The sequence below is a fragment of the Vicugna pacos genome, chromosome 13 (assembly GCF_048564905.1).
Source record: "Vicugna pacos chromosome 13, VicPac4, whole genome shotgun sequence".
NCBI lineage: Eukaryota > Metazoa > Chordata > Mammalia > Artiodactyla > Camelidae > Vicugna > Vicugna pacos.
The window spans coordinates 60,474,572-60,730,177 of record NC_132999.1 but is presented as its reverse complement, the minus strand read 5'-3'; the positions used below and the strand labels follow the sequence as shown (position 1 = coordinate 60,730,177).

The following is a 255,606-nucleotide window of genomic DNA, read 5'->3' as shown; positions in this document are numbered from 1 at the left end:
TAGCTGAGCACATTATTTTGTTCACATTTTGTAACCTTTGGGTTTGGTACATAAAATAGTGAATTTCACAGTGTTTTGTTGGGGTGCCAAGAGGACATAAATAGGCCCTATCTGACCAGGTAAGTGTTTTGTTTGTTTGGGGGAGGTTTTGTTTTGGTTTTGGTTTGTTTTTTGATGGGGGTACTGGGATTGAACCTAGGACTTTGCGTATGCTAAGCATACACCCTACCACTGAGCTACACCCTCCCCTGTGACCAGGTAAGTTTTTGATTGAAGAACACATCCATTGTATGAGCTTGACATGTTGGATCAGCTGGCGTTGGGCAGAAGGAAGCCATCCTTGGTTGATAAGTAATGTGCATTTCATGAGTATGTTATGTGTACAAGCCACTCTTTCATATATTAATTTGTTTAATTCTCAACAACTCTGTGAAGGGGATGTGGAACGGGCATACAGTCCAGGCCATCTGGGCTTCAGAGTCTGATCCTTTCACCACTCCTGCTGTGTGGCAGCGTAATGGCCCCTCAGTATCCGCAGGGGGTTGGTTGCAGGACCCCCGCAGATACCAAAATCTGCAGTTGCTCATATTCCTTAAATAAAATGATGTAGTGTTTGCATAGAACCTTCCCATATACTTTAAATCATCCCTAATACAATGTAAATGCTATGTAAATAGTTGTAAATACAATGGAAATAGTTGATGGCATGTGACAAAGTCAAATTTTGCTTTTTGGAACTTGCTGGATTTTTGATTATTTAATATTTTTGAACCATGGTTGGTAGAATATGTGGATACAGAACCCACGTATGCAGAGAGCCAACTGTCTTCCAGAATGGCCAAGGAGATAAGGAGAAGCAGCACAGCATTCCAGAAGGGGCTTTGGCCTTGGGGTCAGCGCTAGACTCAGCCCTCGTTTTATTGTATTTTATTTTTTTATTTTATTTTTCAGTTTTCAGTTTTATTAGGTAGAACTATTACAATTTGACTGCACATGTACAATATATTGCATGTAAATACATATATACAATATACTGAACATATTTTTTAAATTTACATATATGTACTTTTCAGTGTTTCTAAGAACAGTTTAGAGCTTTAGCTTTTAAACTTACATAGTTGTCAAAGGAATAAAGCCAGCCACAAAATAAGAAGCAATAGAACACAGTAATCTAATCATAAAGGACAGTCAAATATGCTTATTTATATTCAAGAAATAAATCATCTAAGTTATAAATAATTAGGTCATTTGTATCCCCGTTTTTTTAGATTCCACATGTCATATGGCGTTTTTCTTTCTCTTTCCGGCCCACTTCCCTTAGAATGATGATCTCCAGGTCCATCCATGTTGCTGCAAATGGCATTATTTTGTTTGTTTTTATGGCTGAGTAAGTATTCCATAGTGTATATATACATATACCACATCTTCTTTGTCCAGGCTTCTGTTGATGGACATTTGGGATGTTTTCATGTCTTGGCTATTGTAATCAACCCTCGTATTAAATGGTTAAGTAACTTCAGTTGCACAGACTTCATTACCAGCCTCTCTCTTTTGACCCCCAAGTTTGTATCTCCAGCCCAGACCTCTCTTCCGTACTGCAGACACTGGACATCTCAGATGACTAAAAGGCCCTTGGGATTAACGTATCCAAATGAAGTTCCTTTTGCTTCATCCCAACAGATTTAACTACCATCTGTCATGGTTCTGGGGTGGGCTGAGCTCAGCAAGGCAGTTCTCACTCAGGGACTCATGGCCATTGCATTCATGGTGGCTGAGGCTGGAGTCATTGTAAAGGCTTCCTCATTCCCACCGGGCTGTTGGCTGAAACACCTACACTTGGCCTCCCTGGGGCTTTTGGCTTCACATACGAGGTTCTAAGAGCTAACACTCCAAGAGGACCAGGCAGAGGCTGGTCTTTTATGACCTAGCGCCCTCAGAAGTCATATACTGTCACTTCTGCTGCAGTCACAGGCCTGCTCAGGTTCAAGAGGAGCCCACCTCTCAATGGGAGGAATTTCAGTATCACATTTTAAGAATAGCATGTGGATGGAAGACCTCATTGCAGCCATCTTAGAAAATGCAATCATCCATGCAGTTTTCTCCCTTTCATAAAATGTCAGTCCTGATCTCTGTTTTCCTGCCCCTTTTCTGTCTTGTAGGCATTCTTTTGTATCTTCTAGAACTTACTCCCTAGTCAGTTTTAGACGTTGGGACTGTCTTCTCCCAATCTATTATCTCTCCGACAGTTTTGTTAATAACTCCTTTATTTGAATGGAAGTTTTGAATTTTAGTATTGTTATATCTACCTATATTTTTATTTATGGGTTTTTGGAGGTTAAATTCACATAACATACAACTAACCATCTTAACATGTACAATTCAGTGGTACTTAGTGTGTTCACAGGGTTGAGCAATGACCAGCTTTCTCAAGTTTCAAAACCATAAATGTGGTTTCAGAGCTTTACATTTTTAAAATTTAATCTTTTAAATAGAAAATATGTTCAGACAGTTCAAAATGCAAGAAATACCAAAGCATTTTGAGAGAAAGGACTGCCTCCTTCCTACCGGAGTCCTCCAGCCTCCCAAGGTCACACCCCTGTTACCAGTTTTCTACAGGAATGGTATTTCTACATTGTCTGCTTCTTGCTTTTTTTTCCCACAAAATATACCTTGGAATCCATTTTGTTTCCTTTCAACAGCACAAATACTCTATTATTACCTAGACATCTATTGATAGCACCTGGGCTGACTGCAGTCTGGGTTACCTCAAACAGTGCTACAGCGAGCAACTTTGTAAATAAGTCATCTGGTACGTGTGCAAACATATGTTAAGATATATTCCTAGCAATGAAATTGGAGGGTCAAGGAGTTTATAGAGTTTTAATTTTGCTGTATATTGCCAAACTGTCCTCCACTGGGGAGGTGCCATTCACATTCTCACCAGTATGTTTGAGAAACTCTTCTGAGGGATGGTCAGGGAAGGTATCTCTGAAAAAGTATCCTTTAAAAATCTTGAAAGTAATGGAGAGAGGCCTGCAAAGATCTGTGGGAAGAGTGGTCCAGGCAGTGGAAACAAGCAAATGCAGAAGCTACTGCTGGAGTTCTCGTGGTATGTTTAAGGACTAGCCAGGAGGCCAGCGTGCTGGAGGGAAGGGAGCAAGGCTGTGGATAGTGGGAGATGCGGTCAGGGAAACTGAGCGGTGTGGAGAGATAATGGCTACATGTGACAGATGGTTGTAAAAGCTGTGCTTGTACCTTTAGTGAGACGGGTTGCTCTTGGAAGGTGTGAGCAGAAGAGTGACATTACCCAACATTCATTTCACTATGGGAAACAGCTTGAGAGGGGATGGCCAGGAGTAAAAACACAGAAATGAGGGGACCATGTGGAAGGCCACTGCAGCAATTCAGGAAAGAGTGATGAGTGATGGAAACTTAGACCAGGGCAATGGCAGCAGAGGTGTACAGTGTGGAGTTTTGGGAAATATTTTGAAGATAGAGTCAAAAGGAGTTGTCGATGGACTGGATGTGACAATGAGAGAAAAGAGGAGGTTAAATTTGGCCCTAAATGTTTGCCTTAACCTGAGAGATAAGAGTTGCTGATTACTGACAAGGTGAAGACAATAAAAGCAATCTGTAGATAGGAGAATTCCTATCCTACAGTTGCTTCATTTTGCTCATTTTATTTTATTTTATTATTTTGGTTAATGGAGGTACCGGGGACTGAACCCAGGACCTCATGCATGCGCTCTACCACCCTCCCCCCTGTTCATTTTAAATTGAAGATGACTTTAGTCATGCAAAGGGTTATGTCAAACACATAACTGGATATTTGAGCCTAGAGTTCACGGCAGAGGTCCAGATTAGAGACGTGAATTTGGGAATCATTCCTATACTTTGCAAATGCTAGATTGTCTTATCTATGAGCTTAGTAAGTATCTTTTATTTTGTTTTAAGTATTCCACTATAAAGATTTTAATTTTTTATTAAATTTAAATGTTTAAATTTTTCTCAGTAATGGTTTTGTGCATTTATTAGGTTATTTCCTAATTACTTTAGTGTTCACATAATTTTATAATGGAAAGGCTACCTTTTCTATTATATTGTCTAGTTGGATATTACTGGTGTGCAGATATGATATTTTTGAAATTTATCTTTTATCCAGCAATCTTATTATTTCTATTAATTGTGGGATTCTGATGGGATATCCTATATAGATAAATGTATCTGCAAATAAAGACAGTTTTGCCTCTTCCTCTAATTTTTGTACTACTTATTTTTCCTATTACGTTGGCAAGGGCTTTCAGTACTCTGTTGAACAGAAAAAGTCATACTAGCCATCTTTGCTTTTTTTCAGAGCTAAATGGGAAAGCATATAAAGATTTTTTATTATTATTATTTTAATTGATGTGTAATCAGTTTACAATATTGCATCAATTATAAAGATTTTTTAGTCATGTGACCATTGTAGGTTTTGGGGAGATAGCCTTTATTAAGTTAGCAGTTTCCTTCTATTTTTTTTTTTTATTTTAAGAAAATTTCTATGTTAAATTAATATTGAAAGTTACCAAGGATTTTCTTTTTCAATTCATGTGATTTTTTTCATCCCTAGACTATTATTGCTGAGAATTACACCTTTAAACATTCTTATCTTAAACCAGTCTTGCATTCCTGCATGATTAGTTTCAGCTAATTAATATTTTATTTAGGATTTTTGCTCCCATTAGCAAAGATGACATGAACCCATGCTTTTCTTTTCTACATTTCATTCTCATCCAGTTTTGGAATTAAAGAATTTACCTGCTTCAAAAGTTAGTTGAGGATATTTTACTCATTGGGTAAATATTTCAAAGATATTTCACAGTATCTTTATGTGACAAACACTGTTCCAGATGCTGGAAAACAAAAATCCTTTTGTCATGGAATTTATGTTCCAGTAAGAGGAGACAGAAAATAATCAAGATAAGTAAGTAAAGTATATAGTATGATGGATGGTAGTAAATGCCAAAGAGAAAAGTGAAATAGGGAAGAGGAAGGTGAGTGGATTTCAGTTTTATTTAGGGTGGACAGGAAAGACCACTAAGAAGATGATATTTGATCTTTCCCCTTTTTTGATTTTCTAGAACAAACTTAGATGATAGGGATCATGGATACTCTGAAATATTGCTGGAACCCTCCTAAAACAATCTAAACCTGGCGCTTTTTTGTTATGGGAAATAGGGCCAGTGGGGCGATCTCAGGAACATTTCAGTTTCTTTTTTTGTTTTATTGTAGACAGAGAATTGAACATAATATTCCCTTTTATTTTATTTATGTCAAGTTATTTCCCCTTTTTTATTATGAATTATATTCATTTACCTCTTTTCTCTTTTCCTTTATGATTCATGCCAGATGTTTCTCTAGTTTATTAATTTTTTTCAAAGAACCACCTATTGTGTTTCTTATTGAAGCATGATATACATATAGAAAAGTGCACATAGCCTAGGTCATCGTACGGCTCATGACCTTTCATGGACACCGCCACGCACTCAGCACCTGATCACGAATGAGCATCACCAGGACCCCAGACCCCCTCCTGCTCTCTTCCAGGTACTGTTCTCCCCGAAGACCCTGACAGTAACCACCATACTGACAAGAACTAACTTTTGATTTGGTTAATTTTGTTTACTGTATTCTTTGTTCTTAACCTTTTTATTCCCTCTCTTTCTTTGGGTTTAGTTTTGTTTATATTTTCTGTCTTATTTTCTGTTAAAAGTATTTAAAGTTTTACATTTTCCAACAGGACTGTTTTACCTGTATTCTGCCAGTTTGGACATGGAGTGTTTATATTGTTCATTTCTTTCTTTTATGATCCCTTTTATGATTTTATATTTAAGTGTGATTTAGTAGTTTTTTTAAAACTTCTAGATACATATCCATAGTTACATTTAAATCCATTTAAAATTCATTTCTCATTTGATTACATTGGGCTCTGAAAACAATTGTCAGAATGATGCTGATTCTTGGGAGTCTATCAACGCTTCCCTGAGGCCTTGTATATGATTAAGTTTTGTAACTTCCATGTGTTTCAGTGTGTATTCCCTGTTTATCAGGTGTGAAATTCTATATGCATTTATTAGCCCCAGCTTATTAATTGTGTTATTTTTATTTTCTCTATTTTTGTTTACCTCTTTGTCTAGTTCCTGGTGGATCTATTTATTTCTGGAACTATATGATAAAATCTGTTTCCAATTGTTGACCTACCTATTTCTCTCTGTGGCTTTATCAGTAGTTGCTTTATATCTTTTGAGGTTATGTTGTAAGAAAGAGATACTCATTATTAGATTTTCTTGATTATCTTTCCTTTTGCCATCTTTTTGTCTCTTGTGAAGTTTTTCCGATTAATTTCTATCTTATCTAATATTAAAACTGCTAATACGATGTTCTTTTGGTTGATAAGTTTGCCTAGGACGTCTTTCTTTTTCCTTGTTTTTCCTCCCTACTTTTTTATTATGAAATATTACACCTACTCAGAAAATACATAAAACATAGATGTACAACTTATTGAATTATTATAACGTTTATACTTGTGTAACTACCACTCAAAGAAACAGACCACATCCAACGTCCTAGAAGCCTGTTTAGTGCTTGTTCCCAATCACAACACTCCCAACCCCCGTCCAAAGGTGAGCGTTACCATGATTTGTATGATAATCACTTCCTTTCTTTTCTTTATGGTTTTGTCACCTAGGTAGAAATCCCTGAACACTATAGTTTAATTTTATCTGTTTTGAAATTTTATATTAACATATTTATATTTAAATCTGACTTTTCTTGATCAACATTACATCATAAGAATGTGTAGTCAGTGTTTCTGCATTACCTATGATTCACTCGTTTTCAGTGCTATAAATATTTCATTGTATAAATATACCAAGATTTTTTTTTATCCATTTTACTGCAGTTGGACGCTTGGGTTGTTACCAGTTTGGAACTATTACAAATATTGTGGCTATGAACATTCTTGAATATGTTTCAGGGTACATTTGATGTTGGATTTTGGATCTTGGATTTTTGTCAAATGCATTTTCTGCCTCTATTGAGATGTTAATATAGTTTTTTATTTTAGGCTGTTAATATGGTGAATTACACTGACTAATTTTGAATGTTAAACAAATCTTGCAATCCTGGGAGAAATCCTACTAGGACATCATGTATAATTCTTTTTATATATTGCTTGACTCAGTTTGCCAAAATTCTGTTAAAATTTTTTACATCTCTCTATATCTAATATTTTCATCATAAGGGACATTGGTTTATAGTTTTTCTTTTCTTGTTTACATCTTTTTCTGGTTGTAGTAACTTCCCCTCTTTCTTTTTCTCTGCATTTGAGATGCCAATTTTCAAAATGACTATGTTGCATAATTCAATAATTCAGCATTATAACGTATAATTCTATCTGTCTCTCTCTCTCCCCATACACGCACACACACACATACACACACACACACACACACATACTTTTTTAATGTTTCCCCTCCTGGTCCCTTCTTGGTATCTTTTGGTGGAGTTTCTCAGTCTGATCTTCTTAATTCATTAATTCCTTCTTGGTATGCATTTTCCTATTGAACCCTATATCTCCAATTTTTTTTAATTTTGCAAAATTTTAACAGTTTATTAATCTTACTTTTCAGTAAAATATTCACATAATGTCAAAAGAATGAAATGATAGAGATGTAGCTGACTACCTTGATTTATTCCACATAAATATTTAAAATCTAAAAGCCTCAGGGGATCATCAGACTGAGTAGAAATTTGATTATTTGAAGCAAATATTGCTTTACTATTGTCATTAAAATCCAGTCAATAATATGACCAATAATCTGCAATGGTAAACAAAATGCTTGCAGAGTTGTTTTTTACAGGATGTTTCAGCAAGCCATTATCAGTCAATCCAAGAAGAATATATTATTGAACTGCTTTGGACAAAGTTTCTTGATCTCTTCATTTACTTCAATTAGGCTTGCATTTTTTATTCAGAATAAAATGCACCTCCTGCTGACCAGAATTTTTCCCAACCACTCGATAACACTCATGGCTTTCACAGTGATTTCTTTATCTTCATCCCCTCTAGTGAAATCACTGTTGCTGTCACCTAGAATCTTCATTAAATCCAGATGAACAGGCATTAAGTGACACACTGGGTGTTTTTCCTTGTGTGAATTGTACTTTTTTTCTGCTAAATTCACATGGTTGAAGTACAAAAACTGGGCTTCTTTCTCAGACCCAGATATTCTTTCGTTGATGTTAAATTGCTCACAAATGTCAGATGCCAGCACTGTGAGCTGGGGCCCAACAATGCTGTCCAGGCTTTGGCAAAATTCCAGCATAGGCTGTATGGAGGCATCAGTCATAAAGCACACAGCTGCACTCTTGGCCTTATAAACAGTTCAATGCGGTGCTTCAAAAGTGCGGTCTGTATTTACAAAATTTGGAGGCATCTGCATTTTTCTGGATCGTTAAGATTCAAGAGTCCGATAAAATTCCCAGCATTTCTGCCCTTATTGGAGAATCCCTTCCCGCCAGCTCAGGTTCGCCATGCCTTGGGAGTAGGGATATGGTGAGGTACATGTATAAAATTCTCACGTTGTCTTTTTCTAATCCACTCCAGATGAGTTGATCATTATAGGGAAAAGCTGTGTACTTGGCTATACTCAGACTTTCTTCTATTCTGTTAATAAAGGACTGGATTTTCAATAAGTCATTTTATCCAATGAGAGGAAGCTGGTTGCACCAAAAAATGTCAAGTAGATCGCAACACTTGCAAATACCGATGGAAGACTTTCCCTAATCTTTGTTTTAGGAGCTTGACACCACGATCTTCCATGGCTCTCAGAAACGTACCATTAAAAAGCTTGAACGTGCTGTAGGACTGTTGGAGCACTGAGCTATGAAACTCGTCCAGCAACTCCTCCTCTTGGTATTCTACAATTTGTTTTCCATCTTTCTTTTCAATTACAGTGTTCCAAACACCCTACAAAGTTTAATAAACATGACCATCCAGAAATTTTCTTCTGCTTCACTGAGGACCGGTCTGTTCTGTGTATGTAAAGGTTTTCAGGTTTTGATGGACTTAAAGGTCCTCTCCCTTGCGCGGCCCGAGGTTCGGGTTGTAGATGAAGTTCAGCAGCATCAGTGGAAACCGCTTCTCCTGGGCTGTCCCAGCTCCTGCTCCGGCCCTGGTCACCACTGCTGCCACCATCCCAGCCCAGCTCCCTGCCTCTCCAATTAGCTTTTTTAAGATAACTGCTTATTCCATTACTTATTACCAATAGCCTATCTCTTTGAAGTTTGAAGATATTTATGATGCTTATTTGAAATTTTCGTCGTGGCTAATCCGTTCATTCTGCTTCTTCTGATATGAGCAGTTCAGTTTATTCCCTTTGATTTATCTTATAGCTGTTTTGCTCCTTAGCTGTGTGGTTATTTTCTCATGAGCTCACATTCCACTGGGTACCATAAGTTACCTGGATGATAACAGCTATACGTAGTGAACAAGGCTAAAACTTTGGCCCTGGTTTGTGCCCACCTGGTAAGTGCATGTATGTGCGTGTGCACGTGAGTGCGTGCGTGTGTGCGTGTGTGTGCATGGAGGCATCTCAGAGGCCAGAACTGGTGACATTAAATTATAGGTCTCATGAGTCCCCATCTGTCACCCCAACAGGTCACACTGCCCTTCAAGAAACCTTGTACCCCTTGCTCAGCACTGCTCTCTTCCAAGAGCCTTTCACAGTGGTTATAATCAGCTGGTCCTTGGGGAAAGGCGGAGGAGAAGGGTACGGGAGGTCAGACTGCTTACTACCTCCTTTCCCAGAGCCCAACCACCTTGTGTCTCCTCACAGACTTCTCAGTTGCTATATAGTTTCTCAGTCTCTGCTTCACTTTCTATTCTGGCCTCTCTGTGGCTGAGTTCAGTGGTGTAGATTACAGCCTCTCCTAATTCGCCCAAGAACCCTGTGGTAGCTACTACAGCCGTCCCTGAGTATCTGCGGGGGGATTGGTTCCAGGACCCCTGCAGATACCGAAATCCATGGATGCTCAAGTCCCTTATCTAAAATGGTGCAGTGCAGCCGGCCCTCCGTATTCAGATTCCATATCTGCAGATACAGAGGGCCGACTGGGTTATCTGTCTCATTCTACAGATGAAGAAACTGAAATCCAGAGGGGTTATGTTACTTGTCTGCAGCTGCACAGCTGCTAATTGAAAACACTGAGGCTCCACTATTTCTCCCTGTGTGGAAGGGCTGTACAGTGTCTTTGGAGTATTTTGTCTCAAGAAAGAAAGAAACATGGGCAAGAGCTTTGCTTCAGTTGTTTCCAAACCCCCTGGGATCCTGGGATGAATAAAGGAAGGTTGATGCTGCCGATTTCCAGGAGACAGGCAGTCTCCTTTAAATCTTCCCTCCTTTTGCATTGTGTATCATTTTTTATGGTGAGTTAAATTACTTATGCTCTTTTGTTGAAAGCTAAGCACATTGGATAAATTGCTACTAATTGAAAGGTAGAAAGTGGACAGGCAGACTGGATTGTGATTAAAAAACAGACAAACATGGTAACTCCAACCCTGTGATACGTTTAAGCTCTTCTGGTGCAACCTGTGTATGTCTGTCTGTGTGTGTGTGTAAGAGAGAGGGAGGGAGGGAGGGAGAGAGGGAGACTCAGACAGAGAGGTCCGCTATTGTCAGAGCTTGTCTGATCACCAGGCCTCTCTGCTCTGGTGGGTTAATAGCCTTTGGAGATTATTTCTGTAGCTTTCAGTGTCATTGTAAAGTGAGCGTGTTACCTGTCAGCATTACATGGGTGGAAGGAAATTGCTGATGTAATGGCTTTTTGAAAAAAACCAAAACTTTGAGCTCTTATAAAGAAAAGCACACTATGAATACATGGGGTTAATTTTTAGCTTTAACTACAGAGTCAGTTGTTTATATAAATATTATAGATCTAAATGCTTAGCTGCTTCCTCAGAGACGCCTTGTCTTAAAGGCTATGCTTTATCATCCTTTCAAACCATGACCTACTGAGGCTGCCAGCGATGCAAAAACATTTTTCTTTTCCAGTTGATTTCTTTAGGACGACTGAGAAATATTGTGGCAGCCAAAGGGACCTCATCCTCAGTTCTCTCCACGGTTACTGCTTTGTGCCCATGAATCTGGGTCGAGGACATTTAATTTAGAGCAAAGCAGACCATCCTGCTGTTACGACCACTTATCTCAAAACTTTGTGCATTTCCATTTAAATGGCCAATAAAGAGGGGAGGGGAGGTAAAATGAATAAAGTTGGTGGATTGGAGGACATGCACTGGTAACTACAAGATGCTCAGAGTATAAACTGGGTGTTAAGAGATGAAGGTTCAATTCCTACAGAGAAAAATGTGGGCTCTTTTGTAGATTAGGACTAAATTCAAACCCCAAATCCCAACTTTCCCATTTGCTAACTTGCCTGGGAACTCAAACAGTCAGGAATGTAGCAATTGAGGGAAATAAAAATCTAATTCTTAGTCCTTACTCATTTTCCTTTTGAGAAAATTGAAGACAGAGTCCCCATTGAAGGAGAAAAAAAGGAAACGAACCTTTAAAAAAGATAAGCAGCTTCTGTTTCTCTGATTGCCAAGAGAGGACCAAGAGCCTGACACTACTGCCAAGTAACCTCTTTAGCTATAATCTAAATATATCTTCCTTCCTCTTTTTACAAATTGCATCTTCTTGTTGAAGTGCACACATTCTTGGCTGTGATGCAGGTATGACCTAATTTTGATGTAAAATGTGTGGGAGAATGAACTTTTAAAGTAATCCTTCTCAAGCTGAGATGTTTGCCACCGGGAAGATGAATTTGGTTGGATCACCCAGCATGTGACCCTGCTTTGGATGGAATTCCAATGTTTGTTCTTCTTTTGTTTTTGTTAGTTAATACTTAGTGAGTGTCTGTTTGTTTGATGTGTTATGAGGCGTGTACAAGGCTGTGCTGAAGAGCATGGGGCTTAGAGCCAGATGTCCATGCATTTGAATCCCAACTTTACCACCACTTATTAACTGTGACCGTGAATAAATTGCTTAATCTCTGTATGAGTTTTCTATGGCTGCTGTAACAAATGACCACAAACTGGTTGACTTAAAAGAACAGGACTTTATTAGCTCACATTTCTTGAGGGCAGAAGTCCAAAATCTGTATCATTGGGCTGAAAAATCAAAGTATTAGCCCAGCTGCGCTCCTTCTGGAGGCTCTGTCTCTTCCAGCTTCGGGAGACTGCTTCCTTGGCATTTGGCTGCGTCACTCCTGTCTCTGTCTCTGTGGCCACACAGCTTTCCCCACTTTCGTATGTACAGTCTCTGTACACGTGATGGCATTTAGGGCCCATTTTGATAATCCAGGATAATCTCCCCATTTGCATCTAGAAAGACCCTGTTTCCATATAAGGTAATATTTACAGGTTCTGGGGATTAAAACCTGGTATTGCTGGAAGGCCATTTCCCAGTCTCCACAACCTCTCTGAGTTTCCTTATATGTGAATTTGTAGCAATGAGAGTACCTGTTTTATAGACTGAGGATCAAGTGAGATAATTAACATACAGTGCTTAATATAGTTCTTGGTTAATAGTCAATGCTCAATATAACTTCTATCATCACTGTATCACCATCATCATAACCAGCATCTAGTTAAATTCTTCATCTCTCTGGAGCAGAAGGAAAAAAATCCTGTAAGTACAGAAGGCTAAGATATTAGATCTTGAATATTCTTTTTATTATTTATTTATTTATTTATTTTTGGTGCGGGGAGGTAATTATATTTGTTTATTTATTCATTCATTCATTTATTTAAAGTGGCGGTACTGGGGATTGAGCCCAGGACCTAGTCCATGCTGAGCATGCGCTCTAGCACTGAGCAATACCCTCCCCTCACAGAACTTGAACATTCATTAGAACTCATCTACGCTGATTGTCTTATTTAATGATCAAAAACTGAAGTCTAGTGATACTGACTTGCCCGTGATCCTGCAGCTAGGATGAAGCAGATGTATTTCATCATAACATTTTAGATACTGTGACTCTGTGATCGGTAGACGGGGAAACAGAGGAGGGAGAGAGAGAGAAAAGAGAGTGAATGAGCTTGTTTTTGACCTGACAGGATGATTGATGGCTTTATTATTATTAATAGGACGATGCACTGGACATCGTGGACAACATGAAGACCAAATTAGGTATTATCTTCACTCCTGTTTTAGAGATGAGAAAACTGAGGCTTTTGGGATCAAGGACAGATAGCAAGTCCCAGAATTAGAATCTAAACAGTTCGATTGTTAAGGCCAGGTGCTCTCAGCCCCTCTCCACTCCCTTGTTCCAAGAGACACTTTCTCTCAGCATCAATTATATATCCATCTCGAGTGGTTGTGGTTGTGTAACAAAGTGCAGCTCCTGCAAGGCTTTGTCTATGAGAGCTGGAGTTTTGGGGCAAAATACATCTTCAGGATGGACTCCCTGGAATGAGGATTTGGGAATGGGGAGATAGGATCAGCTGAGATCTCATGACTGCAGAGCCCCATTCACCAGGACATTGTGCTCCCAGCTCTCTGTTTTGTCTAGAATGTCCCCATTCTTGTGTCCCAGGGATCCTTCCTGGCAGCTAGACTCTCTCTGGCACTGTAAGGGAGCCCATTTCAGACACCATCTTCTGCCCATGTGTTCCGGGGCCATCTGTCCCTGGCACAGCAATTACCAGAAATAACAATTTGGTTTCTTTAATCATGGCTCTAAGACCAAAGTTTATTGATACAAGGTTGTTCCTAATTAGTAAAAATGCTTGTTACAGAAAAATGAGGCGTAAACTGCAATTCAGAAGAGGGGAATCTACGCAGAGGATTCTGATCTGGTTGAAATGAAGGATCCCCAGTCATGACCAGGGAAAAAAGCCAGACAGGCTGATTACAGCTGACTGCTTTTGCAGAGAGCTGACAGCTGATTAAAACAAAATCTTGCAGTAATCATTGGGAGCTAAGAGAATACATCCAACTAAAGTGTCCCATTCTTTTAGTCTTTACAAAAATATCAGTGTTCAGGTCTTAATTTACTACATCTGCATAGATTGTTTGGTATATACTGTGTGGTCCTCAGGGCCAGGCTGATCTCAGCAATTGTGCTACCCTGCATTGTGTTGTATATATTGTTAAATTGATTTTCATTTTACATTTAAGTGAATTGAGCATTTGAGGAAAGGGGGAAAAAATGACACCAATGATTGTGCTACTGCCTTTAAGGACTTTAGAAAATGTGGTCCAGGCAGAGACTTTTTTCTTTCAGGACTGTCTAGAAGAGTAGAAACTTAATTTCAAAGGTGTTACTTTTGCGCTACTCAACATGTTTTTGAAATTACTTTTCTAGAATTGTGTTTATATCTTGCAGTATGATTTTGACTATTCTAGACAATTACAGAATTCAGTTTTTGTATTAGTTTAGTTTTTGGAGATAGCTAAAAGTCATTTGGATCCAAATGTTGTCAGAGAGCTAGGTTTTTTGAGATCTTACATATGCTCTTTAAAAGTTTAACCTTTTTGAAATGAGCCTCGCTTTTCCTAGCATTGCAATCCCCCATTTCCAATTTGTTCCCACCAATCTCATTAGCTAAAGATTGAGGCAGTCAAACTTGTTAGAATTAGCAATGGATTAAGAGTAAAGAGACATTGAATGCAGGCCTGAGGAACTTTTCTATGAGTAAGATGCTTGAGTTTTATAACATCTATTTTGGCTGGCTTTCTTTTCCTTCCTTCTGGATTCTGGGTAGTTGAAGCCACAAAAGAAAAAAAAAAATTAGTCCTTGGCAAACTAGAGGTTTGCTGTGCTCATCAATTTCCTGACTGGGTGGACTAACCAGTCCTAAAATATCTCCCAGTTCTGATTCTCTGATTCCAAATAACCTCAGCATAAGAGGTGTCACTGTATATTAATATTAATGCATTAAACCAAATTGCATTCTAAGTATTCACTGAAAAAAAACAAAGCACTTTTATTTTGAGTGCCATATTGTTGTTATTTAATACAGTCTTTAATACAATCTGTACATATGTACTTATATCAAATAGACATTAAATAATTAATATTTACAAGGACTTTGTATCAAAAACACAGATCTTTTCTACTTCAACATGGTAACCTCCTAGGTCCAAAAACATAAGCAGTTTCTATTTTTAAATGTGCAACATGACTCAAGTCCATGTGTTACCTGATCTTGGTTAAAATAACCGGAAAGTGATTCTCTTTATGGACATGGATAATTCTGCAGAGGAATGCAGTCTTAATTCCCTCAGAAACGAAAATGGGCTCTTCCTACATTTTTGTCAGTGCAAGTGGTGGCGTGCGGCAGTTTCGAATGAATATGGACTCAGAGTCAGGAAGGCCAACTGTTTGGCCAAGATGCGGTGGCCTTTTACATTGCAGGCTGTGAGACCAGTGCATGTTAAAAGCAGGTCAGAGAGAGGATTATGGCTTATGGTCTCCCGCCCACTCAGTCCCTCGTGCTTGGCCCAGCTGCCACCGGTCAGCCTCTCTGATCCAGCTGCTGACCCAGCCTGCAGAGGATTACGGGTGGGGTCACAGCTGGGATGCCTTTGGACAGATACTGGTTTTAAATGGCAAAATGTTTTTTCACAGGCAGTAAAGCATAGAGACTAACATAATGGTACCCACTCACATATCCACCACCCAACTCTACCAACGTGCCCATCCTCACGTCATTTTTTTTGTAAAGAAATAAAATATTACAGAAGAAGTGGATGCTACCTATGTCCTGCATCCTGATTCCTTTCTTTTCTCTCTGCTAGGATAACCTATATTCTGAATTTGGTAATTATCATTCCCACACGTTTTCAACTATATATGAATATAGTCCTAAAAGTATAGCGTTCTGTGTATTTTCAAACTTTATGTATAAATGACATTTTACTGCACGCTTTTTTTTTTTTTTTTTTTTTGCTCAGCTTTATGTTTTTGAGGTTTGGCCACCGCACTGCCTATTTACCTACTGTTTCTCAGCCCTGTATCCACCCTTCTATAGTTTGTATTTCTCAAGCTCCTTTGTCCCAGTTGGTTTTCCTTTGGGTTCTTCCTACAGTTTCTAGTCTCTGAGTTATCATCCTTTCTCCTTTTTTTCTCTTTCACCCTGGAGGCATCTGGATAACCAATCCCTCTCTACTCTCCTGTGTTTGTAATAACTATCATGGTTTCTGTCTCCTGAGTGGGCCCTGAGGGCTGTAGGTGTGTGTTAACTGTACCTCTGGGTCAGTTGTTTTTTACTGCTGATAGTAGTCTGTTATATGACTACATCACAATTTTTCCATCCATTCTCCTGGCAACGGACATTTCCATTTCTCCCTGTTACAAACAATATTGGAAACACCATTCTTATACCTGTTCCCTTAGCTACCTAGGCAAGAGCTTCTCTAGGGAAGAGGAATTGCTCAGTGAAAGGGCTATGCTCATCTTCCATTTGCCTAGATGTTAACAGAATTGTACCATTTCACTCCCTGTTTTCACTTGGTTATTGTTACACTTTTCCTTTTTGGCAGTTAGATGGATGTGGTATGGTATCTCATTTCCAGTGAGTTAGGTGTCTTTTCATTCTTTCCTCTTTGAATTTTCTGCTCATACATTTTGCACGTTTTTTTCCCCTGCAAGGTTATTTTTTAAAATATTGATTTGTATGATTGTATACTAATTGGATTTCTTTATATATTCTGAATACTTTGTTGGTGATATGTGTTGCAAATATTTTTCCAGTCTTGACTTTTTTTTGTTTGCTTTGTTTTATGATATCTTTCATTGTATAGAAGTGTTATTTTTTTTTAATTATAGTCAAATTCATCAGTCTTCTATGGTTAGTACTTTTTTTTCTCTTTTTATCTCAAGGCCATAAAATAGTTTATATTTCCTACTAAAACATTTAAAGCTTTGCTTTTCTAAAAAATAAAAACCCACAAAACTTTGCTTTTCTGATTTAGGTTTTCAGTCCACCTGAAATTTATTTTTTGTATGGTATGATGTAAGGATCGTGTTTTTTATCATATAGTTAAGCAATTATTCCAGCTTCATTTATTATCATTTATAGTTTATCATTTTTCTTCTGATTTGTAATGCCAGTGCTGTCATATGTTACATCCCCATATGCGTGTAGTCTGTTTCTGGACTCTGTATTCTGTTCCATTTCTGTATTTGTATATTCTGTGCCAATGCAACAGAATTCTAATTAGCATGATGTTACAGAAAATCTTGCTAACTTATGAGCAAATCCCCACATCTCATTCTTCAAAATTGCTATGGCTATTCTTGGATTTGTTTAGCATATGAATTTTTTAAATGGACATGGGATAGGTTTATCATTTGAATTTTACCATCACCTTGTCAAATTCCATGAAAAATCCTGTTGAAATATTCATTGAAATTATGTTAAGTTTATAGGTTATCTTGGAAAGAACTGACATCTTTATAATATTTTCTTCCTATCCCAAAATAAAAAAAATCTCTCCATTTATTTAAGAAGACTTCTTTTTTAATGTTTCATTAATACAATTGTATAACTTTCTTCCATTTGGGTCTTGCTCATGTTTTGTCAACTTATCCTTAAATATTTAATAGTTTTAATTGCTATTTTTAATGAGATGTCTTTCAATCACATTTTCTAGTTGGCTGTTCCTAACGAAATGGAGCACTTTGGATTTTTGTGTATTGATCTTGTATCCAGAAACCTTATTAGTTGTAGTAGTGTGGCTGTGTGCATCACATTAATAGATCTTCTGATCTTCTTTCTTTGTATTCTAGGGATAACTCTACTGGGCCATGGCTAAATTCAACTTTCTAGTACTTTACAACTTTTGAGAGGTGGCTTTGTACAAAATCTGTAATCAGAGAAACTGAAGGGCTCTGCTGAGTGACTTAATCTGTCAGACAGGCAAAAGGCTTATAGAGAGCAGGCTGTTTTGGTCTTGAAACCTAGAACAGCCTTATCTGCCTCTATTGACCCTTCTCTGTGTGCTTCTGCTTAATTTTTCTAGTGCTGATTACCACCACATTCCCTTCACTGTTTTATATTCTTTTTCATTTGAGCTCCATTGAGAGCTCCAACAGTATTAGCCACCATCCAGGTTTTTGTAACTCTCCATGGTGCTTATCAGAGTACTTATGAAAAGAGCCTTTTTTTTTTAGGAGAAAGTTGGTGTCTACTGATGAATTGATGAGCTTTTTTGTTTATTAACTCATTGTAATTTCATTTTTGCTTTGGCCTTCAGGAAGCTAGGAGCTGAGTTTTGTGCTCAGTGGTGGCACATTCCGTTGACTCTGTTATTTAGTATTATTTTTCTTTCTCTGTATTCCCCTTATTCATACAGCACCCTACACATACAGCCTTTTAGAACTTAAAAAAGTTATTATTAACTTTACTCCTACTTTAATGCTATACAGTTTTATTGCCTGTATGTTTCAGTGTAATCTGTGTCAAATCCTTTTGTGGATAGGTGAAGTTTATATTCTAAATGAAATGAGAAATGTTCAATAAATGTTGACTGAATGGGGAGTATGAAGACTTTAGTGTAGTCATTAGTGTAGAAAATTAATTTTGATGTTTTAGCGTCTATGCTTATTAATTAGGCTTTTTACATCCAATACGTATTGACTTCAGGGGGAAAAATCTGATTTTACTTTCAAGTTCTGCTAGTAAATCAAAAAGCATTTCACAGCCTTGTAAAACAGTGGAGCTTGGCATGTAATTGCACATATTACAGTTGAATTAATATTTTGTTAAGTGCTGAGTGGGACCTCTCATGAACATTTGTGGGCTTTTTCTTTTGAGCTGCACCTAAATCTGATTTTTAAAAAATCGTTATCAGAGCGCTTGTATTCTCCAGCTTTCTAAATTCCAACAACTCTCCTTCAAGGGCATCTCCCAGAGGGGAGCTCGGTTGGTTAACTCCGGGGCGATAGAAAGCTTTTTGTTCCTTTACTCACGGCCCTTACTCGGTCTCCCAAGGAGACAAGTTGCCCACTAAATCATGCTTTTCTATTACTCATTACCCCTTTTTTCCCAAGGTGGCGTGTGGGAGGTGCTGTGATCGAGCTCGATAAGAATAGGCCGGGAAGCTTTCTGCGGGATAATACACTCATCCCTTTGCGTGGTTCAGCTCCGACTGCGCTGTGTTCGGCGGCTTCAACGTGTGAGATGTTTTCCAAACGGACAATGACTCCACACTCGGCCGCCTCCCACATTCATCTCGGCTCCCGGCCCCCAGACGCAAGCGTCTGGCCCCCACAGTCCCGCCCCGCCCCACTCGGCCTGGCTTTGTCCCCTTACAAGGCGGATCATCGGGTAAGTCAGGCGCGGCTGCTGCCGACTAACGCCCTTCGGGGGTCACCCGGGAGGGGACTCTGGGCGCCGCCTTCGCCCACCCCGCACCGCCGCATCCGCTCCGGCTCCTGCACCACCAGGGGGCGCCCCGCCGTCTCTGCCTCTCTTCGTCGCACCCCTTCTCCGGCTCCCCCTGCGATTGGCCGGTCTCCTTAAGATCTGCGTCCCGATTGGCTGCCTCTCGCGTCAGTCGCGGGCGCCGGGGCGGGCCGAAGTGACGCGCGGCTGCTGGGCTCGGGGCGGTGTCCCGTGCCGGCGGCTGCGGGCGGAGCTTCTCAAGGACTGACGCGGGGCAGTCAGACGGCGGCGGTCCTGGGAGGTGCCAACGCAATTCCGAATCGTTCCCAGCCCGCCGCAGCCGTTCCCCGCCACCGCCTGCCGGTTGCCGCGCCCCGGCCTCCCGCGCTCCCGCCCTCTGCCCGCCGCGACCCTCGATGCGGGGCTGCCCCGCTGCGTGATGGGGCTGCCCAGAGGCTCCCTGCGGCTCGCGGCGGCCGCTGCTTGCTCTGAGGAACGTCGGTGCCGGGCTCCCTGCGCCCCCACGCGCCTTGGCGCCTGCTGACCCGGCGCCCGCCCGTCCGTCGGTCAGTCCGCAGCGCGGCTGAGGTAAGACGGGCGGCGGGGCGGGCGGCAGTTGGCGCTGCGCCGCCGGCCTGAGGAGGGGGACGCCGGGGGGAGGGGCGGGCGGGGTCCGAGCGGGGGAAGCTCCGGGCCGGAGCCGCGACTACTGAGGGCGCTGCCCCACCGGGGTACCGGGTAGGATGGGGGAGCCTCGCCCTCGGGGGTGGGGAGCCGTCCCGGGGCCAGCAGCAAGCTCCGGGCTTGGGTCCAGCGGCCTGCCGGGTGCCCCGCAGTGCCCCGCACCAGCCCTCCGCTTCCTATGAGCCGCCAGGCTCGGGTTGTGTGTGCCCAGCGGTCAGCCGGGCCGCCTCCGTCTGTGCGTTCCCTGGGCTCTCGGCGCACATTGCTGCTCAGCTCGGGTTTGAAGCCCCCTTTTCTTACTGCCCGCATCCCCTTTCTCCCCGCTACGGTTGGCATCGGGGCTTCGGCTGGGAATATGGGTATGCCCTTTTGCCAGATGAAGGCAGGAGCCGGCAGCGCGTGGGAGGGGGGAAGCCGATGGCGCAAGGACCGGAGAGGAGCGCGATGGGAAGGGAGGGGGCTTGTTGGATGCCGGCCAGCTGCGGGAAGGCTGGTGTGGGCTCGGCGCTCGGCAGCTCGGGATTACTCTGGCAGCCATATTGGGAGGATGATCTGACAAATCCTTTAGGAGCCAAGTCCGGTTGCTGGAAGGCACCGAGTGACAGCCCTGGCAGCTTTCAGGGTGACTGGCCGCACCAGAGCCAAGTTGTGGGGGTTGGGAGGCTGCTCCAGCAAGCTAGTCATTGTTCGTGCAACACAAAACATTCCAGGCCCTAAAATCAGAATGGAACTCCAGAATCACTTTTCCTCCTTGGTGAATTGCTAATTGAGTTTCCGAGGTAAAGTGCCTTCAGGGTTCCCTTCTTGTTGGGGTGAAATATTGTGTTTCTGTGTTCATCTTCTATGCCCAGTGCTATGGACACAGAAGCCTGATGAGGCCTTACTTGTGCAGAGGCAGAGGATTACTAAGGCCAGTTTACTAGTGTGGAGGTCTGAAATTAGTATATTGCATCGGATGGATAGATTTTCAAGGTAGCTCAGCATGCTGAGATGAAGTAAACGAGTATTCTGATGGTGGGAGAGGCTTGCAGCAGTATTTCTGAGGACGCAGGTTGTCATCTTTATGGAATCTCGAGGTAGCTGAAATTAGATTGTCAACAGATCCATTGCTCATATATCTCTTTACTGTTCTAGGCAGCTGTTCTGCTGATACGGAACATGTTGCTTTGTGTGTTCATGGGTCCGTCTGAGCCCTGTGAAAGTGTAGTGATTGGATTTGAATAGCTCTTAAGAAGTGATATCATGGTGGATATTTTATTTAAAGACTGGCAGTTTGTCAGCTTTTCTTAGTCATAATAAAATCTTAGCTTGTGTTCTCTCAGAAGTGAGGTGATGCTTTCTCATTAACTTGGTATGACTGTTGGGTTATGAGGCAAGTGAAATTGGTAATGTACCGTTTAAGGATGGAATATGAAGATTGCACACATGTTGGCATTGTAAAAAAAGATCTGGAAATGATCAATAACTGAATTCAGTGCGAGCCTGTAAATTTTGTCTTTTCCTGCATCCTGAATACGGACAGGACCTGGAGAGTGCCATGCCCGCCTTCTTTGTGCCCTTTGCTTCCATTCAGATTCTGTTTCTTAATGAGTAAGTTCCTACAACTTAAGTTGAACTACTAAACATTTTCAGATAAGATTTTGTAATAAGTCTTAACACTTTATTTTTAATTTTTATCATTAAGCTTTCCTTTTAAAATTGGTTGAGTCAAAAATGGCCTCAACAGAAGCTAGTGCTTTTTGCATTACATTAATATGAGTGAAATACTGAATGTCTTGTGTTAAATTCCATACTCGAATTGAGAAATATTTCTGAGTTTTAAATTATTACATTTACTTTATTAAAAAAAATCTGAAGAATTGTGGCTAAATATAATTTCAGCATTTGATACAATCAGACCTGTCTGTGAGTTTGATTTGGAGGGAAGATTTTGAGGCTGTGCAGCTCTGCTCTAATGAATGTTTTCCCAAAATCTATCCAATTAGGTACAGCTTTTAAGCAGACTCTACTTTTTGAGATCAGATATGAGTGCAGTTTTCCTTTTTTTTTTTTTTCCTTTTCCTCTTTCCCACTTTGAATTTGTACAGGGAATAAACTCCCAAGAAGAGTACCAACAGAATCTCTCCAAGGCCAAAGCCTTCTAGACCACTTCCCGCTATGGTCTCCTTTTGGGTACAAAGTAACAGACAACAAAGGACCCCTGCCTTATTTGTAAACCCATACCCAGGCTGCTAATCACAGCAGGTCTTTTCCAGAAGTAAGCATATACTTTTGGTCTTGTAAACTGATATGATACAATTTCACAAGGCTCTGAAGTGAAAGGTATAGCGTTATCTACTTCATGTAGTTTTCTTTAAAAGATGGTCTTGTTTGAACAGATACTAGTAGATTTCTGGAGTTCATAAAACAATGTTACTATGCATTTAGAACTTTTTTTGTGCAGTTCATTGGTAGAAGATAAATGAAACAGTTGTGACGGTGATAGGAAAAACCTACAAAGGATGCCTTGGCCTTCTGAGTAGACTTTTTGATTAATGGCCCAGTGATTCATTTATGCTCATTTTTATGACATTCATTACCAGTTAATTGAGAGTGCATGTGGAGATTTAGTTCTTTACTCTGAAGTTCTTTACCATGTGTCTTTAGATATGGTAAGAGAAGGTTAGCTCCAGCTCCTTTCTATTTTAGTACAGTTTACTGTATTGCTGCTCATGCCATGGTGGTTTCCATTATTTTCTGTCAGAACCTCTTACCTCTCTGTATTGCTGTATAATACTTATTATCTAAGTCGATTGGTACTTTTATGATTGTTTTGTGGTGGTTCGTATGTATGTTTTAAGTCATAAGATTGTAAATGTCTGATAGATTTAAAAATAATTTTTACATTTCATGTTACATTGTTTAAGCCAAAGCACATCATTCAACTCTACAATCCTCTACCATTGCTCTATTTGATGACTTTGATACTTTGCTTAGTTCTCCCTTCCATCTGAATTTCTGACATCATCCTGGCAAATATCAATGACTGTATAGACAACCACCACCACAACAATAATGATAAAATAGCTTACTCATATTGAGTTCTTTCTATGTGCCAGGCTCTTTTCTGACCACCTTACATTTACTCATCAATTTAATCTTTACAACAGCCATGTATAATAGATACTGTTATCCCCATTTTACAGATGAGGAAACTGAGACAGGCCAAATAACTTCCCCAAGGTCACTAGAAGTGTGCTGAACTTCTTTTATAACTACTCTTTAAAATTTTTTGACTTCAGATCAAGCAAATGTTGGCTTCACTCTGTTCTAGTAACTCAATATTTTGACCACATCTTCTACCATGTCATCACCTTTATCTTCAGATCTCAAATTCACGTTTAGACCTTAAACTGATAATTTACAGCTCTCACTTTTGTAGTCTCTTTCCATGTGTTCTCCCACCGCAAGTCTCTTGGTCCATTAGCCTCTTTCATATTTGACTTCTTTGTCTTCCTTTTCTACACTGTGACTTCTGGGGTGGTTGCCTCAGCTATCTTCTTACTAGCACTTGCAGCATTTAATTCTTCTTTATTATTCTACAAGACCCACTGTGCAGATGCTGGCCTTGCATCATTCCTGTCATCCATACTCTCCCTTTTTCACTCTGGCTCATGGAGAAACCTCATACAGTGCTGGGGATTAGTGTCATAGTTGATGTGTAGTCTTAGGTCTCCCCTGAGTCTATCTTCGGTGTCTGTCAGAGCATTTCTGCTCAGTTCCCTCCCGCATTCTCCACAGGCTTTTCTGAAATCTTGACCATTTTGCTCAGGCCTCCCCACTACTCCATACTTGGCACAAACGTTACCCACGGCCTCATGGAAAGAAAAGGCATGAACTCCCTCACTTCCCCTTCCTCTGCTTACAGATGTCTCTGCCTTTTTTCTTACCCTCTTTCCTCCAGTCTCAGGGGAAAGGTTACTCTCTGACTTCAGCTAATCTCTGGGCTTGTGTTTTGGATCTCACTGCCTTCTAATCTTTGGGGACCTGCTGTATTGGCTACTTTTCTTTCCCTCTTTCGCTGTTTACCCAGTTCCCTTGAATGCAGCAGGCACAGTCCCACATTAGGGCCTTTGCCCTGACTCTTTTGTTTACTTGTAGCACTCTTGCCCTGAAATCTGCTTGGCTAATTCCTTCACCTCCTTCAGGTCTTCGCTTAAACCTTCCTACTTCAGCATGCCTACCCTGCCCTCACCACCTGCACAGCGCTCCTCCCTACCACACTCCTGATCCCCTGTCTTGCCTATCCCATTCCTCCTCATAACACTTATTATCACCTAACAGCTGTATAACTATATATTATTTTAATGTCCCCTCTCCCCTACTAGAATGTGAACTTCTCCATGGCAAAGATGTTTATCTGTTTTGTTCACCGATTTATCCCAGACTCCTGGAACTGCCTGTCACATTGTAGGCACCTAATAAATAGCTGTTGAATAAAGGATAGAAACATGCAAGCCTTTCATATTAAACCACAGTGTGGGGAGTAGGGGAGATCTTCATTCCTGTACCCTTCTAGCTGTCTCTCCTGCCCTCACAGCCACCAGGTTCTGGAAGCAGTGAGGATACTTGCATTTCCAATTCCTTGCCTCCTAATTACTCCCCAACCCACCACAGACTAGGTTCAGTGACCAGCCCCCTTTCACTGACGCTGCTCTTGCTCTGGTTCCAGCTCTTTATTGCTGAAACCAGGGGGCACACTTCATGCCTGTGCAGTGTTGAAACTATTGCTCACTTTGCTCGCTCCTTTGTCTGCTTCTGTTTTGGTGGGGCTCCTGCCTTTCCGGCCACTCACATGACTATCGTTCATTCAACACAATTTTTTGTAGAACTTTTAAAGGCTTTATTTGTTTTAAACATTTTAACTTTTAAAAATTTTATTTGTTTTTAAGAACTAGAATTTTGACTACATAACGCATTTCCAGTGTTAAAATAAATAGCAGATTAGGCTATGACAGGACAGTTTTATTTATTTATAATTTATATCACTTACTGCTTCTAAAAAGGAGCTGAGCAGCTTGCCACAATACTGTATATATGGTGAGGCTGTTAAAAAATGAGAAGAAATAAAAATCTACGTGACAGGAGGGAAAAGTAAATATACAAACACACAGGTATATACTTGTATAATGTGGTTATTGTAATTTAGTTTTGAAACTTCTGAAAATCAAGGTAATGAGAGAAAGAGAAATTGTACAATTTTTATTGTGGTAAGAGAAAGCTAATGGTTCATCAGGAGGAACTTTTTTTCTAGTAATAAAGTCTAAAGAAATTCTAAGAGAAAAGTATTATAAACATCCTGATACAAGGATATATGTATTGTTTTCAACAGGTCTTTAAGTACAAGGGAGAAATGTTCTTCAGAGATATATTTAGAAAAGTGATCTACCTGCTTTTCATGCTGAGAATACACCATGAAAATATAGCTAAAGTCTTTCCTATGTAGGATATGACTAATGTGGTTCAGGTATATAACTATGTAAAGAGAAATCTGAGCATCCCAGCTGAAGACTCATTATCTAAAAACCCTGGTGAGAACAGCATGGGTACTTGTATTCTGTGCTGTCATCTCAGTGAAAACATAGCTATTAAACTTTGGGTACTGGTTTATCATGTGGCAAGACTGACACATAGTTGACACATAGAAAAGTTTGACCTGCATTCTTGCCCAGCTAGTGAGCTGCCTCTCAGGCAGGTAGCTGCAAAGGTGTGGTCACGGGCAGATTTCAAGAAAGAAAGAACCTTGACTCAATACCAAATTTGAATTAATGTCTGATTGAAACTTTCATTTCTACATTGTAGCTGAGCTGAGTTTATTTTAACCTGGACTATTCTGGGGGTAGCTGTTGTCTTCCACTTTGACAGTAGGAGAACTTCAGTGGAATATTGGGTTTTGAGTGGCAGAGTTGCCAGTGGATCTGTTAAAATAAAATTGTAGGATGTAGCTTCAGATACTAGAATGAATTGACTTAGTAGATAGAGTTTAGTATTAACCATCCAAACATGGAAAGATAAGAAAACAATGAATAAAATTACTTTCATTTAGAATAGTTTATTTTAAGGCATAGGACATAGGAGCTATTGTTTCTTGATACACCTCTTGGTTTATGAGAATAAAGTCATGTCACCAGTAAAAAGGAGAGTCCTTCCTTGATTCTTAATTGCAGTGACAGGAGGACATGTGTCTAATAAACCTAAAAATTGTTTCAGGTTATTTTTGATAGTGGTTAAAAGAAAACAGTTCGGGAGCCTGACTGAGCTAGTCTATTTTAATTGAAAATCTGATCTGTCAGGAAACTTTTCCTATGCAGTCTGATTCCTGGCATTGAGTTAAAATGCAGAAAGAAGCTTTTCTAATATGTGATCCATTTTGAGCTTTCACAGCTTGGCTCATGCCTGATTTTTACGCACAGAGTCAAAGAACAAGAATAGACATTATGTACGCATGCAAAATCATACACACACAAAAATAAATTCTTATATTTTGGGGGCCATTTTACCAGTGTAGCCATGGTCAGTGACACAGAGTATTGGATTCTAAAGCCTGCTTGGTCCTCATGGAACGTATTAGACCAAGAGATGCAAACTTTAATAATAACAAGGAAATTTTCACAGCATCTCAAAATGGGCTCCCTAGCTACAGATATTTATTTTGTTATAATTCATTCTTTAAATTTTATTCAGTAGAAAAGATTATCTTTTAAATAGACTTGATATTGTAAATTTGTGGGGATACAGTCATTTGAGTATTGAATACTGCATTTCTTGGTTTAATTCTATTTTTAGTTGTGACAGACATGTACTGAATAAAGTATTAATGTATGAGAGTTAAGCAAAGTACTGACTGCAATATAGGGCAGAATGAAATCAGTAGAAACATGAGGAATCAACACAACATTTTTAGGGAGCAAAGAGAAGGTATGACTTTTAGCTTAGAAAGAGGGTTAGGGAACACATGACTTAATGCCTCCTGCTTCATAGCGACAGTTGACCTTGCCCTCAAAAGATATGAACCCGATAGGTTGGAAGGGAGATTGAGCTTCCAGGATTGCGTGGTTGGTGTAGTAAGTGGAGCTTGGTAGAGAAGGCTTAAAGTTGGACAGTGAAAACTGAGATCTGGGAAGGAGGTTGGATTGTGGAGGCCCTTGAATTTTTAGGTCATGTTCTGAGGCCATGGAAACCAATTGAAGGGTGGTTTTTTGTGTGGTTTTTTTGTTTGTTTGTTTTAGGATTTTTGGGGGAGAGTGGTGGTAATTGGGTTTATTTATTTATTTTTAGAGGAGGTACTAGGGATTGAACCCAAGACCTCATGTACTCTACCATTTGAGCTATACCCTCCCCCCCCAACTGAAGGTTTTTAAGCAGAGAGAGTGACATGAATTGATCTCTGTTTTAGGAATATAATCCTGGCTATTTTCTATAAAAAAGGGATGTCACAGAAACCAACCAATGAAAAAACTAAGATTATTTTGTTTTTGTTTATTTACTTTGCTGAAAGGTCTGTTTGAGAATTCTTCATCTCTTTAGGCTCCTGATAATCCAGGGTACCGCTGAGGGCAAGTGAGAATTGTACAAGATCAAAGTTAAGCAGTTGAGCAAAAATTAAGAAAAATTCAAATGAATTAGATTTAAATGTTTTATTATCTCTTTATTGTTAGTGAACCCTTCTGGGATTTTTGCTCCATTCCACTTTCCTAATGCTTCTAGTCATATGTCATCAGGAAGGAAAACTGGTCAGAGGAGCAGTCTAGAACCAAAGCTGTGTAAGTGATTTAGAGTATGTATGGTTGCCTTTCCTACTGACTTTCTTCCCTTGGCTCTTTAAAACTTGGAAAATATATTTTAATTTTTATTGTTTTCCTATAACTTCTTAAAAATATTCTGTAATTATTGTTTCTCACTGGATTTTAAACTTGATTTCAGATTTATATAATTGGTTATTTTTTAAAAAGGACCAGGGAGTTTTGAAGCTATAATTCATTGACGGACATCCATTATAAAGGAGATAATCTTTGTAGTTGTAGGGAAGTAACAAAAGTTACACTTGTTATAGTCTATTTAACTGTAGTTCCCTGTTACTGTATAAAATTTTAACTCACTGGTGAAAATGGTTGCAGTTTTGCCACAGGATAGTTAAATCAAAAAAAATTTAGGTTCAGGTTGTTTGGGGAAAGTAATTTTAAAATGTACATGCCGCTTCCAAAGAAGAATGACTGTTAGCTTTTTCAGTTAGGAAGGCATTTGAAATTAATTTTATCCTTTTTCTTTTTGGTTAATCTGTGTGTCTATTTTGGAACAGCTTATGTGTTTTATTAATACCATTCTAACATCAGTCTGCTGATACACAGTAAATTCAACCAAAATATTTTGACTACTGTCAAAATGTGATGTAAGGAATTAGAAACATGATTAAAATTCCTTTCTTGTCCTCAAGAAACTTAAAATTTACAGTGGAGAAAAGAAAAACAACTTATTGTGCCCTAGATAAGGTCAATGAGTTGAGAAGTGTTAAATAGAGAAGTATTTGCATTTGGTTTGGGAGGTTGGGAGAATCTATGAAGGCTTTAGTAATAGGTAGTATATGAGAAGGTCCTGTAAGAAAGACTGAATTTTGAGAAGAACAAGAGAGGAGGAGGGTATGGTCGGTAAAAGGAACATTGGAGCAAAGGTACAGGAGCAGAAAAATATGAGATGCTTTCAGGAAATCCTCTGGTGAGTGGTTGTTAAGGAATGTGGATGGAAGGCAGTGTTTTGTGGCCTTATAAAAATAGGTGGGTTTTTTTGCAGAACACATTGAATGCCACTGTGGGGAGTTTGGTCATTGCTTGGTAGACAGTAGAGAAACTTTGAGGATTTTTAAGTGGACAGTGATATGACAAGACCTATGCTTCAGGAATATGCATCTGGCAGTGTTGCGTAGAATGGATGGAGTAGATGAAAATGACAGAACTGTGTAGGATGGTTGTGGGATGGTATGGTGGTACATAAAAGGGATGGTATGGTGTTGGTAGAAATGGAAAGAGATTTTATAGATAGAATGCATGCAATTTGAAGGTTGATTAGATGCATAGAGGAAGCAAGCTTTTTGGCCTGTGTGGAAACAGGAGAATGGTGAGAATATTAAAAGAATTAGAAAAGAAGTAGAAGAGCTGGGGAAAGTGGAGAGATATTTTGGGTTTGGGTGAATGAAATACCAGGAGAATAGCTAGGTAGTGGAGTCAAACACTATTGAAAAGTGTTCATGTGGGGGGCGTTGTATATTAGAGATGTTAGTATTTTGGTTCCTAGTACTTTATGTCTAAATAGTACTTTACATCTAAAACTCAGCAAGGAGGTTTCAGCCTTTCTTGTCGGTTTGTAAGGTAATCAACAGCATTCAACACTTTGGTAGGCCCTGGATAGAACATAAAAGAAGAAAGTTTTGTTTTTTTAATTTAAATATCTACAATATTCAGTAATTGTCAACATTTAAGTCTCTTTTATTAACACCCCCCCCCCAATATCATGCTGTTTTATTGAAGAAACTGGGTGATTTGTCCTGTAGATTTTTCCGTGTTCTGGGTTTGGATGATTGCATCTTCTAGGTGGCATTTAAATTGTTCCTTTGCTCTCTACATGTTCTGCAAACTGGGGCTTGATTCTAATCAGTTTTTTTTTAAGGGGTGGGGTAAGAATATTTACTAGGTGGTGCTGTTTCCTGTTGTATGTAGCACATCAGGAAGCATAGGCCACCCAGATGTCCCACTTTTAGTGATGTTGAGATTAATGATCATTTGGTTCAGATGTTGTCAGCCTAATTCGTACAGTATAATGTTCTCACATCAACCAACCTTTCATCTAAGGCTTATTTAGTAAGTAGTGATGATGCAGAAAACCTTTGTATCAGTAAGGTTGGGAAATGCTGACATTCTAATTCTGTCATTTCTTCTGCATCTATCAGCTGAATGTTTTCTGCAAAGAAAAACTTGCCCTCAGTGACTATTTGGCTGTTCTGGAATATAGTTTACACAGGATATACAGACTGGATATGCTCCATTCTTTTGTTTTATTTGCCAGTTTTCAGAATAATGAGGTTTGTGAAAGTATTGTTATAAATCTATGAATTTATATATTTAATGTTTTTCAATCCATATGCAATGTGTATGTATGTATATATTTTTATGCTTCAGTTATCTCGTCTTTGGCCAGAGGGAGCCTCTTTAAGTTGGCACCTGTGTCCTTTTGCCATGACCCCATTCATCTTTGATTTCTTGCTTGTGGTCATACTGAAATGTCCCAGGATCATCTTGAAATTTCTTGCCCATACTTGGAATTAACCATTTTTTTCAAGGAATTCAAGTTCAAAGAGATTTTTTAAAGGAATAGAATTTTCACTTTGGAAAGCTATTAAAGAACAGTGCAAGATAGAATACAGTCCTATAAAATGATAGCAGTGTTCTTAAAAAGCAGGCTATATAGTGTTGTAGGAAATACCAATGATTCCTGGAGTGTTTGGTTGGTCATTTGGAAGAGGTAAGACTGGAATTGGGCCATCAGGTAGAGGAGAAAATGAAGATTCATAGGCCCATTGTAGGAGAGAAATGGAAAGAACGTGAAAGAAAGTGAAAGAACGTGAAAGAAAGTGAAAGAACGTGTGTGGAATAGTAACGGAACTTGACTAGAGCACAGAGTACTTTAATCTTGTAAGCACTGGAGAATAAGAGAAGGTTCTTGGATTTGGAAGTGAAATTGAAAGTCATGCTTTAGAAAGGTTAGTATTGCAGTAGGGTTAAGCAGTTGCTTAAAGCAGGGTTCTCAGCTGGAGATTGCAACATAATCTTTAGAAAGTGAAAAAAGCAAAACAAAACAACATAGGTGGGGTTTATCTCCAAACTATTGAACAGCAGGCTGGAGGAGTCTAGGCTCATTTGCTTTTCAAAAGACCCCCGTGTGGTTATTTTGTGCAACCCCATTTAAAGGATTGTTGGATTAGAACTAAAAACTCCAGTTAGTTCCGCTATTACAAGTAGGCTAGGCATGAGGTAGTAAGGACAATGGGAATAAGAGGAAGGAAGGGATAGAAAAGTGCAAATTTATGTTTTAAAAGTTTTCATATGGTATTTCATTAATAATGTTAACACTAATAAAAGGATTCAAAGGGAACGATACAAAGATGACTCCAAGATTGATGGTATGGGGCCAGACAGAAATGAGGAGATTGACAGAGATTGCTGGTTTGGGGAAGAAGATGATGGGACATGTTGAGTGTTGAGATGATGGCTGTATGTTAAAATGAACTCTAGGGGGTTGAGATGCATCCTATGTCTTGTTTTTTGTGAATGCTTCATTTGCTCTATTTTGACAGAGTACTCACATAGTGACTATAGGTCATGCTATATCGATGGGGAGTGTTAATAACTAAGCTTTCATTTGATAAGTGTGATCACAATAAATGTTCAGTATATCAAAAGAATAACCATCTGATTAATGTAAACTAAAATGTGAAACAGTCTGGAAAAAACATTGTAGCAAATATGATAAGATCCATATCAATGAAAACCACAAACAAAAGATTAATATCAATAAATACTGTAATCATTTGAAACAAACCAAAAAATGTCAGTAAACCAAGTAAAGGACTTAAATAAGTTCATGTAAAGGATGATTATCCAGGTAAAGAATAATTCTCACAACTGGGAAGTATAATTCATTAATTCATTCTTTCAGCAAACAAGTTCTTTTATCAGATACTGTTTCAAGTGCTAGCAGAGGAGGTCTTGAGCGTTCTGGTGGTTGTATAAGAGCCGGACAATAGACATGTTCCAAAAGACAAGAATTCAGATAATGATAATGCTGTTAAGAAAATAAGATAGGGTTTTTATTTTGGCCTTTTCCTGTGGAAAGCATTAATAGTAGTACAGCTGAAGGTTAGCATTCCTAACCTTTACTTAATTATGTGGAAAACAATTAGTCAGATTTTAAATTCTGTTGGAGTTCCTTGGTAATTGGACCCATAAGTGTTCTTCTTTTTTAGTTTTTTCTTTTTCTCAGTTCTTGAAGATGTTTGTATAACAGATAGAGTGCGAACTGAGATCTTTTGTTTTCTTGTGGAAATTACTTATGTGGGTTCTTGTCACAGAATAGTGTTCATTTTGTTCTGTTGGGAGGGAAACTATTCCTCTAAAAAATGTTCACATTTTTTCCTGTGGCTTCATTCAGTAGTGAAATGTGATTTGATTCTGCCATGAGTCAGAGGATAGAGCTTGGGTCTCTTGGAACCTTCTCGGTTTATTGTACAGGGTGGTTGTGAGGGTCAAATGAGATACATATGAAAGGGCTCGTCGAAGTTAAAGGAATCCCTGGATACCTACAAGTTAAAGAAGCTAGCTAGAGCTTATCTTTGTTCTTTGCTGTTTAATTATATATACATCATGTAACTGGATGTTTCAAACTGTAATTAAAATATAAAAAGTTCAGTGCATTTCTTTTTAAGACAGATGGGAAGTTACTTGTTAAAGGAACCCTCTTTAACAAGTAAACATTTTGGGTTTGTTTTCATGTATTACTGAAGATTGACCCGGAAAAAGAGACCAAGGAAGATGTTACTTTCCAGTTAATATTTATTTATTTTTAAGTTCAGGGATTTTTTTAGGTATGATAAAGAGAAAATGACACTGGAATTTGACACAACACTGTAAAATGATTATGAATCAATAAAAAATGTAAAAAAAAAAAAAAGAGAAAATGGACCAGGAAAACAATTTACCATCTTTAATTTTCTATTTTTTACTATTGAGATACAAGGTTTATAGAGAAGAAAAAGGATGAGGTTTTTAGAAATGGAAACAAATAGTGCTATGATATAAGATAATAGCTCTTACGCTCAAGTTAACCTATGCTTTCTTTAATTTTGACTACCTTGTATGGAATTTTTTTCTTTTTTCAAAGGAAACTTGAACTTAACTTCAAAAGAAGATTTGATTCTTTATTTCTGGACTGAATATATATAACAAGACCATCAGAATGTCGGGAGCCTCAGTGAAGGTGGCTGTCCGTGTGCGACCCTTCAATTCTCGAGAGACGAGCAAAGAGTCCAAATGCATCATTCAGATGCAAGGCAACTCAACTAGTGAGTTCATGTTGTTTTCTATCAGTTCTGTCTCATTTTTTTGTCCTTCTCTCTTTCCCTTCCTGCTGTGCTCAGAATAAGTGAACATTTGGGTATTTATTAACACTTTGAACTTTGCTGTTCTGAATGATATTGAGTACTTTCCCCTGTGATGTTTGCTATAGCATATTTAAATATGGACTGTTTATTTTGTTCCTTACAATTGAGAAGTCCCTGGAGAACTGAACTAATTTAGCTAGTGTTATTAAGTTGAAGTCTTAACAGTAGTAAAGGTGTAGGCAGTGAGTTTTAGTAAATGGTGACATGAAAGACACCTACTGAGTCTCCAAGATTATTTTTCTTTCTTGATTTTAAATAGCACTTGAGCTTGCCAAGATGGTCTTAACACTTACTCTCCTTCCTTATAATAGTTCTTTGAGTTGAGCAACAGATGCAGATCTAACAGTAAACTTGCAAATTATTACTAAAATTATCAGTCTTTGCTTCCTAGCTTGTTTCTCTATATAATTGCTTAGGTAAAAAATGACTGAAGCTGGGTGTTTTGGTACTTGTAGTAATTACTTGACATGGATCTCTAGGCAGATTGTTACTTAAAATAGTGGTAGGTTTTACTATCTTGAAACCTATAACTTTGTGATAAAGCAGAGTTTTTGTTCTTTCTGACACAAGTTAATGTTGAATTGTTGGGGAAACAATTCTGATCTCATCTATTTGTGGGCCATTTGCCAGTGTTTTATATAGAGGATTCTCCCAGTGGGAAATTAAACTATATATATTTAAGGTGTACAGTGTGATGCTTTGATATGTGTATACATTGTGAACTGATTAGCACAAACTAATTAACATGTTTCTCATTTTTATTTTGTGATAAGAACACTTGAGATTTACTGTCAGCAAATTTTACATGTACAATACTTTTTTGTATATATATATATATATATATACTTTTATTGACATATAGTTAGTTTATAATGTGTCAGTTTCTTGTGAACAGCATAACGCTTCAGTTATATATGAACATACATATATTCATTTTCATATTCTTTTTCACCGTAAGTTACTACAAAATATTGAATATAGTTCTCTGTGCTATACAGTATGAACTTGTTTGTCTATTTTAAATATATTAGTTAGTATCTGCAAATCTTGAACTCCCAGTTTATCCCTTCTGACCCCCTTTACACCCTGGTAATCATAAGTTTGTTTTCTATGTCTGTAAGTCTGTTTCTGTTTTGTAAATAAGTTTGTCCATATACAGTACATTATTATTAATCACAGTCATCATGCTGCACATTAGGTATCCAGAACTTACATCTCATAACTGAAAGTTTGTACCCTTTGATCAGTAGCTCCTCTTTCCCCCCCAGCCTCTTGTAACCACCATTCTATTCTGTTACTGTGAGTTTGACTTAAAAAAAAAATAGATTCCTCGTATACAACTTTGAACTTTCCATTACTTTATACATTTCTGAGCTTGCTAAATAGGATTTGCAACACTCTTTTTTTTAAAATGCAACACTGTTTTTTAAAAAAAAGATTCAAAATTAGGAGTCGTAACTGCTGTACCATTGTTTTTTGCATTTCTTTGTCTGTGGTGCCATTAATTCTGTGAATTATATATCCGATGAATAGATTGTGAAAGAAAAAGAGATGCAAAATTTAGTATTGAATTGTACACTTTGTGTGGGTTAACTTAATGGTACATAAATTATATATCTCAATAAAGTTGTTTTTAAAAAGGTCAGTATTGATTATTTGCTCCTTTCTTAGTTTGAGCTAGGCTTATAATTGAACTAGAGAACAAATGTTTGTGTTCTCAAGTGTCACTCATTCAAGCTATGTTATTATTTGTGCTTCATTTTAAAAATTATGTTTTATACACTATATAACTAAATCCTTGCGTGAAGCCTTGCTAATCTTCCCTGTGTTGTTCCAATTTTCATATAGGTGCTGCTGAAGTGAGCACACTAAATCCTGATTATTGAGCCACTTATTTCTCTCTGGAAAATATGTTTTAATTATATACAACTTAGTATGGAGGCATTTTTTGGTCGTTGGTGTTGCCTCTGAATATGCTGGTGTATATCACAAGTTCTTTTCAAAGGTGGACTTTAGGAAATCCTGGATCAGGAGCCAGAACTGATTCCAAAAAGATCTACTTTCCTCTGATGTTTTGCATACTGAAATCTCCAGTGTCTTGGAGTTGGATTTTCATTAATAATTGAGATGTCTGTTGCTGCCTTTCTTACAGGGTTGGAAATCTTACTAAAAACTTTTAAGTAGAAAGTGAGTATTAAAAGGCCATATCATGAAATGCAAAAGTCAGTTTATCGTATAATAAAAACAAATGGAAATTTTTATTAGTACAAGTAGTAATACTAACGTTTTTTCCTTGATGACAATCATTTTAGAATGCCCACATCTTAAATGGTTTGTAAGTTTATATTCATTGTCAAGATCAAATAGCAATGCCTTGATTCCCCCCAATTTTGATTTATTTTTATGAGTAGGTAGGACATTCACAAGGTATAAAGTTCAAAAGGTGCAGAGAGTATACAGTACAGACATGCCTCTCACCCTATCACATAGTCAACTGGTTCCTCTTCCCAGAAATAACTTGTGTTAGATTTCCTTCAAGAGATAGTTTAAGCAGCAACATGTTTTTCTAAGGTAGTTTTTTTTTCCCTTTTAATTAGTGATAAGGTATAATAGTAGCCTATTTTTCAGTCTTGACTGCATTGTATATTTTAAACACCTGAATAAAACTACTCATGTTTATATCTTGTAAAGGTTGGGTTTTTTTTTTTTTTACCATAAAAGAATATCCTATAAGTTAATAGGATTTTACTTACCAGCAAGTATCTACTATATGTATAAAGGTATGCTGAATACTGGATAGAATATTAAAAAAGGTAATCTTTTGCCTGTCTAGAATAGAACTATTAGTGTAGCAAAATTAAAAAATTTTTCTATAGTTCTGGATAGTTACATGAAATGGATCTGGGTCTGCTTGATTTTCTGACTTTGATATTGTTTTTGATCATCTGGATTAAAAGCTCACTAAGAGATTACTGATGGCTAATAAAAAAGGCTAATGGCTTTTTTTTATTGATGGCTAATAGAAAGATATGTTTCTAAGATATGTGGCTCTCTTTTTGACCTTATTATTTTGATTGCATAGAAAATAATGTCAGTTTAGGGGAAAAAAGTAAAATTATCCAAATATGGTGTTCACTCTGGATGAAGGATTTCAAATGTGTTTACTTGTAGTAGATAGCAAACTGAAGAAGACAGGAAGATTCCTATCCTCGTTCAACATCTAGGGTAGGGCCATAAATTTTGAAGTTTGTGAGGATGTAAGTTCTGTTTACTGACTCTTGTTTATTTCCATGAAGATCTCTCCAGAATTATTGAAAATATTTGTCTGTCTTTTGATGAAATATTAAAGAAGAAATGCCTAGTTTTTATTTAAAGTAATCAGTATGGTTAGAATAGGCCTGGGCATGTTGTGCTAGTCCCATGAAAACCAGTCTGTGGACCACCATGCTGAATTACTGATGACTTTTTCCATCATATTTTGTCTAGAATCTTTCTAGACAATAGGCTGAGTGGCTCTGCTCTGCCTAGCTCTTTTTTCTTTTCCTTCCTGTTTTGAGAGTCTGCTATCATGTGAGTCTGTAGGCATCACAGAGTTGCATGTACCATAGGACCCTGCCCTTAAGGAGCTGTTAAAAATTTGTAATAAGAGAGATAAGACATACCAAAAAAACCTCAATACAAAGTAAAAGTGATCAAAGTGATACTTGCCATAAAAAAGGGGTTTTAAGAAAGTGCAGATGTGAGTTTGGCAAAGGGCAAATGTAAAATTCGTAGATGATAGGGCATTTCAGCTGGACCTTGAAGATTTAAACTAAACATCCAGTATGTTTGGGGAAAAATTTGGAATTATAGCTTATTAGAACTTAGTGTTATATCTGGATAGTTACGCCATCTGGCTATATAGCACACTGCCTCTTTGCATTTAAACATTCAGCAGGAGAAATTTGTGACTTTTAAAATATTAGTCTCCTGAAACAAAAATCCTCATTAGATGAATCAGCCTTAGAAGAAGTTTAGTTTTCTAGCCGAATACTTACTTTGTCATGGTATAGAAGGTTTTGGGTAATTTTGGTTCCTTTGAAAGGTGTTTGTTCTTGGAGAGCTAGTTAATCATATCAGAGACTTCCTCTAGAACTTTTTTTTTTTTTTGAAGGAAAACATATTTATTGTGTAACCTTTAACTATTGTACAAGGTAGAATTTTTGGTATTTTTAAAAAGTGTTCGACTTCTATTTACAGTTTTATATGGCAGGTTTTTTTTTTAGTAATTTGACTTAATATGTAATCCAAATAACTTTTAAGTGAGAGATTTTAAGTGAGCCAACTTGTTATGTTTAGATAATATTAATGGCTTGTTTTGAAAAAAAATGGGTTTAAGATTGGGAGAGAACATGGATTTTGAACTTAGAATTACTGCAAAAACTGAAATGAATTTGCTGTAGCCACATGTGTTAGCCGCATTAAAAGTCTGCTATGCTGGCAAGCTGGCCTGGACTGCTGCTCACAGGGATTATAGCTGATTGCAGATGGAATGCAGTGGAATGTTCCTGCCATAAGGTCTCTTGTGAAAAAGTAGAAGAGGGTGAAGAATACTTTAGGGAATGTGCCAAATCTGAAAACTGAGTAGTGGCGGTTTTACTCAGGCACTTTCTGGTCTTGAATATTTTCCATAGCACAGATAAATGTTACTGCCTTGACATTTTGGAGGCCAGAGTACATACAAATAGCTTTGTTTAATAATACCCATTATATTTCAAGTTTCTCCCATGTTGGAAGCCTTTTTTAAATTGTCTAATTACTTTAAAAAAGGAAAATGGGGCAAAATTAATGCTCTACCTGCTTACATTTATGGTTAGGTTATAGATGTAAATCTGGAGACTTTTAGACTGCATAAATTCTGCTCTGAAAAACAGGAGGTAGATAGAGCTGGTTCTCACACGCTCCTTCAGGTGATTAAACTGTGATCTTTTGCTTTGTCTTTAACGTGGGAATCTGTCTTTAGCCTTTTGGTAAGTCTCCTTCATATTTTTATTAATCTTCCTTAGCCCAGGATCATTTTTTTTCAATGCCCAAGTATTAGGTGGGAAAAATGAAACTCTGTTGTTTTTGTTGTTCCTGTTATTTGAGTACATTGTACATTTTAAAAGGCTTTTTCATGCACACATGTACATTTCTAAACCAAATCTTGTGCATCACAACTGGTGCAAAGAATGATTTCATGTTCATTAATGAAAATTTGGGATGGGGGAAGGGGAGGGACAAAATGGAGATTTGGAAAGGAAGACTTTTGAAAGGGATTCTTATATCTGTATGATTTTTCTAGCATAAGTTAATATAACTACGTGAAAATAAATGTAAATGCATATACATTACCTTTGTGAACATTCTGGAAAATAAAGAAGAGGGAAAGAAAAGTCACGTCTGTTCTTACCTCTTTATAGCCTATTGCTGCACTTCGATGGATTTTTGTTGTTGTTCCTACTAGGTTAAATGGGTGGAGTCTATGTAATTTTGTATTCTAGTCTTTTTTTGTTAGTCTTTAGTTTTCTTCTCTCTTTAGTGTTAACCTAATTCTCACTTGCATTTTTCTCTGGGTTTCTTTATTGGGGTCCATGGTTAGACTTCTGAGTATCTTTCAAGGTGGGTACCCTTTGAAAATATATGCAAAATGTGTTATATGCATTTTCTAGGGTGGGGGTAATTATTTTCAATACATGTTGAGAGAGAGCTCTGTCCCCTCAGAAGGGTTAAGAAGCACTAGTGTCACTAGCCTAGCATCAGAATGTCTCCTTAAGTCTTTTCCAGGATAAACCAGGACGTAATTAGGTCAGACTAAGTTGTCAACTTTGTAACGTAATATTCAGAGTGCTTCACAGTGAGGCTGGAGAAGTAGGAGGCCAGCTCTTCAGCTACTACTTCTTCACCTCCACATCACATGCTCTGACCTTGGAGATGGAATGTGCAGTGTTTTTGTTTGATTTTTTTTAACCTACCCTTTTTAGGATTCATTTGGTGAACTGCATATATCACTCATGCCCAGTCATGATCTCTCAGTAACCTCTACCAATGTAGTGCCTTTCACTGAGAGTCGCTAAAACTACTGAATATTTGTGTACTTAATCTAACAGCACTTTTATTTTTAAAGCCCCAAACTGGAAATAATCCCAAGTATCCATCAGCAGGGGAATAGATAAGTAAATCATGGTACATTTACATTAGTGTATTAGCGTATTAGCAAGGAAGAGAATTACTATACACCCATACATGGAAGTCATAAACTATAGCTGCACAAGCAAGTTGTAGAAGCAGTTGACTCATTTTATTTATATAAAATTTAAAACATGCAAAACTGTTTTCTATATTATTCTTTACCCCATACAAACACATAGGATAAAAAAGTAAAGCAATAATGACAAAATTCTGCATGCTTCAGTGGAGGGATGGTGGGCCAGAGAGATCCGGGAGGGTCATACAGTGGAGCTGCAGGCGTGAGAGTCATGGGCTGGTGGGTACCTGGGGTTTTGCTTTATTGTTACTGTTTATACTCTACATATATTTTATATCTACTAAATATTTAATTTAAAAAGCATAAAAGCAAAGGAAAAAAATCTTAATCTTGCAAATTGAGATGCTATGCACCCATGTCTGTCTAGACCTGTGACCAGGGTGTATTGCATGATAAGCACAAGAACATGATATGTGCCTCCTGCCCCCCTTTCTGAAGTCTTCTAACCACTTTTTGACTCCCTTTTCCAAAGAGAGGAATGTTTACTTCTGAGGAAATTTTATTATTGTAGTGTTTTATTATTTTTTTGGCAGTGGGGGGATAGATATTTAGGTTTATTTTTAACAGAGGTACTGGGGATCGAACCCAGGACCTCGTGCGTGCTAAGCATGTGCTCTGTCTACCACTTGAGCTATACACTCCCCCTGGAATGTTTACTTTTAAGTTACATGTCCGCATTGACTAAATGACACTCATTTGGTCACTGGAATGTAGGAAGATAAGCAGCAAGAAGGTAAAGAGGCTTATATGGTGTAAGAGGAAGAGTTAAGTAAAATACATTGAAATCAGCTTGGGTACCAATGGTATTAAAATTTAAATTTTTTTTTTGACATAAAATACTTTTCCTGTAGTCAGGAGTTGGAGCTATGGCATTGAGGGGGGTGTGTGTGTGTATGTGTTGGGGGTGGGGAAATAAAGATACCCCTGAGATGATACTGTTTACTCAGTTGGAGTTGATTGAAACCAGTTTTGTCCTTTAGAATGACTTGGTAAGGGAAGGTTCAAGTCTTGCACTGTTAGTGGCCTTCTCACAATTTTACTTGGTATTTCATGACTTCTCAAGCAGCAGCTTGCTAAGCCAACGTTCTGTAACCTATCCCTCTGTTTATTATGTTTTTCTTCTACTAGGATAAATTCTATGGTCCTAAAGAAGGGCATTAGATTGCAACCTCTTCTAGATAAGATAAATTAATTTATCATTAACTTGTTGCACTTGTTCTTTTAAGTATTCTTCAAGAACATGATTTTAATGGTTATATTGTATTCTGTTGTCTTTATAAACCATAATTTATTTAGCTCATCACCCATTATCAGACACTTGAGCCTTAAAACCACTTTTTAGGAGTTCTGTAAAGAAGATTGTAAGCTCCACACAGCTGGGGAAGGAGTTGTTTTTAGAAGGCAATTTATGCAGCTGTCTACCTGGCATCTCTACCTGCTTGTCTAATAAACACTTTAAACTCGACGTGTCCAAAACTAATACTCTTCTCCAGTCTTGCTCACCTGTGTTCTCCCTCAACTCAATGAAAGGCACCTTTACCTCTGTAGTTGCTCAGGGCAAAAATCATGTAAGCATCCTTGACCTTTTCTCTTTTATTCTCTGTCCGTCATAAAGTCCTGTAGGCTGTGCCTCAGAACATATCTAGAATCTGACTTTCCACTCCTTTTAGTGCCACCACCTTCAGTAACCTCCTGACAAGTCTCCTTGCTTTAGCCCTTGTCCTCTAGTAGTCTTTTCTCTATCCTTTTAGAATGAAGGGCAGATTATTTTTTTGCTCAAAATTTTGAGATGATTCTCATTTCACTCAGAATAAAAGCTCGTTTGTGCAGTGATCTCCCTTCTCCCTTTGCCAAAAAACTTCTGTAGCCTCCTTGGTCTTTCACTTAATAATATATTGGGTACATTTTCCCAAGTCTAAAGTATTCTTCGGGAACATGATTTTAGTGGCTATGTTGTATTTAGGAATTGTACATTATTTAGTCCATCCTCTGTTATCAGACATTTGAGCCTTAGTTTCTTCATTTATTAAATGGAGGTGCTGCTAATGCCTACCCAGCCTGCTGTCTCGAGGAGTTGTGAGGTTTAAATGGAGTCAGGTATACTGCATAGATGGTATTTGATAATTATTTGTTAAATTTTTTTTTGTGGTTAGTTTTGGTACTAAATTGTTATTTTTAATGGGAATATAAATCTAAAGGCAGAAATAGTTGAACCTGTTACTAAGTTGGAGGAGGCCTTTGGTGTTGTGTATTTGGAACTGTTTTTTTATTACAGTGTGTAATTTAAACTTCTTTAATTACCTAAGTAAGTTGTTTTCACATCTCAATTCCAAAACAGCAAAGAGAGAAGTTTGAAAAAAATCTTGTAGAAAACCTGCTGCTTTGCATCTTACTGTTCTAGTCTTTTGGGGTTGCCTTGATTATATCAACAGTCTACTTCATGCAGCCTTTATGTGTGCATTTGTTGCTGTTTTCAAAGGGGAAAGTAACCATGCCCCCCCCCCCTTTAAATGCCTTCTTTGAAATTCTCAAGAGATGTTTTGGAGTTCATTTTTGAACGTCTGTGCCAGCCAACATGGTGCTGATTGCTTTTGGTAGTTGCCCAGTGAAGTGTGAAGCGCTGCACTGGGAGCTGGCAAAGTCTGGAGTGCAGTTAGTGAGACCATGAGGGGACTGCTGCTTTCAGTCGTGTAGTAGGCAGAGTTGGTACTCATGGATTTAATTTTTGGTAGTATATCGACAATGTGCTTATTTTACGGAAAAACATTTCTGGTGGCTAAAAACTGTTCTTTGTAGTACTGTTTAGGGGTGAATGCTATGTACATATATGTGTAAGAATAGGAAATATGAAGTTATGTTTTTGAGAGCATCTGTGGGAAGTTAGATTTTTGTTACTCAGCAAGCATAGGCTGGGAGGCACCAGGGTCTCAGAGTGTTTTCAGTCTAGTCTTTGAGATAAATAATTGAAGCAGCATGATGACCATTATGAAGGCATTAGGAGAGGTATCCAAATAATTGAGGGGCAGGGCCAGGAGAGGTAGAGAATATCTGGGAAGCCTCTTTTTGTTTTGGCAGAACAGAAGACTGTACTGCCAGAACTAGCAGAAGCTATGTAAATGAGGAAATGATTTAACTGCATTTACTGTTTCCCTGTGACATTGTTCTGGTCTGATACTCCATAGATCCTTTTGTAACTGAATAAAATTGAGGAGGCAAAATGGGTGAAGGGGAAAACAAAAGCAGCTTTTACTTTTTAAATTGCCTTTTAGTGGGGAAAAACCACCACATTTAGTAATTAACAACAGCAATAAGAAACACGTAAAAAAAAAAATGTAAGCTGTGCCAGCCGCAATCAGGCACTACAGACTTTAGCCCATTTAATCCTCACACCAATCTTGTAGCAGATACTCTTATTTTCCCTGTTTCACATATGAGGGCATAGATACTAGCTAACTTGCCTGGGGTCACACATCTGGGATTGAGAGAACTAGAAAGTGAATTGGTGCTGTCTGGGTCCAGAGCCCTCAGTCTTAACCTCTGAGCTATACATTTTGCTTCTCAAAATATTAAGTTTTAGTATTCTGTGTAGTAATACTGAATGTCTGTGTCTAATTTGAATTTAACTGTTAGGTTAAAATTTATCTGGGTGTCACTTCTTGATGCAGGGAACTTACGAATAAAAAGGGCATTATTAGTCGAGATATCTTTGTGCCACTTGGCTTAAAGGAGAGCTAGACCTTTCTAGTCTTCAAGATCATTTAAAATTTAATTAGGAAGAGCAGAATTCTTGTTAATTGAGAGTTTGTTTAATGTTTACTGTAGTAGCATATTTATTTTATACTTAGTTGATGACATTGTGACACTGCAGAGTTGGTAGCTTTTTTCTTTTTTTCTCTTCTATTGTATGTGTAATATTCTGGAATTGAGCATACAGCTGACTCTGGAACATTGAGGGGTTTAGGGATGCTGACCCTCTGCGCAGTTGAAAATCCACCTATGATATATAATCGATCCTTTATATCCACGGTTCTGCATCCACGGATTGAACCAACCCCGGATCGTGTAGAATGCAGTATTGACTTTTAAAAACTCTGTGTATAATTGGACCCACACAGTTCAAACCCATGTTGTTCAAGGGTCAGCTGTATAGAGAACATACATAGTACATTTATCCTGTTTTATAAGATTTGGAATCTAAACGTGATTTTAAGTGAGTAAGGAGCTTTATGATTTACGTCTTTTGCTCAAATCTACTTTATGGCAATATGCATTATACCATTTTAGTATATTTTTGGAAATACATTATTCTGAGCAGGGGAGGAGGCTGCTTGTAGGTTTTGGTTTTATGGTTTTGGAATATAAATGGTGTACAAATGGTGCCATTTTTCTTAAATTTGTATATAGAAAGCTGTTGGAAGAGGAAGTTTGTGCTGAATTTATCACTGGGCTTTTTAACAAGCTCAAAACATGCCATGTTAGAAAAGTTAATATAAAGTTACATTGTTGCCACAATGATATGTTAATTGTAGTTGCAGGCAAAATCTGTAGTAGTTTGCCAACAACAGTGTAATTGCTACATAGAGTCTTTGAGATATTAGATAAACAAATTTATTCTGGAGAATAAAAGGGCTTTTAAGTACAAATCTTGTTTTGACTGCCTTGTTTTCTAGGGCTTAGTAATTAAAAAATTATTTCTGCATCTTGATGCTGAAGTAACAAAGTTGGAAAGAAAGCAAGGAAAAAAGGGGGTAAAGTTGGGGGACTTAGCAGACTTTGTAAAGCTAAATTTGAAGGGACTCCAAGAAAGAGAATATGGTCTATGATTCATCAATAAACTAAAGCTTATGGACCATTTTGTGGTAGTCATTTTAAAGGCATTTCCATTTGTCTTGGTTAAGGGCCTTTACATGAAAGATGCTGTCCTGTTCTTCACTCTTCTCGAGGTCTCCTAAGGTAAGAAATGTCAGCTGCAGTGTGAAGAATAAAAAATTTGAAGACAAAAGGGGAAAGATGTGAAAGGTGTAGGGAGAAGATACATGTGAGGTCATCTTCTCTTTGGACTTGGGAAAGGATACAATCAGATCCTCATTTCTGAGGCTGTCTTTCTAATGTATGAAGGGGGACTTAAGAAAACAGCCTTGAAACCAGATGAGATCTGGATGGTGAGTCGGGGGCCAAGGCCCAGAGGTGAAGATGAGCTGAGTGAGTTACTGGGGAAGTCAGGAGATAGTCTGAATGAAGACTCCTCAGGAGTCTAGAAGGAGGTTATGATAATAAAGTCTTGTAAATAATAGTGGTTAACATGACTTGACTTCATTTGTCTCTATGCTTTCAGGACCCCCTGCTCTCCTGGTTGCCTTCCTCCCTCACAAGCAGTTCTCTGTTCTTCCTTTCTGCCTGTGTTAAAAGTACACCAGGACTTTGTTCTTTTTGATCTTGTCTCTGTCTCCAGAGAAGACAGATTTCCTAAGTGATTTCATCTAGGCTTTAAATGTCATTGAGGTGATGATGACTCCCAAATTTCCTTCTCCAGCCTGGACCCCATTGTAGAACTCCAGACTTGTCTACCCAGCTGCTAACTTAAGTTAAACTGCACTTAAAGGCCTAGGAAGTATCTCAAACTTAATATGTCCTCAACAGAATTGTTTTCCTCTCCTGCCCAGCTAAAATGGCTCTTCCTTCAATCTTACCCATTCTTTTAGTTTCTCAAACTAAAAACATTGGAGTCAGTCTTGGCTTCTCTCCTTTTCTTACAGGCCACATATAATTCATCAGTAGGTCAGTCCTATTGTCTCTGCCTTCATGATCTATCCTGAATTCAGTTACTTTTTACTGTTTCTACTCTTGTCCAAGTCAGTACTCTAGTGGCTTCCTGTCTTTCTGCTTCTGCTTTTGTTCCTATGCAGTAGCCAGAGTCGTATTTTAGAAATGTGAATCAAATTGCTACCCCTCTGCTTCAAATCCTTTGTTGGCTTCCTATCATTTTTAGAATATAACTAAAAATCCTCACCTTGGCCACAGGGCCCCACAGAATTTGACCTCTGACCAGCTCTCTGATTTCACAGGTCATTATTGTTTACCCTTCTAACTACCCTGGTGGTCTTGCAGTCCCCTGAACGTCATTCAGGTCCCTGCTCATATACCACCTACTCAGATGTGGCAGCCTGCCCACCCTTATCTAAAATAATCACTCCTACTACCTCCACTGTCACTTTGTTATCTCCTAACATTTGTTTATTTTTCTTCCCCAGGTTATACTATCTCTATTGGTTAATTATCTGACTTCCTGGTTAGACTATAAGCTTCTTCAGGGCAGGGACTGGTTTTTCACTAGTTACTTTCAGGCCTGAAGGCATGGTTGGCACTCAGATATTTGTTAAATGAATGAATATTTTGAATATTTAATAAGCCCTCATCGATTAGTCATTAATCATCCCAACAACTCAGTAAAGTTAGGCACTATTTTTATTGTGCCCATTTTACAGATAAGAAAATAGAAGCTTACTGAATTTATGTGCCCAAGTTATAGATGAACCCTAGGATAATATTGGATACTTAAGGTGGGGTAGATTAAAGCCTCTGTAGCATTCTGTTTCCTTCCTTGCTAAAATTTTTAATGATTTCTTCTAGAAATAGTTTCTAGGTCAACTGAGGTTTTGATCGTTGAATATTCGGTCAAATTGTAAGACAAAATTCAGTTTTGGATCAAGAAACACAGTGCTTTTGGTATAGTAGTTGACCTCTGTCTCTCCTGGCTGGCTCCATGAATGCCACATACTAGAACTCATGGATCTCTGATGCCTGATGCAGTTCTCATGGGAGTCATTATATAAATGGCAAATGAAAGTTCCCAGATATTCTGCAGTGGTAGTTGTTTGTGTTCTGTAAAATTGGTCTCTGCACTTCCACTCATGCTCTCTTTAATCCAGTATCCACGCCGTAGCCCATCACTTTAATCAAGTCACTTCTGTGGCTTCTCATTGCTCAGGGGTTCACCAGCTTCTCAGATCTACCCTTGACCCTGAGATTTTAGTTCTTTTCTACCCTTTGTTACTCACTGCACTTGAGCCAAACCTGCGTTTCGCATTCTTCTTTTTACCCAAGGGCTCCCTTAGGCAGTTTCCTGGCTCAGTATGCGTATTGCCCAGTGGTTCAGAGCCTTGGAGCTAGAGATGGTCCAAATTTCATTCCAGGTTTTGGCCTTGGGCAAGTGCCGTCATCTCTGTGTCTCAGGTCATCCAGATGTGAAATAGAGATAACATAAGGTTACTTGAAGATTAAATGGGTGTATAATGCTTTACACAGTGCTTGGAACATAGTAAGCATTCAGTAAGTGTTAGGTGTTATTGTCACTTTGCTTAGTTATCTCCTACTTTTCCTTCAGCTCAGCCCTCTCTGTTTCATCAAATCAGTTTACTGACTTAAAAAATCCTCTCTTTTATGTATGTTTCCTTTTATATGTTCCTGTTTATATGTTCTTATAGAACCCTGTGCTTACCTAGCATGGATTTTATCATGATTTGAAACTGTGTGTCTATTTTGTATGATTGTATGTCCATCTCCTTCATTGGCTCTAAGCTCTAGAAGAGTAGAAATAACTCTTTGCTTGCCAGGCCCAGCACAGTGCCTAATACTTAGTTTGTGCTTAATAAATGTGCTCAGTAAATGTGCCCAATGAATGAAAGGGCTGTTTAACTTTTCCTTTCTTAAACAGGATCTTGGGATCTTTTGTGTTAACCCTTCCTTTGAGAAAGAGTAATACTAATGTGGAAGCTAGCATTATTTCAGACTTGGGAGTGCATTGAGTATAATTCCGCAAGGAAAAGGGGTGGGGATTACCGCAAGATAGGCAGAAGGATTAGGAAATTGGACGTGTCCAGATGGATGCTGTTGTAACAGGGTCTTTGATGAAGGTCTTTGAGTGATGCACCATCCTGGATGTAGCTATGATACTCAGCAGTGATTCAACCAGTGCCTATTGAATCCCTGCTCTGTGCTCACCCTTCTAATGGATGTTTCAGGGGAATTACTTGGGAAGATGAATGCTGAGAATATAGGCATTTATTTATGTCTTTTGGTGTTTACCACATGATAGTGCCTCTTGAGTATGTGTCTTGTGTGTGAAATCAGGAATTTGTTTCACACCTACGCAAGAATCCTTATGCAAGGCAAGTTTGTCAAATCTAGGACACTGCAAAAAATTTTGCAGCAATAGGTTTTAAAGGTAAGATACCTCTGTCTGCCATGAGATCCCATATTTCCTATAAAATACAAGATATAAGAGACAGTTCTAAAGACCTGGGGAAGAAGTGGGATTTCCAATGCTTATTCCATTTTTCTGCCTCCATTGTATTTTCCTTTATCCTTGCCCATACTAGTGACCTCCATCAGCACATCTTCCTTTGCCTGTACTGTTTAAAACCTGGTCATCTTTCCTCCTGTTTCCTGCTTACCTATTACTACTGTTTCCTTAAAGTTGTATTTCTGTTCTCTAGATTGGAATTTAGATACCTCCTTTCCCAGAGATTGATATTTTTAGCCAGAAGCTGAATAAGTTGGCTGCTCAGGGAGAAAAGATTCAGGAAGCAAGTGGTGTTGAGAGAGCTACATTTCAGTTCCCAAATGAGCATCACCTACTTCTGAGGTCAGCATTGTGAGTTATACAGAGAGAAGAGTCATGGTTTCCAGCCACAGAGAAATGACAATCTCTAGGGAAAGAGAAAACTAACATATTCATTGGTTCTTTGTGTATATATTGAGTTTCTGCTATGTGTCATGCACTGTCCTGGGAGCTAGAGGATGTAGCAGTGAATGAAACAGAAGTCCTGATCTCATGGAACCTACCTTCCAGTGACTCATATAATAAGTCAGGTAGGCATGAGTGCAGTGAAGAAAAATAAGGCAGGATAAGAGGATCGAGAGTGAAGTGGATGCTGATTTAAATAGGATGGTCAGAAAGGGTCATTTGACAAGGTGTTGTTTGAATAGAGACCTGTATGAAATGAGGGAGTGGGCTAGTCAGATACCTAGGAGAAAGCATTTCTGGTAGAGCAGTATGTACAAAGGCCCTGAAATGAGAATGTGTCTTTAGTAAGAAGGCCAGTGGGACTGCAGTGAGGGGTGAATCTTTGGAGAGGAGGTCACAGAGGGAGTGGAGTTTTTGTTCAGCGTGGAATCGGAAGCCATTGAAAGGTTCACTAGAGGCATGATGTGGAGGTGATCTGGATTACGTCTGAGAAGGAATATTACCTGCAGTGTGGAGATGGGACTTTTCAGGGGCCCAGGGGGAGAGGTGGGGAGCCCAGTTAGGAGGTGCTGCAGTCATTCAGGTGAGAGAGATGGTGGCTTGGCCCAGTGTGGTAATGATGGCGGTGGTGAGAAGTTGTGGGATTCTGGGTATGTTTTGAACATAGATCAGATGTGGAGAGTAAGTGAAGAAAGTTGAAAGTGACTCCATGATCGTTTGTGGAAAATTGCTCGTGGAGGTGGGTGCAGATCTGGAGTATACTGTGTGTCCAGAGAAATCTTGATAGAAGACGCCCTTCTTGATTGAAGAGGGGGTCTTGAAAAATGGCGTGAAAAGGTGGTTTTATAGAACAGGAAGCAATATGAAATATACAGCACTTAAAATAGAGTTAAGTGATCTGACTCTAGTCCTCAAAAATGTGCCTTGAGTTCATTCCTTGAAGAAAAAGTATTGAGTATTGATATGTTTTAGACAAGGCCTGTGCGCTGATGGTGCATGACCCTGGGAGACATACTACATTTGTTACAGGTTTTACATTGGTGAAAATATGTAAATTTGGCTTATATGTTGACCATATTCATTGATTACTGTAACTCCATTCATATATACATGCTTTCTGAGAAGGAAATTAGAAGTCCTACACACCATATTTTAGCTCCGTTGACTTTGATACGAGAATCACTGTGTTAAATATTGCCCGATCTTTTCAGTGGTTCAATTCTCTCTGTATTATTACTGTGAAAGTTGATGACATTTACTGGTATTTTATGTGTATATTGCATAGGTATGAACTATTTTGATTTTTCTTTTTATGTTCCTGAAAATGGTACAGGATTTAATGAAATCAGAATTATACACGACATGGAGGACATTCATCTGAGTGCCTGTTTGGTGTCGGGCAGTGTAGAGAATCCGTAAGACATGGTCCATGTGCTGAAGGAGTTTTCATTGTGTAGGAGCACCAGAGATTTGATGGCACATCTAAAGGACCCCAATATAGTACTTCGACTCTTGCCAAGAAGTAGAATTCTTGTATTACGCTTTAGCGTATCTTATTAATTAGTGAACTTTTCTTGCTTTGATTTAAAAAACATGGAATATGGTTATCATACCCATGACACATTGAGAGAATTTAAAACAAGATAAAATATCTTTTTGAAAATTAACATTTGTGTAGTGCTTCACTCATTTAATCCTGTGAACTAGGTATTATCTCAGTTTTAGAGAGGACATAAAATGCGATACCCAAGGCCACAAAAAATTGAAATATATTTCTTAATTGTTCTTACTGATCCTGGTTCTTTGATTCTAAATCCTATACCCTTTCTATTACATGTACACTCTGTCCTCTCCCTTCTTTTATTAATGATTGGAAACATCCTGTTTCTTAGTTGGGTTAAAGAAAGTGAGTTAGATCTCAGCTGTTATTCAGAAAGAACAATCCTTTGGCACATTTGAAAACATTGATTCATTGTCCGTGGAAGTAATAGTGGAGTTCATGGCTTCTGATGAGCTCAGGTGCTGTCCGTAACATTTTATCATTACAACAGGTTTTTTTTTTCTTTTGCAGTTTTTGGTGTTTTAAATTTTTTACTAGGAAATGTTTCATATATTTAAGATATGTATGTATAAATATAAAGAATAATATAAAACAAACAACTCTATAACTACTGCCCATTCTAACATAGAAATTTATCCTTGCCTTCTGAGTCTTTCTGCTTATACTTCCCCCAAAACAGATAACAATACTGAATTTTACACTTTTCCAAGATGTGTTATATAAATATCTTTTATTTATGAATTAAAATCTTTTAAATATTGTGGGTAAATTTCATCGTGTTTGACATAACTGTTACATAAATAGCTCTTTAAAATTATATTTTGATTTACTTATTTGTGTTAAAATATTTATGTTAAAATAAGGCTTTTGTTGTCTGGAGGCAGATATTTAAAAGGCAGTTTGGTGTAGTGTATAGAGAAGTAGAAATATGTACACATGAAATTTATCTAATGTTAAAACCAATATTACTTCAACAAAAAATAAAAAGCACTCAGAAATTTTGGGGAAAAAAGCAAGAAGGTTGTATCTTTCTTATCTTTCTTTGTATATCTAACACTTAATAACACTTAATAACACACTGCAAATGTGCCAAAAAAAAAGTTTGTTAAATGAATTCGTGCATCCATGTGGTCAGAATAAATAATAGCTAGAAAGAAAAAATAGATAAAAATGAAAGGCAGCTTGGTTTTGAAGTTAGGAAAATTTATTGGATTCAGAAGTTTCAATTGACAACCTGGGAGAAGAGTATATTGAGGAAGAGGAAAAGGATTTCAAGTAAATCAAGGAAATTACTCACTTGTGTAGTTTTTCTTTTTCTTTACTAGGGGAAAGAGAACAAAGGGGTAGAATCTGAAACTAGCCCTTTCTTAAGTTGTTCTTGGCAGACTTGGTACCATGAATGAAATGTGTATGGCTTAACAGATTTTTGACAGCAAATTTCCTAGAGGTTAGAAAGCTTTTATTTTAACTGTGTTGTTGAGTGGTAAAGACTACCTCTGAGGTTATATCCTCCATTTAGTCATTGTCCTTATTGCTGAGCCACTGAAACCTGGAATCTGGTTCACAGAGTATTCCATCTTCTTGATAGAATTTGTGTGTGGTCTTTCATCTTTTAGGAACTATAATTCTCATATACCCAGTTTCAGATGTAGGGAGAGTTCTGAATAAACAATGCCTGCTATACAAGTTGGGGGGTGGTCATAAACACGTGCATTTGCATAGAAATGCCTTACTGTGTTTGCCTTGGTGATCGCTGCATGTAGGGAATGTTTAAATGATGGGTGTCTTGGCTGAGAGTGTGGGCTCGAGCTAGACTCTCCACATTTACATCCTAAATTGCCACTAGCTAGCTCTGTAGCCTTGGGTAAGTTACTTAATTTCTTTGTGATGGTTTCTTTATAAAATGGGGATAACACAACATCTGCCTTATTGAGTGTTTGGGAGCATTAGTAAACAGAAAGTACTTACAGCTCAGAGTAAGTGCTCTGTGAATGTTGGCTATTTAAATCTTGTAGGTAGTGCCTTTTGTTTAGAAGCGTACTTCTTTGCTACTTCTTTGCTTACCATTCGTGTATGTAGGGAGATGTGCTTTCTAGAACCATGTCTGCTTGTCACGTGATTCTGTGCAGTGTGAGCCCTATTAATACCCTGTCAGCATTTGAGTTTGGAACAGAAGTGTGACCATACCCAGTGGAATCCAGCAAGAGGGAACTAAGCACCGTAGCAACTGTTGCTATTTGTGTCCTGAGCAGCAGCTGCCTGGGACAGATTTATTTTTTTAATCCTGATCTCACTGATAGCCTGGGATGTGGCCCTGCCTTAGAGAAGTGGATTGGTTAAGATGCCTGGTCTTTGAGGAGATTTCATGACCATATGTTACAAAGATTCTGTTCCATGTGAAATATGAAGCACTGAAGCTCTATGTGTGTGTGAGAAGGGAAGGGAGGCCACGCCTCAGCAGTCAGTCCCTGAACTATGTAACTGGATTAATCACAGGGGAAATCACTTTTTTATTTGGGCAGTGAGGCTTCATACTTTCCATTCAAAAGTAGTTTTATTGTTTAGAGGTCTGTGATTCTGATGTATACACATATGTACACACATACAGACATATATATAGTAACTTACATGCTCGTTATCAGCTTTGGATTTCAAAAATAAAACTATCCCTCCCATGAATGCTTCATTAGTAAATGCTTTTCTGAAGTAGATACTAAGATCTTTAAAAAAGACTTTGTTCAAATTAAGTGAATTCATTCAATAAGTTTCAAATTTTTATCTTTGATGTGTTGAAATATTTCAAGCCTTATGAAGCACCTTGAAATAGTAATGTGGCCCATTTCCAAATTTTGTCTGCTCACTTACCTAGGATTCAGTCACAAAATAGCACCTACTATGTACTAGGCTCTGTTGTAAATCCTGGTGACATCTAGTGAATGTTGTTGGTATAATTCTTGTCAAGTTCTGTATATAGAGCCTACCTATTAAAATGTGATTATTTATTTATTTTTGATTGCCCCATTCAGATTCAGTGGTGTAAATTTACTGATTTGAATATTTTGAGCTTATAACATCATATTGAACTAAAGAACATATTAACTGGGTGACTTACAAAAATCAAAACATTTTCATCTTCTAGGTATTATTAACCCAAAGAACCCAAAGGAAGCTCCAAAGTCCTTCAGCTTTGACTACTCTTACTGGTCTCACACCTCGGTGAGTGTACTCATGGTACAGCATCACAGAGCAACGTGGGTTTTGAACATTTTGAAAGAGCCTGCAGGTCCACAAGGAAAACAAAGATTACCAACAACTAGGGAACTGGAGAGTAGGGCATTCCCATGTACCCTTACTGACTATGGGAGCCCAGGCCTTGCTGGCTTCTAGGGATTGTTCCTAAACTAGAGTTTGCTTCTGCATCTCTTTTTTACCAGTTTTTTGTTCTCTTTTTTCCTGTTTTGTTTTAGAGTAGATGTTTTAAACTATTGCAAAGCCTAGTGGCCAATGGAAGGGCCTGTGAAGAGGTTGGAAAACATTCTTCACTGAAAAGTGTGTTTATTGAGAAATAGCCACACCACCTGGAGTGAGTTCAAAGTAGTATTTTTATATGTGGATTTGATCTTTTAATCTTTCAGTCCCATTTTCCACTTAGGAAAAATTTCTTGGAACTTCCTATGAATAGAACAGTGCTACTTTCAAGGTTATGAAATGTAATCATGTCAGATAATTTCATGTAGATATTTTTATGTATAGTTGGCCTGGATGTCTTTAATAGTGCCTCTATGTGTGTGTTTAATAAGAATGAACTGTGTGTAGGGGGAACTTAAAAATATATTTTAAATGACTATTCTGATTCCAAACATTTTTATTTATTATAGAAGTAATCAAATAAGCGTAAGAGAAAATAAAATGCCATTTACTTCTCCTTTTTTTTTTTTCATTTACTTCTCCTTTTAATCTTTACAGCCCGAAGATCCCTGTTTTGCATCTCAAAACCGTGTGTACAATGATATTGGAAAGGAAATGCTCTTACATGCCTTTGAGGGATATAATGTCTGTATTTTTGCCTATGGGCAGACTGGTGCTGGGAAGTCTTACACAATGATGGGTAAACAAGAAGAAAGCCAGGCTGGCATCATTCCACAGGTAAAAACAAAAATCAAAACAAGAAACCTCTGTTCATTATTACTCTTAGTCTTCAGCTTAACAATTATTTTTATTTAGCAAACATTTATTCAGGCGCTGTCATATGCGAGACACAAAGATAAATCACCTGTCCCTTTTCCTCAGAGGAGCTAGCGGTCTGATGGAAAAGACTGTTGTGTATACATGTCTATCTTTAAAGGTGGGAAAGTTGACCTTTTGTAAAGGTTTTGCTGTATATCCAATGCCATGTTATTTTATCTTTGAACAATGTTACCAGCTTCTTTAAAAAAGTAATATTATGTACCAGGCTATGTTCTGAATCCTGGGGACATCTCGTGAATATTGTTGATCTGATTTTTTCCCCAAGTTTATATATAGATCATCTCTTAAGAAAGTGATTATTTTTGTTTTTTGATTGCCTTTCCTTTTATTTTATTAAATTAATACTATCACTTTAAGCTTGAACAGTATCATTTTTTTTAAGAGCAGGTAGTCTTTTGATTTTGTAATCCTTGGGAATGGAGACGAGTTGTGACGTAGGTACATTTAGTAGGAGCTTCTCTTGCTAATAACAGGGATATTGTTTGCTTTCATTAACAGTAATTGGGATTAGTTTTAAAGTGTTCTTTTACTATAGGTCTAGTGTGGCCATCTGTATTCTGAAAATAGAATACATAAAGGAGCAATAGCCACTTTTTCTAATGGATTATTGAATTATAATTTTAAATTCAACTGTATAATTGAAATGCTTAACTATTAATAAGGATTAGGAAATTTTCAGAAAAAATTGAACATACTAGCTTTTTTTTTCTGTAAAATGTGTATGGCTGTATTAAGATGTATATTTGAGAATTGTCCTTCTTTGTGTATAGTGATGGCAATAATTATAGTACTACTTAGAGAAAGCATTATGTCGCACTCACTATGCCAAGCACAGGTCTCAGTGCTTTACAAATACTAGCTCATCTGATCATCATACGCCCCTGAGAGGGAGGTGCTCTTGTTACCCTCATTTTACAGATGAGGGAACTGAGGCACAGAGAGGTCATGTCACTTGCCCAAGTAAGTGCCAGCGCCAGAATCCAGAAGCTGGCAAGGTAGTTTTGGAGTCTTTGCTTTTACTACTGTGTAGTAACTTCTTCAGCATTAAAATATTTGTAGGTTATAGCAAGTAATATTAAGTAGTTATATTTATTTTATTACCTATCCTATTACCGCAGTTAGTTTCTCGTTCCCTTTCTTTTAACTGTCATTTGTTACTGGAATTTTTGTATAATTACGTATGTATGTCTTTTCTGGTAGAATTTTGGAATATTTTATTTTAATGCAAAAGCATGGATTTTTTTAAAAAGTCTGTCATTAGAAGCTGCCATTTATAGTACATTTTAAATTCTGTTTAGACTTCTAGAGAATTATCAACATACAGTTCATTTTTTCAAATGTATATTAATTGCCTTAATGCTAAATATATAGCAAATGAAAATTCAATGGATTTTTATTAATTATTCTTACTAAAATATCACAATTTAAAATAAATTGAACGGATGAGGGAGAATGAAATTTTCTAATTTTCCTGATCTAGAAAAATTAATGTTTTCTGTTAGAAATGTCACTGTGTAATGGAGTAGCCTCTCATAAAAGGGGTTGGAATCTTAAGAGGTAAGAGGAAAATTTTGTAAAGTCAAAATTACTCTTGAAAATACCTCTATTTACTGCCTTCAAATAATGTATATTTCTGTCTCGACATGTAGATATGTATGTATAGATTTATATGTACAAATATGTATAAGTTTAAATATATAATGTATATAGTAATTGGCAGTGCATAATTAAGTTTATATATCATGATGAGTAATAAGTGTGCAAAATACAGTTTAATAGTAGTTGTACTCCTACAGTTATAATACTGATAGTAGAGTCCCATTAATTCTAGAATAGTACAAAGAGTTAATGCACATGAATTGAAATCAGTGACATTACCTAGAAAAGACAAAATTCCTCATCTTCCCCTGAATGTGGATTTCTTTCTAAGGAGACATGAGACGATATTGTTGAGAGAGAATAGAGATTAGATGAGAAGAATATATTCAAAGGTTTCCTTTTATTTTATTCTAAGCCTTTATGTTTGATGCTGTTGCCATTAATATTTTGAGAAAGAAAAAGAAAGGGGATCTCACTAATTGTTTTAGCACTCATGGGTAGCTTAGTTCTCTGATTTGTTCTACTCATGCCTCTCCCATTCTCCTTCTACAGTTATGTGAAGAACTGTTTGAGAAAATCAACGACAACTGTAATGAAGAAATGTCTTATTCTGTAGAGGTGCGTATAATTGTGGGTTAAAAAGAGTCCTTTTTACTCCATTCCCTCAAATGCTACTTTTAAATGGTTCCAAATTATGACTGAGCTGTGGATCACTTAACCATTCTGCCAATTCTGTACTTTGAAGCTATTTCTAAGTTTTGGTTATAATGAATTCAGTTGCAGTTAAATCCTTATTCATAAGTCTATGGCTTTATTTTCAGTTATTTTCCTTTTTGTGTGTCCTGGTTGTCAAATAATACATTTAAATTGCCAAATAGCCTTAGAAAGAAAGCTTGTACCAATTTGCAGTCCCATTAGGAAGGTATAAGCACCCATTGTGCCTTTGCTGTCATTTAGTATTTTTTTTTCAATCTTTGCCAATTTAATAAGGGAAAATTTCTCACTCTTATTTAAATTAGAATTTCTTTGATTATTAGTATGGTTGAACATCTTGTAAATTATGCGTATGCCTGTTTACATTTTGGATTGCAGTGTTTTCCTCATTTATTTGTGTGAACTCTTCCCCCTTTAATATTAATAACAATTTTTGACAGGCGTAGGTTTTAGAAATACATGTAATCAAATCTCTTCTCCCCTTCTCCCCTTTATAATTGTTTATAATCTTAGAAAGTTATTCTCTATTCAATGTATGTACCCTAGCTCTTTAGAGAAGAGGTCTGTAGAATTACATTATGTATGTTAGTTTATTTGATAAACATTTCCTTTCTTTTATACAAGTGCTTTATGAAACTGTTGTTTTACACATTCCCATTTTTGGTATTCAGTTTCTTAGTAACTGGAATTATTAAAGCATTCCACTAAGATAAGCCTATTGTTTTGAGAAAGTAGGCTATTTTTTAAGCAAATTTGAGATTTTTAAGAATGTATATGTTGTGGTTTTCTATAGGACTCAATACAGTTCCTTGTTGACCCACTTAACTGCTTTGCCGTTTACTTTACAAGTGTTGTATGAATTTTAAAGAATTCTGCCTTGTGACTGACCTACACCCAAAGTGGGGTGTGCTGCTCTAAAAATATTTTTGTTAAAATGAATTCTCTAAATAGCTTGTCTTGTCCTATAACTGTTCTTTTTTGAATATTAAATGTATAGCAAATGAAAAGTCAGTAGGTCTTTATTAATCATTCTTATTAAAATATTACATATTTTAAATAAATTCAAAGGGTAGGGAGAGTGACAATGTGATTGAAGGTTTTGAGTTTACAAATATTAAGAGAAGATGTCATTTTCCTTCATATGAGTCAGATTTCCTAGGCTTATTTGGAGTGTAAGATAGATCCCTAGATGATACTTAGTTCCTTACATTTGGGGGACCTCTACCTCCTCTTCTGCCTCTGATCCAGGCATGCTGGCCTTTTTTTTTTTTCCTGTTTCTGGACCGCACCAGTAATGTCTGGAACCTCAGGGCCTTTACATTTACTTTTCCTTTGGCCCGAGATTTTCTTTCCTTGGATATCTTTTTGACTAAGTTTTTCACCTCCAGATCTCTTGTTCAAATCATATCCTCTCAGTGAAGCTTACCATGATCATCTTATTTAATTCTGCATCTTGCCCTCTACCCCAGCACTCCTAATCTCTCTTGCCCTGTTTTTCCCCCCATAATACTCATCATTTCTAACCTACTTTGTAATATTTTACTTATTTTTTATGTTTGCTGTTTATTTTCAGTATCCCTTATTAGACTTACAAGCTCACTAGGGCGGGGATATTTATGCACTGATGTATGCCAGTGCCTAGGAAGTGCCTAGAAAGTAATGGTGCTCAGTGAATTGAATTTGCCAAGTAGGGTATGTGATGGTTGGTTCAGAAATAAAAGAAATAGTCATGGCTTTAGATGAATTTTCATTCATTTAGACAATAAGTAATGGAGCACCTCAACCTTTACTCAGGTTATTTGGGTCCTCTTAGTGTTATACCTGTGTGAAAAGGAACAGCAGGTTTTCCAAGAAGATATAATACCTTCCTGGGATTCAGGATTTTATGTACAAGTTTTAAGTACATGAGAATGATTAAAGGTACCATTTCAGTTTCTCAGCTAAGATGACCTGCTTTAAGAAAGAATATTTGTTGTCCTGTTTTTTATTCTCATAATAGATTGATTACTTTATCTTTTGAGGGTTCTCGATATTTTAAAAACTGACTTTAAAATACAGTATAAATATAGTCAGATCAGTGACTGAGTGAAAGAAAAAGGCAGTGGGAATGGAGATAAGGTTCTATTTCAGATACTCCAAAAATGTTTCTCTAGAAATTTAAAGTTGAAAAATGCAGAAGTTATATGCTTGAACAGCTCAGTGACACAGAAGTGGTTTATTCCTGGGGAAGCATCGTAATGAGACTTACTGTGGTGAATTTACCCCACTTCGGAGCCTTGCTTGTAGATCCTTCAAAGCCAGACTCTTGACTGAAGCTCAGTTGACTGATGTTATGAAACCACCATGTGGGTTTGTTACTTTCCCATGAGAGGTAACTATTACCCTGACCAGAACACTCACGTTAGCAAGACTGATATATTATCTTCCTATGGGCAGACCTCTGTTGGAACCTTGGCTTTTTGATGAACATGGAATTGGAGAGGAGTTGATCAGACAGATTAAATGTTCAGTTGCTTCAAGTGAAGAAATGGTAGCCTAATACATCCGTTTCCAGAACAGGAATGGTCCTGCTGGTGGGACAAGAATTCCTGAAGTGTACTATCTGAGGCTTGCTCCTTCCCCATGAGACTTGGATAGGTCCTGCCAAACAGTCAGGTTTCATGCTGACCAGCCCTTCCCCTCCTAGTAGATATATTTTTGGTCACAAGGTAACCAGTCTTAAAGTATGAGAGTCTCTGGTCTCTTTTGTTTTCCTGCTCTGGAATATTGATGTTGTTCCTTGGTTTTAACACTAATAAAAATCTTGTTTCCAAGCTTTTGGAATAATCTCATTGTAATCCCCAATTATTGACAACAGCATACATTTTTAAAAACACCTATTGATAACTAGTAAGTTGCTACTAAAAATGATATTTTTTTCTGCTTAAGAAAAATGGTGGTTACTGTGTGCTGAGAGAGCCCATTTACCCTCTTTTCATTCCTGAGAAAGTTGGAAGGCTGGTTCTCACCTACTCAGTGATCTGTGCTACTGGTAATAGAATAAAAGGGACTAGAACTGTAGCATTTCACGTTGTAAAGGTTGCTGATCTATTATTGTAGATCTTTTAATAAAAGTATAAAAGATTAAAAATTAAAAATCTCTTTAACATACAGGATTTCTTTTTCCAAGTCCTCTAAATCACTTTAATAATATTTTCCTAGGTGAGCTACATGGAAATTTACTGTGAAAGAGTACGAGACTTACTGAATCCAAAAAACAAGGGTCATTTGCGTGTGCGTGAACATCCACTTCTTGGCCCGTATGTGGAGGATCTGTCAAAGTTGGCAGTCACTTCCTACACAGACATTGCTGACCTCATGGATGCTGGGAACAAGGCCAGGTATGGTAGGAAGCAGACTAATGACTGAGGTCTTCGGCAAGTTTTGAGGCCCTTTTTTCCTGGTTAAGGATTTAAGACCACATTTATGGTTATGAAAGTTGCTTTGACTGTGGAGTCCTCTGACCCTTTGGCTGTGCTGGAGAAGCCAGGGCTTCCGCATATTTGGTGACCTTCCTCTCATCCAAACAGTGCTCTGCTGAAGCATGTTTGAACTTTGGTTAAGATTTACTGTTAGGTTTTGATCAAGTCATGGTAGGATGTTGGTTATCACGTGCCCTAATTCCAAAATAAATGAGCACCTAGTAAAGAATAAAATTTAAATGCCTCAGTGGTTTCTGAAGGTACAGTTGGAGTATGAAAAATGGTTCTGATGGGGTGCCTTTGGAGGTGAAGGGTAGCTTGATAGGTTCACAAGTAAGGTGTGTTGAGAGCAGTTTTGTGTAAGTGACAGTCTTGGAACCTGAATAAGTTTAAGGCTGTTGATTGTGATTGTTATGCTTATAATGTGGAGGCTGCTATCATTTTAATGCTCATCTAAGAATTGCATTGTCACGTGGTCATTTTTATGTTTATTTAGGACAGTGGCAGCTACCAACATGAATGAAACAAGTAGCCGTTCCCACGCTGTGTTTACCATTGTTTTCACCCAGAAAAAACATGATTCTGAGACCAACCTTTCCACTGAGAAGGTAGGAGAACTTCATTTTCTGGCTTTGAGTTGTGTAGGATGGGGATTTTCAGAAGTCCCTTCTGCTACCTTCTGCATTTGCTTGAAGGGAGGAAAGTTACCCTTTTGCTTAATGGAAGGTATTTTATACTTTCTGCTTGTCATTTTATTCCACTCTAAGCCAGTTTTGAGCATAGGTTCTTAAGTGAATTGCACAATAGAAAATAGGGTTAAGAAAAATACAATCTAAGACTTTTGAGTCTCAGAAACTACTCCATGCAAGAGAGTTAAGCAGTTCCCTGGGGAGAAAATCTTTCCTTCTTGACTGGAACCTCCTGATTACCTTATTAGCTTCTCTGGTATGTATATTCGTTTTTTTGAGCTCTGATAATGTTATTGCGGAATTCAGCAGTTTAAGAAAACAATTGAGCAGATAAGATGTGTTTTATTCTTGGAAAAAAGTAACTGCACAGCAGTTCTGATTTTCTTCAAATACCCTGTGCTTGTCAATTTCTTATTTTCTACAGTGGTTGGCTAAACGTAGTAGACTTTGGAATTAAATTGCTTGCTTTAGATCTGTGATTTTTCAGCAATGTTACATTGGGCAAGTTACTTAAATTCTTTGTGCCTCAGCTTCTCTAACATCATAGGATTGGTAAAGAGGAGTAAGTTTTAATATAGTCTCAGTGCATATACTAGTGCCTGGCACAGAGTTGCCACTCAATAAATGTTAATTTTATTGTTATTATTATTAGTAATAACCTTATATTGATTTCTAGTCTGCCTACATTCCTAAGAAGCATGCAGCTGGATTTTTAAATCTGAACTTAAATTTATTATATTGGCTGTTATAAAACATCTTGCCTTGTAAACTGAGTATTTTGTGATGCTGATATCACTAAAAACTAAAATCACTTGTTACTTAGTGATTTGTTTGTTTTTAGCTGAAAATTATTTTCAAAATACGTTCTTCGTGTAGGTGATCGAATAACTTGACACTGCTTAGCCAGAGGTTTTATATTAATGTTATTTACTAGTCAGTGTTTGTCTGCCTAGCAATAAGGAACATCTTATGTGAAAGCATTTTTTCCTTTCTTCCATGATGTCAAATCTACAAAAATAATGTTACTCACATAATTGATAATCTGTTTTGGATACTTTTGTCTAAACTTTCCTGAAGCTTTTTTTAAAACAACTTTATTGAGGTATTATTGAAGTATAATAAACCATACATATTTAGAGTATAAAATTAGATCATATGTGGATCAGTAGTCCCCCCCCCTTATCTGTGGGGGATACATTCCAAGACCCCCAGTGGATGCCTGAAACTTCAGAGAGTATCAAAACCTTACATATACTATTTTTTCCTATACATACATATCTGTGATAAAGTTTAATTAATAAATTAGGCACAGTAGGAGATGAACAATAACTAATAATAAAAAAGAACAATTATATCAATGGAGTGTGACATTGCTTTGTGATTCAGTGGTCTCTCACTCTTAAAATATCTTTTTGTACCAACTTAGTGCCTTTTCCACCTTAACTAAGCAGTTACCACACACTGTGGCCATAACTTGCAGTGTGAGGTGCAACAGCAAAACTAGCATTAATTTCTTTTTCCCTGTTCACAATTTCATGACTAGAAGTTTTATTGTTACTGTAGATCTTAGCAACCTTAGCATATATATGTTTTTTTCTTCCCTTAAATCGAGAACTTTAACCTTTTCACCTAAAGGAAACACTTCATGGCTTTTCTTTGGCAGACCCAAATGATCAGCATCATTGCTCTTGCACTCTAGAGCCGTTATTAAGTAAAGTAAGGGTCACTTGAACACAAACACTGTGATACTACAACAGTTGATCTGATAACTGAGATGGCTACTAAGTGACTAGGGAGTGAGATAAACTAGAGAAAGGAATGATCATGTCCCAGTCATGATGGAATGGGATGGAGCAAGATTTCATCATGCTGCTTAGAATTATGCACAATTTAAAACTTATGAATTGTTTGTTTCTGAAACTTTCCATTTAATATTTTTGGACTACAGTTTAGCAAGGGTAATTGAAACCATGGAAAGTAAAACTTTGGATAAGGGGCACTACTGTACACCTGTAAAACCAATACCACTATTCAGATAATGAGAATTTGTTACTCCCAAAAGTTGCCCTATGCCCCTGTGTAATCTTTTCCACCCTCATCCTCAGGCAATCCCTAATTTGCTTTCTGTCACTGTAGATTAGTTTACACTTTCCAAATTTTATATAAATAGAATTGTAAAATATGTACTGTTTTCTGCCTGGCTTCTTTCACTTAGAGTAATGATTTTGAGATTCATGTGTTTTGTATGTATCAATGTTTCCACTCATTTTCATTGCTGATTAGTATTCCATTGTATAGGTATAGGTATATCAATTTGTGCATTAATTCATCTACTGTTGGGCATTTAAGTTGTTTCCAGTTCTTGATCATTACAAATGAAGGCTCCATGAACATTTGTATACAGGTTTTTGTATGGCTATTTGTTTTTGTTTCTCTAGGTAAATACCTAGGAGTAGGTTGGTTGAATCTTACGCTGAGTGTAGATTTAGCTTCTTAAGAGTCTGTCAAACCGCTTTCAGAAGTGGTTGTATCATTTTACATTTCCATCAGCAATGTGTGAGAGTTCCAGTTGCTAGAAGCTTCATTTTTAATATGCCACTTAATGGGTTAATGAGTTTTATATATTTTAGGAAGTATCATTGTAAAATATGTTTATCCTAAAATTACTTCTTTTAAACCAAGATAATTGCTGTGTACTGTTTTGCATGCTGTTTAAATTTTCTACAGTATGTTTGTCTTATGCCACAAAAAAGAGGGCTAATTAATACTTCTACTTTTCTCTGTGCCTCGATCTTTTAATTTCCTGCCTCTCAATGTTTTCTGCTTCTACTTTGCTTATTTCTTAATTGCCCCAATGTTATTGCTTTTTACAGGTCAGTAAAATCAGCTTGGTGGATCTAGCAGGAAGTGAACGAGCTGATTCGACTGGTGCCAAAGGAACTCGATTAAAGGTATATTTTGCCAAATAAATAGTGTAGTCAGTAAATGTTCTATAACCCAGGTCAGCAAACTATAGCCAGTAGGCCAAATCTGGCCCACTGTCTGTTTTTTGTAAATAAAATTTTGTTGGAACACAGCAATATCTGTTTGTGTATTGTTCGTGGCTGCTTTCATGCTACAGAAGCAGAGTTGAGAAGTTGCAGCAGACACCACAAAGCCCACAAAACATTTTACAGAAAAACTTTGCTGACTTCTGATCTGTAATTTCAATGAAAAGATATGTTAGATAACAATAGGTAAGAAAGATTTCATGGTCAAGGTGAAAATTGAATTGTATTTTGAGGAACGGTCAGAATTTGGCTAGATGGAAGCAAGGGACAGTAATGGGAAAAGTATGCACAAGATCCAGATGTGAGAACAAGCATGGACTTCTCTAGAGATATGCTTAACAAGAGTAGAAGTTTCACGTCAGTGAGTTGTGGAAGAAGGCTGCGTCTGTAAGTTTTTGGAGCACCAACATCTTAAAGAGACTTCAGGACTGTGAGTTAGGCATTTGGTCCTGGCATGTCAGCAAATGGAGGGGGAGTAAAGGTTGAGGATTAAAGGAGGTTTTTAGAACTTGTAGTCATAAATAAACAAACAATGCTAATTACATCTTATGTATTATATATGATGTGGCAGTAATAGAATTTCTTTATCATAATTCTTAATGTTTGGTATTGATTTCAGGAAGGAGCAAATATTAATAAGTCTCTTACAACTCTGGGTAAAGTTATTTCAGCCTTGGCGGAGGTGGTAAGTACTATACTTCATTGTAAGGGAAAATATATCTGTTTAGCAAATGTACTTGACAGTATTTTATGATTGTTTATGAAGACTGTCCTTTTTTGGTCCTTTGTATTATCCTGCCTTTCTCCTTTTAGAACTTTTCAGATAAGATACTAGGTATAACACACTTTGATTTTATACTGAAAATAAAAATGATTAGGATGAATGAACGTAAATGTAGATCTGTAGACACTATAATTAAAACAAGATCTACGGGAGGGTATAGCTCAGTGGTAGTGTGCATGCTTAGCATTCACGAGGTCTTGGGTTCAGTCCTCCAGGATCTCCATTTTAAAACAAACAAACCAAATTACCCTGCTCAAAAAATTTTTTAAAAACTTTAAAATAAATAAATAAATGAATAAACCTTCCTCCCCACCCCAACAAACAAACAAGGCCTTTGCAGAGACCTAAGATTTGACTACTGGAGCCTTATTCTGTATCTCTGATAAAAACCAAGTATATTTATTGCATATTCTTTTCTATGTGATCTTTTCTAAATAGGATACTGTACTTTTTGGAGCATTTTGAGCAATCTGACTTGGTGAATGCTGTTGATTTGTAGGCCAATAATATATTTTTTGAAATAGTTTTATTTTTTCTTATTCCTTAGCAGTGGAACACTAAAGCTGAAACAATTTTTGTATAAGGGACTTCATTACTTAGGTTAGAAGCTAAGGAAATACTAGTTATTAATGTGTGCCCTAATTTGGTTTATTTTACCTCATTTGAATCCCTAAAAAGAATTAAATGCTTTTTTGCTTTCTCTGAGAAGTCATATTCAATTTATGGCTTAAAATTTAAACAAAATATTTTCTGTTTGGAGGCTTATCCTGTGTTCTCATTCTCTTTTAAATGCTTTCATCTGTAGGATAACTGCACCAGCAAGGTATGGTGGGGTTTGGTGGAAATGAACTAGATATGAAATCAGTTGTGATGATCTTAAATCCTCAGCAGGATGAATGGAGGCATATATAGGAATGGAACCTTCAAAAAACTTTTTATTATTTGTTTCCTAGCTCTGGAATTTAGAATTGCTGTTCAGGGTGACCATGAAACATGAGACTTCACACCAAAATTAATTTAGGGAATATGATGTGCTTTGGAGAATGAATTCAGAATAAGGAAACAGGAGAAGAATTTGAGGAAGCTCTACATTGTTTTATCTTATGATGCTTCTCCTAGTGATCTATAGGATTGTCACTTGAAGAAGTCTCCTGTAAACCTCTTAGAGAGCAATCAAAAAAGTTTCTCTTGGGAACCATTCTAAAACATAGCTGACTTTTTGAAATTATTGGTGTATTTTTCTTAAATCTCTTTGTATTATCTTGTTTCCTACCATGAAAATTATGGATTATTTAAATCATTGAAATTTTTTCTACTCTTTGGTTATACATAGTGAAGGCTCTAGAATCAAGTTAACTTTCTAGCTGCATCTCAGAAACATTATTTGCATCCTTGTTAATCCAGATACAGTAGATTTTTTTCCTTATATTTCTACACGGGTATTCTAAAATTTGTTACTAATCTTTTGCGTAAATAAGGCAATTAATGGTTGTGAATCACAAGAGTAACATTGGGGATAGAGGCAGTATCTGCACTGAGATATTTTTAAATATATAGATTTGTTTATTCTCTGGTTCGACAAAAATATTAATAAAATATAATGCTCTTTTTCTGTTTTTTGTTTGTTTTTGTTCTGTTCTTTGGAAGAAGCTACCTTAGATTAAGACATCTATCTGCTATTTGATATTATACATTTGTGGATATTCTTCAAATATCTAATCTGGGTTCCAGAGCTATGAAGACTTAAAATTTAGTAATTATTCTAACTTGTCCTGTCCATTTGCTCATCTGTTGAGACCCATATTAACCAAAGGAAAAGTTTACAAAGTATCTGTGTATTTTCCCACATTACTCTGTGCCACAAAATTTTGCAAATGATTTTTTATAATCAGTTTTGTAAAATCCAGTTTAGTACTTTGTGCCATAAACTATAACAGATCAAAAATAAATTTTAGTTTTTATGTAATAAAAAAAAGTTCTGGTGAAGTACGATGTATTGTTATTTCCACTGGGGGGAGAAATGGGATTATTATCATCCATACTTAATAGTATTTCTTTTTAGAGAGGTTAATGATCTAAGTAAAGCTTTTTATTTAACTACTGAAATACTTATTTAAGGAAGTTATGGATGTGAGAACAGATGAGATTAATTTGTATGAGAGCAAATAGAGAAGAAATGGCTAAAATTCTGGGGCTTTTCAAAAGGAAAAAATTAAAGTTCTGTTTATGCTTCTTCATTTAGCTACTCCTTCTTAATTTAGTCCCAATCAATAGATGTGAAAATAGAACATTTTGGAAACTGACACTGCTTATTTTAACAGTACTGTTGGCAGTTATTGTAACTGGCGTACTTTAAATCTTCTAGGATTTTCAGTACTAACCATAGGCAAAGTGGAGTGTCTAGGCGCAGTGGGGAACTGGAAAAAGACAAACTGAGGTTTCAGACCTCAAGAATTTTATAGTGGAATGAAAGTTCCACTTAGCTGTGAATGACCAAGAGGGTTAATTCTCCCTAAATGTCTGTGTAATTTAGAAATAGAATCTGCTATGGGAAATGACTTTCTAATTGATGCAGCTTGTGTCTGGGAATGGAGTGGGATGAGATGTAGGGGACATTTTTGATGAGATGGAATTCAAATGCCAACTTGCCTACCTCCTTTCCTCCTCAACAAACCAGAGATCAGCTACTTAGTACTCTTTTCCTGAAAACTCATGCGTTAGCAAGAAGTAGATCATTATTAATTTAATTTAACCTCAGATTATACCAGAAATGAATTATAAAGCTGCCTATTACTGGGAAGATGTTTATCAGTGAACCCTGGCTTCCCCCTTAGTAGCTTCTTAAATGATTAAGGCATAGTAGTCAGCCAGCAAATACTGGAGTAGCTATTATATGCAAAGCATTTGCACTGGCTTTTACTTTCAGAGGATACAGTTTTCTCTGTTTCAGCATTGGCTTTGTGTTGATGCTTTTTGCTTTATCCTGTAATAATGAGATGGGCCATGGAGAGAGCAGTACAAGTAAACTCTTGATAAATATGAAAACTTTATCTTGCAGTCTACAAACTTCCAGATTATCAAATTATATCACTTTCTTAGACCTTTTCACTTTGAGTCCTAATTCTAATGGTTGGATTTATTTTGTATATAATTCCTTTTCAAAGGAATCAAATGTGTATTACTATACAAGAGTTACTAGATCTGCAGTAACCCACTTGATGATTTGGTGGTTGGCCAAGTAAATTCATTAACTAAATGACTTTCCCCTATGCATCCAACCTGGAATGTACAGGATTCATGTTTACCCTTCTGCAAAAGTAAAGATTATTAGTTGAGGATTGGGTATTAGATGACATCAAGGAATTATTGTTAATTTTGTTAAGTGTGATTATAGTCTTATATTTATTTGTTTTTTGTATGAACTCTTTCTGTATTAGAGATATGTATCTGAACTATTTTTAGGTGAAATGCTGGATTTGCTTTAGAGCACTACACAAACCGTAAAAGACAGGATATTAGATTAATAGTATTGGTGTTTAATTCTCTGAATTTGATCATCGAACTGTGGCTACTTAAGAGAATATCCTTATTTGCCTGAAGTATCTAGGGATCAAAGGGCACGGGGTCTGCAGTTTCCTCCAAAATGGTTCTGGAAAAAAAAGTGTAGAAAAATGAGAGAAAATTAAAGAAACATGATTGGCAAAATATTGATAATGGTTGGAGCTGCATGATGGACATGTGGTAGCTCATTATACTACTCTGTAAACTGCTGTGTTTGTGATAAAAATTTTTTTAAACAAAATATAAAAAGAAAAAAATTATTAGATGAGCTTTGGGTAGAACTGAAGCTGTGAGGGTTTAACTTCAACAGTGATAGGGTCCTACTGTAATTTAATTTACTTGGGAATTTTAGACTGGTTTGCCTTTCTAACAATGTTGAGAGAAGCTAAAGCCATTTCTTTCTGTTTAATAGAGTAAGAAGAAGAAGAAAACTGATTTTATTCCTTACAGAGATTCTGTACTGACATGGCTTCTTCGAGAAAATCTAGGTATGTTGATCACTGGTGTGTAATCATCTTTTTAAAGCTGTTTACTGATTATCTTTTGTGGTTAACTGTCCTGTATGTCTGTTTTGGAGAAAAATAATCTCTAAATACCCATATTACTAACTTGAATGCTCTTTACCTTTTTTTAATTCTTACTCTTAATTTAAGCTGGTTGGATTTGCTCACCTTTATTTTATTTTATTTATTTATTTTTCCTACTGATTTTATTGAGATGTTGACATACAGCATTGCATAAGTTTAAGGTGTACAACATAATGATTTGACCTACATACACCATGAAATGATTATCACAGTAAGTTTAGTGAACATTTATCGTCTTATATAGATAAAAAATTAAGAAATAGAAAAAAATTTTTTCTTGTGATGAGAACTCAGGATTTATTTTCTTAATTTTCATATATAGCATACTGCAGTGTTGATTATATGTATCATGTTGTACATTACATCCCTAGTACTTATCTTATAATTGGAAGTTTGTGCCACCTTATCTAATCCCCTCTCTGCCCTATCCCTGCCTCTCTCTGGTAACCATGAATCTGATCTCTTTTTCTATGAGTTTGTTTGGTTTGTTGCTGAAATATAGTTGACCTACAACACTGTTAGTGTTTGTTATGCAACATAGTGATTTGATATTTCTATACATTTCAAACTGATCACCACAATAAGCCTAGTTATGACATGTTACCATACAAAGATATTATGTAGTTATTCACTATATTTCCCACACTGTACATTTCAGGCTGTATACATGAATTATTTTAAGTTACTGATCTCTTAAGTTCAAATGCATTTTAACAACCTGGCCTTTTTGCTCCCCTCTGCTCACATTTAATGTCTTTGACATCATATTTTGCAACTTTTGTTTTGTGTATCCCTTAACTACTTATTGAAGATATAGATGATTTTACTCCTTTTGACTGTTAGCCTTCCTGATCGCTTTATACATGACTAATTTACTATCTTTACTGTATGTATGCCTTTACCAATGGGATTTTTCCTTTTGTAGTTCTCATGTTTTTAGTTGTGGCCTTTTCTTTTTTACTTAGATAGGTCCTTTTTAACATTTCTTGTAAAGCTGCTTCGGTGGTACCTGAACTCTTTTAACTTTTGCTTATCTGTAAAGCTTTTGATTTCTCCATCACATCTGAATGAAAGTCTCGCCAGGTAGAGTGTTCTTGGTTGTATATTTCATCTTTTTAAATATATTGTGCCACTCCCTTCTGGAGAGTTTCTGCTGAAAAGTCCACTGATAGCCTCATGGGAATTCCCTTGTGGTAACCTACTGCTTTTCCCTTACTGCTTTTAATATTCTCTCTTTATCTTTTAATTTTTACCATTTAATTACGATGTGTCTTGGTGTGGTCCTCTTTGGGTTGGTCCCTGTTTGGGACTCTCTCTGCTTCTTGGACCTGGATGTCTGTTTCATATTACAGGTTAAGGAAGTTTTTAGCTGTGATACATTCAAGTATGTTCTCTCCCCCTATTCCTTGTGGACACCTACAATGGTCACATTAGTACACTTGATGTTGTACAAGAGGTCTCTTGAACTGTCCTCATTTCTTTTTCTTTTTCTGTTCTTCTTAAGTAGTTTTCACTGCTCCATCTTCTAGCTCACTGATTCATTCTTCTGTTTCATATAATCTGCTGTTGATTCCTTCTAGTGTATTTTTCATTTCAGCTGTTGCAGTCTTCATGTCTTTCTGGTTCTTTATATCTTGTAACTCTTGTTAAAAATTTCTAACTTCTCACTCTGTTCATTCATCTTTTCCTGAGTTCTCTGAACATCTTTATAATCATTACTTTGAACTCTGTTGGGTAGATTGCCTATTTCTACTTCTAGTTCTTCATTTTGAACATATTTCTCTGTTGCCTCATTTTGCCTAATCTGCTGTTTTTCTTTCTACATATCTGGTAGGTTGGTTATGTGTCTTGACTTTGGTGAAGTGTCCTTTTGTAGGAGATGTCCTGTGCATCCCAGCAGTGTACTTCTCTCTGGTTACCAGGGCTGTATGCTATTTGGGCTGTGTGGGTCTTTCTGTTGTGGCGGGCTGACTACTGTGAGCAGTCTGGTAGGTGTGGCTCACCCTCAGTCTGGCTGGCTTCTAGGTCCTGCCTTGTATGGAGGCTGCTGACCATTGGTGAGTGGGGCTGAGTTCTGGAGTTGGTGACTGTGTGGCTGGGGGTCCTAGATCTATTATCGGTCTGCTGGTGGGCAGGGCCAGTTCCTGACAGGGCTGGCTGCAGAGTCTGGAGTGTCCCAAAGCTGGTGTTGTTACACTGGTGAGTGGGGCTGGATTCTGGAGTAGTTGGCTGAGGGGTTCAGGGTGTCTCAGAGCTGGTATCGGCCTGCTGGTAGATGGGACCAGAGCCCAGGGCGTCCCAGGGCTAGTACCTATTCGCTAGTTAGTGAAGCCAGGTCCAAGGGTCTCTGGCTGCAGGGCCCTAGGGGTCCTTGGGACTAGTGCCAGCACACTTGTGTGTGAGGCCGGGTCCTGGGCCTTCTGGTAGACATGGCTGCGTCCCAGAGTGGCTGTGGGTTCTGGAGGTCTTAAAGCAGCAGACCTGCTGGTGGCCAGGGCCAGTCCCAGTGCTAGTAAGCTGGAGGGAGGATTCCAAAATGGAGCTTGCCAGCACCAGAGTCATTGTGATAGAATGAGCTCCCAAAAGTGGCTGCTGCCAGTATCTATGTGCCCCGGGGTGTGCTCCTACCTCTTGTCTTCCAAGATCAGCATGTGGGTTTTACCCAGGCTCCTTTCAGATCAGTGCTTCTGCCCTGGCTCCCAGAGTGTGTGAGATTTTGTGTGCACCTTGTAAGGGTGGAGTCTGTTTCCCACAGCCCTCTGGCTCTCCCGGATGTAAGCCCTGCTGGGCTTCAAAGCCAAACATTCTGGGGGCTCGTCTTCTGGTGTAGGAGTCTCATGTCGGGCTCAGACTCCTCACTCTTTGGGGAGAACTTTTGCAGTTGTGATTATCCTCCTGTTTGTGGGTTGCCCATCCAGGGCTATGAGTCTTGACTATACACATCTCCACCCTTCTGCCTATCTCATTGTGATTCCTTTTTGATACTTTAGTTGTAGAAGATCTTTTTGCTAGTCTTTCCGTTTTTTTGTTTATCAGTAATTGCCCTGTAAATAGCTGGTGTGCCTTGGGGAGGAGGTGAGCTCAGGGTCTTCCTACTCTGCCATCTTGGCTACTTCCCTGGATTTGTTCACCTTTAAATCAGGATTTTACTCCTATATCTCATTGACTTCAGGACATGAACTCTGAAGTAGTTGTTTATCTGACCACACACCTGCTTCAAACTTCTGTTCCTTCTTCCTTTTTGAAAATCCCATGCTGCTCTGATGTGCACATAATTAGACATGACTAACCCTTACTCCTCTTTGCTGTTTTTGGATCTTCAGGTCACTGCCCTCCATTCATTGTTCCTTTAGCACTTTTCCCTCCTTTTCTTCAGGAAAGAGGGAGTGATAAGCTGCATCAGATATTTTTGATAGAAGGAAGTGGCAGAGAATGGCCTGTTGGACTGTCCATGTCACCAGTGACTTTCACATCACTAGGAGTGGCTTTGGTGGAGTGTCTGAGATCTTGATTTAGTGCGAAGAGGGAAACTGGACACGGTACATCCAGACACCAAGATTTGTGGATTACAGTGCCTGGCATGGGGACATTCAAAAAAATCTGTAGATTAAATCTTACAGCTGAGATTGTGCTGTCTGATTTGACACATTCAGTAAAATTCTTTGTAAAATGAGTATAATTTGAGGTAATCATAATTCATCTTTTTAGGTGGCAATTCTCGGACTGCAATGGTTGCTGCTCTGAGCCCTGCAGATATCAACTATGATGAAACCTTGAGCACTTTGAGGTACTCCAGTTTGATCTCAGCAGCTGAACAGAACACAGTGCCACCATAAGTCATCTTGTTATGCCATGGTTTTTTTTTTTTTTCATCCTGTGTGGGTAGTTGCTTAAGTAAATAATGAGCCATCCCTCTCATAACAGAGAAAACATGGGGAAAAATGATTTTTATTATAATAAAATTTACCTGTTTACAGTTTTCAGTTTCATTGAGGAAGGCAGGAACTTTTTCATAGGAAAGATCTTAAATTTTTTGGATAACTTCTAGATAATAAAAATTTCTTACAGTATTCATTTCTATAAAAAGAACTGTCCTCGTGTTTGTCATTATAGAATGCTCACATCATAAAAAGCAATGCAGTTATGAGTATATGTAATATTTTAAAAAATTACTGACAGTATGTTTACTAATAGGATAATTCTGTGTACGAATGGATTCTGTTACTTTAATCTGGAACTTTCAACTCTTCTCCCATTAAAAATATTTTTGATATAATGAAATAAACACTGTATAGTCTAATAGATTAGTTATAGAGTCCTCTCTGCTATTTATTTCCTTTATGATCTTGAGTAAATCACTTAAATTCATTGGCACCTTTTTCCTCATCTTTATAAGGTACTGTAAAGCTTTCTGCAAATGTGTTATTACTAAGGCTCATAAAATATGTAAATACTCAAACTGTTTGATTTAGAAATAATGGTATGTTACTTATGAGAAGTAGAGCATTTGAGGAATGGTAAAAATGTGTTTTCTTTTTGGATCTAGATATGCAGATCGTGCAAAACAGATTAAATGCAATGCTGTTATCAATGAGGACCCCAATGCCAAACTGGTTCGTGAATTAAAGGAGGAGGTGACACGACTGAAGGACCTTCTTCGTGCTCAGGGGCTGGGAGACATTATTGATAGTAAGTGAACTGAGGGTCAACACAAAATCCACTTTCCTCTCCAGGGTTCTTACACTTAAACTTAGATTTAAGGAACTTGATGAAACTAGGTGGTAGAGAAAGAGTTTTTTGGGTTTTGTTTTTTCCTAACTTCTTAAATAGCCCAATGAAAATGATCTCAGAATTCCTGTATGTGCTGTGTACTACATAATCCATTTGAATTCATGAAATTAGTTTTTAAAACATAATACATCACTACTTGTGTTTTTATTAGGCTTCAGTTTTAGATCAGCAGTGAAGTTTATTTGGAATGTTAGGTTTATTTTTGCTGAGAAATTAATCACTTCATATAATCGTTACATGAAATTTTAATTTTTGTGTTATAGATTTCTCTGGATTAGTATAGTAGTGATATATATGTAAGAAACCCACCATTACAGTCTCCTTTCAGATAAGATTTACCTTTGAATAATTGCCCTCCTACAAAATGGTTGAATGCCCCCCCAACCCATTCCTTATAAACTTATGAAAGAGAAAATAACCAGTTCTTATCAAGTTCAAGAATTAGACTTCCAGAGAGTCTTACAATGTTTTCATAAGATGACTCTTTTTTAACTTAAGGGATCTGCCTACATAATATCTAGTCAGAGGTTCTCCTAAGTGAGCTAACTACATTATTCAGGTAGAACAGTATATGGGTTTATTTAATAAAGCATATTTTTATTTTTTGAGTGTAAGATTAATATTACTTTGTTTGGAATCCTAATAAGAGTTTCAAGACCTCTTCTAGTTTAGTTCTTACTGATTAGCACCGGAGTTAAAATGAATGGGTACAGTTTGTAAAATGATAATGTGTTATTCTAAATGTTAATTTTTTCATCTTCCCAAATACTAAATACTGCTCTGTTCCCTCTTTGTGTCACTGCTGAACCTGAACTTTGACCCTTCTTGTATTTTCCCTCTTGCTTACCTTCAGTTGATCCATTGATCGATGATTACTCTGGAAGTGGAGGCAAATGTGTGTATTTCATGTATTGGTTATTTCCAGTACTCTGACTTGCTAATCTGCCTCTGCTGGATCAGCCTTAAAGAGCTTTGCATGCCAGCAATGCTAACAGGGAAATCCCAGACAGAGCACACTGTAGATTCAGAAATGATCCTGTTTTTGCCCTTTCCATTAGCAAAGCAGTCTTTGCTGAATTTCAGTTTGTGGCCTGGATAAAGTTGAGAGACTTAAAAACCTCTTGCTGCTTCTGCTGTTCAGTTTTCCCACATATGTGACTGAATTAAATCCAGAGTCAGGGATGGTGATGATAAGTGATGACAGTAGCTCACACTGAGTGTCTGTAATGTGCTAGGACCTGTTCTGGGCGTCAGGACGATATTATCAATTTAATCCTATCGATGACTCTGAAAAAGTTCCATTTTGCCCATTTTACCAGTGAGGACACTGCTGCCTGGAGTGGTTAGTTTACCAAGTGAGATCCCATGGTTTCTGTGTGGTCAGACTGGGTAGTGTAATTCAGAGCCTTAGATTTTAATTGTTATTACACCTTTTTTGGCCTCTTGATCCTTCAGGGTCTGATTATTTAATAGAAAAATTCTTTTTAATTAGCTATGTAATTCTGAGCCTTAGTGTATGTGTAATTAAAAGCAGTCACTTCTGGTTGGCCAAACTCTTTATGATTGAGTAGCTCTGTGAATGTTGGACTCACCTGTGCTTGTACTGAGGCGATTTCTTCCATATCTTGGGCCTCGGCTTACTTGATGGTTAGGTAAACTTCTTTTTTCTTTTTCATGAATTACAGATTAAATTTTTAAAACTTGGGTATCTAAAATGTGTACTTGAAATGAGGCCATTTTATAAAGGATCACACCTCATTAGTCTCTCCATATGTATCATTATGTTGGTGAGAAAATAACTTCTTACCCTTTTAAGATAATTCATCAAAGAATTATTATCTTAGAATGAAAGAAGAATCTTGATTTTGTGAGTTAAGTTTTAGATTTTTACTCTTTTTTTTGTTTGTTTGTTTATTTCTATAGTAGGGCATGTAATAAGGCTTGGCAGACAGTGAGGAGAAATACATATGAGAAACCAAATGTAGCCCTGGCTGCTGTGATGAGGTTAGGCCTTGAAGACACTATAATGTCTGAATGCAGAGTGACTTTGGACTGGAACAGCTCTGTCTGAGATTTCCAAAGTTGACTGATACTGGTGTGGGAAAGATACCCTCTTGTTCTTGCTTTTGTGCTCCAGGTGGTGCTGCTGCCAGCTTGTTGCCGCACTCTTTTCTAAGCAGTTGTGGCATCTCCCAAAAAGCTATGCATGACTAAGTTTAATTCTTAATCCATGCAGGAAAGCGGCCCTGATTATTTCTAAGTTTCTGTTTTGATCACTGCTCTTAATTCCTTTCAGGGCTTGCATGTGTCAGTTGGACCTCCTAAACTCCATCCATCTCATTCTTTCCCACCTGGCTGCCATCACCAGATGGCTAATTTTTTGTTCCAGTTCCTATCCCCTTTTAAAACTTGCTTGTTTTCCTGTTGTTCTATATTTGCAGATGGTGGTTTTCAAACTGTCTTGAAGCAACCACTGGTTTTAACTGGCTTCAAGAACTGGCTTTGATTAAGTTCAGATGGGTAGACCCAGAGAATGCTAATAATGTTTTTCTGACTGTCTGTGTTGACTCACATTACATCCTTTAAGGAAAACTTACTTAGTTTAAATATGAATTTTAAGCAATGTAGATTTCCTTACATTTAAAAATGAGCTAATTTAAAAATAGGAATACCTGTGGATTTCCTCTGGTGCCTGTTTGAGAAGGATGACTAATCAGAGAAAGAAAATTAGTGAATTTGTTGTTTGTGGCTCTTTTTACCAAAACTAAGTTTAGAAGCAAAGCTTAAAACTCTATTGATGACCTTAGTAAATGAAGGTATGTTTCTAAAACTTGCATTCCATGTAGAAACTCAGCTTACCAGTGACTCATGGTCATGCTATTAAAGTAAGAGCCTTACTTAAATTAGCAAATAATCAGCCTTAATTTTTGTTTGCTCTAATAGACGTATGTGAGCTACACCAAATTCAGTAATTTGCTAGTTGTTCTTCCCTATTGAGGTAATCAGCCCTGAGTTCTCAACTAGGACTTAGACAAAATTCCTGTAGTTTCTACATTGCCTCTCCTTTTTTTAGAAGACATATTTAAAAAATCCTCTTAAGCATACAGAAAACACTACTAAGAGCTCACATATTTGTTTTAATGTAACATTTTCTTGGGAAAGTTCTGCTGAATGCCTTAAAATATTGGGCCAGGCTGATATGTATTGATATTGATAAATAAATTATCATCTTTTTTCCCTTACTGTTGCAAACTATTGGGATTTAAGAGTAGTGTAAACCTAAGACATTGTAGATTTGGAGCCACAGAAGGAATAGAAGGAATGTAGCATGGTCGTTGAGGGACAGTTCCTAGGCAATATCCTTTGAGGCTCTGATGACTCCCTACCAGGCACAGTGTTAACCCACTCTGGAACTTTTTAGTTTGGAAATTCAGAAGTGGTTCTTAACCTCTGTCATACCTTTATTAAAGACAGACATGTTTTAGAACTGCCATCTAGAACAATTATAACTTGTCTTTTATCATAACTTGTCTTTGTCTTGGCGCTTTAATGCTATTCTTTCTTATACTGGTGTTCCTTCCTGTCTTTTTTCTTCTGCTCCTTTCCCTTTTTTCCACTTTTTCTGCCTTCCCTTCTTTCTATCTCCCAGATCTGAAAGATTTTCAGAACAATAAGCATAGGTACTTGCTAGCCTCTGAGAATCAACGTCCTGGCAATTTTTCCACAGCATCCATGGGGTCCCTTACTTCATCTCCATCTTCCTGCTCACTCAATAGTCAAGTGGGCTTAACATCTGTGACCAGTATTCAGGAGAGAATCATGTCTACACCCGGAGGAGAGGAAGCCATTGAACGCCTAAAGGTAAGAAGTAATTTAGACTCAATGAGAAATACTATACATAGCTCCACATGGCAGAATTAGGACTAAAAATCACCGAGATTTTGGTTCACCATATGGAAGAACTTTCTAACTCAAAGGTGTCCTGAAAATGAAATTTGCTGCTTTGTAGGATGATTAATTTCTTTTCACCATAATGCTGGAGTCTGACATGGCCAGGCAGAGATGTGAAGGAGAGATGTGCAGGTAACCTGCCATGGCACCCAGCGTGGCTTTCCCAGCTTATTGCTGGCTCTGTCATGTACTTTCTTGTCTCTCTCCATGAATGTGAAAGTTAGGAGAAGCAAGGCCTTCTGACTCGTAGGTTCTCTCTTCCTGTGGGTGAATGCAATGAGAGCAGACAGTTGTCACCTGTGGTGCCATCCATCAAATCACTGACAACATCACAAATGCCTTTTCTTTCCCTGCTTGTCACCTCCAAAATGCTAGTTTCATCTGTACCTTGTGGCCTTTGTATTCAGAAGTACCAGGGTAGAGGGGGAGGGTATAGCTTAGTGGCAGGATGCACGCCTAGCATGCATGAGGTCCTTGGCTTAATCCCCAGCACTGCCATCAACAAATAAATAATAAATAAACTTTATTATCTCCCCCCAAAAAAGAAAAGAAAGAAAGAAAGAAAAGAGTACCAGGGTAGGAAAAACAAGGAGGACAGAAAAACTTAAGGAGCTGGGAAGTTGCAGCCCTGCCACAGTGTGCAGCCGCCTTCATGTTGTACTTAGCATCTTCCACCACAGGACTGTTGAGAACAGTGACACACTTTGACAAATTAAATTTGAAAAGGTTTATGCATCACTAAAAGGGACTTAAGCTTGATAATTGGAGGTGGTAGACGTTCTCATTTGGGTTTGCAGGTGAGGCTGAAAAAGATTTTGTATGAAGAATGAGCTTTTGCTTCTTTCCTTTTTCTTCTTTTTTTTAATATATTTTTTATTGAGGTATAGTCAGTTTACAGTGTTGTGTCAATTTCTGGTGTACAGCACAATTCTTCTGTCATACATGAATATATGTATATTCACTTTCATATTCTTTTTCACCATAAGCTACTACAAGATACTGAATATGTTTCCCTGTGTTACACAATATAAGCTTGTTTTTTTTTTTACATTTTTTATTGATTCATAATCATTTTACAGTGTTGTGTCAAATTCCAGTGTTCAGCACAATTTTTCAGTCATTCATGGGCATATACACACTCATTGTCACATTTTTTTCTCTGTGATTTATCATAACATTTTGTGTAAATATAAGCTTGTTTATCTATTTTATGTGTACCAGTCAGTATCTGCAAATCTCAAATTCCGAGTTTATCCCTTCCCACCCCCCTCACCCCTGGCAACCGCAAGTCTGTATTCTATATCTGTGAGTTTGTTTGTTTTATATGTAAGTTCATTTGTCTTTTTTTTTTTTTAGATTCCACATATGAGTGATATCATTTGGCATTTTTCTTTCTCTTTCTGGCTTACTTCACTTAGAAATACATTCTCCAGGGCCATCCATGTTGCTACAAATGGCATTATTTTGTCATTTTTTATGGCCGAGTAGTATTCCATTGTATAAATGTACCACAACTTCTTTATCCAGTAATCTGTCGATGGACATTTAGGTTATTTCAAGCTTTTGCTTCTTAGCCAGCCTACCTTTTCCCTCGGCATTTTACTCACTTCTACCATAATACGCTTTGGAAGCAAAAGTAATGATTGTCTTTCTTCCTTCAGAACATGTTAGTGGAAAGTAAGTGAAGTTCAAAAATACCTGGCGAAGAGAGAGGGAGGGGGAAATGTTTTCATTAAATGTTGCAGAGTGAAGGATAATTTCTTACTGTTGTAAAATTGACTTTTAAATTTTATTGAAGATGTTAGCGAAGCCCTATGCAAAAAGGCTTTTATTTCTGTATTTTGTCATGATAGGCAACAGTGACAGAGTGGTTCTGTTCAGGCCAGTGGGGACATGCGGGGGTTCTGTGGAAAGGACAAGTGAAATCTTCCATTTCCTATTTAATATAAGTGTTATTTTTCTTTGGGGATTTTTGAATCTTACTCTTTGAATCTTACCTTCGTGTCCAAATGAGATTACACTTTCCTTTAACACGCATCTTGATGTAGGGAAAAAAATTCTTCCCAACTGCCAAGGAGAACCAGATGAAAATAATGTTGAATATTGAGTCAAGATGTTGAGCAGACTCTTTAAGCATTAGGTCGCCCAGTATCTTCCAGACAGTCTCTCGGGAGTAACACTGCCGTCACTCCAGAAAGCCTTCCCTGGCCTGGCTGCTCAGTGGAACTGTAGTACTTTAATCAGGAAATAAGTTTCTGTTTTAATTCCCCTTTAAGCCAACATAAATGACATCTTCCATTTTACCTAGCTTTAGAAAATTGCTTCTTTACGGTTTTTCATTTAATCTTGGGTTTGTAATGCAGCATGGTGGTTTACTGAAGCATAAGCACCTTAATTCTGCTCCTGTTTTGTGAGTGGTAGGAATTCGGTTCTGGCAGACCTCCATTTTAATGCTGCAGGCAGGTAACATCTTGTGTTCACAGGACAAGGCAGTGGTCGTACTGTAGTAATGCTTGAGAATTTCTCATTTTTGGACTGTTGATTGTTGAGTATTAAGGAGTGGCATTCCTAAGACATGACATTGTACGAGAAAAATACTGTCATGGAAAATAGTAATAGAGGAGGTTAATTCATTTTCATAACATTTTATGTCCCTTTACTTCTCTTTATTTTTGACTTAAGAAAATGATGAGGTGGTAGAATACTCTTACACAAGGCATTACTATTGCTTCATTCATTGAATAGCCTGTTTCCATATGGAAGAGACCCACGTTACCCCATCGTAAATATCCTGAGCCGTCCACAAACCTCTGGCAAAAGAGAGTGAAGGGCAGTTGCTTTCAGTTTGTAGTTGCAACTCAAACTAAGTTGAGATGTTGTATCCTTGATTTGGATTCCTACTTAAAAAGGTTTTAAATATGTAGCTACAGCAGCTACGTGATGGCTCTGGTGTTTTTTAGTCTGGCATCAAAGTCAGTACTGTGAGTGCCATTGCTTAGGCTTAGACTATAAATAGCCACAGATATCCATTACAGAAGCACGCAAGGGTAAATGCTGTGCTAGGCAGCCTGAGGGCCCTGTGCTTGGAACGCACTTCTGAAGCATGCTGTGTTCAGTACAGTAAAACCTATCTGATGGCTTCAAGGAATGTTCCATGTTGTAGTAAGCATATAACTTTTTAAATATCATAACTTAAACTGTAATTTTTTTTCAGGGAAATATTTCTGACTTGTTCTATGGACTTCTCTGCCACCTTAACTGAATCATGATGAAGAAATTAAATTGTGCTTAGCCATATGAACATAATTATGAACCAAGTGCTGTACAACTGGCTAGGCACAACATGGTGTGAGATCGAAGGTGAATGACGCCTGAGCCCAACATTCCTTGGAGCTTTAAAAAAAGTTCCTGATGTCACTCGGTTTTTTTCAGAATTTTATAATGTACAGTACCTGCAGGAAGAAAGAACCCGTAAAGTGTCTCCTTGATTCCTCATTTTTGAAGTGTGAATCCCAATTTCAGTTTAATCTTAAATTAGGCTTCTAGAATGAGTCATGAGCAGCACTGAACACCAGCATGCCAGGCCTGCCTGCAGAGTAAGTTGACGACTCAGACTGAAAGCTGTCTTCCTGTTGGCATCTCTATTTTTTTTATACTCAGTTTGTTACTCAGGCCTGAAGGAAGAATAGTCCTCATTCTTTCTTAATTTATAGTGAGCTGTTTCGTAGAATATTTTCTTTAAAACCTATTGATTGTGCCTTTATTAGACTCAACTCAGGGAAAAGTGTGACCTCAGGATAATTACTTAGTTTCTCTGGTCCTCAGTCTCTTTATTTCTAGAATGCTTCCAGAGTAAACGGCTTTTTTCAGCACTAAAGTTTTGCTGGTATGGCACTCAATATCACTTTCTCTCACCTTTCTTCAAAGTTTTAAAAAAAATAGCTTTCTAGACAACATAAAAATTACAACTTGAAGCTGTAATGAAAAATGAAAGTAATACCTTACTCAAGTTACTCATTAAATCTCTTATCTACAAGGCGATCATACTCTGATTTACCCTCCAGGTGGTAAGTAAAATCAGAGTTCACATTAGAGTTGGCAGGAAGATGGTAAGAGGATTCCTAGACAGTAACTTTGCTTCCTTGGGGTGAGTTTACAGTTGTCCCAAAATAGAATAGCTTTAACACAGCCAGCTAAACCTCTGCTCTGACATACTCTTTTTCTGAAGATAACCAACGAGGAAAAAAAAATATTTTAAGTATCTCATGGGTCAGTTTGTATTTCCTAACCAGCATAAGTAGCTTGTGGACTGTAGCATATATAAAAGGCACTAGTCTAGGTGCTGTTGGTTAGGCGTCCTGTTACACCGTTCCTTTGTTTTTGAAGTTGTGGCTTTGATTTTTTTTTCCAGGGGAAGGTAATTATGTTTATTTATTTAGTTAGTTTTTCAATGGAGGTGCTGGGGATTGAACCCTGGAAAAGTTGTCACTTTGAGAGTGTAAAGATTTCCACCCAGCTGTCTTTAATAAGACTTACCATCTTATAGGTTATTGTGTCAGTTTGTCTTATACTTGCCCTTTTACAGTCATTTGCAGAAGCATTTAGAAACATTTAGTTCAAGTTGTTGTTGAGCAACTTTTGTGGTGCATTATATATATGCTCTTGGCAACTTGGTACCTGGTACACTTCCATTCCTGGCTGTCTCACTCCTTGCCAGAATTGTATGGGTTTTTCTTGGTTGCTGGCACTCCAGTGTGGCTGGCTTGTTTCCTCACTTAGCTTTGGAGTGACATATACACTACCTTTTTTTCATCCCTGTTAGAGGACTGTGCAGAGATACCCTTCAGGTAGCTGTTTGTCTTTCAGCCTCTGGTTGTGATCCGGAATGGGGGGTCGGGGGTGGTTAATGAGAACCAGTTTAGATGATTTTGCCTCAACCCTCCTGATCTTTCCTGCAGACTTGTTCTACTTTGTAAGAGACTCATTTCTTTTCTGGGTACCTCCTACATAGCTCCCTTTATATCCACCTTACTGATAGCCAGGCCTTTTCTAGCTTTTATCAGTTTTGCTCTTTGCCTAGCTTAGCTGGATGTTGTCCTTCCTTTTTTCCTTCATCATCATCATCATCATCATCATCATCATCTACATGCTCTTGTGTTTCTTCTGACTTCTGTACTCCTTTGCTTTTGCAGCTGCTGCCTTGAGTCTTTACTCTTGGCTTTTTGACATGCTCCCATGCTTCATTCCAGAAAACCAAACGCCAGAGGGTTTAGGGCTTGTATTACATATTCACAGTTTCTTTCTATGTAGATAGTTATGTTTGGGGATCCCAGAGGCTTCGTACAGTAGCTTGTTAAGTGAATTATACAGTGAAGTATTTTGTGAACTGTTAAGACTTTTAACCCTGAATCATACTACTGACATCTCATCATTGTTATCACCATCATATCTAACTTTCTAATTTCATCTCCACGGCTAGCATTTTCTGCTTTTTGCATATGCTTATCCTTTTGTTTGGTACCCCTTCCCTCTCCATTTTTTGCCTCATCAGTTCCTGCTGCCTATCCTTTACTCTCAAGGTAAGTATCACTCAGCTTCAACTCATCCCCCACTCCAGCGGACCTGCGAATACTTCAGTCCTAGCACTCAGCACACTGTTCGGTTGTTTTCTCCTACTGTTCCCATTCACAGTCCTCGAACATGCTGCTCTAGCCCTGCTCCTGTTCCTGGAAAATGCCAGGCATTTCCTACCGATTCCCTCACATGCCCATGTGGCAGTTCCTGCTTTTCCTTTGTCTCTACTCACATAGAACCTTGTCACTGAGCCCTGTCCAGAGAACCCCACTCCAGATTGCTCCCTCCCCACCCTTCCCCCTACACTCTCTCTTTCCTTGCCTTTATTTATCTACAAAGCTCTTACCACTGTCTGACATACTATATACTTGACTTATTGATTAAAATTGATTGATTTTCTTGGTCTCTTTACTAGAATATAAGTCTCATGAAAGGTAAAAATTTTGTTCCCTGACTTACTTCTAGTTGCCTAGAACAGGGCTTGGCATATAATGGAGTTATATATAATTATTGAATGAACAAATGACCAGTTACGTCTTTCTCTCCCGTAAGCTCCTTGAAATCAGGAAACATGTTTTAGTTCTTACATTTCTCATATGTAATAAACACTCAGCCAGAGATTGGGAAATTGTCACTCTAATAGCTGCATGCCTTCAGATGAGATTAATACTACACCTTTCTTGGGGGAGGATGTAGCTCAAGCAGTAGAGCGCATGCTTAGCATGCATGAGGTCCTGGGTTCAATCCCTGGCACATTCTCCAAAAATAAACAAGTAAACTTAATTACCTCTCCCCACCAAAAAAAAAAAAAAAAAGACTTAAAAAAAAACTAAACCTTTCTGTATTGGATATTGGGTTGTGTTCAGGGAATATTGTGTTGTAGAGGAGGAAAAATATCATTCCTTCTACCCTTCTAGGTTCTTGGCTGGGGACCCTGTAACAAAAGGGAGATTAACCAGAGAAAAAGCATACAAGTTTAATGTGACATGAGAGACTTCATAAGGAAATGAAGACCCAAAGAAGTGTTAAATATGAGCATTTTTATGCTAAGTTTGGTGAAGAGTGGAAAGTTGTGGAAAGTTGTGGAAATATGTGATAAGACAGAGGGGGATGAGTCAAGAGTACAGGCACACCTCAAACATATTGGAGGTTCAGTTCTAGACCACCACTGTTAAGTGACTGTCACAGCAAAGTGAGTCACACAGATGTTTTGGTTTCCCAGTGCATATAAAAGCTAGGTTTATACTATCCTGTAGTCTGTTAAGTGCAGTAGCACACAATGTATGTATCTTAATTAAAAAATATCTTATTACTAAAAAAAATGCTATCATCTGAGCTTTCAGGGAGCTGTAGTACTAACATCAAAGGTCATTGATCACAGATCACCATAACAAATATAGTAATAATGAAAAAGTTTGAAATATTGCAAGAATTACCAAATTGTGACAGGGAGACACGAAGTGAGCTAATGCTGTTGTAAAAATGGTACCGATAGACTTGCTCGATGCAGAATTGCCATGGACTTTCTATCTGTAAAAAACACCGTACCTGCAAAGTGCAGGAACATAAAGCACAGTAAGACGAGGTGCACCTGTACTAAATGGGAAGACTTATCAAGGCCTAATTCAGATTCTTCTTGGTGTTCCCGCATCTTTGGAAATAAGGACACTCCTTTCCTCCAGGTGTAGGGAGTTTATATCTCCTGAGGGTCTTATGACTTGCTTCTGGAGGAGATCAGAGAGTCCTTCCTGCTTGTACCATTTGTTAAATCACTTCAACTTAACATATTCAATATGCTGAAACATCATATTTGGGGGGAGCATGTTCTGAACCCTGTTGTTGGTGTTATGGTGAAATTATAATGAAACAAAACAGCAATGAATACCTTTGGGAGAAATATTCCCTTGCATTTTGGAATGTTAATACTACCTTTCTACACACACACACACACACACACACACACACACACACACACACACACAATTTTTATTAGGACTTAAAAGAATTAATACATCTGGGGCTGATTTCTTTATGTATTAAGAAAGGAAAAAAAATTAAAAATTTCATCATAATAGATTCTGCCTCATATCCTTAAAGGGCATCACCTGCTTCTTGCTGTCCTTCCTAGACATGGTATGTTAAATTATAAGAGTCTGCCACTTGAACTGTGGATTTCCTTCCTTAGGAATCAGAGAAGATCATTGCTGAGTTGAATGAAACCTGGGAAGAGAAGCTTCGTAAAACAGAGGCCATCAGAATGGAGAGGTCAGGAAGTTAAACTCTGGGAATGTTTCTAAATTTTCTGGGGAATTTGGACTACTTTTATAGTAAGAAAAGGCAAAATAGTAAAAACGAAGAACCTTTCCTCCTAAAACAAAACAAGCAGAACTTGGCTGGGACTTAAGGCGAGATTCACACTCAGAAGTGAAATTCACATAATGTAAATGTTCTCTAGGGACTTGAGTTCTTAGTTACTGTACTAAATGTTGCTGGGGATCCATATAAAAATGGAAGATACTGAGGGATAGGGTTTTTAATTTGCAAGATGACTGCCTTTGATAAAGGCCTAAATTTAAAAAGCTGTTCTGATTATCATATTTCAGAGTTACTTTTTATAGAACCTGTTTGGTAAGATTAAGTAGTTTGAGTTGCAAACATTTAAAATCCGTATTTTATCTTAGCCTCTCAGTTTTCTATTCAAAAGATGAACATAACTCAAAATAATACTTTTGCTATTAGACTAAATATACATTTTTAAAATATTAGTTCTTATCTTCCCCCTTCATGGAAGATAAAGTTGAGGTGAATTCTGATGTATAAAGGAATGTATGAAACAATTAGAATTTTCTTATTTATTGTAGAGATTTTGAGCTAGGATTGCTGAACCAGTCTGATGGTGGGCATGGGAACATGACATTTGAGAAAATTTATAGATAATATTCCCTATATCAGAGTTACTTTCTGATTGCTTTCTTGGATTTTTAAGAAATGGTTCTTTGAATTGGTTGTATTATCTTAAGGGAATATTCCTTTCTTCCTTTTTTATATTAGTAGACATATTCTTTATGAATTATTGTCTGCCTCCAAATGTGAAAAAGTGCTTATTTGGGTGAATATAGCTTTACCTAAAATAGGAACATAATTTATTTTGAATGTACTGTTTCTCTTAAAATAATTTCTCATTAATGATGGGATAAGCAGAGGCTTTCACATTTGTACCATGACTTTAATCATGGACAGTTGCTTTTGTTTTGGGTGCTTTATTTCCCAGTTCATATTAGACTGAGTTATTTGACATTTTGGTGGTGTTATTCTGATGTGCTTGCTGTTTTTCCTAGAGAGGCCTTGTTGGCTGAGATGGGAGTTGCCATTCGGGAAGATGGAGGAACCCTGGGGGTTTTCTCACCTAAAAAGGTAGGAAACAGTGTTGTGAAGCTTAACCAAACAGAAGCACTTTTGTTTGCCTTAGTCACCGAGGCACTTGGTGTCTTTCAGGGGTGCCTCTTCCTTTTCTTTTAAATCTTTAGTGTTGGCTTCATTTCTGTATTTCTGATTTCATTCATACAGTACAAGGCCAGCTTGTTTCTAAAATGCTTTCAGAAATGTTTACTGTTTATAAAATAAAATCCCAGGCAGTAAATCTGTAACTTTTGGTCATGATTCAGTCTGTTTACTCATCTTCATTGTTGCTTTCTCTTAAGTTCCCAGCCTAACCTAGCATGTCTTGCTTCAGCTGGGCTCCTCTTTCTATGTAGATTTTCCCACAGATGCCAGCAACCCTGCATTATAACGCTTTGGAAGCAATTTCAGCTGTTCAGGTTTGTGTGGAAAAATACCACTTCAGTTTGCTTCTACAGTTTATGTGATAGACAAGCACTGTGCTGAGTAAACAATTTCTGTCCTCGTCCTTCTAGCCTCCTCTGCTCCCTTCTCAGTTTTCTTAAAAAAATGACTCCAGTAGTTACTGTCCTACTTACATAATCGCAGTTGCTAAGTAGTAGATACCTTTTAGCTAACTAGAATAGCAAGACGCTTTCTTTCTTTCTCCCTTTCTTCCTTTCTTTTTCTTTCTTCCTTTCTTCCTTTCTTCCTTTCTTTCTTTCTTTCTTTCTTCCTTTCTTTCTTTCTTTCTTTCTTTCTTTCTTTCTTTCTTTCTTTCTTTCTTTCTTCCTTCCTTTCTTTCTTTCTTTCTTTCTTTCTTTCTTTCTTAACTAAATTGCCTCTTTGTTATCGTTAGGTATTAGAAAACTATTATGAAATGATTATTTTTTGTGCTGATTTATATGACAGTAATAGAACATGTTATTTTGATGATGCACAAAGCATGTATTTCATACTAATAGTAAATGGTCCTTCACTTCAAATGACTTCATATTGGCTATTGGAGACTTAAACATCTTCATGCAAGGGTCTGATAATGGTCTCTCTGTTAGCATAGAATGGGTAGGGAGTTTTCAATTGGTACTTTTGTTTTATATGGTAAGAAATATTCCTGTGGTTTTTGCTAGGATTCTTTTGGTTAGGCTTTTCTTTTTTATAAATTCTGATGTGTTATTTTCAACAAAGAATATTGATTTAAAGACATGTTAGGTACATGTTGTAGACCTGGAACAATAATAACAGTATTTTATATGTTTATATTGCCAAAGGTCAGTGATTTTCAGTTTAAAAATTTTTCCTCCAGTAAGACATTATTTATTCAAATATATTATTTATGATTATAGAGATTTTAACAGTTATAGAAGCTTTATAGAATTTAGATTGTGCCTTTGCATGTATCTTAAGGTATTTTATAACATCTTTCAATGTTAAGAACCGTGGGGAAAGTTTTTATAACAACTTGTACAGTTGTGGCATTTAACACCAATCATAAATAACTTGAATACATACTGTTTTATAAACAGCACAAAATTCCAAACTGAAATCTCTGGTTTTAAAGCTTTTCCTTCCTTTACCCATCTTGCTTTAACTTTCTAGACTTCTTCAAGTGAGGAAGGGATGGATATACATACCACTGACCAGATCCAAATTTAGTTTTAGAATCTGTTTCTGATGTGTTAACTTGATTGTGGTAGTCATTCCACAGTGTGTGTGTGTGTGTGTGTGTGTGTATACATATATATATATATATATATATAAAATTGGCTCATTGTACACCTTAAAAAAATCATGTGGTACAACCTAAATATATACAGATTTTGTCATTCATATCTCAACAAAGCTAGAGGAAAATACTATTAAGGCAAGAGAAAAAAAAAAAAAACCAAAACGAACCTGTTCTTGAGGTTACCTTTTCCTCAGGCCAGTGTCATGACAGGTTTTAAAGAACGCATCCACATAGGGCTTTGACTTTCTCAAACTAGCAAGTTCTTAACCTACAGAGAGAGAGAGAGCAATAGATGGTAGTTGGGAAGATGTAGGGGTTTTCCTAATTTCTTTTTAATCATCTTTTGCAGTCCCTTTTCTTAACCCTCTCATCTGACTCTTCTTTCATTTTTCCACATTTGCTGGCACTATCTTGAGTAGATTTTGACCCCAAGACCATGTGACTTATTTTTGGATTCCAGTGGGGTATTTTCACCAAAGAAGGTTGGTTTTTAAAAGATTTTAGAACTATTAGAGTTAGATGAAGATGATTTTTATAAGATGTATTATTGAATGTCAGTAATTTTAATTTCTTCTTTAAGATAAAGACTAACAAACTAAAGACAATAATAACTGGGCCCATGGAAGAACTGATAAATTTTAAAGGGAAATGACAGGGGATGTGGGAAAATATTTATAAAGTAAATGACAAATTAAATATTCCTTGAGGTTGCGAGAGAGGAAAAGTTATTTTTCCTCTACCTTTCTGAGTTCTTGGCTGAGACCCCTGTAATAGAAGACAGATTAACAAGAGAAAAACAAAAAAGCTTGTTAACATGTATACATGGGAGATACCCAGGGAAAAATGAGTAACTCCCTGAGATGGCTGAGAATTCCAGCTTAAATGCCATCTTAATAGGGAAAGGGGAGGGGGAGGTCAACCTCCCAGGGGAGAGTCATTGCTTTTAAAAAGGAAAGGTGAAGGGGCCTTAGAAGAGTAGATGGGAAGAGTGACCATTTGTGACAGTTTGGGTGTGGTGTCAGCCTCCAGTTTTCTCTCCTGGAGAGAACCTTGTTGAAACTCCTGCAAGGGGATTGATGACAACTGAGTTTCTTTGGGACTACCTGTCTTTAGGCCGATAAGGGGAATTTAGAGAAAGACTCTTTTTGCATGTGCTGTTTTTCAGGTGCCTACAGCTCAAAATAATCAATATGTCAAAGTGGCATATTTAGGGTGGCAGATTCTGCTGCCCTTCGAGATTTTTGTCCAAGTGTTTACAGAAATTATGATTAATCTGTCCAGAAGTGGAATTAGCCTGCCCTAATTTTTCTTTTGTATTCTCCACACTTTGACCTTATCAAGAGTTGGATCTTGTTTTTTTACTCCAGAATTCATGTTTTTAAGTAGAATACATTAATGCAGTTTGGGAAGGCCTGAAGAGAGTGTTTTCTGTTTACTATGGAATTGCAGCTAGGAAGGAAAGAAGTCCCTCTTTTAGGTACTTTGGGGAATTTTCCATGAAGCCATCAGCACTCCTGTAAGTCCCTGTTATTCTCACAGCCCTCTCAGGGATGTTCGCTCCAAACTGATTATCTGTAACCATTTTCAGACCCCACATCTTGTTAACCTCAATGAGGACCCACTGATGTCTGAATGCCTGCTTTATTACATCAAAGATGGAATTACAAGGTACATTTGTTTCCTCTTTTGGTCACTTAATGTTTTCTTTTCTCTTAGATGATTGAATAACTAAAGAGAAGTTGTTTGTTGAAAAATTTCTTGTGATGATTTGCTGTTTTTCCCATCTGAAATAGTTACAAACTCTCCTCTCTACTCTTCTCAAATTATTTAAGTGTTTTAACCAGCCAAACAAATTAACATGTATAGTTTTTTCCTACCAGACCCTAAGTAAAATTTTTCCTTCTGCCATCTTATGAGAATTCTTTCAGGAGATTAGTTCACTCGTATCTTGTTATAATGCTGTGTGAGTTATTTGGTGTATCATTGCCCCTTCGTTTCTTATTCTGATGAAGGGAGGTTGATCACATATGAAAATAGAATTTGCAGTTCAAAGCCTCTGATTAAAAAAAGGCAATACCTTTTTTGTACATACCAAAGAATATTCTTTGGGAGAAAGAGGCTCATTGTTTGCAGTGCTTTTTGTGTCTGAATTTCCCTGGGAAACACTTTCTCTTGTGTTCAGGGTTGGCCAAGCAGATGCTGAGCGGCGCCAGGACATCGTGCTGAGTGGGGCTCACATTAAAGAAGAGCACTGTATCTTCCGGAGCGAGAGAAACAACAGTGGGGATGGTGAGAGTTCTTGGCTTTGCTTTTCCAACAACCTTTTCGTTCTGTATTATGAGAAATCCCCAAGACTTGGTATTCCCTATCTCTTTCAGTGATACTTTCTTGTACAATCTGATATTTGAAAATGGGGAAACCTGGGCTGCTTATAAATGCAGGAACGGACATAGCTACTTTACATGAAAAAAGCCTGGACCAAAGGAGCCCTTTTGTTACTGCCAAGAATTGAGCAGGGCATAGGCAATTAGGCTTGGTCTTGAATGTTAACTATTTAGTAGACAAGAGTGGAACAAATATCCTGGGTAGTGGGAAATTTGGAGGACCTCTAGTCTTAATTCAGTAGAATTTATTTTTATCTAAAAGGGAAGAAGAGCTCAATCTTGATTTTTGCCCAGGTTATTAACAAAACAATGATCTAATAATATTTTTATGCTTTATAATTTATTCCTCCCTTAATCAAAATATTAACTTTTGATCTTAAGTTTCTACTTATTACCTAGATCTCATACTTAAGATTTCTGATAGTTTTCATTTTTATATACTGAACTGTCAGATATCACTGAAACTGACTCTTCTTTTTCCTTCTTCTGAGGTTTGTTAGATTCATTTAACTGTTTCTATCTGAGCCATAGCCCTGGTTTTGGTACCCTAAAGTGAACTATTATATAGGTGCTAAGCCACTTGGCTGGTTGCAGGAATCTCTTCCAGTTACCTTGAATCCTCATCATCATCGGCTTTCCATTATTTTCTTTCAGTGGTTTGTGATGCTAACATTAGTTTGTGTTCGTCTTAGTTATTGTGACCCTGGAGCCCTGTGAACGTTCAGAAACCTATGTAAATGGCAAGAGGGTGGCCCAGCCTGTTCAGCTGCGCTCAGGTGAGACTGGGAGAGGTTTGAAGTCTTCAGAACACTTGTCTTGTGCAAGCAACTCTAATCTTTAACTCTTTGTTTAAAGGTTGAAGTGATAGTCAGCATTAGGATTTACTTTCTTGTAAAACTCCAAAAGCTGTCTTTTTGCATTAGGGAAAGTGAGGTTATTAACCTTAGATACTCTACATTTGAAAAATGATTTCTTAACCCTGTTTCTGTTTTGTGCTAGGAAACCGCATCATCATGGGTAAAAACCATGTGTTTCGTTTTAACCACCCGGAGCAAGCACGGGCTGAGCGGGAGAAGACTCCTTCTGCTGAGACCCCCTCTGAGCCTGTGGACTGGACCTTTGCCCAGAGGGAGCTTCTGGAAAAACAAGGAATTGATATGAAACAGGAGATGGAAAAAAGGTAGTGTACAGATGTGATGTGGCTCACATGACTGTCACTTCTTTTGAAAATGTAGTAGAATTCATGAAATAGCTCAGCGATTCCATAATTTATTCTTCCCTCTCTTGCTTTTGTGTTCCTTCTAGGCTACAGGAAATGGAAATCTTATACAAAAAGGAGAAGGAAGAAGCAGATCTTCTCTTGGAGCAACAGAGACTGGTAGGAGCCCACCCTGAGTCCTCTGTTAGGAAAAGGCAGCTTGCTCTCACACCTTTCCTGTTCCACAGATAAGCACTCGGCCGATTGCTTACCCAGCAGCTCTCATTGATACCATACACTATTCTCTTTCATTTTCTTCATGGAGAAGGAACTTACATCTCCTGGTAGCCTTAGTCTGAAAAACTGTCTTTAAAGGTACTATTTTTGTGCCTCTTACGTGTTAAAGTCATATCTTCTATCAAAACCAAGTGCGTTTTGAGGAAATAGTGGGAGCTTTCCTGGTAGTCTTTGCCTCTTGATATAATGGTTTTTGAGTATGCAGCAGTGGTGGTTCTTTTAATAATAATTACTTTGAATATTGAATTTGATGTGTGTTTGCCTTGGTTTTGTTTCTGATCACCTGATAGTACTAATTCTCTGCTCTTGGGCTGACTTGGGGATTGTTCTTGTGCTGGGCAGACTTTTTTTTTTAAGTTAAACTGTGTCTAAAAGTGTTGCTGCACAGTTGCATGTGTTAATCCTTTTCTGTTCCCCTGCATGGAGTCTGAATTCTCAGTAAGGGTCTCCGTAGCATGTGGGGTGACGGTGGAAGTAGGGGCTGCACAAGCAACTCTGGCAGGAGAGGGAAGCCTGTGTTGCTCTGGGTTGAGAAAGGGTTTGCTGAGCGGCTGGAAAGTCAGTTTAAGGTTGTAGTTGATAATGCTAATGGCTGTAGCATTTTATGATGTTAATTGATTTCTAGGTTTTATAGAAACTCATGAATAAATAAGTTTACGCATTAGTTAGATTTTCATTTTTAAAGTCATCCAATTTTGGTTAACAAAGCCCTGGTTATAAGAACCTTCCTGGCATTCATTTGATATGTAAGAAAAAGGCATAACAACTTTTGGATACTGTGGATGCAGTTTGGGAAATTTTCATTTCGTTTCAAATTTTCATTTCAGTTTAGAAAATTTCATTTTCTGAAATTTCATTTCAGATTCATGGACTTCTTTTAAGATAAGAGGGTATTAGGGAGAAAGCTGGATTTCTTCCCTGAGCATAAAACACAGCATATAGGATGCTGAATGTGAGTTATAGCCTTGTAGCCGTGCTCTGCTTTGGAGAAGAGAGGCTGTTGCTAACTGGGCCAGAAAAGCCAAGGACTTGTGCAAAAGCAGTCTTTTCCAGGGCAGGTCAGTTCTCAGACTTGGCAGTGGGTTAAACCAGTTAGTTTGTTATCTTGGAAATTATAGTAAAGCCCAAAAAAGAATGGATTGCAAGAATAAATCAAATGTTTGAGGCAAGATAATAACAGTGTTATAGATAGAGTCTCTTAAAGAGGAGGCCTGCTTGGCATTTAGTTTGTAATGAAAACAGAAAGATTAAGCTGCAATGTGATTAGGAGCTTGAGAGCTTTGTGACACACGAAGGAGCCTTTTATCTTAATAATGTAGTGTAATCTAATAACATGCTTCTGATGGTCTGTGAGAGATCAAACGAGGACAGGTATAATTAAGCTGGATTTATTATTAACAATAGTGCCTTATATTTGTATAGTGCTTTATAATTTACAGAGAGGTTAACATTCATCATTTTTTTTGATTCCCAAAACAACCCTCTTTGGTAGGTGTGTATGTAAATAAAATGACAACTATTACCTACAGTTTACCTTTGAGGAAACCAAGTCTAAAAAATGCTGTCTTGCCCACTTTAAAATACATGTTAGGTCTTGGGTCTGAGGCTTAAACGTAAACTTGGGTCTTCTGACTTACTTCATTGTTCTCTCCAGTAGAGCAGTGCTTAGGAGTCTTGTAAAAATGCTGATGCTGATTCAGTAGGCCTGGGGTGGGACCTGAGAGTCTGTACTTCTGACAAGCTCCCAGGTGATGCCAGTGCTGCTGGGACCAACCTTTGATTAACTAACTAGGTGTAAAACATAGTGATGGCTGGTGCTCTCCATAACCAAGAGCTGATGATCATTCTATGCTCTGAAATGAAGACAATGACCATTAAATAAAGAGAAAGTAAATGTCTCTAAGACATATTTAGTTTCCAGGAAACATACTTAGTCTGCAAGTAATCAGGTTCTGATTGTCATCTGCTCTGTGTATCTCAAAGCAATGGAGGATTTCAAATGCAGCTCCTTAAAGCAAGGAGGTTGCTTTCCTCCTATAAGTCCAGCTGTCTATTCCACTCAAATTTCTTGTCCTCCAGAGGAATTGATTTCTAGCACTTTAGCCTGAAGACTATCTTCAGTAATAATACTGAATAAAAATGGTTTTTTATGACCCTGTATTTGTCAACCAACAGAAATAGTTTGAATGCATCCTATGGATAAATATTATGAAAAATTCCCCAAATGTGTCACATTGTTACATTGCTGAACATTCTCTTAGAGTTAGTGCTCGATGATACACCTGGTCCTTTGTGTTTGCTCTTTTGTACATGTTTTGAGTATCTTCTCTCTTTTATATGCATAAACTTCATGCAGAGTCTCTGCAGGAGGCCCACTTTGTATTCGTTACTTAATGAAAACAGAAGGATCATTTAGTGACATGTGATTTGGCCAGATCTGAGTAGTGTTTTTCCAACCCTGTAGTAAATGAATCTAAATATCTTAAAACCTTTTTTTTTTTTCTTGACATGAAAAGCATCTTGGCTCATAAGCTTTGCATACAGAGTTTTCAGGTATCATGGTCAGTCTGTGATGGAGGGATATGTTTGAGCTATAAGGAGAACATATTTTAAAAAGAAAGAAAATAATGACCAGTTGATTTAATTTGAGTTCTTTTGGATTTATGTAAATTCATTTATTTTTGTTTTAGAGTTTAAAGGCATAACTTTTGTCACTTACGTATATTAAAGCAGTGATTAGAATATTTGTTATTTCCTGAATTAGGTAGTATTCATTTCATCGTTAAGCAGCCTGTAAAGGAAAAGAAAAGAAACCAGGAAAAAATAAGTGGTAATTAACTATGTAGGAAGAATCAGAGAGAATTTGTATTCTGTAAAACTCAGTTTATACATATTTGCAAGAAAACCTTTTTAGGAGTCAGACATACTTTTTTCTCTATTTATTAATGTCATCTTTTTCACTTACGATTATATTTTATCACTTAAGATTTTTTAAACTAAAAAAAGGAAAAATAGTGTAGAATCTGTAAATTTAGCTTTATCTGCTTTTTTGTTGCTAAATTTTCAAATAGGAAGGGATTATAAATGGTTTAGTATCCATTTACAGACCAATATAAATAATACATATTAATACTAGCATCTCCAAATTCAGGGGCCAAATTATTATTATTATTGTTAGAGATTATTTTTTTGTTCCCTAGAAAGTAACTGTACGTAGAAATCTTTGGTCTAGAAAGCATGATACTATTTATCGGTTTCAATTCTTTTTTTTAAAACCCTTTGCTAGAGATAATTTTGATAATCACAGCCAAGAGACCAGTAAGTAGGAATATTTTTGTTTTCTAGACTATCTTGAACTACTCTTCTGGTGAGTAGTTTCTTTTCCCAAGAACTCATAGTTCCTGAATAGAACCTTTTACTTAATCCTGTTCATCACAGGGAGTACTAAATCCTACACCGCTTTCATTTAGACTCATGTGAGCAAGATTTGCTTGTGTTAGTTAACGATTATTATCCAGATAGCCCGTTGAAACTAGTTAGTTGTGAAGTCAGGCTGTTTTAGGCCTAACTAAAGTTTTTTGTAAAAGAATTAATGGTGCAAAGATATCTAGAGAGTCAGAGAGTTGGAGATAGCATTTTAAATTGGATCCATTTTACATAAGCAGGATATAATTTTTGTGTTTTATATGTCTCTAGTTAAGAGTTGTCAACTTAAAATAATAGTCCTCAAATAGCTAGAAATACCATGAGTTTTCTTAAATAGAACACATCTCCAAGTTATATTTATTAAAATATTATTTAGGGAATTTGGAATGATGTTTAATGAAAGTATATTTGCCTAGCTTAATATGTGTTCTGGAGATTTGTTTCCTAAAGTTTTGGAGGTGAGGTATTTATTGATTTAGTGTGTGGAAAACAAAATAGCAGACCTACTATAAAGATCCTTTTTTATGCTTTGTTGTTCTCTGGATAACAAACTTTAATTGTACAAATGAAATGAATCAATTTGACATGACACAAGAAGTAGCAAATCCATTATATGCTCATGGAAAGACTAGTTTCAAAACCTTCTTGTCTTCTAGAAGAAAACAGCTTGGTTGATAAGAATCTTACATGGTTTGCTAATAGGGATTCTTAGCATTTTTAACATAATCCCTGTTTGACTGCTTCTTTTTCTACTTTCTCATCTTCTAACTTTTTTCTAGGGCTGCTCTTTTTAGTAAAGCTAAACAAAACGTGGCATCCTACAGCATTACTAACCTTTGTTAATCCGCCTGCTCGTCACATCTTGTATGGCATCTGTGCTCACTCATGGGGGAAAGAGTTTCTGGAAGAAGCAACAGCAATAACCAAGGCAAATGTGGGAAGTGACTGCATGGGTGTTAGCATATATGGGGTATAGGTTTTACTTCATTTTCTTGAGATAAGTGGAGATGTTATTTTACACCATTGTGTTAATAACTTCATGGGACCTTACAGTGAGAGACTGTTTCTCACTAATTCAGTCCTTCTAAGAAATTTGATTGCAGATTTCATTACTTAAGCCAGAAAGTGGAGATTTGGATTGATGTTACTTAAAGCAAAAGCAAAAGCAAATCTTTATTAATAATAATCTACAATAATAAATAAGCATACGTCTTAATAGACTTGCACAACATTTAGGGGTTTTTGGGGGTTTTTTGTGTTTTTTTTGTTTTTTGTTTTTTTGGTTTTGTTTTTAAATTTGGTTAGAGCTTTTTTGCTTGCTTTTTCTTCGATTTGATTTTCCTTTTTTACATTTTAATTTTGGTTATTTTGGGGCCATTTTTTGATTTTGTTTTTCCAAAGGACGCGGATTCTGATAGCGGGGACGATTCTGACAAGAGGTCCTGTGAAGAGAGCTGGAAACTGATTACTTCCCTGAGAGAAAAGCTACCTCCCAGCAAGTTGCAAACCATTGTTAAAAAATGTGGCCTCCCCAGCAGTGGGAAGAAACGAGAACCAATTAAAATGTATCAGATCCCCCAAAGAAGGCGCCTGAGTAAAGATTCCAAGTGGGTCACCATCTCAGATCTTAAGATTCAGGCTGTAAAAGAGATATGCTATGAGGTTGCTCTCAACGATTTTAGGCACAGTCGGCAGGAGATTGAAGCCTTGGCCATTGTTAAGATGAAAGAGCTTTGTGCTATGTATGGGAAGAAAGATCCCAATGAGCGGGACTCCTGGCGGGCAGTGGCTAGAGATGTCTGGGACACTGTTGGTGTGGGGGATGAGAAGATTGACGACATGATGGCTAGTGGTAAAGGTGGAACTGATGTAGATGATCTCAAAGTTCATATAGACAAGCTGGAAGATATTTTACAAGAAGTTAAAAAGCAAAATAACATGAAAGATGAGGAGATAAAAGTCTTAAGAAATAAAATGCTCAAAATGGAGAAAGTCTTGCCACTGATTGGGTCTCAGGAACAGAAAACCCAAGGAAACCACAAAGCAAAGGAACCTGTTGGTGCTGGTGCCAGTAGCAAGTCTGAGAACGACGTAAGTAAAGGAGACAGTGGAGAACTTGGGAAGGAAGAGCGTGTTTCCCAGCTGATGAATGGGGATCCAGCTTTTAGACGTGGACGTCTGCGCTGGATGAGGCAAGAGCAAATTCGGTTCAGGAACCTGCAGCAGCAAGAGATAGCAAAGCAGCTTCGTCGGCAGAATGTACCTCATAGATTCATCCCTCCTGAGAACCGGAAGCCCCGGTTCCCCTTTAAGAGCAACCCCAAACATAGAAACTCTTGGAGTCCCGGGACGCATATCATCATAACAGAGGATGAGGTTATAGAGCTTAGAATTCCGAAAGATGAAGATGCAAGGAAAGGAAATAAGGAGGAGAGCCAAGAAAAGGGGAGTAGGGCAGCTTCTAAGGATCCCCAGTTGCCGTGGGGCTCTCAGGGCATTCGAAGTCAAGATCACATTCAAGTTAGCAAGCAGCATATTAATAATCAACAACAGCCACCTCAGTTACGCTGGAGAAGCAATTCTCTCAATAATGGCCAACTGAAAAGTACGCGCTGTCAGGCATCTGCTTCGTCAGAATCATTAAATTCCCACAGTAGTCACCCCACTGCTGATCTGCAGACTTTCCAGGCAAAGCGCCATATTCATCAACATCGTCAGTCTTACTGTAATTATAACACTGGAGGTCAGGTAGAGGGCAGTGCAGCCAGCTCCTGTCAGAAGCAGACTGACAGACCCAACCACTGTAGCCAGTTTGTGACACCTCCGAGAATGAGGCGACAGTTCTCGGCACCCAATCTCAAAGCTGGTCGAGAAACCACAGTATAAAGTACTGGACAAACTTGAAATCTTGGTGGAGGAAACAGGCGTTAGTAGCTCATGATTTGGGTTGGTTCTAGCCTTGGCCTTGAGTTCCTAGTATTTACGTTATAATTTTAATGTTGCGTTCCTACAAATATTAACTGATTTTAATATTGTTAAAACATAAAACACTGGTAAATGTTTCAACACCTTCCTTTTGTTTGTATACCATAAGTGGGCAGTTTCTGGAATTGCGGACAAACCACTGAGACCTCCCTTAATTTTCTGAAACTTTACACTTTTTCTTGGTGCCTAGATAATATACTTACTTACACAGACTGGTCTTGTTTTGGTGTAAGTTTGTTATGTTTTTATAACGCTTATAAATTTATCTGATACCCAGAAAGACCCGCCTCTTGGTTTATGTAGACATTTAAAAGGGGAATTTGATTTGTAGAATTAAATGTCTATTATTTCCCCATAAATGTTAGACATTAGTTTAAAAATAATATCATGCAACTGTGTGGACACAGCTTCAAATTTCTTACCCATGTCTGTTTCTTTCTTTAAGTATAATTGGAATTTTCATAAACCAGAAATAAGTGTCTTGACATACTTTAGAGTACACAGCTTTGCATCTTCCATGGAACTTCCACATCTTCTTACTCTTCTATATTTTACATAGAACTGATTCAGTAGGGTTTTTTTTTCTTTTGAATGCATCAGTATATGTATGAGTTTTGTCATAATACTGAAATCTTTAAATTGGCACCTACCTGGATTTCTGTTTGTGGTTTGCATTTTGAAGTTTAATGTATCATTTCTCACACAAATACACACAGAGACACTGAATTATTCACCAAAATCATGCCAACAGAAATACCAACAGAATACTTGTATGATGCTTTGAGCAGTATATATAAGTTTAGAGGGAGGTTTTCTGGTGGAGAGGAAAGAGCTCGGACATGGGAAGAAGGCTACAGCATCTGGCTGTATGCTGCTTATTTTCAGTAAGTGATGAAATGGTGAAATAAGTTAACTTTGGTTTACAGTAAAGGAGATGATGTGTAACAGACTATTCTTTGGTCAACAGCAGTAATGCTCACAGATACTCAAACAACGAAAGAGAAGTCCTGATGAACATTTATTGTGTCAATACCTCACTTTACTATGTTGTGGTCTCAGTTTGCCTCACTGGAGAATCCACTAAAAAGGATGGATTTTGATGGGGAGAAAAAAAGAATAGTTTTCTGCATCCTTTCTCATCTCTTGAACTTGTCAGAAACTTTTTTAAGAGGCGGTATGAAGAGCCAGAGATGTCTGTGAGATTGCCTGACTTCGTGTTGTTGAAGATTCCTAAGTCACACTAAGTCACCTGTCAAACACTTGTCTTCCAGATGGTGTGAAAAATTACAGCCACGATAGCAATTAACGTTCAAGGAAGCCTTAAAGATTGTGATTATATGGGTTTCTTTTTTCCTTTGCGTGTGGGCACTATGCTTTATTAGAACAGTATTTTTAATCATAGTATTTTTTCTTTGCTTCTATGAAAATGCTTTCGTAATGCACAGAAAATTGCTTCCAGTTAACTTTGGGGGCTATTTTTGCTTTCATAGCTAGAGCAGTCCTAATCTTTAACTGAAGTTTTATGACAGATTAAACATGGGTGGTGTCTGTAGTGGGTTCACTGAATGATGTTTGTAAAGAGTTGACTTAATTGAGGTGACAATCTCCTGCACCAAGTGGTCTGAATATACTTAGTAGACTACTTCACATCAGTCACTTCAATGCATCTTGTGTAAACCCCATTTGTCCTTTATTCTCCTTAAACAGTTCAGTTAACTATTTGTTCCTTGCAAAAAACTCATTTTCTAATACTGCTACTACTAATAACTCAGCTTTCAACTCTGTAGCAAAAGTGGGCTCTCATTTCCCCAACTTGAGATTACATAAAATAGACCTAAATATTTTCATTTTTATGGTGGCCTTTTAATCTCATTATGGACCGGTACCTCCTTTTCACACTAAACAATAGAAGTGAGTTTCTACTGGTGAGCAGGAGACACTATAGAATGAAAAGAAATACAGTATTTTCATTTACAAACGTGGGTTGTGGTAAGCACTGGACCCACACCAATATTCCAAAGAATTGGTTTGTGTTCGTGCTTCACCTGCTGATCCAGGTGCCCTCAGATTGCCGAACTATTTAGATAACTAAAATCGCCCTTAATTTCAGGTGACCAGAAAGAAATGAACCAAGGTTTGATTGATTGTGATATATGTCTCTTCATGTGTTTCATAGCACATGCTTGTATTGGGAAAAAACTGTGTGAATGAAATTACTTCATTGACTCTCACTAAAGAAGTAACTAACACCATGCTTTTGTGATTAGTATAGCCTGTTGGTATATTGCTTTGTTTTTTAAATTTGCCAGTATCTGTCCCTAAGCTTAAATACTGCAAGACCAAAGGGAAATGGTCACCAATAAACCACTATTATATTATTGAAGTATGCCTTGCTGTTATCATAGTGAAATTTTTTTTAACTTTGTGCTATTCAAATTATATAATGATATGACAGTAATGGAAGTGGAGTCCTAATTAATTGGTACAGTTTCACAAACCAAGCCATACACCATGGTATTCTTTGGAGAGTTAAAGACATTTTGTTTATCTACTAAGTCTAAACCAAAGGGCTTTTCCTTTATTTTTGCTTCTAATTCTTTCTTATGCTTCAAATTGGTTCTCTTTTCACTGGAAATGCAATGAATGGGAATTGTTTATTTCATTGAAGTGACTTGAAGTGACCTCTTGTGCTTTAGGGGCAGGTTGATGCTGAAAAAAGAACAAAACAAAATAGGACAAAAAACACAGTTTGCCACACCAATGTCTGCATGAAAGGCTGTCAGACTATAGGAGGTTACGTAGTTTTCCTGCAGTCAGCTGCTATACCCCTGTGCCTTACTGGTCCTTTGTAGACTTGCCTTAATGATTTGTTCAAAAGGCTGGGAGGAGGGGAAGCTGCTGTGGCCTGGTGTAGCTTAATGAAGACGCCTTCTTAGGCGCAGGGCAAAGCAAGCAATTGTTCTCTACTGTTAGAGCCAGATTCTGTATAATGACCAGTTTTCATAATTGTCCACTTTATGTCATCTTTCTGAGGTTTAAAAATCTGCTCTAGATACTTAGTTTGAACCACTGTAGGTTGTGAAATGTATTGGTTTCCTCCCATCATTACTGTAAAAAGAAGTTGTGAATCTTCTTGTTAATGAACTTTGGATTTCTCCCCCAGTTTCTTTAAAAATAATGCTTGAAGATTGTCTTTGAGTGTAAGATCTACCTTTTCAGAAAGGGAGAGTTAGTTTGTAATGTTAAAAAATAAAGTCCTCATTCAATAAAAACTGAAATTATCTTTTAAGAGTGTGATTTCTCTCTGATTTGGGAGGAGGGGAAAGTGAAACAGTGATGCTGATTAAACTTGGTCTTGACTTTTATTTTTTGCTTTTTCATCTGAAGAAAGATTTAAAAGATTTGGTTGCAAAGCAGATCTTTTAAAAAATATTTGTACATGAACTTGATTCATTTAGAGTTTTTGCTGTTACTCTTTTCTGTTTATCAGAATTCTATCTTAAATGAGATCTTTAACCCCTATTTTATGCTACATTTTTACTTACATGAAAACTTTTGAAGTGTAAAATGAATGAGGATATCATATATCCCTTTCTGATTTCTTTGAGTTTATGTTAAGGTGTATTTTCTGTTTTTTTTTTTATTGTATAATTTTGATTTGAGGTTTTCTTGAAATGAAATGGTATATTTCCCTTCATATGGGTAGAAATGAAATTTCTAAAAAGCTTTGAGTAACTCTGTTGAGCTTTCTTTTTCCCTTTAACCACTGTTTTTCTCTACTCAGAGTATTGGTGATGTGCTAGAGATGAAACAGGACACAGCAGAAGATTTTTCTGGAGTTGAACCATCAGTCTTACTGAACATTTGGACATAACATTATTTCTTATGTTGAAAAACAACATAATCATACATAATGGAGTAGAATACAAAACTACATGAGTTCATTTTCCCACCATGAGCTTTTAATACGAATTTGAGACTTGAGGGAAGTGTTACGCTTGGATTGGTTTGCTTCAAGCTTCATACCCTTTCCATTCAGGTACTTTGTATTTCTCTGCTATTGGAGAAACTGGTGGAAAAATGGCCAAGACCTGATCATTTCTAGGACAACACAGACGATTCCGATGCAGTTTAATATGTTCAGTGATAGTTGTGTGCACAGGGTGAGTGTGGGAAGACTGGGAAAAGGCTTTTGAAAGAGGAAGCCCTGAGCCAAGAGCAGAATCCCAAAGTAACAACTGCAGTTTTATCCCAGTGAGGAATGGGAAGGAAAGGGAGGGACCATGTCAGGTCCAGGGAACTGTGAGTAACTTAGGGGTGGTCAGAACACCAGCTGTGTGTTAGGTAGTGGTAAGAGATGAGGGGACCCAGGAGGACAAGGGCCAGATCGTGGCATGCTGAGGAGTTGGGATTTTATCTTGAGTGTTATGGAATAAATTAAACAGAGATTGCATTATTAGATTCACCTTTTAGAAATAGCCAAAGTTTGGGTTGGAAGGGGGCAAATTCAGAGCCCAGTTCTCTAGTTGGGAAGTTGCTGTCTGAACTAAATGAGAAACAGAGGCAAGGAGAAAAGAGAGAAAGAATGACTCTGATAGATTATTTGGAGGTAGAATTAACAAATCAGTTCATTGATGGGATAAGCCCTGTGTATATACAAGGTGATGAAGGCTCTTGCTTGGATCATGTTTGGAAAGTAAAGTAAATGAGACCAAGACAGGACTGAGAGATTAGGAGCAAATAGGAGCTGTGCAGGTCTGAGAATAGGTGTTGTGGGACCCCTGGAGGCACAGATCTGAGACTCTGTCTGCATGGTGCTGCTGGTGGTGAGTAAATTAAGGTGTTGACAAGAACTGGAGTGTGGACATCTCCCTTCAGGCACTTGCTTGCCAATTATAATCTGCCGTTAAAAGAGAAAGACAGTGTTAGCAAAAGGAGCCAAACCTCTAATGTCAAAAACAGCCTAACCAGAAAACCCAGAATTGTGACATTGATTTTACCTTAAATGCCACCTCCCCAGAGATGCCATAGTTGTGGCCCCCTCATCTCTCACTGTTGTGCTATATGTAGCCTCCTAACTTGTCTCTTCACTTCCATTCTTGACCTCTGTACTCCACTGTCCACATAGCAACCAGCATCTTTTAAAAACAAAAGTCACATAGTGCTAGTGGCCTCCAGTGGCTTCTCATCGCATCTTAAAATTGGAATCTCTTATCGTAGCCTCCAAGGCTTCCCGTGTTTTGGCTTCTTGCCTGCCTCTCTGACTTCATCTCTAAACATTATCTCACTGCAAGCACTTTGGACTTTTGCCAAGTTTGTTCCTACCTCTGGGCTTTTGCACTTCCTTAAGACTGGAGTCCTTTTTCATTACACTTAACTCTTGCAGACCAGTGCTCATGTCCCCTTTTCCTGCCCCAGCCTATCCCAGGACAACTCACACTGATCTAACAATAATGATAACATGTAGTTATCTATGCACTTATTAGGTCCTTCCGTGAGAATGTAAACTCACCTAGAATAAGCACCTTATCTGTCTTATTTTCTTCACTGTTCATCTGTACACATCACCCAGAAGAGTGGTCCTCAAACCGTAGTGTGCATCAGAATCCCCGGAGGGGCTTGTGAGAACATAGAATGCTGGGCCCACCCCTCAGTTTCTGATTCAGAAGGTCTTGGGTGGGGTCTGATCATTTGCATTTCTAAGTTTCCAAGTGATGCTGATGCTGTTGGATCAGCATCCACCTTTGAAAACCACTGTCTGGAACAGAGATTGGCAGACTTTTTCTGTAAAGGGCCAGCTTGTAAATATTTTAGACTTTGTGGGCCTCATGGTCTCTATGGAAACTACTCAGCTCTGCTGTTGTAGCAGAAAAGCAGCCATAGACAGTATGCAAAAGAGTGGACATGGTGGCTATGTTTCGACAAGACTCCTGTGTTTTTTAAGACAGACAGAGGCCTGGATTTGGCCCACAGATTTGCCCACCCTTGATCTAGAAAGTGGTCTCTCACTTGTGAGAATGATTAACTAGAAGATCAATACATGACTGTGTGTCTGGCCTAGAAGACAGACAGGTGCCAGCTGCTGGTGATTCAATGGTGAATGACAGATCCCTGGCCTTGTGAAGTTCCCCGAGTTGTGGAGGAGATGGCCATTAGACAGACGGTCACACCAGTGGTTATACAGGACATCTGTGACAAATGCTGTAGGGGGAAAAGCCCAGGTGCTCTGAAAATGTACAGCCAGGCACCTCAGTGAAAGAAAGGTGGCGTCTTCCTTGCTCTCAGCTGATGATTGTCATTTGGAGAAAAAGAAGCAATCAGAAGAAAACTTCCTTTTCTTCCCAGTTCTGGGTCTGTGTGTATCCATCATGCATCCAAACCCGTACTTGGCCTTCGCTGTCACTGGTGAAAGAGCTGTCCATACTCCCGTCTTAGCCCTGCCCTTGTTCCCTTCATGCCACCTTCTGAAGGACTTACTGTACACTTACTTCTTCTCTTTTACAGCATAGGTTTTCTCCTTCTGCACTGTTCCTGTTAGCATACAAGCATGTCTTTATTTCACCAGTATCAAAAGAGTTCTGTGTTCTCTGTGACCTGCCACTCCCATTTCTGTTCCCTTTTCTAGAAATACTCCTTGAGAGAGTTTTCTATACTGTTTCCCAGTTGTCCACCTTCTCTTTCTCGTTTCCTCTTCCCGTTCTTACTTGAACTCACTGTGGTCAGACCTTGTTCCCACTTCATCACTGAAGCCACTCTTACTAGGGTGACCAGAGATCTCGACAATGACAAATCCAGGGTATTTTCTCAGTCTTCATCTTACTAAATCTGTCTAGCATTTGACACTGGTTGCCTGCTCTTCTTGGAACACTTCATTCTCTTGACTTCTAATTTTCCTCCAGCCTCACTGCCTGCTCCTTCATGGTCTCTGTGGCCACAGACATTGGCTGTTTCCTTATCTGTTCATTCCCCCAGGTGATCGCATGCATTTCTGTGGCTTCACCTTCCCTGTTGACACACATGATGGCGAACACAACACCTTGTGTGTGTAGAGTATTTACAGTAGACCCTTGAACGACCCAGGTTTGAACTGTGCAGGTCCACTTCTATGTGAATTTTTTTCCAGTAAGTAGGTACCGCAGTACTGCATGATCTGCTGTTGGTCGAATCTGCGAATATGGAACCTCAGAAATTAAGGGTCCACTGTAAGGTTACAGTCACATTTTCAACTGCGCGTAGGGTCTGTGCCCCTAATCCCTGCATTGTTCAAGGGTCAACTGTACTTGGGCCAGTAAACATTTTACATGTATTAGCTCACTGAATCCTCACAATACCTCTGTTCTGTGAAGTAGGTATTGTTATTCCCAATTTACATACTTCCCATAGTCACACGGCTGCTAAGTGGGGAGCCAGGTCCAGTCTTAGGCAGGCAGACCACTGCCCTGCCTCCCTCTCTGCTGACTCTCAGATGTGCTGTCTCCAGCCTGGACCTTCTTCCTGACCTCTAGACGCTGACACACAACTCCAGCCTGGCATGCAGAGAGCTAACTGGCATCTCATGTTTAAACTATCTAAGCCAGAACAGCTAGCTTGGGCCAAAAATCCAAGAGTGATCATCAGTTTCCCTTTTTTTCCCTTCACACTCCATGATCACATCACCTGTAAGTCACATTTCCTCTGCCTGTAAAACGTATCCCAGCTTCATTCTTTTTTTTAAAATCAGCTTTGCTGCTGATACCCTGGACCAGGGCACTGCCATCTCCCTTGAAATTGCTGCAACACCTTCATGACTGCTAGCCTTACTTCCAAGCCCCCAGGCTATTCTCCATGGAGAGTATTGTTTTTAAAACGTGCTAAACTATATAGTTCTTAGCAGCTCTAAACCACCCAGTGGCTTTCATAGAATAAAATCCACAGTCCTTCCTATGGCCTATAAGGCTGTCCATCACCCAGTTCCTGTCTGTCTTCTCAACTGTATCTCCGACCCTTCTCACTCCTCCAGTTCACCCACAAAGGTTTTCTTGCTTAAACACACCAAGCTCCTTTCTATCCAGGACCTTTGTGCTTGTGGTTAGTTGTATTTGACTGGAATAAACAACCCCAGCAAAGATCTTGGTGTGCATGCTTAGATCTCTGATTAAATGTTATCTGTACAGGGAGGGCTTTCCCCGATCACCTAATCTAAAAGTCTTCCTCCTCTCCACTCCTCTCTTCTCTCTGTTAACCCCTGATAGCTGCCTTTCTTTATCTTTCTTCATAGGACTTCTCTCTATAGTGCGTTCTGTGTCTGTTTACTGTTTATCATCTCTCCCTCGCTGGTGAGACTTTTGTCTTATTGACGACTGTATTCTTGGCATCTAGTACATAGTAGGAGTGAAAAAGGTATGAATGGATGGATAGTGGCTTAAAGAAAAAAAAAGCATGCTCTGAGCCCAGTTGCCTGGGTTCATATTCTATTTCTACTACTTGCTAATTTGATCTTTGGAAAGTTATTTCATTTCTTAAGCCTTTTTCTTTTTCTTTCTTTCTTTTTTTTTTTTTTTTTTTAGTATGAGGATAACAATAGTAGCATCTTCACAGGATTATGGGGATGACTGAAAATCAGTTCCTGGCACAAAGTAAACTTAAAAACAAGGATGGTGAGTTTGGAGAGAACATTCTAGAAGAGGGAACAGCCAGGGCAGTGCCTCCTTCTTAAACATAGAGCATATATTCAACTAGTTGGGATTTCCTATAAACACAAAAGGCTACTGATAAATACATTATTTTTTAGGGTGCTTTCCGTAATTATCCTAGTTTTCATCGTGAAATCAATAGAGCAGTAGTATCTGAATCTCTCTGTTTGTTGTAGGAAAATCCAGCACTTTGAGTTTTTCTGGTGACATGCAAAACGTCCTTGTTGGACGCTCACATGCAGCCTGATCTGGGGAAGAGAAGGCCAGTTCACGAATTGGTGTTGGTATTTGGACTACCAACTACTTATAGAAGTTTTCCCTGGTCAGAGTGCAGTTAAAATTTTAGGTCCATAGTGTTATGGGAAATCTATTTATGTCAGCTTTATGGCCTCTAAGTCACAACCACAGCCTTTAGGGAGAGTCACTCTTATCCTTAACTGTCAGAGTCTGAGGATTTTATTTTCATTGGTAGTTTGACCAGCTTGTTAAATCTATTCTTGAGGTAATTCTCAAAAATAAACCAGTCACAAAAAGTCACAAGTGTATGATTCCATTTATATGAGATACCTAAAGCAGTCAAAATCGTAGAGACAGAAATTAGAGGTAGAAAGAATGGTGGTTGCCAGAGGGTGGGAGTGGGGTGGAGAGTTACTGTTTAATGGATGAGGAGTTTCAGTTTTACAAGATGAAGAGTTCTGGAGAATGGATAGTGGTGATATTGTATAACATTATGAACATATTTCATTCCACTGAACTGTATATACTTAAAAATGGTTAAGATGGTAAATTTTATGTGTATATTACTACAATTAAAAAATTGGGGGGAAATGAAAAATCAAAAAAATTCTCAAAATAAAATATTAACATTTTTTCCACCTGATGATTTTTAGATGAACCAGCAGTCTTTCTCTTTTTGCTGAAAGAATTCTGTATAATCCATAGGTTTTTTAGAGACCCTCCCCCAACCTCTTATTTTGAAAAAATAGTACAATGAACCTTTGTATGCCCGTATTTATATACTCTTTCTGAATCATTTGAAAGTAAGTTGCAGATATCATGTCAGTTTACCGCTAAATACGTGTGTATCTCCTAAAATCAAGGAGTTTCTTAATAACATTATCCCATCCAAAAATTTAATACTGATTCAATATCACATAATATACAGTCCATTTTTAAGTTTCCTTAATTGTCTAAAAAATATAAATGTTAGAAGTGTGTGTGCCATCTTTTTAGTCCAAGATCCAGTCAAAATTTATTGCATTTGGTTCTGATGTTTCTTTTATCTTTTGTTACATTGGTATTTTTGAAGAGTCTAGGCCACATTCTAATTTTTCTGATTGTTTCTTCAAGATTAGGTTTAAGTTAAACATTTTTGTTAAGAATGCTATAAAGATCGGGAAGGGAAGGGTATAGCTCAGTGGTAGAGCACATGCTTAGCATGCAGGAGGCCCTGGGTTCAACCCCCCGTACCTCCATTGAAAAAGTAAACAAATAAACCTAACTACCTCCCCTCTGCAAAAAAAAAAAAGAAAGAAAAAAGAATGCTATAAAGATTACATTGTGTACTTACACTGCTTCACATCAGTGGACATAAAGTGTCAATTTGTCCTATTACCAGTAATGCTAAAAGTTTAATAAACTTAGTTAATGCGATTATTTCCCAGCTCTTTCTCTTAAGTATGCACTTCAGATTGTGTGAATATTCTGTTTTCCATCCGCCTTTCATGGAATTGTTTTAGCTTTATTAATGATCCTTGCCTGATTAAATTACTATATCTGGGGTTGCAATATAGTGATTTCCTAATTGTCGTTCCCTCTGCATTTATTAACTGCCTTTTTTTTTTTTTTTTGGTAAAGAAGGGCTTTCCCTTTTTCTCTCCTTTCAGTATCACTATGGACTCACAGATTCTTTTTATACTCAATGTGCTATATATAGTCTTTTCCTGTTACTGTTATTTATTGGCCAGTGGGAGTCTTTGCCCCTCTGAAATGATCTCATCAGTCTGAGTACTCTGTGCTTTCTGGGACAAGATATTCTGGGGTCACCTTGTACTTTCCTTCCTCCAAACCTGAAATCAGTCATTTTCCCAAGGAGCTCCGCTTCCTTTTAGTGGGGAATGGTATTTAGAAACCAAGATGGGGGCTAGGTGTACCTAGAAAATAAACTTTTTAAAAACACTGCCTGTCATTTTGATAGTATGTTACCACTTAAGAGGACTTTCACATATATTTTTAATGATTCATCATTTGGTCCTTCCTACAGCGCTGTCGGGTAGGCAGGTCAGATACTAAAATCTTCATTTTAAGGAGATGACGAAAGTGAGATGGAGACAGGATTAACTTTCCCAGAATTATAAGACTAGTAAGAGCAGATGCCAGGAGCAAAACCCAAGTCTCCCAAGTCTTTTACCTGCTAGTTTATATTTTTCTCTCCCCTGCCCCCACCCCAGTACACAGTCTTCCAAAAATTGTGCCTAGATGTCTTTAAAAAGCTGTTTTGCTGGCTTTTGGTCACTGCCAGCTCCACTAAAGAGAGAGAGCTTCCTTTGTGAGACTAAATGATAAATGGCTAGGGCTTGGAGAATATTTGCATCCTTCTTAGCATTGCCATTGGGAGCGCCTTTTGTAATGGGAGTTTGCTAGGGAAGCTTTCAGTGGTAATGCATGCAATATTTGATTCATGATTTGGAGAGCTCTGTTTGAAAACAGAACGTGGTCATACCTAGACCCTCTGTCTCATGATCAACAGCTTGTAACCGAGCCATTCCCAAAGAAGCAAGAAACCCAATAGCGTACCTTAAAATGCTGTGCTTATGCTGTGATTTGGTATTTTATTATGTGAAGGTCTCTTTTGTTCACTTGTTTTATTTTCCAAAAATGCATACTTTCTTTTCATTAACAGGCCAAGAAACCTTTTTGAACATTTTCCTCCTAATCTCTCCTTACCATAAAATTTAATACCTCAGATATACAGTATATCAGTGTACATACTGTATGTTTATTTGTGCTTTATACATAAAAAGTAATTTTTTTATCCCCCAAGAACCATTTTTTTGCCCTCTTAGGAGTGATATCACCCTCATTGAGACTACATTGAGTAGATGAGAAAGGAAGGATAAATATGATTGTATTATAACAATATATTTTGTATTATAGTAGTACATTTTAAAATAAAGCTTCTTTATTGAATAACTAAATGCAATAGATAGATTATTTTGATCCTAATAGCGCTGTGATCTTTTGGTTACCTGAGGTCTAAATTCATCCTACAGCTGCAAAGATAGTAATATTTCATCCATAGGGAGCTTCGGAGCCTATGGTCTGAATTTTTTTCCCATCTAAACAATTAGATAATTAGAACTCTTGGCAATACTGTTGAATTTAATCTTTTCCAGTATTGTTCTTCTCTGGAATTCTTGGATGTGTAAAGATACTATTTAAATGTATTTTAACATTTAGGAACACATGCATTTTTTTTCCTTCAAAACCCCTCTTTCCTCTACCACATCCCCAAATAAAGAACTCTTGAGTCTGAGGGAGTAGAAAGAGAGACTGCAGTTAAATTCCTCAGAACACAAGATTTTTTAAAACCATTTACCCATTACAGACTGTCTTGCGTGCTTTACAGTTTTTTTCGAAAGCATTTTTCTGTATGTCTTTCTTTTTATTGTTTCCTGCCTCTGCTTTCTCTTTTCTTTGTCTTTTGCTTTCTTTACTTTGCCCAAGTTCCTTTCATTTCTCTTTTCCTTCCCTCTTATTTCCTCTCTCCCCTACATGTTATCTCCTTTCTTTTCATTCAGGACTATGAGAGTAAATTGCAGGCCTTGCAGAAGCAGGTGGAGACCCGATCCCTGGCTGCAGAAACAACTGAAGAGGAAGAGGAGGAGGAAGAAGGTGAAATCTAGAGACTGAAACTTTCCTATGTATATGTTTTGGATCTGTATTGTCAAATTAATCATTTTTATCTGTGATCAAAGCTGGATTTGATCATAGTTGATCAGCCTTACCATTTATTGACATTTTACTGAGCCAGTTTAAAGCTGATTTAAAAGATGCTCAATGCTGAGAGTCCAGGCTATATTCTAGGAGGTGGGAGTGGGGCTTTCCTTAGAACACAAGCTCTCTGAATGTAGTCTTCATACAAATCTCTTGGGCAATTTACGTAAACTGTCTTATATTACTGTACATATGAAGTTCATATATGTGTTGCAAGTAAATATAGAGCTTATTTGCTAAGATACTCTGTTTTATTTGCTGGCTTATGGCTTATGTCAGGGATTTCCTGGTGAGGGCTTTGGAATATATCAGCATACATTAAAGCTATTTCTGGCAGATTACTAATCACATTGCTTAGTCATTTCTATCTTAAGTTTTCCGGAATTTCTTAGTTGAATTAGGACTTTAATTGTTGCCTCATAGTGTAGTATGAGCATTCATCACATTTCATTTCACTGCCCAACCTCTCAGTAATCTCAAGGCTTCAAATTAACTTTAAAGGAACTCTTAATTTATGTACTAAATTCTTTATTTTTAAATATCTAGGGTGAAATATGGCCTTCTTTTTCCTGTACTAAAAAGAAAAGTAAATATATCTGAAGTTGTACAATGTACTAGGAGTTTTTCTTTGTTATAAGCCGCACATTAGAGTTGTATCTTTAAAAAAACAAAAGAATGGAGAAAAACTGGAAAATACCTTAATTTGGTAAAAGACATGAGGTAGAGGAGAGATGTAATTTCTACATAGTATGAGATCACCATTAAATACAATTTGTTTGCTCTTTCAGTTCCTTGGACACAACATGAATTTGAGCTGGCCCAGTGGGCTTTCCGGAAATGGAAGTCTCACCAGTTTACCTCATTAAGGGACTTACTCTGGGGCAATGCTGTTTACCTGAAGGAGGCCAACGCCATCAGTGTGGAATTAAAGAAGAAGGTACGAAGGGTGTGGAAACATGGGCCATCTGGAGGCGAAGCTGAGCCTGATGGGGTTTGTGGTCCTCATATTGAGCTTATTTTTCCCTCGAGTGAACTCAGCAGCTTTTTGCCATGAAATAGCTTTATTTATGCATTCATTCCATATATGTGCCTGGGACGTAGTAGGTACTAATTAAATATTTGTCACATGAAGTTTTTAAAATAGCATGTTTTCTAGCTTATTTTACAAATGAGGAGACTGTAAGCTAGAGGAACATATTAGTAGAAAAATACTTATCTTGGGTTTCTGAAGATCTCAATTCGCTTTTAGTTTTCTGCCATTGAGTTTACACCTCTAAGTCCTGTGTACCCTCTCCTCTTCTAGGGTTTGATAGGCAGTTTTGTGTAGTGGACAAGCACATGCACTCTGTATCCAGGCAGCTATGTTCCAGTCTCTGCTCTCGTAGTTGTTTGACCCTAATAGCCCTGTGCCTCCACTCCCTCATCTACAAAATAGGCTTGGCAGCAGCGCCTGCCACCCAGGGGTTTTGTGAGGGATGAGAGAGTGAACACATGTAAAATGCTGAAGTAGTGCCTATATATGGTAATTGCTATTACCAAAACATCACACCACATCCTAGATTCATTCTTCTCTATGTCCCACTGTGTAACGGTCTCCTGACTTCTAAGATCATGAGAGGCACGGGGGAAGGGGTGAAATATTGCAAATTAGGTGGGGACACAGACTGCCTGACTTTGGGAAAAATCATCTTCTCCTAGGGCTATATTCTGGTTCTATAAAATGGGAATAAGATGTCTTCTTCATTTATAATCTTGGTACCTCATCTCATTTTGTAATATTTTCCTCTTCAAGTACACTACATGATGGCAGGGACTGTGTCTTTTCTCTTACCTAGCATTTCATTAATAGTTGGTTAAAAAAAAAATAGAGAGTGGTACCAAGCTATAAATGACATGATGAATGCAAAGCATTTACCCTATAACACTTTAAAGAGTAGTAATTGTAACCATCTGAATTTAAAGTGGAAGACTTTAACACGTGGCCACCCTCCCTCATTAGTGAGAGTCTAGAGATGCATTCCTGTGTCCACCTTTTGTTCTCTACGGAAGTCTTCATTCAGTCAACTGAAATAGATTTATTGAGATTTTAGTTTGTGTAAAAACACTGTGCCAGGCTAGGAAAACAAAGTCTGTAAATAGCTAAATGATTAATAGGCAAGTGGCTGTTTTTTTCATATAATCACAAACTGTTGAGCACATACTACTATTTGACCTCTTCCCCATTGGGCATCATCATATTGTCTGAAGCTTACTTGCTGAAAACAAAAACGCCATTTGTCGATGGTTTCTTCTTTCCACTCAGGTGCAGTTTCAGTTTGTTCTGCTGACTGACACATTGTACTCCCCTTTGCCTCCTGAATTACTTCCCACTGAGATGGAAAAAACTCATCAAGACAGGCCTTTCCCTCGTACAGTGGTGGCAGTTGAAGTCCAGGATCTGAAGAACGGAGCAACACATTATTGGTCTTTGGAGAAACTGAAGTATGAAAATGATATACTTACAGCCAATTGTTTTATTTAGGAAATAATAATGAATTGCTCGAGTGGCCTCCCTCAGACTCTCCTCTCTGTGATGTCACTGTTGCTTGCTTTTCTGTATTTCTGAATGCTGTTGCTGGCCAGTGATAATTGCTATACATCTGTTTTCTTCTCAGTGAATGAATCCTACTCTGAACACCTTTGTCACTTGTAGATGTTTAAATTTAAATTTACCCTCCATAATGCTCACTTGGTAGCACATATACTAAAATTGGAATGATACAGAGAAAATTAGGATGGCCTCTGTGCAAGGATGACACGCAGATTTGTGGGGAAAAAATTAAATTAATTAACCTACCATAGGTCCGCTTACATTTTAACTGTTCTAATTTTATGATATCTATTTCTGTCTTGGATCTCATGATGATGAATAGTAAATAGGAAAGTTACAATGTAGCCTTTGCATTTAGTACAATGAGGTATTTTCTGTTTCAGCATATTTGAGATACCATACACCATTGAACTACATTTCTCCTATAACTCAGTAGAGGAGAGGTTGGGTGGCCACTCTGGACTTTTGGTGGCTTGTCTCTAGACTTAGACAGTTTGAATCCTGAGTATTTTGGTTTCTGTACTTTTGACCTACATTCTTTTTTAATATCATTAATTGGTGGGAGCAGCTTTTTAAAATCCTGCATGAAGGATAGTTCCAAAATGAAGTTTTGATGTGGGCTTGTGATACTAACCCAGTGCACTTTGTGTTCATGACACAGGCAGAGGCTGGACTTGATGCGAGAGATGTATGACAGGGCAGGTGAGATGGCCTCCAGTGCCCAGGATGAGAGTGAAGCCACCATGACCGGCAGTGATCCGTTTTATGATCGGTTCCATTGGTTCAAACTTGTAGGAAGGTATGTGATGATTTTATTGATGTCTTCTTTATAAAGAATGAATGGTTTTATTTTAATTGTTTAAAACCTCAGCAGATAATACAGAAAGTTAAAAGAAAAAATATGAAGAAACGCCATTTATAATTTTTTTTGAGGAGGGGTGGAAATAATTAAGTTTGTATTTATTTTTTTAGTGAAGGTGCTGGGGACTGAACCCAGGACCTTGTGCATGCTGGGCAGGCACTGTACCACTAGGCTATATTCTCCCACCCACACCCCATTTATAATTTTATCCACTCATAGACAGCCACTGTATCATTTGGTATGTTTCCCTTCAGTTTTATCTAATGTGCATATTTGTTTGAAGTCTCAAGACTTTGAATTAGAGTAACTGACAGTCTTCCCTGCCTCTCAAGTCATTCACAAAATGTCTTACAGTTGACCAAAATAGATTTAAAAGAAAACCTATGTCTATATTCTGCATAGTTTAGTTATTTTTTGTTTTTTTCCCTGGCTGGGGGGAGGTAATCATGTTTGTTTGTTTATTTATTTATTCTTAGAGGAGGTGCTGGGAATTGAACCCAGGACCTCATGCATGCTAAGCATGAGCCCTACGACTTGAGCTATACCCTCCCGCTATCCTGCAGTTTAAAATCACAATATGACTTACAACTTACACGAATACAGTCTCTCCATGATCCGATATGTCGTCAATTTTTTTAAAGCAATTCGTCTCACTTTTGTCTTTGCCAAGAGTGAATTAATCGCACACCTTAGTAGTCCACCTGAGCCTCCTTGTGTATACTTTATTTTCAACATTAATGAAAACAAATAGTGCCTCTGGGAGTCCATATTGAGTCACGTTCTTAGAGGATTAGAATTTTAAAAGCAGAGAAATGTAAGTTTTCCCCTTAATGATTTCAGAATTTCAGTTTTTTTTTAATTGTGAAAACCTTCTGACAGTTTTAAAGGAACAGGGTTAAAAGGAGGAGCTGAAGTCCTAGTATTTTGTAGAAATAACTGAAGTTAAGTCTTTTCCACTCTGCTCTGATGATAGAATGTTTCTAAAGAGGTGAGTTGGCCAAACACGTCTCACCCAAGCGAGGCAGTACCTGCTTTGCCATATGCCATTTCATCCATTTCGTCTTCTACTCCAAGATGACATGGGAATTGGAATAAAGATTTAACCTTATTATTCACCTGATATTGAGTGGCTCCTTAGAGACCTGGCTGCTGATCTGTTTTGTGAACTGGGGAATGTAAATGTTTAACCGCATGGTATTTACCTGGGATATTCTACTCACGTATTTCCTTTTCTTATTCGAAGGATCAGTCCTTGTTCCCTTTCACCTGAACTAGATGATTTGTGCTTATTTTATCCTGTTGCTTTTCCATTTGCTTGTATTGTTTTGATTCCCCAGTGGGTTCTATCCTGTGGCATCTATAGCTTCCTATTTAACCAACTATTCCTCTCTCCTTGGCTGTGTCAATCGGCATCTTGCCTGGTGTCTAGCTCCCCCATTTTCCACGGCTGTGTGAATGAGCGCCTTGCTGACCGCACACCCTCCCCCACTTTTTCCACGGCCGATTCCGACATCACTGAGCTGGCTGACGAGCAGCAAGATGAGATGGAGGATTTTGATGATGAGGCGTTCGTGGATGACACCGGCTCTGACGCAGGGACGGAGGAGGGATCAGATCTCTTCAGTGACGGGCATGACCCGTTTTACGACCGATCCCCATGGTTCATTTTAGTGGGAAGGTTGGTGAGGTTAAAGTGAGAAAGGCAAAAAGGGACCAGCTCTTGCTCTAAAGAGGCTCCTTGTGCAATTTTGGACAATTTTGCTTTAGCCAGTTCAATTCATGGCATGCTGATCTGGCTAGAGAGAGCTCTCAGGCAGCGTTTGTGAGGTACCTGGCCTTCTTGGTTCAGCATATGGCACCATGTGAAGACTCTCCCTGGAGGATCCCTTGTCTTAAATTGCCCAGTAGTTTTGTTCTGAAGGAGGAAACCCCAGAGGAGAAAGTAATTAAAGCTGTGAGTCAAGTGTTACAGGGTGGGCTCGAAGAATTTTACTGTGGTCCAGTGTTTCCTCATTGTAGGAATGTGAGTGAGGAGCCATTGGGATAACATGAGAAGGAAAGCGGAGCAGGTCCAGGGTCAGGCTGGAGGATTCGTGGCATCAGCAGGAGTCAGGAGGACAAAAGTGGGATCAAGAATAGAGTTAAGTTATCTCCTGCTCAGTCTGTGGGTCCAAAAAAGAATCAGGAACGTGAAGTTTCCTCTTTGTCTAAGTAAAATGGGTGCCTTTCTTTGGCCACTTTCATAGATCTTTGGCTTCTGCTGAAATTTTACCTATAGGCATTATGATGATGAATCTTGTAAAATTATCTGTTGACACCATCAACAATGGGTATTTGTTCAGTGCTCCATGAAACTGCTTTGTGTTAAGTGTAATTTACCAGACTGAGGCATTGTCTCTGGCCCTGTCTGTCAGCGATGCAGAACTCTGACGCACACATTCCTGACACTGGGGTCTTTGTCTGCATCCAGTCTTCATGCTGAAGTAATTTTAATTACCAGTTCAACGGTGCAGCACTTACTGGATTAACAAGAAAGTGTGTCTAGGTTTTAAGGTGTTAAATTTACTTCGAATAGTGCATTAGAACCACATATTGTTGAACCCTTTAAAAATAAGGAAAATTACATCAGTGTTAATGGTTAAGCACCAGTTACCTAAAAATTAAAGTGCAGTTAGTCTCCTGACCCAGTAGGGACATAAGTTCTAAAAACCTAGCTCATAGTATGGTGTTGGTTACCTCGTGAGAACTAAATAAACAACGCAGAAAATGATCACTTTTATGGGAAGGGGGAAAAGAAAAGCTTTTTGATAGAAATTAAAGCCTCAGTTATGACTATGGGTTGTAAGATTAGACAGTCTCGGGGTTTTACAACAATGAAGGGGCATTTATTCAGTTTTTCTGTGAATAAACATAAAGGGATTATACTACCATGAACATTGTCTGGTGTATTGCCAGGAATAGATAGATGCTTACAATTTCAGAGAAGCTGGTTTTATTAAAGTTAAGAAAGGTAGTTCTCTGTGCAAATAATGGGACCATAATGCTTTCCTAATTGTGTGGCTGTGTGTGTCCTTCAGCCATTTCCTTTCTCTTCTAAGAGGGTGAGAAGCTGGAACCAAGTTTCTACCCATTAACTGCTTAGTCCTGGTGTCAGTGGTACTTCTAATGCTGCTCAGTTTTGTTGTACATCATGGCGCGTGAGGACCAGGCAGCTTCTTCCTGCGTGACATGGTGGGAAGAACACTGACCAAACTTATGATGAGCAGCTCAATCGGAGGCCTTTTAGGTTCTTAAGTGTAAAATGAAGACTTAGGTAGGGAAAAAAAGAAAGAGCCTTAGAGATACCTATTACCTTTCAGAGTCTGTCATCCACACTAGCAAAATGAAGAGTTCTACTCAGAAGCATTTGTATGAAAAACTTACAAGTCAGAATCCCTCTTAATGTGGAAATTCATTGCCTTAAAATAATATGTATTATTTTCTCTCTAGTTGTATTCATTTTAATCATATCAGATTAAAGTGTAGATATAAAGCAATCAACTCTACTTTGATTTTCAAATAAAATAGTTGTGGAGCTGTGGCTCAAGAAATGACCTTAGTATTTCTTTGGGTTCCCAGGTTTTAAAACTGACTTTGCTTTGCAAGAAAAGTGTTAGGAGAGGAGGTGAAGTCATGGCAATTTAGAGTGAAGGATAAGTCTTTTATTTTCACCCTTGACTGCATTTCTTACCTAACAATTTAATGCAGCGTCACCCAGTTATGTACTGGTCATTCTCTGTGTAAGAGGAGTAGCTTCTTTGCTGTTCTTGTGATACATGGAATTGGATTTCCCCTATTGGCACTTGACTGCAAACACATAAAATTTTCCAGTTTTTTGTGAAATTCCTTTTGTAGGATTCATGGCCTTGGCTGCCTCTGGTGAATTTTTACATGAAAACTAAAAGAGCTTGTCCCTTTAGCTGTTCTCTGTGGCATGCTGGGATGTTATGATCATCCGTCATAATTTGGGATGAAACGTGAAGTGTGTAAGCTAGTCTTCTGGGTTAAAAGTCTCCTAAGTACCTGAACTGATACTCTTTCTGTAACTAGAATTGTAATTATGCTGACTTTTATTACCTTTATGTTGACAGAATTTGTTTCCCTTTTTATGTAACGTCACAGAACTTTATGCTAATATGTCCTTTACATCTTCCCTTCTCTCATCCCTGTTCTCCTTCAGTCTGCTAGGTCAAGGTACAAGGACTCTCAAGAATGACGAGTAATTATGAAAATGCCAGTTTCAAAAACCTTGGAACTTTTATACAGCTCAAATGATTGATTTTGGGCCAAAGCCTATGTTCTAACAGTAGGACAAGGAGCTGTCTATTGACTGTGCGGTTGTGTAGTCACAGTGCTGATGCCCACGCCACTGCCGTAGAATTCTAGAATTCTCTCATCTAGAAAGGGAGATCCACAGAAATCCTCTCTATTCTTCCACTTACGGAGTAGCCACTGCCACGGGCAGAAAGGGGATGCTCATCTTTAATTTGCACTCACACAGGTGTAATTAAAAACAGGGGTTCTTGTTTTGAATAGCTATTTTTAAGTATAAAAATTACAAATTAAATATAGTTAGGAATCTAAACATGTTCTATTATATTAATCCATCATGAATGTGGCTTTGAAAAATCAACCTAATATAAAGTTGAATGGCTTTGCTTCTCTACCTCTGGTTTAACCCATTTTTCTGGAAAATCTTCCACTTCTACTTAGAGGACAAATCATTTTCTCATGCACTTATCTACACAGATGTTCAGTCACTCACCAGATATTTACAGAGTGTATTTATTCAATAAATACACCAGGCCCTCTGCAGACAATGGCTAGCAAAACCAGACATCGTTCCCGCCCTCAGGGGTTTACAGTCTGGTGGGTGAAACAGACAGTCTCATAAACATAAATCGTAGGAATGATGGAATCGTGTGTTACTGAGGTCATAAAACATTGGGGGGACCTGTCATTTGAGAGTGGTGTTTGGGATAAGACCTGAAGAAGTGAAATCAGAGGCAGGAGGTGGGTAGTAGAGTTCAGAGAGGAGCAGACGGGACGAGTGTGCGCGATGGCTCTTTAATGGCCTGGACATTAAAAGTGAGCAAGTCTGGCTGGAGGGCTGTTAGGACATGAAGGTGGTCTGTTTATGTGCTGATTTTGGAAGTGAAATTATCCATTTGGTACCTTATGCCAAATTTGTAGTCTTTAAACTCTGTCACAGTACTTGATGTTTGAGAGTCTTCTTTGTAATCCTTTTTAGATTTTTCGTTTTTGAATTTTTGTACAACATATTTTACCCCTGTATTTTTTAGCATTGCCCTCCCCACCTTTGGAGCAGACTGAAAGGGAAATAGACGTCATCTGATCTGACTCAGTGTTCACTTGCAATTATTTTTATTGTACTTTCATATTCCATTCATGCTCTTAAAGTTTTATTAACATTTGTTTTCCTTTAGTGTATTTTGTCTATTTACGGAATTGTTTTCATTACTTTGAGTTGAAACCCCAAGAATCCACTCCATGTTCCTCTTCTTTGTTTTAAAGTAGATTCAGAGCAGGAAAAGAAGCAGACATGCATACAGGCATACCTCGGAGATATTGCAGGTTCATTGCCAGATTGCTACAATAAAAGCAAATATCACTATAAAGCAAGTCGCCCAGGTTTTTTGTTGTTGTTGTTGTTTTTTCAAGTGCATATAAAAGTTATGTTTATATTACATTATGGTTTATTAAATGTGCGAAGCATTATGTCTGAAAAAACAGTGTACATGCCTTTAATTAAAAAATACTTCATTGCTAAAAACAAATGCTGGCCATCATCTGCGCCTTCAGTGAATTGTAATCTTTTTGCTGGTGGAGGGTCTTGTCTTGATGTTGATGGCTGCTGAGTGATCAGGGTGTAAGTTGCTGATGGTTGGAGTGGCTGTGGCAGTTTCTTAAAATAAGACAGCAGTAAAGTTAGCCACATCGATTGATTCTTCTCACAGATGAATTCTCTGTAGCATGCAGTGCTGCTTAATAGCATTTTACCCAAAGTAGAACTTTCAAAATTGGAGTCAGTGCTCTCATACTCTGTTGCTGCCTTACCAGCTACATTAATGTAGTATTCTAAATCCTTTGTTGTCGTTTCAGCAGTCTTCCCAGCATCTTTACTGGGAGTAGATTCCGCCTCAAGGAACCACTTTCTTTGCTCATCCGTAAAAAGCAACTCTTCACCCATGAAAGTTTTGTTATGAGATTATAGCAGTTCAGTCACATCTTCAGGCTCCACTTCTAATTCTAGTTCTCTTGCTATTTCTACCACATCTGCAGTTTCTTCCTCCACTGAAGTCTTGAATTCATCAAAGTCACCCATGAGGGTTGGAGTCAGCTTCTTCCAGACTCCTGGTAATATTGATATTTAGACCTCTTCCCATGAATCGCAGATGTTCCTAATGACATCTAGAGTAGTGACTCCTTTCCAGAAGGTTCTCAGTTTACTCTGCCCAGATCCATCAGAGGAATCACTATCTCTGTCAGCTGTAGCCTTACAAAATGAATTTTTTAAATGGTAAGCCTTGAAAGTCAGAATTACTCTTTGATCAGAATGGGTGTTGTATTAGTGAGCATGAAAATATTCATCTCCAGCAGAGCTCTTGGGTGACCAGGTGCACTGTCAGTGAACAGTAATATTTTTAAAGGAAAATCTTTTTTTTGTTCTGAGCAGTAGGCTCAACAGTGGGTTTAAAATATTCAGTAAACCATGTTGTAAATAGATACGTTGTCATCCAGGCTTTATTGTTTCATTTATAGAGCATAGGCAGAGTAGATCCAGCCTAATTCTTAAGGGCCCTAGGATTTTCAAAATGGCATAGAACATTGTCTCCTACTTAAAGTCACTGGCTGCATTAGTTCCTAATAAGAGTGTCAGCCTTTCCTTTCATGCCTTGAAGCCAGACATTGACCTTTCTCTGGCTATGAGGGTCCTAGAAGGCATCTTCTTCCAATAGAAGGCTGTTTTGTCTACATTGAAAATCTGTTGTTTAGAGTAGCCACCTTCATGAATTATCTAAGCTCTATCCTTCTGGATAATTTGCTGCACTCTCTACATCAGCACTTGCTTTCCACCTTGCACTTTCATATTATACAGGTGGCTTCTTTCCTTAAATCTCATGAACCAGCCTCTGCTAGCTTCAAACTCTTCTTCTGCAGCTTCCTCACTTCTCTTGGCCTTCATAGATTGAAGAGACTTGGGGCCTTACTCTGGATTAGGCTTTGGCTTAAGGGAATATCGTGGTTGGTTTGATCTTCTGTCCAGACCACTAACACTTTCTCCATGTCTGCAATAAGGCTTTTTTGCTTTGTTAGATCATTTATGTATTCACTAGAGTAACACTCTTAACTTTTTTCAAGAAATTTTCCTTTGCATTCAGTGCTTAGCTGTTTGGCACAACTTGGCTGTCCTAGCTTTTGGCCTATCTCTGCTTTCAATATATGTTTCTCACTAAGCTTATTCATTTCTAGCTTTTCAGTTAAGGTGAGAGATATGAGACTCTTCCTTTCACTTAAACACTTACAGGCCATTGTAGGATTATTAATTCGCCCAATTTCAGTATTTCTGTGTCTCAGGGAAGAGGGAGGCTGCAGGAGAGGGAGAGAGATGGGGGAAATGGCCTGTTGGTGAAGTTGTCAGAACACACAGCCGTATTTTTTGATTAAGTTCACTGTCTTGTATGGGTGTGATTTGTGGTACTTCAAAACAGTTATAATAGTAATATCACAGATCACCATAAAAATAAAAATAACGAAAAAGTTTGAAATACTATGAGAATTACCAAAATGTGACACAGAGACATGGAATGAGCAGATGGTGTTGGAAAAGTGGCACCTTGCTGGAGACAGGATTGCCACAAACCAATTTGTAAAAAATGCAATGTCTGCATAAAAGCACAAGAGAGTGAAGCACCATAAAACGAGGTATGCCTGTATGTGTCATGTTCAGTTAAGGTTGACTTCTTGATGCAAATGTTTGCTCTTTGTCCTGTCTGTGTTCAAAGATACCACATACCAAGTGGGAAGACAAGAGTAACAGTAGGAACTAGATTCTATTTCCCATCCACTAATTGGAATGAACAGCCAAGCTTTGTCATCACCAGTTTTTATTGCTTTAAAAAAAAATCAATAGCTACAAAATAATGAAAGAAGGAAAAGAGAACTAGTGTGGTACAACTTTGCTAGTCCATTTGAAATAGAAAATGTTAGGTCTTACCTTTGGTATATGCATTTCTGAGTTATGTTTTGGACTCTAGGAGCAAAAGCAATCCTTTAGGGATCAGCTGTCTTCTTCTCCCTTGCCTTTTATCTTGATGCCCATCCAGAGTTCCCAAAAGTTCCTAACTCAGAAACTTCTGGCTTTGTAGCCTCTCTGCATGTGTGTGTCAGTCACGGTGCCTGAAGATCATAGTCATTTCTTAGAGTAAAAATAAAGACCCATAATGTTGTGACATGAAGTCTGTTTAGAGTTATTAACTCTATCTCAGTCACATTTCTCTGACTTTTTTTTTTTTTTGTCTCCTGATTTCTGTTTTGTCTGTTGGGCAAAACAAAACAAAACCTTTTTGTAATTAGTAAAAGGTCACTCTTTAAGAGGCACCCTTTTCCCCATCCTTAGTAGTATTTATAGAGCAGTATCTTGAAAGTCTACTTCCAACTGTTACTCTTCTATGTACAGTAGTAATTTCTATAGGAAATAACTTGGTATAAGTTGGTCTTCTCAAGTGCCTTACCAAGCATTTGCATTTGTTTATATATTATTTGTGCTGAAAAAGCCATTGGAGGCAGCCTGAGAGTACAGAACAGAGAGGCAACCTTAAGACGGGGCCCAGAAGCCAGCTCACAGTTTCATGAAGGTATTCTTGGTAAATCTGAAAGCCACCTTCTCTGTCTGTGGGATGCTCAGATGTTTGTCTCCTGGTTTCTGTCTCTAGGGCATTTGTTTACCTGAGCAACCTGCTGTACCCCGTGCCCCTGATTCACAGGGTGGCCATTGTCAGTGAGAAGGGTGAAGTGCGGGGATTTCTGCGTGTGGCTGTACAGGCCATTGCAGGTAGGTGACCCTTTTCTGAAATGAAAGCTGTGGATTCTTTGCCTAGAGACAAAGCAGGCCAGTTCAGTTACACGCTACAGTACAAACTGTGGTGCGTTTGTCTGTCTTGAAGAAAGCCTTTGTGCTTCCTTTCTAGCTGTTGTTCCCAAGTATCATAAACAGATTCTGTCTGGCTCAAACTACTGCTCTTTTGAAATGATGGGGTAAAAGGATTTCCTTTAACATGAGGAACAACTCTTAGACTAACTTTATAAAAGTCATTTGCACTTGAAATAATGTATCATAACTGCTTCAGAAGATGTTTTCTTGCCTGATTTTCTCTCAGGGTGCTTCTGCTAGACATTTCTTTCCTTTGGCTGCTGTTTTGTAATGTATGGGGCAAGATTTTGATACTTTACAGTTTTCCATGATCCAGCCTACATTCTGAGGAAAGATTGTGGCTGTTCCCTGTAACTTTTCTGTTTTAATTTCCAGACGCTACGCTATGTTTAGTGACCTTTCAGCTTTTCCTCATGGAAATTAGTGACAGTCACCAATGTTGAGTTTATGGGAGTCTCCACAAGTACAATCTAATATTTTCAAATATTTGTTGAGTATTATTGAATATAATCTTGCCAAGTAAAGGGCTCAGTATTTCTAATTAAGACATTTGAACAATATCAAGAATAAAACTGATTCTTTGGTAACTAATTTTATTTGAGCTAAGGAGGTTGGTAAATTTGCTTGAAGAGTTGGAAGCAGCCTGTTTGATTTTACTGCTTTGGTCTTATTCTCTCTTTCTTATGCAAAAAACTTGTTCTTCAGTGTCTCCTCTTGTATTAATTTTGAGAACCTTAAGGCTCCTCTAATATGCTGCTTATTTTGCAATCCAGTAAGAGACAGTCCGCCTTGGTCCCACATTTGGTCTCATTCCGTTCTTGCTTATTTCCTTTTCTACTTAGGGGATGAAGAAGCTCCTGATTATGGCTCTGGAATCCGACAGTCAGGAACAGCTAAAATATCTTTTGATAATGAGTGCTTTAATCAGGTGAGAAACTTTCCAGGAAGAGGATAACCTTGTGCAAGGAGAAAGAAATAGACAGGCTTATAAGAAGAACGCTCAGCACTGGGGAGCGGTTCCACCTAGAACTAAACACAGGCTTGCTTAGTAGACTCTGGGACATAGCTAACGATTACTGAGGTGAGGGTAAAGGCCCTGCACTTGTATTGTATTGCATTGCCTTTTCTCAGGCAGCTCTTAATCCATATAATTTTTCTGTCACTATTATTTTTGGGGCAAATAAACATAAGGAAAGTGGGGGAAAATATGTTGTCTTACTATTTTATTATTTACTTTCTCCTGCCTTGTTTTCAGAGTGACTTTTCTTCAGTTGCAATGACTCGCTCTGGTTTATCCTTGGAGGAGCTGAGGATTGTGGAAGGGCAGGGTCAGAGTTCTGAGGTCATCACTCCTCCAGAAGAAATCAATCGAATGAATGACTTGGGTGTGTAATCAGAGTTCATTATGATTGGGGATGTTTTTAAAGAGGGGAAAGTACCTTTTTCAAGGGAGATAGTTGCTTTTATCAACTAGGAAAGACATTCTCTCCTCTTTGAAAGGTGCTTTGTGCATTATTTGAACCATATCTGTGTTCATTTGACCCCCTTTAGATTTGAAGTCAAGCACTTTGTTGGATGGTAAGATGGTAATGGAAGGATTTTCTGAAGAGATTGGCAACCACCTGAAACTGGGCAGTGCCTTCACTTTCCGTGTAACAGTGTTGCAGGCTAGTGGGATCCTCCCAGAGTATGCAGACATCTTCTGTCAGTTCAAGTAAGCTGTCCCTGTGCTCTGCCTCCCTACCTGTTCACCCAGATGATGTCTTTTGTGCACTGGAGAGTGCTCTTACACTTGGAGATGGTACCCTCTCAAGAGAGAAACAACTACCAATCACTGAAACAAAACGCTTCCTTCAGTCCAGATGGGAGTAAGACCTGGAAACCTGCAGTGGAATGAAACAGTTCGTTGTAGGGAGGAGTGTGGCCACATGTCTTTCTAGAAGGTTCTGTTGTAGACTGTCCTCCTCTGCCAGTTTAGGATCTGATCCATATAAGCCTTATTTGTTAGTCTTTTTATGTTCCTCGTGCTGAAATGTCTTATTAATAAACAAGTCTGAAAGCAATGAATTATCTAGCTGCCAATTATGCCTATTTAATACTTGGAAAAGGGAAATTTTAAGTCATTTAAAGAACAGAATTCTATATCAACTGAAAAAAAGCTAGTAAGTATTAGAGATGTGACAGGTTTCCTATCTCATCCATTAATAAGCATTTTCTGTCCTGTAACCCTCTGGAAGTCTATGCTATAGGCACTTTCCTCTCAAGACCTCTAAAAACATTTTTGTGGAGAGTCTTAATGCTTCCAAACATCAGTGGATCTTTTCAGTACTTGGAACAGGCTGCAGTGGGAGAGAATGAAGTCTGAGCTACCCAGCTCCTAAAGCCCAAGGTTTGCCGCTGGTGCCACCAAAAGGCTGCTTTAGATTTCTGCCATTCCTTTCCCCTCAGGAGCATCTTGGCCTCCAGGGTCCTAATGCAGTTTCTGAAGCATGGCTTTTTATATAAATTTTAGCCAGGTCCTAAATTAAGTGTGATTATTACATACTAAGCCACTAATGTCATTTGTTATAAGTCATAATTGTTGAAATACTATCCATCCAGTGTTGACTTTGCCCATTTAATGTGTTTTCACTAACAGCCTCTGTCAGTAACTGATGGGCTTTATAGAAAAGATCTGAAGTGGCAATAGTGGTATGTGACTTTTGTCCTGAAATCTCCTAAAAAGAGAGTAGCATCTCCACCTGGCATTAGCTCTGGATGAAAGAGCGTGTTGACTCACTTCAAAAGAAGACTCAAATTCTTCTTGTGTTTTTATAAACTCTCATCTGGCCTGCATAGGGAAAATACAGCTGTAGAGCAGTGTGAATGATTTCATGCATCACCAGTCTGGAACCCCAGGATATTTGTACCTGCTCCAAGCAAAGCATTGGAGGAGTGTAGATCAGAGATCAGCTGATGCCCCTGGGGCCCCTGGCAGGTACACTGTGTGGTCTGGAGAGGAAAAAACTGGGAGGAAAAAAAAGGGAGTAAAGTAAGAGAAGGAGAGTGAGAGAGGTAAGGAGAAAATGAGAAGAAAGAGAATAGGAAAGGGTACACGTAGTGTGGAGTGCTGCAGTACCACAGCAGGGTGCGGCATCAGGGATACAGGTGCCTGGCAAATGCAGCACTGTCCTCAGACTCGGTGAATTACATTCGGCCCTTGAATAACTCAGGAGTTGGTACTGACCTTCCCGCACAGTAAAAATCCAAGTATGTATCTGAGATTCCTTCGTGTCTAAGATTCCACATCCAAGGATTCAGCCACCTGTGGATGGTGCAGTACTGTAGTATTTACTACTGAGAAAAATCCATGTATAATTGGGCCCACACAGTTCCAGCCTATGTTGTTCAAGGACAGCTGTAATTTGGAAGACCAGGAGTTCATAATTCTGGTCTTTCTACGCTCTACTCAAAGTATTCTCTTTTTTCCCTTTTTTCTTGTGGGAGTGTGGGATGTCCTTCTTGTGGATATTTCTATCTGGCAGTAAATATTTGAATTGAGTATTCTGTAATTCTCTACTTCTATTTCAGGCTTATCATAGGGAGACAGAGAGAACAATAAAATCTCACTACTTGTAAGAATAAATAAACATAGCCCACTGACTCAGCAAATATTTCAGAAGTATTTTTTAATTTCGAGCCCTGTGGGAGACACTCAGTGTCTTTTGGAGAGACAGGTGTATGAATGCATTATTACAAACAATAATGTCATTGCTATTGAAGGAAAACAAGTCCCTAGAGCTGTGGGAACATAACTGTTTAGGTGAGTCAGGGAAGTCTTTCTGGAATAAGTGATGTTTGAGTCTACTCTTAGCTGGTCTTAGAGAGACTCCCAGGCAAGTGTGTCACCCACAGGCTTTGGGACTACCTTACAGAAGCTTGAATCTGCCAGAACTTTTCTGTACAACATGATTACATAATTTTTAGTTTTGGTAAAAAACTTCTGCAAAGGAACAAGAATTCACTGAATTCAGTCTTCATACATTCACATAGCTAAGTGATCAGGGTCAGTTGATTTTTCAGTCATTTTTGAAATAAAATCTAAAATGCTGTCTGAGTGATACGGAAAACATTGTTTGCAAAGAAATGTAAAGAACTTGACTCAGTTAAAGACTGCTAATAAGGTGCTCCTTTCTGTAAGATCCAAGCTGATCCTGATGAAACCATTTAATGCAAAATTCTTGTGGGGTTTTGTTTTCCTATTAAGCTTTTTGCATCGCCATGATGAAGCGTTCTCCACTGAACCCCTCAAAAACAACGGCAGAGGAAGTCCTCTGGGCTTTTATCACGTGCAGAATGTAAGTGACATGGACATTTTTGCCGAATGTATTGTGGGTTTGTGTTTTGTGGTACCTTGAAGCAGCTGGTGTGAGGCAGTCGTCAGGTGTGGGCTCCCTTTGGCTTTCTCAGCCGAAGAAGGATGATAATCTGAGTTGCCACGTAGGGGAGCTCTGTGAGCTCATCCCCTGTGCACGCAGCAGCCAGCGTCTCTGAATTACAGTGGGCCCTGTGAGCAGCCTAGGGGTTGGTCAGCCAATAAATTCTTTTGTCAATTTGAATGTAGTGAGTTGTTTTTAGTCTTTCCTTCCTAGAAGAATAAGCATGTTTAGTGTGAGTTTTGTTAAGGTACTTAACATTGTTCAGTCGCAAATAATGTAGGAACTATGAAATGCCTTTTGTAGCTAAATTAAGATTCAGAATCTGTTCTCCTTGCAGCTGATACTATGATTAATACTTTAATGTCCCTTACAACTCTGTCATGTGGAGTAAGAGAACAGACCTCCTATCTCTTCTAGGAAGGTTGACTCAAACTCTCTTCCAAAGTCATCATCTTCATCACAATAGCTAACATTCAAGAGCTTATTTTGTGTTAGTCATTGGTATAAGTGTTGTTTTGTATCTTAATTTATTTAATCCTCACTTTTGTGCCATACACTATCATAATCCTCATTTTACAGATGAGATAGCTGAGACACAGAGCAGTTAGTCACTCATCAAGGTTACAAAGCTAGGAAGAGGCAGAGATGGGGTTGGAACCCAGGATAGTGTGGCTCTAGCATCTAGGACCTTCACTTCTGCATGAAACAGTCTTGTTCTCTTGTTAACTGTATCCACGCTCTAAAATATGAGAGGAAAGGACAGCTCCAAAAATGGAACAAGCAAACACAAAACACACTGTTTTTTCATGTTCAATTGTATAAATGTGAGCATGCATGTATATGATAAATATTGATCCCTACTGTGCACAAGGACTGTGCCTGATGTCACTGGGAAGGGTACAGATGAATCTCAGAGGATTATGCCTCCAAGGAGCTTAGAATTATGAATAAAATGTGTATTTAAACAGTGGTAGTACAAGATATAGAAACATTAGAAGGGTATCCATTAAATACAGTGGGAATAGAGAGACGGGAGAGTTGTTTCCATTAATGGGAAGAGACTTTAAGTTACTTTCTTTGTTGGGGGGTGGGGTGGATGGTTGGGTAGAGAAAGGAGGTGGGGGAACTTCCTGAAGGATGTAGTGTGAATAAGAAGAGGTGAGTCAGGCTTGGCACTGTATCTGCACACAGTGAACAGTCATGGTTTTCTTAATTGAATTAGCCCTTTGGAGTATAGGGATGATAGAGGTACAGAGATATGGAAAGGCCTCCCGGCCAGGGCTGCAGCCTCAGGCACAGCAGAGGAGAGAGCAGGTGAAGGGAGCACAGGTGTTTAATTGAGTCCAAACATTAAGTGTGTAAAGAGCAGCTGAGAAACCACAGGTCAGTCAGGGCAGGTGATGGAGGGTCTTGGTAAAGGTACTGTAGAATGAAGACCAGAGAGGATCCCCTATCTTTTGGTGTGAGAGGCCTGCATAGTAAAATATCCAGCACATACGGGGCATTCAAAAGTGCTGAAGTGCTGTTTGCAGCAAAAATGTGTCTTTTCCTGTAATAAACCCTTCCCCAGTCTAACTTGGCTTTATTCCATATTAGATTGCAGTGGAGGTTACGGAATCATTTGTGGAATATATCAAAACCAAGCCTATCGTGTTTGAAGTCTTTGGGCATTATCAGCAGCACCCGCTTCACTTGCAAGGACAGGACCTTAGCAGGTTCGGGCCACAAGGTTTTTGTGTTGATGCTGTTGTTGTTATTCTTACTTGCTGGGAAGGAAGAAGTCTTCTGAGGGACTAAGATAGCAGCTAAATGAGAGTTTTATGTATTACTCTATGTTTCCGTTTTAGAAACATCACTGTCTCTTTTGTAAGGCTCCTAATCACTAATTGTGGTTAGGGCAAACTGAATTTTGGCCAAGTGACCTTGAATACCATCTTTTTGTAGGAAGGACTTTGAATAGGATAGGAAGTTGAGGTAATAGGGATGTAACATGAAAATTGGTATAATTGTTCCTAACCACCCGGAACTTTTTGAAACATAAAGTCCCTAAAGTGTGTGTGTCTAAGTAGAGACATCAGAATTGGTGAGGAGAGCAATGATGGGGACTTCAGTGATGGCAGAGTGTCTGTTAATAAAAAAAGTTTCTAATTTATTAGCTATGACTTACAAGAGGATTTTTATTAAGATGTCTTAGCCTCGGTTTTACTGTGTGGGGTTATGTCTGTTATTTGATGGTGTGCTAGAGTTGAAAGTACTAATGATCCGTTTCTAAAGGGGATTTAAACATGCAATTAATATCAACATGGGACTCTTTTTGGTTTTGAAAATACTTGTTGTCTTCCTTTGCAGCCCACCTCAGCCATCTCGACGATTCTTCCCACCACCCATGCCACTCTCCAAGCCAGGTGAGCAATAGCTGTGTTCTTTGTATGATGTACATCTCTTATTCTGAGTGACTTTACAGATAAAAAAAAGTCATATTCAAATTCCTGCTCCACTTTCGTGTATCCTTATGTGTTCCTGTATCTGGCAGAAACTAGAATTCTTGTTGCCTGATTTAAAATAAGAAGTAAGGAGCAGTAGGGCTCTATCCCTGCCAGTACTCTGGTCTTCTTACTGCAGATTGTGATCTGCTCTCTAGCCCTAAGTCTCTTTGTGTGTAACTCCCTGTAACTGTCAGGAAACTGGACGTATCTTTGCATATTACATTTATTCTGCATGTTCATTTATCTTGTTTTATTTTTCTTTGTTTATTTTCATCCTTTTTCCTCACTGCCCACTTGCCACATTCCCACCCTGCCCTGTGCTCATTCTGTGTTCCTCACCTCCATCCTGCCTTCAGACCATGAGAGAAAGATTGAACTGATTCGATTTCTCGTATCTGACTATGTGAATGTGCATGTGTTGGACACATTTTCTGAGCATGCCAATGTGCTCGCATCCTCCGCCATTGCCACCTTCCAGGATGGGGCTGACCCATTGCCGCCTTTTCTCTTTCTGCCAATTCCCAGCTGCCAGAGTGAGAGGGTACCTAAACGAGATGGTTAGTAGCTAAATTAGCCCTGCCTTAGATGTAGAACCATCCTCAGGGGCTTGTCCTAAAGTTTGGCTCTCTGTGTACGAAACACTGATGTTTCTGTTTGCTACTTGACCTGAGTGTAGAGTTTAGAACACTGTCAAGATCATATCACATTTCCTTCAGACCAAGTTTTAGGAAGCACTTTCTCTACTTAAGCCCCTTTCACATCACTCAGCGGTGGAGGGAGTGCTCCTTATATTTGTTTGTTTGGATTCTTTGTAGTTGTATTTTTAATTCTAAAGATGTAGGTGGGTTTTTTTTTTAATGCTTCTGGTTTTGCTTTCTGACCCTCAGATGCTCACCAGAACCAGTAACCCTTTTACCTTCTTGACTACCATCATTGCCAGCTCACCTGGAATTCAGCTAGGGTGAATAAAGCTGATAGACTGTGCATCTGACTAGGGCAGTATGAGTCATGAAGCCTCTTAGACACATTGTGTCAGTGGATCTGCACAATTACCTTTTTGAGACAGCAAGCCAAATATTTTATGATCTCCATTTTACAGATGAGGATTGTACAGACTCCCAGAGGTTAAGTGACTCAACCAGAGTTTCATAGCTAGTTAGCAGTTGAGCGGTATTTAGATCCCAAGTCACTGGACTCTCATGCCAGGACTCCCAGAGTCAGAGCAGAGAACCCCCTGTGTTGTCAAGATTTCAGGATTTCTAAGTAGTGTTTCAAAATGCCTACCATGTAGAATCTGAAATTCTTGGAAATAGTGAGGTTTCTGGCTGATGTATTTCATCAGTATAGATGAGAACATGGAATTTACATCTGAAGAAAATGGGTAACATGAGTTCATTTACAGAATTCTGCATTTACAGATTAGACCTCCCAGCAGATGGATTCCCACCCCTAGAGAATGTAATTTAATTGACCTTCGCTGTGGCCTGGGCTTTGCCATCTTTAAGATCCCCAGGTGACTCTTGTGTGCAGGGAGGCTCAGGACCTGCTGAGCTGGAGGACAGGCCTTGCCTTCCCCACACCAGTTTTGATGCTACCCTGTGATGTGCAAGGCTCCCCTCATCTTCTCTCCCCCATTGTTACCGTGCTCTGCGTGGGAGAGTCTAAAGAAGGTTTTTTAATGGTTTTGTGAGCCATTCGTGTCTGCACAAAACCTGTTTTCTCACTGTTGGGTACAGTTTTTTTGAGAGGGAGAAAGACACTGACTCCTTTTTCCTTGTTCTCTGAAGTTAGAGGTACTTATGTAGGTGACGGTGAAGTTTCTCTGGATCTTCTGCACTGAAATTATCCCGATTCTTGCTGCCTTTCCCAAATGTGTCCTTGAAGACTAACATTAGAAAAGCTTATGCCTTTGCTGAGTAGATTTGAACCAGATCTTAACATTTTCTAAAAACTTTTAAAAGTTCCAGCTACCAAGTTAAATACCATGAGCAAAACCAGCCTCGGCCAGAGCATGAGCAAGTACGATCTTCTGGTTTGGTTTGAAATTAGTGAATTGGAGCCTACAGGAGAGTAAGTCCAACTTTCTACATTTTAAAATAAGGCAGTTTTTCAAAATTAGAAAATGTAATTTTGAGTCTTTCTTGTCTTCAGGTTCACGAATCTTTGTCACATTCCAGTTTTGAATTGAATTTGGGGGGACTTTGTATTACTCTTTGAGTTGGGTGTCTGTCAGAACTATCTAGCATAATAATTTGCATTCTTGTTAGCAACAGCAAGCTCATGGAGACTGGCACTTTGTTATGAGGGAAGACAACCTGCATAGTGGGTTTTTATCAGCAGCAAAGCAAAGGGAGTCAGAAGCATATTTATTGCACATATGGCTGAAGACTTACGTTAATATCTCGGGTTTACGGGACAGGATATTCTGTAGACCAGGGTTTCTCAACCTCTGCACTGTCTAGGGCCAGATAATTCCCTGTTGTGGGGGCTGTACTGTGCGTTGTAGGGTATTTAGCAGCATCCTTGGCCTCTCCCCATAAGATGCCAGTAGCACCTCCCCTCCTGTTGTGACAACCAAAAATGTCTTCAGATATTGCCAGATGTCCCCTAGGGGGCAGAATCACCCCCTAGGCCCACCGACCCAGATCAAAATGGTCAGCATCAGCTTATTTTCTCTGTATGAGCTGTGTTAGACTAATTACTAATGTACTTACTGTCTATAGTTGTCTCTCAGTTCTTTTGAAAAATACAAATAAAGGCAACCTCTCTCCTGAAACAGAGGCAAGGGACTATATCAGTTAATGTAAAGGGTAGGGAATAAATGTTATCTTAGAGATCCTCTGCGTATGTTGCTGAGTGCCACCATCATGATCACCTCCCTGAAACATTTATTGAGTCCTACTGTGTGTGAGGTTTGGCTCTATCGATCCTGTATGTAGTTGTCAGTAGTGGCATTGCTTTACGGAATTTGACTTTCCATAGACAGATCTATAATGTGATTATAACTTGCATTATGACGGAGAAGTAGTTACAGTAATGGTTTCCAGCGAGTTAATTGCTTTTTGATTCTCAAAAAAATGATGTAGAATCTGAAATTATCCCTTTCTTATCTCCTGACACATGCCATTGCTGTAATACGTTATTTATGGAATATTTGTTAGACAGGGAGCTGGGATGGAGCCAGAAGATGTTACTGCCCTGTGAACACTTCAGTCTAGTCAGGATGATGAGACAGAGATATGTAGAGAGGTTTACTAAGTGCAAATGCAAAAGACTGCATGATTAAAGGCCCAATTGGTGAGAAAGACATGGGATCAGAGTTTAGAAAAACAGAGACCATGGAGAGCTAGAGCATCCAGGGAGGGAGGACTTTGCAGATGAAGTCGCAGTTAGCACAAGCGTTCTGTCTAACTTCCCTCTTTTGCATTTCTGTTTTTGTAGGTACATCCCAGCTGTGGTTGACCATACAGCAGGCTTACCCTGCCAGGGGACATTTTTGCTTCACCAGGTACTAATGAGGGAGCAAAATAGGGCCTAGGAAGGAGCATCAAAAAAGAGTTAGAATAAGAAACATAGCTCTGTTTCCTTGCTTTTAATCTCCATTTCAAGGAGATTTGGAAGTTGCCAGACATTGCCCTGTCTTTGTTTTGTTTTGTTTTTATGTTTGTTTTTAAATGTTTCTTTCTCAAACCTTGGCTTATATATACCCTTGCTTTTATATATACATGTGTTTTAAAAGAGCTTTTTTGAAAGAGTCTGTTTCATTCAGTTACTATAATTTGTGCAGCTCCCATATCATTTTACACAGTTTTTACTTTATGATGTTTGGAAACTGCTTTCACAGCCAAAAGTTCTTAATAGGAATAGAGGACGAAGGTTTCCGAGGACTAAAGATTTGGCCATGAAATGTAGGTCCCTCTTTGGCAAATCAAAAGTAGATTTCATCAGTGCTCAAAAAATGCTTATGACCCAGGTGGGCATACTATGGGATGTACAGCCTGGGCATCTGTTCCTAAGGCAGTATCAGAACCTGGCTCCTCCTTAGTCCCTGACCTATGTCCCTTTGTTCAGAATAACAAATGTGGACAGCATTGCCTCTCTGTCCATGCCTCTCCTTCCTGCCCACCCCTACACCATATGATCCAGAAAACAACAAACAAGAGGAAATAAGAGATTGTCCTAACTAAATTGCAACCCTGCTCCATTACCTAGGGCATCCAGAGAAGGATCACAGTGACCATTATCCATGAGAAGGGTAGTGAACTCCATTGGAAGGATGTCCGTGAGCTGGTGGTAGGTGAGTACATTCCATCTGTTGAGGATGGGGCCGGGCCTTTTTAGAGATGAGGCTTTTCCCTGTTTGGAGCACAGGGAGAGTGTGGAAGACTGCGCCTGGAACGTGGCTGTGCAGAACAGAGAGGCCTTGAGTTTGAAACTATTCGTGTTTCCCAGATCCCACCAAAGGTTACCTTGCCTGCCATTATTTTCCTCAATTACCATGGGAGGTTCTGTGCTAGAGGCTGTGAGAGAGCAGAAGGGAAGTCTCTGCTCCTCATGAGCGTGTAGCCTAGTTGAGGAGATGGTGTGTGTGTACGTACAAAGCCGTTTGAGGAGTAAGTTCCAAATGAGAACAACTGAAAAAGACTTGCACTAAGAATGTTGACAGAAAGGACCCAGGAGAACTGGGTTAGCTTTGTGGGAGGAGATTCGAGAGAAATTAGAGGGTTTTGTTTGTTTTTCACACACGCAAACATTTGGAGTTAGCGAGTCAGGAATGTCTAATGTGAAAATGGTGGGAACCTATGGCCAGAGTGAAGCAGTCAGACTAAGGCATAGTGAGAGGAAAAAATTGGCCAAACAGTACAAGCTTCAGAATGATGGTCTAAGGCAGGGGTCTGAACCTGTTTTTGCCATGGACCTCTTTGGCAGTGGAGAAGCCTCAAAATTATGTTTTTAAGTGTAGGAAATAAAGTACTTAGGATTACAAAGGGAACTAATAATATTGAAACACAGTTGTTAAAATACTAAACAAACGTGTAACACACTCTGCGTTAAGTAAGCAGCGGGTCTAATTTCTACCATTTCAAAGTGGTGATGTGTGTCAAGATATTTCACATTAGTGTGATCGGAAACATTTGTGGTTTCTACTGGGGGCAGAGTCACAGATACTGCTGATTCTCCTGTGGTTTGTGCCCTCCCCTCGTAATTGAAGGAAAAGCCAAATTTCAGTTAGAGGTTCCTGAAGATTAAGTTGTAAATTTTTTCCCCATCCAATTCAGACCTCCTGAATTCTATCCATAAACCCCTTGGGTATCTCTGGACCCGATTCAGAACCCCTGGAAGGAAGATCATGTTCTCTCCTATCCAGGGCAGTGGTTTCCAGGCTTTTCAAAATTAATTTTTACACAAAGCAGGAAAGATGGTTTCTGATTAGAAAGGGTAGCGTATGATGCAGAGGCAGCAGTTACCAAGGCTTCTCTATAACCCTATGCTTTATTTTTTAAAACAAACATGAAATGTGGGTGTTTTTCTGAATGCTCTAAAAATATTAGTTTATTTAATATGACATAACATGACAAACACATGATTGTAAAAATTTCATAAGGCAAGAATTAATATTCTAGCTTCACAGGTGAGGAAACTGAGGCTCAGAGAGGTTGAGCTTATGCCCAGGTCTCACAGATAGCTGGTGTTGCAGCTGAGATTTAAAACCAGGCAGTCCAGAAGCTGTTTTCAGTCTCTTTGCAATGCTGCACCCTTTAGTGTTAATCTGAAAACAGAACTGTAAGATTTTGAATAAGAAAGTGGTATCATGAAGGCAGTGGCTTAAGAAGTTTATATAAGGTGAATGTAGAATGGATTGGAAAGGGGGCGATGTGAGAGCAGCTAGGAGACCGGTTAAATAGCTGTTACAGTGTCTCAGATCGGGAGGGAATGACCTTCATGAGCAGGGCAGTGATGTTGGAAATAAAAGTTGAGATGGACATGAGAAACTCTTTGAACAAAGAGTAAGTTTTCACAGCTGACTAGACATGGGATGTGAAGGGGAGACAGGAAGAAGAATGGGAGACGGAACATTCTACAGCACCTGAAGTTACACAAAGATTTAAAAGCCTCTTTTTGGCTTACTGAATTACGGTTTTGTTTTTTAATGTATCTTTGTTCTGGTTTTTTTATTCTTTCTTTTAGGCCGAATCAGGAATCGGGCTGAGGTGGATGAAGCTGCAATTGATGCCATCCTCTCCCTAAATATTATCTCTGCCAAGTACCTGAAGTCGTCCCACAACTCTAGCAGGTGGGGTGTCCTGAGTGTGAGACCTCAGCCCCATGGGGGCCGATTGCTTGGTGCACCGTTAGATTCCTTGTTCATCAATGACTCCTATTCAGATGGAGAAAAAACCCCTTTTCACTTCAAAATTCCCTACTTCCTTCCCTGCCCACCCTGCTCTTCGAAGATAAATACATAAGTCATCAGAGCACCTCGCATGTGATGTACCCTCAGAGAACAGAAATGTTCTGTCCTGTGCGGAGTTTGAGTAGCTATAGCACAGTGACAGGGAAAAAGCAGGAGCTGAAAATTCAGCATGCTACCCGTGGGCTTAAAAGTATAGATTGATCCTGGCTAAGACCAGATGTTTTCCTGTGAAGTGGTTGCTGCGGATGGTGGAAGACCTCTTGGTCTTGGGTGTCATGGAAACATGCCCTCCAGTGTATAGTGAAACCTCTTGTGTTCGTCTCTGCTGCTGCCAGTATCAGCTCAGGGAGTCTCAGTATTTGCTTTTCATTTTTGTTTATTCATAAAGGCAATAAATTATTATAAAGTCGTCTGACCAAGATAGGCTGCTATAAATAATAAATTTTATTTTTAATTTTAGATTAGCTTCCCTTAGTATTTCATTTTATAATCAAGTGATGACAGACAGTGCATAAAGTACTTAGTCATTCTGCTTTCCCAGATCAGACTGGAAGTAAATCTGCTGGGGCCCTCTTACCTCTCCAGGAAAGGAGTCCTGTCACTGTGCACGGAGACTCCATTTCTTTACAGAGTGAAGTCTGGAAAACAGGAGTGACCGTGTGTTCTGGTGTGGGCTCAGAACACTGGTCTGTCTGCTCCTGAAAAACTTGATCACAACTTGTGACAAGAGGGAGAGGAAAAACTAGACAATATGCAGAAACAGAATTAAAAGTTTGGGCTAGGATTAATTTCTTTACATTGTTTCCTTATGTTATAGTTTTGCATAAGAATGAGGAAAAAGGAAGAATGTCTGTTTGCTTTTTGCCTGTAAGAGGAGCTGGCAGGGGCTGTGGACAGACAGGAAAGGAGGGTGAGAGGGTGTGTGTCTGTGGAGGGGGAGAGGCAGAGATAAAGATTTCCCGGGCAGAATCTTGAACAATACCATCACTCTGAAGTCAGCGTTAACCCTACATAGCATTCTCTCCTCCGCTGGGCGCTGATGGTGAGTATGCAGCTGGCATTCACTAAATTTTCTTTGCAACAATGAGAAATCTATCTTAAATTCCCCTGGGGTACTTAGAAAAATACACAGGGAAAAATGGTGTTTGGTTGAAATGCTCATTGTGCTAAATTTGCTAAAACTAGTTAGCGTGATCTTCAGAATCCTTTGATTGATGCCCAGCAGCAGGTCGGATGCTGTGGAAGATGGATTTGGCTTTGTTAGAAGCGGCTCATCTTTCACAATTGAAGCTTAGAGTTAATTAATGAAAAAAGTTGCTAAAGTCAAGAATAATGAAAAGGTACACACTTTAAACACTTTCGTTTTAATTTACGCTATATAAATGTACATTAACTTGTCAAGCTCTTGCTGTAGGGCCAAGGCCTTTTCTTTAATTGTAGGCTTACTAGGTTTCTAATTGTCTTTCTTGTAAAACCACGCCCATAATTCATCATCTGTGATTTTCAGTTTGGTGGAACTAGGATGAAGAAAATCTAAGTGCACAATCCTTTAAACTTTTTATCATGTATCATTAAAATTTTATTATTTCCCCCTTTCTTTTACATTGATCTCACCCATACTTAATTTAACAGCTGTTTGTAAACAGCTCACCATAATCAGATCTTTTAAAAACATTCAACGTAGTTTTCACACTTAGTTTTGTTTCACACTAAACAAAAATTCTTTTTGCCCTCATGTTTCATTGATTTATCTGAAGTTTAATTAAATTAATAATTATAATAACAAATACAGCTGCATAAATAGGTTTGGGACCAAATCCTACTGACACTTGAGAAGCATGAAACTCAGCTCTTTGTAGCAAATTGCCTGGGTGTTTGAGCATCTCATTACTTTAGAATAATGTTCAATGAGAAGTGGAATCAATCTTCATGTTTTCGGGCTATGGAGAGCATAAGCTGATGTGGTAAGTGGCTAAATGGAGTTTGCTTAAGAGAGCTTTTGTTCTTTTTGCCTAAGATTTAATGGTTAAAGTTGAATTCACAGAACTCCTGTGTGTTCTGTAAGTGTATTAGAGGGCTTTTCTGATACACTGACAGTGGAGTGTAACTGACAACGGCCATGACTCCTTTTTCCCCAGCCCTACGTTTATGTTACCTAATTGACTTGATTTTTCCCTTAACTCCCCAGCAACTTCCTGCTGTTTCCAATACTAAGTCACCTCCTACAGGGTTGTTAGTAGAGGTGATCTTCATAGTCCCTTCTCTGCCCAGCATTTTCCTCAACTGAATGTGTCAGGGGAGGGACCCATGTCATTGTAAGCCCTCTATCAGATTGTCCCATGGAGTTCTCTGCTAATTGTCCACTTGAATTCACTTTGCTTATTATTAGCAAATTTGTGCTTTTTATATATTTTTTCCCTTCTCTTTCTCTCTTTTTTCCTTTTCTTTTGCTGCACTAACAAAAGCCTTTTCTGTGTTTTTGCAGGCTCTTTCTTGATAAGGATATTCCTAGGTATTTTCTGTTTGCTTTTTTGCACATAAAGATTCTAGTTTATCAGAATGCTTTATGTCTTATGTTGCTTCGACTGCTATTTTAATTTAGTAGTTTTCCCCCATGCAAACCTATGCCCACCTAGAGTAGAGGAAGACCTTATTCTGCACCCCTGTGCCCTAAGGCTTTCTGACACGTGTGTAGTCTCACATACAGCTTCTTAAGTAATTTGTAGAGTTCTTAATTATTTTGTCGTTCCATTTATTAAACTCGCCCATTTTGGTCTTACGCCCCTTCAGGTTTTCCTCTTCCACATTACAGAGCAGAATGTTATTCCCCTCATTTCATACGGAATCTCAGGCTTTGCATAATTGTTCACTTTTTTCTTTGTTTTGTCCTGTGCAGTAGTAAAGACCAATTTGGGTTGTTTGGGTAGCTAAGTTTGAGAAATATTTGGGTTTTGTTTTGTTTTTTTTCTCTCTTTCTCCTGTCAGGACTGCTTGACTCATCAGTTTATTTTCTTCTTTAGGAATAGAAACAACTCCTGGTTTGGTAGTGAAGGAAATTTTTTCCCATCTGTTTCTTCTTTAGAGAAGAAAACTGAAGGAAGTGATACATGACAGTATAGCTGAAGTATTTTTTTAAAGATGTGTGCACACACACACATATACATAGACACATGCTGCCGTCGTCCAGAACATCTTGAGAGATCCACCTCGGATCATTTCCTGGCTACCCGAGGAGCCATACAAGAAAACATGTCTTAGGACTTAGCCCTGTTTCTAACTCCAGATTCTCTTGCTAGATTGATTCAGTTGACATTTCTCACCAATCTTGGTTATATTTCTTATAACCACCTCTTAAGAATTGCCACCCTTGGTGGGTATTTCAAAAAGAAAAAAAAATGTGCTGCAGTAACTCCCAAGCGCCAAGCAAAACCAAAAAAACCCAAAAAACAAAAACCTACCTTTTCCCACATTGCAATTCAGAAAGATTTTAGTGGAGTCAGAATTTTTTTTATGTTAGCCAAGTTTCTACCAGTGAAATTTCAACTTTAGGTTAAGTTGTCTCTTAACCTGAAAAACAGAAATGTGAAGAAGCTTTCTTACACAAATTCCAACATTTGCCCCAGTTGAAAGGGAATCATGAAACCTAAATACTGGCCCTGGCAGGTGCTTAAGTTCTGGTTTGGAACTTAAGGAATCACAGATTGCAGGCAGCAGTGCTAGGAATGTCTGTCAGGTGTCTCCGAAGGAACACGTGCCCTTGCTCTAAGGAGGGGCTTCATTTCACTTCAGCATGGGTGTAGCCAGGCCTTGCAGTGCAACATTCCAGGTACCTCGACAATCACTGGGACACAGTAAGAGGGCAGTCTCGGGGACAGAGCCCTCAGTCAGGTGGCTTCTGTTGAAGTAATGGATTTCATCACACAGTATTATAATTTATCTTAAACCAAATTAAAATGAAGATCTGATTGAAACAGGGCTTTGTGAATGCACAAAGGGTTCTCTGCTGAGCCCATTGAGCTCAGGAGCTGGGGAAGGGTTTCTGTTGTCCTTTTTTGTGGTCACTATTGGGGTCCTTTGGTTGCTTTGTCCATCTTTATTTTGTTAGTTGTTTGTATATTCTTTTGTTGTCTTGTAGAGAATTTTCTTGACCCACACATACTGCCTTGAAGCTACATGTTAGAGAGAGTATCCTGTGCAGCTGGCCCTTGAACAACACAGGTTTGAACTGCACAGTCCACACGTGTGGATTTTTTTCAGTAGAAAGTACTACAGTGCTACATGGTCCGGGGTTGAATCTGTGGATGTGGAACCTCAGATGCCAAGGGCCAGCTGCAAGTTACACGTGCATTTTTGACTATGTGAAGGATCGGGGCCCCAAACCCTGTTGGTCAATGGTCGTCTGTACTTCAGGAAGACTTAGATCTAGAAGGAGCTACAATAGGAAACAATCAGGGCTTCATACACCGGCCCTCAGAGGATGAGGTGTGGTTAAGGAGTTCATTTAGAAGTGTATGGTTTTCTGTATGATTGTTTCAAGAGAAAGGAGCATGGAGATGTGCTTAGAGAGAATATGGGCCAGCTATTTGTCACAGGAAATCTAGAAAAGACAACAGTGAGATTGCTATTTGGGAGGGAGCGAAGTAGAATGTATTGGGCAGGGAACAGGGTGTGCAAAAACTCTCTCTAGTTGAAATGGATAAAGTGTATTACATGTGCAAAGAGCCAGTGGTGATGGAAATCCACTCTGCAGGGGTAGACGAGGTGTCTTACCCCACACTTCTAACGGGGTGGAGTTGGGAGTTGATCTGTAACACGGCTATTGAATTCAGTACAGGGTTGCAGATGAGACTGGCGGAGCTGTAAGATTTAATGTCATTTAGCATCTGTGATGTTTTACCAGTAGGGAAAAAGAAAGGTATTAAAACAACTTAAAAAACCAGTTTATGGGTATCTATCAAATAATCAAGCCTCTAGTTGTTATTTAAATGTAAGGTTTTCATGTGGATTATTTTGAAAACTCATAAATAGTAGTTGGCTAGCTCTGGTATTAAAATTCGTTCTCTTTTACTGAGATGTCAACTAAGAATAACGTTTTATTCTTTTATTTAAAACAAGGCTCCCTATACTCCTTCTTTTCTCCCTATACTCTCCCAGGTATGTTTGTGACGTTTCAGAGGCTCAGCAGAACAGGACTGAGATACAAAGACTGCAGCTTACAAATGACTGAGTCTTTGCTTCCTGCCCTTACTGCTGACTGACAGAGGAGCAAGCTTAGTCTTTCTTTCTCCTTTTAGTTTTTGTCCAGACTCATTCATCCCTTTCATCTTAATCCTTGTGGTTGAGCTCACTGTGTTTATATTTATTGGCAGAGGAGAAGCAGGCTAGTAGAAATGAAAACAAGCATAGCTGAGTGTTCCTTGATGCTGAGTGAGGGCAAGAGGATGGGGGCCTGCCTCTTCCTCCCAGGAGATGCAGGTTCTGCTGTGTTGTTGGATTTCCATAAACTGGAAGTGCTGGTTGGTGTAGGGCTCTGCAGCATTACTGGCAATGACAGTACCTGGACTAGGGTGACCTCAGCTTCTTTTGGATGACTTCCTCTTGCCTTTTGACCTTAGGACCTTCTATCGTTTTGAGGCCGTGTGGGATAGCTCCCTCCACAACTCCCTCCTCCTGAACCGAGTGACGCCCTATGGGGAGAAGATCTACATGACCTTGTCGGCCTACCTAGAGGTGAGAAGACCCAGGACTTGAGAAACTGTGAACAGCCAGCCCTAAACAGTGGGCAAGTTAGAACAGGAAGTGGGGAGGAAAGGTTTGACCAGTTTTGTTCTCCTTTCTCCATCCATATCCTTAAGTTATTTCTCTTATTATGCTTTACTGACTCTTCTGGTTGTACTAGATTCTGTTCCTGGTCTCTAGTTAATAAAAAAGTCACATAACTTTATTACAGTATCAGCTTTAGTATCCTAATCCTTATTCTTCAAAGAATGTATGATTTTAAGAAAACTGTCTCTTTTGTAGTTGTGGACAGAGCCTAGTCATGGTTAACAGCACAAACCCTGGAACCAGCCAATCTGAGTTCCAGTCTCTGTGCTGCCACTTACTGCCTCCATGTCCTTGGACAGGTGCCTTTCTCTCTCTGTGCTTCAATTTCCTCATCTCTTAAACAGGTGTAATAATAATAGCATTTACCTCAGGAAGTTGTTGAGAGGTCACATAAAAGGATTTAGAACAGTGCTTGGCATGTAATAAACAATAAACATTAGCCTTTATTATAGGAAAAACTGAAAATTTGGTGGGGGGAGATAAATGCATCTGCAAAGGGTACCACGTGATCTTGCGCACAGTATCTCCTGAGTTGCCGCTGAAATAATTGGTAGAGCAAATCCTCCACCCCTCACATCTGGGACCAGCTTTCCAGATACGGTGATGCCCAAACTGGTCACAGATGCTCCATCTGCATTTAATCGGAGCCCATTCCTGTCTGTTTTCAGCTGGATCATTGCATCCAGCCAGCTGTCATCACCAAGGACGTGTGCATGGTCTTCTATTCCCGGGATGCCAAGATCTCACCGCCACGCTCCCTGCGCAGCCTCTTCGGCAGCGGCTATTCAAAGTCACCAGACTCGTGAGTTTTTGAGACAAGTTTAGCTTTCGATTGGTTTGCCCTGTATGGAATCAGCAGTCTTCTGGGTATCTCTGGCTGCCGTTACAGATTCACAAACTGTAACATTTTGGTAACTCATAGCCGGATTGCAGTGACTTGAATGTTGGCATTTAATAAACTGTTGATAAATGGATGAGTTAGTGAAGGAAGGAAGGAATGTTCCGTTGTGAACACGTCTCAAACAATTCTGCAGGGGCTAAATGTTCTTTTAAATGTCATTTTTATTTTTAACAGATTACCAGTTAGGATTTTCTTCAAGATTTATTCATACTTAGGATATATAAAAATGCATCAAGAATAATACAGTGAATACCTGTGTATCACCACCCAGCTTAAAAACTGAGTATTACTAGTGCAATAGAAGGTTCAGTTACCCCTTCCTAATCACCCCCCCCAGAAGTGGTTTATCGTTTCATTCTACTCAGGCTTGTTCCCCCTCATCTCTTCTTCCTTGGGGTAAGAAAAAGTAAATTTTAATTTTTGCATTTGTAATATAACTTTTCTAGTTTATCATTCAGTTTTATTTATCCATTGAAATGAGAATGTTCAAAAGATTGCAATGAAAACAGACTCTTCCTAGAAAAAATATACTGATGTTCAGAACAGGAAAAGAACAGTGATTGATAAGAAGCATCTGTAATTATATTTGAAGGCAGGTTGCAGGCCCAGCGGAGAACATGGTTTAAGTAAAGAGAACTGTGATTTTTCTGTTTTTGTGCTGTGTGAAATTAAGCAGTTGTTTATTTGTTTTCATTTAAATAGTAATCGAGTCACTGGAATTTATGAACTCAGCTTATGCAAAATGGCAGACACAGGCAGTCCAGGTAAGTTTGCGGACTAGGGAGGTGACTGCTGTCTTTGCGTATGATTGGAGTATATTGTGTCAGAAATCTACCCCACCATGCAGGATGTATATACATTTTTTGGAAACCAGATATATTTTACAAGCCACTTTGGTGGTGGTGGTGGGAATTACCTTTTTCTGAGTTGCAAGACCGTTTGGTTTATGACATGCAACACAGTTATAAAAATTGTATGGAACAAAATGTTAATGGGCTGTGGAATTCTGTAAAAGATTTCAAGTGCATTAGAATGAATTTGGCTTGGGAAACTTCAGAACCATTTCTGTCCCCACCTCAGCCCCGAAGTTAACTTGACAGTATAACTTTATAGGTGTTGTCAAACTAAAATCCAACTTACTGTCCTCTAGAAAGATATATTATTAAGTTGAACTTGTTCTGGTCCTTTTTAATGTCTCTTTGGACTGCTGTTGTTCCTCTATCTTGGTGGCCTTAAGCAGTACTCTACATTTTTATGGACAAAAGTTAGTGTTAAAGAACATTTAGTGTAAGTTTGAATCATTTTGGAGAACATATGTGGAAAAGAGTTCAGGGCCCACCAGTAAGACTGAGATAAAAGACTTTGAGTATGAATCCAAGTCCCAGTAGCAGCTAATTATCGTGTCTCGATAGTTCCTTCAGGAATTTTAAAATTAACATAAAATTCATGTCTTTTATATGTGAAGCCAGTATAACATTTTTAAAAATTAATGGGAAATAATGGAGGCTAAAGCAGTCTGTCATCCACCACAATGGACAGTAGGCAGTACCTTAACTGAGCTACTGATGTGAGGGGTATGTGGGGAGACTTGCCCCACTCTTTTCGTATGGGTGTATTTTTATATATTTGGAACCATAGTATACAGACTATTTAATCTCTCTCTGTTTTCACTTAACATAATAACTAACATTTTCTTAAGTTGCACTATCAGCTTCATAACTATCAAAGATTATAAAATTCAGTTTTAAAAGAAGTTCAGAGAGTTGCTTTGGGGGAAACGGTATCAATTTTTATTAATAAAATCCCATGCTGAGACCAAACTGTCTCAGTTTGCCATCTATATGAATTATTAATTCTTTTGGAGCTAAAATTGGAGTCAGGTTTTTCTCGGGGAAAAAAGCATTATTTCCTCTTGTCTCAGGCATGCAGAGGAGGAGAAGAAAGATCCTGGACACCTCGGTGGCGTACGTGCGAGGGGAAGAGAACTTGGCGGGCTGGCGGCCCCGCGGAGACAGCCTCATCCTCGAGCACCAGTGGGAGTTGGAGAAGCTGGAGCTCCTGCACGAGGTACCCCAGGGCAGGAGGTGCTCCGGTGAACTTTGGGCACGATTCCCAAAGTGGCACTCCTACATTCACGTTCTCTGTGTGATCCTGGCTTTTGAGTTTTCTGTCACGATGGAGGTGTAATGTTTGGCTTATTAAGATCTTGTTGAGCTTTGTGTTTGCTGAGGCAGTAGTGTTGATCTTTTTAGGTGGAGAAAACCCGCCACTTCCTGCTGCTCCGTGAGAGACTTGGTGACAGCATCCCCAAATCCCTAAGCGACTCGTTGTCCCCCAGTCTCAGCAGCGGGACCCTCAGCACTTCCACCAGCATCTCCTCTCAGATCTCAACCACCACCTTTGAAAGTGCCATCACACCCAGTGAGAGCAGTGGCTACGATTCAGCGGACATTGAAAGCCTGGTGGATCGAGAGAAAGAGCTGGCCACCAAGGTGTGACTCCCTTCCTCTTTGCTGAGCATTTTCCCCCATAAGTCTCGGTGAGCTAGTCTTTCCATTTTTCATTTACATCTTTATCTTTTTTTGAGGGCCTCTGTTTCAAAGCCTGGGCTAACACTGTGAAAATAGAAATAAGTAAGACTCAATTTCTACACCTAATAAATTTACAGGCGAGTAGATGACAAGCTGATAATAGAGGTGTGGTCTAGAATGCTGTGGGAGTCCGAGGAGAGGCCTCCACAGGACAGCACTCTTGACCTGAACTTGGAGGGACGTGCAGGAGAGAGCCAGCCGTGTCCAGCACGATCAGTGTTGGGGAATTCATGCAGGAGAGGGACAGAGATGGGCCAGAGCCAGATCATGAGGAGTCTGTGTACTGGACTGAAGCGTTCAGTCCTGGGAGTGATGTGGAAGTATTTCAAATAGGTATTTGTGTTTTAGGGAGATTTTTCCAACAGCAGTAAAGAGGATGGATTTGTGGTGAAGCAATAGACTGGAGGCAGGAAGAGTTCTTTATTTCAGTAACCTCGACGAGAGACGGTAGTTCTTTAACTGTGGCAGGATGTGGGATGGAGAGGAATCGTGGAAGAGATGTTTGGAAGGTGGAACTGGCACCTTCATGCCCAGATATGGCAGGAGAGGGCCAGGCGGCTGCTGAAGGTGACTTCTGGGCACGTGGCGTCTGGGCAGCTGGCAGTGGAGTACAGAAACGAGGGATTTTGTGTTTGTTTTGTTTTAATAATCAAATGCCTTCTAGTTGATTCAGGAACTTATGTCCACCCAAAAATCTTTGTGTCTTTAGTACCAGGGTAAATTGAGGATGAAAAGGAAGTTATTGCATTCTGAAGCACTTCTAAACTGTGGTCGCGATAATTCACTTTTGTAGCCTCGAGAATGGCTTTTTATCCACTATTTTGTCGTCTTTATTAGGCATGTACCAGGCTTCCCTTGCTATATACTTGGATGATTTGAGCAGCATCTGAGCTTCACTCTGGGTCTTAGCGTGTTATTTTCCCATCCTGCTTTAATCCAGGGCTGTGTTTAACCATTAACTCTTACACTTCCCTTTTTTTTCCCTAGTGCCTGCAACTTCTCACCCACACTTTCAACCGAGAATTCAGCCAGGTGCACGGCAGCATCAGTGACTGTAAGGTGAGCAGCTCACGCTTCCTGTCCTCGGGTTATGCTGCTTTCTGGGGGCTTCAGACAGGCCTAGCCTTGTATTTGAGGTTGTAGGACGTATCTGATCTTGCATTTATTTAATTTGCAAACTCTGTTTGCAGAACTCTGACTTCTGAAGATAAAAGTATTCTTCTGTGTCTCTTAGAGTGATTATCAGATGGGAAACGTTTGGCTTTTCTCTGAATCCCTTGGAGAGCAGTATTCTGTAGGGAGGGATATATTGTTTTACATGAGAGGGCACAAGAAGTGCTGAGATTCTTAGTGGCATAGAATTTTGTTGCCTTTGGTAAAGAGTGAGGTGAGCACTTTAAAGAACTTCTGTATCATGCTTTCTGTTCTAATCGTCTTCACCTTTCTTGCTGTCCCCTAGACACTCCAAGCTCATTTCTGGGCTGTGAGCACTGGCTGTTCTTTTGCTTGGAATGATCTTCTTCCAGATATTCCCGTCATTGACTTCCTTATCTATTTCATTTTTCGGCTCAAATGTTGCCTCTCTGGGGCACACTTCCTTAACCACCCTACTGTCAAGCCAGCAGCTCTCTCAGACTTTTTAATCTCTTTCCTTCTTTATTTTTTGCTGGAACACTGATCCCTGCCTGACACTCCTTAAAGTGTGAATTGGTTTATTGTCTGCCTTCTCCACTTAGAATGTAAGCTCCGGGAGGCCAGGGCCTCTGCTGTATTCTTAGAACAGTGCCTGTTGTTCTGAGTGCTTGGCACGTGTAGATAGGGTCTTTTAATTAATGCAAGAGGCAGTAGCAATGTAAAATATAAATATATTGTATAAATATAAAGCTAGCCTTGCCTCTTTTGTAAACATCTTGATTCCTATTGTGACACTCAAGCCATCAAATATTTGTAAGACTTTTTCTTGAATGACCTGAAACAGAAGATTTGTGGAAGGGAGGTCACTGGCTGTCAAAGCTTGTTTCTTGCAGAGACAGTTTTGTTTATCTGAATCTCCCTTGCTGTGTCCTGTTTTCTTGCAGTTGTCTGACATCTCTCCGATCGGACGGGATCCCTCTGTGTCCAGTTTTAGCAGCGCTACCCTCACTCCCTCCTCCACCTGCCCCTCTCTGGTAGACGCTAGGAGCAACTCTTTGGATCAGAAGTAAGTACCCAGGTTTCACTGAGAGAAGAAGCTAATCTTTTATAAACCAAGGAAAATGCCAACCTTCCTCTAGCTCAGTGGTTCTCAGCTGAGGGCAGCACGGTCCCCCCAGCAGTGTTTGGAGATACGTGGGGGCCTTTTCTGGATATCACAGTGACTGGAGGATGCTGCTGACATCTTTTAACATCACACTTTACTTTCTGCATCATATCATAGATTCCTCTTCTTAATCCCTTCCTGCTTTGTTTACTCATCCATTCACAACCCTGATGTCTCCCCAGTTGCATCAGACACAGGAAGCCCCATTCTGGGAAAAATATTTTGTAAAAAATATTTTAATGACACAACAAAATACACAAGTAAGAATAATAGAGGCAAAGTCTAGATTCCATTGTAACCACTGCTTTGCACTGCACCACCAACCTCCCTTGCCTGTGTCCATTCACTCTCCTCACCTGTCAGAACCCATCTGGCTATCACCCAGCGGTCTGTCTTCCTCTACCAACACTGACACAGTGGGCCAGAGAAAAGAGCACAAACAGGTAATTTAATTAAATTTGGGGTGCCATCAACTCTAAGACATTATTTTATGTGCCACTAAGAAAGAAAAAGTACTGCCAACTAAAATGTGACATGCCATCAATTAGAAGATGCATTCCCAACTCAAGAAACAGTGAAGTATGAGAAAAATGGCTTTTGAGAATTGATGAAGTACATTTAAGAGTCTCATGCTCTACCAACTGAGCTAGCCGGGCGACTGAAGTACGTTTAATTCGACTAGGCTGCTCTACAAAGAGAACGGTACAGAGCGTAGGGATTCCTCCTCACACAGCAGTTCGGGCTGGTCCGGGTTGGCGCTGCAGCTGTGCTCACGCGGTCATTTAGGAGCCCAGGTTCCTCGCATTGCTGGCCTGCTCTGCCCGCTCCTCAGGCGGGTGGTCCTCACTCACACTTCAGAGGCATGTGCTTCAGAGGCAATGTGGGAGGCTTATTAATAGATCCTGGATGGCTGAACCCCATCCCGAGTTTCTGATTCTGTGGGTCTGGGTTGGAGCCTGAGAATTAGAATTTCTAACAAATTTTCAGGTGAAGTTGTTGCTGCTGCTCAGGGACCACACTCTGAGATCCACTGCCCTGGGTGTGGCCTTGGGACTAAGTAGAAACATGTGAGGGAATGGAGTTCGTATTCCAGACACTTCTGTTCATAGGGCTTCAGAATAGGAGGGCAGACTGAGTGACTTGGCAGTCATCGGTGATCAGCTTCCTTTTGTAACTTCCGAGGGATGACACCAGTTGAATTTGGAATTGCCTTTCTGACGCCAGCTTTGTCTTCTGCGCCGCGCTCTCTGAGACTGATGTGTGCACGGTGTTAGGGGAGAAGCGCAGTTCCTCTTGGTGAGGTGGTTGTGCACTGACCTTACTGAAGCTTGCGCTGCCCCTTTCTTCCTCACCTCTCTCTTTTCAAGGACTCCTGAAGCCAATTCCCGAGCCTCTAGTCCCTGCCCAGAATTTGAACAGTTTCAGATTGTCCCAACTGTGGAAACACCCTATTTGGCCCGAGCAGGAAAAAATGAATTTCTCAATCTTGTTCCAGATATTGAAGAAATCAGGCCAGGGTGAGTACCGTATTGACCAGGGATGCCGGCTATTACAAGGCAGATTAACAAGAGTTCACTTCCAGCTCTTCCGCGTGGGCTCTATGTTGCCACCTAATGCAGATGGAATCGGGTGAAAGAGCTGGTCTTGGTTTCTGCTCCGGGTGTACCATCGCCACCCCGGCACAGCATGCGGGGGGGGGGGGGGGCTTTGGGTCTTTCGCGACGTTACTTTGGCAGATCGGATTCTAGGCCAAATGGATCATTTGCTTGTTTTGTTCATCCTAGGGTCTTGGCCTTCACCCTCAGCTCATGATTACTTTATTGTTGTGAGAAACTAACCTCTCTTGTGCTGTGCTTTTTAGCTCAGTGGTCTCTAAGAAAGGATATCTGCATTTCAAGGAGCCACTCTCCAGCAACTGGGCTAAACATTTTGTCGTGGTCCGTCGCCCTTATGTCTTCATCTATAACAGTGACAAAGACCCAGTGGAGCGTGGCATCATTAACCTGTCCACAGCTCAGGTGGAATACAGTGAGGACCAGCAGGCCATGGTGAAGGTCAGTCCTGCCCCTGTTGCTTTTCATTGCCATACATGGTCTTCCTTTTTGTGTTCTGGACTCTGCTGTGTGGTGCAGAATCTCTTTTGTGTTTGCTGTTTCTGAACCTTTGGTCTAAAGTGCTGTGTGCCTTCTGAAGGTGGCAGGTGGTCCCCATTGTTCAGTATCCATAGTAGCTTTCTCTTCTTCCTGTGTTTCCCCCAGACACTGAACACCTTTGCTGTATGCACAAAGCACCGTGGGGTCCTTTTGCAGGCTCTCAATGACAAAGACATGAATGACTGGTTATATGCCTTCAACCCACTCCTTGCTGGCACAATTCGGTAAGACGTTGTTCCTGTCTTTCCTGCCTCTTCTTGGTTTTTGGTCCCAGGGACAGCAACGCACTTAGGAAGTCTTGTTCCAAGCAAGTTTAAAATAGAGGAGGGTCGGGAGGCCAAGTGTGCTTGTAAGGTGGCGATGAGGCCTCAGCTTCTCATACGGTGTCTCCTGGTGCCCCGAAGGGCCAAGGAGACTCTGATCAGTTTGCCCCCAATTTATCTCCTGCTTTGACTTTTTGTTCTTAAGGGGTCTGCTGCTGGTGGGACTGAAGAAAGGGAAGACTGCGAGCCTTCACGGTTTCCCAGTATTCAGCCCTGTGATCCAGCCTCAGATCCTGTTCGAGACTTGTGTCCCTGGGTCCCCAGGGTGAGGAGGACTGCAGGCTGCCCTGTTTGTCAGGAGCCTGGAGACCTGGGCCCACAGTACAGGATGGGAGGGCATTCAAGGAGGGAACCGCAGAGGAAGAAGACCTGTGAGGGCAAGACTGTCTGGACCCAGTTCTCTGATCCTGCCATCTGCCTAATTCTCTAATCCCTTTGTCACCCATAGGTCGAAACTCTCCCGCAGATGCCCGAGCCGAGCCAAGCCAAGTACTAATTGACTGCCGAGCGCCCTCATCGCCTTCGAGAGATAAAGGAAGTGTTACCTCTCATTTCTCTTTGTGATTTTTGACGGTGACTCTTGTGTGTGATCCTGTGGCTTAACTCCTTGTCCCTCTTGTCCAGCACTTTTTCTAGCGCTCCTGTTCCCCATCCCCGTTGCTCTGTACTCTTTTCTTTTTCCTGTGCTGAGAATCTCATTAGGAGCATGTGGCCTAACAAAAGGGAAAAACAAACAAAAACCAGAAACCCAGAGGAAATCCAGTGAATCTACAAATTACTTTTTGGTGTGTTTTGGCTTCTTTTGTATGATAGGTCCCCATTGCGACCACTCTGATGTCTGTACTGCTGTCTTTGGAGATCTCTGTCTGTTTTTTAAGACAACGTAATATTTATTTCTCTTTTCTATTTGTGACATAATTTTAATTTTTCTTGGGTAGCTTAGAGACTAAAGGAGGAGACATCTGGTCTTTTTAGAACCTAAGAGGAAAAAGAGTTAACCTTTCCCCCTTCTGTCTCTTTTTGCCATTGCTAATCCCTGCATTTTCCATTCAGGGAAAAGGTTGTAGTGAGTTTAGAAATGGGACAGGTTATGTTCTCTGAAACTGGGGCTTATTTAGAACATAGCCGTGTAATTTTCATTTAGTGGAAGAGAGGACTCTTTAGCAGGTGTGGGACAGTGGCTGCTGTTGACCCTGTAAGAAGGGAAGAGCCGAGGACACTGCCAGTGGATTTCAGAGGACCGTGGACTTGGCAGTGGGCTGTGGAGGTGGGCGGCCAGTGGGACACTTGTCGTTGTCACAGCAGGGCTCCTCTGACTCCACCGGGAGGGAGCCTCTCCTCTCAGTCTCTCAGTCCTGTTCTTGGCATGAGTAGTTGTGGTGGTACAGTTGGAATTAGTGCCGCGATGTCATACACAAGGAGGGCGTGTTTCAGTTTCTGGTGATGAATTTGACGGCCTCTGTTATCATCATAATTAGGATAATGCCGGGTAGTGACGTTACGATTGTTGTCACTCTGCTAATCAAAGACATGTAGCTCTTACGTATGAACTTGGAAGTCTCCGTCTAAATCCAGTGGTCATGTTCAATGACCCTTGTCAAATTGAAAATACTCTGAATGATGCTTGTCTCCCTATATTCATAAATAAGCAGACATGACGGGCATTGCTTCCTGGGTCCCAGGATTATAACTGGTGTCCTCCCATCACTAAAAAGAAAAGGACCCCTACCTGGGGGCTGAGAAGAGGGTCCACCTGAGCCCTGGCCCCAGGCCTAACTGCTTGCATCCTGCTCCTTGGTTGTCTCCGTCTGGAAAAAAGCCAGAGGAGAAGGGCGGCGGCTCACTGCTGACAGTCTCCTCCTCCGGCAGAGCAGGGTCTGCTCCCAGGGCCGTCTTGGAAGATGTCTTCCTCTTTCAGCTGCAAGGAGTTTACGGGAGGGATGTGGGGAAGACGGCCTCCCATTACTTCCGTCGCTTCGCCAGTTGACACAGGGTTATTCTATACTGTCCTTCACCTCCCTTGCCCACACCTCTGTCTGCCCGTCCCTCAGGCATTCAGAAAAGTATCTGCTTGCTCCCACACGGCTGAGACCTGGGGTCCTCAGCCGCCAGGTTGCTGACTCTCGGGCAGCGAAGGGGAAGGGCCTGTGCACTGTGCGGAATGGTGGCTGGGCAGGCTCGTATTCACCCAGCCCCTTGCTTCTGACTTCCTGGCTGGGCTCGCTCCCAGCTTCGTTCATCATAACTGCCTTGCAAAGAGGAGGAAACGTGAGTCGCAAAGAGCTTAACAAAAGAAAGGATAGAAATCAAAGGCTGTGACCTTGCCTAAAAAATGATCAATTATCAATTAAAACTCTACAGTAGATTTTTTTTTAACTTTCTTTCTCTCCTTAAAACATAGGTCACTAACTATAATGTTATTTGTTTCCTAAGTGGTATATGAGACTTTTAATGTAGTTAGAGGTTTCTTGTCTGATGGACACAATGTGCCCTTCGGGTGTATACTCAAATCCAGGGTCTGTCAGTGCTTAGAGACGGCTTCCTGGGCTGACATTAAATCTAATTTCAGGGACATGAAGATGAGATTTGAAGGTTACTTTCAGAATTAAATCATGGATGCTGCTGCTGTTACAAAGTCTGATCGGAGGATCCATGTCTGTGGCACCAGGAGGTGGAGACAGTGGTGGGAGAGTAACACCTGTGATACGCTGAGATGACTTCTGTTTTTCCTTCTAACTCAAACAAAACTGGCTTGGAAAGTCTTTGCTTTGGAGAGGGTGTCAGATACTAGCACAGGCCCAGCTGGACTGTTTGTAACATCCCCAGGTGAGAAGGCCTTGTGAGGAAGCAGGGGTCCTGGGCAAGTGGGCTTCCCACCACCTAGGGGCCTCAGCTGTGGCTGCAGGTACAGACAGCCTCTGTAGGTACTGCTTTCTCTGGGGGCCCAGTTTCAGATTGGAGCTGGAGCAGTTTCAGGATTGATGTTCCCTTTGTAGACAGGGCCGTCTCCACTTTGAAGCTCTGAGAATCTATGTTAGGAACTATTTATGAGGCTTTAGCTGAATCCATAATGGCAGAAAAGTTGAAATAACTCGAACCTTTAAGGAAACCACCTTTTGAGGTTTGTTTTGTTTTGTTTTAACCTAAAGCACTCATTTAAACAAGCCATAAAGGGCAAGAAAGAACACTCTTATGCCAGTTAAGGAGAAATGAGTGCCACGTAAAGGTAACAATCCCCTCCCCTCTTCCCCCATCATTCTGTGTCCTGCCAAAGCAAAACGTGGCCTCACAGCTGCCACCAAACCAGTGCTGACACCTTCCTTGTCGCTGCGCCACCCTGGGGGTCAGTCAGCTCTCAGGCCAGGCTGTGCAGGGCCAGCCAGCTCGAGCACACGCCAGGCGCACGGCCGGGGCTGCTGCTGGCGGCCGGGTGGACACCTGAATCCCGAAGCGTATTTGTAACATGGCGAAGGCGAGGGAATTATTTCTCCCAACTGAAAAACCGCTGCTTTTTTTCCCCTTCAGCTACATAGAACTCACATGACTACTCATATTTTTGATGGGATTTTTCAGCTCTTTTACAATGGAGGAGTAAATTGAATCATTGTGAAAGATCTTTTGGTATCTAAAAATAAAATGACTTCTCCTGGCACATATATCAAAGCAAAGACTTTGTTGCCTGCTGCTTGCTATCTGATTTACAGGGATATTTAATTTTGTAGGTATTTGTATATTTATACCGCTGTAATTAATTGCACATTGAACTGGAAAAGCAAGGATGACCTGGCGTGAGGCACCTATCGGTACTTGGCATCCCCTCGTCTGGGCTCCACTCGGTTCTCCAGGACAGTATCAGGGCTTGTTCGTTTCTTGTTTGACTTGGGTCCTTCGTTTTTCCTTTTGGTTCCCTTTTTAAAATGTGATTGTTAACCTGCTCTTTAAAAAGAAGAGACTAATTTTGCTGCTGCTCTCAGAAGGTTTGCTGAATGTATTTGAAGTAGGGCTCTAACTCGTGTGCACTGCAGCTGTCCACCGGCCAGTGAGGATCCACCCAGGTGTGCGGCCAGACCCTGACTGTGCGTAGCGGGAATGTATGATCTGTGCTTCCTTAGTAAACGGAAATACCAGCTGAGAGATTATCTGCTGCTGTTGTTCAAAAGGCCATTTATGAAACTGGTGTTTGAGCCCCATAAAATCTTAGGAAAGCCTCTGATCATTCAAAGGAAGAAATTAAAGTTGATACAGATTTCATGTTAAAAACTCAGCCACACGGCTTGTGCTCAGATGGAAAGTCCGAGCTGAGGTTGGTCTCTTGCCAAACCCTGGCTGTCACGTGTCGTTTTCATGTCTTCGAGTTAATTTTTTTCATGCCGCGTATTCTGGCACCAGTTCACCTGAGGAATCCATCAGCCTTCCCACAAACTGTCTTAGACTCTGTGGCTCTAAAGAAATTGTCTGTTGAGATTTCAGGTCTCTTGTCACCATCCTCGTGCACTACAGCAAAACCCGTGAAGCATAAGTGGCCTTTTTGAACCAAGACTTTGCAAACTGATCTCTCCCCAGTGAAGGAGTTGAGCACATTAGCAACAATGTACATTATTAATTTCATATTTTCATTTTCATGTTTTATTATGTAAATATTATCTGATGTTTGGAGCTTGAGTATACAGAATGTAAATATAGTTCTTGTATTTGTACTAATTCTGGTTCTTTGCTGTATAGCTTAGGTGTGCAATGCAGACATCATCTAACTGTGTATGGTAACCTGCATCACGGAACTGTTAGTGAACGAGGTAAAAACAATAAAGGTACAACCAGTGCATCAGAAGGCTCTTGATGTGCGTTTATTCTTGCACCCTCTGAAAGGCGTTTGCCCAGAGATTTTTCCTGACTTGCAGAGATACTGCTTTTCTGGGACAAATGTCACGATGCTGTGACCTACATGTTCTCTTTTGATAAGTCAGAACAGCAGCTATTGCATGACTAATGTGGTGCTGTTTCTTTGAAAGTGCTTTTCTCCCGAGTATGGAAGTGGCTGTTTTAGGTGGAAGGTTTGTGGAAGATCTGTGTTTTTTTTCTCCTGAAGCCTCTCTTTATATCCCTACCAATGATTCTGTAGTGGTGGTGGTGGCGTTTGGTGGCGGGTGGGGTGTGGGGAGGGTAATAGAGGGGTTGAAATTTTCCCTGTGTCAGTTTAACAGACACAGAGCAGAGTATGACCAGAGCAGAGCATATGAGCAGGGACCACTGTCCTGATGTTTGAGGAGAAATGTAAGCAGGGAGGGAGAAGCAACATTCATGCAGAAAACAGTGATTCGTGCCCGCGTGTCTGTGGGGTATGTGTCCACATGCCTGCGAGTCCGTGGGGTGTGTCTGGATGCTGGTGTTTCAGCAGTGAACAGAATGAGCCAGCACCCGCGGCCCTCCGGCCAGTGAGGGAAGACGCTTGTTACACAAATATGTAATGTTACACAGCAAAATAAAGCTGAATAAAAGATGAGAACGGACGGGAAGGAGGCATCTCCATAGATCGTGTGGTCAGGGAAGGCTTCTTGTGGAAGGTGACATTTGAGTGGACAGCTGAATGAAAGAACGGGTCAGCCACGCAGAACCCTGGGCAAAGAGGTCTGGAAGCAGAGACAGTGAATACTCAGGGCAGCAGTGTAGGTCCCAGATCAGCAAGGAGGCCGGTGTGGAGAAAGAATGTGGCCAGGGACCAGGTGGTGGTTAGGGCTTAGGTAACTGATTCCGTTAGAGTGAAACTGGAGCCAAGGGGAGACTTTGAGGAAATAAATCACATGATCTTATTTGTGTTTGTAAAAGACCATTCTGATTGTTGGTTGGAAAACAGCCTGCCTAGTGTGTGGAGATGGGGGACCAGTGGAGGGAGAGAGACAGAACAGGAAATGCTGCCCAGGCTCGGACTGAGGCGGGAGCAGTACATTTGGGAGAAACGGCCAGATTCAGGACGCGGTTTACTGTCAGCACTAATAGTGTGCTGCTGGGCTGCGTGCAGAGTCGGAGAGAAAGGAGAAAGGGAAGTCCCGGCAGGTGCCTGAGCACAGAGCAGGCACTGGATTTCCTAAAATGAAGAAGGCTGGGAGGAGGGCTCTTCCTGAATGAAGAATGTGGTTTGGGTCACGTTCACTCTGAGATACCCACCCGCACGTGTAGCCGATGGGGCAGTTGGATGTCCTAGTTGGACTCAGGAAGAGGCTGGGGACACATTTGGGAGTTGTCACAGAAGGTGACGATAAAGGCAAGAGGTGAATCTGGGGAGGGAGTGGCTGGTGGGAACCCAGACTTGTGCGGTGCAGGGCGGTCCCGGGGACAGGACGACCGGCAAAGACTGACAAAGTGGCCAGTGGAGAGAGAGTGGTGTTTGGCAACTGAGTTAAGGAAGTGTTTGAAGATGGAGGAAGTGATAACTGTCCAGTGCAGCTGACCGGTTAAAATAAGAACTGAGCAGTGACCACAGGCTTTGGCAACAGGGAGGTCAAGGAAGTTTGAAGGAGCCGGTGAATACCATCGGTTTTTCCCAGTTTCAGAGCCAACTGAGAAACAAAAGAATAAGGCAGATGGGAGGTCAAAATACCACATTTTTCACTGTTAACTGTGGGTAAATGGGTTTCCTAAAACTGAACCTTGGAATCAGATGGCCGGAGCAGTGCGGCTTGGACTTCAGTGTACACCAGACTCACCTGAGGTCATACCAAGTGCAGATTCCGGCTGAGTAGGCCTAGGGTGGGGCCTCAGGTCCTGCATAATAAAGCTTCTGCATGATGTCAGTGCAGCTGTCGTGGGGCCAACTCTCAGGAGCCGACGTACAGAGAGAGCTGAGATGTCCCTGATGTCAGCGAGGCCCTCAGAGAGTGGGCCGGGCTGGCCGTGCCGGGGGGCTTCTTCCAAACTCAGCCGGTGACGTGCTCTCCTGGTGCTGTGTGAGGGGCGGGCAGTGGCAGGTGTGTTCCCGGGATGGAGCTTACGTCATGTGCAGGAGGCATCGGGAGCGCATCTTCTCTAGCGGGTCATCAGCCAGGAGTGTTTATCATGAGCGGGGCCAAGGAAAGCCTAACCGGAGCAGGTGCTGGAGACGCAGAGGGACAGGCTGTTGAAAGGGTGAGTAATAGAGTGCAGGGGAGAAGGGAGGGGACGTGGGGTTAAGGAGCGGCTTTTATTTTAAAGGAAGGAGATAGTCCAGCATGTGTGTCTGCTGACGGGGATGAGCGACCTCAAAGGGAGAACCTGATGATGGGGCGAGACCAGAACGGAGACTTGGCCAGAGCGATCCCCTCCGGGTGGCCGGTGGGCTTGGAGGTAAGTCCTGGGTCCTAGGGGAGCAGCGCCGTTTATCTGCAGTACTAGTAGCCGACGTGTGTGTGCGCGCAGCTCCCAGACAGACAGCTAAGTGACAGAGCGGGCTTGGGATGGGGCCTCCTGGTCACTGTGTTCTCTCTGGGACTCGTCGGTCAACTCTAGTCCACATCTTCCTGAACTCTGCTGGATGTTTCAGTGAAACTATTTTTATAAAGCGGATTGTCCCCTACACCTTGGCCTCATCCAGGGTCACACAGGCGCCACGCTCTCACAAGGCTGACAGTACAGAGTGTCAGGAGGTCCCGTGGAGCTGTACATGTTTATTTAATGCATTACTTTTACATCTGACTTTTCTTGTTACTCCAGTTTTGGTCAGGTGGAGATTTATATATTCTCCCTTAGAAACGTATGTTCTCTGCACTGTCCTAAATTTTTATCTTTTGTGCGCACATCACATGCTTACACTTGAGAACGTAAGGTCTCCGGGTTTTTTCAAAATTGCTTTCTTTCTGCCTAGCCTGCCAACAAGCCATCTGACTTCAGTTGCAAGAATTATACAGCAAGTGAGTGGCAGAGCTGGGATTTTCAAATCTGCCCCAGCTAGTATGTTACTTCCACACTCTCCTATGTAAGTCAAACAAAGGATTCAGCCTTGGAAGGTTTGCACAGAAGGGCTGTTTTTGTAGAATTCCTGCCCAAGCTTTGATTTGGGATTTGGGGAATTAGGGCAAGGCAAAAAGTTATAATAAAGGTGAACAGTAATGTGAGTTGACTAAAGCTTTGTAAGCCAAACATTGGAGGATTTTCTAAAAACTAAAGGTCAGCATGAAGCCTCAGTCCCAGTGAGCCCTGACTCTACCCCATTCATCTCTGGGGAGACTTGCCTTTGTCCCAGCCCTGCTTTCCTGAGCCAGTTAGCTGTAGTTTTCCAACCATGCTGGGGAGCAGTATTTCTTGCAGGCTGTTACCGCCTTAACAAAGAAATGAGAAGACTGTGTAGCATGTGCTGTTAGTAATGGTTTGATGAGGTATTTAAACATGTTTGCCTCAAATGATTCTGTTCAGTGGAAGCTCGGGTGTGTCCAGATGTTTAGTCACATTGACTCAGCATGATTTCTCCCTTGCCAAACCTCAGACTAGAGCAGTCAATTTTCCTGTAGCAGAATCTGGTGGGAGGCTTTCCTTGTAACTGAGGCCACAGAAGAAGGAAATAATTGTAAAAAAAAAAAAAAAAAGTTATGAGAGGCACCAAGGCCCTCTCAGAGAAAGCCACTGTGTAAAATTCTACCTGTAAAATTTCTGCAAGTGCTGTTGATTCCCTGGAACTAGTCACTGAAAGTTAATTTCAATCTTGCTTTCTATTTAAAGTCAACTCAACATCTCTAACACTCGGATAAACCCAACTGCCATGTGAAAGTCTGTCTCTGCGAGTTTGCATGATTATGGCCTGCAGATCTGATTAAGCAAGGGCACTGGTCTCGGCCCCAGCAGATCTGGGTTAAAGTTCAGTTCTGCCACGAACTAGCTGAGAAAGTCAGCTTCCCTGAGCTGAGTTTCTTGGTCAAATTAGATAGTATTAATAATGGTATCTTGAAATTGTACAGCATCTGAAGTTTACAAAGAGCTTTCATAGACATAGCTCATTTTGATGTGAGGAGGGAGGTGGGACAGACAGGAGGCGGCGTCCCTGCAGTCACGGAGCCTGCAGACTGTCGTTAGCCCCGGAGAACGGATGGCCGGAGTTTGGGGAGGTTTCCATGTTTGTCCTTTTTGAAGTTTCTCCTGCATTTTCTGATTCTGGGTCTCTCTCATTTGCTACAAGGCTGAGGTGCCAAATCCAGTCTGGGAAAGAGGACGAAGATCTCCGGAATGATAAATACATAACTAAATATATACTTTATATTAAGTGCATATGAGTATATAGCCGAAGTGATACTTTGTATTTCTTCTCCTAATTAAAAAAAAAAATCTAAGATTGTTTGAACCAGTAATCATAACATGTATTATTGGGCTTCAAATATATATTGGTAAAATATACATGACAGTAATAGCAAAAAGGAAGAGCAAGAAGATGGAGTTATATTGTAGTAAAGTTTCTGTATGTACCAGAAGTTTTCAATATGAAGCTGAAGTACATTGTAATAAATTAAAGATGTATATTGTAATCCCTAAACAACCACTAAGAAAGTAACTCAAGATACAGTTTAAAAATCAAACCGAGAGAAAAAGAATCAACCTCAAGATTAAGATAGTACACACACATACACAAATTAACACAAAAGAGCAGTGAAAGGAGAACAGGGGAACAAGGAAGACATGAGACAGAACACATAGCAGAATGGCATCCACGTAGCCGGCCGTATCGACAATATACATTACACGTGAAAAGACTAAACATTCCCATCGAAATGCAGAGGTTGTCAAACTGGACGTTAAAAAGGAAAATCCAACTGTATGCTTTCCACAAGAGACCTTTTGATTCAAAGACACATAGTTTGAAAGTAAAAGGTTTTAAAATTTTTACAGTGTAAACAGTAATCACAAGAGAGTTGTAATGGCTATATTAACACCTGGCAAAACTGACCTTAAGACAAGAAATATTATTAGAAACAGAGAAATGTTTCATGATGATAAGGAGTCAGTCCAGCAGGAAATTATAACCACTATAATTGTGTATGCACCTAGCATCAGAGTTAATATACATGAGCAAAAACTTATAGAAGTGAAATGACAAACAGATAACTGAAAATTCATGATAAAAACAAATGAGGAATAGGAGAGAAATTCCTCAATCTTTTGAAAGGCATCTATGAAAAACCTAAAACTAGCATCGTACTTAGTAGTGAAGAACTGAATGCTTTCCCCCCAGGGTGGGGGGCAAGGCAAGTATGTCACCTCTCACTGCTTCAACCAGCACAGTACTTGAGGTTGTAGCCACTGCAATAGGTGAAGAAAATAAAAGGCATTCGGATTGGAAAGGGAGAAGTAAAATTGTGTTTATTCACAGATGACATGATTACAGATGGCAAAGTCTCTGGATAGAAGATCAACCTACAAAAATTAGTTGTGTTTCTCTGTATCACTAGTGAACAATCTGAAAATGGAACTAGGGAAATTCCATTCACAGTAACACCAAAGGTTGTATTTAGAATACAGCTAACAAAAGAAGAGCAAAGCCTATCTATACACTCAGTCTGTGAAACATTGCTGAAGCAAAGGAGATCTAGACCAATGGAGATGGCAGTGCTCCCCAAATAGTCTACAGATTCAGTGCACTCCCTGTAAAATCCCAGGTGCCTTTTGTGTGGACATTGACAAACTAACACTAAAATTTACATAGAAACAGGAAAGGACCTAAAATAGCCAAAACAATTTTGGAAGAGTATAAAGTTGAAGTAAAATGATTATAAATCAATAAAAAATGTTAAAAAAAAGAGTATAAAGTTGAAGAACTTAAATTACCTGATTTTAAAACTTACTATAAAGGAATCAAGAGAGTATGGTGTTATCATAAAACAAGTGGAAAAGAATGGAAAACCCAGAAACAAAAAACATTCACACTTGTGGTTGCTAGAGAGGGTGTGGAGAAAACGGAACCCTCCTACACTGTTGGTGGGAATGTAATTTGGTGCAGCCACTACAGAGGACAGTATGGAAGTTCCCTGAAAAAACTAAAAATAGACTTACCATATGATCCAGCAATCCCACTCCTGGGCATGCATCTGGAGGGAACTCTAATTCAAAAAGGTACATGTACCCCAATGTTCATAGCAGTAGTATTTACAGTAGCTAAGACTTGGAAGCAACCTAAATGTCCATTGACAGATGACTGGATAAAGAAGATGTGGTATATATACAATGGAATACTACTCAGCCATAAAAAAGAATAAAATAATGCCATTTACGGCAACATGGATGGACCTAGTGATTATCATACTAATTGAAGTTAAGTCAGAAAGAAAAAGACATACCTTATGCTATCACTTATATGTGGAATCTAAAAAAAATTGACACAAATGAACTTACAAAACAAAAGCAGACTCACAGACATAGAAAACAAACTTACGGTTATCAGGGTAGGAGGAGGGATAAATGGAACTGCGATTTGCAGATACTAGCTACTACATGTAAAATAGATAAAGTCCTACTGTATAGCACAGGGAACTGTATTCAATATCTTGTAGTAACCTATGATAAAAAAAGAATATATATATTAAAAAATTCACATTTGTGGTCAACTGATTTTTGACAAAGGTGCCAAGGCAATTCAATGGGATCTGTTCAGCAAATATTGAATAATTGGATATCCATATCCAAAAATATGGACTTGGACCCTTAACTCACAGGTTACACAAAAATTAACTCAAAATGAATCATACTACATGTAAGAGCTAAAACTATAGAACTTCTGGAAGAAAACATCGGAGAAAATCTTTGTGACCTTGGGTTAGGCACAGATTATTTAAAGATATGTCACTAAAAAATAAATTGGACTTTACCAAAATTTAAAACTTTTATTCTTCAGAAGAAGCTATTGAGAAAATGAAAAGACAAGCCACAAAACTGGGAGAAAGCATTTGTAAATCAAATATCTGATAAAGAACTTGTATTTAGAATACATAAAGAACTTTTAAAACTCAGTATTCAAGCAAACTATGCTTTTAAGAAAAGAAAAAGAAAAAACAGGAAAAAAGTAGGCTGCTCTTAGTGAATGGCTTCCAAAGAATAAAATATAGAAACGGGGGAAAAATGACTTTATAGTGAAGTCACTTGACAAACACTACGTTAGCCAGATGATCAAAGTTAGTACCATTGGTGTTGATAACATGTACCTGTAATACGATGTCATGAGAATGGTACTTTACCTCTGTGGTATTCTTCTACAAAATCTATAACCATAAGAAAAAACATCAGACAAATTCAAATTAAGGACATTCTATAAATACCTGACCAGTATTCCTCAAAACCATCAAAGTCATGAAAAAATAAGACTAAGAAACTGTCATAGACCAGAGAAAACTAAGGAGACATGGTGACATATTGTGGTGTCCTGGATAGGAGCAGAACAGAAAAGGGGAAAACTGGTACTTCTAATAAAGTCTGGAGTATAATAGTATTATACCCATGTTGATGTCTTAGTTCTGACAAATACACCCTGGTAATGTTAAGATGGTCACAATAGTAGAAACTAGGTGAGGGCTACAAGGGAACTTCCTGAACTTCCTTTGCAACTCTTCTATAAACATAAATCTATTCTAATATTTATTTTAAACAAACGAGCTAAAGATTTGAATGGACATTTAACCAATATGTGAATAGCTAATAAGCACTGGAAAATGTGCTCGACATTATTTGCCATTAGGGAAATGCAAATTAAAACCACAGTGAGATACTACTGCACACCCACCAGGATGGCAGTAATCACAAAGACAGTATCAGGTGTTAGCGAGGATGTGGAGACACTGGAACCCTCGTGCACTGCTGGTGGGAAATGGCACAACCAGTTCAAAAATAATTCAGCAGTTCTTAAAAACTCAAACATACGCTTAACTATATCACCCAGCAATTTCACTCCCAAGTATCTACCCAAGAGAATGAAAACGTATGCCCACACAATGATTTGTGCATGAATTTTCAAAATAGAATTATTTATTCTTTATTGCCCAGCCTAGAACAATTTGTGTATCCATCAGCAGATAAATGCATTAACAAGTTATGCACAATGAAGTATGAGTCAGCAATAAAAAGGAATGTACTGCTCACAAATACAGTGATATGGATAAGCCTCAAAAACATTCCACTAAGGGAAAGAAGCCAGACAAAAACTACATACCATTCCATTTACTTCTAGGAATAAACAGAACTGTATAGACATTAAGTAGATCATAGGTCTTGAGGTGGGGGTGGGAGCAGAAATTGACTACAAACTGGCACTATTGGGGTGATGGAAATGTTCTAAAAAGGACTGTGGTGATGGTTACACAGCAGTGTAAATTAACTAAAAATTTCCAGCTGTATGCTTCTATAATGTATGAATTGGTTGGCATATAAATTATACTTCCATAATTTTTTTAAACAAAAGGACGGTGCTATGAAGAAGTGATGATCTCATTTTAAAGTAGGATGCCAATATAATTTATCATTCAAGCCAGAGCAATTTTAAGAGTGAAAGGGGTTGCTATTAAAACTCTGCAAGAAGACAGCTGTGAACAAGGATTGTCGCAGACCAACTGGCTTGAATGGTATCCCTTTTACAAAACTGTCACTGGATAGCAACAGTTAGTGGCCATCTGCTAGGCGGGAACAAGATAGAGACATGGTCCCTGTCCTCTCGGACTGATGGTGCAGTGAGGGAGATGGGAGAGAAAGCAGGCAGTGACAGTCACTGTGCTCATGGCACACAACAGTGAGGCATCTAAGTCATCCTGGGAGAGGAGAGGAACCCGTGAGCCAGGACTGCAAGGTGGTAGGAGGCAGCAGGGTCAAGAGCAGGCAAAACACCGCCTGAGGCCAGAACCAGAAGGTAGTTCAGTGTCTGGAACAGTGTGCCAGCAGGGAGATTCCAAAGGGAGAGGACAGAGATGAGCCCTGGTCTCAGCACTGCTGTGTTTTGTGAATAAAAGACCCGAGCGCTTGAATCTGAAAGGAAAATGTATCACCTGGGCTGGAGATGCAGCAGAGAAAAGGCTGTGGCACCACCCTGGCTAAGTCAGTCACATTGTCAGCCCTGCGGACCCAAGCTCAGACTGAGGTGCACGTTCCCAGGCATTGTATCAGGATGCTCTGGAGAGAAACACATTTTGTTTTGGTCCTGTTTGCAGTATCATAAATGATCATCAAACGGCTGCTAGAATGTTCCCACCTATTACTGCAAATAAAACCCAGGGAAAAGCTCCCCTGGGAACTTCCTGTAAATCAGGGTTGGGCTGCCTGGTATGAGGTTGCACCCAGAAAAAAGCATTTTTAATAGGATGTACTGGTGCACCCTAAAGGGGTGTAGAACAGAGGAAATGACTCCAGGCAAAAGGAGAAGTCGCCCGGGATGATGTGTTTGGATCAGGAAAACAGATACTGTGAAATGCTTGGGTGTGTCATTGTCAAGGGGGAATTTTTTCTACAGCAACAGTCCATGTAATGGACCATTTTGCCGCCAGCTGAGCTTGGTCTGCAGGAGCCACTCAGGAGCTGTGCAAGCAGCTGTGACGGTGTTCTTCTCCCTCTCTCCCCAGAAGTTTACACAAGGAAGCCTGGGACACATTTTTTATTCAGTCCCAGTTTCCATGATGGTTTATATCTCTCCCTTCTGAGTCCTTTCATTAAAAAGGTAGAAATTAATATCTCAGTACTAAGTCCTGGACACAAGTCCCTTGGTTTCATTTAACCCTAGAGCTACCCTGTGAGATTTTCTCCTTCCTGTTTTACACACGAGGAAACAGATTCGATAACCTGGGCCAGCTGCACAACTAGAAAGAAGTGGAAGCAGAGCCAGCTGAGGTCAGTGTGACACCCAAACCCACAGCTTTCCCTCTCCAGCAAGCAGCTTCCAAGAAGGACATTCCAGATCATTTGAGAAGCCATCTGTCCAACCACAGAGGCTCTCTCCCAACCCCAGGTTTTACTAGAAGGGACCTTGGGGCGCATCCAATCCACCCCAAAGAGGAAGGTCCAGTGTCTGCCACTAAGTGACCAAGCAAGTCTCGGCTCTCTGAGTCCCGGTTTCCTCGAATCTAAAGAGTTTAGCTAGGTCAGTGGTTCTCAAACCTGTTAAGTTCAGAGCCCTCTTATACTCTTAAAAATTATTTAGGACCTGAAGAGCTTTTGTGTGTGTGCATCGTATCTATTAATATTTACCATTAAAAAATTGAAACTGAGAAACTTTTGAATATCAATTTCCCAAATAAAAGGAAATGCAGTGAGATGAGTGGTATTGTTTCACAGTTTTATAAATCTAATGTCCTGTTTCATATAGCTTAAGACAGCTGGATTCTCATATCTGCCTCTGTATTTAATCTCTTCCATATCATATGTGATGTAGCCCATGGAAAACTCCACTGTACACTTGTGAGAGGATGATAATGAAGAAAGTAAGAGAATGATGATGAAGAAGGCAAATGATGTCTTACTGGTGCCATGGAAATACCTCTGTCCCCACTTGCCCCTGAAAGGGTCTCAGGGGCTTGCCGACATCCTGACCACTTGCTGAGACTTGTCTCTGAACTTGGTCCGTAGACCACCAGCACTCAGAATCACCTGGGGGTCTTAATAAAATGCACATTTCCTGGCCTACCCGAGACCTGTGGTGTCAGAACTCACGTTTAACAGGCCTCCTTGCACACTGGAGTCTGGGGACACTGGGCTGGGAGAGTTTCAAGATTCCTGCCAGCCTGGTTCATTCAGAGCTACAAGGACATCTGTTTTGGTAGAGCTGGGACTAAGGCCCAGGTCTCAGTGCAGAGCATGCTGTGGCTGTCAGCTTGTGCTCTCTGGTTTGCCTGGCTTATCAGGGCCCATCTCCCCATTCACTTCTTTTCCATTCTGGGAGCTGCTGAGGGCAACCAGGCACCTTGCTTATAGCTTTAAAATAAACCTCAGGCTTGCTTATAACTATATTTCTGCGTCCAGTAGAAGCAAGAAGAAATGAAGGAAGGGACTTACGGGATGGGGACCTCTTGTGCCCTCAGGAGGAATTCTGTGCTAAGCCTGGCACCACCTAGACATCTGTACAGAGAGTCAACCATAGTCCATGAACGCCATACCAGGCGATGGGGGAGTAAAAGAGAAAAGAAAAATGGTACCATCAGGAATGTTAGGCCTGGCTGATGCAAAACAGGCAAATACGGAAGCAACTCAAAGAAAACAAATTGATATAAAGAATATTTATATTAGGAGAAACCCTAACACAGAAAAATAATTACAAGATAAAGCAGACTATGATATCATTTTAAAATTTCAGAATAAGATTCCATTATTGCATTAAAACATATTGTTACTGTGATTTAATTAACACACAACTTCCAAGAGGAAAAAAACCGATATGGTGGGACATTTGCTAACATGGAAGTTATAACAGTATCTGTTAAGACTTTATTACAAAGTAACCTGTGCAATTGGTGTAATGGAAATAGCCTTGGCCTTGAGTCAGTCACAATTGGGCCACGAACTAGTCATTAACAGTTGTGTGGCTTTAGTAATTGTACATCTGGTGAGCACTTACTATGTGCAAGGCACTATTAGGTGACAGGAAGCATTCACAGAAAGCAAAAAACCCTAAAATGTACGGAAGGAGCTAAGCCTCTTTCACAAACATCTGCATTGGAGGTGGCAGAGTTCAGTGCTGAGGGTCAAAACGCTTCGTGTGCCAGGGACTCGTGCACGTGGGAGGTGGTATTTAATGCCCTGGACCAACCGTTCACCAACACGTAGTCTCCAGCTCCCCAGCTGTATGGGAAGAGTTCAATGACATGACCTCTAAGACGGGCCTCATCACATCCCAGCAAGTACGTTCCCCGCTTGTTTTCTCTGAGCCTGTTTCTTCACTTGCAAAAGGGGTCTACACGTCTCCCACATAGGGTAGTGGTGAGGGGCAACATTTTCTGGCACCCATCACACGTGTCCGCAGACAAGAATACACCTGGGACCCTGCCTGGGGTCAAGCGATTCCACGCATAAACCCTACAGGGCACCGGAGCGATGGAAGGAAGAAGTGATGGAAACTTGGACAACAAGTGTCCAAGTGCCCCTTCATTGGAAAGCGCGGCCCGACGTCAGTCACCATCCTTCCTCACCGAGCCGCGGAGCAGAGTCCGCGCCCTACGCGTCCTCTGCCACCGGCCTGCGCCCGGCCCCCTCCGCGGGTCCCCGGCCCCCGGCCCGCGCCACGCCCCCGCTCGCGCTGAGTGGTGTTATCGATGTGCTCGGCGCTCTCCTGAGCCAGCCCTCGGAGTGGGCGGGTCCACTTGCCTCAGGTGGTCTAACAGGCGCCGGGCCAGGCCAATGGCGTGGTCCTCTAGCCCCGCCCCCTCCTTATGATTGGCCGGCGCTTCATGGCCCGGGCCTCCGGAGACAAGCCGGAGCGGGACTCATCTCCAGTCGTCAGCGCTGTTCGCTCGCTGCCGTTCGGCTGTCTTCGCTCGAGTTCACTCTGCCGCCGCCGCCGCCGCCGCCGCCGCCGCCATGGCCCAGTGAGTGACCGCCCGCGGGATCCGGGAAACTTTCCGAGGGTCCGCGCGGAGGGCGGGTCCGTCCCCCGACGCCGCCTCGGCCCCGGGGGTCGGCTGAGCCGGGCCTCGTGGCGCCCGGACCTCCAAGGTCTCAGCCCCCTCGGGCCCAAGTTCGGAACCTCCAGACCCCGAGCCACCCCGTCGCCTCGCCTCTCCTTGGACCCGGCCCCTCTGCCCCTCGCGGCGGCGCAGGCGGATCCTGCTCCTTGCACGGGCCGGAGCGAGGGTGGGGGACAGGCGTGGCCGAGGGAGGCCCGGGTCCCCGGCCGGCCGGCGGCTCTGCCTGCAGGGCTGCCTGGCTGTGGGAGACGGGACGCCGGTAACAGTCCTTACCGGATCGGCCGGAGCGCAGAGATTACGTGCAGTGAACATCCTCCTACGTGCACGTTTGGTTGTCTCAGGAGAACTTGAAATTCCGTGAAGTGGAAGAGGAGAGTGGCCTGTCTCCAGTTGCACGAAGGGCTGCAGGCCGGAGTCCTAAAGTGTAAAAAGGAGGAGCGGGGAGAGGGAAGTTAAGACAGGTTATATTTAATTAGCAAAAGCTAGAAAACTCTGGGTCCTTGAGTTGTAACGGATTAAGTGCAACTGAAACATTTTTCTTTGTTCTTTGTTGCCGTCTCTCAGAGCTGATATTGCACTGATTGGACTGGCTGTCATGGGCCAGAACTTAATTTTGAACATGAACGACCACGGCTTTGTGGTAAGTCAGGAGGAACACACTCTTCTCTTAGGGGTTCTTGGTCCTCAGCCTGAGTGCTGGTGATCGTTCTCATTTCCAAGGTCCCATATGACCTGAACGTATTTCTCATTATATGTGCTCTGTTGCTGCTTATGACATTTTCGCAGTAGAGACGCACCACTTTATGGGTGGGTGTGGGAGAGCCAGCTCCACAATTCTCTCAGGAAGAAGAGTCCTGCTAAACGTATCTGTCAGCTCTGTAAGGTCTGCAGCCTTGAATAAACCTGTCAGTATCCTAAGGAGGAGGAACCCTGGGAGTGTGAGCTCTAACGTTGTTGCCTGATGGGAGCTGGAGCCCGTGAAAAGCTCATGTGTGAATACTAAACTGGCTTCGCTACAAGGGTTATCAGTTACAAAATGACAAAAAGTAACAGTCTGGAACTACCTGGTTTCTAGACTTGAGTCCTAACCAAACAGTGACAGACTGTCTAGCCCACTATGTCCTGGCCAGTTGATCTTTGCTTATATTCTGTTCTTTGCCTTTTCATTGTATTAAAATTAACTTTCTGGTGATCAGTCAGCACTTGGGTGGGAAAAAGGTAAAATCAGGGTCCCACTTCTCCAAAACCTTTGGCAGAATAGCAGTTCCATTGTCACTCGGTCCAGTCTGAAGGTCTTCTATGTCCTAGATCTCCTAATGAGGCCATTTGTCCTTCTAGGTCTGTGCTTTTAATAGGACAGTCTCCAAAGTTGATGATTTCTTGGCCAATGAGGCAAAGGGAACCAAGGTGATTGGTGCTCACTCCCTGGAGGAGATGGTCTCCAAGCTGAAGAAGCCTCGGCGGATCATACTGCTGGTGAAGGCTGGCCAAGCGGTCGATGATTTCATTGAAAAACTGGTGAGGCCAGCTCTCTCCAGCTGCTACTCGTGGGACAGAACTTTCCTCATTCCCTTCCCTTAGCTGTTGTACTTCTTTTTCCTTAAGAGATCCCCCCCACACACATTTCAATTTCTAGATATGATCTTTTCAGTAGGGACAAACTATTGCTTAAATGTCTCAGTGTAGGTTAACTTGATCGGCGTTAGTTAAGTAACACCATATCCTCGGGTGGTGATGGTTCCTTGTATGTAAAACTCTGAGGACACCAAGAGACATTTCAGGAAGAATTCATTATCCACCAGAATAGAAACAGTGGTAATCCCAGTGAGCTCTATCATTGATACTCAAAAGAAACTTAGTTTTGATTATGTATTATGAATATTTAGTGCTATTGACTAATAAATCTTAGTGCCCAAATTTAGAAGTAGATTTCATTTTTCTCAGTGTTCCTGTATAGCAACAATTCTCAAATTGTTGTATAATTTACTATAAATGACAAGAGATCCCCTGAGGGAATCCTAGCAAATACATCTTTTTTGGAATTAAAAAATAGGCCTGTGGGCTGTGATGGCCATGCTGGGGAAGGTGGGTGCCTCTGGGAGGCAGGCTACGGCAGTTCTGGTCCCTGATCATCCTCCCAGGGGGGCTTCGCATAGGTGCACATCTTGGTTCTTTGACACATTGGTCTGACCCCTCATTGAGGCTCTCTGCCGCCCCAGGGCTCGGGGATAGTGGGCCTGTTTGTGCGTGGTCACTGCCAGTCTGTTCTCTTCCCAACTTGTTCCCACTGGAGGACTGATGGCCACTCACCCACTGGGATGGCTGTGCCGTTTCTCCAGGGAACATGCCCGGCAGCTTCTGGTCAAAGTGTTGTTGCTTTAAGTGTTTTCTGGGACACGTCTTGGGCCCATGTCCTCAACACACCTATGGGGAAAAGATCCCACTGTATTAACCAGGAGGATTTCCCTCACTCCCTGCAGCCTCAGGGTGCTTTCTCCTCAGGAAAAAAAAAAAAAAATGCGTATGGATGAAGGGGAGCCAGTGGAAATAATGTGTCTAGATACTCAGAAACAGTTCTACTGTATCAACTCCGAGAAAACCAAGGCATTTGGAAGAAATGTTTTGTTATTGGAAGTATTATGGCAGTAAACAAGGGAAAGGGATGAACATTCCTTTTTTCTAAAGGAGGAGTGTTAACAATGGGCTTGTTTCTAAGGGGAGAGGAGTTTGTAAACAGTGTGCTACAGTAAAAAAAGGAAGAACGTTGTAGTAACATTTATGTAGCAAGATGCCAAGCTGCCCATGGTTAGTGATAGACAGAATGGACTGAAAACTGGTAGAGGACTCTGCAGCATAGGGAAATACCAAGTTACGTAAACTGGAGCCTTGCAGGGGAAGACTGGATACTAAATAGTGAAGCCAGCCTGATTGGTGTATATAGGAAGATATTCCTGTTGAAGGCCTGGTCTCTTCCTGCCGTCTCCAAATGGTGGTGATTAAATCATTTATTCAGACCAAACCACTTGATATTTACTGGATCCATACTCTGTTCTAGGCAGATTTTATTGGAAGTGGTTTAATTTGTTTTAGAACTAACCCAATCTGGGAATATAAATCAGGTGGTACACACTGGAAATACAAAATATTCCAAGTAGGTTTTGTTTGTTGTAGAAATCTTAGAATACTTAAGAAGAAATGTTTCAGTTGTGGAGAGTTCTGACTGGGTTTGCTAGTTAGGATAGGGTCTAGCTCTAGCCCCCGAGAGGACTGTTGAAGATCAAATAACTATATATATATTATATATTTGGACTGGGTTTATTGGGATAAATTCTTGTTTGCTTTAATTGGTCACGGTATGTTTTATTCTTTCATGTCTTTGGTCCACCTTAATGCTGGTGCCTGGTGGCAGGTGCCATTGCTGGACATGGGTGACATCATCATCGATGGAGGAAACTCTGAATACCGGGATACCACGGTAAGTGTTCTGCAGTCCGGACTCCTCCAGGTTCTGAGAATGCTCTAGAAAAAAGTGTCAGTATTGCACATGTGACAGAAGAGTAGACTGGGTGGTGCTGACTCTTTGGGGGTTGGCACTGATGCCTTTGTTTTTGCTAAGACGTACATCCATGTGCAGCTTGGTTGAGAACTGCTGCTCTGATGGGTCATTTGCTGGGAGAGGTCCCAGTATGATCTGAGTGCCAAATGGCCATAAGTCTTACTTGTATTAAACCAACTCTTCATTGAGTTTTACTGTACAAGATCTTTTCCAGTAAAATGAGAATGTATGTTTGCCTTTATTATTTCCCTCTGGGGACATGGTAGCTATCTTAAACTTCCATGGATTTTCTTTTTTAACTCCCAAACAGAGGGAATTAAATTTCTTGAATGACCAGGTTATTCCTGGACCCATGGGTCATTTAAGTTAAATTGTGGGCTCTCCATCCTGTCTCATACCTTCTCTCGGTCACTGGGAGAAGCTTATTTTAGAGATGCATAAACACGTTTTTTTCTCTCATGTAGAGACGGTGTCGAGATCTCAAGGCGAAGGGAATCTTATTTGTGGGGAGCGGTGTTAGTGGTGGAGAGGAAGGGGCCCGGTATGGCCCATCACTCATGCCAGGAGGGAACAAAGAAGCTTGGTGAGTACCAGAAGCACCGTCCTCGTGTCTGCACAAGGGAGCCTGAGCTCTGAGAACAAGTGAGCGGTGTGCAGTTTGCCACCCCGTGTCCTCCATCCTGCCGGAGTGGTGGAGGTAGGAGATGCTGGGAATCTTTCTTTTATCTATACATTTTGTTTCTTGGACAAAATGTACGTGTCTTTTCCTCTTCTGCCACTTTTCTTCTGTTATTTTCTTCAGTACTGATAATGGAAGTTCTGAATAGGCTTAAAGGGTTCAGAGGCTTTGAGGAAGCAGCTCAGATAGTGTCCTGTGCCTTGTCTGGACTTAGGAGTAAGGTCTGCCTCTTTAACTGATACATGGTCCTGAGATAACTGTTTACTTAATAATTGTGAGTAATGGGAAAAACAGATGGGGCTCTTTTGTCCCTGGGAATGAAGTGGAAGATTTTTACTTGACTAGGGAAAAAGCAAGCTCACTGTGCTGTATCTAAGAGGAAGGGTTGGCTGGAGAAGGGGAGGTGCTTTGGTGATGATGTGTAAGACACAGGTTGGGGGAGGTGGTGAGCGGGATAGAGAATTAAAATGGAGAGGTGAAAGTAATGAATTATACACAACTTAGACTGAGGGAAACACCGCGGCTGAGACTGCAGAAAAAGAGAAAGCCAGATAGAGAAGATAGAGAGATGGAGCAGAAGAGAAAGAAAGACAAGGAGGGAGACGTGGAAAGGTAATGTGCTTTTCTGAGTGAGTTTGGTTTCCAAATATTCTAGAATTATATTAGGCATTAAAGTAAGGCGTGATCACACCTGACCCCAAAGGTGGGGGTCAGCTGGGAAAGATGATTCTTTAAAGTATCTCCCTAATGATTAAGTCTAGGGGTCTCGTCAGTACGTTAAGATCTAGAAGTAGAGACCTTCTTGCTTCTCAAAAGCTTACAAATACCTATCTTGGGGCACTGCCCAGCGGGCTGTGAGAAATGCAGACGATACACTTGGAAATATTCCATATACAGAGGTGCTCCAATTCAGAGTCACTTTCCTCACACTGACCTGTCAGAAGTAAAATGGGACTTTTACTTGAAACAGTAAAAGTTCAGAGAAGCTCTAAGAGCTTAAGGTGTAGCTGTCTTAGCCCCTCATCCTGAGTGTTAACTTTGCAGCAGATTTTCTCTCTTTACCAAAAGCCTGCGAAGAAGGCTTTCCTGGTCCACAGGGAGGAGATGAGCAAGGAGAAAGCCTCGGGAGTAGTGCGTTCTCCCGGGGGGGCGGCGGGAATGCACAGCTGCTGCTTCTCTGAATAGTGAGTGTAGCCCTTGCAAACATTGCACGGCGCTGTCTGTCCAGAATCGTGCTGTGCTTGATAACAGATGTCCAGGCGAATAAAAGGGGCCTTGACAGGAACCGTCTCGCTGCTGCTGTTTGGAATGGCAACTTCTGAGAGCGCAGCAGAAACTTCTTCCGGCGCTTTGGTGGTCCTTCTGCCCAGCCTGTCTGTCTTTGTCTCAAGTCAGCCAGTCTGCACCCTCTGAGGACTCGGCTTCTGCGTTACTTTCTCGCAGGCCCTCCCACCTCCCATCAGAGAGAAAAACTGGGTGGGTCGGGGCGTCCCTGAGTGTTTAGTTGGTAGATTTCAGCCCTTCTCTCTCAGCAGCTTAACCACACTTCCCTTCCCCAGGCCCCACCTCAAGACAATCTTCCAAAGCATCGCCGCCAAGGTGGGCACTGGAGAGCCCTGCTGTGACTGGGTAAGTGCTGGGCTGCCCTCGAAGGCCAGGTGGCACCACGGAGGGCAGAGCTGGGGTCACCGTGGTCCCTGCGATTTGCTTTGTGACATAAACTGCTCAGTCAGTGCGTCGCCAGCACAGCTGACGCTTACAGTGCGTGTACATACATGTCCTTGTATCGTGACTGAATATTCGTAGCTTGGAGGTTGATATTAAAAGCAGCCCTCCTGAATTCATCCAAAGGACAGATTCCTTAAAAAGGAGCAGGAAGGGTGAGGTGAAGGAAGACTGTTTCAGCCAGGTGACTTCAGGGCTAAAGGGAGAATGTCAGAGTCTAGAGCGGGGCGTGCCGGCCTGGGCCGCTGCTGTGCTGGAGCAGAGGCGGGATGTGAAGGGAGCCTTGGCTCACCCTCCCCCTGCCTGTATTTTGTGTTGCTGGCAAGATAAACCTCACCCCTTGTTGCAGCCTCAGTCCATACCCTGGGTGAAAACAAGCTAGGCTGGGGAGCCCCGAGCCAGCATCCTGACCGTCCCCTGGCGAGCAGTGTGACGGTGGGCGGTCACGTTCTTACCCGGGCTTCAGGTTCCTCATCTGTTGAATATGGGGGTTGGGCCGGATGAGCTCCAGGGCTTCTTTCACTTTGCTCCGCATGCCGTTTTTAGGACGTTATATTTGTAGTATTTGAGATAACAGGTGAGGCCAAACAAGGACCAAGGCACATGTGGAGCTTTGAGGGGAGCCCTCCCTCCGGGCCTGATGGTGCCCAGCGCTGAGCGGCTCCTCACACCGTAACCGCTGGTGGCCGACATCGTTCAGAAGCTGCTTCGTGTAGAGAGGCTGGGGCTGTGGCTCAGGGCGGAGTGAGTTTCTCACCCGTGGGAAGGGCTGGGAAGGGGGCTTCCCTTCCTTCACGGTACATTACTATATTTAAAAAAAAAAAAAAAGTCCAGTGACAGTAACTCCTCTTGTGTACATTTAGGACATAATCCTGAGGAAAAAAACAGTACTTGCCTGTGTATCTTGATCAACTCTGGCCGCCCTTCCATAGCCCCACACCTTACCCTTAGGTTACTGCAAAAAACTGATACAAATAGTAAACGCAGGCCCTCCTTAGTTCATTTTTGAAGTTACAGGAAGGAAGGGTGCAGCAAGGGTGTTATCAGCCACGTTACTTCATGGCCAAAGAAAAGTGTCAAAATCAGAAGAAAGTAGGCCAGCAATGGAAACAGGGACGGAGGAGGTCTCTGATGGAAGGGGGATGGCATGCCGGCATCCTTCCTGCACAGGTCCCGGCAGCTACATCCCTGTCGCAGAGAGGGACACGTAAGAGTGCAGGGCCCGATGCCCCAGCATTCCCTTTGTTCTGACCCCTTGCCCTCCAGCCAGTTTTCAGATGATGTGGCTTCCCAGCTTCTCCACAGGGACAGAATGTGTGGACCAGACTAACACTTGTAACCAACCACCAAGGAAGATACACAGTTACATTTCTCATCATAAATTCACAAGCTGGTATTCTCATCTCATACGTCTCGCTAGCTTTATTATAAGTCAGTATCTTGTCAACTGTGGGACCCTGGCAAGAACACGTTTCTAGGCTTAAAATATGGAGGGCCAAGCCTTGGATCTGAGGTCATTTCCCCCTCAGTGGCCACAGAAACAACTACAAGAGTTTATGTATATTTTAAAGTAAAAGCGATTTAATTGTCCAGCTTATTTTCACCTCCGGTTGCTAGAAAAGTGGTAACTTCAGGAAAAAGAAGACTCCTTTTACCTGTGAGTGGGAAGTTACTTTTAATAACGACGAGAAAAAATGGCAGATGCAGGCTAAAGAGCTCTGGGTACTTAGAGCAAGTCTGGGGATTTTGAAAAATCTTTAATGAGTTTGGAATTAGTTTAAAACATTGGACTGGATTAAAGCTTGTGTTGAGTTATGTAGTGATTCTTCTTGTGAAAATACTGTATTTCTTTGTGTCTGTGACTTTGGTACGGGGAGGGAGCCCTGCTGGAGCGGGACGTGGGCTTCTCCGGTGCTTGCCTGGCTCTCTGAGGGCCCCCTGACGCTGTGGCTCTCACAGGTGGGAGACGAGGGGGCGGGGCACTTTGTCAAGATGGTGCACAACGGGATAGAGTACGGTGACATGCAGCTGATCTGTGAGGCTTACCACCTGATGAAGGACGTCCTGGGCATGGAGCACAAGGAGATGGCACAGGTGAGGCCCCAGCCCCGGGTGAGTAACACTGCGCAGATGAGAAGGGATTTGCTGGCGACAGAAAATCCTTCCTCACGCTTTTTCCCTTGGTCATGCTGTGAAGTCCGATAGCCAGTTTCTAAGCCAGAGACTTGGCGGTGATCGCCACCACGCAGGGACCCTGACCGTGTGTCAGGCCTGTGTCACTTAACTCCATGCTCTCATTTGATCCTCCCATCGTCCCACGTGGGAGGCACAGGAGAAGCTTTCTTTTCTGATCAAGTTAGGACTGGGTTTTTGACAGTTAATTAAAAAAGTTAGTCTAAGCTGGGAAACATAAGCATTTCCCCCAACATTTAATTATGAAAATGTTCAAACATACAACAAAGTGGAAAGACCTTCACAGTGAACACTCGTGTATGCACAGTCTGGGGGTGGGGCGTGTGCTTGGCACGCGCTGAGGTCCTGGGCTCCACCCCCAGTACTTCCAGTTAAAAACAGCTCCCCCCAAACCTGGATTCTGCATTTACCTTTTACCATCCTTGCTTTGTAGACTTTCTGTCCATCCCTCTATCAGTTTATCTTTTTAAAAAATACATTTCAAAGGAAACTGCAGGCATCAGTACTCTTTTTCTAAACAACTCGGCATCATTCATGGTGTGTTCGCTCACCAGCCATTTCATGGAGAGCCGAGTGCTTTTAAGTGTGAGGAGTCTGCTGCTTACAGTCTAATCAACTTCCTTATCATCTAGAATCTGCAAGTTATTTCAAGTGGAACATGATTTAAAGATGCAAGACACACAGTGCAGAATCCTTCTGGATTTTTTGCATTTTTTTCCTCCTAATTTAAAACTGTGTGCCATCCGCACGGATTTTGTTTCACTGACTTGCCCTTATCGTTTTTTCCAAAATAGTTTAACTTAGTTTTCACAGAAACTTGGCTTTTCTTTTTGTGTTCATGGTTAAGTGGTTTACGTAATATTTAATGAATTCATTCAACACATACGTATGTGCGCGTCACTGTATGCTCGGCGCTGTTCTAGGGTGGGAATTTAATGGTGGAGAAAACCAAGTCCTTGCCCTCGTGACCTGGGATGACAGTCTTACACTAGTTAAGTATGTAAGACGAGTTCATGGTCACTATATAAAGAAAAGTGGGTGAGTGTGAGAGACAAATCTGGATCAGATGATTGAGGGAGGCCTCTGAGGAGGCGACTGTGCCTGTACAGAGGCCCGAGGGAGGGCAGGGCGCACATGGACCTGGGGAAGGCAGTCTGGTGAAGGGAAACTCAGCATGAACAGGCTGAAGCCCGACAGCCGACCCTCAGTTAGCACATAAGTCCACCGGCAGGAGAGTGTCGGGCACAGTGAAGAGGAGCCTGTAGGCGCAGGCGCCAAGCAGATCATGAGGGCAGGGCAGTGTTTACGTGGAAAAGGGATGGGTCAGGCAGGGGAGCATTGCCTGTGTAATCCGTGTTTCTCTCAGTGTTTTCTTTCACGTCCTGCACACAGGCCTTTGAGGAATGGAATAAGACCGAGCTGGACTCGTTCCTGATCGAAATCACAGCCAATATTCTCGAGTTCCAAGACACTGATGGCAAACACCTGCTGCCAAAGATCAGGGACAGCGCGGGGCAGAAGGGCACTGGGAAGTGGACCGCCATCTCCGCCCTGGAGTACGGTGTCCCTGTCACCCTCATCGGTAACGCTCAGCTTTTGACTGAACCCTTTCCTCTCACTGTGTTGATCCTGACTTCCTTCTGGGATACTGGTATATACTGGCAACCAAGAATTACTAGGTTTTTCAGAGAATCGGTTCAACCCTAGTCAGCTTTAGAGTCCGATCTGCTCTTTCTGCATTTGAATAAATTCACAGTGTGAGTGAGGCTGACGCTCCCTTTGACTCTCTTCTTTATAATCCTTCAGTTGTATAAGCGTTGAGATAAGTTCAGAAGTTAGTCTCTGTCTTTGACTTTTGGGATAGTTCTGACATTAGTGATTTAATTATGGTCAGTGATCGATGATCTATTTAATAGGGAAGGTAACTGTAATGGAATTTTTCATACTGAATTTCATGGAATAATCTGAGTTTAGGTACTCAACTTTTATTAGTATTTTGCTGAGGTTTTTCTCAGGTCTATTTAAGAAATAAAATATTATCTGTACATCTCAAGGCCTTTGATAGATACTCTTTTCCTGAACTCCTCCCCATTCTCCCTTTAGAAGACTTTTCTCCTGAAGTTGGTGTATATCCTTCCCATCCGTCCTTTCTATCTTGTCTTAATGAGCCAACAAGCATCAAACTCAAAAAGATGCAGAGAGAAGGATATAATCAAAAGCAGAAATAAACAGAAATAATAAGAGGATTAATGAAACTACACTTTGGTTCTTTAAGAATAAAGTAGATACGCTTCTGGCAAGATTGAAAGAGGACAGTGAAAAAAGGTACCTGGCATGTTTGATGAAAGGCTGATCTTTGCTCCTGCTGAATGATTCCCCCTGTAGCAATAAAACTCAATACTGTGTTTGCTTTCCAGATGGAGGTTGCCTTTCCCTCCCTAGTCTCCTCCCTTCTCTCCATTTCCTGATTATGCCTCACTCTGTTGACCATGAGCTGTATGGCTGCGAGGCACAGTAAGGAGGGAAGTCCTTTGCTTAGTCCAGCTCGATAGAGAAGGAAGTTGACTCCTTTTGGCTAATCTGAGTGCTACCCTGGGCAGCGGACCAAGACAGGAACTGGGAGCAGGTTATTCCCATCACTGACTCAAATACAAGAGCATCACAGCCTCAGAGACCCCCCTACTCTCTTGCTTTAGAGATTCTGCGCCCTGCCTTCCAGGTGGCGGCAGGCAGGCTTACTCTCTGGACGGGAGCCGTCCTTGTCTCTGAACTAATGGGGAAGTGAGCCTTCCGGCTCATCTTTAGGTAACATTGAGGGTTTCGCCACAATGGCCTCTTTCTGCCTTTTGTCTTACGAAGCTTCCGCCCAGAAATGCTAAGTCATCGTGGGGGTGTGTGTGTGTGTGTGTGTGTCTGTCTGTCTGTCTGTCTATGCACGGCAGGACCCCAGAGAGCTGGATGAGGACAAGGACAGGAAGACACCCACTCTCAAGTTTATGGCCAGAAACCTTTCCTCAGAAATAAAGTCCTGAGTTAGTTCCCAAAGATTTTAATTCATTCTGTCTGTTGGGGGGAAGAAAGGGTTAATTTATTCTAATTTTACAAGTTGTCAATTGGGCAAGCATTTATAAGTGATCATTTTTAAGACACTAAATGTCTTAATATTAAAATACTATATTGAAATGCTTTTTATTCAAATGAAGTAAAATTGTGAAACTGTAACAGTGATCCATGGATATATTGAAAACTGTAAGAATTAGAAAATGGAGGTTTTTGAAGAGTGAAGTCTGTTACTTCTCAGTGTCCTACTTGTTTCAAAGTGTTGGGTATTAGTGCTTCAAAAGAAAATAAACTGAGTTTTTGGTGAGCATTTAAAAATTAAATTCTTCCCAACTGAAACTGAAATTTTACTGGTGGACCAACACTGAATAATTCTGAATTATGGTGGTTTTGCCTCTTTTCCTTTAAAAACTCCCCTTTGAATTTCATGGTGATCTTTGTGGTTGAATCCCTGAATTTATGTTGGAAGACTGACTTGGAATTTTAGTTTTCAAATGAACTGTTTAGAGCTTTTTTATAAAAGTTCCTTGTGATCAGGATATCTTTTGTGGCCTAAGGTTGAGACTTTCAGCTCTTTGTAACAATGGAAAATCTTGCTCCATTTGTTTTTCCTTCATCCTCTGGCTCATGTGTACTGCTCCTCGGGTTCTGTGTAAACTCTGGTGACATATTACCTCCCCTGCCTCCAACCCATGTAGGAGAAGCAGTCTTTGCTCGATGCTTATCATCTCTGAAGGACGAGAGGATTCAAGCGAGCAAAAAGCTGAAGGGGCCTCAGAAGACCCAGTTTGAAGGCGACAAGAAATCATTCCTGGAGGACATTCGAAAGGTGGGGCCAGGCCTGGCAGCAGCAGTGGGGGTGGGGGGTGCTGTGGGAGAGCGCCCTGATGCCACGCGCGGAGGCGCGGTCAGGCCAGCCTTGCCCACATGGACTCGCAGCACTGCAGGGGGACAAGGCTGGTCGTGTGCACTTCTCATGAGCCTTGTGTCGTTCTCCAGGCCCTCTATGCTTCCAAGATCATCTCTTATGCTCAGGGCTTTATGCTCCTAAGACAGGCAGCCACTGAATTTGGCTGGACTCTCAACTATGGTGGCATTGCCCTGATGTGGAGAGGGGGCTGCATCATCAGGAGGTAAGTGGTGGGAGGGACCCCCACCTGCCCTGCCGGAGAACTGTGGTCTCAGGGCGCCTGTGTGAGTCCTCTCGCTGGTACACTAGTGACCTGACAGGCTTAGGTGTCACGTCTCACATTCTTCCTGGCTATCAGTTATTCTAACTCGAGTGTCCACACTGCCCCTTTTAAAGTAGTTTTGTGACGACTGTCATGCCCTCTGCCCTCCCCTCTTGGGACCTGGTTGTGTGTCCTGGCCGGACATAGAACTTCGGGGCATGGGACAGGTGCCTTCGTACCTGCTGGGTCTCCATCAGCTTCACCTTACTTCCCCTGCTTTCTGCCAGGTGTTCAGTCTGCTAGTTCCTCCCTCTTGATTATTTCAGTGTATTTCTGGGAAAGATAAAAGATGCATTTGATCGGAACCCAGGACTTCAGAATCTGCTACTAGATGACTTCTTTAAGTCAGCTGTTGAAAACTGCCAGGTGTGTAGCCTAGAGCTGGGTGGCGTGGGAATTCTATCTCGGTGGGTTTTGCTCTGGGGACACCTGCTTTTCATTTACCAGCGCTGATGTGCATGGAAATCTGTTATCTTTCCTGTGAGCTAATCACCAGCCTTTGGCTCTGCTTTTCTTGCTCAGGACTCCTGGCGGCGAACAGTCTGTACTGGGGTCCAGACAGGCATCCCCATGCCCTGCTTCACCACTGCTCTCTCCTTCTACGATGGCTACAGGCACGAGATGCTGCCGGCCAACCTCATCCAGGTGAGCTTTCGGAGAAGCTGGTAACATTAACCTGGGTGGTGCCCGAGGGGCGTGTGCCTGTGTGTATCCTAACCAGCCTGACGTCTTGTCTTCCAGGCTCAGCGGGATTACTTTGGAGCTCACACCTACGAACTGTTGGCCAAGCCGGGGCAGTTTATCCACACTAACTGGACAGGCCACGGCGGCAGCGTGTCGTCATCTTCATACAATGCCTAACCAGACTCCGTCACCCCCATGACCCCGACCCAGACATTCCACGTGCCACGCAGCACTGCCTACATGGCCCTTCGCCCTACTTTCTGCTTAGATCTTTTAAAATAAAGTGTCGTAAGAGACTCCTGTGAAAAGTCAACCCGCGTATTTGTAAAGTAGTCCTGTGAGAAGCAGCCCACCCTCTGCCCCGGGTTCCTGGGACTAAGCAGGGGTTGAGCGTGTGTGCGCACAGCCGAGCCAGCGGCCCCGCCGGGCAGCAGCTCCCACGCGGCCCCTGGGACTAGCGGGCCAGTCACGTCTGCCCTGACAGAGGCAGCAGCTCTTTTCACACAGACACACAGGGAAGGTTTCTGTGGAACTTGATCAAACTGGAAACTTTGTATCATGCAGCTGAATTCCCTTAATAAAAGTAAAAAAATCAGATTTATGCTTTTCCTCCAGACTCAGATATTCTCACCTCAGCCACACGGAGCCATAGCCTCACTGGCAGAAAAGCTTGCAGCCGGTTTCATTACGTCCAAATTAGTTTACTTCCTTCTGGCCTTGTTAAATATTTTCCTCTTATCTTTAAAAAAAGAAAAGAAGACCCCAATAATACCAGAAACACCAACGTTAGGTAATGATTAACTCTAGAGGGAAGGATGAGGAGGCAGTCAAGGAGGGCGTGTACCAGCTTACGACTTAACTAGCTGTATGACTTTGGGCATGTTGTTCAGTATCTCTGGCCTCAATTTTCTCATTTGTAAAATGGGGATAATATCAGTACCTGCCTCCTTAAGGCTATTTTGAGGCTTCACCTAATTAAAACAGACCAGCACTTGACACATAATAAGCACCTATGTAACTGGTAATTATCATTAGCACTTCAGGGTGTGCCTGTCCCTGAAGCAGTGGTATTTCTGAGAAAACAAATGCTACTTCTCAGCACTCAGAAGAATTCACTGTGAACCAGCCCTCAGGTTCCTGGTGAGACTCCTGTGTGCTCAACTGTCTGGGTTAAGACAGACCCTAGAGGAGTTGGCAGAACTCCTCAAACTGCACATACTGCCCCCCCACCCACGCCCTCCCCCACCACCAGGGGGGTGGGTCTTGGAGAAACAGGCAGATCCTGATTCAGCAGGTATGGGTGAGGGCCCACAGTCTGCTTCTAAAAAGCTCCCAGGTGACGACATTCTGGCACAGGAAGGGCAAAATAAATGGAAGCTCTTTTTATTGTTAAAAGAATGTAACAGTCCTTTGCCTAGGTCCTTGACAGGGAGACTTAACTATATATGACTTCATGCCTTTTGAATTTTACCTCCTATGACTTATTTTAAAAGTATATGAATAAAAATAGCTCTGGTGAAGGCAGCCTAGCCTACTGGTTAGGAGCCTGGGTTCTGCGGCCACCTGCCTGGGCCCAGATCTTGGCTAGATCACTAATCTCTTCTTCCCACATTTGCCCCTGTACCTGTGTACTTTCTCATCTGTAAAATAGAATACCTATCTCACAGAGCTGTTTTGAGGATTAAATTAGTGTCTGCCACAGTGAATATTATTTACCTGCAGAAGGAGAGGCAGTCGAACACCTCAGAAAGTGGATGGAGGTGGCCACAGACGCGTTCTGCCTCCAGCCAAGTTGGTCCTGTCCAGCCCAGCTGCCGCAGGGTCAGTCTGGTGGCTATTCCAGCAAAGGGCCTCCGTCGGCAGAAATTGTAGCCCTTTTATAACATCAAGCACAACTTCCTTCTGCTTATCTGGGATACAAAGGAGTTAGTTAAAAAGACACGTGGGTCAGACGGGGGAGCAGGCGGGGGTTCTGGGCAGAGGCTTTAGGCAGGGGCTTGCAGGTAGTGCGCTGCTTTGCGGCAGACGCGGAGCCCATGTTTTAGCAGGGCACACAGGCCTGCAGGACGTGCACGCTGTGTCAGTGGTGTGTCAGCACATACACGCTCCCTGTCCAGTCATCCTGTGTGCGGCTCCAGCGACAACTGATTGGTGTGTAACAAACCACCCAAACTCAGTGGTGCAACATGACCACCATTTTTATTATTCCTCTAATTCTGAGGGTCAGGGATTTGGAAAGGTACGAGGTGGACCGCTTGTCTCTGCGCCACAGTGTCTGGGGCCTCAGCCAGAAGGACTGAAAGCTGGGGCTGACTCCACGACTGGGTCACTTGGAGGTGTCTGTCCTCTTTGTTGGGTGGTTGACGCTGGCGCCTCAGCGAGGGCCCCTCGGCCGGAAGGGTGCATGGTGCCTTACCGTGCGGCCGCAGGCTAGGCCGACTTCTGACTTGGTGGCTCAGGGCTCCAAAGGGGAGTGTTCCTTTTAAGACCTAGCCATGGATGTCACACGGCATTATTTCAGCCACGTTATATCAGTTACGAGAGTCATAAACCCTTCAAATTCGAGGGAAGGAGAATTAGGCTTTACCTCCTGCCGGCGGAGTGATGAGGTTCTAGAGGAGCACGTGGGTCAGGAGATACTGACCTTTTTCTTTCCAAACATAATCTGCCATGTATGCTTACCTTGAAGAGGACAATTTATTACATGGGGAATCGGGAAGTCTGGCCCTATTTGGGGGTTTTCCGGAGGGTCTCATACAGTCTAAACGGCCTATATGAGAATATAATAATAGCTGACAGAGTGTATGCTAGGCACTGTTTTAAGTTTGCTCATTTAATACAAAAGCCTCTGAAGTAGGTGCTAGCACTGTCACCAATTTACAGGTGAAGCATGAGGATATTAAGTAACTTGTCCAAGGTCACAGAGCTCCTGAACAACTGGAATCTGAAACAGCAATCTGGTGCCAGAACGCATGCACTTAATCACCATATTATCTCACCGCTCGATGTGTGCAATTCAGTTACTCATTGGTACCTACTATGTGCCAACACTGTGTTTGGAACCATTTGGTTAGTGGTGAGGGAAGTCAAGTCCTGACCTCATGAGCTTCTGGAATACATATAACAGCTAATGGAGACTGATTCTTGAATCAGCATTTTATAGTGCAATTCAGGGAAAATAAATGATGACTGAATGTTTATGGTACCCTATTTAATGCAGCTGAGCAGGACTCAGGAGACCTGCAACGTCCTTGTGTTATTTACGGTGAGGGCAGTGGGATGAGAGTACAGGAAAAGGGCGTGGACTCAGAGGCTAGGCGGCTCCATCAAAACTGGCTGCACCACTTCCTAGCAGTTGAGCCTCAGGCGAAGCTCTTTCACCTGTGAGCCTCCTTCCTCACACATAAAAGAGAGGTAATAGAACTTACCTCCGAGGGCAGCTGAGATAGAAAATGGGCACCTAGAACAACACCAGGAGCAAGTCAGCGCTCAGTGTGGACCAGTCACCACCAGGGACAGGAAGGGCCTTGTTTTGTGGCGCGATGCTGCTACCTAGTGGCCAGTGCACGTGCTCGCTTTTCATCGAGTAAAAACAGTTCCAGTCAAACACAGCGGACCCTTGAGAGAGAGGTGGGTAGGGGCCCACCCCCCCAACCCCAATTGAAAATTCCTGTGTAACTTAGAGTTAGCCCTCCAAATCTGTGGTTCTGCACCTGCAGATTCAACAAACTGCAGATCGTGTACTACTGGAAAAAATCCACGTATAAGTGGACCTGAGCAGTTCAAACCCGTGTTGTTCAAGGGCCAACTGAACATCCATTTCCTATAATGTAATACCTCAGCCCTGGACCTTTCTCTTCAGAGTCTAAAGTGCCTGGGCATTCCACAAGTGTCACTGGAATAAAGTTCTCTCACCCTAGGAAGCATCTGCTTTAAAATGAGACACCATGCGAGGTACAAAGCATAGAAACTGCCTGGGAAGTCGTTTCTATTTCTTGAGCTCTTCGGGGAGGTGACTTAAACCACACAACTGCTCTGTGAGGCTGGTACCATGATCCCCACTTTATAAATGAGGGACCGGAGGCTTGGAGAGGTTCTGACTTGCTCTGGGTCACAAAGCTTGTGAGAGGGGCTGGGTTCTGAACCCAAGTCCTGGCCTGGGGGCTGGAGTTTGCTTAAAAATGCAGAATACAGAAATATAAAGTGAAAAATGTGGGTGCCTTTCTCTGCCTTCTCTTCAACTCATTGCTCAGGAGTTAATTGTATTTGTCACATATCCTCCCAGCTCTTTTTCTGTTCCCTTCAAATACCCCATATCCCCACATAGATGCATATGCTCTTTAAAAAAAAAAAAGAAACAAGATTATTCTGTACATACTAGGCTACAAAGAAATTTAACGTCCTAGAGGACATCAGTCTATTAACTTGCAATTTAAATGTGTTAGAGCTTAGTATTTCCAAGAACTTCATAAATTATTTAGAAGAACAAATACCTTAGGTTACACAATTAATCAACCCCTAATAACTTTGTATGCTGAATCTCTGCCTCCTCAGCCTGACCACTTAGGATTCAGCTGAGATGTGGGGCAACTGCGGGGTGAGGGGTCAAAAGGAATTCCCTGCGTGATTCTCCGTCTGCCATTTCTCACTCTTTTTCCTCTACCCCTCACTTTCTCCACAGAGACAGTAAGAGAGAGAGGCTGCCTGTATATTCTTCCAATTAAGCACAAACTCTGAGCTTCCAAATGAGCACAAATAAACTCCTTCTTTCCTTCTGTAGTTTCACATTCGTCATGAAAGGCAGGTGAGTTTAACATGCAGTAGAAGGTGCTGGGAGAGAGGAAAGACTGGGATGTGTTAAGGCCTTTAGAGGTTCTCAACATGAAAGGCTTTCCATTCTCATCCCACTTGTAATTAAAAAGCACTAAATCATAAAAGAAGCGTGATAAGGTCTAAAAATACTGTTTTCCCTCTGATGACTGCAGTGAGGCGTTAGAAAATATACAGGTTCCCCAGCTTCCCGAAAATCTGAGTTCCCCCACTTCGCTTTTACAAAGGAACCACCCAAGTACCTGATTCCACTAACCAAAATAAATCCAAAGAGAATTTTCACTTTTATGAGAAAAAAGCCGTTGCCATACTATCGTAGGTCTTCGTAAAAGCCAAGAGGCTCAGTGCGAACTTTCAAAAGCGGGGATACCTGTATATCTAAGTCAAATTTCTTTTAAAAAACTGGGGGACCTTGCATTGCTGATGATCTGAGGGCCCAGGTACCTACTATCAAGGAGCCTCTGATTTATCAGGACTCAAGATGCTGCTAAGAGTCAGATCTTCAACAAACATTTAGTGAACTCTTGCCATGTGCCAGGCACTGGGGCTCTCACTGCAACTCCGTTAAGTCAGGTGGACACACATCTTTAACAACTAATTACAATACAGTGCATTCATTCAGCTTGAATCTGTTAAGTGTTTACTATGTGCTAGGCCAGTGGTCTGCTAAAGCCAGTCCTACAGTGAGAGCTGATTTCTAAATTTTCAGGAAAACTGAAAGCCAGAGACAAACACAGCCATTATTGAGAATTAAGTTGCATAAATTTAGGCTTAAGTAAATTATGTTAAAAACAAAGGTAATAAAAACTCAAAACTCATCAGTGCTTAATTATGTTACTACGTTGCACATTTTCTACTATCTATATTCTTGACTTTGTTCATGTCTGTTACGTCTGTGTGGTGTAAGTGCAGCATCTCTTCTCAGTGTGAAACCGCACCCCACAGGGTTAACAGAAGCTGTCAGCACAAATCCTTGAGTTCGTCTCACTGAACAGCAGATAAGGGAACAGCCTGTTAGAAACCCCGCTGCTTGTAACCTGCCTTTATTGATTAAGCCAGCTTTGGTTGTTTTTTTCCCTTTCTCTAACTGCATACCCTCCAAGCTTCACGTAGCCTGGGTAATATATCACCAGACTTCTTAACCACCTCTGTAGATAACGCTTCTGACGTGTAGGTCACCATAGTAACGGGGGCTTAAGTTGTTTTCCAGAAATTTGGAGTTGGCTCCTGCCCAGTTCAGACCAGCTATGACTAGTTGGGACCACCGACCCTAAAACTGGGCCTGCGCAGAACACCGATTACTTTGCTTTTTCCCTACCTCCAATCACATTTCCCCATGCCTAAGACCACTCTGCTTCTTTATCCCGTAAATATCTAGCCTCTTGCCTTCCCCAAAGTGGATCTGAGATTTGTTCTCCTGTCTCCTTATGTGGCTGAACAAAACCTTTCTCTGCTGTGAACTTCAGCATGATAGTGCTGGCCTGCTGCTGGTGGGGCAAACAAACCTGGTTTGGTAGCAAATGCTGAGTTCAGCTTCCCCATATTTGGTGGCTTGAAATCAGCAATGGCGTAAATATTTACACCGAGGAAATCTACAAATCGGGGTTTGATTTGTTGTGGATTGTTCCCTTAAGGAAATGAGTGGGGAAATGTTAATAATGCAGATGAAACCTGAATGTGTATGGTGTCTGCAGCCTTTTAAGTTGTGAACAGCACAAGGTGAGGAGATACCCCTCCAGCACTTCAACACTGTTATTTGACTTCCGTAGAGAAGTTCCTCATTTATGTCATTGAGGTGTGAGTGAAGCTCCAAAAAGAGTGAAGTTGGGAAGGAGGGAAATAACTGAAGAAAGTTTGGAAGCAGTGAAGATCCGACGTTGAGTTTCACTGTTTTTTTACTTAATTTTTGACATAAAGGAAAATCAGCCAACATTAGGGTCAGAACTATACTCCTTGGTCAGTGTTAATGGGGTGTGCAATTTGTTCGCTGAATGGGACAGAAATCAAGCATTTATCCGTGGTCTGGCTTTGTGACACTATGGTGACAGAACTAGAAAAACCCACGTTGGATTTTTCAAGGCCTACCTAGGCCGCATAGAATTTACAATGAAGAGTTGCGTGCCGCTGTCCACACACAGTTTCCGAGAACTGATGTTAACCACTGTGCGGGGCGCTGAGCTGGATCTGGGTCTGGGGCGGGGCGGGAGCAGACGGGAGAGATAACCTTCCAGGCGCCGCCGCCAGGGGGCACGCACGAGGCAGCTTCGCGCTTTGGCGCCAGGCGCGGCCCGTCGCCCGGCGCCGCGGCGGGAAAATCCGACCTTTCCGGCCGCCGCCTCTTTCCGTCCTTGCGCGCCTCCCAGGACCCGCCTGCTGTGATGATGGAGGAGGAAGAGGGGGCTGAGGAGCAACAGCGATTCTCTTACCGACAGGTACAGGCGAATCGCGGTCCTGGCTGGGCCGGGGGAGGACGGCGTCGAGATTCTGGGGAGAAAAACGCCCCGCGTCAGCCCGGCCTTGCCTTGGTGCGACCGTCCCGGAAGCGTAGGCGCACTCGGGCCGCTTTTGGCCGCCTGGCGTCTGCGCATGCGTCGACTCTGCTGCCGCGGGGGGTGCTGGGAGGTGGTTTCCATGGTATCGCGAGTCTGAGCGCGGGGGTCGCGGCGACCGAGAAGGAGGGTACCCAGGAGGAGGCTGCTGCGCGCCCGGGGGTCCCGCGGCGGGGCCCTTCTTGCTTTGTGACAGCTTCAGGCTCCCTTCTCGGCCAGGGTTGTGGTGAGGCGCCCTGCACGAGCTTTAAAATGTAGGCTCCTGTAACCGGTGCGCTTTCCATCCTGCGGTTGAGGATTCGGCCTCGGAGTCTGGTGCAAACCTACGCCGTCCGGCTCCAGATGCCAACGGATGTGGGTTCAAATCTCGGCTCCGCAGCCGGAGGGTTGTGTTGACACTGCCCAGACTCAGTTCTCCTAAATGGAAAATCGAAGTACTAATAACCACCTCCCAGGGTAGTTGCGGGTATTCAGTCCTTTAATCAGCACCGGGAATAAATACCGTGTAGCAGAGTCGTGAAAACAGCGCTGTGAAGGGGTGAGAACCGAGAACCAGGCCGACAGCCTCGAGGAGGATTAACCGAAGAGGCACGGGAATGAGCTCAGTCCATGGGACCTTCCTTCCTAGTTCAGAAAGGACATTTCAGAAGCTATTTACCCACCCACTCCCCTTATTTTGAAGTTCAAGCCTCCAGAAAAAGTTGCAGGAGTAATGCACTCAACACCTGTATGCCCCTCACCTCGATTCACCAACTGTTAACATTTTGCTGTATTTGCTCTCTTGCTACCTTTTTATTGGAATTATTTGAGAATTAAATACACTTGACACTTCACCTTTAAATTTTAATAGTTTAGTATGCATCTCCCAAGAACAAGGGCATTCCCCAACATAATCGCTGATGACACTCAAGAAGTTTGATCTTAATAAAGACCTATTATGTGATGCCTGTCCCTATTCAAATTTCCCCATTTGTCCCAGAGATGTTTAGTTAGTGGTCGTTTTTCCTTCATCCAGGATCCAGTCAAGGATTAGGCATTGCATCTGGCAGTCCTGTCTCTTTGGTCTTCTCAGGAACTGTTCTCCACCCTCTTGGTGTTTCTTGACATTGGTGGTTGGGAAGAGTCCATTTGTGGCAGAAGTGTGGTGGGAGATAAACTCTTTGAGAGCAGGGGCTGTCCTTTCAGTTTTGTATTCTCAGCCCCTAGGATGGAGCCTGGCTCTCAGAAGGCAATAAATGCTTATAGAATTAATGACTAAGGCTGCAAAGATGGACTGAGAAATTTGGACCTCATTCTCTATGCAGTGGGATGGAGGATCTCTCCATTCATTCAGCCAGCTGTTCTTGGTACTAGATGGACAACAGTGAACAACTGAAGGGTCCTGCCCTTGAGGAGTTTAGAGTCTAGTAATTTAGCCTCTAAATGTCTGCAGCATTGAAGAAGGCACTTGGCCCATTCCAGGAGGTGGAGAAGCAGGAGAGACAGAGAAAACTTCTGGACCAGTCAGAAGGATCCCTGTCCTGTCCCTCCACCCCTGACCTCACCTCCACATATACCTAAAGAAGATGACGGTGGAGGGTCTTTATCCCTCCCAGGGTGGTGGTCTCTTTGTCTCCTCCTGCCAAAGCCCTCCACTTACCTACTCTTGTGACATCTGAAACTAAGGAAGGTAGTTGCTTATCTGCCTGGCCTCTACTCTGGGGTCCTGGATTTGTATTTTTGCAGCTCCTCATCTTGCCTCTGCTGTGAACACTTACTGGTAGAGTTGATGCCATCTCGGGTTCAGCTGCCACTGTATTCACTTCAGCTCTGTCTCCAGTGCAGAGGTGGAGCACACACAGGGCTCAGCAAGTTTGTTGATACGAGACTAAGACCTTGGCTTAGCTTGTTCTGCTGCTTTACTCCTCTGCATGGGAAAGAGAGATGTTTTCCAGTACCCAAAAGGGTTGCTGGGAGCAGAGAGAGTCCTTTAGAGGTGGCCTAGGAAACCAGCAAATCAAAAGAGGGTTAGGGTCCAGACTTTCAGTTATGAAATAAATGAGTCTTGGGAGGTGGTTCAAGATGGCGATGTAGGAAGAGCCTGAACTCTCCTCCTCCTAGGGATGCACCAAGGCTACAGCTACTTTTAGACAGTTTACTCTGAAAAAGACCTGAAAACTAGCAGAGCAACTCCTTTGCATCGGCAAAGGAAGCACGTCAAGGCAGGTGTATCTTCATACCATTGAAGGGTCAGATAGTTGGAGAACTATGTCAGCCCAATGACAGAAATGTTTCTAATTCAGGCTTATTGTGAGGATTAAGGGCAATGACATCTGGAGAGGACCAAGTATAGTACCTGGCCTGTGATGGACACAATAAACGGAACAATTAGGATTATAATTATGATGGCTGTTAATCTGCTTTCATAACAAAGCCCTTTCGTGAGGGATGGTGTACAAGTGGAATCATGCAGAATATAACTTTCTGGAATTTGCTTTCTCTCTCAGCGTAATTATTCAGAGATACATCAGGGGTTTGTGTGTATCAATCGTTTGTTCCTATTTATTGCTGAGTAGTAGTCTGGTGTGTTAGCCATGTAGTTAAACCATTTACTTGAAGAACATCGAGGTTGTTTCCACTTTTTTTGCTATTACAAATAAAGCTGTTACAAAATTTGGGGGGAAAAAAGAGGGTTAGGTGTGCCCTCCAGAGCCTTTCCCTGTGTTGCTGTCACCATTGTCTTTGTCACGTGCAGGACTGGGGCTGGCAAGGACTTGAAGCACAGGGACGGGATCCTTTTGCATTTGCTTGATTGACCCCCATCTGGGAGCAGAATCCCTGTCTGCTTTTTCATTGCCTTCCCCAGACCCCTAGCACACACCTTTACCCAGTAGACAACTTGGCACGTACATGTGGAATAACTGAGCAAAGTCACACAGATGCTTCCCACGTTCCAGTCTGTCTTCTCTCCCTGCTGACTTGCCATCGTAATTCCTTATCTTTACTTGACCTAAATCATAACCATTAACTAGGAAGTAATGTTTCTACAAGTCACACTCCAGAGGGCCCCATTAATTTATCAGTACACCTGAAAAGTCACTCAGCCATTATGGAGGGTGCTGAAGGAATTAGGCTGAGCAGACCCCCTCCTTGGTCTTAATTTTTTAAGATATGAATAGCTCTTATTTGCAGTCTTACCCATGAAGTGTTTTGATTTTGCTTCAGAGGCTAAAGGCAGCAGTTCACTACACCGTTGGCTGTCTTTGCGAGGAAGTTGCATCGGACAAAGAAGTGCAGTTCAGCAAACAAACCATTGCGGCGATTTCGGAGGTGACCTTCCGACAGTGCGGTATGCAGCCTTGGTCTTCCTGTCTACGTATGGAAAGCCCAGAGGTTGATTTCGCACTAACGTGGGGGCTTCAGTACCTTTTTGTTTTGTTGTGTTTTTAAACTGCCTGGAACATTAGACATGCCATTTTTAATTTCATTGCTTTATAACTTTTTAATGTCACCCACCGTTTATTTGACAGCTGAATTTACAGCACTGATATTTGCTTGACTTCAGAGGAGATTAATGTCCTCACAAACCCTGACCTGTAGCAAAATTTTAAGTTAAGGGATAGTTTCTAGGAAGGAAGGGTGTAGCCACAATTACCAGAAGCTCATAATGAAGGGTGGCGGGTGCCACGGAGGACCAGGAGGTCATAATGAATACAATGGCTAACAGCTCCTGTCCAGCGATAGAGCTGCTGAAGGGCCTCCTCTTACGTTCAAAAGAATTTGTTGTGTTAGTCACTGTACTTACTGTAGACCTTGAGATTTCACTTTTCTCCTTCTGAAGTAAGACTGAGATATGGTAGCTAAAGCACATCTCTTTTTCTCTTTCAGAAAATTTTGCCAAAGACCTTGAAATGTTTGCAAGGTGGGTAGAGAGCTTGATTGTCGGATGCTGTGTTTGTTTACAGGCTATTGATACTCTCCATCTGGTGGTGAATTTCAGGAGAGCGGTTAGCTTTCCCCCCCCTGTATTTTGTGGAGGCTCAGTCTCTAATCATGATCTTGCAAGAATGTAACATCTGCTTTAATCATGTCCATTCAGACTTGATTTGGCATTTTTTGAAGTTTTCCAAGTATTTTTTTGTTAACCAAACTGACATTATTCAGTTCCAGGTCAGAAAGGTATGAGTAAGTTCCCAGGACACTGAATGAGCCCAGTGTTCGTGCTTTTATTTTTAAGACCATTTCTGCAGGTGGTGCGATGCTGGGGCGTGAGGATGGGAGTCTGGGCCGGGTGCCCGGGCTGGGCTGGGCTGTGTCATGTTCTGAGGTGACACTCGCAGGGGTAGAGGTAATACAGCCCATGTCCCCATCGGGCCTGCATTCGCTGCGCTTGGTACCAGTGAGACACACGCTCCTTGAAAAGTGGGTGACTTGCTTTCAGCTGGTAAAGCCTTAGCTTTTATAGGTGATTTATGCTCATCTCTTCAATTAGTACCTCAGGTAATTGAAAACAATTGCAACAAATTGCTTTTACGGAGCAATTTGAAGGACGAAGTCCTGAAAGGGCTAAAGCTTTCCAGTTTGCCCCCACTTCTGATTTGGTGCCAGCCTCTCCCACACCCCATACTTTTCACCTTGCTCCTAGTAGCTCTTTGTTTCTCCAGTGAATATTCTGAATGAATTAAAGCCGTAGGTTCTCAGAGGGCAGGCTCTAAATCTTTCCTATTTCTGTGTGTGTGAGTCCCTAAAAACTGCTTAGCATCTTCAACTTGGCCAAAAGGATAAGGATAATATATGGGATGCTGATAGCTCAGACAGCTTATCAGTGTTAATTCAGGGGGTTGCCCCTTACCTGTGCCCCATTATCCCTCCACCGCCACCCCGAGTCTCATGTGAAATACATTTATTACCTTTACTTGCCATTTCTTTTCTTTCTTTCTTTAAAATATGAGTCCTTTATATAACAAAAGAAGACAAAAAAATGTAAATAAGTAGACAAATGTTACTTGATTTGAACATAGAGATTATCAGTATAGATCAGGGTTTTTCCACCTCAGCACTATTGACATTTTTGACTGGATAATTCCTTGTTGTGGTGGGGACTGCCCTGCACATTGTAGGGTGTTCAGTGGCACCCCTGGGCTCTACCCACTAGCTGCCAGTTGCAAGCCCCCAGTTGTGACTTTTCTTGCCATTTCTATATTAGCTGTGGGAAAAGACAATGACAAACTTTAAATATGTCTGTAAAAACACTAGAAATAAAAATGAAATTAGAACTATATAGCATTGTAACACATTAAGCTTTCAGGTACTCTGTTTTTTAATAATTACATTGAGAAATTGATTTCCTTTTGCTGGGTACCTGGGGGAAGTGGTGTGTGGGTATCACTTGGTCTGTAAGCTCCACAAGGAAGGACATCATCTTTAAGTAAAGGAGTCTGTGTAAGGGCTGATAGCTGATGTTCCCTAAGCGAGACCATCAGAGGCTTTACTGAGAGATGCTTCGTCTTCCGTGTTCAAGTGTGTACACTGTGCTCCTCAGACTTCCTCCTAAGAACCCTGGGTGACTTTAAGACGTGGACTTTCTTTGAAGACTTGTCCTTTGCCTTAATTTTACGTTCATTTTCAAAATATTATAGTTTCCTCTCCTATAAAAAAATCCTGTTTTAGGAGAAGAGGGTATAGCTCAAGTAGTAGAGTGCATGCTTAGCATGCACGAGGTCCTGGGTTCAGTCCCCAGAACCTCCTCTAAATAAATAAATAAACAAATAAATAAACCTACCCCCCAATCCTATTTTAAAGTTTTATCATTGACTAAAATTGACATTCCCAGAAGATCAACTTTAACCTATGGCTTTGAGTTTTCCCTATGACACAGTCCTTGCTCCTAAAACTACGATTACCCCAGTTTTAGAAGTCTGAAATATATACTGTTTCAGGTCATTGTGTATTAAACCAAGTTTCAGGTCACTATGTATTAAATAGTCTTTGGAGGCTGGGAACCTAACCAGTATTTGTAACATTGTTTCTCTGAGAAAATATATTTAAATTGTAAATACTGAATTCACCTATAAACTTTGGAAAATCATCTCCCAATTTGAGTTGTGAATTTCCTTTACTTGGCTTTGAAATCTCTAGTCACCTAATACTGTTCATATGGTAAAGATGAAACATTTTGAAGAAGAGAGCTATTCAACAGTAAATAAATTCTAGACACATTTTGGGAATAGTCTTTAAAATCTTCTAAAAGTGCTGTATGAAAAATTGCTTTGTTACTTTCCCTGGAGTGATTTTCTGGAGGCAGAGGTTTGATTTAGGAGAATCTCTGATGTGCAGAGGCCGGCACAGGATACACCTGCCCCTCCATCTAGGGAAGTGGTACCATCAGAACATGGTGTAGAGAAACCCGACGACAAGCCCCGCGGTAGAGCGGGCTGACTCTGTTGTTTCTAAATGCTTCCTTGTGAGCAGACAAGCTAACCTTACTCTGTCAGCTCTGTGAGTTCAGTGTGCTGCTTCCTTTTACTTACCCCTCTTCCAGCACTTTGCAAGCAGAGAATACGGACAGAGCAACCTGAGGTTGTGACTGAGACGAGGGCCGCTGGGTGTCCGTGGCGCTTACCGTCCTCCACACAGGGCACCTGCGGAGGGCTTTGTGCTTTGTGGCTGCTGGTACATTCCCTGTCTGACATTTTTTCCCTCTCCTCTCTGCTGGTCCTGGCAGGTGGCTAATTAGAAGTTATCTTCTGACACGGATATTATCTCAGGACAGGCAGATATTGTCAATCATGATGAGATGACACCTGATGGTCTCACATTTAGCAGGATGTGAAGGACTAATTTGGCCAAATTATAGAGTCTAATTTCTGTGATTTTATCTTTAACTCAACAGATACTCCATGAGGACTTACCACGTGCTGGCCACTTTGATAGTTATTAAGGATACCAAGATTTCTACTTACTCCTACTTACAAAGTTGTTATTTTTGGAGGAAGTTAGAAATGGCAAGAAAGGGTGTAATTAGAGTAATAAATTATTGAATAGCGCTTATTATCTCAAGTTACCTTTTAAAGCAAAGATAAGAGGACCGGAACAAGAATTTAAGTCGAAATTTAAAGGACGTTCTTTGTTCTCACTGGGCTGTTGTCGAGGAGAAGAGTGTTAGATTCTTGGTATAAATGAAGCCATGCTTCATGGAAATTCTCTTTATTTTTCTATTTAATGTCTCTTTAAGCGAAGATGCTCTTTGTATTGTGAGCTTTGGGCCATTTTCTCTCTTTTAGGGAATGGGGTGGGGAGGAGGTAATTAGGTTATTAATTATTTTTACAGGAGGTCCTGGGGACTGAACCCAGGACCTGGTGCCTGCCAAGCGTGCGCTCTGCCACTTGAGCCCTATCCTCCCCATTTGGGCTGTATTCTCTTTTCACTGAAGGTGCTTCACTGACCTGCTCCTTGCTTTTTCTATGGCACTTGCTGTGACCGTTTGGTCAAGCAGGTCATTTGGGAAGGTTTAGTGCCTCATACTCCTTTCATATTCTTCAGGCACCCTTGGCCCTTAGTTGGAGGTGGACAGATGGGCTTCTGCTTTCTCTGTCTTTTTATTTAATTGGTATCTTTGCTCATCACTTAAGTCATTTTTGTGTCAGTGTTGCTGAATGACCTTAATCTGAAAAGATGAGCTACTTAGAGATCCTTGCTAGTGTGAAGTCTGGCCATGAAATTCTGTGTTGCATCAAAACTTTAAATAATACCAAACACTTTGGTGAATTGTTTCTGTCCTCCTACAGACATGCGAAAAGAAGCACAATTAACACTGAAGATGTGAAGCTCTTAGCCAGGAGGAGTAATTCACTGGTGAGAGATGAATTTCTCCCCTCACTCCCCTTTCCCATCAGAATACATTATTCCCAATTAATCACTTGCAGCCATGAAGTGATTCCCTAGGGCACCTTGCATTAAAAACTAGAGATGCTCTAACCATTCAGACCTGCCTGTAATTTATGGTCTTGCTTTTCATTATGATGGATCTTGCTAAGCCAATTTGAAATTTTCTAATCAGCACTCCCTGAATTTCACAGTTTGCCTTTTTTGTAATATCTCAAAACTTGGTCCCATGTTTCATCTAGAACACGATGTCAGAGACAGGTCACAGGCTAGAGTGTGTGAGGATGGCTTCATTATGGCGCCCACAGTTCTGACGGGCCAGTTGTGGAAGGAGTATCTGTACAGCTGAGATGTGCAGGAAGCTGAGCATGTTTTCTGTCTTCTAGAAGTCATCTCGACCAAGCCCTCGCTTCACAGGTGATGCTGTGGTCATCTTGGCTAGTGGCTGTGGCCGATGGCAAGTCTAGGGCCCCTGTGAGGTTCTCGAGTTAGTCTAATCCTCGCAGTTAAGATACCCTGCGTTCCTCCCCAGAATGTGGTCTCCACGAGGGCAGGGGTTTGTGTCTCTTTCTTCTCTGCTCCGTGTGCCGTGCCTAGAACAAGGCCTGGCCCATAGTGGGTGCGAAGTCATTGTTGAATGGATCAATTTGTATAGCACTTGAGAGTTTACAGGGGACTTCTACAGGTAGGCAATATTTTACATATATTATTTAAAGCTCACAACCACCTTATGAGGGTTTTTGTATAACACGACTGATTAGCCCCATTTTGCAGGCTAGGCCACTGGAGTTAAGTAGCTTCCCAAAGTTAGATGTACAGTTTTCTGGCTGACAGCTGAACTCAGCCTTCTAACCCTGAATCTACTGCTGTTTGCTCTGGGCTCTTTTCTGTCTCTGTTCTGCCAGTGGCCTTCCTCCAGAGTTTAAGTCAAGGATAAACATGATACGATCCCTAAGTAAAATCGCTCAGGTGCCTGGTGGTGCTGGGTGTCAGTGGAAAAGACATTTCTCTCTCCGCATAAATAGTCATAACTGTTACTTGGTCAGTTTTAGTGAGCAGTTTCTGTCTTTTGCCAAGAAATCGTCAATACAATTTCATCTTGAAATATTAATTAGGAAGCTATCTGCTTATTGCATATTTGTCTACCTCAGAATATTGTTTTTATTTTGGACTTTTAATTTTTCTTTTCATCCGAGAGAAGCATATTACGAAGGATCATAGCTACTCTTGTGTGTTTGACCAAATCTTCCCCGAGGGCAGGGACCTTGTCTTATTTCCCTTGTATCCCTGGTATCTGGTACATAGTAGTTGCTCAGTAATTTTAGCTGGATAAATTTAGGTGGATTGACTGTATTTGTGCTTTGTAGAATATACTTGTGATTGGCGTGCCTTCAGTAAGCTCCAAGTTTTAACTCTTTTGATTACTCGAGGAACTCCTGCTTGTTTGGTAGGATATGTGAGTTGCAGTGAGTTGACTTTTGTGGTTGATTCTTCCAGAAACAATTTGGAGCTCTGTTTACCTCTAAGGAATGTAACCCAGGGTGGGAGTGCTTGAGAAAGGGTGTATATTTTTTTTTCTTAAGTTTGTAAATGACTTTACAACTAAAGAAAAATGTAATTAAGGAAAATTTTTTTTGTAGCTAAAATACATCACAGAGAGAAATGAAGACATTGCTCAGTTTAACCTGGAACGAAAAGCAAAGAAGAAAAAGAAGCTAGAGGATGAAAACAAAAATTCAGTGGAGCCAGCAGAGGCTGGTGCAGTGGAAAGTGAGGATTAAACTCTGTCACCATTTGGAAAAAGCAGCCTTCAGCAGGTAGAGCCACCAAAAACACTTACTGCCAAAAAAGGGAATTTTGAAAGTGGAGATTTAAAAAAAAAAAAGGTTAGGAGGCTTTTTGTATTGTATTCTCCAAGTCATTGACTGCAAAATCTATTTTTAAAAGAGAACTGGAAACTCTTAAGCAAAATACTCCGCCATCTTACTGAAGCACATGAAAAAGGCGAGCGTTTGAATGGTATATATTAAAAATTGTATCTATTGCAATTAATAAAATTGTGTTAGCAATTAAATATGGTCAACTTTTTCTGACAAAAATCATAGTTATTTTTTCATTCTTTTGCATAATTTTGCAGGCTGACAATCCCTGAAAGATGACTAAAGCTATATTTATTTAGTTATTTTGATTACGAATATTATTTTTTAAACCCATGTCACTTGTGATCAGAAGGTAAAAAGGGTGAATGTTTGGAAGTGGTCCTTTTTACTTTTTAAAAGGTGATTTTCTCCAGGAACAGAGTTTATGTGACTTTTCTCTGGCTATTTTGTAATTAAACTATGGGCAGAAGTTTTGCTTGAGAGGAAAATCTAGACGACTGCTCCAAAACACCTCAGTGTGTGTCCTCTGTTGTAGTTCGTGAGAGATGATGCTTCCGGGGGTCCCAGTACTGCTGTCTTCTCATTGGGGTTTCTTAGAGGTCCATGGTGTGCCTTTTCCCCACTGAGCAACAAAGGTAAAGAAAAGAGACTGGCATTTACAGAGTCCCCTGCCTGCTGCTCTGGGGGCTCCAATGGTACCTCCCTGGATCTTCATGATTTTTTTCAGGGTTTATCTGATTATCCCCGTTTTACTGTTAAGCAAGCTGAAGCTTGAAGAGGTTAACCAGCCACCCAGGATCTACTGACCAGTAGAGATGGTATTCACATCCAGAGTGCTGACTCTTGGCAGGGCAAGAGCAAAAAGGACATGCATTTCTGGGTAGAATTTATACCATCCATGCCTAGATATAGTCAGCAAAAGATACCCCAGAGCCTGTCTCTCAAAAGGAGATGCTAAGCGTTGAATTCAAACTTCACAGTCCCATGATCTGATATTCGGATCTCAGATAATAATTGTAACATCTGTGTGTCACATCAGTGAAAGAAAAGGGAATCAGAAAGCCTGCCCTCCTTATAGTACCTTCCAGCCTAAGATGTGCATGTTGGCAGTTTCATTTTCAGATCAGCTCTCTTTGAATGCCTCATCAGGGAAAGTTTGGAGAATAGATGCTATGGACTTTCCAAAGGTTGGCAAATCTAGATTTGCAGCCTGGTTTTGCAGCTCTTGTAGCTGTATGCTTTTCTGAAACTTTGTGTTCTTATCAGTGAAATAGGGTTAAAAATACCTCAAAGCAATGTTATACGTGTCAGTAAGAGAAAATGGGTGGGACCGTTGTAATGCATCTTGTTTTTATAGATTTCTGTAGTCGGTATACACATGACTCGAAATGGTGAACCTGTGTGCCCCAAGGGTGTCCTGTCTCTGATTAGAAGGTTGAGGGGGCACCTTCCAGTTGGTGTGGGTATTTTGATGTGAAGTTTTCTAGCCAGTTGAGAAAGTTGACTTGGTGTTCGTGTAATCTTTTGGTTTATTTGGTATATTTGTGTATAACCTGTTTATATTTTAGACAAGTGGTCTTACAACACATTTTTCAGGGATTATAACACAGAGGTGGTCAGACTTTGTAAGGAATAGCTGATTCTGCTCCCTGTGTTCTCAAGAGCTCCTCTTCCCCCCTACATGTTCCAGTTAGGGTTTAGTCTGCTCTGGAATGTCCAAGGTGATGTCGGCCATCCTCTACAATTCCATCTTTGCTGATGGTTGGCAGAAAGGAGTTGTAGAGAGCTCTTCCTCATGGGCTTGCTTCATCAGAGTCCTGGAAGCTCGTCTGAACCTCAGCTGGACGTACTAACCGTATAACCAGATGATTGACCATATAAAGCAGCAGGTGTCTTTGAAATAAATGTGGCCTGGGAACATAGTTGGGGGCAATTTACATTTAAAATATTTGTTGTCTTCCTTGTTACACCACTTCCTCAAAAAAGTTGAAATAAAAGATACTGTGTTAATTTTTTTGTTACTGAAAGTAATGAGCCAGGGAAGCTTCACAGCATCACCTTCTGCACACAGCAGCAGCTCATGCTCATGCTCAGCTGATATCTTGAAACCTCGATGTCCAGGAATGGTTCCTCTGGGCATGCCTATTCCTTTTACTGAAATGCAGACTCCATAGATAACCCTTAGGGGTCATTTAGTCCAGTTTCTCACCAAGGAGGAACCGCTGCTACAGCACTGCTGACGATTAGTTCCCCAGGCTCTGCTGAACTCCTCCAGGGGCGGAGCATCCTTTCCGTTGTTGGACACTTGATTGTTGTAGGTTTCTTCTGTATATGGAGAAGAGTCTTCCACCTTCTTTCTACGTCCTAGTTCTCTGCCTTTTAGAATAGGCAATCTTCTATTTTCAAAATAATCCAGGACTGAGCTCCTTTTAATCAAAGTTCCCATTGTACATCTTTTCAGAAACACATTGTTACATAAAACATTAGATTGTCAGCTCCCTGCAGACAGGCTTTGGGGTGGTGAATAGCAATCACTCAGTGCCTTGCGTAGTGCCCCGTGATTGCTTGTACCCTGGAGTCTAAGATGTGTTGGGGGATAAGGAGGAGCCCTTGCTTAGGTTTCATGGCTCTGACCGTGGATTTCCAATGTCCCTTCTTTATGCTGTGGAGGAGGAAGGACTAAGGGTTTAAGACATCTTCTTAATAACAGTTCCTAACATGAGTGCCTCCTGTGCGTTCCACTTATGTTAGGTGCTTTAAGTCATCTATACTTGATCCTTACAACAATTCTGTGAGGTAGGCAGTAGCTACTGTTTTTGTGCCCATTTTATAGATGGGGAAACGGAGGCCATAGAGAGGTTAATTTAATGGCAAAACCAGGATTTTAGCCTAGAGCCCTCACCTTGAAGTACTAAGATACGTTGTTGCCACCTTGAAAACAGCCAGGAATAAGACCACTTGAAGCCTTCCGCAGCCTGCAGCATGTAACCCTCCTTGGCTCACTTACTGCTTGCAAGTTTACTTTTCATTTGCAGAGTATGTATCTTGCCCCTTAGCTAGGCTGTAACGGCTCTGTTGGGATGGATGGTGTGGCTTCTTTCTAGTCATGTAGTATATGCCAGCTGCTAAATGCCTTTTGAGTGCGGCGAATGAAATCTGCAAAATACACCAAGGAATATAAGAAGCTGGCTGAGGTGCCATGACTTTCTGCAAGAATATCTAAAAAAAATTTTTAATACCATTTGTGGAAATTGTCTTGGGCAAAAATTTACTTTGGTACCAAAAAAAAAAAAAAAGGACTAAGCAACATGCAGTGTGTGAGCCTTGGGTTATCAGCCACACCGATTTTATCTAGGATCTTAAATAGCAAATCTGCCATGAAATGAAATTTAAGATTGAGATTTCCCTTGTGAAGGGCTGTTTACCAGGACTTTGGAAAACTGAGAACGTCGATGTTCACTTCTGGAAAGAGCTGTCAGTTCTTTGGTTGCTTTACTTTCATTTAGAATCTTGCCTTGGATATTGGTCATCTTAGTAGGTTTGTAGTGGAGGTTTCAGATTTTCCTAGCTGTCACAGTCAGTGAAGAGGATCTGTGCATTTGTTTGTGTGATTCTGAACCTGGGACCTATCGGGAAAGGGCAGGAGGTGGTGCGGAGGGCTTCACGTTCTGGACTGCTCAGCAGTGGTTCTGTTATCCTGGCAAGCCCCAGGAGCTGGCCAAGTGCAGGGCAGTCACTAAGAGATAGGTTTTACACCTGACACACACACAAAACAATATTTGTCCTCCCTCAATATGACGCATTTCTGTTTCATTCAAAACAAAAGTGAGTGGCCAGCAGCAGTTCGAAAAATACTGGACTTGAACCTGGCAACTCTAGTGTTGGCATCACCCAAGATCTTGTTAGAATTGCAGGATTTTGGCTCCTCTTTGTACCTACTGCATCAGAATCTGCGTTGTAATCTTAATAAGGTGATTTGGGGACACATCACAGTTTGAGAAGGCCTGGGCAGGAGGACCGTGTCTCTGGCCTACTGGGCTGGGAGGCAGTGCTGGGGAACAGTCACACTCGGGTCACCCTTGCCTGTGATTTACTGAGCCCAGTGGATGTTCTCAGTGGCTCCCTGAGCCCTCATTGTCTCCTTGTTTCTTCTGCCCAAGCAGATTCAGTCATATTTTTATGTGGGCAAAATTGCAGATTTCAAGCTCCTTATCCAAGGCTAATTTTGTATTATGTTCAATCAGTTCATTTTGTTCTCATGGCTTCCTGCTTGCTAAAGGCGTAATTACCAGGAGGTAGAACTTCTTCAGAAGCAAGTGCACATGCGTGCCAAAGTAAGAGGAAATCCACTCTAAACACAGGAAAAGATCTCAGGCTTTAATGAAGGGGTTAAGTCCAATCCAAAAGCACTTTTGTGGGCACTGATTGCTCAGGCTTATGCGTCACTGCTTGAATGTGAGGGAAGAGGGGGTACCAGGCTTTAGACAGGCTTATGTACAAAAAAACACCTGCAGGCTGAGCTTAAAATACTCCCCAGTCTCCAAAGAAGAGACTCAAGTCCACACAACACTGATTTTGGGGGCTGCCAAGCAGGATGAGCAGCTGCAGAGCCGGAGACTCATGCCAGTCAGCCTGCAGGATGCTGCCGCCCCTCTGCCTGCTGCTGCTGCTCTCAGGGGCCACCGCTGCCCTTCCCCTGGAGGGCGGCCTCGCTGGCCGCAACAGCGGGGTGAGTAGTCCGGCTCAGCCGTGTGCTAACCCACTTTGGGGCTGTCTCTTTCCGTGGCATATTTGGCCATCCCTGTGGATTCCCCAGCCTCTTTATGGCTAAGCGTGTGTACAGGACAGACTGCAGGATGGACTTCATAGCGTGCCCCTCGGCTGCCCTGTGATGCTGTGGTGTCCACACAGACCATTGATTCTTGTTAACCTTCAGTTGTTAGGAAGTTTGTTAGAAAGCTCTGAAACTCAAGCAGAGCATCTTCCAGCTAGTGATCTCCGTCTGCTGGTCTTTGAAGAATTAAGTGATTACACCAGTCTATTACAGCGCAGTCACAGAGCTGCTATGGTGGTGCTAGTCACACATACTTCTATAATCTTAATTTATATATACACCACATCTTCTCACTGGCTCAGATTAATTGACATCATTACATTTTCCATTGTGAGACTTTGTAACTTCATGAGGTGATTTATTTTTCTCTTTTTTCCATTTTGAAAAATTTCCAAGAAACAGTACGTAAAGTTGACCATTAAAAATGGATTTTTCTCTGAAATTATCAGATGAGTTCCAGACAAGTCATTTATCATCAGATTACTCTTAGAAGCTTTCTAAGGAGTTTGAAAGGCCAGAGTATAATGTCTCAATCTGATCTGTCTTGAAAAGCAATTTGTGGACAGCCAGGAGTAAGACCAGTGATGGAAAAACCAAGCTACATTAGCCTGATCCACCTGGGGGGCTTCCTCGTTGCCAGTCACTTGTCAGGGAAGATGATAGATCTCCTGACCTCTTCTAATTAAGGACCTAAGCAAAGATTAGGGGCAAAACAAGCAGATTTTTTTCCCTTGATTGAAAATTTTCAACTTTTTCTTTTCTTTAATTAGAGCAGTTTCATTAAGGTGTTACGTTACTCATCCTTTAAATGGAAGTGTGATTTATTGTTCTGGAGCATCTCTCTTTTTTTTTTTAAAGGAAAGAATTATGTATCTTTTAATGCTGGCAGAACCAGATGGTTGATTTTTCTTTCCTTTGTCCCCTAAAGCATATACAGGAAGTGGCAGAAATAAAGAAAAACAGCTTGTTGACTTTCCTTGCCTGGTGGTATGAGTGGACCTCCCAGGCGAGTGCAGCGCCCTTCACAGGAGGGGAGGTCAGGGAGGTGTCCAAACGGGAGGAGGGCCTGCCGCCCCTTCAGCAGTCCACGCACCGAGATAAAACGCCCTGCAAGAATTTCTTCTGGAAGACCTTTTCCTCCTGCAAATAAAACCCCACCCATGATTACACACGCGAAGTGCAGACGGATCTGAATAAAGTATATTAAGCAGCCGTGATCTTTCTTCTTTATGCAATTGTCTTCTCTTTCCCATGTAATTTGAGGAGTATTTTGAATTTAAAACCAACAATGCCCAGTGCTGAGTGTCTTGGGTAATCTGGATTTTGCGGCTTTCGCTGTGCTGTACTACTCAGTGTAGCCACCGGGCTTCTTCTTCTTCCTTCATCATGTGCTTGGAAGTTGCTCTGTCCTTGTCTCCCTTTCTTTGATTTAAAATAGCTGAAGGCCACAAAGTGCTCGGAATAACATCTTATTTCAGTTTATCTTGGTATAAATTGTCTAATTTAAACAATATTCCCCTCATATTAAAAGAAAAATTTTCACATTGTGCTCAAAGAGCACATTTTTTTCTCAAGTTTTAGCTAAAATTAATGTAAAAACAAATGTCATGCTGTCAAACAGACATGTTGACATGCTTGTAAAAGTTACACTTGAACCTGCTGTTAGAAAATACCGGTGCTAATTTTAATCAGTAAGTTAATATTAGTTTGTTATAATTCTTTCTATGGTGAGAGCTTCAGGTTTATTTCAAATCAAATACAGTGAGCAGTGCTGCTGTCCAGCCTGTAGCCTGATTGCCTCAACTTCTAATACAACCAACTTCAGAGTCGCAAGTTCTGGACTTTGGACACAGGTGCATACGTATTGATATGTGTTATGTGTATAAATTGTTGTATTTCTCCATTCCTCAGTAACTTCCCACAGAAGCGATAGGGGACGATGGTTAAACCAGGGTAGGAAGATTGCTTTCTCTGTGATGTAACGCTGAGCAACTATTGAGCCCCTTGTGGACCAGGATTTAGTCCATTTGCCCAGGTGGCATTAGAGGTAAAGTGCTGAGTTTTAAACCCCAAATGAAGTTTAATTCTCCCCCATAGCCCCGGAACCTTTCCTCAATTACTCATATTGCTTGTGACATTTGTATCAGACTGTACAGAGAACTTCCAGTGTGAGGTTCCAGATGCTAAACTTTGAAGCTTAGAGATTCATACTTGGAGTTATGGAAAGTTTCTGAGGGTCAAGCCTCATATCAGGAACACGGGCAAAGGCTGGCTGGAGGCACTGTGATACTATTTTCTTCTCTGGACACCAGGGGAGCAGACTCATGGAGTATGACTGCTGACCATTCCGTTCTGTTTTCCGCAGAGCTGAGCTCATATTCATAATTACTAGCTGAGTAAAGTATAATGTGATGGAACAGCCTTAGTAGCATCCATATTTTGAAACACAGCAGCTTTAAGAGACCAGTAATTGGGTCAGTGCACTGGTGGAAGATGCTTGCCTGAAAGGCCAGCTAACCTTCAGAACTTAGAATTCTTCTAGAAGAAAAACGTGCTGTTTTTCAGTTTCAGTTGAGGGTCACACTTACATTGTCCTTAAGGCTGGGAATTTTAACTTTTAACTAATGTCTGAAGGACAATGAGGCTATACTAATGACACTGCCTGGAAATCTATCAAGTTTAAAACTGCCTTAGTTCAGGGGACTTAATAAAATGATAGCTGGCATCAACTGCATGTTAGACTAGATTCATAGCGCCCACGATTCATAAATCAGGGTAAAATGGGTAAATCAGGGTGATTTCATGCCAGCAGGTTTTTGGTAGACTTTTTCTTAAAGTCTACCTTTGTGTAGTTCAATATAGTCAAGTCCTGGACAACTTCTAGTTCATTCGCTTGCATTTACTTACAGTATTTGTCACCAGAATAGATCCTTAACTGCTAGGGAAGAATTGAGTGTGACATAAGCATTGGACAACAATCCTTTCATAGTATTCATATTTCAGGGTTGACAGCAAACCATTTCAGTGGAAACTCAGACCAGTAAGATCATGGGAGATACTTAAACAACTTGATTTAACAGCACCTGCTGAAGGGATAACCCACATCTCAATAATAACAGCTTCTTCGACAGAAACATGGATTCAGTTCTGAAAAAAATCAGAAAAGTCACTTAGCTGTTAAAGGGAAGGAAATCTGTTTCTAGACTAGGAAGGACAGCTGGGAAACCCACTATTTCTAGCTTCTCAAAACCCTAATAAAAATTAACACTAATTTATCCTTTCCATTTGTAATTAAATAGTTAAGTGATTAAAAAAGTACACGTTTGCCTTATGAAAATAATTATAAGCTGGAGAAAACGCAGAATGTTTTTGGTGATGGTTCTTATATCAGTATTAGAAAATACTGAAGAAAACCTGGTAGCCCTGCGTTACCCTGTTGGCTCACGTCCTTGTAATTGTGCAGTGTTGTCTGACTTAATTTGAGCAAACAGCCAATTTAAGGATCTGTAGTCTGAAATTTTAATGCAGCTTCTGGGGAGGATGAGTCTGTTCCTTTCATTGGAGGCTTCCCAATAGGACGGCAGGAGCCCACCCCCACCCCCGGTCAGCTGTGTCGCAGATTCAGGCAGTGGATGGGTATTTGGAGTAGATAATTTCCAAGTTCCTTAAAAACCTCAAGTAATGTTACGACCTAGCCAAAATAATTTAAGGAAAAACCCTACTAATACAACAAAATAAGAAAAAACTGAAGGCAAGGGGAAAAAAGAAAAGATAATTAGAAAATTTAAAAATCTGTTTAGTAAAGGCACATTAATATCTTGTAATTAATTTTTTTTTACAGACTACTATTATTTTATTCCTTTCTCTAGAAAATGAAAAATTCATTAGATTTTTTTCCTTGTGCTTTTATCCAGAAATTAAAGGTTGGTAAAGTGGTAATTAGCACAGCCTCCTGTCAAAGCCAATTGCCTAATGGGGACCGACATTTGACTTGAGTTGAAAGAATGGAATATGGCTAATGCAGAGTTCATTAGTCCCAGCTGCTTTCTTTGACGTTCTTTTCTCCTACCAGAAGAACAGGCATGGCCTACTCCCTCTCTCTCTCCCCCCCTCCCCTATTTTTAGACATATTGCTGTGCTTCTAGAAGGCCTGGAGGCACAGTGGTGTAGGGAAGGTAAGTGGTACCCGGGGCAAAATAATGTGTCTGCAACGGCTCTCACTCTGCATTTGGGCTGGAGTTTGCAGACTGAGGTCTTTGCTCCCACCGCCATCTCTCTGCCCCTGGGGAGATGAAAGGGCCCTCTCCCTACTACTCTGTGCTGGGGACTGTGCTCCTCCTCATACTTCATTTAATGTAACCCTTTGATCCTTGGGGCCTCAAGTTAACCTTACATTTTTGGAAACTAACATCCCAGAAAGGTAGACTCAACATGGGTTTGTCTCACTCCAAAACCTGCAGTACTTTTCCCATCGTCCCGCACAGCTGAGATGCTTGCTGGGTTTGTTTCAAATACGGAAGACCAATACCAACGCGCAGGTTGGCCGACCAAAGCTCTACTGTGTATTAGAATTTAAGAAAACATTTTTAATTCAGTAGGGCAAAGATGGAGATGTCGATATAACTGGTGAATGGAGGTGCTACTCTATTATTTGTGGAGCCCAGGCTTCCTTTACTACTGTGCTAGCTACACAGGGTTCATGAGGCTGAACTGCTTCTCACCACCAGCACAGTGATGATGGCTAGAAATCTGGCAATCATGCTGCAGACGTATTAGGCCTTTTCCAGCTGGACTTGACTTCAACTTACTACACTGGTATAACAAAACCAGTGATCTGGATATAGACTGTGTGGACCTAAGAGCAAATACAAACATGTGGAAAGAATACTGGAATGAGAACCAGAAGAACTGCCTTTGAATCCTGGCTTTCCAATTAGCCTTGTGACATGCGGCATGTCATTGACTCTCACTGAGCACAACTTTGCTCATGTATAAAACTAGAGGTGACAAGCCACGCCCTGCCTAGCTCACTGTTTTGTGGGGCACTGGAGGGGTGGGTGCCAGCACACAGCAGAATGCAAACTGCTATAAAAACCCTCACCTGGTTATTACTGCCCCTCCAAGGACATTCTGAAAACGTGTGAGGCTGCTTTTGGCTGTCTCAGTCCCTGGAGGCTGCTACTGGCACTGAGTGGGTGGGGTAGGAGGTGGGGTGCTAATCTTCCTGCAAAGCACAGACCGTTCCACACAGTGGAGAATCATCCCATATCCCACAAGACTTTTATATATCAGGCTGCATGTTCATATGGATGAAAACCTCTTCCAAATTAGCCCCAAACCTATTTCGGTTTTATATATAAATACAAAGTATTTTTTCCAGTTTTATTGTTCCCTGGATTTTTTCATAAATGCAGCTACCTTGTAAATCAAGGATAGAGGTGTTATTTTATCCAGAACGTCACTGTTTTGGGAAACTCCATTACAAAAGGCAGTGCTGCTTGTGGTATTTGAGTTGACAATCGCTACACATCATGCCTGGCTGCCTCTGTCAAATTCACAGTAATTCAGTGTTTAAGTACAAGCATCTGACAGCTTCACTGTGTCTTTTGTATGGTCATCTCCAGACAGTGACATGCTGAGAATACATACTGTTTTATTGGAAATTATTTTGTTTCTTCTGAAATTTTACATTTGGGGGTTTAAGTCGATGAAAGTATGCCTATGGGTAGGTTATCAGGTTGGCTTTCATTTCAGGATAATTAAGAAGGCATTATAAAATATGCTGTTAAAAAAGAAATGGGGCTAATAAGTGAGAACCAGTGGTGTAAAGCATCAGTAAGACTATGCTGAGTAGATCTGAGCCCCCCTCGAAGAAGGTCACAGGAGAAGGAAGAGTGTTTTTGGTTCTGTTTGTTTTTTGCACCTCTCCCTCACCCCAGGACTTATTGTTATGTTTCTTTACTTAATAATTAGCCAATGTATCTCCTAATAGCATTTTATTTTCCTCTAAGTATGCTTTAAAAAAAAGTCAAGTCAGTCAATAACTAATAATCTTTTCCCTGCAAGAGAGACTTTATTGTCGATTACCAAATCCAAAGAACAAGTTTGTACAGAAACAGGAGGATGTAAATCAGAAGTCTCTGCTTTGCATCCAGAGAGATTTGGAGTCCTATCACATGGAGATCAATTTGATGACCTTTTTATACCTCCTGCTGATAAAACATATTAGGAAACTGAAAAGTTTTGCAGTGGTACCAGATATAGTTTCCTAATACTGAATTAGATATTAGAAATGGTGAATTACTCTATGTCCCTATGGTCTGCAAACTTAATATGTGCCTTAAACAAATGAAGAAATTCATTAACTTGAGAAACAAGTTTGTGGCCATCATCAGTTGTTGTCTTCTGTCACTATTTCTCTTATTTCACCTTCTCTACCATTATTTCTGTTTAAAAATCCTGCAGTTCTATTTTTAGAACAAAAATAGTGGGTCTGAAATATGACAGTTTCTTTTCACTGCCCTTCCCAACTACTTTTAAACAGAGAACATAAGGGTGTGTAAGAAGAGGTGGGCTACTGCTGGTGCAGCTCTGTGGTTCAAAAGAGGTGGACAAGCCATATGTGGAGGTCTGGAATAGCTTTTCTGGAGAGGGCATGAAGCCGGTCTTCCAGGCTGTTCCAGGAGAACATTCTCGAAGGCAGGGGGTAGAGAAGTCAGTAGGTACAATGATTAGGCTGAAGGCGTTTACTGACAACAAAAACCAAGGTTTTCTTTGGCGTATTTCTGGCTGCCAGCTACGTGGGGTCTTGTCTGGCCCGTTTGGGATTCTGCGCTTCTCCAGGCATTGAATTCTTCCTTGCTGAAAGGCCCCTCAGAGCATGCAAGCTCTGAACCTGCTGGAGGCGCAGGCCGAGTTCCTGATGACAGGCCTGCTGAAGAGTTTCCGTCTTCTTTATGTCCCAGTTCAAAGCAACAGCCAATGCTTTAGGGTCTTCCTTGGCAACCAACTGCAGCAAGAATAAGAAGCACTGAGAACCAGCCCCTCTGCTCTCATGGTTCTCTTTAGGGGAGCGAGAACAGGCAGTGTCAGCTTGTTGTGGCTTGATGCCGAGATGCCAGGTTTCCTTCATAGTAAATTGTCACAGGCCCTTTCTCAGCATACAACGCCCATGGAAAGGCTCTCTCTCTAGAGCGTAGTTTACTTGGAACAACAGTAACGTCCTCCACTCACAGGAAATGTAGCCAAGCTCAAGTCACTATGGCTTCCTTCCCTCCTAGCTACACCCAGGAAGTACTCGGGACAGGATGAGGATGAGAATAAGCGGCACCCACTCTGATGGGTCCCCTTCGTCAAGCCTCGGGTTCCCTAGCCTGAGAGCCAGCACCGGGGCATCCCCTCCAGCAGGCCTTTCCCGGGGGCACTTTATGGGCCTTGACTGACTACGGATCTTCAACTGCTGACGCGAGCCACCTCAGGAGCCCGAGTCCTGCGGTTCCTCCCTGTCAGGTTCATTAGCTACTCTGCACCAGGGAATAATGTTTGATGATCTGAGGGAACATACCTATTTTGTTTATGATTTAGATTAAATGAGATGTTTGCAAATGCTTTGCATGTAATAAGTAATAGGCAGATGGGCAGCTACGATTCAGGGTCTGGAGAGGTGAAAAAAAACCCATACAAGCCTCTGCAGGGCAACACTGCCCCTCCAGGGGAGTCCCTCTCTGCAGTTCAGGGGCCCTGGTGCTCGCCCACCTCCAAAGCCTCACTAGACAAACTCAGCTCTGGAGCCGCCTTCTCCCTCAGCGTGGTGAGGATCCGGCTGGAAAGCGCAATTTCGGACGAGCTCTCTCTAATACCCGTGTCAACCGCATCCCTCTCGTCAGCGAAGCCGGCTCTGGACTCTGCAAAGCAGACGTGAGATGGAGATGAGCACACCACGTCCACATCCAGCCGCGCTGACGAGCGGCCAGAGCCACTGGCTGGGCGGCCAGAGGCCTGTCCTCCTGAGATGCCAGCAGCTGTGGCTCCACTGTTTCGGACCACATGATAAGCATCTGGCTCTGTCTCAAGGGAAGGCTCCCCTGAGTTCTCAGTATGACACCCCACCAGCCAACGAATCCTACCTTGCTGCTTTGACAAGACGCTGCCCTCCTTCTCCAAAGCCTGGAGGTAAAGCTCCAAGAGCTGCTTGGACTGACGGGCTTCCTCTCTCTGGTCAAGAACCTGCTGGAGGGTGTTCTGGAGCCCCTGGACTGTGACCTGACTTTGGCATAGTTCCTGAGCCAGCTCTGAACATGGAACATCAATGAGCATCTGACAAACAAATACAGATTTTCAGAAACCCAAAAGTACTTTCTAAACATGAGGTTCTAGCTCTTAAATACAACAATTTCGGAGAGTGGTTCCATCTAGTTCCCAAAGTTACCTAATAAGGCTCCCTGAGAGTCGAGAGAGGCAAGTAATTTTTTCAATTTTCCTTGGTGAAAAAAAATTAGGAAAATAATGCCTTAGTGCCTTATTAAAAACAAAACAAAGTCCTCATATTAAAAAACCCATTGTTCATTGTACAGAATATAAAGGAAGAGGTTTATGATCCCTTGTACAATGAATCAGTCTGAGGTTGTTTTATGCAAAAGTTTTCTAATGATTTCAACCTTCAACATTTTTGTTAATCATGTTCATACTTTGAAAGACTATTTTAAAAATATAAACTATATTTTAAACTTAAATAACATGTTCAGTCTGTGAAATAAGGGAGAGCTCACTTATCCTAAATCTTAAGAAGGCTCAGTCTTTTGGCACATACAGCACCAGATTAAAAACAGTCTTCATGAGAGAAAGAGCAAACTGCTGAAATTCTTGGATAGTAAATCTAACTTCAGCTGCAGATCAGAATTGCTGTGGAGCTTAATAAAACCCACAATAATAAGGAGCCTGCATTTCCTGAGCACTTACTATGTACCAGTGAGAAAATGGATGTGAAACTATCAGAACAGAGAGTGACAAGGAGGGTCTAGACTGGGGAAGGCCTCTTTGAGAAGATGACTTTACAAGTTATCTTTAACTTTCACACTACATCAATTTTCAAACAAGTAGCATTAATAAACATTCACAAGGTTCAAAATTCAAGAGGTACAAACCTTACAAGGTATGTACTAGTATTACCACCATTTTACAGATGAAGAAAATGAGGCCAGAGAGGTTAATAACTTCACAACAATCAGTTGGTCTTACTTCTAATCCTCAGGACCCTGTGTAGTTGGTCCCTGTGGCTCTTCCCTTCCCTCCCATCTGTTCTCACTCCCCAAAGTCCCCGTGATGGTGGGGACTTTCCTTTACCTCCCACGTGGCCAGCCTCTGCAAGTTCCCTTTAAGTGTCCTAAGCTTCACTGCGGAGCCTCGCTGTCAGGGCTGGGCTCTCATGTTCTGGAATCCCTATTTTGGCAAGGACTATTGTGTTCCTTATTCTAAGGGTACATCATAATATGCCAGTCTATTGGGATGGGAAGGGATATCATGACCCCTTTTTGTTTCTTACAAAAAGAAAAAAAATCAAGCTTGCTCTTGCCTTCCCTCTGCCTGGAACACTCTGGCCCCAGCCTTTCCATGGCAGGTTTCCTCTTGTCCTTCAGTGTCACCTCTTGGGACCTGCCAATGTTTATCAACTAAACTATGAATTTATTCTATGGACAAGCATGTGTGCAAAAAGACATTGGCCTAAATTTTTTGCAGCACTGACTGGAATAGCGAGATTGATGACAACCGCATGTCCACCAGCAGGGAAGACTCACTCAGTAATCATGGTACAGGCACGAAATGGAATACTATGCAGCAGTGAAAACGAGCGAGGATGTCTTTTAGAAAATGATTTGGAATACTCTCTAAATCTTTCTTTAAAACAGAGTAAATTTCCATTTGTGTAATACAGGGGAGGAGGAGAACATATAAACGTATTTGTTTGTACATAAAATATCCCTAGAATGGGAAACTGACAGATTGGTTGTCTCCAGAAAGGGAAACCTGGGTAGCTAGGGGCAAGAGTCAGACTCTTCCTGTATATCCCATTTTTACCCCCACAAACAACTTTACTGAAATATAATTCACATACCATACAATTCTCCATATAAAGTATATAATTCAGGGGGTTTTAGTATAATTAGTTGTTTTTTTGTGGTTGTGCAATCATTACCACAATCAGTTTTGGAACATTTTCACCACCCCAGAAAGAACTCTCTACCCATTAGTAGTTACTCCCTATTTCTCCTCAAAGCCCCCCACCAACCTCAGCCCAAAGCAAACACTAATCCACTTTCTGTATCTATGGATTTGTATATTCTGGCCATTTCATATAAATGCAATCATAAAATGTGTGGTTGTCTGGCTTCTTTCACTTAGCATAGTGTTTTCAAGGTTTACCCGTGTTAGAACGAGTATTCATACTTCATTCTTTTTTAATGGTTGAATAATATTCCACTGTTTGGACAGACCACGTTTAATTTATCTATTCATCAGCTGGTGGATATTTGGGTTATTCTGTTTGCTACCAGTATATCCTTCTATACTTCTTGGATTTTGAACCATGAGAATGTGTTCATATTACTCATTCAAAGTAAACATACAAGTTTAAAAAATAACCAGAAGGTCACTTCCTTCAAGGGTCCTTCCTTCATCTTCCAATCTACAGTAGCCCCATCACTCCTGGCACACTGGCCCCTCTTATATGCTTCTTGTCTGCCTCCTTCCACCAGAATTTGAGTTCCATTAGAGCAGGGACTATGTCTGGCTTGTTCACCACTGTACCCCTGGGCAAAGAACCATGCCAGGCACAGGACAGGGGCTCAATAAATATTTTTTAAAAATTAACACATACTATTTTTATCCTGATTTTACTGGAGAGGAAACCTAAGCAGAGAAGGTAAGTCACTGGCTCAAAGCCATAGTGATAGAGCTGAGATTTAACCCAGCTATTCTAACTCCACATTCTTTGGCAGTACATCCTTGACCCACACAATGGCCTAAATTGATCTAGGTGGGGCCTTGGCTTCTGTATCTTTACAAAGCTCCACTGGTGATTCTGAGGCAGGGTGAGGGGTGAAAAATTCCTACTCTAGGTGAGAGAATTAGACAATGGAGAGCCTTGGTTGTCATCTAAGGATAATTTTTAAATTACAAAATAATGAAATTATGGCAAGATGCATGGAAACTAAGGTGCTGGAGGCAGCAGAGGCCAGAGGAACGTGGCTGCGGGTTTCGGAGGAGGCTTACCTGGAGGTCCTCCTCTGACAGGAGGATGATGCTGGATAGATCTTCTTTCAGCTGCCTGGCCACATTCTTCCACTTCAACCCGGCCCCGCTGTCTGTTTCATCTCCATCGAAGGACTCTTGGGTAATCCAAGCTGTACCTCCATCTGACACGTGGGAGAAAATGCCAGTCAGATTGACCTGAAGTGCTGTTTTCACTTCCTCCCCCAACACAGACCTTGAGGATGTCTGCACATCCTTCCAAAAGACCACTGAGAATAGTTTCAATGGTGAAGGAAGCACTTTTTCTCAGCGATTCGCAGGAGAGCCAATCCCCATCTGGGACCTTAATTTCCCCTCTTGTCCCATCTTCAAGTTATTTCCGTGGGAAACTGCTCTGTATTCTTCTATGAAAAGAAGCCACTTAAATCCAGTGTACAGCCATGTGAGATACTCCCACACTTCCCTTCCGGTTAGTTTTTACGTCTGTGGGTGTGCTGTTTCTGCATACAAAAACATTCATCCTTAACAGCACTTCTCCTGTGCGTGGGGATGGGTCTTATCCTTGATTGGAGGAGCTGTAGGTACTCTGTGCTGTCCCTGGGGCCCAAGTACAAAGGTGGCTGGGAGAGCCACTGCTGAAGGGTGACTTCCTTCCTTTAGTGGCACAGGGACTCTCCTCAAGACACCTCTTTAGCTCTTTGATCCTTGCTCATCGTACCAGTTCCCTTTGTATCTGCAGTGCTGATGATGACAGGTAACATTTACTGACCGCTTACTGTATACCAGGTAAGATCTAAATGCTTTCCATCCGTGGTTCTCAACTGGGAGTGATTTTGCTCCCCAGCAGACATCTGACCACGTCTGGAGGCATTTTTGGTTGTCAGAATTGGGGTGAGGAGATGCTACTGGCATCTAGTAGGTAAAGGCCAATGATGCTGCTGAACATCCTGTAATGCACAGGACAGCACCCCCACAGCAAAGAATTCTCCAGCCCAAAATGCCAACAGTGTTGTTGAGAAACCTTCGTTTGGTATGTGCTATGTTCTAATATCCTTACAACAACCCTAGGAGATGGGTACAATAATTAATATCTCAATACAGGGCTGAACAGTTAGATAATTTGCTCAAGGTCACATGGCTAGCAAATGGCAGAGCCAGGATTCCGGCCTGACAGTCTGACCCCACCTACAGCACAGATCTTTTTGCCCTGCTGCATTTTAGTTGCTGTCGGTCTGAGCTATTTGAGAACTGAGCCTGCCTCATCCATCTTCACCCCAAGACTCAGCACAGAAGGTGCTCAGTAAACATTTGCTGCACAAATGCCTAAGCACGCAGCCAAACAGCCACCAGGTGCCCGTGCAGTGAAATGAATCATGATGGGTGGTATATTTTATGTATGGCCAGCACTTCTTACCTGAATTGCTGTAAACCCACTTCTCATTACCAGCCAATGCCACAAACTTGGTATTGGAAGGCAGACACAGGAAGTAATCATCGTCATCCACTATGGTGCCATCCTCTGCCAGGACCAGGGTGACTGGTGTCAGGGACTTATCGATGGCCAGAATGTCACAGGCTGAGGAATAAAATATTTGGTAATTGACAAGTTACATAGGGAAATTACATCTGTCCTTGTATTCTCAATATGTATGCCCCCAGAGCCTAGAAAAATCCCTGGTAGGTAAAACTGACTATAATGATGACCACTACTACTGATATAACACTTACCACGTGCCTGAAATATAATACTAACAGTACCACATGTACTGTTTAAGTGCTTTTCATATATAGTATTTAATTTCATAACAATCTTATGTATCAAATGTCAAAAAGAAAAAAAGGAAATTTAAAAAAAAAAAGGAAAAAAATATGTTCTTTGCAGGATTTTTCTTTGCAGTCTTACTAACCTATAAGAAAGTATAAGAGAAACAGAAGGCCGAAGCTTGTAACAGTAGGTTTTTATCTTTATGATCACTGGGCGAGAGGCTTTGTCCAGGGCAGGTCTGTACCATCCCATTTGGCAATGGCAATGCCTAAAATGCTAATGGGACTAGAGTATGCAGAGAGGTAGCCAAGAGACTACAAATACCATTGGCCAATGTTGTCTATCACCCAAATAGAACAGCAGGCCTTGCACAGGCCGAGATCCAGAAACATAAGCACTTACACAAGCCTCTGTGCCAAGTGCATCCAGCCACTGCACTGAAAGGGCACTAAAACTTAAGCACCCTAATGCCAAGAAAAAAACAGGTAAACACCCATATGGCAAAAGCCATGTCACTAAAGCATTTAGAGTGCTTTGGCTGTGTCTGGGTCTCTGAAAGACTTCAGTCTGATATCTGTTGGGACCTGGTGATTCTGGGAGGAAGCACTGAGCACTGTGACACACACCTAACTACATGCTTGCGAATGACTCACACGTTTAATTTACAGAATGTATTTGGGTAAACAATTTATTGCCACAGGCTAATAACTTGTAAGTCGTTTGAATATATCATCTCCTTGGAGAGTCCCAACAATCCTGTGAAGCAGGGCTGGAAACATACCCACTTTGCCCTTGAGAAAACTGTGGGTCGAAACATGGTTAAGTGCAAGGTCAGGCAGCTAGCTAGTAACCGTATGGGGCTCAGAACTCGTCACTCACAAGTTCCTTGTTTGGACCTTCGGAATGGTGGGTAGCAGCTCCCTCTTTACTGCATAGGTACCTGCCAGAGCTGACGGTGGAGACCTGACCCTACTCCGCCGTACGCTCAGCTGGGAACCCCGGTACCACCTTAGGGAGCCCGAATGCCAGGAATACACTGGGCTGGGTTTGATCCCAAATCTGAGTCATCTGAGGCAAGATATCGAAGTCTGCCTTAATTTGCATATTGCTTCCCGTCTGCCTTTCTACATCTGAGTCTCACACGAGATACATTAAGTTAAAGCGTTTGTAAACGCTTTGAAGCTGACAAGTCGCTATCCCACATGAGTCATTTCTGGCTCAAGGCTCCATTCGAGTCACAAGAAGCCCCAGGTCGCCTCTCCAGACACCACCTTGCCCAGCCTGACATCCTCACCCCGCCCGAGCTTCCTTCAGCCCCGGCCCCAGCCACTAAAGCCTTCACCCCAATCCCGCGCCAACCCTTGCTCCTCAGCTCCTCGAGGCTGGAGGCCGCCACGCCGTGCTGTTCCCGGCTGTGGTTGCGTCGCAGAAGACACTTCTTTAGAGCCTGGATCTCGCCCGGTTCCGGAGCCGGGGCGCCACTGGCCACCTCCATCCTCTTCAGGGTAGGACCTAACCCACGCAGCGAACTCAGGGAAGCTGGGCGCGGGAGTCCGCCCCAAACCCGCGGCATGCTGGGAGATGTAGTTCTCGCTGTAGCAAATCACGCGTGGGACCAAGGCACGCCGGGAGATGTAGTTCCAGTTGCCGCTAATCACGTGCGGCTCCGTGTGTGTGTGTGTGTGTGTGTGTGTGTGTCCGTGTCCGTCCGTCCGCCCCCCAATCTTATATTTAGGAGTTGCAATCGTGCATTCACCAAGAGATCACGAGGGATTTATTTTGCATTATGAAGGACACGCAGGTGTACTCTTTTGAACAGTTCTATTTGCATATATAGATGCATAATACTAATACTTAAACAAAACGGTCTGATATTGTACTCTGTTAACTTGTTTTCCCTTTCCAACCGGAAAAGATCTATAAGCTGTCCTCATCTTCAGGCTGATCTGAAGGAAGTCAATTTTAAAAATTGTTGAGTGTAGTTTTCAGTCTTCCTGAAAACAGCAGAGAAGCATAAGATACTCGGACATTTCCAGTCGTTCGATTCTGTGCTTCAGCTGTGCAAATCAGATTGGGACCTCGGGACGAAATGCTCAAGTAACTAGATTAAAACATTAAGGTCTCAAAGAAATCAGAGAGAAAATGGGAAATGCGAACCACATCACTGTTGAGATTATCCAGGTGCTGCTTGACAACATATTCGTCCTTGTTCTAATACTGTTACTTACGGAAAAGTCTCTGGTTTTACCCCTGAAAAACTAACATTTAAGATGAAAATAATGTTAAATTATCAAAAATCTCCTTGCTTAAAAGGGGGCATTTTATATAAACAAGAAATATTTCAAATATTTTATTCAAAATAAAACAAATCCATATTTCTTCAGGGTCAACTTCTTTCATATTTTGTTTATGAAAGGAAATCGATATTATCTCATTAAAAAGTAGACATTTAAAACTGTTTGGTAGGAGGAATTAACAGAAGAAACCCTTTTGAATAACTCTATCATTGATCAACACACCACCGCAAAATGAACTGACTGATAGTTCTAATGTATGCAACACTTTTGTGTAATTTTACAATTAGCTTAAAATCTAACAACTCAACTGCTATTAAATAATGATTAGTAGAACCTCCTCCTCTCCAAAAAGCACCCTCTTCTGTATTCTAATAAGCCCCTCATGCTGCCAAGATACTGTAATTGTGTTTGTGTATTTGGCCTAGACTTGAGAACAGGGGTTGAGTCTTAGATGTTATTTCTAGTGCCTGGCAAATAGTAGGCACCTAACAAATGGTACTGAACCGAACCATTAATCAATTATTTTCCAAATTTCTTCACAGTCATTTACGAAATACTTAGCGAGTCCCTACATGTGCCCAAGCATTGTGGGGATGGACAAAGATTTAATTAAATAAAAATGACACACATATAAGGATGCAAAAAGGACAGACTTCAGTATTCTTGGAAAGCAGAGACCTGATGGAAACTCTGCCTGGTGACCGTGACACGGGAGTTCCCTTCTCCTTCCCTAGTGGCCCCCATCGACAGGCTCAGTTCCGGCTACTTTTGTCTGGGCGAGCGAACGAGAGCCAGGGCGCTTGGGAGAAACCTCGCCCAGCAGCGATAGATTAGTCAGGCCTTAGAAAGATGGCGTCCTCGGAGCAGGCAGAGCACCCGAGCCAGGTAAGGGGAGTGGGATCGCCCCGCCGCGGTTGGCAGGGACCCCGGCTGGAGGGGGCGCTCGGCGCCGACTGGGGAGCCGGGTGGGTACCCTGAGCCTCCGCAGCCGGGGTCCCCGACCTCTTGCCCCCTCCGGGGCCCCGCCCCTCCTCAGGTCCTAGCCGCCAGGCCCCTCCCCCGGTGACCCCTCTTTGACCACATTCCCGAGCCAGGGCTCGGGGGCGTCCTTGGGTCCCCACTTCCCGCTGGCCAGCCCCACGGGTCCCACTTGAGCTTAGCTAGGACGGTGGCGGGACCCTTGAGAAGCCTCCAACCTTGAGCTGCGAGGGCCCCTGCTTGAGGAGAGGGGTGAGAGGCTGGATCGTTCCCGGCCCTTCCCTCCGGGGAGGGCCTGACTCCATCAGGGTTCCCACTCGCCAGCAGCCTCAGCCTCCCGGGTGGCCCCGCTGCCAGCCTCGCCGTCTTCAGTCACCTTTGCGCTTCCCCTGCCAAGTTGGAGAGTCGGGAATGTATTGGGATCCTCTCAGTGCGTTGATAGGAAGGGGACTCACTGTAAACAACAGACGCCACCGAGCTTTTCTCTAGTGATCCATCCTTGTTTCCCAGAGTTTGGTTTTCTCGGTCCAGGGCTCCAGTTTTTCAGCCACAGATTCAACCAAATTCCACTCCAGTTAGGAGACCGCGAGGACCCGTCCTCATGTCTTACATCTGCTGTAAGGAAGCAGTGGATGATAAGGCCTCTGAAGGCTTTTGTAGTCCAAAGGTGGGGTAGGCTGGGGTGAGGAGGATGGGTGTAAGCGGTACCTTACAATTACTGAGTGTGTGCTATCATGCCGAGGACAAATTACGTTTATTATCTCGCTTAACGCTCATTACAACCTTTATGAAGTACAGGCTATTGACCGCCATTTTACAGGAGTGGATACTAGGGTCTTGTTAACAAGCCCCGAATCATGTGCCTGAATAAGCCTGGTGTGTGTGACTCCACTCGTTAACTTTAGTAAGGATTAGACAGAGGCGGAAGAAAATGGTTTCAGCCTGGACCTCATCACTCATCTCTCACCGCCTTGAAACACCTGTGGACTTTTTAGCGGCCTCCTGGTATTTCACTTCCTTCCTTGGCAGAACAACACCACTTAGTGTTTCTTACTCTTTCACTCTTCACGAGTCTGTTACAGGAATTGCACTTAGAGGAGTTGTGTGTTCCCCAGACCAGCTTCAAAGCGAATGATTCAGAGATGTCTGGATTGTAAAACATGGGAAATAACTAGGGCTGATTCTGGTCTTCTCACTGTCAGAAATTCTGGATTGTGGGGCGTAGCCTGAGAGGAGGGGCTCTCCTTTCTTGCCTTACCCCACTTAGCTTGCTGAAATGCTGAGGCTCCTCAGACTCCGGGCTTCTCTGAACTGTTAAATGTTAGGAATGCCCGCAGGCTGGGATTGAAGGGTGCCAGGACATTTAATTTGTCAGTGCTGTGAAGGTTACTAAAAATTTTGCCACTTAGAGCCTTTGCAGTGCCCAAGGATTGCTTTGGTTCTGGAAATTGTTCTCTCTTACAATGCTTAAGGGGGCTTGGCCAGCGCTTGTTTGGTTTTCAGTTCTGCTTCTCCTTTGCCCTCCTTTCCAAAGCTGGTAGAGATAAGACTGCATCAGAACATGCTGGCAGCTTCGGGAAAAACTTGAGCACTTCATGCCAAATCCTGTCACTATCTGACAATAAGCTGCAAATGCACGCGTTTTACGTGAACCTACTCTCTTTAGCTGCTGCTGCTTATTTCATTTTCAAGTCCTGATCAGCTGGTTTCCCATTTCTTTAATAAAGCAGAGTGGAACTGAAAGAACTGTTTGGCTATTTCCCCCAGACCTGGTTTGTATGTGAGAAGAACGCTTTACACCTGTGGGACTGAGCCAGTATTCTGTCTCTCAGAAAGTTTGTTAGTTCGCCTTGTGGCGTCAGTCTCTCATTTTGAAAGATTAGGATAAATAACCAATACTTCCTTTGAAAGTCAGTGTAGGACAGTGGTTAAAAGTATGGAGTCTGAAACCATCCCCACTGGCCTTGAACCCTAGCCCCACTGCTTACCAGCTGTGTGATCTTGGACAAGTTACTTAACTTCTCTGGCCTTAGTTTCCCTGTCTGTAAAATATGAATAATACTAGTTCCTGTCTCATAGCATTGCTCTGAGGATTAAATGAATTAACTATTTTAGAACGGTGCCTAACAGTGTTATCTATTGTTAGTCCACTCAACAAACTCTGGAGTTTCACTCACAAACCATCTAAGTCTTTCCTTAATCCTATTATAACATCTTTTGGGGTGTGATTTTTCATATTGTTGACCACCAGTCCACTAAAGTTAGTCTTTTATTTACTCTAAAGTAATTTCCTTGAAATTTAAAGGAACACCCTGAATGCTCGTGTTTATCCTACTTGTTCTTTGTGACTTTTAGATTTCAGAGATATACTTGCTTTTTCATTATGGCGTAGTCCTTTAGTCTCTCCTCAGAACCAGTTTGTTGGGATTACGTTTATTGCTTCATATCCTAGTTCTGTTTACTCCACAGTACTCTATTTTGCATGGCTAATCTCTTATTGAAGTCCCTTCTAGTCAGTACATGTTATGGCCCATAGGGATGGGAAATGTTATCCCTATTTCTGTACTTTTCCACCAGCTTTTCTGTCTTTAGTGGAGAGCAGAGGCATGGTTCAATCTGATTGTTTAATGATTATTGAATATTGCGAATTATTACAGAACGTGGATTTCAGTTCTGTTCATATTCACTGGATATAGTAAATTTTGGACTGAGAAAACAGAAGAAGGGAAGGAAGAAGTGTACAGCAAAGACATGGAGCAGAAGAGCATGGCCTTGTGTCTTGACAGACTTCTGTTTGAACTCCAGCACTCACTTTTGGACTTGTCACTCCATGTCTCTGACCCTCAGTTCTCTTTGTAAAACTGGAGTAATAATAATTACCCTAGAGGGTTGCTTTGAGGGTTGGCTGAAATCACAGATACTAAGAGTATGTGGTGCACATTAAGTGCTCAGTGAATGTTACTTTCCTTCTCCCAATCTCTGTATGCAGTTTTGGAAATTACTGAACTCTTGACTAACAGTAGCTCAAACAAGCTATTTTGCCCCTCTATTTTGAAAAATTGCCAACCTATAGAAAAGTTGAAAGAATAATACAGAGAACTCCTGTAAAACTCCCACAAAACCACCAAGATTCACAATGTTTACATTTTGCTGAATTTGCTTTATCTCAGTCTCTTTGTAAATCAATATATTTTTTGAATGATTTGGTAGTAAATTACAGACATCTTGATATTTCATCCTAGAATACTTCACCTTGTCTCTCATAAGAGTAAGGTTATTCAAAAAAAAAAAAAGAGTAAGGTTATTCTCCTACATAACCATAATACCATTATTATATAAGAAGTTTAGTGTTGATAAAATGTTATTTAATAATACAGACCACTTTCAAATTTTCCCAATTAAAAAAAAATCAGGATCCATTGAAGAAACAGGGAGTGCATTGCTTTGTCTCTTTAGTATGTATTAATTTAGAATGATTCCCTAACCTTTAAAAAATTTTAAAAACTTTTTACTGGTGTTTAACATACACCCAGAAAGTATACAAATTATGTGTCTAGCTTGGTGAATTTTCAGAGTAGACACACTTGTGTAAGCAGTACTCAGATCAAGAAATCAAACATTACCAGGACCTCAGAAACCTCCCTGGTGTCCTTCCCAATACTATCCAATCCCCCAGAGGTTGCCACTATCCTGAATTAAAATCCATAGATTAATAGCTCATTGAGTGACAAAGTCCTTGTGGCCAAAATCTTTACTGTGGAATTCCAATAGATGTGGTCAGTTTTGACAAATGTATATACCTGTTTAACATTACCACAATTAAGATCAAAAGAATCCCAGTATTCCTAAATGTTCCTTTATGCTGCTTCTCAGTAAATCCTTGCCTTTGGCCTCAGGAAGTCTGAACTGCTTTTTATCACTATAGATTATATTTGTCTTTACTAGAAATTACATATGAATGAATTCATAATGTATATATTCTTTTGTGTCACTTCTTTTGCTCAATATTGTTTGTGAAATTTATATTGTTGTATATATCAGTAATTCATTACTTTTTACTAATGTGTAGTATCCCATTGTATAGATATACCACAATTTGTTGGTCTGTTTACCACTTGATAGACATTTGGAGTGTATTAATTATTGCCGCATAACTGTGTTACTATAAATTTAGCAGTTTAAAGCAACACAAATTTATTGTCTCACAGAGTCTGTGGGTCAGGAGTCAGGACACAGTTTAGCTGAATCTCACATGGCAGCAGTCAAGGTGTCTGCCAGGGCTGTGATCTCATCTGAGTCTTGACTGGGGAGGGATCTGCTTCCTAGCTCATGTGGTTGTTGACAGCATTTAGTTCCTATGGACTGCAGACTGAGGACCTCATTTTGTTAGTAGTGGTCAGCCAGGGGCCACCCTCAAGTATCTTGCCACATGGGTCTTCCCACCGTGGCTACTTGCTTCCTCAAAGGCAAGTGGACACTACAGTCTTACATATTGTAACGACACATGTGTAATTACACACATTCTGTCACCTTTACCATACTCCGTTGTCCAGAAACAAGTCACAGTACCCACCCACACTCAAGGGAACAAGGGCCTGAATACCAGGAGGTGAGGATCATGGGAGTCACCTTAGAGTCTGTTCCCTACACAATTGGTTCTAGTTTGGAGCTACTATAAAAATTCATATGTAACTTTTTGTGAAGACTTATTTTCATTTTTCTTGGGAAATACCTATGAGTGGAATTGTGGGGTCACACGTTAAGTGTATGTTTAGCTCTATAATAAATTGCTTAAGTGTTTTGGAAAATTGTACTATTTTTCATTCTCACCAGCAGTGTATGAACATTCTAGTTGCCCCACATGCACACAAACACTTGGTATTGTCTGTCTGTTTTAATTTTAGCCATTCTAGTGAATATGTAGTGGTATTTCATTGTGATTTTAATTTGCATTTCTGTGGTGACAAATAACATTAAGCATCTCTTTTCATGTGCTTATTGGTAAAGGCTGAGGTTCATTTTTTTCCCTATATGGATATCAGTTGTTTTAGCATCACTTGTTGACATATTACCCTTTCTCCATTGAATTATTTTGCCACCTTTGTCAAAAAAAAATATATTGTATATGATAGGTCAGTTTCTGGACTGTTTTCTTCCATTTATCTATATGTTTCTCCTAATGCAAATAAAATACAGTTGACTCCTAAACAACAAGGGTTTGAACTGCATGGGTCCACTTATACTTGGATTTTTGCCAATAAATATATACTACAGTACTACATAATTTGTGGTTGGTTGAATCCATAGATATGGAGGGCTGACTGTAAAGTTATATGTGGATTTTTGACTGTGTGGAGAGTCAGCACCCCTAACCCCTGTGTTTTTCAAGGGTCAGCTGTACTGTCTTGATTGCTCTAGTTTTATAGTAAATTTGAAATTGGGTAATGTGAAATATTCTGACTTTATTCCTTTTCAAAATTGTTTTAGCTTTAGTGCATTGCATCTATATAAATTTTAGAATCAGTTTATCAATTCTTACAAGAAAGCTTGCTGGGATTTTTACTGGGATTGTGTGAAATCTGCAGATCAATATGGGGGAGAATTGACATCTTAGCAATATTAATCTTCTAATTCCTTAAAATGGTATATGTCTCCATTAAGGTCTTTGATTTTTCTCAGTAGTATTTTACAGTTTTAAGCTTGTAGGTCATGTACACATTCCATTAAATTTCTCTCTAAATATTTCATATGTTTGCATACTATTGTATTTATAGATTTTACATTTAAATTTCATTTTTAATTGTTCAATACTAGTGTATAGAAATAAAATTGAGTTTGTCTGTTAGCCTTGTATCTGCAGCCTAGTTAAGCTTATTTATAAAGTAGATTTTTATAAATTCCTTATGATTTCTCTGTAGATGATTCTTCGTAGGTGTCATCTGCAAATAAAGACAGCTTTACTTGCTTCCCAATTTATATGCCCTTTATTTTTCTTGCTTTATTGCATTGTTCAGGATTTCTAGTACATTAAAAGAAATATTGAGAGTGGATATTCTTGCCTTACTCCTGATCGTAGGGGAAATGCATTCAGTCTTTTACATTTAAATAATGATGTTAGCTATAGGGTTGTTTTTTTTTTGATGGTCCCCTTTATCTAGTGGGGGAGATTCAACTTTCATTTTTAATTTGCTGAGTTTTTTTCTTAAATCATATGTGTTTTGAGTGTTGTCAGGTACTCTTTTTGCTATCGGCTGAGTTGACTATTGTTTTCCTCCTTTTTTCTGTTAATATGGTGATTTATATTGATTGATTTTTCAAATGTTAAACCAATCCCATTTGTTGAATAAACTCCACTTGGTCATAATGTATTATCATTTTTAGATAATGCTGGATTTGATTTGGCAATATTTTGTTAAGGATTTTTACATTTACGTTTATGAGGGATATTGATTTATAGTTTGCATGTACACGCATGTGTGTATGAAATCTGTATTGAGTTTTGGTATCAAGGTAATGCTACCATCTCAGAATGAGTTGGGAATTTTGACCTTTTTTCTACTTTCTGAAATAGTTTGTATTAGACTGGTATTTTTTTCCTAAGTGTTAGATAGAATTTACCAGTGAAGCCACCTGGGCCTAGAGTTTTCTTTTGAAGTTTAAATTATACACTTAATTTCTTTTAAAATTAAGCATTTTGAAATTATATTTTAAATTCTTTAATTATGTATTTTAAAAATAGATATAAGGCTATTAAAATTTTTCATTTTTTTCTAGGGTCAGTTTTGGTATATTGTGTCTCAAGGAATTTACTATCATTTCAGTCAAATTGTTTTTAAGGTTTTTTTTTGTAGTTTTTCCTTATCTTTTAAATGTCTACAGGGTATACAGTGATTTCTCCTTTTTCATTCCTAATATTGGAATTAGTGTTTTTTTTTCTTTTTTCATCAATCAGTCTATAAATTATCAATCTTAGTACTCTTCAGAAAAGTAGTTTTATTTTATTCATTTTCCTCTGTTGTTTATAAGTTTTAAATTTCATTTATTTCTTTCTGTTTACTTGGGATTTCACTTGTTCGTATTATTTAGTTTCTTTTCTAAAGTCACTACTTAAAACTGTAAAATTCCTTCTAAGCACTACTGTAGTTGCAGTCCACAAATTTAGATGTGTTTTCATTTTCATTCACTTCAGGATATTTTCTTACTTCCCCTGTGATTTCTTGTTTGACCCATAGATTGTTTAGAACTCTACTCAATTTCCAGACATTTGAAAATTTTCCAGATTTTTTTTCTGATTTCTAGTTTAATTCTTTTGTGATGAGAGAGCATATTCTGTATGATTTCAAGTCTTGTAAGTTTGTTTTATGGTCTGTCCTGAATTTTCCTTATGAACTTGAAAATGCAAATGACCCTTGAACAACACAGGTTCGAACTGTGCAGGTCCACTTACAAAAAAATTAAAAAAAATACATGGTACAGTACTACACTATTTGCATTTGGTTGAATCTGTGGATTCAGAATCTTGGATATGGAGGCTTGACTGTAAGGTTATATATGTGGATTTTTAGCTGCTTGAGGGTCATTCTCCCCTACCCCCTTGTTCAAGGGTCAACTGTAGTGTATATTCTGCTGCTGTTAGGTAAAGTGTTCTGCAAATGGCATTAGGCCTTACTGGTTGATAGTCTTATTTAGGTCTTCTGTATCCTTGCTGACTTTTTTTTGTTCTTGCTGACTTTTTAATTAAGGAGGGAGGATTATTTAAGTCTCCAACTACAACTGTGGATTTGTCTTTTTATCTTTTTAATTCTGTCTGATTTACTTTATGTGTTTTGAAATTCTGTTATTATGTGATACTTATTAAGGATTATTATGTCTTCTTGATTGACTCCTTTATTTTGGAAATGTCCCTGTGTATCATTGGTAGTTATCTGTTAGTTTGAAGTTGTCTGAGATTAATGTTGCCACTACAGCTTTCTTATGATTAGTGTTTGCATGGTGTATCATTTTCCACCTTTTGGCTTTTTACCTATGTGTGTCTTTTTGTTTAGAGTGGGTTTCTTGTAGACAGTGTACAGCTAGGTCTTGTGTTTTTTCCCCACTCAGTCTGACAATCTCTGCCTTTTGATTGGTGTTTCATTTATTTAAGGTAAATATAAATATGGTTGGGTTGAAGTCTGCGAACTTGCAATTTTTTCATCTGTTCTTTGTTCCCTCTTTTCTTGTCTTCTTCTGGATTGAATTATTTTTTAGGATTTTATTTTATCTCTACTGTTGGTTTAGCTCTACCTCTACTTTTTTGTTGTTGTTTTTTATTAGTGATTGCTCTAAGGTTTACAATATGTTACTTTAAGTTATCACAGCCTACTTTTACATGATACTATGCCAATTCATATATAATGTAAGAACTCTGAAAAAGTCTTTAATTTGTGTTCATTTTGAAAGATATTTTCACTGGATATAGAATTCTAGGTTGACAGGTGTTTTTTTTTTTTTTTCTGTGAGCATTTTCAAGATAGTATTCCATTGTATTTTTTGGGGCTTGCACAGTTTCTAATCAGAAAGTCTTTTTCTGAAAGTCTGAAGTCATTCTTAATCTTGATTAGTATCTGTAGGTAGTGTTTCTCTCTTTTTCTGGCTCCTTATAAGATTTTTCCTTTTTCATGGATTTTTAGAATTTGATTAGGGTGTGCCTTGTTATGCTTTTGTGTTTGCTCTGCTTGGGGTTTACTGAGCTTCTTGGATCTATGAGTTTGTAGTTTTCATCAAACTTGGAAAATTTTCAGCCTTTATTTCTATAAATATTTTTCTTTTTCTTTTTTTGGTCTTTTTTTCTTCCCTCTCTTCTTCATTTTGGTCAGTTTCTGTTGCTATGTTTTCAAGTTAGTGAAATTTTTATTTCAGGTATGTTTTTTCATCTCTAGAAGTTCTACTTCCATTTTTCTTCTTACTATGATCATGTTTTCTTTTAAATTCTTTTTTGATTTATTGAGATATACTTGACATACACCATAATATTAATTTCAGGTGTACAATGTAATGATTTGATATTTGTATTTTTTAAATTGAGGTAAGTTCTTGAATAAAGTTATAACTCCTCTTAATTTTTTTGTTTGATAATTATTTCTTCTATTTTCTTCTTATAGGTTTCAGTTTTCTGCATCTTGACCTATGTTGAGATTTTTTGTTAGATGCTAGATGCTGTGTTTTTCTGGATTTTGTGGTCTTGCTTTTTTTTTTTTCCTTTTGATAGCAAATTTTTTTTTAACATTTTTTATTGCTTTATAATCATTTTACAATGTTGTGTCAGGCTTGCTTTTTAAAGAGTGTTGAGTTTTGTTCTGGTGGGTAGTTAAGTTAGTTCTGGTTCATTTTGATTCTTTCAAGTCACGATCAAGGGTCGCTTTTATCCTAGGGATAATCTGACCTCCTTACCAAGATGTGGCCCATCCAGGTCTGTACTGAATGCCCTGAATGAGCAGTGAGGACTCTCCACTCTGGTTCTTGGGCCTCGTGAAACCAGCGAGGGTTCTGGGAACTATTCAGCTTGCAGCTTCTTCATACTTTTCTTACAATCTCATGGAGTTTCACTCTGTGCATGTACAAATTTTAGTATTCAGCAGAGACTTAAGGGAACCTCTGTGTAGGCATCTAGAGCTCTCTTTCTGCATCACTGCCTCTTCTCTGGATTTCTGTCATGCAACTTACAGCTGACGAAGCCTCCCTGAACTCCAGTCTTGGTTTCCTCAGCTCAGTGAGACTGCTGTGTTCTGCTGGGGTGCGCCCCCAACTCCCACTCTGCCCCAATGCCACCTTGGACTGAAAAGTGTAGAAACCTGGCAGAAGTCAGAGTGATCTTAGAGCTCATATCATTTGTTTCTGTTCTGTCAGGAATAGCAATCCTGTCCTGCCTGCTGCCCAGTGTCTACAAACAGTGGTGTCATTTGTTTTGTTTAGTTTTCTGGTTGTTTACAGTGGGAGGGTGAGCCTGCTCCCTCTTGCTCCATCATAGAGCAGAGTCTTTTGGTTGATTCTGAGCAGAAGAATGGCATGATACAACTTTCATTATCTCATCTCATCCTGAATGTGGGGTAGTGGTGTTATTCCCATTATTTGCATGGATGTGGAAACTGGGGTTCAGAGATGTTGACCTGTATACCTACTGTCACTCAAAGGTCATCCACTTGTCACTGTACCAGTGTCTCTCCAAAAGTATCTGTTGAATTGAACCTTATTCTTCCCGGCAAAGAACATAGGCCAGACTGGCCTAGGAGATGTCCAGAGTTCCACAGCCACTGACAGATGTAGGATGAGGGCTTCTAGACCTGGGTGTTCTGCTGGTTGCTTCAATCTGAGCTGTGTGTGTCCTTTGCTCTGCATCACGGTCAGCATGTGGGCACACCTCCTGGCTGGGGAAGGCCAGTGCCTGGACAGCAGGAGTGAGAGCACTTTTGTCTCTATCAAACTGAAGCATTTTTCTCTCTGCTGCTGTGGGGTTTTTTTGTTTGTTTGCTAGTTTGTTTTTTTAAAGCAGTCTTATGCTTTTGCTCTTCTTCTTGTCCCGCTCTCTGCATTCTGGCCCCTAAGGATCCTGACCTTGGATTGCCATAGTGCCTACTATTAGTCCTCAGCTGGTGATTTCTAAACCTTATTATTAGGATTATTTTTAAAACCATAAACCTGTCAAGACTTTCAGGATCAAGTTGTAATTTAATTAGTAGGGATTTGTCTCAGGCCAGGAAATAGACTCGACTACTTAAAGGGGGTCGATGGAGGGGCAAGCATTTAAGAAGTGTGGGGCTTTCACAAGCTCTGGGCTGGCGAGACTAGTGGAGCTGCGTGAGCCTGGGGGGGTCAGCTTCTGACAAGCAGGTAGCTGCTCAGGCCTTTGCCCTCTGTCTCTCGAAGCAGCATCTAGAGCTGCAGGTTAAAGATGAGAGTCTGTCCTCCTCCTCCTCATAAGGAAGTAGGATGGTCACGGTTCTCCTAGGGGTGCTGTTGATGTTTTGGATGGGCCAGTTCTTCATTTAGCCTCTCAGGCCCCTGCCTTCTAGATGCCAGTGGGACTCCCTGGTCACTGTAATGGCCAGAACCACCTCCGCACATTTTCCAAATGCCCCTCTGGGGATGATTCTGCCCCAGGGTTGAAAGCTATCAAGCTATGACATTGCATTGAGAGTAGGCCAGGTTTGTGTTTTGCAGGTGAGATGTTCCAGGAAAGACACTGCCATGGTCCTTTGCTTGCTTCATTTTGGCTTATGTATATAAAGTGGTTCCTTTGTTTTTAACTTTTTAAATTAAAACTTTTCATTAAGCATATGTTTATTGAGTACCAGTGACATTCTAAGTGCTGATGATCAGCCTTCACTAAGGTGATAGAGTGCCTGCCTACAAGGAACTTAAAATCTAATGGAGACAGATAATAAATTAGTTATATAATGAAGAATTTCAGATGGTATTTTCAAGGAAATCAATATGGAGAGTAGTAAGGATGAACGAAGACTGTTTTGGTCTTCAGGAAATAGTTTTCTAAAGCACACAGACAGGAAACTGGCAACGGTCCATTTTAGATTAAAGATACCTCAACATGAGCTGGAGAATCATCTAGAATATAATCATATCAGGCAGTTCCCCGATTGACAAGTCCTCAGTGAACCATTGATAAATTGGACTGACCTCAGATAGCACCGTAAGTTGGAATACGGTGTGGGGAAACGCTTGCTCCTCTCTTAGCAGCCCCGAGATTGAGCTTGGAGGTCTGGCTTTGATGTGCTGAGACCCCAGAAAGCTCTGGGAATCCAAGGTTTGAGGAATTTGGAGAGTGTTGCTATTTAAATTCCTTGAGGGGGATATGCACACACGTATGTTCTTTTGATACCCTTTGAGTATCCTTGGAAGAATATATAAGGAACCAGCATCAGTCATTGGGTCCCCAAGAAGAGGTGACTGAGTGTTGGGATGAGAGGGAAGCTTCCTTTTAAAATCTTTTAATATTTAATTTTTTAAAGCAGAATATGTTTACATGGCTCACAATTTTAAAAGGTGCAAAATGGTATATGATGAAAGAGACTTACTTGGTACTGTATATTCAAGTTTTTCCCCTGGCAAATATTAGCTATTCAGGAGATGAACTAATTTTAAGGGAAGTTCTTTGGTAATAATGATTCACAGTGATTAGTTTTATCTCAGGAGGGAAGTTTTGGCTTAAGGTAAAATGAGGCTTCCTAAATACTAAAGCTGTTTGCATTAGATTGTTTCATCTAGTCAAGTAACCTACATTATTTTGGGGTAGCATTAAGGTTGTTGCTTAATAAAATGTGGTCTAAACAAAACTCGATTATTTTGGTTAAACAGAAAATCGTAAATCCTTTTACTACCAGTGACTAGCTGAGTCATCATGGACCAATTATTTAACCTCCCTTGCTTCAGTTTCCTCATCAGCAATAATTTCATACATTTATTGTAAGGATTAAGTGAAGAAGGAGCTAAATAAATGTTTAGCACTTAGTGTGAGTTGTTACCAAATGGAGTGAGGAAGCCCTCAGGAAGATAATGAACTTTAATGTATCATCCATTCAAACCAGTTCTACTCTGATGCCCACTCATTCATTCAGCAGATATCTATGGAATGTCTAATCTGTGCGTGGTGGTGTCCTCGCCCCAGGAAAACAGTGATAAGCAAACACAGGTTGCTGCCCATGTGGAGTTTATAATCTGGTGATGAAGACAGACACCAATCAGATATCACACGTGGAAAATTGCAGTTCTGCACAGTCCTTGAAGGAGAGGCATATGCTGTGAGTGTATATTAGGGAGATTTGACCGTGTTAAGGCTGTCAGAGAAGGAAGTGCTTCCCCATGGTAGTGACTTAGCTGAAATCTGAAGGATGAGCTAAATTGTCAGAGGGAAGGGAAGGAATAGCTTGTGCAAAGGCCCATTGATGGAGGAAGCAAAGGCCAGTGTGTCTGTTGTGGGCAGAGCTGGGGAATGTGTGATGGCACAGATATGTAGTCAGAGGAGACGCAAGGCCCTACTGAGAAGCTTTTTCTTTATTAGAGTTACTGTTTACCAAGGAGGGTGGGGGATGAAACCAGATGATCGTTTTGAAGTGATAGTCTGTTTGCAGTGTGGAAAATGAATTAGAGGAAAGCCAGCGTGGATGCGAGTGCACTTACTTAGAGGCTGTTGCAGTGGTCCAGGCAGGTTTTGGAAGCTTGGACCTAAATTATGGCAGAAGAAATGGAGAGAAGTGGATGGAGTGATTCCATGGATATTTAGGAAGGAATATTGGCAGGACTTGATAATGTGTTAGCTCTGGCAAGTGAGGGGAGGAGTTGTCAAGGATGGCCTTTTGGATTGTAGTTTGCATATTTTGGTGGAAGGTTGTGCCATTCACTCCGACAGGGAACAGTGGAAGAGGACATGCGTGGCGGAGGGAGAGGATTATGAACCTGCTGTGGGATTTGTTAAATCCAAGAGGGGACAGGGAGGCAGTTGGATATAGAACTCAGAGGGGTCTGGGCTGGGAATCTACATGCTTGAGCTTATTGGTGCCTGGAGCCTCAAGAGGGAGGGAACAACGAGGGAGGGAGGAAGGGAAAGCATGCTCAGGTTCCCTGAGACTTTCTAGTTAGTTCCATACTTTCTAGTTAGTTTCATCCTGGCTGACCTTCTTGTCCTGGGACAAGAAGGGGCTCTTGATACAGGACTTTGGATGAGGAGATAGAGTCCTTTTTCTAGCAGAGTCCTTGCCACTGTGCCATGTGGCAGCTGTGTGGTAGCAACCGGGCCTGAGGAAATCTTTGGGGACCAGATTCTTTCTTCTCCCACCTTCTAGCCTTTTTTCCTAGGAGGCTTGGAACTTGCCATCTAAACTAGCTGAGAGGAGTTTGGAGCCTGGAGGCTGGCTCCCGAGACCCACAGATTAGCTACATTTGTCTGGATATTATCTGCAGATAATTGGAAATTGGCTTGAACATCGGTATCAGTAAACTAATCATAACTCTCAAGCTGCCTGTTGTATTCTTTTGAAGATTTGTAAATTTCCTCCCAGTCTGTCTGTCTGTCTCTGTCTCTCTCTTTCTCTGAATTTTGGCCAGATCAGCCAAGGGTTGAAGGTAAATGCGAGGGTGAGGAGAGAGATCCAGAGAAGGAAACAGACTAGGGCCAGGCAAGTGGGCCACGTGCTGCCTGCCTGCGGGTTAGTCTGTTTATCTGTCAGCCTGTCATTAGCTTATTTACAAAAAAGACTGAAGCCCGACTTTCTTTACTGCTGGGGATTGGTGTCCTCAGTGACAGGTGATAAATAGGGACCAGTATCCATAGTTTACTGCTTCATGGCTCCAGATAAGATGCCCAGAGAAAATGCAAGTGTGGGCAACTGGGGCCCCCTCGTGGCTGGATCTGGTTCTCCACTTTTGCTCTGCTCTTCATCAGCAAGTTGGGGAGATGGCAAAAGGAAGGTTTTGCTTTCACTTAAAGCCTTTCCCTGGACTTTGCTGTTTCCGTGGATTTTGTGATGGTCCCCAGCCCCTGCTGCTCAGCTGCTGATCTCAGGCCCTCCTATGCCAAATGCAGCCTTCTTCTTGAGGTGCTGTGACAGTGAGGTGCTGTGACAATCTCTTCACGTTCACTGGCGAATTCAGACTCTTTGGGCTACTTCTTAATGTACCCACCACAGAACACTGCAGTATGAAAAGCTGGTGAGAAATACGAGAAGTAGGTGTTTGTGCCTGTTGCTTGAGAATGGAATGTCTTTGGTTTTTCTGGTGTCCATTGGGTGGCACTGTGATCTTACTTTTGTTTCTATTTTTCTCTGCAGCCCAGCTCTACTCCAGGAAGTGAAAATGTGGTGCCTCGAGAGCCGCTGGTAAGTACCCACAATATATAGTATCATTTTCTAATAATTAAAATACTATGTGAGTTTAAAGAAACCTAATGGTCCTATTGTACATCAGTAGAGCCCCTTTCAAAGTAAGTGTCGTGTGGAGACTAAGCTGCCAGTGACCTGCGACTTCTGACTTCTTTTCTGGCATGTGGGGATTAGTAGCCTTAGTGAAGCCTGGTCTTTCCTGGAATGAAAAGCATCGGCCCCCGGTGGTGATGCACCCCTGTATTTGCTGTTAATCAGTAGCTGTTAGTGGGAGGCCTGAAATTTTGGAGGCCAAGCTGGAGTGGGGTTGCTGGGCCTCACCAAGCTGCTGCTTGATTGTGTGAAATAGCCATTCTGCTCCTCAGGGTGAGGGCATTTTGGGTGGCCTCTGAAGAACAGATAAGGGAGAGAGTTCGTTTCTGCCTGGCCAGTAATTAGGTTTGTGATGCTCGTTACCAGCGTTATCTGCTATTGGTAGTGAAGAGCCTACTAAGTACAGAAGCTAATTTTCTTTATGAAGTGCTTTTGCTTTGGGGTCTGAGCCAAAATGCCTGCCTGCCCACCCCATTTTCATTCTGTTTTGCATTTCAGGGCCTGTTGCAAATCCTGTTGGCTGGGTATCAAGACCTGTTGTGTACAAACCAGCTGAGTTTTATGGAGGGGCCAGCTTTAGATTTAACTTTTTAGAGCTTTTCTTTCTTTGAATGTTGATATCAAGCTGAGGGATGCGTGGCCAAGTGTTTGTTTCGGCAGGGCCTGCAGTTTCACCTGTTTTCCTTCCCTCGCCTTCTGGCAGTGGTGGGAGGAGGTGATGTGAGGTCCTTAGCTGGTATGAACAAGTCTGAATTCTAGTCTGTACTAAGGTTTCCCAAGGCAGAAGCTGAGTCGGATTTGAGTGAGCTGGACAAAGGCCAGGCCGATCCGAGCCCTGCCAGGACTGTTGGAGGGCGCACTGTTGTCATGCATGTCACCTACTGTCACCAAGTACAGTTCGCTTCCCACCACTCCCCCAGTGCCTTCCTTTCTCTCTTTTGGTATTGCCTGGGTTCTTCCTTGAGGTCTCAGTGGTGTGACAGCCAGAGGAGGCCTCTTCGCTTTGCCAGCCCCCTAGATAGGGAGCTTGTTTCCCGTTGGGCCTGCCTCCATGCTCCTCAGGTCGAAGTTGTGGTTGGTTTTGGACTGAAGTTCAAATTGCACACTCCAGTCCTCTTCAGTCCTTTACGTCCTCAGTCTCTTTTTACGTTTTTATCTTCTCATTTACCTATTGACCATCTTTTGGGGGTGTGACTGGATAAACTTTTGGGGGTTCTCTCTAGCAGTGAGCCCTGAGCAGTTGGCAGCCTCTCTGACTGTGGGTGCTTGCAGCCCTGCAGCCCCGCTGCCCCGCTGCCGTTTCTGTGCATTGCTCTTTTCCTGCTGTACTCTGCATCTGCTTGTTGGTTGGTTGTATTTTTATTTCTTTCTTTTCTGGGAGGCCCTGAGCAGTCTTCAAACCCTAGTAGCCTGCGATTGTCCAGAGTTCAGACTCATTCTCTCCAGGCCAACTCTACAATTACCTTATATTTAATTAATATTTTCCCCCTCTTTACGTACTTGCTGCATAATTGCTCAGAGGAAAGAAAACACATAGCAGCAATTCATATATATATAAAAAAACAATAATTAGAAAAAACCCCGAAATAAACTCCCATCTCATTTGGGCTGTTCCTATGAGCTGGGCAATTAGGGCCCTATTAAAAGGCAGACCCTTCCTCCTTCCCCTTTTCTTTTTTTTTTTATTAATTTTTTTATATTAAACTCCCACAGTCTCTCAGTCATGCCCTTATTGCTTTTAGCCAACTGTTTGCCGCAGCCTGATTAAATGAGGGCATCAGCTGAGTTGTGCGGTCTTGAGTGAGCTCCTTCTGCCTTTTGGGAGTGGCAATGGGAGGGTGCCAGGCAGAGGAGCCCGCTGAGGACTAGTGATGGCTTGTGTGGCGGGTCGAGGGTACAGGATGAGCGGCTATGAGCTGGCAGCTGCGGAGGAGAGTCCTTGGATGCCGGAGAAGCCGTAGGGTGGGAGCCCCCACCCACGGAAAGCCCCGCAGTACTCAGCCCGGGTAGTCACCCCTCCCCAGGGGAGGTTTCTCAGTCCGGGTGTGCTAGTTGTCTCCTGGGTGCTCAGGAGGAACAGACAATTGAAGAATAAAGCCAAGCCTCCTTCCCAAGTAATTTATATATCTTATTTGGGGAAGAAAATGCATTTGTTACACATGAAACAATTAGCAAACAGCACAAGGTTGTATATAATTTTAGCAAACAGTACAAAATTGTATATAATTTGGTGCAGAATTGCCTGGCTGGGTGTATAAGAGAGCCCTCATTCAGAGAAGGAGGAGTTCTCTGGGACTGGCGGGGTGGGTAGTTAGGGATGGTTTTTGTGAAACTTGAAGCCAGGTCTGGAGGAATAGGATATTCCAGTGTTGAGCGAACACGGTGCTCAGTTATTTTTGGTTTTGTTTTTTAACTGAGTGGAGTGCATGTTTTCCACAGACTTCCTTAATGGAAGCTGCCTGTTCTCTATACTAAAAAAGGCTAAGCATGGGATGTTGAAGGCAAATAATCTTGTTCTTTGTCTTCAGAACTAGATGATTGCTTTGGAATAATTTTTCCCTTTATTAAAAAAGTGAGTTATGACAAAAGAGGCTCTATTGAGTAGTCAGTACAGTGCAAGTGACTTTGTCAGGTGGATGTATTTGGGTGCCTGCATTACTGCTTTGCTCTGTTTGCTGGGGAAAGAGAGCCTGATTTTCATATCTGTCCTCTCTGGGCCATAAAAACTGGCTTGTGATTTTGAGCTGATACGTATAGTCTTGTAGTCTCTAATTGACACATTTGTGTGTGTAGCCATCCCTTATCTTGATTCCAGCTAACCAGTGGCACTGCACGGCACCTTCTTGCCCCTTCAGTCCTCCCCTCACAGAAAAACTAACCCAGCAACTCTGGCCACATAGGTTGGATCGTTGGCTCTATAATGTCACGATGTCCTCAGGGCTGGAGATTGGTGAACAGGCCGGTCTTGATAAAGTCTGTCCTCTGCTAGTTGAAATTCTCTGATTGTTAATGACAGAACTCTTTGCCAGAGTTCAAATGGCTGATTACTTTTTCTTTATACTTTGTCCACTGAGCTTTGCCTCCCAGGGCAAGGATTTTTGACAGCCCTCCAGAGCACTGACCTTTGTCTTCTCCCAGTCTGTTCAAAACCTGTAAATTTCCCTCAGCCCTGGGTTTTCTCATCACCTGTGTGGGCACATTCTCAGGCTCACACAGAGGCTTTGGGTGGGTCCCTGCACTGCTCCAGGAGGGTCACGTCCTGCCTGGTCGGCAGATCTTTGAGAATGGGTGGACAGTTGTCTGCATGAAGTAGTAACTTGGTTCCTGACTTGCTTGGATACAGAAACGGGTTAAGTAACCTTCTGAGAGTCCTTCTAGTCATATGAGTTTAGGCTATTTGAAGCAGCAATAAATATGGTTTCATTTACATGTCTGCTCCCTTGTTTCAATACAACACGTCCCTCAGTATTTAGCAATACTGTTGCTTACCTGCTTTATATGGTGCTTGTGGATCTGGGCTGAACTAGAATTTCAGCTTTTTGCTCTGACACCAACTTCTCTCTAATAGATGAATCTTCTGCCATTTGCTCTTCCTCTAACTTGTAGGCATAGGTTTTTTTTTCCTTCCGTTCATTTGTTTGTTTTTGTCTTTGCTTTTTGTTTCTATCCTTTACCCTGCGTCCCTCTACCAGAATAATCCCAAACTACAATTAATGTGCCTTTATAAATGATGATGGTAATTCTGTTTTATCACCTTCCCTACAGTTAAGATTTTTGAGTATGCTGAATTCTTTTTTTTTAACATTACATCCCCATGACTTATTTATTTTATAACTGGAAGTTTGTTCCTTTGACCATCTTCACCCATTCCCCACTCCCCTGAGTTCCTTTTTTTTTAAGATCCCACATCTGAAGTACAGAAGTACCGTGTATCCTCAGGTTTCTCCCTGAGGCTAAGACAGAACCTTGCCCGGGGGGTTCTACATCATGTATTTGATCTCAGCCCTTCTAGGGGAGCTCATCCACCTTACACCTGGGACACCTAAGATTTTCTCTTTGGTTTTTAAGTCAATTAACCAGAGGCTGGTAATCAAAGGCTATTAATATCTTGATGAATTCAAGGAGTTGGTCTGTGAGCTTCTCTTTGAGAATAGCTGTGGCTGGTTGTCTTTCTCCTCGAGACCGCTCGCACGGATTTCTGGCTCAGCCTCCCCTGTGTTTCTATCTTTTGTGGTTTGAGTACTTGGGTGTACTTGTCGGCCGGCTCACTATGGATAGGTGATTCTCATGTTTTTTCCCCCACTAAAACATTTCTGAAGGATGACATTCACATGCTCAACACATTTCTTTGTGTACACTCATGTACATATGTATTATGTATATATGCGTATAAGGAACCTGTAACACACATGTACTTACAAAGTTCAAAGCACTTGGTGGGAAAATAAAATTGATTTTAATTTATATTCACGTATTTTATAATCACAGGGGTAATGAGCCTAGCCACTTTCAGGAAATTACCGTTTTTCCAGGAGAAATAAATAACTATGGCAAATCTAAAATATTAAGCATTATTATTTAAAGGATCTGTAGTGGTTGATTTCTGTGGGCTGTGGCAGAGATAGGTCTGCTAAAGTGAGCTGTAATTTCCACCTCTGTTTCCCACCCAGCGTCTGTCTGGAGGCAGGTGACTGGGGATGACATTATAGGGATAATCCTAAGTCTGCTCTGTTTATTTGTAAAAAGAGTGAATCGTTTGTAGTGTTGGTACTTTACTGTTACTAGCAACACACGACAGGAGGCACCCCTCGCAGCTGCTACGGAGAAGCTGGGGACTTAATCAAGTACAAACACCCAGAGGGTAGGTCTTGGGTGCACCTCTGACGGGGCGTTGCTGTGCACCCCCACTCCAGGCTGCGCTGGAGGCCTGGGCCCCTCAGATGGCAGGGAATGTCGGCTTTCCTCCTCCCCCACTCTCCGCTCATCAGCCACGGAGAAGCTTTAGTGAGGACAGTGCTGCTCTCGCAACACTGACACCCCTTGTTGGGAGGGTGCCTGGCATTCCCGCCTGTCCTGCAGAAAACTGGTCAGAACTAAATGCTCAAGGGCTGAACTTGATTGAAAAGCCTCGTTCCTTCTCTGGGTGGCTTCTCCACGACCTCGGGGCTACTTACTGATTTTGAAATTACTGCCTCTTCCTACACCGTCCTTCCTGTTACAGACGGAGAAGGTTTATTGAGTAGACGAGGTGGTGCCCTTTAAGTTCTTTCCTCCTTCAGGTAAATGAAGAGGTTGCTTTTTCAGTTTTAAGGTATCCTTTTACAAGTAATTATTAGATGAATCGGAACTCTTAGGAGTAATAATTAGAGAAATGGAATTTGAAATCGTTATTCAGCTCTGTTTATACTTTGGGTTCCTGGCTTTCATGGTAATACTTTATGTTTGCTGTCGTTCCTGTAATCAGAGGCCCTGACAGTTGGATAACCGAGCAGTGTCCTCATTCTGGAGATGTGGGAACTGGGGAGCTGAGCGCTCAAGTGCCCTGTTTCAGAGGCACAGTGATTAGGGGAATTCGGTGTTTAATCTTGTCACCAGCCTTGTTCTTCCAGAAGAGGTTTCGTTTCCTCCCTTTTCTCCCAGAGCCAGTCTCAGAGCCCTCTCCAGTCATTGCTGGAGATGGGAGGTGCAGAGCCCTTATTTGGGCAGAGTGACATTCTGAAAATGTTTTTCTGTTGTTTAAAAATCAGTTATTATCTTATCTGGAAGAATATTCACTCAAAAGCTGCTTTTTAAGTTGGGTATTCCACGTGGAAAACTCAGCAAATCCTCAATGAGTCCCCCAGTTTGCGAACCATTGGATGTCATGCTGGGGACAACCATGTGCCCTACGGTTTCCAGGGTGATTTCAATTTAAAATATTTTAACCCGTTGTCAAACCATGCAGGCCAATTTGGGTTTGAAAAATACGATCTTGTAGTTGGTCCCACTTCTGTACTGTGAGAAGCCGCGAGAAGATAAAGTGGTGCTTTGGAGAAGGACGCATTCGCCGCCCTTCCTCCTTCCCTCCCAGCTCTCCTTTCTTTTATGGTTTGTAGTTATAACCAAGATTTATGCTTGTTGCTCCACAAATCTTCTCTCTGCCATTATGAGTTTGTCTGCGCAGTCTAGAGATGGGGCCGACACTGAGTGATTCTTGAGGTAAATCTGCACGGGGACGCTTCCTGACACTCGGAGGCGGCGAGGAGCTAACTCATGGCCCCCAGTGGGCTGGGCGTCCGGATGGATTGCCCCTGTCGGGAAGAAGATGTGCTGCCGCCTTTGTGGCCTCTTGCTTTTGGTGTCCCTGGTGAGACTGCTCTCCTGCTTATGCTCACCGCGGGTGGCACCCTGGGGTGTCAGCAAGAAGCCTTTCTCGCTGTGTCCACTGTGGTCCAGTTGGGCCACAGCAAGAGCATCTGTAGGGGCAGGGCCGCTTTTTCCAGCTTGGCGGGGAGGAGTTGCTAACAGAATCAGGCACACAGTCATGTGTATAAATGGGTTAGTGCTTCCACAGTTCGCTGAAAATGGGATTTGATGGAGAAGGGGACAAGTAAACATTTATTAAACATCTTTTGTTTTCTTTCCTTGTACTTTCCGTTTGCTATATCCTTTTGTCTTGTGTGTACCTTTGACTCATTTCAAATCTCTTGTGAAATGAAGTGTCAGCAGCGCAATAAATATGTATTTTTAACAGTGTCAAGAGTTTGCATGAGATGCTCTTCTCAAAGGAACCGGCTCTCTATTGTGGGGCTGGGGAGGCTACTCACCAGGCCTGGGCGCTGTGAACGGGCAGCCCTGGCTGGTCTCGTGCACACCCACACCCCTTCTGCAGGCCAAGAGGGAGTCAGTTTGTCTTGTATCTGTGTGCCAGTTGATTTGTTAGCGAATTAGGCAATTTTATTAAATATGCTCTAAGCATATGTGAACAGAGGGATCTGCAAACATCGTGTGTTTTGTAAACGTAAATGTGAAAAGCAGGTTTCCTGAAAACTAAGCTGAATGCTTTGGTAAATGTGAACTGCTAAAAAGGTGGTTGTCTTTTTAGATGTAAGTAGAGAAAATCATAAAAATCTAGAGGAATTACGTGCTTCAGTTTGCTTTGCTAATGTCTTTTAAGGTCTCACTTTGCTTTAGAAATTGTGAAGGGTGTGTTATGGGTGAAGTTTATGCGAGAAAGACGTCTGGGAACTTCAGTCTGTGGGCCCACACTCAAAGAAAAGGTCTTGGCGCTACATCAAAAGATTAGCAAATGACTGTGCGTTTGTTTATAGGTTTTAAGTTAATGTAAAATGTTTAAGGTATGTAGATAGACTCCATCTTTAATGATTCCCTGCTTTAACTGATTTTTCAATTAACTGACCAATTACTAGCTCTGATCACATAGGCCTGGAGGACTTCTGCTGTATGATATGCTGGCCTCCGTGCTGGTTTTAAAAATTTTTGTTATCTTGTTTCAGCCTCACAGACCAGTGAGAATCACTCTTCCTCAGTTTACAGTGAGGAAACCAGCCCAGGGCAGCCACGTTCCCACGGCTAGTCAGCGGCAGGACTGGGATTTAAGCCCCAGAGTCCGCACTGCAGACCTGAGCAGGATAGGAGAGCAGGCAGGACAGTGCTCTGACCTCGCCAGGCACAGAAGTGTGGGAGCGGGGCTTTGGCTTGTTCGGGTGCTGCCTGGTGAGTCTGTGCTTCCTCTGAAGCTGCTGCCTTCACGCGTTCTCACTGGTTGGAGTCTTTTGTATGCATCTTAGCTGTTGAAAAGACACCTATTAATTTATCACAGGTGAGGTGGGCCTCCGCGCTTGGAGGAGGCGCCTGCACCCATGTACCTCACTAATGACAGGTTACGGGATCAGGGCGAGATAATGGGGTCTTTTCATCTTCCGTGTGTACAGCACGGTGCTGCGTCCCTAGGAGCTCCTAGGGGGCAGCAACTGCTTGTGGTTCCAGCTCCTGCTGGCAAAGGGAAGCTTCCACAATGGAGCAATTTGCTTTCAACACCGCTCCACCGTAAGCAAAGAAACTATAGAGTATTCAGGATCTCCGTCTTTGCTTCCTTTGCCCCCTCAGGTAAATCCTTTATCTGTGTTCCCATCAGCATCCACACATCCTCCACTGTCAGAGTTAAGGCAGCAAAGGTCGCTTGCTTTGAAGATAAGAGAATGAAGATGTCCTTAAGAGAGTAAGATCTTTTTGTCACATCTTACTTGTTGCCATTGATAACGTACTCTAATGATGTTTAGATGTTTTGAAACTTTCCCCTGTGGACGTGGGTCTTTATTCTGTTGGGAACACCACTGACATGTGTTTGATTAATCTATTCTTCCTGTCATCATGTTGACCCCCCCCATCCCTCAGAGCCAGGCTTGCATGGGTTTCTCTTCAATTCTCAATAACTCATTTCATAAACACATTAAGGAGGAGCCTTTGGATTTGCCAATCAAAAGACTTCGGGCTCAAGACTGACATATGGCCAACTTGTGCCTTGTGGAAGTGAATGACTCCCCCGCCTCCCCCCCAATCTCAGAAGCACATATTTCACTGTGGCCCTGACTCTCAGATCTTCTTCCAGTTGTGTGGCTGAAGCAAGTGACAAAAAGGAGAAGAGCTGGTTGCAGGCAGACCCGGATGGTTGCCGTGCACACCAAGAGGCAGACTGGCCGTGACATTTCAGCCCTGTGAGGTTTACTTAGGATTAGCTAAGAATTCTCAGTCCTGACTCTGCTGTGGGAGGAGCTGGTGACCGAGGCTCTCGGGCTGTGCCTCCTTTCAGGCCTTCATCCACGTCCATGGACCCCCAGAGTGCCGGGGAAGGGTGGGGGTTTCCATTCCAGCTCTGAGAGTGGCTTTCCTCACAGACAAAGGCACGCCTCTTAACCTCACCTCTCCAGCTTGCTCTCTGTTGTCTCTCTGAAAAATGACAGTTAATAGAACCGGCTAATGAACAGAAGAAATAACTAGAAATAGTGGCAAATCATTTGACAGTGAAGTGGTTTATAACTTCTGTTTATCAAATGATGATTATTATCATTACTATTATTTCTATTGGATTTTTGAGGAATTCAGCCTGGTCTCCAGAGCCCCATTTATAAGACACTTTATTTCTTCCTTTGTAATGTCTAGAAGTAACTTTATTCCAGTGAAATCCAGATCTGTACTGTAGCCCCACCCAGCCCCTCCCAGCTCCATTTTTCTCCCCTTCCTTTCTGTTTAGCTTCCATTACCTTCGCGGGCTCCATCAGGTGGGGGTATCCCCTACTGACCAGACTGGCAGAGCTAATGCCGGCTGGAGGAACACTGCAGTGTTTGTTTTTGCAGTTCCTGGATTTGGTTTAATGTACAATTGATTTTTTTAATGTATTTAATCATTTTTTTCTTACCTCATAAGGATTAACCTGCACAAACCTCATTTTATTCTAAGTGTGGCTTTGGGAGGAAGGGAGAAGAAAATTGAGTTTCTCTAGCTTATTTTATTCTTTCATTTTTTATTTTCTGAATGGCTTTTCCTGCTGAAGCAGCTCTGTAAAATACAGTGTATTTTAGTGGCCATTACTTACTCATTACTAACTGGTCTCTCTTGCTTCCCTTTGTCTGTGAACTAAATACAGGGGGCCTAACAATAATTGGTAGTTCCATCACAGACTCGCCAATTACAGATCAACAGGGAAAGCAGCCCAGGGATGGTTTGTGGTTGGCCCTGGCAGCCCACCTGGCAGAGGCGAGCTATCATTCTGCATCTGCTCCCGAGTTGGGCCTTCCCTAATTTTGTACCTTGGCTTCCCTAATTGCACTGCACAGTCTCCCCGATTTACGGATTTCAACCTCACCTTATCCCTACGTGTGGTTTTCGCATCCATGTTGTCCTTTCTTGGTTCCTGCCTCTTTGTCCTGCCTATAAAGTATTAACGTGGAGAGGTTTTGTTTCCGTTTCTCTTTGCGGTTCCCTGGTGCCTAGAATGGTTAGGTGGCAGGCTACAGATAAAAGACTCTCTTGAAACCCGTGTCTTTTGGTAGTTTTGTCTGCTGAGTCCAAGTACAGGCAAGTCTTTGTGGATGCCCAGTTTAGCCCCCTTTTTGAATGTTTATCTGATTTGTATTCCAGCTTATCCACTTTGCTCTGGCACAGGGCAGGGAAAAGTTGCGTCTCACTGTTAGGCTGCCAAGCTCTCGTGTAAGGCTGGTAGGTGCTGAAGTGGCAGAGTAGTCCCTAGGATATATGGCCATATTTCCAAGCAGAGAATAGTTTGTTTGTTTGTTTCCTGGGTATTTAGCACCTATGCCCCTTGCTAAATCCTGTATGGGATGGGCGTTATGTCCCGATCCCTCATCCTGGAAGGAGGTAGGCACTCAACACATATTTGTGGAGTGTGTTTGTGTGCATGCACGTGTGTGCATACGCTGACTTATGTAGATGGTGATGATGAGCCAAGGGGCTGGAGTGCACAGTTGATACCTCCCAGGAACTTAGGGTGCAGCGTTCCCACTGGTGTACAAGTACGCAGATGTTTAGTGCACCGTTGCCACGTAGGCAACATAAAGTGGGCATTTTATGAAAGGGAACATCAGAGGAAACGTTATAGCTGAGACCTTTATAGCCTTTCCATTATTATGGTTTAAATCTTGACAGTCTTTATTCACAGTGACACTGGGACCAGCAAAGCCAGTGCTCACTCCCACCTCCCCGTTCTCTCTCCACATCCTGTTCTGTAGCTGTGATAGGCATCATTAAATGTGCAGGCAGCAGAGCTACTTTGTAGTTTGTCTAGAAACAGCTCCTTTTGACTCAGAAGTTGGAAACCAGATGACTCACTGTTCTAGTTGTTTTATCGCAACTGTCGTTTCATAAAATGCCCTGAAACCTTTAAACTGTAAATGCCAAAGTGAGGTTTCGTCTTTTTTATTTTGTTACCTCTTCTGTTATCTCTGATCTTTTCTTTCATGTCTCTCTTTTGTCCTCCCCTTTCATAATTATTTTCTCTTTCGCTACTCTCTCTTTCTCCCTCTTTCTCTTCTGTGCCCCCCCCCCTTTGATGACTGTCATGGCATCTGTAGTTGAAGCAGTCTCTGCTAACATCATGGTGCATTCTCTCCAGGTTTGCTGCTGTCGGATTGAAAGTCTACACCCTCCAGCTTGTGTGTGTGGTTTAGAAATGGAAATGTCCACGTACGTCAGAGTTTATCAAGTACTTAGTGGTTTCAGCTCTGGAAGCTAAGTGCCATGTCATAGCATAACAGTAACTCACTTTTTGTGATACTACGTTTCACAAAATCACGGGTCTCCCCCACATACCCATTTCCTCTCTTGAGTGCCTACCACGATCACAGTGCAAGTAAGAGCGCTAGGATTTCCTAGAATGGCCAGTAGGACCTATGAGTGCTGATTGCCAGGAGTGAGCCCTGATCTTATTAACCTTCTTCTCTCCTAAGATGGTGTTTAACTGGAATTCCCGAACTCAAGAGCACCCGCTCGTTCTTACAGCTGAGGTGGGGTTCAGGATCTAAATTTTTAAGGACTTGAGCTCTCAATTCAGTACTTGCTGGATCTTTCTTCCTGCAGTTTCTGGCACTGTGGTACTTGACTGAGTCACCTGATTGACGACATGAGCATCACTGGGTGTTAAAACACCTGGCCAGGCAAACAGGGACTCTCTGTGGATTTACCCAAAGGATGGCAGACAGATTGTGGAATTTTAATGAAGGTGGGGTGGGTCCCTGATGTTCATCTGCTTTGGAGCATAACCGAGTCCCAGCATTGACTTCAGGATTGTTTGTGGGAAACCTGCACTGGTATCAGTGGTATATTCCACGTTGATCAAATTCATAAATCCTACTGAACTAATTTTAGAAGTAGCTAGTTGTAATGAAAAAGAACAATAACTTCAGATCTCTTAATCAAATGTTCCTTCTTCTTCTTCGTTTTTAAAGGCCTTTGGTCTGTTTTGGCCTTCAGAGTGAGCCATCCTCTGAATTCTGTTATAATAAAACTCCTTTCCTGTGTGTCTCCAAGGAAGGAGAGTATTTTCCATGCTGTGAATGGTGGGTGTGGGGAATGTGGTATCTTTACAATATTTAATAGATTGATGGCTGAGGGTTTTTTTAACTTTTTTTTTAGTGTGTTTTTTTGTGGGGGGGGGCTGGGGGGAGTTAATTAGGTTTATTTATTCTATTTTTTAATGGAGATCCTGGGGATTGAACCCAGGACCTTGTGCATGCTAAGCACACACTCTGCTACTGAGCTACACCCTCCCCCTTGACGGCTTGTGTTTTAAAGATGAGTTCTATATACCTGCTGGGCAGCATTCAACATAGAATGCTACGTTTTTCACCCACTTGGCTGGATGTCTGTTTCTGACACAACCGCTGTCCCTTCTGCTGGAAAACAGAAAACCACAGGCTGTTAACTTAATACTCTTCCCTTCTGGGGCTAGGGTGGGAGCAGGGCGGGGGCAGAGGGGAGGGTTGGAATCAAGATACAAGTCACTCCCCACTGGAGAGAGGTGTTTCCTCGTTCCCACTGACAGTTTGAACAAGGATTCCAGAGTTCCTGGCCATTTTAATTAAGCCTCCGTGAGGGGTGGCCGGTGGCCTGCTTATGACCTGGGCATTTACTCGTTGGGACCAGGAGCAGTCTGCCAAGTGTCCCTCTCAGACTTCCTCTGGGTTCCTTACCTGTGGATGCCTTCTCCCTTCCTGGGCAGAGCCTTTTTGAGGAGCTGAAGGATCATTTAGTGCTCGTAGCCTGTTCATTCCTTTGGCTCCTCTGCTGAGCTATCCAGCAGGGGTGCCAATTCTTCCATTTAGCTGACTATTATATAGCCCTTAAAAGGGAAGGGTTTATTTTAGCTGGCTGCTATATTGATTGCTATAGGGACGTTTCTATTTTCACTGGCTGCTATATTGACTGGGAAAGGGAAAGGGGCCGTATTGCCGGGAGCTGTCATATTGACTGTTACAGAAAAGATCTGTATTTAAGCAGTACCAGTGCACTGGGATCTCCCAGGCAGGATATTAATGCTAATTCATCCGCTCACCCCCTGCTGTGAGTGTTATTTGTTTAAATCTGTAGATTCCCACAGCGCGTTTATATCCTCACTAGAGTGAGCTCCGCTCCCTGTAATTATTTAACATTATATGCTGATATAAATTGTTACAGTTAAAGAATGGTAATGAGTCGCCAAAAAAGAACAGAAGAAGAAAAAAAAGAAAAGAAAAAGGGATAAATAGAAAAAATAAAGGGGGGAGAAAGTATATTAAAAACTCATGTAATGTATGCATATTTATAAATTTGTGTGTGTGTGTGCGTATATATATATGTGACATTAGAAATGGCAGAGTCAGATTCAAAAACAGCAGTGAACAATGCCTGGCATCCTTTTTCCCACTCCAAGTTGATTTATACAGTGTTGCTGAGTCCACGTATGTGCATCTGTCTGTGTGTATGTGCGCATGTGTACACGTGCTCACGTTACCCGCCAGAAAGAGACTGTAGAGGTATGTGTTCCACGGTGCAGTTTGCACACGCATATGCGTGATTATATACCGTCTGTGTGTGTGTTCTTTGTGGTGGCAAGAAATGTATCCATTAGCAATTCAAGTTCTTAATGAGTAGGTGATACCTGATTTTCCTTTGAGCTTCCGTGTTCACACGGAAACTCTGGGCCTGAAACGCCTCTCTGGGGAGAGCCATGGGGAGCGCTCAGTTGGGACTGAACTAATAGGCCATTGGGTGTCACTGTCGCTCTACTGTCTATAGCTGAAAGGGCTGTTATGCTGGGGAAGCTGGATTTCAAAAGAAAGTCATTTTTTCTGCCCAAATTGAGGTGTTGCTTGTTTGAGATGTTTGTCTGCATTTTGAGATTCCCCCTTTAAAAGTAGTTGTTTTGTTTGCTGTTTTTGCCATGCTAAGCTCTGCATTTTGACTGTTCTTGAAAATTGTGTACTGATTGCAAGCTCTGTTTGGGTATCACCTGGAGCACATCAGAGGAGGAATGCCAATGGGCAGAAAAGTCTCACCTTAAAAAAAAAAGAAAAAAGAGGCCGCTCAATAGCATTCTGGAAACCCATTTAACCAGGAGAGAGGATCTGGGTGAGAACTTTAAAAAGGAGGAAGAGGAATCTCCTCGCACATCCTAAATTGGACGAGCACCTGCAGCTCCCTGGCCACCCATCCCGGCCTCCCGGAGGTGGGGAGAGCCTGAGCACTGGTCGGAGAAGCAGGCGCACTCCTCCAGCTGGCTGCTCCCGCAGCGTGGAGCCGAGCCAGACTTCACCACAATTCATACTGTGTCAGTTTAATAAATGCACTACTTAAATTATGAAATTACAAAAGAAAAAAGAGAATGCACTTATTCAGACTCTTAATACATTAAAAATAAGGCATTAAAACTCTGACTTTTTTTTTTCTTCCAGAATCAATAATGAACAGGAAGGGTTGTAGACATTAACAGTCATGGACATTCAAACTCTTATACATAAATTATCTTAGAAAAATGCACATAAGACTTGAATAATGTAAATACATTAATGCATTTAATAATTTAAACATTAAAGCGCAAGCAGGAATTTGAGGCAGAGGCTGTTCTGAGGTAAGGGATTGGTCCTAGAATGAGTGTGTCCTAGGATCGATGGGTGATTTCCCCTTGAGACACCCTGGAGAGAGAGTGCCTGGCCGGCTGTTGTGAGCTCCCGTGCCAAGAATCCCTGGACATTCCTGAACCCGGCTACCTCCCAGCCCCTAATGTTTGCATATCCTGACCTTCCTCAATTCTGTGTTCTCTCTAGTCCTGTGCTTCTAATTGTTTGTTAGAAAATCAAATGCTCCCACTTCAAAGAACAGTGAACTTTGAGAATGTCTTGGTTGGAAAACCAAACCAAATTAAAAAATCCTTCACCTAGCTCTGGCTGCTTGTAATTTGGAAACGTGGAAGCAGTGGCTCCGTACAGTCATGCTGTCAGCCTGGAACTCCACTGCAGCGCTGCGGGCCATGGATCCCAGCCGCCCTGTGCTGATGGGCTTGGAGACAGACCTGATGGGAAAGCAGAGATGATGTACTGTGTCAGCCTCTGGGTGTTGGGCATCACGGTGGCAGTTCACCACGCCAGGAAACAAGACTGGTGCCATGGAGTTAGACTTGGTGGTCAGTGATCATGCCTTGCTATAATTTGAGAGTTTAACCACTGGATAAACTGATATTACTATCTTTCCCTCTTTCTTCCAAAATCATATTTGCAATGGCAAAAACTATCTGGAATGTTAAAGCCCCCTTTTCTGGCAGAGTACAGAATGGTCAGATTCAGTATTTGACATTTACACTGTAAGGTACCCTGGGAAGAACCGAGATGCTAGGACAATGTGCCTCAAGTTTTCATTTATTGACCCCAGTGCTGTTCTTCAATAGTTCCTTAGCCTCATTTTATAGCCCAAATCACAGATGAGAAACTGGGAAAACTGCAGACAGTGTGTTACTGGGTACATAGTCTGAGAACTTTTTCTATGCCTTAGAAGAGATAGTTTATTTGGTCAATAAAGCAAATGTTGCCCCACTGGGTTTGCTGTGGGCCAGAGGGACCCTTGAGAAATGGTTATCAGATGGTAGTGACTGAGCCAAACCTGTTTTTATTATTGCCAGATCCGTTGGAGTCTTTTACTGGATCTCAAATCTCCTACCTGAAACTTTACCGGGGTCGTCTTGATTTGACCCTGGCCTTGTCTGTTCTGGCATCTGTGGCTTTGTTTGCAACCATTTCCAGTCTTTGTTGCAGCCAAAGGCAGCCTGCTTTGCAGTGAACATGGTTACAAGCCAGCTTCTAGCCACTTTCAGGAGAGTGGCCATAGGTTGTCCTGGCATGTGCAGCAGGTACAAACAGTATTAGGCTGTACTGCCCAGAGCAGCCAGAAGGAAAACCAGCTCTTTAAAAACTAGTAATCAGGTATTGATTTTGTAAGGGGTCATATCAAGAACTGGTGAGGACCACCTGGGAACAGATCTTGAGGTTACTTTATCATCCTTGGGCTGCGCTCAAATTCTTCTTCAGACCTTGTGAATGGTATCTTCCATGTCATGACCTGTCTCCACCTGTTTTGCTTTAAAGAGGCATAGCTTTTCTTACCGGTTTTGTTTCAGCTTTGGGATGCCTGTTGCGTTCATTGCTTTTCCAGAGTTTTCAAAGCCCAGGCTGATCCCTCTGTTGCTTGTCCAGCCTTGAACAGTGGCAGTCTCTCCTGCCTGCACTTTCTGCTTTTCATCCTGGCAGAGGGAAGATCAGGGAGCACTCAGACCGGGGAGAATCTCTTTGGATTTTGCTGGTCACACCCAGGAAACTTCCTTCTCTTCCTTTAAGTTCCAAGAAATGGTTTATGGCCTTAGCTGCATAAGCTTGCGCCAGACTGGGATGTGTAGTGGAGGCGGGGAAGTTGAGGGGAGGGTTGGGGCAACTTCACTCTCCTATTGGAGGTGCAGAGTGCTGGTCGCCATTAGGCAGAGAGAGCAGATAACACTGACCGGGGGTCAGTTCACCCCTGTGATATATCCCTTATGCAGATTCCTTTGAAGAGAGAGGAGTCAGGTTCATTAATTAAAGGAGCCTGGCTCGAGCGCCCTGTAATTATAGGTGCTAGAAATCTGAATTTTAAGAGGTCTGTGCAGCTGCATTTTGAAAAATGTAGGGAGGCACCTAGAAGTACAGGCTGTGGGCAAGAATGTGGCTGAACCAGATTTGGGAGGTTTGGGTTTTGGCAGAATTCCCCTTCAAATTCATATTCTTTTTTTCTCTCTTTCTCTCTCTCTCTCTTTCTCTCTCTCTCTCTTTCTTTCTTTCCTTCCTTCCTTCCTTTTCTTTCTTTTTTAATGGGAGGCTAAAGCTCTGATTTTTTTTAAATGAAGGTTACACCCTGTGACAGAGAGGCTGGTATTGTCAGAGTATGGAGGGCAGAAAGGAGTTACTGTACGCTGGAAGATGCTTGTTAAGTTTTTAAGAACGCAAGGGATATCCTTTGGCCCTATGGATGCAGTGTTTGAAAAAAATTTTTTTTCCTTGAAATGAGTGAGGGGGACAGGAACAAGGAGCAGAAAGTTAATCTGAATGCAATCTAGGGAGATAAGTCCCAGGTGTATGTAGGACTGAAGAATCTTTGCACCCACTTCTCTTCTCCAGAACGGAGTCGCCTCCTTTGTCGTAAATCGCTTTTTGATATGAACCCAGAGGTACAAACAGAAAATTTTAGGTCTTTATGGGAAGTCCTGACCTGTCCCTTTTCGTTCTCATTTCCTCAGTTGTTGGTAGCTTGACCTTTTGCTTTGGGTACTTTCTCTCTCTCCCTCTTCTTTTTTATTTTTCTGTTTGATTTATAAGGTCTCTTTTTACTTCTTGTTAAAAACCTTTATTTCGGCCCATGACGATTTGCATCTCAGTTAATTAGCCGTGGCTCAGTTGGGTTTTGGGTAGGAGTAGAGAGAATTAAGCTGCATAGGGGTCCCCTCTTGGCCTCCCTCAGGAAGGAAAGAAGAGACTTGTGGTGAGTAGGGGCTCACCAAAGACCTGTGTGCCGGGCGCATGGCTGAAAGCAAACCTGGGGCTGCCACGAGCCTCCTTCCCCCTGGTTAGCTTTGTGTCCTCGGAGGTATCTCAAGCATCCTCCGGTCTCACAGTCTGGACCCTCTGCCCCTCCTCTGGGGTTTGCAAGGGCTGGAAAAAATATATGTATATTGTAATATTTTATACTATGTATATATAAATTTAAAAAGATACTCCTCTGTACTCTTTTTTACATTCTCGTATGTTTGTGTGTTGGGAAATCTACTACTTGTGGACCCATAAACTGTGGAGTAGAACAAAAATCTCGAAGACTGTCATTTGGTGCATTTACAATATGCAGATTGCAGTTCCAATTAGATTGAAACCTCTATTTAGCAGAGTGGTTTTGTGAAATAAATAACTTTTGAAGAAGGCCTCCTGTATATAATAAATACATATTTTTCCTTCAGTTGCCGGCACGGGGCTTCCTGCCTTCCAAACACTTGCCCTGAAATGCTGATTCAGAAGCAGGCGGCATCTTTGGGCTCTTTACAGAAGAAATGCTTCTCCTTTGCTTTCCTGGCACAGGGATTTCATCCTTGATTTACGTGCTCAGCGTGTTAGCGCCAGCGAAGGGGAGCTGGTGTGAAGGTCATCATGTCCGTTTTGTCCTCTCGGGGAGAGAGTGGGGGGGTGTGCGTTTCTCCCTGTGTGCTTATGGAGGTAGCGGTGGGGTTCAGGTGCCCTCCCTTCTGACCAAATGAGTCGGTCAAAACTCTGGCATCTCTCTTTTCTGCCCTCTATACTACGTGTCATTCCACAGAGGGTGAACGATTTGGAAAGCCTAATTCAGAATTTCAGGAAGAGCAGTGCACTGCCTAGTAGAGAGCTTCCTCCCAGCACCCCCCTTTTCATCATCCTCCCCTTCTCAGCCCAGCCGTGACAAACTGACAGATAATTAACAGATCGGGTCCTCCTATTAGGCGAGTCTCGGTGCTGGAAGCAGCTCTTGCTTTATGCAGGTGCATGTGGGGTGGTGGTGCTCTAAGTGGTCCTAGCAGAGAGGGCAGTGAGTGCTGTGGGAAAAGCAAACAGAATGCTCTCTGGAAGAGAGAGTGCTTAAAAGGGAGAGAGGGGCAGTGAGGTGCCCAGCTTGAAAGCACCTGGTGAAAATACTTGGACTCGCAGGGTTGCGGTCCTGAACACCACTGCCTGTCTCAGGGAGCGGTGAGTGGGGTTATAATAGGATGCCTGATTACAAAGAACACTTCGAAGGCCACTTAGTCCCAGGTCAGGCTGTGCATTAGGCGCGCTAATCCTTTGCCGAAACACTGGGCTGGAATCGCAAAATTGGAAGTAACAGTCTGTTGTGTTCCAGCTTTGGCATTAAATATTTCTGTATAGATGTTGCTTTTTCTCTGTTACCCAACTTTTCTTTGTCCAGTGGAAAGAAAAATTCATCATGAGAGTATTCTCTTCTATCTACCAGTGACTTTGAAAATTACTTTTCTCCTTGTCTTCTGTGGTCACTTTTCCCATCTTCATGATTTGAAATATTAATGTGTGGATAAATATAGCAACACGTAGGGGCTACACATAGGCTTGGGTCCTTGGGCCTGGCATGTTGGAACAGAGAGAAATACCTAATTGCATCAAAACCACTCTAAGTTCATGTATGTGGAGCCCATCAAGCTGAAAGCATCCAGACAGCATCTGCTGTTATCAAATCACTCGTGAGTCCAGCTAATTAAAATAGAGCTTCATTTTTCTGAACCATTGTTTGGCAGGAATTCGAAACGGGTCTAACCCAATTTCTGCGTGTTTATGAGCCTTTATTATATCAGAGGTACTTTTCTGTAAATGTACAGGGCAGCGTTAAATGAATTGATCCACGCAGTATCACTGTAGACGCACTGTGGACTTGCTAATGATTTCCTTTCCAGCTTTCTGGTTTCCAGACATACCCTTTAAAGCTTTATGTTCTCTTTTTCTATCCCTTGCTCTTTGTCCTCCTCTTTTTTTTTTTAATTAACTTAAAAATTTTTAACCTTTTTTCTTTGAAAACAGGATACACTTTATTTGTTCCCTAATGAAGTTTTCTTTTCCATTTCTCTTCGTTTTTCTTTTTTCCTCCTCTCTTCCTGTTTTGGCTGTTCTTCTAGGGGATAGGACTTGCCATTTCTTCATTTCTTGCTGCTTTGTATTCCATCTTGCCCCTTGCTTTCCTCTCTTCTCTCTCCTCCTTTTTACATTTTCTTCAGTTTCAGTTTCTTCATCTTTCTTTTTACAGTTCTTCCACTAACCTTCGCTTTCTCCTTTCTCTCTTCTTTCCCCTCCTCCAGTTTTCCCAGTGCAGGGTTCTTGTGTTATTGTTTCTACCTGCAAATACAGATCAGGGTAGAAAGGGGCTGCCTGTGGAGGTGAAGGGATCTTTCTGGATGTTGGGAGGTGATGTCAGCCTGTTTTGCTTCTCCGAATTTGCCTGCTTACTTTATTTTAGGTTTTTAAAAGATTTTTCAAACCACGTCTACTCTGCTTTATAGTCTAATAATCCTACTTTGAAGATCAAAAGTGTTAATAAATGCTAACTAATTATTCCTTGTAACACTCTGGTGAGTCCCTAAGCAGTGTTAGTTCCATTTTACAGATGAGGAAGCAGAAACAGGAAAGGTAAGTAACTCCCAGAAAGTTACTGCAGAAGTTGGTGAGTGAGTGAAAATTAAGACCAGGTCATTGGCTTTGATTCTTGATTACTACCTTCTGTGTGTTTACTTTGCTCCCTATAAGGATCATGTATCTTTAAGATGAGGGTGAGAGAATACTGTCCCCCTCCTCCTTCTCTGCATGTACTTCTGGCCTTCTGAAGTTTCATTTGTAGTCTTTAGATGTTAAATGAATTTCTAGGTAATTCCTGGGAAAGAAGGATGCCAAACCACTTATGGGCTGGTAAAAACCCTGCCCATTACAGTCTCAAAGCAGAGCGCTCACTTTCTGTTTCCAGCAGCTTCCAGTA

General features: G+C 41.0%; 6 protein-coding genes, 3 long non-coding RNA genes, 3 other non-coding genes and 1 pseudogene across 18 annotated transcripts in view; 7 read left to right on the top strand and 6 right to left on the bottom strand.

Annotated features, from left to right (window-relative positions):
* Nucleotides 1-7,925: 7,925 nt before the first annotated feature.
* LOC102526835 (vacuolar fusion protein CCZ1 homolog pseudogene) lies at nucleotides 7,926-9,238 on the bottom strand (annotated as a pseudogene).
* Nucleotides 9,239-19,669: 10,431 nt separating this feature from the next.
* KIF1B (kinesin family member 1B) lies at nucleotides 19,670-155,932 on the top strand. Of its 6 annotated transcripts, none has more exons than XM_072975415.1 (47): nucleotides 19,670-20,023; nucleotides 33,086-33,266; nucleotides 53,098-53,174; nucleotides 53,925-54,104; nucleotides 56,358-56,423; nucleotides 59,721-59,899; nucleotides 60,477-60,588; nucleotides 63,543-63,620; nucleotides 64,339-64,404; nucleotides 68,477-68,552; nucleotides 72,360-72,438; nucleotides 73,198-73,340; nucleotides 77,170-77,303; nucleotides 85,153-85,232; nucleotides 86,306-86,381; nucleotides 89,663-89,742; nucleotides 90,257-90,363; nucleotides 91,151-91,234; nucleotides 91,458-91,638; nucleotides 91,764-91,836; nucleotides 110,837-110,930; nucleotides 111,821-111,969; nucleotides 113,335-113,513; nucleotides 114,284-114,421; nucleotides 115,914-116,162; nucleotides 123,481-123,599; nucleotides 124,541-124,626; nucleotides 124,954-125,083; nucleotides 125,250-125,412; nucleotides 127,945-128,035; nucleotides 129,713-129,831; nucleotides 130,466-130,521; nucleotides 132,564-132,672; nucleotides 134,044-134,110; nucleotides 134,815-134,899; nucleotides 136,792-136,897; nucleotides 142,633-142,747; nucleotides 143,512-143,645; nucleotides 144,447-144,508; nucleotides 145,666-145,811; nucleotides 145,997-146,236; nucleotides 147,323-147,394; nucleotides 148,414-148,535; nucleotides 150,002-150,151; nucleotides 150,496-150,688; nucleotides 150,893-151,011; nucleotides 151,559-155,932. In XM_072975415.1, exons 2-47 carry the CDS (start codon nucleotides 33,161-33,163, stop codon nucleotides 151,608-151,610), a joined length of 5,322 nt encoding a protein of 1,773 aa, XP_072831516.1. In that variant the 5' UTR covers nucleotides 19,670-20,023; nucleotides 33,086-33,160; the 3' UTR covers nucleotides 151,611-155,932. The 6 variants fall into 6 exon arrangements, with proteins under 6 accessions (XP_072831516.1, XP_072831519.1, XP_072831521.1 ...); XM_072975416.1 differs by lacking the exon at nucleotides 19,670-20,023 and adding an exon at nucleotides 20,153-20,173; XM_072975417.1 differs by lacking the exon at nucleotides 19,670-20,023 and adding an exon at nucleotides 27,904-27,921.
* Nucleotides 35,129-35,232, bottom strand: LOC116282996 (U6 spliceosomal RNA). Its single transcript, XR_004192543.1, has one exon. It is a non-coding gene; the product is annotated as a U6 spliceosomal RNA (small nuclear RNA).
* On the top strand, nucleotides 113,753-113,858 carry LOC116282994 (U6 spliceosomal RNA). The gene has a single exon (XR_004192541.1). It is a non-coding gene; the product is annotated as a U6 spliceosomal RNA (small nuclear RNA).
* Nucleotides 155,933-158,295: 2,363 nt separating the features above from the next.
* On the top strand, nucleotides 158,296-162,524 carry LOC140700989 (uncharacterized). The gene is made up of 3 exons (XR_012079761.1): nucleotides 158,296-158,427; nucleotides 158,945-159,055; nucleotides 160,250-162,524. It is a non-coding gene; the product is annotated as an uncharacterized lncRNA (long non-coding RNA).
* A 2,712-nt stretch (nucleotides 162,525-165,236) lies between these two features.
* Nucleotides 165,237-165,383, bottom strand: LOC116283013 (small Cajal body-specific RNA 16). The gene has a single exon (XR_004192558.1).
* A 1,905-nt stretch (nucleotides 165,384-167,288) lies between these two features.
* LOC140700809 (uncharacterized) lies at nucleotides 167,289-171,237 on the bottom strand. Its single transcript, XR_012079513.1, has 2 exons — nucleotides 171,018-171,237; nucleotides 167,289-169,124 (listed from the first exon to the last, which is right to left on the bottom strand). It is a non-coding gene; the product is annotated as an uncharacterized lncRNA (long non-coding RNA).
* Nucleotides 168,476-182,149, top strand: PGD (phosphogluconate dehydrogenase). The gene is made up of 13 exons (XM_031683657.2): nucleotides 168,476-168,608; nucleotides 169,272-169,347; nucleotides 170,046-170,225; nucleotides 172,117-172,182; nucleotides 172,728-172,846; nucleotides 174,502-174,571; nucleotides 176,627-176,761; nucleotides 178,253-178,442; nucleotides 180,619-180,749; nucleotides 180,920-181,053; nucleotides 181,419-181,518; nucleotides 181,675-181,797; nucleotides 181,894-182,149. The coding sequence occupies exons 1-13, from the start codon at nucleotides 168,601-168,603 to the stop codon at nucleotides 182,011-182,013; spliced, it is 1,452 nt and encodes a 483-aa protein (XP_031539517.1). The 5' UTR covers nucleotides 168,476-168,600; the 3' UTR covers nucleotides 182,014-182,149.
* Nucleotides 182,150-182,353: 204 nt separating this feature from the next.
* On the bottom strand, nucleotides 182,354-189,238 carry LOC107033468 (uncharacterized). Its single transcript, XR_012079512.1, has 3 exons — nucleotides 189,093-189,238; nucleotides 183,553-183,746; nucleotides 182,354-182,575 (listed from the first exon to the last, which is right to left on the bottom strand). It is a non-coding gene; the product is annotated as an uncharacterized lncRNA (long non-coding RNA).
* CENPS (centromere protein S) lies at nucleotides 188,940-204,857 on the top strand. 2 transcript variants are annotated; one of them, XM_072975413.1, is made up of 6 exons: nucleotides 188,940-189,098; nucleotides 192,420-192,543; nucleotides 193,083-193,116; nucleotides 196,983-197,049; nucleotides 198,720-198,896; nucleotides 204,722-204,857. In XM_072975413.1, exons 1-5 carry the CDS (start codon nucleotides 189,045-189,047, stop codon nucleotides 198,858-198,860), a joined length of 420 nt encoding a protein of 139 aa, XP_072831514.1. In that variant the 5' UTR covers nucleotides 188,940-189,044; the 3' UTR covers nucleotides 198,861-198,896; nucleotides 204,722-204,857. The 2 variants fall into 2 exon arrangements, with proteins under 2 accessions (XP_072831514.1, XP_006196701.1); XM_006196639.3 differs by lacking the exon at nucleotides 204,722-204,857 and having other exon boundaries at nucleotides 198,720-199,153.
* Nucleotides 202,839-205,005, top strand: CORT (cortistatin). Its single transcript, XM_006196640.4, has 2 exons — nucleotides 202,839-203,688; nucleotides 204,722-205,005. The coding sequence occupies exons 1-2, from the start codon at nucleotides 203,554-203,556 to the stop codon at nucleotides 204,941-204,943; spliced, it is 357 nt and encodes a 118-aa protein (XP_006196702.2). The 5' UTR covers nucleotides 202,839-203,553; the 3' UTR covers nucleotides 204,944-205,005.
* A 4,833-nt stretch (nucleotides 205,006-209,838) lies between these two features.
* DFFA (DNA fragmentation factor subunit alpha) lies at nucleotides 209,839-218,378 on the bottom strand. Its single transcript, XM_006196641.4, has 6 exons — nucleotides 218,165-218,378; nucleotides 216,455-216,616; nucleotides 215,062-215,204; nucleotides 211,920-212,109; nucleotides 211,549-211,697; nucleotides 209,839-210,802 (listed from the first exon to the last, which is right to left on the bottom strand). Exons 1-6 carry the CDS (start codon nucleotides 218,376-218,378, stop codon nucleotides 210,590-210,592), a joined length of 1,071 nt encoding a protein of 356 aa, XP_006196703.2. The 3' UTR covers nucleotides 209,839-210,589.
* A 1,099-nt stretch (nucleotides 218,379-219,477) lies between these two features.
* PEX14 (peroxisomal biogenesis factor 14) overlaps nucleotides 219,478-255,606 on the top strand; it is a 120,615-nt gene continuing 84,486 nt past the window's right edge. Inside the window, exons 1-2 of the mRNA XM_006196642.4 lie at nucleotides 219,478-219,987; nucleotides 234,897-234,944. Of these exons, the coding sequence (XP_006196704.1) occupies nucleotides 219,952-219,987; nucleotides 234,897-234,944 (84 nt within the window). The 5' untranslated portion in view covers nucleotides 219,478-219,951. The remainder of the gene's footprint in view (nucleotides 219,988-234,896; nucleotides 234,945-255,606) is intronic.

Bases quoted from the DNA above. Each gene is read 5' to 3' on its own strand.
- KIF1B (XM_072975415.1), top strand. From the start codon at position 33,161: ATGTCGGGAGCCTCAGTGAAGGTGGCTGTCCGTGTGCGACCCTTCAAT. The intron at 91,837-110,836 runs GTAGGAGCCCAC...CTTTTCATTCAG, and splicing joins TCTTGGAGCAACAGAGACTG to GACTATGAGAGTAAATTGCA. The intron at 146,237-147,322 runs GTGTGACTCCCT...TTTTTTCCCTAG, and splicing joins AGAAAGAGCTGGCCACCAAG to TGCCTGCAACTTCTCACCCA.
- CENPS (XM_072975413.1), top strand. From the start codon at position 189,045: ATGATGGAGGAGGAAGAGGGGGCTGAGGAGCAACAGCGATTCTCTTAC. The intron at 189,099-192,419 runs GTACAGGCGAAT...ATTTTGCTTCAG, and splicing joins AGCGATTCTCTTACCGACAG to AGGCTAAAGGCAGCAGTTCA. The intron at 193,117-196,982 runs GTGGGTAGAGAG...GTCCTCCTACAG, and splicing joins GACCTTGAAATGTTTGCAAG to ACATGCGAAAAGAAGCACAA.
- PGD (XM_031683657.2), top strand. The intron at 172,847-174,501 runs GTGAGTACCAGA...TCCCTTCCCCAG, and splicing joins GGAGGGAACAAAGAAGCTTG to GCCCCACCTCAAGACAATCT. The intron at 176,762-178,252 runs GTGAGGCCCCAG...TCCTGCACACAG, and splicing joins AGCACAAGGAGATGGCACAG to GCCTTTGAGGAATGGAATAA.
- DFFA (XM_006196641.4), bottom strand. From the start codon at position 218,378: ATGCCGCGGGTTTGGGGCGGACTCCCGCGCCCAGCTTCCCTGAGTTCG. The intron at 215,205-216,454 runs GTAAGAAGTGCT...CCCACGTGTCAG, and splicing joins GTGGGTTTACAGCAATTCAG to ATGGAGGTACAGCTTGGATT. The intron at 212,110-215,061 runs GTAAGCCTCCTC...TTTGTTTGTCAG, and splicing joins TGTCAGAGGAGGACCTCCAG to ATGCTCATTGATGTTCCATG.
- CORT (XM_006196640.4), top strand. From the start codon at position 203,554: ATGAGCAGCTGCAGAGCCGGAGACTCATGCCAGTCAGCCTGCAGGATG. The intron at 203,689-204,721 runs GTGAGTAGTCCG...TGTCCCCTAAAG, and splicing joins TCGCTGGCCGCAACAGCGGG to CATATACAGGAAGTGGCAGA.